At 45.5% G+C, this 284985-nt stretch overlaps 2 protein-coding genes across 15 annotated transcripts; both read right to left on the bottom strand.

Moving 5' to 3' along the window:
* Positions 1-57358: 57358 nt before the first annotated feature.
* On the bottom strand, positions 57359-174660 carry EHMT1 (euchromatic histone lysine methyltransferase 1). 14 transcript variants are annotated; one of them, XM_069747965.1, is made up of 27 exons: positions 174602-174658; positions 116463-116532; positions 114400-114932; positions 112018-112180; positions 111799-111935; positions 109117-109305; positions 108207-108290; positions 100488-100611; positions 99469-99570; positions 97955-98100; positions 97303-97446; positions 96467-96696; positions 93302-93469; positions 93102-93208; positions 90452-90558; positions 89640-89762; positions 89176-89277; positions 88241-88345; positions 79471-79625; positions 73017-73172; positions 72782-72926; positions 72627-72704; positions 71573-71688; positions 70639-70725; positions 63399-63477; positions 60813-60988; positions 57359-60179 (listed from the first exon to the last, which is right to left on the bottom strand). In XM_069747965.1, the coding sequence occupies exons 1-27, from the start codon at positions 174620-174622 to the stop codon at positions 59999-60001; spliced, it is 3828 nt and encodes a 1275-aa protein (XP_069604066.1). In that variant the 5' UTR covers positions 174623-174658; the 3' UTR covers positions 57359-59998. The 14 variants fall into 14 exon arrangements, with proteins under 14 accessions (XP_069604066.1, XP_069604078.1, XP_069604069.1 ...); XM_069747977.1 differs by lacking the exon at positions 174602-174658 and adding an exon at positions 143680-143724 and having other exon boundaries at positions 93102-93184; XM_069747968.1 differs by having other exon boundaries at positions 58333-60179; positions 93102-93184; positions 174602-174660.
* A 57342-nt stretch (positions 174661-232002) lies between these two features.
* ARRDC1 (arrestin domain containing 1) lies at positions 232003-266282 on the bottom strand. The gene is made up of 8 exons (XM_069747963.1): positions 266126-266282; positions 244399-244509; positions 241742-241792; positions 240777-240931; positions 239712-239894; positions 238996-239172; positions 236785-237208; positions 232003-234653 (listed from the first exon to the last, which is right to left on the bottom strand). The coding sequence occupies exons 1-8, from the start codon at positions 266241-266243 to the stop codon at positions 234595-234597; spliced, it is 1278 nt and encodes a 425-aa protein (XP_069604064.1). The 5' UTR covers positions 266244-266282; the 3' UTR covers positions 232003-234594.
* Positions 266283-284985: the final 18703 nt, after the last annotated feature.

Here is a 284985-nt window from a genome sequence, read left to right as displayed (position 1 = left end):
TAAATGCACACTCCCTCCCTTCCTCCTCCTTCCTTTTTTGCCTGTAGACACAGAAATCTCAAGCACTTGGTTTCTGGTCATGGAGAAAGCTAATTCGCTTGATGGGTTTTACTGATGAATCAGTGCCACGCCTGTGTCCACCACCCACCTGCATCCTAAAACTCTGGGGTCCTATCAAAGGATGGGTGGGTTGGCATGGGTTTGGAATGTGCCAGGGCTGGAGCCCTACAGAGATGCCAGGGTGGAGCCTGCACCCTTCTGGGAGCTGTCCAGCTGCTGAAAGCGGTCAACGACGCCCCAGTAAGAAGTGGTCATTAATGTCAGAGTGATGGGAGACGCTTGGGGTGGGCTTCGTATTCGTAATCGCTAAGCCATGCCGGATCTGCAATTAGCAGAGGATCTCATAGACTGGAGATAGCAATTTGTGGCTCTGTTGTGACACATCGGAATTAAGGGGTGAGGAGATAGTTGGATGGTAAATTGGTTTTGCTACACAGAATAAGCAGAGCTGTTCACTATATAAAAATGAGCCTGGGTGCAGGGCATATACCTGAAATCTGACTGATATAACATGGGCTTAGCATCTACTCATCAGCAAACTCAATGCAAGTTCAGTCGTCTATAGTTCACAAATGCTGTTATACCGCCATTGGCATAAGGCCTGAAGAATTCACAAGAAAAATAATAATAATTTAATAATAATAATTTTTATTTATATAGCGCCATCATATTCCGCAGCACTTTACAATTAAATCAGCTTCTTTCTCCTCCTGGACTGATCATTCTCAATTCATGGGTAAAAATCTGTGTTCAGTGAGGCTATGTGCACACGTCAGGATTTTTTGCAGAAAATTCATGAAGAAAACCGGACATTCGCGTTTTTCTTGCGCGTTTTTTGTCCCAATGCATTAAATAACGGGAAAAATGCGAAAAATCCGCAAAATTAATGAACATGCTGTTTTTTTTTACCGTGACGCATTTTTTCAACGGAAAAAAACGCATCATGTGCACAAAAATTGCAGAATGCATTATATTTGATGGGATGCATATGTATGTGTTTTTTTATGCGTTTTTATCACATTTTTATAGCGAAAAAACGCAAAAAGAAAAAAACACAACGTGTGCACACAGCCTCAAGATGTTCCCATTACTGAGAGAGATGGAAGATCACAGTTGGTGCTTTTAAAATTCTATGGAGGAGGAGGAGCTAGAGGCCGATACATTACTGCTGAGAGTTACAGTTCTCCATAGCACTTTATAAGCGCCATCTCCTATCTCACTAATGGAAAAATCTGTAAATGGTTTCTCTGAGTTTTGCAAACTGGCCATAAATGTTCATTTTTTTTATTGGCAAATTGTGTCCATTTTTATAGCACCCACTGACATTATATTGACTATTAGGTTACCTGATGTGTCTGCCCTTCAGTATCTCCTGTGAAAGGGCCATGGATCTGACAGCTTAGATTTTAATCTTTATGATCCCATGTTTTTAAAACAGATAAGCGCTGCCTGGTTGTATTGGAAACGCTTCTCATCTTTTCCTTTCTGAAATAACATGTACAATAAACCAAACCTACTTACATGTTTTATGAGGTTAATTAAGACTCAGATTCAATTTATTCCCCAAATTCTGAGCGTGAGGTTTACAAATAGAATTTCATTTTCTAAAAGTAAATTCCCCTTTTTCAAAGTGAAAAATCTAAATTTTCCCCTGTCTGAAGCATTGCATACTTGCAGTAAATACAGTTGTGGCCAAAAGTATTGACACCCCTGCAATTCTGTCAGATAATACTCATTTTCTTCCTGAAAATGATTGCAATCACAAATTCTTTGGTATTATTATCTTCATTTAATTTGTCTTAAATTAAAAAAAAAACACAAAAGAGAATGAAGCAAAAAGTAAAACATTGATAATTTCACACAAAACTTCAAAAATGGGCCATACAAAAGTATTGGCACCCTCAGCCTAATACTTGGTTGCACAACCTTTAGCCAAAATACTTGCGACCAACCGCTTCCGGTAACCATCAATGAGTTTCTTTCAATGCTCTGCTGGAATTTTCGACCATTCTTCTTTGGCAAACTGCTCCAGGTCCCTGATATTTGAAGGGTGCCTTCTCCAAGCTGCCATTTTTAGATCTTTCCACAGGTGTTCTATGGGATGACCTTAGAAGTGTCCAGTGCTTTCTCTCAAACCATTTTCTAGTGCTTTTTGAAGTGTGTTTTGGGTAATTGTCCTGCTGGAAGACCCATGACTTCTGAGGGAGACCCAGCTTTCTCACACTGGGCCCTACATTATGCTGGAAAATTTGTTGGTAGTCTTCAGACTTCATAATGCCATGCACACGGTCAAGCAGTCCAATGCCAGAGGCAGCAAAGCAGCCCCAAAACATCAGGGAACCTCCGCCATGTTTGACTGTAGGGACCGTGTTCTATTCTTTGAATGCCTCTTTTTTTCTCCTGTTAAACTCTATGTTGATGCTTTTGCCCAAAAAGCTCTACTTTTGTCTCATCTGACCAAAGAACATTCTTCCAAAACGTTTTAGGCTTTTTCAGGTAAGTTTTGGCAAACTCCAGCCTGGCTTTTTTATGTCTTGGGGTAAGAAGTGGGGTCTTCCTGGGTCTCCTATCATATCATACAGTCCCTTTTCATTCAGACGCCGACGGATAGTACGGGTTGACACTGTTGTACCCTTGGACTGCAGGGCAGCTTGAACTTGTTTGGATGTTAGTCGAGGTTTTTTATCGAACATCCGCACAATCTTGCGTTGAAAACTCTTGTCAATTTTTCTTTTCCGTCCACATCTAGGGAGGTTAGCCACAGTGCCATGGGCTTTAAACTTCTTGATGACACTGCGCATGGTAGACACAGGAACATTCAGGTCTTTGGAGATGGACTTGTAGTCTTGAGCTTGCTCATGCTTCCTCACAATTTGGTTTCTCAAGTCCTCAGACAGTTCTTTGGTCTTCTTTCTTTTCTCCATGCTCAATGTGGTTGAGGTTGAGTCAACTTTAATCCATGTCAACTGGCTGCAAGTGTGATTTAATTATTGCCAAAACCTGTTAGGTGCCACAGGTAAGTTACAGGTGCTGTTAATTACACAAATTAGAGAAGCATCACATGATTTCACCAAGCAATTTTGCCCCTATCTACATAATGGGGAAAAAGTGAAAGGAAAAGTGTTGGGGGCAAATTGACAGCTGCCAGATGTGAACAAGGGGGACTTAAAGAATGAGAGCAATGGCGCCAAAGAGTATATACCATACAGTTGCTAAGGTGGGGCCCCGACATGGGATACTCACCACACACGGGGATATGAACACACACAAAATGCGCCACACACTACCACGTGCTTGAACACATATACCACCCTCAGCACACATTTCACCACACATACACCAACCTCGCCACATAAAAGTCGAAACACAAAATTCGCCACTCAAAACTCGCCACGCGCAAAATTCGCCACATACAAAACTCGCCACATGCAAAACTAGGTTCACGCAAAACACGCCACACGTGCAAAACTCACCTCATGGAAAACTCGCCACACGCAAAACTTGCACACACGGAAAAATTGCCACATGCACAAAAGTTGCAACAGTTGCAACATGCAAAAGTTGCCTCACACAAAACTTGCACATACTCAAAACGCACCACACATAAAACTCGCCACGCGCAAAACTTGCCATGCGCAAAACTTGCTGCACACAACTTGCTACGCTAACCTGTCACATGCAACTCGACACACAAAAGTTGCTACACGCATGTCGCCACACAAAACTCATCTCACAAAAATCGCTACATGCATGTCGCCACATGCAACTCAACACACACAACTTGACACATGAAACTCGCCCTAAAACACACACAAGTCTGGTATTATCCTTCAAAAATAAAAATCTGATTAATAAGCAGACAATCTACAAGAGCAACAAATGTACCATATAGGAAATCCGGCAGCTGTCAGTCACATGACCTGTCTATTATGTGTATGTGTGAGCTAATATACACTGCCAGGGGAAGGGCTTCCTGTTGGCTGGGGATTTATCAGTCTGCCAATAGTAACCAATCACAGCTCAGCTTCTATTTTGCTACAGTTAATTAATCTGAGCTCTGATTGGTTAATATAGGCAACAAAGGACATTCTCAGTATAAGAAAGCTTGTGTGAGGTAATAGCATGTCAGGGTGTGTTGGTGGAAAGTCTGATGTCAGTCACATTACCTCTATGTGAGAGGATATAGAAACTGCCAGTTAGGCTACTTTCACACTAGCGTCGGATTCCGACGCTAGCATTTGATGCGCCGCACAACGGGTGCAGCGGATGCATTTCTCCGGCGCATCGGCTGCCCCATTGTGAGGTGCGGGGAGGTGGGGGTGGAGTTCCGGCCACGCATGCGCGGTCGGAAAAAGCGGTCCGTCGGCAGCAAAAAACGTTGCATTTAATGTTTTTTGCTCCCGGCGGTCCGCCACAACACGGCGCAACCGTCGCACGACGGTTGCGACGTGTGACAATACGTCGCAATGCGTCGGTAATGTTACTCTATGGGGCAAAAACGCATCCTGCAAACAACTTTGCAGGATGAGTTTTTTCCCCTAAACGACGCATTGCGACGTATTAAAAAAAACGCTAGTGTAAAAGTAGCCTTACAGTATGCCTCATAAGAAAAGGAATTCCATGGCACGAATGTCAGCTGATGCGAAAAGAAAAGCTGTATTACGGGCCAATGAAAAATGTGAAGACCGAGAAACAAGGCTGACACACATGAGAACAGCAGCTGCTTCCTCAAGAGCAAATGAACTTTCTGAGCAGAGGGAAGCGAGGCTTGCAGACAAGAGAACAAGAGCTGCTTCCTCAAGAGCCAATGAACTTTCTGAGGAGAGGGAAGTGAGGTTTGCAGACATGAAAACAAGAGCTGCTTCCTCAAGGGCCTTTTAATAATTACATTTCTATCTATTTGTTTTGTGTTTTTTGTGTGCAGAATAAATGTTTGTTAACACATTCTATTTTGCTAACAGCAGTTATTAACTCGGGCAAAGCCAGGTAGTACAGCTAGTGTATGAATAAACTTACAACTGGGCTTGCAAATTTGTCTTGCATAAACGGTGTTCCCTTACACAGTCTGACACTGTCCAATCAGTGCTGGCAGTGTCAGGACGTGCCGTACTGCCTAAGGGAATGGTAATGTGTAGTCGTTTATTCAATACAAAGTACTTATACATTTCCAGGAGGCATTACAGAGGTATGGGACAATAAAGAGACATGTTATATGAAAGGGTTTCCCAATCAGTGGAACCTGCTTGGGCTTCTCAATAGCATAATGTTTTTTTTTCTTCTATATGATATCATTGTCTGTTACCAACCCAAACCAAGAAGCATAAGAAAACAGGCAGTAACCATCTTTTCTTGACTGTATATATACAAAAACATGCAGTTCTTGTACTGTATTCATCACCAGAACCATCATCAGTACATGAATAAGAAACCAAAATCATCATGAGTACATAAAAAACACCAGAGCCATCAATAGTACATAAATACAGCACCAGAACTATAATCAATGAATCGGTCAATTCACCCAATATCAGTACATGAATGTGGCACCAGAACTACGATCTGTACATGAATACATCACCAGAACTACCATCTGTGCATAAATTAGTCACCAGAACCTCAATCAGTACATGAATTCATCATGATCACCACCATCTGTAGATAAATACAACACCAGTATCACTGTCAGTATATGAATGTGGCATCAGAAGTACCATTAGTACATGAATACATCACCAGAACCACCATCAGTGCATAAATAAGTCATCAGAACCTCAATCAGTACTTGAATACATAACGAGAACCACCATCTGTAGATAAATACAACACCAGTACCACTGTCAGTATATGAATGTGGCATCAGAACTGACTGATCATGTGACCGCGACGTCATTGAAGGTCCTTCACTCACTGCATTCCTTAGGAACGGAGGGAGACGCTAGCAGCGCTGTGAGCCAGGGGCCGCCGAGGGTGAGTATATCCATGTTTTTTATTTTTATTCTTTATTTTTTACATGAATATGGATCCCAGGGCCTGAATGAGAGTTTCCTCTCCTCCAGACCCTGGGAACCACACGCCGTATAAGATGACTGGGCGTATAAGATGACCCTCGTCTTATACGGCGGGCATATCCCAAATTCCATATTTTATATGGAAAAGTTGGGGGTCGTCTTATACGCCCAGTCGTCTTATACACCAGAAAATACGGTAAATAAATAAAACTCCAGTATCATCATCAGTACGTGTATACGACCATCACTACATGAATACAGTCATGGCCAAAAGTATTGACACCCCTGCAATTCTGTCAGATAATACTCATTTTCTTCCTGAAAATGATTGCAAACACAAATTGTTTGGTATTATTATCTTCATTTAATTTGTCTTAAATGAAAAAAACACAAAAAGAATTGTCCTAAAGCCAAATTGGATATAATTCCACACCAAACATAAAAAAGGGGGTGGACAAAAGTATTGGCACTGTTCGAAAAATCATGTGATGCTTCTCTAATTTGTATAATTAACAGCACCTGTAACTTACCTGTGGCACCTAACAGGTTTTGGCAATAACTAAATCACACTTGTAGCCAGTTGACATGGATTAAAGTTGACTCAACCTCTGTCCTGTGTCCTTGTGTGTACCACATTGAGCATGGAGAAAAGAAAGAAGACCAAAGAACTGTCTGAGGACTTGAGAAACCAAATTGTGAGGAAGCATGAGCAATCTCAAGGCTACAAGTCCATCTCCAAAGACCTGAATGTTCCTGCGTCTACCATGCGCAGTGTCATCAAGAAGTTTAAAGCCCATGGCACTGTGGCTATCCTCCCTAGATGTGGACGGAAAAGAAAAATTGACAAGAGATTTCAACGCAAGATTGTGCGGATGTTGGATAAAGAACCTCGACTAACATCTAAACAAGTTCAAGCTGCCCTGCAGTCCGAGGGTACAACCCGTACTATCCGTCGGCGTCTGAATGAAAAGGGATTGTATGGTAGGAGATCCAGGAAGACCCCACTTCTTACCCCGAGACATAAAAAAGCCAGGCTGGAGTTTGCCAAAACTTACCTGAAAAAGCCTAAAACGTTTTGGAAGAATGTTCTCTGGTCAGATGAGACAAAAGTAAAGCTTTTTGGGCAAAGGCATCAACATAGAGTTTACAGGAGAAAAAAGAGGCATTCAAAGAAAAGAACACAGTCTCTACAGTCAAACATGGCGGAGGTTCCCTGATGTTTTGGGGTTGCTTTGCTGCCTCTGGCACTGGACTGTTTGACCATGTGCATAGCATTATGAAGTCTGAAGACTACCAACAAATTTTGCACCATAATGTAGGGTCCAGTGTGAGAAGCTGGGTCTCCCTCAGAGGTCATGGGTCTTCCAGCTGGACAATGAGCCAAAACACACTTCAAAAAGCACTAGAAAATGGTTTAAGAGAAAGCACTGGAGACTTCTAAGGTGGCCAGCAATGAGTCCAGACCTGAATCCCATAGAACACCTGTGGAGAGATCTAAAAATGGCAGTTTGGAGAAGGCACCCTTCAAATATCAGGGACCTGGAGTAGTTTGCCAAAGAAGAATGGTCTAAAATTCCAGCAGAGCATTGAAAGAAACTCATTGATGGTTACCGGAAGCGGTTGGTCGCAGTTATTTTGGCTAAAGGTTGTGCAACCAAGTATTAGGCTGAGGGTGCCAATACTTTTGTCTGGCCCATTTTTGGAGTTTTGTGTGAAATGATCAATGTTTTGCTTTTTGCTTCATTCTCTTTTGTGTTTTTTCATTTAAGACAAATTAAATGAAGATAATCATACCAAAGAATTTGTGTTTGCAATTATTTTCAGGAAGAAAATGAGTATTATCTGACAGAATTGCAGGGGTGTCAATACTTTTGGCCATGACTGTACATAATAGAGCTTAGTACAGCAATCAATTGTAATGTCAAGTCAGGCCCCTATCTCATGAGCCTACAGCTCCCAGTATGTCCTTAACAATGGTAAGGAGATGCTGGGAGTTGTTTTTATCAGTCTTTATCAGACTGCAGGCCATACAGGAACCATAGTACTGATGAGACATACTATCAACAAGAAAACATTTACATCCAGGTACCTCATAGGTGACTTCTTCTCTGCTTAAGTTGTTTCTTTCTTTTCGTCTCAATATTATCCTGACCCCATGATGACTTTTCACATCCACAGGTCTTTCCTCCAAACTCCCTTGTCTGCAGCATATACCAACACAGTGCCCTTCACAATAAAGGTGTCATTATAATGCTCTCTGCATAAAAATATTTGTCCATACTATGCCCTAAATAAGTCTCTAGTGGTATATGGCCTCCACACTGTACCAATATCAGTTATAGCCACCCCACTGTCTGCCATTATTAGATATAACTGCTACACCGTCCGCCCTTATAAACCACAGCCTATACCATGGCTGTCCCCCTCCACTGTTTTCTCTTACACTCTGTAAATCATCACACTGTCTCCCCACCATGGTTACCTCTCTCCATACTGTGCCCCCCATTGCATGCTGCCCCTTCTCGACATCCATTCTTTGCTCCCTTTTCACACTATGACCTCATACTGCCCTCCACTTTGTCCTATTCAAACTATACCTCCTCCTCACACTCATGTAACAAGAAAAATCAGAGAAAAATTGTTTGCTGATGATATCTCCCCCCCTTAGTGACATTATTGTTTGTCTTTCCTTATCTATTTTTACTTGAATATATAAAAAATTGGAATTTTTAGAAGTTTTGAGTGCTGGTATTCACCTGCTTTCTCCTCCTCACACTGTCCCCCTACACGATATGATGGTCACTACAGCAGCTCAAACCGTATGATATCCAAAACATCCCCAATATACACTATGATGTACACCACAGCCCACCATGCAGTACACTGTCCACCACAGCCCCCAATATACAGAATGTCAACCACAGCCCCTATACAATATGGTCACCTCAGCCCCTATACAGTATGATGTCCTCAACAGTCCCCTGTACAATATGGTCATCACATCCCTCTTTACAGCCGTCACTGGTGAGTCAGTGTGTTATGTGTACATGGACACCATACAATATGTAGTATATGCAGAGCTCCTGTGTAAAATGTTACTGGTGATTCCTATATTATCTGTGCACTGACACTTTATATAGAGCTCCTGTGTATAATGTCACTGGTGATCCCTATGTTATTTGTGCACTGACACTTTATACAGAGCTCCTGTGTATAATGTCACTGGTGAGTCACTGTATTACTTGTACACAGACACTATATACAGAGTGTTATGATGAGGTAATTCAGTACCACAATGGACATAGAAGTCAGAGCACATACAGTGATCTGACAATAACCCAAAAACATAGAACGAGCTCTGAGACGTGGGAACTCTGCTGACCGCAATCCCTAATCCTCTCCAACCACACAAGAGGCAGCCGTGGATTGCACCTAACGCTCCCTATGCAACTCGGCACAGCCTGAGAAACTAGCTAGCCTGAAGATAGAAAATAAGCCTGCCTTGCCTCAGAGAAATACCCCAAAGGAAAAGGCAGCCCCCACATATAATGACTGTGAGTTAAGATGAAAAGACAAACGTAGAGATGAAATAGATTTAGCAAAGTGAGGCCCGACTTACTAAACAGAGCGAGGATAGGAAAGGTAACTTTGCGGTCAACACAAAACCCTACAAACAACCACGCAAAGGGGGCAAAAAGACCCTCCGTACCGAACTAACGGCACGGAGGTACAACCTCTGCGTCCCAGAGCTTCCAGCAAGCAAGAAAAAACAAATAGACAAGCTGGACAGAAAAAAACAGCAAACAAAATAGCAAAGCGGAACTTAGCTATGCAGAGCAGCAGGCCACAGGAACGATCCAGGAGGAAACAGGTCCAATACTATAACATTGACTGGAGGCCAGGATCAAAGCACTAGGTGGAGTTAAATAGAGCAGCACCTAACGACTTCACCACATCACCTGAGGAAGGAAACTCAGAAGCCGCAGTACCACTCTCCTCCACTAATGGAAGCTCACAGAGAGAATCAGCCGAAGTACCACTTGTGACCACAGGAGGGAGCTCTGCCACAGAATTCACAACAACAGAGCTCCTGTGTACAATATCACCACTGAGGCCTTTATTACCTGTACACTATATACAGAGCTCCTTGGTATAATGTCACTCTATTAACTGTTCACTGACATTATACACTGTATATGTATACACTCCTGTGTATAATGGCACTTATGGTAATATTATTAATTTTTTTTTTCATTAATGATCAGTATTGTAATAGTCAGTCACCATGTGGTGGTAATATGTGATCTGGTAATGGTGTGGTGGTATTTGTCCCTGTATATGGCATTCTTTGGTTACTATGTGGCGGTAATATATGATCTGGTCATGGTGTGAAGGTATTTGTCCCTGTATGAGACATTATTCGGTCACTATGTGGTAGTAATGTGTGGTCTGGTCATGGTGTGGTTGTGTTTGTTCCTGTATGTGGTATTATTCAGTCACTATGTGGTGGTAAAATGCAGTCTGGCCATTGTGTGACTGTATTTGTCCCTGTATATAGTATTATTCAGTCACTATGTGGTGGTAATATGTTGTCTGGTCACAGTGTGGTGGTATTTGTCCCCTCTATGTGGAATTATTCGGTCATTATTTGTTGGTAATATGTGGTCTGGTCATCATGTAGCTCTATTTGTCCCTTGTATGTTGTATTATTCAGTCACCATCTGGTAGTAATATGTGATTTGGTCATGGTATGGCAGTATTTATCCCTGTATGTGGCATTATTCAGTCATTATGTGGTGGTGATATGTGGTTTGGTCACTGTGTGGTGGTATTTGTCCCTGTATGTGGTATTGTCTGGTCACTATGTGGTGGTAATATGTGGTTCGGCCATTGAGTGACTGTATTTGTCCCTGTATATTGTATTATTTGGTCATTATGTGGTGGTAATGTGGTCTGGTCATGATGTGGCGATATTTGTCCCTGTATGTGCTATTATTCAGTCACTATGTGGTAGTAAGTAATATGTGATCTGATCATGGTGTGATGGCGGTTTGTCCCTGTATTTAGTATTATTCAGTCAATATGTGGTGGTAATATGTGGCCTTGTCATGGTGTGGTGGTATTCGTCCCTTATATGTGGTATTATTGGTCATTAAAAAAAAATGTAGGTGACACCTTCCCTTTAAAGAAAAAAATATATATACCTAAAAAGAGTATTGGATATTTTAAGAAATGTTTTATAGGTCAGAGCAGAGTAGGGCCCTGCCAAAAGAGTCTACCTTGTTGGCCAAAACAAAAGCTGCTGGCTTTGTATGTAATATGGTGTTCAATGGGAACAGCTAATGTGTGATTGGTGAGGACGTGTTGAAGAAGTGGAGTTTTTCCAAGAGTGGATGGTGGGACCGTGTAAGGTCTGAGGGGTGGAGGCAGAGTGGTGTGGATCCTGAGCAGAGTCTCAAGGGGGCTCGAAAATTATGCCAGTATGGGGCCCGGAAATTCCTGGTGGCAGCCCAGGCCAGCCCCATGGATATGTCCTCACAGCCAGCCCCTTGTATGTCTCCACAGCCAGCCCCTTGAATGTCCCCACAGCCAGCAGCATGTATTTGCCCACAGCTAGTCCTACATATGTCTCCACAGCCAGCCCCTCTAAGAGAATTTAAAAAAAACTTATACTCCCCTAATCCAGGCTCCTCATCCAGCATAGACTCTGTCTTTTCTTCTATTCTGTACAGCAGTGGAAGCTGGATGGTGTGATGACATCATTTCATCGCTCCATGCAATGTCCCCTGCATGCACAGTCCAACAGGGCGCAGGCCCGAAGTGACCTGTGTTCTGCTAGAGTTTTTGGTGGAGCTGAGAGCTAATTACAGCACCTTTGCTCCTGTACTGGCAGTGTTCACAGCACTTCTATTCGCATCTGACAGAATTCCTCACTGTGCTGAATGCCTGCGGCTGGAGGAAGGTTCCTTGTGGCCGCAGGCATTCAGCGATGTCATTTCTTTTCCCCAATGTGCGCCACCCCTCTGGCAGGCAGTGCCCTAATTTGCCTACCCCTCGTCCTGGCCCTGGATAGATATATTTCTCAAAAACAGGCAGAACACCAAGTCCAAATGCAAAGTGAGACAGACTTTTTTCAGCCCACGTGGTAATGTTTCTGAAAAGAACTTAAGGACTTTTCTTGAATTTTTCTTTTAGAGAAGTACCTATGAAGAGATTCTTGGCGGAATCCTGGAGGGCCTTGCGCTCATTCATGACATTTTTGATTGCTGGGTGGTACTGCTTAACTTTTTTTTACATAGATATGAGATATTTCTTGTAGAACGAAGGATCGGACATGTTGATTTTTTTTTACAGCCTACCCTTTTGTTCTCGGTGGAGATAAGTTGCCAGTTGCCACCCGAAGTGTTTGGTGGCGGATTACTCTTTCCTCTCCATAGAAAACCCGTCTTTACTTGGCCGACATTCATGTATATTGAGGAATCTAGGAGGAGAAGCTGTCGTCCAAGCTACGCTGCCTTTAGTCTACCACCCTAACCTGACAGCTTTTGTAGGCTCCTTTCACTGGACCTTTCATTTTATAGTTTAATCTTTCCAATAACTTGTTACAATGTTCCAGGGAGTGAAATAACTGCTCGCCCCACACGGCCTCATCATTCTGTGGACCAGAGAAGCTTTTAACTCCCTGGCATGTGTCTTCCTCTGCAATCCTTCCTATAATTAGGTGTTAATGTATTGGAAATGGTGCCACTCTGCTATTTGTCACTTATGGGTTTTTGTCTTTACCCCGAGGAATTAAATTCCAGCAGTGTCTTGTCCAAAATCATTCACGTATGTCTCAAGTAAGATTGTATCCATACTACTGCTTAATATAACTAATAGATATAGTCGTGATGAATTTGTTAGACGTAGCAGAGCTCAGTTTGTCAAGTGTCAAAAGACCCGTTTTATCTGTTATTTTACTGGAGCATTAGCTTATGTCACCCCTTCTTGTACATTGGGGTCTGTATTACTACGTGCCGCTATATGGTGCCTACATAGCGTTATGTCCCCTGCATCTCTAACTATTAAAGTCTTCTTGCCTGTTCTATATTGTAACTAAGCCTGCACGCCATTCTTCCCTCCCCCAACCAAATATCTTAAACTCATTAAGTGCCCCCAAGGATTTTGACTCATAACACAAGATGCACTGGATGCCATTAACATCCTTATTGTCTTTACGAAGGCGGTACAGAAATGATGTAGCCAGGGGTCATCCCAGTAAGTCAAGCCTCTTCCGTGTGCCCTAATAGGACATATAAACATTATATAGGGGGTTTCTCCGTACAGGACCCTCTGAGTGGAGAACCAATAAAAAAGAATGAACTCTACACACATTCTGTTAGTCCTACACATTAGAGAAGTATCAGCCGTGGCGGGATAGGCCGTTCTTCTTATGTGCGCAGGAATGTCCAGATTTTAGGAGACACACAGATCGGACATGTTCAATTTCAGCATGCCTGACCCTTTTGCTATCACAATAGATAAGCAGCTGCCAGAAGGCTTGCTGCTTGGCCATCATTGCAGGGGACATTTATTGCTGGCCACTGTTTCCACAGGGCATTCGTAGCCTATGGCTAGTGGTTTCTGAGGCTGCCGGAAGGCTTGCTGCTTGGCCATCATTGCAGGGGACATTTATTGCTGGCCACTGTTTCCACAGGGCATTCGTAGCCTATAGCTAGTGGTTTCTGATGCTGCCGGAAGGCTTGCTGGTCGGCCATCATTGCAGGGGACATTTATTGCTGGCCTATGGCTAGTGGTTTCTGAGGCTGCCGGAAGGCTTGCTGGTCGGCCATCATTGCAGGGGACATTTATTGCTGGCCTATGGCTAGTGGTTTCTGAGGCTGGATCTGTGTGAGTCATCTGATCCTCGGAGAACTTATTAAATGTGTTGTTTCATCTTGTCATAATGTACCCCTTATTGAAAATCCTTTCCGTTATTTTTATAGTTTAGTTCTGGCTGTAAAGGTCGCCAGTGGCCTCTGCAGTCTGTCAGAGGTGGCAGAAGTGGACAGTGTCCTGGGCAAGAGAGTGGGCTTTGCCTAGAGCTTGTAAGCGCTGCTGTAACTGTGGCTGGATGCGGCCAAGCTCAGAGCCCCTGCACTCTTTCGATGTTGCACAGACAAAGCTCTCTGCTAGAAGTAGCCATGCCACCAGTCAGAGCTGCCAATCATCAGGAGTGCACTGCGCCCCAGCCGGCAGAGAAACGGGGGGCTCCTGACCAGCATACATCAGGAAAAAATGCACTAGAATGCGCCAGTCATAGTTCTCGCCAACAGGAGAAAGTTCCTAATAAGCGATACTCTTCCCTTCTAGCTAGAAGGCCACAGCGAATGTCAGGGACTAGCGGCCTCCTCCAGCCAAAGCCAAGGGAGGTCCAATTTTCCTCCCAGCATCCACCAGGGGTGCCTCCCACTAGGAGCCATCTAGGTCGGCTCCCCAGAGGGAGGAGAGCCAGGAGTTTTTTAGGGGGAAGTGAAACCTGATGGAAACACCTTCCCCCCCAGATCGATCTGGAGGGAACCCATGATGGAAACGCCGCACCCAGAAAAGTCCTAGTGACAAGGCACTGTGATAGGGTGACACACAAGTGAAAACCATTAACTACTGCAAATAGTTAAGTTTTTCTAGTGTAATACTAGCCGAACCTTCCAACGGACATTCTCCATCTTAGCCAAAAAAGCCCGGAAAAGGGTGTGTGCTGAAAAAGAATGAAAAGGTACAATGTGCCATGAACTTAAGTGAGTTTCCCATGCCCAATGAGTGAAGGCACCCCAGGGTCACCACTCCGGGGGCACTTCTCACCTCGGGCCTAAGGACCTCGATCATGGAGGGACAGGGTCTGCGCTGGATGACTGTGTAAAGCATCCGGCATACTGTATATAAGCCCCCCAGAGCACCGTACTCAATGTGCATAATGTACCGATCTTCCATAACAGATCAGACATTAACTTACAGCGTTCCACCTATAGGTGGTACCAGAGAGACAGCTTTCTTTCCTCTTGAGGAGAGCTACTTTGCATATTTGTTTCCCAGGGATCATTGCCAGTTCAGCTGTCAATCTGATATATGGGAACACACACACACATATTTATATATATATATATATATATATATATATAATATCTGTGTTTCTCGTTGCTCTTGCTTCCACCTTTGCCGGCATCTTTGCTACTCCTATTGCTAGAAGGCGGCTTGCAGAAGGTTATTGTGTCATGGTGGGGGGCAGGGATTGGGAATATGCTCTAGTCTTACTCTGACGGCAGAATGTCCAGATGAGCGGTCCCTCTAAGCCCTGCAGAGCTGCATGCCACTAATTGATGTGCTTAATCGTCTGATTATTCCTATTATGTGACATCTAGTAGCTAAGTTATCAGCAAGAAATGGCGGCCCCCAGTGATGGGAGTACCCCCATCTTGTGTATGAAGAAACTGATCTGATCCTCAAACTATAATGCCAGTACGTGACTATCACTATTCAATCTGTTCTTTCTCTAATGGAAATCATCAGTGATCTAACAAAAGGTTCTGGCGGGCTTGTGCTCATGTGCATCAGCCAATCTGAAAAAGCCGAGCCGCGCTGGCTATAGATACAAGACGGCCAGCAGCCACATCAGCGCATATTTATTTCACTGGGCATATTAAGGGGAAAGAAGGATGGGATTATTAAATTTCAACATGCCCAATCCTACTGATGTCGCTATTGCTAGCAGCTACTGATCTTTCACTACTGGAATGATCATCCATGGAGGGAGAAGATTTGTAGGCTCCATACATGCTAGATTATGGGGAGTGTTGGGTCTGCTGGATAGAAGATGATCACAGGGAGTCCATGCTGAGACCATCAGCGATTGTCTATGAGGGATTATAGCAGAGAATGGGCAACTTTCCTACAGCGCCACCACAGGAGAATAAAATATGACATGGTACTCATTGAAATCAATGACCTGTGTGTGATGAGTGGAGGTGCTGGGTCCTCCAGGGCTATAGACGCTCCTTACAGTGACTCTAAGCTCTTAGCCAGACAACCCCTTTAAGGTCTACCCTTATCCTAACGAGCTTTCCGTTTTACCAGCAATACGAAATAAAGTGTTAAATAAAGAACAAATGCATGTGAAGCAGCAGACCAGATAACAAATCTGCGCCTGACAGATCTCTACATTTTATCTCAAATAAATCATTGCTCAGCTCATTTTAATTTATTCTCACTGGGTAAAACCGAAAATAACCGCCGCCGCCCGTACATCCCCTCAAAATGTCAACTCGGCTGTGGCAGTGTTTCGAGGTATTTTAGGAATCGCAAGTGAAATATTCATTCGGTATTAGACAAGATGTATCAGTCCTGTACATTAATGGAGATATATTGCTTTTTTTTTTTTTTTTAAGCATCTCCCAGCATCAGATCTGCTATTTCCAAATGAGATCCTGCCCCCTCCTCCTTCCCTGTTCATGTCAGGAAGAAACCAGAGATGAGATGACAAAAGGAAGACGAGATCAGCAACAACTCCTGCTAGTCACAATGTGACATCAGGCAGCAGCAACCTGTCCCCTCCCCTTTAAACTCGGCAGATTAACCCCATCTCCTCCAGATGCACGGCCGCCGTTGCGCCCAATGGCTGCCTGTCGGTAAATGGGGGACATTTCCGTCATCTGTGATAATTGCACATGTGGGACCAGACCGGGTCGGGCAATGCACGCTCACAATGTATAGCGATCAGCCGAGCGGCCCCCGCTTCTTTCACATTAATTATTGATTGATATCAGAGGTGTAAATTATTTAATCTAACATGGGTCCCTGATGCTGGGACATTGGATGGGGGAGACATGAAGAGACCATTATCTAGCCGTGACCCCGGTACATGTATGTGGAGCAGCCGCCTGTTGTAAAAGTGTCAGCAGGTGACCTGGTCAATGTATGAAGAGCGGTGGTCTCCAACCTGTGGCCCCTCGGCTCTTAAAGGGGTTGTCTAGTGAAAGCAAGTTGTCACCTATCGATATTCTTCTTGATCGGTGGGGATCCGACCGCTGGGACCTGTACAGATATGCAGAACAGGGCACTTGTATCCCCATTGGAACGGCGCAGCAGTGCACATGCCTGACCGCCCCGAACCTATTGGGGATACAAATTGCCCATTGTGTTGATCGTTGCTGTTCCCAGAAGTTCAGGCCCCACCAATCAGTAATGTATCATCTATCAGGCAGATAGGTGATAACTTGGTTTAATTTCACAACCCATTTAAGTAACTACAACTCCCAGCCGGTGACCAGAAAACATGTATTTATTATTATTATTATTGTACATTTTTATAGCACCATTTATTCCATGGCGCTTTACATGTGAGAAGGGAGCAAATATAGACAAATACAATGAACATGAGCAAAAACAAGGCACACGGGTACATAAGGAGGGAGGACCCTGCCCGCGAGGGCTCACAGTCTGCAGGGGATGGGTGATGAAACACTAGGAGAAGGTAGAGCTGGTAGTGCGGCGCTTCAGTAGGTTGAGGATCACTGCAGGCTGTAGGCTTGTCGGAAGAGGTGGGTCTTCAGGTTCTTTTTGAAGGTTTCGATGGTAGGCGAGAGTCTGATGTGTTGTGGTAGAGAGTTCCAGAGTACAGGGGAAGCACGGGAGAAGTCTTGTATGCAGTTGTGGGAAGAAGAGATAAGAGGGGAGTAGAGAAGTGATTTTGAGAGTTTCGGAGGTTGCGTGTAGGTAAGTACCCGGAGACCATTTCACAGATGTTGTGGATGGCTTTGTATGTCATGGTTAGGGTTTTGAACTGGAGTCTCTGGACGATAGGAAGCCAGTGAAGGGCTTGGTATAGGGGAGAGGCTGGGGAATAGCGGGGGGACAGGTGGATTAGTCGGGCAGCAGAGTGTAGGATGGATTGAAGTGGTGCCAGAGTGCTAGAGGGGAGGCCAGAGAGTAGAAGGTTGCAGTAGTCAAGGCGGGAAATGATAAGGGCAAGCACTAGTGTATTTAGAGTGCTTTGTTTCTACTGTGGTTCTCTGGCTCTAATGAAAGTACAACTCTCAGCAGGTCACCTAAATCGATTTATGTATAGTATTTGTCTTCAATCTGTTGTTTTCAGGCTCCAATGGAACTACAACTCCCAGCAGATGACCCAGACTAATGCACTTAGAGCAGTAGTTTCCAACCTGTAGCCCTTTAGCTCTTACAAAACTATAGCTCCCAGCAGGTGACCTAGTCAATTTATGTACAGAATTGGTCTCCAAGCTGCGACCCTTTAGCAGTAAAGAAACTACAACTCCCAGCAGGTGACCAGAAAACATGTATTTAGAGTAATGATTTCCTACCTGTGGCTATCTAGCAGGGGACCTAATCAACTTATGTACAGTATTGGTCTCCAATCTGTTGTTCTCAGGCTGTTATGGAACTACAACTCCCAACAGGTCCCCTAATCAATATATGTACAGTATTGGCCTCCAATCTGTTGTTCTCAGGCTGTTATGGAACTACAACTCCCAGCAGATAACCAGGACCCTTGTCATGTGGCTCCCCAATTATTATAAAACTGCAACTCGCAGCAGGGGTCCTCGGGTAATATTTGTAGATCACTGGCCTCTAATTTGTATCTTTCAGAGTGTCCTGATCTAGTAGGGCATGCTGGAACTTGTAGTTTCATATGTGCTATAGTCTTACAAGTGGAAGACCATATCCATAGATCCATAGGTGATCACCTGATAGGGGAGTATATATTCTATAGCATGAATAAAATCGGTACGATGTTGTTCCTGAAAAGTCAGATGAGTGTCATGCAAGTGGCGTGAGATTTTCATGCAAGCAGAATGCGATTTTTCTCACCTATCATCCGTACAACATCCGGAGGACATGTGTAAGCAATGCAATTTTAACATTAGCTTTTACATAGAGCAATTCTGTCATTTAAAGATACTTTTAAAGCTAAATATTCTTCAACACATACAGCTCTGGCAAAAATTAAGAGACCACTGCAAAATGTTCAGTTTGTCCGATTTTTCTCTTTATAGGTATATTTTTGAGTAAAATGTAAATTGTTCTTTTAGTCTATAAACTGTTGACAACATGTCTCCAAAGTTCAAAGCAATAATTTTTGTTTTTTTTTTCTGACAAAGAAAAATGGTCAAAATTAAAAAACCGCAGTGCTTTCAGACCTCAGATAATGCAAATAAAACAAGTTCATAATCATTTAGAAACAACAATGCTAATGTTTTAACTCAGGAAGAGTTCAGAAATCAATATTTTGTGGAATAACCATGATTTTTAATAACAGCTTTCCTGCGTCTTGGCATGCTTTCCACCAGTCTTTCACACTGCTTCTGGCTCAAAAATGTAAGCAGTTCTTTGTTTGATGGCTTGTGACTATCCATCATCCTCTTGATTACATTCCAGAGGTTTTCAATGGGGTTTAGGTCTGGAGATTGGGCTGCCCATGACACGGTTTTGATGTGGCGGTCTCTTAATTTTTGCCAGAGCTGTATATAGATATAGACAGATAGACAGAAATATATGAGAGATTTATAATCAGTGCCTTGCCTGTGTAGCTCACTGTACATATATTTAATTAATAAATCAATGAATTAAAGAAAAAATTGCATGGGATCCCCAATAATTTTGTTTACCAGCAGAGGGAAAGCGGACAGCTAGGGGACAGATATTTATAGCCTGGGATGGGGGTAATATCCATGGAGCTTCACAGGCTATTAATATCAGCTCACAGCTGTATACTTAGCCTTTACTGGTTATTAAAATGGGGGACTCCCACAAAATATGATGTGGGCCGCCCTTTAATTAATAATCAGCAAAGGCAAGGTAGACAGGTGCAGGCTCATATAAATAGGCTAGGAAGGGTCTATGGATATTGGCCCTCTCCCAGACTAAAAACATCAGCTTTCAGCCACCCCAGAAATGGTTAATCGATAAGATGTGCCAATTCTGGCACTTAGGCTGCCATCACACTAGCAGTATTTGGTCAGTATTTTACATCAGTATTTGTAAGCCAAAACCAGGAGTGAAACAAATAGAGGAAAAGTATAATAGAAACATATCACCACTTCTGTATTTATCACCCACTCCTGGTTTTGGCTGACAAATACTGATGTAAAATACTGACCAAATACTGCTAGTGTGACGGCAGCCTTAGCCTTGCTCTTCCCACTTGCCCTGCTTCGGTGACATGGGGGGTTAAAGTTGATGTCAGCTTTGTACTGACAGCTAATATCAAGCCCAGGGGTTACAAATGGAGAGACATCTATAAGACACCCCCATTACTAACCCCAAAGTCATATTTTAAACAAAAAAGCACCCTGAATAAAGTCCTTTAATTGAAATAAAGACACAGACACCATTATTTTAATGAAAAATAAAAAAAGCAAAGTTATACTCACCTGTACGCCTAATCCACTGAAGCCCAGGTCTCCTGTTAAAGATAAAAAAAAACCAACCATATCCCTCACCTGTTCGATGTGAATATAATCCTCCGATGCCCATGTCCCCTGTAAAGAGAACAAAAGTAAACAACCATATTCATTACCCCTCCGACGAGAAGATAATCCGTTTGTCCCTTGACGAGTCTAGCTCCGCTACATCTACTTGCCATGCTGACCACGGCATGATGCAAACTTTCAGCCTGACAGCCAGCAGAGACACTTAGCTGCGCGTCATAGCTCATGAAAATCACATGCCACTTGCATGACACTCGTCCAACTTTTCAGGAACAACATTGGACCCATTTAATTCAGACTTATGGGTATGAGCCCTTAGGGGGTTGTGGAGGATTAGAAAAATATGTCTATATTAAACTCACACTATCGCTATGTAGCACCACATCTGACCATAGTTTGTGCCTGCTGTTACAGTTCAGCTTCATTGAAGTTGAGCTGCAATACCGCACATGCCCTGTGCACAAGAATGGCAGTGTTTTTGGAAAAAATCAGACATGTTTCTATTTTTTTATAAACTATAAATAATTCACTTGTTTTAGATATATTTTTAATAGTAATTATGTTCAAAGGGGTCGTTGAAACCTTGGTTTGACCCGGTAACGGCAGCTGCTCCAAGTCTTTGATGTTGTGATTTTTCTAGCAGCTAATTTATTTTCAACTAAAATATTTAAATAATTGAAATCCCATGCGTAAAAATAAAGAAGCAAAATAGTTTTTCTTTTTTAATTTTCCACTTGAAATATAATTTAGTTGCCAATACCTGCCCGTGGCTTAAAGGGACAATCCCAGGATATAACATGTTTCCCTTCTTCAGTGTATCCAGGGGGGCTGAGCCGAAATACAGAACACAGATAAATCTCCGGGTCCGGATGGCATACACCCACGAGTACTAAGAGAACTAAGTAATGTAATAGATAAACCATTATTTCTTATTTTTAGGGACTCTATAGCGACAGGGTCTGTTCCGCAGGACTGGCGCATAGCAAATGTGGTGCCAATATTCAAAAAGGGCTCTAAAAGTGAACCTGGAAATTATAGGCCAGTAAGTCTAACCTCTATTGTTGGTAAAATATTTGAAGGGTTTCTGAGGGATGTTATTCTGGATTATCTCAATGAGAATAACTGTTTAACTCCATATCAGCATGGGTTTATGAGAAATCGCTCCTGTCAAACCAATCTAATCAGTTTTTATGAAGAGGTAAGCTATAGGCTGGACCACGGTGAGTCATTGGACGTGGTATATCTCGATTTTTCCAAAGCGTTTGATACCGTGCCGCACAAGAGGTTGGTATACAAAATGAGAATGCTTGGTCTGGGGGAAATTGTGTGTAAATGGGTTAGTAACTGGCTTAGTGATAGAAAGCAGAGGGTGGTTATAAATGGTATAGTCTCTAACTGGGTAGCTGTGACCAGTGGGGTACCGCAGGGGTCAGTATTGGGACCTGTTCTCTTCAACATATTCATTAATGATCTGGTAGAAGGTTTACACAGTAAAATATCGATATTTGCAGATGATACAAAACTATGTAAAGCAGTTAATACAAGAGAAGATAGTATTCTGCTACAGATGGATCTGGATAAGTTGGAAACTTGGGCTGAAAGGTGGCAGATGAGGTTTAACAATGATAAATGTAAGGTTATACACATGGGAAGAAGGAATCAATATCACCATTACACACTGAACGGGAAACCACTGGGTAAATCTGACAGGGAGAAGGACTTGGGGATCCTAGTTAATGATAAACTTACCTGGAGCAGCCAGTGCCAGGCAGCAGCTGCCAAGGCAAACAGGATCATGGGGTGCATTAAAAGAGGTCTGGATACACATGATGAGAGCATTATACTGCCTCTGTACAAATCCCTAGTTAGACCGCACATGGAGTACTGTGTCCAGTTTTGGGCACCGGTGCTCAGGAAGGATATAATGGAACTAGAGAGAGTACAAAGGAGGGCAACAAAATTAATAAAGGGGATGGGAGAACTACAATACCCAGATAGATTAGCGAAATTAGGATTATTTAGTCTAGAAAAAAGACGACTGAGGGGCAATCTAATAACCATGTATAAGTATATAAGGGGACAATACAAATATCTCGCTGAGGATCTGTTTATACCAAGGAAGGTGACGGGCACAAGGGGGCATTCTTTGCGTCTGGAGGAGAGAAGGTTTTTCCACCAACATAGAAGAGGATTCTTTACTGTTAGGGCAGTGAGAATCTGGAATTGCTTGCCTGAGGAGGTGGTGATGGCGAACTCAGTCGAGGGGTTCAAGAGAGGCCTGGATGTCTTCCTGGAGCAGAACAATATTGTATCATACAATTAGGTTCTGTAGAAGGACGTAGATCTGGGGATTTATTATGATGGAATATAGGCTGAACTGGATGCACAAATGTCTTTTTTCGGCCTTACTAACTATGTTACTATGTTACAGAGAGCTGTGTAATATGAGCTAAATCCGGCAACAGCGACATATGCAATGTAAAGGGGTCCCAAAAGATCCATTCAACGTAAAGGGGTCCCAAAAGGTCCATACAACAGAAAAGGGTCCCAAAGGGTCCATGGAACAGAAAGTAGTCCCACAAGGTCCATGCAATGTAAAGGGGTCCCAAAAAATCCACGCAACAGAAAGGAGTCCCAAAAGGCCCAAGCAACATAAAGCGGTCCCAAAAGGTCCATGCAACAGAAAGGAGTCCCACAAGATCCATGCAATGTAAAGGGGTCCCAAAAGATCCATGCAATGTAAAGGGGTCCCAAAAGGTCCATGCAACGTAAAGGGGTCCCAAAAGGTACATGCAACAGAAAGGAGTCCCAAAAGGCCCAAGCAACATAAAGGGGTCCCAAAAGGTCCATGCAATGTAAAGGGGTCCCAAAAGATCCATGCAATGTAAAGGGGTCCCAAAAGGCGCAAGCAACATAAAGGGGTCCCAAAAGGTCCATGCAATGTAAAGGTATCCAAAAAGGTCCATGCAACATAAAAGGGTCCCAAAAGTTCCAAGCCACATAAAGGCGTCCCAAAAGGTCCATGCAACATAAACGGGTCCAAAAAGGTCCACGCAACGTAAAGGGGTCCCAAAAGGTTCATGCAACATACAGAGGTCCCAAAAGATCCACACAATGTACTGGGGTTTGAAAATATTAATGCAACGTAAAGAGGTCCCAAAAGATCCTTGCAACATGCAGAGGTCCTAAAAGATTCACACAATGTAAAGCAGTCCTGAAAAATCCTTGCAACATAAATGGGTCCCAAAAGATTTACACAAGACACAGGGGTCCAATAAGATCTATGCAACTTACAGTGGTCCCAAAAGATCCACACCTAGATGGTTTCTCCCCCTACACACTTCAATGACCCTGGGGATTCCCCACCCCTCGATTGCAAATAACACACTTCCTAAATGAAAGGTGGTCCTAAACAGGTTCTCAACACCTAATACGATGCTCTTCTCCCTTCCCCCTCAATTTTCAAGGGCCCCATGGTAACTACACTTTCAGCTTCTGTACTATTATAATATGCACCCCATAGCTTGGAGGTGAATGCAATACAAAAAATATATACATTATGAATATATATACAGTATTATAGCAAAAATCTGTCTTTGCAAACCGCCCCAAAAAATTCTTATTATTTTATTTTTTAAAGGAAGACTTAAAGGCCGGATTCATTATTGCTTCTGCGCCTTTTTTCTAGAGTAAAAACGCGCTTTATTCAATATTTAGTTTTTGCCCTTTTTTAAGTCCTCTTTAATTGGTTTTGTCTCTTATTTATTTTTTTCTTTAGCATTACACATATATTTTTAGTTATCCAGATGCTGTAATCTCATCCATTAGTTGTGACTTTTCAAAATGTCAGAAAATGTACCGGCGTGTGCAATTGTACTTCAGTCCCCTAGTGCGATGCTAAATCTGTCTGCATTTTTTTTGCCCAGTTAAAGGGGCTGTTTACCTCTGGGGACATCTTTTTTTGCACTTAATGGATGAGTTTTGGGTTTAAAATATTTGTTACTGTTAATTTTCATTAAACATTTTGCATTGTTTTGGCTTTTACAGGCTCTTTGCTTTCCTTACTTATTTAACTTTTTTTGTTTTCTGTGGTCATAAATCAGCTGAGAGGAGCTAAAACAAAAGACAGATAAATGAGTTAGGCTACTTTCACACTAGCGTCGGAATCTCCCCGTCGCAATGCGTCGGGGAGAGATTCCGACGCTAGCGTTTAACGTACTGCACAACGGAGGCAGCGGATGCATTTCTCCGGCGCATCCGCTGCCCCATTGTAAGGTGCGGGGAGGTGGGGGCGGAGTTCCGGCCACGCATGCGCGGTCGGAAAAAGCGGTCCGTCAGGAGCAAAAAACGTTACATGTAGCGTTTTTTGCTCCCGACGGTCCGCAAAAGCACGACGCATCCGTCGCTCGACGGATGCGACGTGTGGCAATCCGTCGCAAATGCGTCGTCAATACAAGTCTATGGGGAAAAAACGCATCCTGCAAGCACTTTTGCAGGATGCGTTTTTTCTGAAAAACGACGCATTGTGACGGATTGCAGAAAACGCTAGTGTGAAAGTAGCCTTCAGGTACCTTCACACTGAACAACTTGACAACGATAACGATCCATGACGTTGCAGCGTCCTGGCTAGCGATCTCGTTGTGTTTGACACGCAGCAGCGATCTGGATCCTGCTGTGACATCGCTGGTCGGAGCTAGAAGGCCAGCACCTTATTTCGTCGCTGGATCACCCGCTGACATTGCTGAATCGGCGTGTGTGACGCCGATCCAGCGATGTCTTCACTGGTAACCAGGGTAAATATCGGGTTACTAAGCGCAGGGCCGCACTTAAGTAACCCGATGTTTACCCTGGTTACCATTGTAAATGTAAAAAAAAAACCCACATACTCACATTCCGGTGCCTGTCTCGTCCCCGGCGTCCGCTTCCCTGCACTCCTCCTGCATCCTGTGTCAGCGCCGGCCGGCCGTAAAGCAGAGCACAGCGGTGATGTCACCGCTCTGCTTTACGGCCGGCGCTTACACAGGATGCAGGAGGAGTGCAGGGAAGCGGACAATGGGGACGTGACAGGCACCGGAATGTGAGTATGTTTTTTTTTTTTTTTTACATTTACAATGGTAACCAGGGTAAACATCGGGTTACTAAGCGCGACCCTGTGCTTAGTAACCCGATGGTTACCCTGGTTACCCGGGGACTTCGGCATCGTTGGTCGCTGGAGAGCTGTCTGTGTGACAGCTCTCCAGCGACCACACAAGGACTTTCCAACGATCACGGCCAAGTCGTATCACGTGTTGTGAATTCTGTTGTCGAGCTCCCTCCTGTGGTCATGAATGGTACTTCGGCTGGTTCTGTCCATGGGCTTCCTCTGGTGGTTGTGAGTGGGGCTGCGGCTTCTGAGTTTCCTTCCACAGGTGACGAGGTTAATTCGTTAGCTAGCTGCTCTATTTAACTCCACTTAGATCATTGCTCCATGCCACCTGTCAATGTTCTAGTATTGGTCTAGTCCGCTCCTGGATCGTTCTGGTGACCTGTATTCTCCAGCAGAAGCTAAGTTCCTGCTTGTTTTTCTCTTGTTTGCTATTTTTCTGTCCAGCTTGCTATTTTGATTTTTGTCTTGCTTGCTGGAAGCTCTGGGATGCAGAGGGGCGCCTCCGCACCGTGAGTCGGTGCGGAGGGTCTTTTTGCGCCTCTGCGTGGTTTTTTGTAGTTTTGTGCTGACCGCAAAGTTACCTTTCCTATCCTCTGTCTGTTCAGTAAGTCGGGCCTCTCTTTGCTATAATCTATTTCATCTCTGTGTTTGTGATTTTCATCTTTACTCACAGTCATTATATGTGGGGGGCTGCCTTTTCCTTTGGGGAATTTCTCTGAGGCAAGGTAGGCTTTATTTTTCTATCTTTAGGGCTAGCTAGTTCCTTAGGCTGTGACGAGTTGCATAGGGAGCGTTAGGAGCAATCCACGGCTATTTCTAGTGTGTTTGATAGGATTAGGGATTGCGGTCAGCAGAGTTCCCACGTCCCTGAGCTTGTCCTGTATTATTGTAACTATCAGGTCTTTCCATGTGCTCTTAACCACCAGGTCCATTATTGTCCTAACCACCAGGTCATAACAATCACGCTGGTCGTGATCGTTGGAAAGTTGCTGAGTGTGACGGTACCTTTAGGCTGGTGTCACACTTGTGAGTGCAATGCGAGTCTCTCGCATCAGTACCGGGCACTGACGCCGGCGGTTCAGACTGGAGCGTTCAGCTGCATAGAGATTCATGCAACCGCATGAGAGTGTCGGCGGCAGTGCCGGGTATTGATGCGCGAGTTTCTCACATTGCACTCGCAAGTGTGACACCGGCCTTACAAACACTTCCTTGGAAGTCAGAGGACACTCACTTATAGAGACTCAGTTAACTCATTCTGCAGTCAGCCATTGAAAGTGAAAACTTTTTAAAGAAATCCAATTGCAAAAATTATTATTGTCCAAAAATACATGTATTTAAGTAAGAAAAAAAAACTATTTTCCCCAAAATTAAAGGCCAACATGCATAAATGTAATACTTACTGTAAGGGTCATGCAACTTTTGACTCTAAAAAAGTTCTAAAAAAAAACTAAAAAAGTTGAAAAATAAGCATTTTTGAATCTCTGAATCCTTTGTATTCATCAAACTCGATGCACCCAATTTTTATGTACCGTATTTGGTGTAGAATTTGCTTGTACAAAAAAAAGAAAAGACCCAAATAATGAATTGGGATCCTTTGACTGTTGGGTTCGGGAGTTGATGTATGGTGCTGGTCTTGGAGTAGTGGGTAAGGATATTGTCGTTTGCTCACAGTTTGGTCTCTTCCAGTATCAGTTGTGTAACTTATTGCTTCTGAGCCCCAATCCAAAATCTGTAAAGGGGTCCACCGCCCTCCGTCACCATGTGCCATTTGTAATAGTGATGCCTTCTTACGTGGCAGAGGAGTCTGGGTGTGCCCTGTACCACTGCTATAACAATCTGCTACAAGGGGACTCTTAAAACGATTGCTTTCCAATATACACAGTCAATGGTCAGAACTAGAACTGGCATATAACTCTGGAAACTGCTTATTACTAAGTGCACAATATGGCAGTCATAAATACCGGCAATTAACAAATCTTTTCAAATTCAACAGCTTTAAAATAAAATAAAAAAATTTGAAGCAAATTGATTAGTTCTCCTCAACATATTGTATAAAGCTATGGGTAAAGTGATTGTAACTAGTCAGCACTGTGCTGTCACATCCTATCTCTACAGTTCCCTCAGTGTTTTATGGTCATGTATCCATACCTCTATGGCTAAGCTGTGAGCTGTGCCATCCTATCCCTATTTAGATTCACCACAAACTGGCAGCTGCATTCTCTGCCTCTGCTTTTATACTGGCTGTGACAGTTTTTCCTGATGGACTCTGCTATGCCAAGGGATGTGATAGCCGCAAGGCATTTTGTGGAGCTCGGCGTGAAATGTAAGAAACGGCTTTTTGTGCAAATGAAATCACAAATTATTCAAATTCACCAGGTCCAACAAATCTCCTAAAAAAAAAAAATGAACACAAATTTGACTCACATTGAATCAATTCGCTCATTTCTGATGAATACCTAGATGTAAATTCCACATTAATTTTGAAGACTGGATTTGGCTTGGGTCTGAAGGATAAAATAATCAGACATGTATATGGGACAGGATCTAGCGTTATCTCCCCCCTATATTTCATGTTTGGACCTCGTTTTGACCTGTTGACCTGATAAAGGATCAAGCTCTGATTCTAGAGAGGAAAACGATGTCACGAGAACCCCAGGAAGCAGCTTGCAGACTCTGCACTTTCCTTCATTTATAAAGCTCGGAGCGTCAGCAGCAGCTGCAAGGCCTCGGAGGCATGTGAGCAAAACTGGGGCAGTACCCCCTGGGGAGGTTGGCACCCGAGAGGAGGAGGAACTTGTATGCTCAGAATTAACCAATGGCTTCCCGGCTTATAATAAACACCGTAAAGACATTCAGGGTACTCTTACATTTTAATGCAATTCTATAAAGAATAAACATTAATAAAAGATAAAAGTAGTGAAGAAATGTTACAAGAAAAAAATGTAGAACTCTCTATATGTTGTCCCCATTGTGATTGACAACAGAGTAAACATTTTAAATTACTTTTATTAGTAGGAACTTTGCTCGTTGTTGCCCCCTACTGTATAATACATTAATCTGCCAAGGGGAGTGTTCACACTTTTAAGAAAGGAACTGAAAAGACGAATAATGATAACTGAGAGCTTTTTATTTCTCGTCTTCCCTTAGAAAATGGAATCATGAATACAAATGATAAACCAAATAGATTAGGTCAATTTAAATTTATTACAATAGCACTAACTACTATAGCACTGCTCCATTAATAAGGCCTCAATGTACAAGAATATAACTATTATAATACTACCCTCTAGGTACAAGAATATAACTGCCATACTTTCCGGCGTATAAGAGAACTTTTGAACCCCTGAAAATCTTCTCAAAAGTCGGGGGTCGTCTTATACGCCGGGTACGGCATGTGCGGAGCTCTAAAGTCGCCGCATGTGGTGCAGGGAGCGGTCCCAGATGGTTCCCAGGGTCATGAGGAGAGGAGAATCTCCTTCAGGCCCTGGGATCCATATTTGTGTTAAAAAAAGAAGAAAGAATACAAATAAAAAATATGGATATACTTACCCCGGAGTTCTCTACATCCATATTTTTTATTTTGTTTCTTTTTTTTACACGAATATGGATCCCAGGGCCTGTAGGAGAGAGTCTCCTCTCCTCCAGACCCTGGGAACCATCAGGGACCGCTCCCTGCACACGCCGTATAAGACGACACCTGGTGTATAAGATGAGCCCGGAAAAGTTGGGGGTCGTCTTATACGCCAAAAAATACGGTACTATAATACTGCCCCTATTTACAAGAATATCTACCTTATAATTGTCTAAGGGTCACTGTCTGTCTGTCCTTCTGTCACGGTTATTCATTCGCTGATTGGTCTCGGCAGCTGTCTATCATTGCTGCCGCGACCAATCAGCGACGGGCACAGTCCGATTAGTCCCTCCCCTACTCCCCTGCACTCACTGCTCGGCGCCCGCTCCATAATCCCCTCCACTCATGCCTATGCAGCATCAATAGTAAAAATATGTCATGTTAAAAATAATTTAAAAAAAACAAAAAACCTGCTATACTCACCATCCGCAGCCTTTCCCGCTCCTCGCGACGCTACCGGGACCGCTCCATTGCAAGCGGCAGCTTCCGGGCCCAGGGCTGGTGTGCGACAAGGACCTACCGTGACGTCACGGTCATGTGACCGCGATGTCATCACAGGTCCTGCTCACACCAGCCCTGGGACCGGAAGCTGCCGCTTGCAATGGAGTGGTCCCAGTAGCGTCGCGAGGAGCGGGAAAGGCGGCGGATGGTGAGTATAGCCGGACTTCAACGGGCTTTCGGAAGGTGAGTATATGTTTATTTTTTTTTTAAGGCTCTATACTACGTGGCTCTGTGCTGTATACTCCGTCGCTGTGCAATATACTATGTGGCTGGACAATATACTACGTGACTGGGCAATATACAACGTGGCTGGGCAATATACTATGTGGCTGAACAATATACTCCGTCGCTGGGCAATATACTACATAGGCTGTTCAATATACTACGTAACTGGGCAATATACTACATAGCTGGGCAATATACTACGTGACTGGGCAATATACTACGTAGCTGGGCAATATACTACGTGACTGGGCAATATACTATGTTACTGGGCAATATACTACGTGACTGGGCAATATACTACGTGACTGGGCAATATACTACGTCACTGGGCAATATACTACGTGACTGGGCAATATACTACGTGGCTGGGCAATATACTACATAACTGGGCAATATACTACATAGCTGGGCAACATACTACGTGACTGGGCAATATACTACATAGCTGGGCAATATACTACGTAACTGGGCAATATACTACGTGGGCTGTGCAATATACTACGTGACTGGGCAATATACTACGTGGCTGGGCAATATACTACGTCGCTGGGCAATATACTATGTGGGTTGTGCAATATACTACGTGGCTGGGCAATATACTACGTGACTGGCCAATATACTACGTGACTGGGCAATATACTACGTCGCTGGGCAATATATTACGTGGGCATGCATATTCTAGAATACCCGATGCGTTAGAATCGGGCCACCATCTAGTAACTACTATAATGCTGCTTCTATGTGCAAGAATATAACTACTATAATACCGTCCCTATTTACAAGAACATACCTACTATAATACTGCTCCTATGTGCAAGAATACAACTACTGTAATACTGTCCCTATGTACAAGAATATAACTACTATAATACTGCCCCTGTGTACAAGAATATAACTACTATAATACCGCCCCCTTATGTACAAGAATATAACTACTATAATACTGCCCCCTGTGTACAAGAATATAGCTACTATAATACTGCCCCTATGTACAAGAATATAACTAGTATAATAGTGCCCCTATGTACAAGAATAGAACTACTATAATACTGCTCCTATGTACAAGAATATAGCTACTATAATACTGCCCCTATGTACAAGAATATAACTAGTATAATACTGCCCCTATGTACAAGAATAGAACTACTATAATACTGCTCCTATATACAAGAATATAACTACTATAATACTGCCTCTATGTACAAGAATATAACTACTATAATACTGCCCCTGTGTACAAGAATATAACTACTATAATACTGCCCCTGTGTACAAGAATATAACTACTATAATACTGCCCCCTATGTACAAGAATATAACTACTATAATACTGCCCCCTATGTACAAGAATATAACTACTATAATACTGCCCCTATGTACAAGAATATAACTACTATAATACTGCCCCTATGTACAAGAATATAACTACTATAATACTGCCCTTATGTACAAGAATATACTATACGATACGATACGATACACTTTATTGATCCCGTGGGAAATTATGGTATCTGTTGTGAATTCCGCTCTTGGGCTCCCTCCGGTGGTTGTAAGTGGCACTTTTGTGAGTTCTGCTCTTGGACTCCCTCCGGTGGTTTTAAGTGGTATGGCTGCTCCTTGGATTTAGCAGTCTGCAGCTGCTTCCACTGATTGCCTTTCTGCTCGGCTATTTATGCCTGGCTCTTCCCTTTAGCAGTGCCACTTGTCAATGGTTCCTGGTTGGATTCACATCTCTCTTGGATTTCCCTGATATCCTGACCAGTTCAGCAAAGTTAAGTCCTTGCTTTGCTCTTTTCTGTCCACTTGTTGTGGACTTATTCGTTCTGTGCATTCTATGTTTTGTCCAGCTTGTTTGTATGGATTAATTCTGTTATGCTGGAAGCTCTGGGAAGCAGATTTACCCTCCACACCTTTAGTCAGGTGTGGAGATTTTTGTAAACTCTGTGTAGATTTTTGTAGTTTTTAATACTGACCGCACAGTATTCTATCCTGTCTTATCTATCTAGCTAGACTGGCCTCCTGTGCTACATCCTGGTTTCATTCTGTGTATGTCTTTTCTCTCTCCACTCACAGTCATTACTTGTGGGGGGCTATCTATCCTTTGGGGATTTTCTCTGAGGCAAGATAGTTTTCCTGTTTCTATCTTTAGGGGTAGTTAGTTCTCAGGCTGTGACGAGGTGCCTAGGGAGTGACAGGAGCATCCCACGGCTACTTCTAGTGTTGTGTTGAGCTTAGGGACTGCGGTCAGTACAGGCACCAACTCCTTCAGAGCTCGTCCGATGTTGCTCCTAAACCACCAGTTCATAACAGTACAAGTGGCCCACTGCTGAAGGGAAGAGCCAGGCATAAATAGCCGAGCAGAAAGACAATCAGTGGAAGCAGCTGCAGACTGCTAAATCCAAGGAGCAGCCATACCACTTAAAACCACCGGAGAGAGCCCAAGAGCAGAACTCACAAAAGTGCCACTTACAACCACTGGAGGGAGCCCAAGAGCGGAATTCACAACAGGTATCACAGCAGCACAACTTAAATCATAAAAATCATAAAGGAATTACATAGTTGACATGACAGTGGAGTTGACAGAAGAACATTATACATTATACATTAGAATAGGACATACACAACAAGTGAACTGAAATGTAGAGAAATAAGTAGACATTCACCTTGGTGGTTTAACCCTAATGTTATTGTTGTACATTCCCATGGCAGTTGGCACAAACGATTTCCTATATTTTTCCTTCTTACATCTCAGAAGTATTAGCCGGTTACTGAAGGTGCTCTTCTGTCTCATGAATAGCTCATATAGTGGATGTGCATTATTGTTCATAATTGCCATACACTTTCTCAGAGTTCTTTTCTCCACTACCTCCCCAAAAGAGTCCAGATTACAGCCCACAGCAGAACTTGCCTTCTTAATAATCTTATTCAGCTTATTAGCATCAGAGGCCCGCACACTACTACCCCAGCACGTGATTGCAAAAAAGATGGCACTTGCCACTACAGATTGGTAGAACATTTCTAACATTTTGCTACACACATTAAAAGACCTCAGTTTCCTTAGGAAATACAGTCTGCTCATCCCCTTCTTGTAGACAAACTCTGAGTGGCATCTCCAGTCCAGTTTGCTATCCAAATGGACCCCCAAATATTTATAACTCTCCACCTGCTCTACCTCCTGACCAGCAATAGTGATCGGTAAGCATTCCATCTTTATCCTGCTATAGTTGGCCACCAACTCCTTAGTTTTCTTAACATTTAGTTGTAGATAGTTACCATTGCACCAATCCACGAAATTCGACACCACCCTTCTGTATTCCTCATCCCCCTGAATATAACTACTATAATACTGCCCCTATGTACAAGAATGTAACTACTATAATACTGCCCCTATGTACAAGAATATAGCTACTATAATACTGCCCCTATGTACAAGAACATAGCTATTATAATACAGCCCCTATGTACAAGAATATACGGTAACTACTATAATACTGCTCCTATGTACAAGAATATAACTACTATAATACTGCCCCCTATGTACAAAAAATATAACTACTATAATACTGCTCCTATGTACAAGAATATAACTACTACTAGATGGTGGCCCGATTCTAACGCATCGGGTATTCTAGAATATGCATGTCCGCGTAGTATATTGCCCAGCCATGTAGTATATTGCCCAGCGACGTAGTATATTGCCCAGCCATGTAGTATATTGCCCAGCCCACGTAGTATATTGCCCAGTCACTATATTGCCCTGCTAAGTAGTATATTGCCCAGTCACGTAGTATATTGCCCAGCCACGTACTATATTGCCCAGTCATAATAATAATAATAATAATTTTTATTTATATAGCGCCAACATATTCCGCAGCGCTTTACAAATTATAGAGGGGACTTGTACATACAATAGACATTACAGCATAACAGAAATACAGTTCAAAACAGATATCAAGAGGAGTGAGGGCCCTGCTCGTAAGCTTACAAACTATGAGGAAAAGGGGAGACACGAGAGGTGGATGGTAACAATTGCTATAGTTATTCGGACCAGCCATTAGTTATTCGGACCAGTCATGTAGTATATTGCCCAGCCACGTAGTATATTGCACAGCCCACGTAGTATATTGCCCAGTCACGTACTATATTGCCCAGCCACGTAGTATATTGCCCAGTTACGTAGTATATTGCCCAGTTACGTAGTATATTGCCCAGTGACGTACAGCACAGAGCCACGTATTATATTGCCCAGTGACATAATATACAGCACAGAGCCACGTAGTATATTGCCCAGCTACGTAGTATATTGCCCAGCCACGTAGTATATTGCCCAGCGACGTAGTATATTGCCCAGCCACATAGTATATTGCCCAGCGACGTAGTATACAGCACAGAGCATAGTGCCCAGTTACGTAGTATATTGCCCAGTTACGTAGTATATTGCCCAGTGACGTAGTATACAGCACAGAGCATAGTGCCCAGTTACGTAGTATATTGCCCAGTTACGTAGTATATTGCCCAGTGACGTAGTATACAGCACAGAGCCACCTAGTACATTGCCCAGCTACGTATGTCACAGGTTAAAAAATAAAAAATAAACATACTCACCTTCGGATCCGAGGGCCCCTTGTAGTTCTGTCGCCTGTTCGCCAGCTTCTGGTCCAAGGGTGTGATGACGTCGTGGTTACATGACCGTGACGTCATGGAAGGTCCTTGTCGCGCAGGTGCGCAGGACCTGTGATGACATCGCGGTCACATGACCGTGACGTCATGGAAGGTCCTTGTCGCATACCATTTTTAGCACCGGAGGAGCGAGGAGTGGGAAAGGCGGCGGAAGGAGAGTATATGATGATTTTTTATTTTTTTAAATTATTTTTAACATTAGATCTTTTTACTATTGACGCAGCATAGGCAGCATCAATAGTAAAAACTTGGTCACACAAGGTTAAGCGGCGGTAACAGAGTGAGTTACCCGCGGCATAACGCGGTCCGTTACCGCTGGCATTAACCCTGTGTGAGCGGCGACTGCGGGGAGTATGGAGCGGGCGCAGGGCGCTGAGTGCAGGGGAGTAGGGAGGGACTAATCGGACTGTGGCCGTCGTTGATTGGTCGCGGCAGCCATGACAGGCAGCTGGTGAGACTAATCAGCGACTTGGATTCCATGACAGACAGAGGTCGCGACCAATGAATATCCATGACAGACAGAAGGACAGACAGACAGAAAGACGGAAGTGACCCTTAGACAATTATATAGTAGATAATATTGCCCCTATGTACAAGAATATAACTACTATAATACTGCCCCTATGTACAAGAATATAACTACTATAATACTGCCCCTCATGTACAAGAATATAACTACTATAATACTGCTCCTATGTACAAAAATATAACTACTATAATACTGCCCCCATGTACAAGAATATAACTACTATAATACTGCTCCTATGTACAAAAATATAACTACTATAATACTGCCCCTATGTACAAGAATATAACTACTATAATACTGCCCCTATGTACAAGAATATAACTACTATAATACTGCCCCCATGTACAAGAATATAACTACTATAATACTGCTCCTATGTACAAAAATATAACTACTATAATACTGCCCCTATGTACAAGAATATAACTACTATAATACTGCCCCTATGTACAAGAATATAACTACTATAATACTGCCCCTATGTACAAGAATATAACTACTATAATACTGCCCCATGTACAAGAATATAACTACTATAATACTGCCCCCTATGTACAAGAATGTAACTACTATAATACTGCTCCAATGTACAAGAATATAACTACTATAATACTGCTCCTATGTACAAGAATATAACTACTATAATACTGCCCCCTATGTACAAGAATATAACTACTATAATACTGCCCCCATGTACAAGAATATAACTACTATAATACTGCGCCTATGTACAAAAATATAACTACTATAATACTGCCCCTATGTACAAGAATATAACTACTATAATACTGCCCCTATGTACAAGAATATAACTACTATAATACTGCCCCTATGTACAAGAATATAACTACTATAATACTGCCCCATGTACAAGAATATAACTACTATTATACTGCCCCTATGTACAAGAATATAACTACTATAATACTGCTCCTATGTACAAGAATATAACTACTATAATACTGCCCCTATGTACAAGAATATAACTACTATAATACTGCTCCTATGTACAAGAATATAACTACTATAATACTGCCCCTATGTACAAGAATATAACTACTATAATACTGCCCCTATGTACAAGAATATAACTACTATAATACTGCTCCTATGTACAATAATATAACTACTATAATACTGCCCCTATGTACAAGAATAGGCATACAGGACCTGATCGTGTCTGACCCTTAGCAGGGGGATCGTTGTGCCCCTTTAACTCCCCTATAAATGACTTGATCTTAGACTATGACTATTCCTTGCCCCACTGCAGCCGGATACATTCACTTCCCCATGACTGGCAGTAATACCCTGTTGTTTTGCCAGCATTCATTGACTTAACCATTTTGAGTCTGTAAGTAAATTACCAGAATTAATCTTTGCTATGATGTCACTGGTGAGAGCCGGAAACAATCTGATCTTCATTAACAGAACTATTCGTCAGGGTGACAACACAGCACTTTCCTTGTGAATTCATAAGAGCTCATTCCAAGCCTCTTACCCATCACCCACGTATTAATCCTCCTCATGTATTATGCAGCAGTTCTAGCATTCACCCATCAAGATTTCCAGCTGTCCTCTTATTCTAAACTAATTAAACTCTATAATGCGCCAACTTAAATGGCGGCCCCATTAGCCTAACTTTTCCAATACCCAAAATGACTTTTGCACCACCTTCCCGTTCTTCTACTGTTCTGTCAGGATATGTGTCAGTCTTCACTATCATTCTGGCATTCTATTCGTGAACCAAGAAATTCTGTATGCAAATAAAGCCATAGCATTCTTCTAGATAGAGGACTGTTTCAATGTAAATATGAAGCACAGAAAAAAATGTGTATGGTGTCTGCTGCCTTGTTGGGGCCCATTATACCATAATATACCATCATACAGTGCACAAAAAATCCCCATACAACACTGTGTCTACGTATCAGCTCCATACAGTTTGGGGCATAAATAATAACAGTTTTTGCTGGTTCCAAAACTATATTCTGGAAAAATAATATACCATGTAGTGCCTAAGTGGTAGTGCCACACAATGCATAAAAACCGCCATACTGTGCTCAAACAACTATACAACACAGTGTCTAGGTATCAGCTCTGTGCAGTATAGTGCCTAAATAATAATGCCTCCTGGATGGTATTCTGCAAGAAATATTAACTATACATTGCTTAAATAGCAATGCCACACAGGGCATAAATACCGCCAAACAGTGCTTAAATAACTATACAAAACAGTACCTAATTATTGTATCTACTACACAGCAGGGAACCAAAGTGATAATACTATTGAAGCCTTCACCACTATATGCTGCAAAAATAATATAATGTGCATTGGCCAAGTAACAGATGTACAATATCTAAATACCGCCATACAGCGCCAAAATAATGATGCAACATAGTGTCTAAGTATCCGCTCTCTACAGAATGATGCCTACATGACAATGCTTTTGATGTTGCATTGACCAAATTATACAAGAAATAATATTCTGTAAGTTGCCTAAATAGCAGTGCCACATAATGCATAAATACCGCCATATAGTCCTCAAATAACCATGAAACACAGCATCTAGTTATTAGCTCTATTCAATAGAGTTCTTAAGTAATAATGCTAATCAATGATTCCAAGACTAAATTCTGCAAACAAAAAATATATTGCACATTTCCCAAATAGCAGGGCCACACAATGCATAAAGACCGCCCAACAGTGCTCCAATAAATATACTGCACAACAGTGTCTAGCTATCAGCTCCATACAGTATGATGCCTAAAGGATGACATTTCAGTGAGCACATTCTGCAAAGAAGAATCTACTGTACAGTCCCAAGAAACAGACACAATACATAAATACTGTGCTCAAATAATACTCACATACAGTGACCAATTAACAGAACCATATATAAAATAACATCATGTCTATTTAAAGCTGTTGTACAATAATGGGATGAGTCCCATTGGTCATCGGTGTGACCCCTCTCCAGCATGGGTGTATGGGGTACACAGGACTCGCACCCCTAATGCCGTGCCAAAGCGATTTTCATCAGTACGCAATGCTACACATGGAGGGCCTTGATATATAGCATTCTGAAACATAGAGGGTTAAATATTCCCTTAGTCCCCAGCTCATTTTTACACTGTCTCACATCTCGGGGAAGGGAATCTCTAGGGAATGAGACAGGACATTTAAAAAAAATGTCAGATCGCGTCTCTTTCCCATTCTTGTTTTGTTTTTTTTTTAAATCCAGATTTGCTGTAATTAACCAGACAAACTGGAACGTCTCATCTGAGAGTAAGAACCGGTCGGGGCCATCACTGATCTGTGGAGTCGAGTTCTTCTCCTGCCGAATTTGTGCGCTAATGGTTATCCAAAGGGGGCTCTGCTAAGATCATGACTGGTGCAGAACATGGGGGTCTGGGCCTTGCTTTCACTGGTGGCCACTCGTGAACAGCTTCTCTGTATTGAAGTCTTTTTATTTCCATCTTGATGCTGGTAGGGGAATGCTCAGGACAGAATTAATCTCCGTCCCCCTCTAGCAGCTGGCAATGAACAATCTGGGGGTCTGGCCCTTGCTTTTACTGGTGACCACTGGTGGACACATCCTCTGCATTTAAATTATTTATTTATTTGCTTTTATGTGTCTTTCTTGATGCTGCTGCCAATTTGGACTGCTAGGGGCATGCTTAGGACTGAATTAGTCTCCTTCCTCCTCTGGCAGCTGTCAATGCGGAACCTAGGGGTCTGGCCCTTGCTTTCAATGGTGGCCACTCAAGGACAGATCTTGTGTTATTTATTTTATGTGTCTATCTTGATTTTGCTGCTAAAATGTGCTGTTATGGGCATGCTCTTGATAGAATTAGTTTCCTTCCCCCTCTGGCAGCTGACAATAAAGACCCTTCTTACTTCCCCTGCAGATGGAGACGTTTCTGCTATTTTGTCTTGCTACTGATGAAACTCTGCTCCTTTCCTGACCAGCAGGCCTGGAAGCTATCCCTATTGGTTGCTCTGCAATAAACAGAAGAAGCCGAGGCCTGGCTTTGGGGGTAGTAACTGAGCTTGTGTGTCCTGCAGCTTGGGCTCCTATGGTGGACATCCACATTGCTAAACACTGTGAACACCAGGTGGCGCCATACTACGTAAGGCGATGTTTGCTCACATGTATATGCTGAACATACTTCATGTTTTATGATCTATAAGGTGAATCCGATGTTTAATGGTCGGAGAGCCCCTAATGGACCATGTCATCGACTTGGAGCAACCATCAAACCTTTTCTCAGAAGATTGTAATTCAAACCCAGAAAATCTTACCCGTCTCTCTGGTCACCCATGAATACTTTATGTTTCTCGTGGAAATCCACCAAGTTGTGCGATTCCCGGTCCGCGGTTTCTTCTGGACTGTCCATGACCGTGTTCATGACTCGCAGCCGGTGGACGGAATGATAGAAGGTCTGGTGGTCGGACCCTTCATGAGACTCCGCTTCCAGGTGGACCCCAGTCTCCTCTTCCATTGGTTTTCCACTTGATCTCTCCTTATTGGATTTAGACCAAGAACCTCCATATTCAACTCCCAGAGCCAGAAGATTCCAGCTGTTGTATCCCACGGATCGGAGAGCTGCAAGGCGCAAAAGTGAGGGAGAGACGCCATGATTGTAGGGCCACACTGGTAGAAGTCGTCATCCAGCGGCGAGTCACTAGGGGTGGGCAACTACAAGGGTCTCATGGAGGAAGAGCAACCTAGACATTGTATATAGCTATGGTGGAGCAGTGTATTACCCGGTTCTACAGCAACTGAAGTGTGTATTATGAGGTTCTGCAGCAGCTGAGATGTGTATTATGAGGTTCTGCAGCAGTTGAGGTGTTTAGTATTTGCTTCTGCAGCTGAGGTGTGTATTATGCTCTGAATTCTAGGGTCCAGACTTGGAGATGAGTGGCCGTGAACCTGCGCTGCCGAGGATCCAGTATACGATAAGAGGCCGGATGCAGGTTTATCTGGAGGTGATCGCACCTCTTCATCAGGACATGGTGGTTTTATCGTATGGCTCCCGGCAGTGCAGGTTCACATCCTCCCATCTCCAAGTTTGTGCCCTATCTTCTTGGTGGATCTGCAGCAGCTGTTTTCATACAAGTTTACACAGGACGTTTTTGCTCCGTTTTTTAATGCTAATTTTCAGCTGCTTTTTACAGTACCAGCAAAGCCTACGAGATTTCAGAAATCTCCTGCACACACATTGTTTTTTTTTTTTTTTGTGTGATCAGTATTTTGTGCTTTGCTGCATGTCACTTCTTTCAGCGTTTTTGCTGCGTTTTTTCACCCATTGACTTGAATGGGTGTTGAAAAAAACGCAGCAAAAACGCAGGTATCATTATTTGCTGCGTTTTTGCTGCTGAAAATCCAAGGACATTAGCCTGGACAAAGAGAAAAAAAAACGCACCAAAAACGCACCTAAACCTGCGATTTTTGACGCAGCTTCTTTCCTGACAAGATGATCAGGTTTTTCTGCAGAAAAAAAAGCAGCAGAAAAAAAAGCAGCAAAAACGCCCTGTGTGAACTTACCCTTAGAGAGGAGTTGTGACTGTCTCAGCCCCCCTGGAGAGGACATGCCGCTTTACTCCTTCCTTTTTTATCCGGATAAGACCCTATTGCGTTTATTATTATTCCAGTTGTATCTATAAACAAGTTGTGAATTATGAGATTCTGCAGCAGCTGAGTAGTGTAATAGGAGGTTCTGCAGCAGCTGAGCAGTGTATTCTGGGCTCCTACTGCAGCTTAGTAGTGCACTAGGAGGTTCTGCAGCAGCTGTACAGTGTACTAGGAGGTTCTGCAGCAGCTGAGCAGTGTACTAGGAGGCTCTGCAGTAGCTGAGCAGTGTGCTAGGAGGTTCTGCAGCAGCTGAGCAGTGTACTAGGAGGTTCTGCAGCAGCTGAGCAGTGTACTAGGAGGTCCTGCAACAGCTGAGCAGTGTATTAGGAGGTTATGCAGCAGCTGAGCAGTGTATTAGGATGTTCTGTAGTACTTGAGCAGAGTACTAGGAGGTTCTGCAGCAGCTGAGCAGTGTACTAGGAGGTTCTGCAGGAGCTGAGCAGTGTATTAGGAGGTTCTGCAGCAGCTGAGTAGTGTATTCTGGGGTCCTGCAGCAGCTGAGCAGTGTATTAGGAGATTCTGCGCAGCAGAGCAGTGTATTAGGAGGTTCTGCAGCAGCAGCAGAGCAGTATATTAGGAGGTTCTGCAGCAGCTGAGTAGTATATTCTGGGATCCTGCATCAGCTGAGCAGTGTATTAGGCTATGTGCACACGTTGCGGATTGGGGTGCAGAATTTTCTGCACAAAATCCGCATCTCCCGACAGAAAACGCAGGTGCGGATTTGCCGCGGATTTTGTGCGCTTTTGTTGTGGAATTGATGCGGATTTTGTGCGGATTTTCTGCGTTTTTTACCCCTGCGGATTTCTATTATGGAAGGGGTCAGAAACGCTGCAGTTCCGCACAAAAGAAGTAGCGTGCTACTTCTTTTGATCCACAGCGATTTTCATGTGGATTTTTCCGCACCATCTGCACATCCTTTTTTCCCCCAATTGATTTACATTGTGCTGTAAATCACTGTGCAGATCTGCAGCGTTTCTGCACGGAAAAATCCGCTGCGGATCCGCACAAATTCTGCATCGTGTGCGCAAAGCCGTAGGAGATTCTGCAGCAGCTGAGCAGTGTATTAGGACGTTCTGCAGCAGCTGAGTAGTGTACTCTGTCGTCCTGCAGCAGCTCATTTTGTATGATGATGTTCTGCAGATGCTGAAGAAGCTCTTGAAGCGTGTCGGTTGTTGGTTGGCTCAGGAGACAGAGCTTCTCTGACAACCTCCTTCATAGGGAGAGCTGAGCAGCGCCTGTGTCGCCGGCAGTAGCCGCCATGTTGTTGGTCGCCCGTGTCCATCATATGCCTACCTGACTGCACGTCGGACATTCTGCCTTTGTTACTTTCCTGCAGTTTTTGGGAAGTTCTTGTTGAAGTCAAACATTTAATTTTTTCCATGCAATTAAATCAGTTGAATCCGGCATTAATAATCCATCTCTCACAGCAGAAGTAATTAAAGCATAAATTCTAATAATTACCTTTATGATGAATGTGACTGTCCCCCGATACAGTCGCTGCATCCAGACGACTCAATTAGTCATTAGTCTCAGTCTCATTCATTTTATTATAGTCAATACTTTTTGATGACGGGTATACGGATTAACCCTTAGTGTACATTTTAATGTGCTTTACCTATAAAACCCCAAACGTCCGGTGTCTGGCTGCCCAACCTCATGTATCGCCTGATAGGTATAGGAGGCTGCAGTACCACAGATGACCACCAGGTGGTCTTATTATGGCGGTGTAATTTGTACGTTACTTCTGCCAGGATGAGTATATACCATGATTTTGTATCATTTGTCTCTGTGTTCTAGATTTAAAGGCATATGGAGAAGTCAGCTTAACTTGTACCTTAAGGCCGGCCTCACACTAGCGGGTTTTACGGACGTAAGAGCGCAGAAACTACGTCCGTAAAACTCGCATAACATACGGCACAATTATTCTCTATGCCCCTGCTCCTATCTGCCGTATTTTACTGATCAGTATTATACGGCTTTCTACGGCCGTAGAAAATTGCAGCATGCTGCGTTTGTCACCGTATTGCGCAAATAAAACGTCAATGAAAGTCTATGGAAGCCCCAAAAATACGGATTACACACGGACCAGCAGTGTGACTTGCGAGGAATACGCAGCGGTGTTAGATAGAAAAGCCGGTAATTCAGTGCGGTGTACAGTAAAATCACACTGACAGCTTACAGTAGAATAGGTAGAATAAATGTGTACACATAGAATAGGTATATATATATGTCAATGAGACACATATATGTATATATATTATTACTTCATACAGCGCTAGATAGCTTTAAAGCCGGTAATTCAATTACCGGCTTTTGCTATCTCCTTCCTAAACCCGACATGATATGAGACATGGTTTACATACAGTAAACCATGTCATATCCCCCCTTTTTTTGCATATTCCACACTACTAATGTTAGTAGTGTGTATATGCAAAATTTGGCCGCTCTAGCTATTAAATTAAAGGGTTAAATGGCGGAAAAAATTGGCGTGGGCTCCCGCACAATTTTCTCCGCCAGAGTAGTAAAGCCAGTGACTGAGGGCAGATATTAATAGCCTGGAGAGGGTCCACGGTTATTGTCCCCCCTCTGGCTAAAAACATCTGCCCCCAGCCACCCCAGAAAAGGCACATCTGTAAGATGCGCCTATTCTGGCACTTGGCCACTCTCTTCCCATTCCCGTGTAGCGGTCGGATATGGGGTAATGAAGGGTTAATGTCACCTTGCTATTGTAAGGTGACATTAAGCCAAATTAATAATGGAGAGGCGTCAATTATGACACCTATCCATTATTAATCCAATACTGGTAAAGGGTTAAAAAAAACACACACACATTATTAAAAATTATTTTAATGAAATAAAAACAAAGGTTGTTGTAATAATTTATTCTACGCTCAATCCAATCATTGAAGACCCTCGATCTGTACCAAAAAAAACCAAAAAACGACAATATCCATACCTTCCGAAGATCTGTAAAGTCCAACGATGTAAATCCATCTGAAGGGGTTAAAATATTTTGCAGCAAGGAGTTCTGCTAATGCAGCGCAGCTCCTTGCTGCAAAACCCCGGAGAATGAAGGTAAAATAGGTCAATGACCTATATTTACCTTCATTTGCGGTGAGGCGCCCTCCGCTGGTTGTCCCTAGATCGTGGGAACTTTCCTAGAAAGCTTCCAGGCTCGAGTTCATATGAGGACAACCAGCATAGGGCGCCTCTTATGAACTCGAGCCTGGGAGCTTTCTAGGATAGTTCCCACGATCTAGGAACAGCCAGCAGAGGGCGCCTCACCGCAAATGCAGGTAAATATAGGTCATTGACCTACTTCACCTTCATTCTCCGGGGTTTTGCAGCAAGGAGCTGCGCTGCATTAGCAGAACTCCTTGCTGCAAAATATTTTAACCCCTTCAGATGGATTTACATCCTTGGATTTTACAGATCTTCGGAAGGTATGGATATATATATTGTTTTTTTTGGTACAGATCGAGGGTCTTCAGTGATTGGATTGAGCGTAGAATAAATTATTACAACAACCTTTGTTTTTATTTCATTAAAATAATTTTTAATAATGTGTGTGTGTTTTTTTTAACCCTTTACTAGTATTGGATTAATAATGGATAGGTGTCATAATTGACGCCTCTCCATTATTAATTTGGCTTAACCCCTTCATGACCTTGGGATTTTTCGTTTTTCCGTGTTCGTTTTTCACTCCCCTCCTTCCCAGAGCGATAACTTTTTTATTTTTCCGTCAATTTGGCCATGTGAGGGCTTATTTTTTGCGGGACGAGTTGTACTTTTGAACGACATCATTGGTTTTAGCATGTCGTGTACTAGAAAACGGGAAAAAAATTCCAAGTGCGGTGAAATTGCAAAAAAAGTGCAATCCCACACTTGTTTTTTGTTTGGCTTTTTTGCTAGGTTCACTAAATGCTAAAACTGACCTGCCATTATGATTCTGCAGGTCAGTACGAGTTCATAGACACCAAATATGTCTAGGTTATTTTTTATCTAAGTGGTGAAAAAAAATTCCAAACTTTGCTAAAAAAATAAAAATAAATATATTGCGCCATTTTCCGATACCCGTAGCGTCTCCATTATTCGTGATCTGGGGTCGGTTGAGGGCTTATTTTTTGCGTGCCGAGATTACGTTTTTAATGATAGCATTTCGGTGCAGATACGTTCTTTTGATCGCCCGTTATTGCATTTTAATGCAATGTCGCGGGGACCAAACAAACGTAATTCTGGCGTTTTGAATTTTTTTCCCGCTACGCTGTTTAGCGATCAGGTTAATGCTTTTTTTTAGTTGATAGATCGAGCGATTCTGAGCGCGGCGATACCAAATATGCGTAGATTTTATATTTTTTTTATTGATTTATTTTGATTGGGGCGAAAGGGGGGTGATTTAAACTTTTATATTTTTTTTTTTTTTTTTAACATTTTTTTCAACTTTTTTTTTTTACTTTTGCCATGCTTCAATAGCCTCCATGGGAGGCTAGAAGCAGGCACAACGCGATCGGCTCTGCTACATAGCAGCGATCTGCTGATCGCTGCTATGTAGCAGAAATGGAGGTGTGCTGTGAGTGCCGACCACAGGGTGGCGCTCACAGCCACCGGTCATCAGTAACCATAGAGGTCTCAAGGACCTCTATGGTTACAATGGAGACGCATCGCCGACCCCCGATCATGTGACGGGGGTCGGCGATGACGTCATTTCCGGCCGCCCAGCCGGATGCGGTAGTTAAATGCCGCAGTCTGCGTTTGACAGCGGCATTTAACTAGTTAATAGGTGCGGGCAGATTGCGATTCTGCCCGCGCCTATTACGGGCACATGTCAGCTGTTCAAAACAGCTGACATGTCCCGGCTTTGGTGCGGGCTCACCGCGGAGCCCTGCATCAAAGCAGGGGATCTGACCTCGGACGTACTATCCCGTCCGAGGTCAGATAGGGGTTAATGTCACCTTACAATAGCAAGGTGACATTAACCCTTCATTACCCCATATCCCACCGCTACACGAGAATGGGAAGAGAGTGGCCATGTGCCAGAATAGGCGCATCTTCCAGATGTGCCTTTTCTGGGGTGGCTGGGGGCAGATGTTTTTAGCCAGGGGGGGGCCAATAACCATGGACCCTCTCCAGTCTATTAATATCTGCCCTCAGTCACTGGCTTTACTACTCTGGCGGAGAAAATTGTGCGGGAGCCCACGCCAATTTTTTCCGCCATTTAACCCTTTAATTTAATAGCTAGAACGGCCAAATTTTGCATATACACACTACTAACATTAGTAGTGTGGAATATGCAAAAAAAGGGGGGATATGACATGGTTTACTGTATGTAAACCATGTCTCATATCATGTCGGGTTTAGGAAGGAGAAAGCAAAAGCCGGTAATTGAATTACCGGCTTTAAAGCTAACTAGCGCTGTATGAAGTAATAATATATATACATATATGTGTCTACTGACATATATATATATATATATATATATATATAGACACAGTATATATGTTTGTTTTTATTGATACATGGATCCCTTGTATAGCCGTATGTCGGTTTTGCAAGCCTGCGAGAAAACCACGCAGCACGGATGCCATACGGATTACATACAGAGGATGCCATGCGCAAAAAACGCTGACACACCCTGCCTACGGAGGAGCTACGGACCACTATTTTGGGGACTTTTCAGCGTATTATGGCCGTAAAAAACGGACCGTATTTTCATACGCTGAGTGTGAAACCGGCCTTAGACTTTCTGGGTTCATAATATCAATTCAATGGCTTAAAAGCATCATTATTCACATCCCATCAGAAAAAATAGTTTGTAACTATCCTAATAGATTGCAAGCTGGATCTTCATAGAAGCATCTAAACCCAGACTAATGACCAGTGGTTGCTACACACTACCATATACCACCAGCAGAGGGAGCACTTCACTGAATACGGGCAATTCATGAGGGTCACTCCCTGCAGGAGCCAAAGGTGGCAGAAAAAAGCTTGGAGATCCTAAGATTGCATTGCTTAGGTGAGCGATATTGACGGGGACCTTTCACATTTTTATATCATGACTTTAAATGCACTTGCCCACCCGTCCAAACTATCTGATGTGCCAGTCGTGAGAAATTCTCACATGTAAAGCGCCATGGAATAAATGGCGCTATAACAATAAATAATAATAATAATAATAATAATAAATTGAATGTAAACATCCTATGCAAATCAGGCAGTAAGTGCAATGGGGGTGTGTCAATATAGTTCTGATGCATGGACACGCCCCCAATGCACTTCCAGCCTGATTTGCATTTGCTGTTGACAGTAGATTTCCCATGACTGGCACATCAGATCTCTACAAAAAAAGCTGTCATTTTATTAGGAGACAAGTGCCCGCACACAAATACTGCTACCGTCATATGAAAAAGCGTGCGGACAGGATCCCTTTAAGGGCATGGAAGCTTGAAACTACCATGTGTGAAAGCTGAATTTTTTGCAGTAGTCTGGAAATTCACTTTAAATCTTTAATCATGTTGAAAGGCATCAAGAAAGTGAAAGCTTTAGGTTTACATATGGTTCATTTACTAGGGAAATGCTGGATGTGGCCGGCTTCCTCTTGTATTGTGGGTAGTAATGTATCAATAAGTAATCATTCCACGCACCGACTGATGGCCCTGTATAGGGTCACATATACAACAACCCCAGCGTAATGCCCCATATACCACGTATTACCGGGAACATACATGTGCCATCACCTACATTTACTTTACAAATTAAAACCAAATAGTGATAAGTATAGTGTGCTTTATACACAGGTGCGTCTCACAAAATCAGAATATCATCAAAAAGTTCATTTATTTCAGTTCTTCAACACAAAAAGTGAAACTCATATATTATATATAGAGTCATTACACACAGAGTGATCTATTTCAAGTGTTTATTTCTGTTAATGTTGAGGATTATGGCTTACAGCCAATAAAAACACAAAAGTCATTATCTCAGTAAATTAGAATATTTTATAACACCAGATTGAAAAAATGATTTTAACATCCAAAATGTTGGTCTACTGAAATGTATGTTCAGTAAACGCACTCAATACTTGGTCGGGGCTCCTTTTGCATCAATTACTGCATCAATGCGGCGTGGCATGGAGGCGATCAGCCTGTGGCGCTGCTGAGGGGTTATGGAAGCCCAGGTTGCTTTGATAGCAGCCTTCAGCTCGTCTGCATTGTTGGGTCTGGTGTCTCTCATCTTCCTCTTGACAATACCCTATAGATTCTCTATGGGGTTAAGGTCAGGCGAGTTTGCTGCCAATCAAGCACAGTGATACTGTTGTTTGTAAACCAGGTATTGGCACCTGTCCACACTGCCAAAAGTACCAAGTCCTGCTGGAGAATGAAATTTCCATCTTAAAAAACTTTGTCGGCAGAGGGAAGCATGAAGTGCTCTAAAATTTCCTGGTAGACGGCTGCGCTGACTTTGGTCCTGATAAAACACAGTGGACCTATACCAGCAGATGACATGGCTCCCCAAACCATCACTGATTGTGGACACTTCACACTTGACCTTGGAAATCAAGGTCCCAGAGTCTGGAGGAAGAGTGGAGAGGCCACAATCAAAGCTGCTGGAGGTCTAGTGTGAAGTTTCCACAATCAGTGATGATTTGGGGAGCCATGTCATCTGCTGGTGTAGGTCCACTGTGTTTTATCAAGACCAAAGTCAGCGCAGCCGTCTACCAGGAAATTTTAGAGCACTTCATGCTTCCCTCTGCCGACAAAGTTTTTTGGAGATGGAAATTTCATTCTCCAGCAGGACTTGGCACCTGTCCACACTGCCAAAAGTACCAATACCTGGTTTACAAACAACAGTATCACTGTGCTTCATTGGCAGCAAACTTGCCTGACCTTAACCCCATAGAGAATCTATGGAGTATTGTCAAGAGGAAGATGAGAGACACCAGACCCAACAATGCAGACGAGCTGAAGGCTGCTATCAAAGCAACCTGGGCTTCCATAACCCCTCAGCAGTGCCACAGGCTGATCGCCTCCATGCCACGCCGCATTGATGCAGTAATTGATGCAAAAAGAGCCCCAACCAAATACTGAACATACATTTCAGTAGGCCAACATTTTGGATTTTAAAATCATTTTTTTCAAGCTGGTGTTATAAAGTATTTTAATTCACTGAGATAATGACTTTTCGGTTTTCATTGCCTGTAAACCACAATTATGAACATTAACAAAAATAAACACTTGAAATAGATCATTCTGTGTGTAATGACTCTATATGAGTTTCACTTTTTGTATAGAACTTAAATAAATTAACTTGTTGATGATATTCTAATTTTGTGAGATGCACCTGTGTATATATTTATTTCTGATATATATTTTTAATTCTGTTTTCAGTACATGGAGCCTGCAGATGGAAGAGTAAGAAAAGATGAGCTGTGACATCACCTATTGTGAATGGTGGATCCTGTGTTATCTACTGTATATAGAGGTGTTATCAGTCATTGTACAGGAGGAGGAGGTGAGCTGTGACATCACCTATTGTGAATGGTGGATGCTGTGTTATCTGCTGTATATAGAGGTGTTATCTATCATTGTACAGGAGGAGGAGGTGAGCTGTGACATCACCTATTGTGAATAGTGGATCCTGTGTTATCTACTGTATATAGAGGTGTTATCAGTCATTGTACAGGAGGAGGAAGTGAGCTGTGACATCACCTATTGTGAATGGTGGATCCTGTGCTATCTACTGTATATAGAGGTGTTATCAGTCATTGTACAGGAGGAGGAGGTGAGCTGTGACATCACCTATTGTGAATGGTGGATCCTGTGTTATCTACTGTATATAGAGGTGTTATCAGTCATTGTACAGGAGGAGGAGGTGAGCTGTGACATCGCCTATTGTGAATGGTGGATCCTGCGTTATCTACCGTATATAGAGGTGATATCAGTCATTGTACAGGAGGAGGAGAGCTGTGACATAACCTATTGTGAATGGCGGATCCTGTGTTATCTACTGTATATATAGAGGTGTTATCAGTCATTGTACAGGAGGAGGTGAGCTGTGACATTGTCTATTGTGAATGATGAATCCTGCATTATCTACTGTACATAGAGGTGTTATCGGTCATTATACAGGAGGAGGTGAACTGTGACATCACCTATTGTGAATGGTGGCTCCTGTGTTATCTCCTGTATATTGGAGATTTTAACACAAACACAAAGTTAAATGATCAGATTCTGATTGCCTTCTCCCACCACTAGGGGGAGATTACTGCATGCAGATGTTTATGCAGCGTCCCAGAGTCCTGGTCGTTGCAGTAATGTTATTCTTCCACCAGGGGGGAGTGATGTTACGTCTGAAGGCAATGAAGGAGATCTTCTGTCCAGGTATCACAACCACAAAACACACTTCCCACTCCAGTCCACCAGGGGGAGCCATGCTGCTATCTATTGGGGCACTCCTCACACTTAGGTAAAACTGGTGGGTTGGTTAGGAAGTTAGACAGAAGCTGACTGGAGGGAGTAGGAGATAGTCAGTGAGTCCTGACCGAGTTTGGCAGAGGCTGGTTGGAGTGAGTTCCAGCCAGCTCCAGACTGCGGCCTGCGGAAGGCGAGGGTACACGGAGCTGCGCCTGCATCCCATGCGGCAGCATCCCAAGAAAGAGACTTTGACAGGAATTGTGTTGCAGTGAGTGAGCAACAAAGTCATAGCAAAAGGAGAGGAATATCAGAGGAAGACCAGCTAGAAGCAGGCTGCCTCCTTCTGAAGCGCAGTACCGGTAGCCAGAACACCGAGGGAGTAAGGATCTCTATGCCATTACTTCAGAGACTGGCAGGACAGTTGATTCCACATTGACTGCCCGACCATATACCCAGGAGGCAGGGTGGCAACTTGTGGGGGCCGGGGCGTCTCTCGGGTCCCTATAAAAAGCCTCAGGCCACCAGTCATACGGGTTTGTCCTATCCTTCAGGGGGATAGAGAGAAAGAGGCTTAACACTTACGATAGTTGTGAGGATCTTACCGAGTTGCTCAGCAGGGAGGTACTACAACGCCCAGGCGCTAGAGGAGGGCTATTGATTTCCACCTGGATAAGGGGACTCTGGATTTGCCTTCAGACCGGCCGGACTCTGCCTGCCCTGGACTGTGGATGCTGAAGCCTTCAGTAAAGGTAAAGAGACTGCAACCTTGTGTCCTCGTTATTCACTGCGCCTTACACCATCAACCATCTACACTCTGGGAAGCCCTGGGGATACACTTCACCTGTGGGAAGGTATACCATCTAGCTGCCATAACATCACCCCAGCGGACCCCTAAGTAGCGTTGGTCACCCTGACCGAATACCACAGGTGGCGTCACGAACATTATCCCTTTAAAGACCTTTCCCCCACAACATCAACGGACCTCCCGAGGGCCACGCCGAGTCCGCCACCGTGACATCCCCCACTGAGTAGCGAAGGGGCTTGGGGGCGCTCCATTTACAGCTCCTATTGAAAGTATGTATGCAGTGAGCTCCACCTAGTGGCGCCTAAGAGAAGTCAGAATTTTATCATTGCTCTGTGTCTGTTTGCAGTGACATGGGGAATTCGCTTTCTAAACTTTCTTGCTGAACATTATGAGTAGAGATGTGCAAACCCGAACTGTAAAGAGAGAGAATGAGACTTTTGCAGGCCCTTAGCCCTTACTATGACCATTATACAGCACCAAAGTTTGTGTCCCCATTTACTTTTATGGGGTTCAGCTTCAAGTTCGGGTACATTTCTGGTACCCAATTAGAGCTTTGGGCTAAAGTTCAAACCCAAACATCCATGGGTCCACTCATCCATAATTGTGAGCCCTATGCATGTTCTATCAGTGGTCTAGTGAGGTTTCAGGGTACAGATTGTCTATGGCCATGGTATTGTCCTGGCTCTCCATTGGTTTTCTTAGCAATCATTGGGTTAATGTGAAGACGTAGCATCAAGCTCCTGGGCGCCGATGCAAAACCCATATCAGATTTTGTATTGATTTTTATGGGGCTCAATAAATCCCCATTTACTTTGCCCCCCATTACTCTCAGCTACAGATAGTAAAGTAAGACCCCCATCATCCCATGTGGCGGGACACTCACCATACTCCACGGAGCACTTCATTTCTTTCCAGCGAGAGGGTCGGATCAGTGTTTTTGGCATTTTGGCAGGACGGGGAGAAGTGTCTCTGATCCGGGCACTATGGGGAAGCATCTACCAGTCAGCAGAGGATGTACAGGAGCCTCAACCCAAATCCTGTTCCCAGGAGGAAAAGGAAAGCTCTCCTTTAACCCTTTCATTCCTCTCTAGGGTCACGCATGGTCGTCTGCTTTGTGTAACCCCCTTTGGAGTATTTAGATTGAATGTCCATTATGCAGGAACTGCCCAATTTCTGCATCATTTCAAGGATAATTGTAGCCTGGTGAAATGGTGTTCTCCTTAATGGGGTCTTTTTCGTTTATCGTGACCCCTTCTTGCTCTCAGATGTGGGGGGCCTGCAGAAACTGAGGGTTTATACCTTTGGTGTAAGGAGCACAACCACCCCGGGGAAGAAGCACATGCGGAATCCCATCAGACCCTCCGAGTACGTGCCACGTGGGTGCATGTAACATGGGTACACGAAAACCCCTCCAGAAACTCATACATCGCCCTGTAGTTTGTCTCCCATTACACCAGCCTAAAGAAAGGGGCATTTTCTGATTTGTATCCATTCCCATTGTTCCAGTATCTAATTATACCCGAATTGTAAATATCGTTTGGCACCTACCAGGTCCCAATGCCGGATTTAAAGGGGCTATTCCCATCTTCACAGATGCATATCATTGGACAGTACTTCTAAAAACAAGCACTTTTGCAATTTACTGCTTATTAAAATTTGCAGCCGTTCTTGAGAAATTAACACTTTTCTTTTGTTTACAGCTCATTCCCTAGGAGACCGACCACCGCTGGTTGTAAGCACTGCACAGAGGTGATCAGGAGGTAACAGGTCGCTCCAATGCTCCAGGCCAGCTTCAGTACAACGCTTACAGGCTCAATAGAAAAGAGCTTGTAAGCACTGTGTTCTGCTGTCTAACAGCGGTGGTCGGTCTCCAAGGCAACAAGCTGTTAAAAGAAAAAAAAGTTACTATTTCAAGACCTATAGTCTGTCCTCGCTTGCTTGATATAGTAAATACATGCGATCCCCATGAAATGACAATTCTGGATCATCTTAGGACAATGCATTGTGCTGTTCCTCCATTATTCCTCCTGGTAGTTTATAGATAAATTGACAACTAGGTATCACCATTCCTCTCATCACGTGGGCGTATCCCATCTGATCCTGGCAGCACTGATTGGACCCCGTCCGACTGTGTAGAGGCACGCCCCCCACTGGTAACACCTAATTGAGAATTTCCAAGAGGAACATCAGAGGAACTGCACAATTTCATTTTAGAAAACCCTAGAATTGTTATATCAATAGTAATTCAATTCTTTACTAAAGCAGACGTGTCCGGATAGCGGCAGATCCTCCGTAATCTTTATGTATGACCTGATGAGAGATCAGCTATGGATCTGCGCCGCGGACGCTTCCTTCCCACTCGGGTGATTTTTCGTCATGTTGTGTTCCAGTCCGGTAATCTACATTATTGCCATGTACCTCCAGGCGGGGGGCCGCTGTGGGGGGATTATGAAGCCTGGATGATGATGATGGCTATTTACACACCATTTAGTCATGGCCGTCTCACTATAGGAAATAAGGATGAAATCCTTTAGTAATGCTGGATAATAGGAGACGTCAAGGAGGAGTGAGCAGGGGCTAAGCATGTCCAAGAAGCCCCCAGAAATGAGAGAGTGGGGACAGGAAGGTTCCTACATTGTAACAGCTCAATCTCCACGGCACTGTCAGAGTTTGCCTGACAACTGACTCTGAACCTGTCCTGGACCTAACAGCCATGAGTTTTCGCTGGCCGGGGCCCTGGTTTTGGGTTACAGTCATCTCTACTGATTGAGATGGGCATAGTTGTAAGGTGCCAAGCGGGACGTGACTGTAATGGGCCCTGGAGCCTAGTGGGGGGGTTCTTTTGGCTCATATGAAAAGATCGGTGCTGCTCAACACCGTGATAGTTGGGGGCACTGTTGGAGAATTTGCATTAAGGCCAGTGAGGTTCCGACACCAAAAGGCCACCTGCCAACATGTCTCATCCGAAGCATAAAAAGGTGGGGTTGATGCAAAGTCCATCTTATAAAAGGCCATGGACTTTTAAAGGGGTGGTCCTGAGCAGGGCATTCAAATATTTGTAAATATGGGATTAAGGAAATCTAACTCTGCTTCCACCTCCATTGAAGATAGGAGTAAAAAATGAAACCGGCATAAACAAGGCCCATAGCGGTTCCCAGAGAGATGCCCAGAATGGTGCCCATAGCGATGCTTAGAGTGATTCTCATAGCAACGCCAAGAGCAATTCCCATAGTCGTGCCCATAGCGGTTCCCAGAGAAATGCCCAGAGCGGTGCCCATAGCGATGCTTAACAGTGATGCTCATAGCCTTGCCAAGAGCTATTCCCATAGTGGTGCCCATAGCGGTTCCTAGAGAGATGCCCAGAGCGGCGCGCAGAGTGGTGCCCATTATGTTGCCCATAGCGATGGCCAGAGCAATGCCCATAGTGGTGGCCAGAGCGATGCAGCAGCCCTACGGAGTGAATTGGTAATGCCCCAGTGCCATTTGTCATGGCCACTAGAACTACCCCACAGCTGAGACAGATGGCACAGCCTCCAGATTGGCGCTCTTGGCAGCGATATTACAGCCCTCCTATATGTATACGGGGCCCTTCCAGTAATTGATATTGACAGAGGAGCCATCAGGCTCAGGGCAGAGGATGTGAGCAGTGGGAATCGATAGCGCTTACCATGTCGGATGGTCACATTTCAGTTTTATGTGGTCAGAGCCTTCTGCTGGCCGAACGGCTACGTCGCCATAGACCCTATATGTCCGATCAGTGGATTTCATCGACTTGTGTATTTAATAGGATAATCTGTGCACTACATACCTACAGACAATACCGGATTCCACGCAGACGGCAGGAACAGCGCCCTGGGGACACGTTCTTGCAAATACTTTGGAAAAGCTTTTAGCTCTGCAGCTACTGAAACCTTTTAGTGGGTCACAGGAAAGATACAAACAGGACGGAGACGCGCGGCGAATCCTCGGTGACTTACAGGCCGATAAAACATCCGCCGCGCAGCCTCCATCGCTTCCTTCCACATTATTGTGCCCAGATTTTTTTTAGTTATTCTCCGCGTCCAAATCAGGGGTCTCTAAATCTCCAAAATGCGAGAGTTAGGCAGGATTAGAGTCACTCCGATCCTGGTGGTCCCAGGTCGACTGCATAATACAGAGGGCGCCCCCTGGTCAGGATGCCTGTAGATGATCATGGAGCCCCTATTTGTGCCACAGGGCTTCCGTAACAGTCCGGGCAGCACTGATACATTGGCATCTGATTAATTCCAAGCAAAATCACTAGAGATCCTTACCCGAATCAACAGAAAGCGGGGGCTTACTATCTATACTGCGCTACTACCAGCGCAGGCAACACGGGCCAGTCTTAGATTAGTCCTTGGGTGATAGCCCAGGCCACTCACGGAAAATCTGTGGAAAAACGTGACCTGGCTGGCTCCATTCCTGCCAACAAGGTAAAACTGTTTTGGCTCATATATCTCAAATTCTTCTCCCAATTTCCATGCTCTCAACTTACAGTTCTTCATTAGTATTAGTATTCTGCCAGCACGATAGGTGCAGGAACTTCATTTCTCTCACTTCACAGCCCACATTGCTCTTGCCATTGTCCAATGGCACCTGCTGTATGTAGTTTGACAGACAGAAGAGCAGGAGGAGAGGAAGCCTCCATTTCCGGTAATACGATTTGGCACTCTCTGCTGTGAAATGGATTACACATAACGGCAGGCAGAAAGGCGACACCTAGTGGCCGGCGCTGTGGAGTGATTTTTCAGGAGTAAGGGAAGCCCTAACACTAGAAGTCCCAGAAATTTCGAGTTCCAAAGGTAGAAATGTTAAATGACCCCTCTCTGGGACTTCATGTTAAATGTCTTGTACAGTATTGCTGCTCAGCCCCATTCACACTAACGAACCTCAGCTGCAATACCGGATACGACCAATGGGCCAGGGTAGCACTGTTTCCGGAAGAAACCAATCGTTTTTTTCTAATCTTGGACAACCCCTTTAAAAGGCACTCTGTCCACACAGAATAATAGCTATAACCAAGTAAAGGTGGTCGGTGCGTCACGGCGTGGCCAAGCTTTTACATACACCTTCCCACCGGATTGGTTTCAAGCTATGTCCACCCATGTCTGACTCTATGATGCCAGAGCTGTCAATCAAAGAAAAGGGAGGTGGAGATAGAGGGAAAACAAGCCGGTGGGAAAGTGTAAATGATTGGCCGCACCATGCTGCACCGAGCGGAGGGACTTGGTGTGAACAGTTATCCTGTAAGGTATCAACCCCACCCTCCATAAAATTAAGGAAAAACCGTCGGATCACGGAGGCTTGTAAAGCTGCCCACACACAGGCGCCAGCATTGACTGACCAGCTGTTGTGTACCGGTGGGGGGGGGGGGGTGGGTGGGTGGTGTCCTGCCTTTTACCTGATGGGAGATACCGGGTGAAGGAGAAAGGTCAGGCTGTTGGATTTCAAAATGTACAATGCAATTCTGCATCTCAAAGTGCACCTTAGCTGCTTGCAGTACTGCTTTTCACCACTGTTGAAGGCACATGATTTCCATAGACATCAATGCAACAGCGCCCCCCACTGCGGCTCTAACACGACAGATCCAGTAAAAAAAAATAATTATACACAGTAAGGGCTTCTCTCACAAGGTGCAGTCAGTGCCTAGTACAGAGCCTGGCATGACGCCAAGTACTCCCGTGTCACGCTCTGCCCCCCTGAGGCCAGTACTTGGCATTACACAGTATATTGGTTTTGCCAGCAGCGTTCCTATATTTGCTTGGTGCAAACTGGCAGCCTTGTGACCCAAGCGGCGCCTGCGCCAACAGCAGCGGGTGCCAGATTTAGTACACAGAAAACATCCTACTGCAACTCCAATCGTTTGTTTAACCCCCTTAAATGCCAAAGTCGTCCTTGCTCAAAGCACCTACGCGGTTAGGTCAAGGGATTTGGATTCCCTATATCCCAATATCACAGAATGCCAACATTTCCCATAGCAGGCCTGCTGTAGCTATGAGACTAATTAAAGGGGTTGTCCTAAATTAGAAAAACATGGATGATTTCTTTCAGAAAAAAATGTTTTTATAATCCTGGACAACTACTTTAACCCTTGCCAAAGTGATAATCCAACTGAGACTTTAAATCCTAATGAGCCGCACACCTAACTGTGAAGATGGGAAAAAAAAAAAAACATCTCCCTGAAAATCAGCCGCATCCCACTTAGCGATCCTGGAAGAGATAACATCCACGCTCAGATTAAAGCATTTTATTGTTTTACTGAAAACAAAACAGGAAAACGAAGACTGAATGTTGGCAATGATCGGATGGGAATGGGGCACTTACAAATCATGATCAAACAGGGAAAAAAAAACAAACAAAAAAACCCGGTAGCTGCACTAATGACAATTTTAAAAAATAAATGACAAATTGAAATCCACCATAAACGGCAGGTTTGGTGTTTTTTTTTATTATTTATTTAAAAGGAAAAAACAAAAACACAAAAAAAAAAAAACCAAAATACAAAAAGAATTGTATTCACACTACGGTTCTGCTAACATTTTTTTATTTTTATTTTTCTTTAAAAAAAGGTCTGCTTCTGGTAATTAATCCTAAAATCAGAATTCCGTATGGTACAGTTGACAGGAGGGGTCTGTTCAGTATATAAATCGGGGCAGGGGGTATCAGCACCTTTTTTATTATTATTTTTTCTTAATTTCTGGAACTTCCAAACTTTTATTTTTTCTTCTTCTAGTAAAAAGATCATGGAGGAATTTATGGCATGGAAAACACAAGACGTTCCACTTGCTACTGGTAGAAATCGGTAATGCTCAGTGTCTGTTTTTATTTTTATTCCGGCGGGTCCGCTAGGTCGGGATCTGCTGCTGCCACCACGTTAGGACCTTACAGTCTATGACCAGTACAAATGAAAAATAAAAAATCTCCAAGGCGGCGGGGGAGACTCATTGCTAATGCATGTAGAAAATGTGCACACTTAACCCTTTAAGAACTGCAGGATGCCACTTAACACACTGACTGGCATCTATTCCTTGGCATGTGAAACCCTTCCAAAAAAAGAGAGAATGCCGACTGTGTGCCAGATCCACCAGCCCTACAGCCTCAGAGACGGGGAGAAGAGCGGGCAGAGTACAGATGATGTAACGTCATGGGCACCCAGGACCAGATGAAGGTTTGGGGGACGGTTTAAAGGGACTGTCCGAGATTAGATGGTTTTTTTTTTTTTAATAAAAAGGCTTCTTTCTTGTATACAGGTCGAGTCTGTTATTGTGGCTCAGCCCCGTTCCCAATAAACAACACAATCACCTATTCTCAGAGTAGGCGACGAATTTATGATCACTGGGGTCCAGCGCTGGTAAAGGGTCTTCTGTGCAAATTAAGCGGTATTGTGTGCCCACATATGAGTCTATGGGAGAATCGGACAGTGACTGAGCAGTGTTCACACGTGCACTATGGCTCCATTCACACAGGGAACTTCGAGACCCCTGTTCTTATTATCAGTGGGGCCCCCGGTAGTCATCCCTCCTTCTTTATCCCCAATCACATCTATCACCCTTCATGCGACTTGTTGGTAAATGCTGCTAAGGGTAAATGGAGCTGCAATACCAAACACAACCTGTGGAGCTGAGTGGCGCAATGTCCAGAAAGAAAAAATCCCTTAGGCCATGTTCCCACAAATGCATTTTTCAGCAAATAATGTTACTAGATTTTTTCTGCGTTTTCCCTTTTTTTTTTTTTAAAAGAACGGAAAAGTTGGAATTCTGCAAATAAAACCACAGTGTTTATTACGCGCCTTTTTTTTAGACTCTCCATAAGTCTTGCAGAGTGGGCAGATGTTTTCATGAAATCGCATCCACTTTGCATGAACGGTTTAACACAGTGGATTCCTCTGCACACACAAGAAAAGACGAACGCGACATTTCTGCTAGGTGGGAACATGGTCTTAAGAAACAATTATCTCACACAAACCCTCCGACACCCCGAGTCTCCACTGTCTCTGTGCCCTTAAAGCCGCACATTTTAGCGGGTCACAATTTCGCTGCGGCACTCTGTCTGCTCCATGTTGTCATGTGTCAGGCATGTCGCCACTGATCAGCTCCTTACAATCCAGTGTCCAGTCTGACATGTCATAAACGCATTTTTCGGTATTTTGTTTTTCTTGTCCCAGAAGCTGCTCCTTTCTCATCCATAGGCTGGGTCTAGTATTTACTTATATCTGACTTACCTGCAATACCAAACACAGCCTGAAAACAGGAGAGGTGCAGTGTCTGAAAAAGAAAAAAAACTAATCCCAGGCAATCCCCTTACTGGCATTTCAGAGCACAAATTAAAGATACAAGTCCCCTTTGAATACATGACCCTTCCCATATGTTGGGACGATGGCGCCTACCCTGGATCTTGTGGGTGTGTACATATTTGCACTCTGCTTCGTTTAAGATGAATCTGTGTTTTTTTTTCTACTGGTCGATGTTACGTGGCCCGTGGTGGCACGACATATGCTCGACTTGAGTGACAGAGGGGTAACACAAAAGGTTTTCCCCTGAAGGGGGTAAAAAATACTTTTCACTTGGTACCCCCTTTGTCTGCCAAAGCCACTCTCCGGCACGAAAAGGGTTCACCTTAGTCTGTGAATGTTATAAAACAAGTGAAGGAGTCCATGAGACGTCTCCTCTTCTTCAGCCTGATGGACGCGGTCGAAGTAAATTACATCCAGCTTGATTTAAAGAACAGGGGGGAGGAAAAGGGGGGGGGGGGTATCTGTCTTTAGGGACCACGTCGGGGACTCTGGCTCCTTCTACGGTTTCACACAGAAAAATGATGGTGAAGAAAGGGGAGCAAAAACAAAAAAAGGAAACATAATGGTGTCCATGTCTTCTCAGCAAAGGCTGTGTGCGGTGGAGGTGTCTGGTAGGCCGTTCTCTTGTGGTGCTTCTGTAGGGGTTGCTGGCTGGCAGTGGGGGGCAACTTTGATCGTAGGGTGCTTGCATTTGGGGGAGCCACAGCGACAGCTGAAGAGCTTGCCCTTAATGTCCCAGAATCGATCACCGTAGTCAAAACTGCAAGAGAAAACATAAAAGGTGTGAGGAGAGCGGCGTCAGGTTTCAAGACGTCTTCTGGACATCGATGCCACATGTTTGATGTGACGACATCCCCCATCCTGACCTGAAGGACGAGACATTTAGGCTTTCCACTGAGCCGTACCTACTACCACAAATCTTGCACCATTCCACTCTTACAGGCTCCCTGTTTCCCTGCACACTGCTGAATGAGATAACTGAGGAGCCATCAGTGCACTTCTCTCAGGGAGCTCCTAATTCTTATCTGTCCTTTCTGAAATCCTAGGAATCGATTTATGACTGCAGGCTGCGGACAGCCAAGTGCAAAAAAACAACCAGGCTGTAAAAGATGAACGGTGCACAAGTTTTACTGAAGCTCAACTGAAAAAATATTTATTTTAAAACACATGTATTTAAGTAATAAAATATGCTTTTTTTCAAGTTGTCCGTACCCCTTAAATAGGATTTCCTATAAAGGGAAGAATAGAAAGCAGCGTCAGACTTATCCACAGGTTGTGTGCAGTACTGCATGACTTCTGTCGCTGCAATGTCAGACACAACTAGTAGGCAGGGGTGGCACACTTGCTCTCGCTCTAGAAAAAAGCAGCCATGTTTTTTTTTTGCCTTACTTACCCAATTTGTTCTCCTGCATGGATGGGTCTACTGCTGAATAAAGCAATGCGGGGGAACCGCAGGTCCTGATGGGACATGAACACCCGGACGGGCATCAGGTTGGGCTCGCAGAGGTGGTTGATGAAGCGGCTGATGTTGCCGTAGAATCGGGCGTCAATGCAATAAACCTCTCCGTCCTGTAACACAAGACACTGTTAGTACAGACAGAGCCGGCACAGACAGGCTGCTGCGGAGGACGAGGACTGGTGGACCTTATGCCTAACTGATGAGTTCTTTGCCCCATTACAGTCTTTATATGCTTTACAGAGATCAGATTATCAGTGACAGATATCAGCGCATGCGATCAGACACATGGCACCAAATTACTTTAGCTGGGCTGGCACCCTGCCACTGCTGTCCACCCAGACTCCGAGCATCAACGATTCACCATTACTTCCCCCAGCTTTAGCCCAATACACAATGATTGAGATGATGGGGTCGATTTATCTAGTCTGGTGCACTACTCCGTGCCAGCGCCGATCGCAGTTAGCCCGATGTGCCCTGTTCTGTAATAAGGTGCAGGCTCTGGTACTTGTTATTGGCTTCTAACAAGAGCAATGAGACAACAGAGCACATTGTACATAAGCAGCAACCATTAAAGGGTCTGTCCAGCGATGCGCACTCCTGCATCGGAATAGGACATGTGCACGACAGCTGCCCACAATGGATATGTGCAGCGAAATGTCATCAGCTACACTCGCCATCCAATGCACAATGGCCGCCCACGATGGATATGTGTAGAGGAACGTCATCTCCCACTCTCACCATCCAATGCACGATGGCCGCCCACAATGGAGATGTGCAGCGCAATGTCATCATTCACTCTCGCCATCCAATGCACAATAGCTACCCACGATGGCTATGTTCAGCAAAACGTCATCAGCTACACTCACCATCCAATGCACAATGGCCGCCCACGATGGATATGTGTAGAGGAACGTCATCACCCACTCTCACCATCCAATGCACGATAGCTACCCACGATGGATATGTGCAGCGCAACGTCATCACCCACTCTCGCCATCCAATGTACAATGGCTGCCCACGATGGATATGTGCAGTGCGACGTCATCACCCACTCTCGCCGTCCAATGTACGACAGCTACCCACAATGGATATGTGCAGCGCTATGTCATCACCCACTCTCGCCATCCAATGCACGATGGCTGCCCACGATGGATATATGCAGTGCAGTGTCATCACCCACTCTCGCCATCCAATGTACAATAACTGCCCACGATGGATATGTGCAGCGCAATGTCATCACCAACTCTCACCATCCAATGCACAATGGCTGCCCACGATGGATATGTGTAGAGCAACGTCATCACCCACTCTCACCGTCTAATGCACGATGGCTGCCCACGATGGATACGTGCAGCGCAATGTCATCACCCACTCTCACCATTCATTGCACGATGGCTGCCCACGATGGATATGTGTAGAGCAACGTCATAACCCACACTCATCATCCAATACACGATGGCTGCCCACGATGGATATGTGCAGTGCAATGTCATCAACCACTCTCGCCATCCAATGTACGACAGCTGCCCACGATGGATATGTGCAGTGCAATGTCCTCAACCACTCTCGCCATCCAATGTACGACAGCTGCCCACAATGGATATGTGCAGCAAAATGTCATCACCCACTCTCACCATCCAATGCACGATGGCGGCCCACGATGGATATGTGCAGCACAACGTCATCACCCACTCTCGCCATCCAATGCACGATGGCTGCCCACGATGGATTTGTGCAGCACAACGTCATCACCCACACTTGCTGTCCAATGCAAAAGTTAGCAGCAACATCTTTAACTTGCTGATGGCATAGCAGCGTAACAAATGGATCTGCCAGACACCGATATTTCCTTTTCTATTAAGGAAGGTAGATGATAATTTTTCGTGAGCACTTATACTGCCCACCCGGCGCTACTTATGCAAAAGCGCAGCCACCGAGGATTTTCTGAGGAACCGAGGGTGAGGAAGCAGCCAAAACTGTGCCATCAGAAATGAAATAAAAAGTAGAACAAATGAGGCCAGCGCTGTGTGAGGAGGAGCCGTGTGCTTTCCTTATGTCCTGGGGAGCAGAGAGACGAGCGGAGGAAGAGGAGGGGGTCTCCTTTCTTCTCAGCAGCGAACAACTGTACAAGCCAACTTTAATTACCACTGCTAATTTCAGCCACGTCGGGTCCCGAAGCGGAAAGATGCATTAAAGGATTTGGCCGTGCCTTCTGGGCACATTCATAATGATCTTTAATGGACGGCCGATGCCAATGGCGCACAATTAAAGTGGTTGGTTGAGAGCGGTCAGAGAACATTTGCACAGCACCCGCCGGTCTCCGGCATGCTCGGACAGTTCCCAGAATGTAGACGCCTGTGTGTTAGGCTTTGTGCAAATACCAAAACTTCCTGGAAATGGTTGACTCAATCATGGCCTGATTGGTGATGATCGCTCTCCTCGGGTGTCACAAGAGAGCTTCACCTGCACCACCCGAGATTTATGTCCTATTACAAGGTGCTATACCGCTCGGAAACTCACCTTATTATCCAGATCAAACAAATAGGTGTCGTCATCACGTACATCCGCCTCTGTGTCTGAAATTAACTCTCCAACGTACCTGGCAAGAATGATAATCAAAAAAGTAGACAGTGAAAACACAATGTGATACTACAGGATGGCGCCTCCACACGAAAACTGCCGCCCATCAGACAAGTTCTATTACTGCTCCCCCCAACTACAGTCTGAGCCGCACTACTACCTGCTGGTGTCACCGTCCTATAATCCCCAATAGCTGTGTATACAGACAAGTCCCATTATTGCTCCCCCAACTACAGTCTGAACCGCACTACTACCTGCTGGTGTCACCCTCTTATAATCCCCAATAGCTGTGTATACAGACAAGTCTTAATACTGCTCCCCCAACTACAGTCTGAGCCGCACTACTACCTGCTGGTGTCACCCTCTTATAATCCCCAATAGCTGTGTATACAGACAAGTCCTATTACTGCTCCCCCCACCCACAGTCTGAGCAGCACTAATACCTGCTGGTGTCACCCTCTTATAATGCCCAATAGCTGTATATACAGACAAGTCCTATTACTGCTCCCCCCAAACTACAGTCTGAGCCGCACTAATATCTGCTGGTGTCACCGTCCTATAATTCCCAATAGCTGTGTATACAGACAAGTCCTATTACTGCTCTCCCCCAACTACAGTCTGAGCCACACTAATACCTGCTGGTGTCACCGTCCTATAATTCCCAATAGCTGTATATACAGACAAGTCTTATTACTGCTCCCCCAACTACAGTCTGAGCCGCACTACTACCTGCTTGTGTCACCGTCCTATAATTCCCAATACCTGTTTATACAGACAAGTCCTATTACTGCTCCCCCAACTACAGTCTGAGCCGCACTACTACCTGCTGGTGTCACCCTCTTATAATCCCTAATAGCTGTGTATACAGACAAGTCCTATTACTGCTCCCCCCACCCACAGTCTGAGCAGCACTACTACCTGCTGGTGTCATCGTGCTATAATCCCCAATAGCTGTATATACAGACAAGTCCTATTACTGCTCCCCCCCAACTACAGTCCGAGCAGCACTACTACCTGCTGGTGTCACTGTCCTATAATCCCCAATAGCTGTGTATACAGACAAGTCCTATTACTGCTCCCCCCCAACTACAGTCTGAGCAGCACTAATACCTGCTGGTGTCACCCTCTTATAATGCCCAATAGCTGTATATACAGACAAGTCCCATTACTGCTCCCCCAACTACAGTCTGAGCCGCACTACTACCTGCTGGTGTCACCGTCCTATAATCCCCAATAGCTGTGTATACAGACAAGTCCTATTACTGCTCCCCCCCAACTACAGTCTGAGCAGCACTAATACCTGCTGGTGTCACCCTCTTATAATGCCCAATAGCTGTATATACAGACAAGTCCCATTACTGCTCCCCCAACTACAGTCTGAGCCGCACTACTACCTGCTGGTGTCACCGTCCTATAATCCCCAATAGCTGTGTATACAGACAAGTCCTATTACTGCTCCCCCCCCCAACTACAGTCTGAGCAGCACTACTACCTGCTGGTGTCACCCTCTTATAATCCCCAATAGCTGTGTATACAGACAAGTCCTATTACTGCTCCCCCCCACCCACAGTCTGAGCAGCACTAATATCTGCTGGTGTCACTCTCTTATAATGCCCAATAGCTGTGTATACAGACAAGTCCCATTACTGCTCCCCCCCAACTACAGTTTGAGCCGCACTAATACCTGCTGGTGTCACGGTCCTATAATGCCCAATAGCTGTATATACAGACAAGTCCTATTACTGCTCCCCCAACTACAGTCTGAGCCGCACTACTACCTGCTGGTGTCACGGTCCTATAATTCCCAATAGCTGTGTATACAGACAAGTCTTATTACTGCTCCCCCAACTACAGTCTGAGCCGCACTAATACCTGCTGGTGTCACCGTCCTATAATTCCCAATAGCTGTGTATACAGACAAGTCCCATTACTGCTACCCCCCCAACTACAGTTTGAGCCGCACTAATACCTGCTGGTGTCACGGTCCTATAATGCCCAATAGCTGTATATACAGACAAGTCCTATTACTGCTCCCCCCAAACTACAGTCTGAGCCGCACTAATATCTGCTGGTGTCACCGTCCTATAATTCCCAATAGCTGTGTATACAGACAAGTCCTATTACTGCTCTCCCCCAACTACAGTCTGAGCAGCACTAATACCTGCTGGTGTCACCGTCCTATAATCCCCAATAGCTGTGTATACAGACAAGTCCTATTACTGCTCCCCCCCAACTACAGTCTGAGCAGCACTAATACCTGCTGGTGTCACCCTCTTATAATGCCCAATAGCTGTATATACAGACAAGTCCCATTACTGCTCCCCCAACTACAGTCTGAGCCGCACTACTACCTGCTGGTGTCACCGTCCTATAATCCCCAATAGCTGTGTATACAGACAAGTCCTATTACTGCTCCCCCCCAACTACAGTCTGAGCAGCACTAATACCTGCTGGTGTCACCCTCTTATAATGCCCAATAGCTGTATATACAGACAAGTCCCATTACTGCTCCCCCAACTACAGTCTGAGCCGCACTACTACCTGCTGGTGTCACCGTCCTATAATCCCCAATAGCTGTGTATACAGACAAGTCCTATTACTGCTCCCCCCCCAACTACAGTCTGAGCAGCACTACTACCTGCTGGTGTCACCCTCTTATAATCCCCAATAGCTGTGTATACAGACAAGTCCTATTACTGCTCCCCCCCACCCACAGTCTGAGCAGCACTAATATCTGCTGGTGTCACTCTCTTATAATGCCCAATAGCTGTGTATACAGACAAGTCCCATTACTGCTACCCCCCAACTACAGTTTGAGCCGCACTAATACCTGCTGGTGTCACGGTCCTATAATTCCCAATAGCTGTGTATACAGACAAGTCTTATTACTGCTCCCCCAACTACAGTCTGAGCCGCACTAATACCTGCTGGTGTCACTCGCTTATAATGCCCAATAGCTGTATATACAGACAAGTCCTATTACTGCTCCCCCACCTACAGTCTGAGCCGCACTAATACCTGCTGGTGTCACCGTCCTATAATCCACAATAGCTGTATATACAGACAAGTCCTATTACTGCTCCCCCACCTACAGTCTGAGCCGCACTAATACCTGCTGGTGTCACCGTCCTATAATTCCCAATAGCTGTGTATACAGACAAGTCCTATTACTGCTCCCCCACCTACAGTCTGAGCCGCACTAATACCTGCTGGTGTCACCGTGCTATAATTCCTAATAGCTGTGTATACAGACAAGTCCCATTACTGCTCCCCCAACTACAGTCTGAGCCGCACTAATACCTGCTGGTGTCACTCTCTTATAATGCCCAATAGCTGTGTATACAGACAAGTCCTATTACTGCTCCCCCACCTACAGTCTGAGCCGCACTAATACCTGCTGTTGTCACCGTCCTATAATCCCCAATAGCTGTGTATACAGACAAGTCCTATTACTGCTCCCCCACCTACAGTCTGAGCCGCACTAATACCTGCTGGTGTCACTCTCTTATAATGCCCAATAGCTGTGTATACAGACAAGTCCCATTACTGCTACCCCCCAACTACAGTTTGAGCCGCACTAATACCTGCTGGTGTCACGGTCCTATAATTCCCAATAGCTGTGTATACAGACAAGTCTTATTACTGCTCCCCCAACTACAGTCTGAGCCGCACTAATACCTGCTGGTGTCACTCGCTTATAATGCCCAATAGCTGTATATACAGACAAGTCCTATTACTGCTCCCCCACCTACAGTCTGAGCCGCACTAATACCTGCTGGTGTCACTCGCTTATAATGCCCAATAGCTGTATATACAGACAAGTCCTATTACTGCTCCCCCCCAACTACAGTCTGAGCCGCACTAATACCTGCTGGTGTCACCGTCCTACAATCCCCAATAGCTGTGTATACAGACAAGTCCTATTACTGCTCCCCCCCACCCACAGTCTGAGCAGCACTAATATCTGCTGGTGTCACTCTCTTATAATGCCCAATAGCTGTGTATACAGACAAGTCCCATTACTGCTACCCCCCAACTACAGTTTGAGCCGCACTAATACCTGCTGGTGTCACGGTCCTATAATCCACAATAGCTGTATATACAGACAAGTCCTATTACTGCTCCCCCACCTACAGTCTGAGCCGCACTAATACCTGCTGGTGTCACCGTCCTATAATTCCCAATAGCTGTGTATACAGACAAGTCCTATTACTGCTCCCCCACCTACAGTCTGAGCCGCACTAATACCTGCTGGTGTCACCGTCCTATAATTCCTAATAGCTGTGTATACAGACAAGTCCCATTACTGCTCCCCCAACTACAGTCTGAGCCGCACTAATACCTGCTGGTGTCACTCTCTTATAATGCCCAATAGCTGTGTATACAGACAAGTCCTATTACTGCTCCCCCACCTACAGCCTGAGCCGCACTAATACCTGCTGGTGTCACCGTCTTATAATCCACAATAGCTGTGTATACAGACAAGTCCTATTACTGCTCCCCCAACTACAGTCTGAGCCACACTAATACCTGCTGGTGTCACCGTCCTATAATTCCCAATAGCTGTGTATACAGACAAGTCCTATTACTGCTCCCCCCACCTACAGTCTGAGCCACACTAATACCTGCTGGTGTCACCGTCCTATAATTCCCAATAGCTGTGTATACAGACAAGTCCTATTACTGCTCCCCCAACTACAGTCTGAGCCACACTAATACCTGCTGGTGTCACCGTCCTATAATTCCTAATAGCTGTGTATACAGACAAGTCCCATTACTGCTCCCCCAACTACAGTCTGAGCCGCACTAATACCTGCTGGTGTCACTCTCTTATAATGCCCAATAGCTGTATATACAGACAAGTCCTATTACTGCTCCCCCACCTACAGTCTGAGCCACACTAATACCTGCTGGTGTCACCGTCCTATAATTCCCAATAGCTGTGTATACAGACAAGTCCTATTACTGCTCCCCCAACTACAGTCTGAGCCACACTAATACCTGCTGGTGTCACCGTCCTATAATTCCTAATGGCTGTGTATACAGACAAGTCCCATTACTGCTCCCCCAACTACAGTCTGAGCCGCACTAATACCTGCTGGTGTCACTCTCTTATAATGCCCAATAGCTGTATATACAGACAAGTCCTATTACTGCTCCCCCCACCTACAGTCTGAGACACACTAATACCTGCTGGTGTCACCGTCCTATAATTCCTAATGGCTGTGTATACAGACAAGTCCCATTACTGCTCCCCCAACTACAGTCTGAGACACACTAATACCTGCTGGTGTCACCGTCCTATAATCCCCAATAGCTGTGTATACAGACAAGTCCTATTACTGCTCCCCCCACCTACAGTCTGAGACACACTAATACCTGCTGGTGTCACCGTCCTATAATCCCCAATAGCTGTGTATACAGACAAGTCCCATTACTGCTCCCCCAACTACAGTCTGAGCCGCACTAATACCTGCTGGTGTCACTCGCTTATAATGCCCAATAGCTGTATATACAAACAAGTCCTATTACTGCTCCCCCCCAACTACAGTCTGAGCCGCACTAATACCTGCTGGTGTCACCGTCCTACAATCCCCAATAGCTGTGTATACAGACAAGTCCCATTACTGCTCCCCCAACTACAGTCTGAGCCACACTAATACCTGCTGGTGTCACCCTCTTATAATCCCCAATAGCTGTATATACAGACAAGTCCTATTACTGCTCCCCCCACCTACAGTCTGAGCCGCACTAATACCTGCTGGTGTCACCCTCTTATAATCCCCAATAGCTGTGTATACAGACAAGTCCTATTACTGCTCCCCCCACTTACAGTCTGAGCCGCACTAATACCTGCTGGTGTCACCCTCTTATAATCCCCAACAGCTGTGTATACAGACAAGTCCTATTACTGCTCCCCCCACCCACAGTCTGAGCCGCACTAATACCTGCTGGTGTCACCGTCCTATAATCCCAAATAGCTGTATATACAGACAAGTCCTATTACTGCTCCCCCCACCCACAGTCTGAGCCGCACTAATACCTGCTGGTGTCACCGTGCTATAATCCCCAATAGCTGTGTATACAGACAAGTCCTATTACTGCTCCCCCCACCCACAGTCTGAGCCGCACTAATACCTGCTGGTGTCACCGTGCTATAATCCCCAATAGCTGTGTATACAGACAAGTCCTATTACTGCTCCCCCCACCCACAGTCTGAGCCGCACTAATACCTGCTGGTGTCACCCTCTTATAATCCACAATAGCTGTATATTAGGCAACTGCTAGAAATGCAATTCCCTTTCACATGTCAGTAAAGGTCCTCCGTGCCCTCATTGTGGCCAAGACCACAAGCAACAAATGGTCCTGATCCAAAGTAAGACATTTGCCAACTCTCCTGGAAAAGAAAAAGAGAGCCCTTTGGAAGAGATGGCAAATCTCCCGGCTGCCTTGTGTGCCATGGTTCATATCCTTCCGGAAGGTCACGCATGGAAGCTGCTAACTTTACACCTAAACCTTACGAAGCAGTCGGCAGAACACTTGTTCGGCTGATGGCTATTCCTACTGACACCACCTTACATATGCATGCTCGGTTGGGCTGAGCATGTTTGTGTTGTCAGCTGGAGAGTAACAGTAGGATAGGGCCAAAGGTGACCTAATATACATGGGTCCAAGCTGCCGGCAGTGGTGGCCCTACAGAAATTATATTAATCTGCTTGTATACAATAAATTAGTATATTAAGAATATCTAGAACAGCAGGTTCTTAATCATGGGGTGCAGCTGCATCCATTGGTGCTGGTACACTAATGCACCATGCCACCGATGTGTCCCACCGTCTGACTGCCTGTAGTATAAGACTTGTGGCTGGTCCCTCCAAATGCATTTTCCATTGCACAGAAAATTCCTTCAGTGCTTAACCAGGGCAGAAAATCTTGTCTCCAGGCTATGGGAAGAAAGAACACTCCGCAAACTCCACCTTGTGGAGAACGTTGGTGTGCAACATTGCACAGCGAGGCGAACCAGGACAGTCACACCATCACCATCCGTAAGGTACGACCATGATGGACAGGCATCGCCAGACAGAGCAGTCCTGGCACATGTCCGGTGAGATATATTCTCACGACTTCCTGAGCAGGCAATGTCTATACAGAGGAGAAGGTATGACAAAGAATCACTTACTCGCACACAAACGTCCCCATGGGGATCTCCTGCAGCGTCCGCACTCCCCAGCCCATATTTTTGGTCCGGTACAGCTGTAATCTGATCCTGTGGGAATGAAACAAGTGAAAAAGCAATTACGGAAATGTTAACATACCTGAACCTTTTTTTTCGGCACAAATATATCCCGATCAAAGATTGTGAAGATTCATAAAGACTGGAGAAACAGCGGGAGGATAGACGGTGCCAGCTGTGCCATAGACATCAAAGAGATGAATGCCCGCTCAGCCTGCCCAATCTATGCAGGATCCGGTATGTCAGGATAAGAGCAGACTGTGGAAACCAGGACTACACCTCAGCAGTTCCATAGTCCCCAATTACAAGACATAGGTCAAAAGTGTGCTCCTTAGGCCAGTATGTGCCAATGTATCTGTATAGGTAAAAGGCTGCCGGCTGCACGATCCTATAGAGCAGTGTTCCCCAACTCCGGTCCTCAAGAGCCACCAACAGGTCTTGTTTTCAGGATTTCCTTAGTATTGCCCAGGTGATAATTGCATCACGAGGACAGGCAAGCATACAATCACCTGTGCAATACTAAGGAAATCCTCAAAACATGACCTGTTGGTGGCTCTTGAGGACAGGAGTTGGGGAACACTGCGATAGAGGGTCACCGTGCAATGTGGAGCTACGGTGAAATGACGCCACGGCCACCATCCAGACTGTGGGACATAAACCTTCTAGGTGCGTACGGGTAACTGTGACCACAAAAGCAGTGTTTAGGGGTCCAGACTCCTCAGGGGTGAGGAAGAATGGAACACGATCAATTAAAGATGGCTGCTCCATGTTCCTGTGGAGGATAAGCAGCTGCTAGAGGTGTATGGCAGCCACTTATACCTCCTCACCCGGGAGAGCGTGCATGTGTAATCGGAGGGATAAAGACTGTACGGAGACTCACTTTAGGCCGTTCTGCACCACTCTGTTGCGACAGTTTCGCCAGCAGGAGCAGGCGTGGTTACATTCAAAGATCAGCGGTGGTTCCACCATGTTGAATTCAGGCAATAGGCGTCCACTCTAAAAGAGGAGAAACATTATTTTAGGGACCACTAACTCAATGTGAACGGTCACAACCGATCGCTATTCAAGAGCAACGGTCTTATCTATTAATTTATAAGGGCTGCCCAGGACCTTGGTGCTCCAGCGAACGCCGTTCTTCCTCCATTGCGGACCCGGCACAGCACCACGTTTGGTAGCACAACTCAAGTCACCCGATTGGTAAATGTGTCCTTACAGGATGTTAATCACTTATACTTTAGGAATTTAGAGGTGCTCCTGACAAGTCGCACATCGCTCGCTCACCAGGTCTAGTAGGTACTGTATATGCCAGTCCTAATAATTTGGAGGCATGAAAGATACCTGGCAAGCAGCTGTGCCTCTTACCTCTCTGAGCATAACTGCGAGGTGCTACACTTTTAAAAAAAATGACAACTTTGCCTTTAAGGGTTATTCCCATCTTCATAGATGGATATAAATAATAGTTGCTGTAAATATAAACTCTTTTGCAATTTGCGACTTTTTGAAATTTACAGCCTTTCTTACAATATTAACACTTTTCTGCTCTTTTGTTTACAGCTTGTTGCCTAGGTGACCAACCACTTCTAAGCAGTGTGCTGAAGCTGACCGGGATTAGGCAGTAACAGTGATCCTGGCCAGCTACAAAAGAATGTTTACAGGCTTAACAGGAAATAACTTGTGAGCACTTGCGCATGTTCTGCTGGTTAGCAGCGGTGGTCGATCTCCAAGGCAACTAATTGTAAACAAAAGAAAAGTACTAATATCTCAAGAACTGCTGAAAATGTTAATAAGCAGTAAATTGTGAAAGATAGGAAAACCACTTTTAAAATACTCTTTTCTGTACGAACCAAACAGTAGTCCACCCCCCACCCTCCCCTTTTATTATTGGAGGTAACCACTAATAGCGGTTATGATGGGCAGATGCCGCAGATACGTACCTTATCATACCAACACCTCATGCTTAGCTGGCTGCACATGCAGTTACTAGAGGAACAGTCGTCTATGCACACACAGTACTGAGAAGAGAAGAAAATCATTCATAACTGTCCTGTACAGCTGGGTTCAGTCTATAGAGGGCGCTGCTGCATTTTACCTGAAGGTGGGTAATGTTTCGGTCAACGTTGAGCGGGGAGGTGACGCAGTTTTGGGAGACATATTTGTAATTTATGGGGCACGGTTCTAAGTCTTCGCCATTGATGCAGGGTATCGGGATATTCTCGTAGCCCCTGGATATATCCCTTTTAACAAAATAAAAATATGTGGACTCCATACCAAAAAAATAAAATAAATCTGATGGACGCCATGGAGGACCTGGTGCCACTACTAACCTATTCATTACGACCTCCTCCAGTTTTGGCTTCTCAGACGAGTTACTCCTATTCTTGAGAGCGGTCCAGACTTGGGAGTTGGGGCTGCAACACTCCAGGGGGGTTTCGCCCTCCTTGTTTTTCAGACCAACCTCAGCACCATGACTTAAGAAGAGCCTAGAGCAAAAGATTGACAGGTAAAGTCTTACATGGCGGAGATGGACTGCTGTATGCCAACGACAGTGTTAGCGGGCACTGATGTCACCAATGAGGGGCTTGTATACCTACTGCTTTTTTTAAAAAGTATTACCCCTTTAAAGGGAACCTGTCAGCAGAATTGTGCACAGTAACCTACAGACAGTGTCAGGTTGGCGCCATTATGCTGATTACACCGATACCTGGTGATGAAATACGACTTGTGGTTGTTGTTTAACCCCATCCCGACCCATGACGCCACGTAGGCGTCATGAAAGTCGGTGCCATTCCGACCCATGACGCCTATGCGGCGTCATGGAAAGTTCGCGTCCCTGCAGATCGGGTGAAAGGGTTAACTCCCATTTCACCCGATCTGCAGGGACAGGGGGAGTGGTAGTTTAGCCCAGGGGGAGTGGCTTCACCCCCTCGTGGCTACGATCGCTCTGATTGGCTGTTGAAAGTGAAACTGCCAATCAGAGCGATTTGTAATATTTCACCTATTATAACGGGTGAAATATTACAATCCAGCCATGGCCGATGCTGAAATATCATCGGCCATGGCTGGAAATACTAGTGTGCCCCCACCCCACCCCTCCGATCGCCCCCCCAGCCCTCCGATCTGGCCGGTACACTGCTCCGGCTCCCCTCCGTCCAGTGCTCCGCTCCCCCCCGTGCTCTTGTCCGCTCCCCCCGTGTTCCAATCACCCCCCCGTGCTCCAATCACCCCCCCTGCACTCCGATCCACCCACCCCCCCCCCCCCCGGTGCTCCGTTCCACCCCCCCGTGCTCCATTCCAGCCCCCCCGTGCTCCGTTCCACGCCCCCCGTGCTCCGTTCCACCCCTCCCGCACTCCGATTCCCCCCCCCCGTGCTCCGATCCCCCCCCCACCCCGTCATACTTACCGATCCAGCCGGGGTCCCGTCCGTCTTCTCCCTGGGCGCCGCCATCTTCCAAAATGGCGGGCGCATGCGCAGTGCGCCCGCCGAATCTGCCGGCCGGCAGATTCGTTCCAAAGTGCATTTTGATCACTGAGATATAATCTATCTCAGTGATCAAAATAAAAAAAATAATAAATGACCCCCCCCCCTTTGTCACCCCCATAGGTAGGGACAATAAAAAAATAAAGACATTTTTTTTTTCCACTAATGTTAGAATAGGGTTAGGGTTAGGGTTAGGGGTAGGGGTAGGGTTAGGGTTAGGGGTAGGGTTAGGGGTAGGGTTAGGGTTAGGGCTAGGGGTAGGGGTTTCGGTATGTGCACACGTATTCTGGTCCTCTGCGGATTTTTCCGCTGCGGCTTTGATAAATCCGCAGTGCTAAACCGCTGCGGATTTATGGCGGATTTACCGCGGTTTTTCTGCGCATTTCACTGCGGTTTTACAACTGCGATTTTCTATTTGAGCAGTTGTAAAACCGCTGCGGAATCCGCACAAAGAAGTGACATGCTGCGGAATGTAAACCGCTGCGTTTCCGTGCAGTTTTTCCGCAGCATGGGCACAGCGATTTTTGTTTCCTGTAGGTTTACATTGAACTGTAAACTCATGGGAAACTGCTGCGGATCCGCAGCGTTTTCCGCAGCGTGTGCACATACCTTTAGAATTAGGCTATGTGCACACGGTGCGGATTTGGCTGCGGATCCGCAGCAGTGTTCAATCAGGTTTACAGTACCATGTAAACATATGAAAAACCAAATCCGCTGTGCCCATGGTGCGGAAAATACCGCGCGGAAACGCTGCGTTGTATTTTCCGCAGCATGTCAATTCTTTGTGCGGATTCCGCAGCGTTTTACACCTGTTCCTCAATAGGAATCCGCAGGTGAAATCCGCACAAAAAACACTGGAAATCCGCGGAAAATCCGCAGGTAAAACGCAGTGCCTTTTACCCGCGGATTTTTCAAAAATGGTGCGAAAATATCTCACACGAATCCGCAACGTGGGCACATAGCCTTAGGGTTAGGGTTGGAATTAGGGTTGTGGTTATGGTTAGGGGTGTGTTGGGGTTAGGGTTGTGGTTAGGGGTGTGTTGCGGTTAGGGTTGTGTTTAGGGTTATGGCTACAGTTGGGATTAGGGTTAGGGGTGTGTTGGGGTTAGTGTTGGAGGTAGAATTGAGGGGTTACCACTGTTTAGGCACATCAGGGGTCTCCAAACGCAACATGGCGCCACCATTGATTCCAGCCAATCTCGTATTCAAAAAGTCAAATGGTGCTCCCTCACTTCCGAGCCCTGACGTGTGCCCAAACAGTGGTTTACCCCCACATATGGGGTACCAGCATACTCAGGACAAACTGCGCAACAATTACTGGGGTCCAATTTCTCCTGTTACCCTTGTGAATCAAAAAAAATGCTTGCTAAAACATAATTTTTGAGGAAAGAAAAATGATTTTTTATTTTCACGGCTCTGCGTTGTAAACGTCTGTGAAGCACTTGGGGGTTCAAAGTGCTCACCACATATCTAGATAAGTTCCTTGGGGGGTCTAATTTCTAAAATGGGGTCACTTGTGGGGGTTTCTACTGTTTAGGCACACCAGGGGCTCTGCAAACGCAACGTGACACCCGCAGACCATTCCATCAAAGTCTGCATTTCAAAAGTCACTACTTCCCTTCTGAGCCCCGACGTGTGCCCAAACAGTGGTTTACCCCCACTCATGGGGTATCAGCGTACTCAGGAGAAACTGGACAACAACTTTTGGGGTCCAATTTCTCCTGTAACCCTTGGGAAAATAAAAAATTCTGGGCTAAATAATTATTTTTGAGGAAAGAAAACGTATTTATTATTTTCACGGCTCTGCATTATAAACTTCTATGAAGCACTTGGGGGTTCAAAGTGCTCACCACACATCTAGATAAGTTCCTTTGGGGGTCTAGTTTCCAAAATGGGGTCACTTGTGGGGGGTTTCTACTGTTAAGCCACATCAGGGGCTCTGCAAACGCAACGTGACGCCCACAGAGCATTCCATCAAAGTCTGCATTTCAAAACGTCACTACTTCACTTCCGAGCCCCGGCATGTGCCCAAACAGTGATTTACCCCCACATATGGGGTATCATCGTACTCAGGAGAAACTGGACAACAACTTTTGGGGTCAAATTTCTCCTGTTACCCTTGGGAAAATAAAAAATTGCAGGCTAAAAGATCATTTTTGAGAAAATAATTTTTTTTTTTTTTTCATGGCTCTGCGTTATAAACTTCTGTGAAGCACTTGGGGGTTCAAAGTCCTCACCACACATCTAGATTAGTTCCTTTGGGGGTCTAGTTTCCAAAATGGTGTCATTTCTGGGGGATCTCCAATGTTTAGGCACACAGGGGCTCTCCAAACGTGACATGGTGTCCGCTAATGATTGGAGCTAATTTTCCATTTAAAAAGCCAAATGGCGTGCCATCCCTTCTGAGCCCTGCCGTGCGCCCAAACAGTGGTTTACCCCCACATATTGGGTATCTGCGTACTCAGGACAAACAGGACAACAATATTTGGGGTCCAATTTCTCCTATTATCCTTGGCAAAATAGGAAATTCCAGGCTAAAAAATCATTTTTGAGGAAAGAAAAATTATTTTTTATTTTCATGGCTCTGCGTTATAAACTTCTGTGAAGCACCTGGGGGTTTAAAGTGCTCAATATGCATCTAGATAAGTTCCTTGGGGGGTCTAGTTTCCAAAATGGGGTCACTTGTGGGGGAGCTCCAATGTTTAGGCACACAGGGGCTCTCCAAACGCGACATGGTGTCCGCTAACAATTGGAGCTAATTTTCCATTCAAAAAGTCAAATGGCGCGCCTTCCCTTCCGAGCCCTGCCGAGTGCCCAAACAGTGGTTTACCCCCACATATGAGGTATCGACGTACTCGGGAGAAATTGCCCAACAAATTTTATGATCCATTTTACCCTACTGCCCATGTGAAAATGAAAAAATTGAGGCGAAAAGAATTTTTTTGTGAAAAAAAAGTACTTTTTCATTTTTACAGATCAATTTGTGAAGCACCTGAGGGTTTAAAGTGCTCACTAGGCATCTAAATAAGTTCCTTGGGGGGTCTAGTTTCCAAAATGGGGTCACTTGTGGGGGAGCGCCAATGTTTAGGCACACAGGAGCTCTCCAAACGCGACATGGTGTCCGCTAACGATGGAAATAATTTTTCATTCAAAAAGTCAAATGGCGCTCCTTCCCTTCCGAGCCTTACCATGTGCCCAAACAGTGGTTTACCCCCACATGTGAGGTATTGGTGTACTCAGGAGAAATTGCCCAACACATTTTAGGATCCATTTTATCCTGTTGCCCATGTGAAAATGAAAAAATTGAGGCTAAAAGAATTTTTTTGTGAAAAAAAAGTACTTTTTCATTTTTACGGATTAATTTGTGAAGCACCTGGGGGTTCAAAGTGCTCACTATGCATCTAGATAAGTTCCTTGGGGCGTCTAGTTTCCAAAATGGGGTCAATTGTGGGGGAGCTCCAATTTTTAGGCACACGGGGGCTCTCCAAACGTGACATGGTGTCCGCTAAAGAGTGGAGCCAATTTTTGATTCAAAAAGCCAAATGGCGCTCCTTCCCTTCCAAGCCCTGCCGTGCGCCCAAACAGTGGTTTACCCCCACATATGAGGTATCAGCGTACTCAGGACAAATTGGACAACAACTTTCGTGGTTCAGTTTCTCCTTTTACCATTGGGAAAATAAAAAAATTGTTGCTAAAAGATAATTTTTGTGACTAAAAAGTTAAATGTTCATTTTTTTCCTTCCATGTTGCTTCTGCTGCTGTGAAGCACCTGAAGGGTTAATAAACTTCTTGAATGTGGTTTTGAGTACCTTGAGGGGTGCAGTTTTTAGAATGGTGTCACTTTTGGGTATTTTCAGCCATATAGAACCCTCAAACTGACTTCAAATGTGAGGTGGTCCCTAAAAAAAATGGTTTTGTAAATTTCGTTGTAAAAATGACAAATCGCTGGTCAAATTTTAACCCTTATAACTTCCTAACAAAAAAAAATTTTGTTTCCAAAATTGTGCTGATGTAAAGTAAACATGTGGGAAATGTTATTTATTAACTATTTTGTGTCACATATCTCTCTGGTTTAACAGAATAAAAATTCAAAATGTGAAAATTGCGAAATTTTCAAAATTTTCGCCAAATTTCCGTTTTTATCACAAATAAACGCAGAATTTATTGACCTAAATTTACCACTAACATGAAGCCCAATATGTCACGAAAAAACAGTCTCAGAACCGCTAGGATCCGTTGAAGCGTTCCTGAGTTATTACCTCATAAAAGGACACTGGTCAGAATTGCAAAAAACGGCAAGGTCTTTAAGGTCAAAATAGGCTGGGTCATGAAGGGGTTAATCATTATTTTCAGTTTTGAGTTAATGATATGCCCGTGTATCATGCTATAAATAAATTCATCAGAAAAAAAGGTGTGTTTAAAAATGACGCCTACACAGCGATCTGATAGCTGCTACGGCGCAAGCGCTAGCGGAGCCATCTTGCTTGAGGAAAAAAAGAATTCCTCTTCAAAAAAGGTGTCAGCGGCAACTGCGCAATAGCAGCTATCGGATCACCAGTAGCTGCTACTGTGCAGGCGCCATCTTCAGACCTTTTTTCTTTCAGGTTACTTTCACACATCAGGTTTTTTGTTTTAGGCACAATCCGGCAAGTTTTGAAAAAAACGGAAGGGATCCGTTTTTTTTTACGCTGGATCTGTTTATATCTCATAGACTTGCATTAGCGACGTCTCTCTCTCAAGTCACTGTAAACTCCATGTTAAAAATAAACACTGGATCTGGCAGAAAAATGGATCGGTTGCATCAGTTAAATTCACCATTTGCAACGGATCCGTTTTTTACAACATTAGCCGGATTCTGCCTGAAACAATAAACCTGATGTGTGAAAGTAGCCTTACACATGCGATCATGCTGCAGCGCAGGTGCCGCAGGTGTTTTTTTTTTTTCACGATTAATCAGACCACCACATGCAGACCCACCCCACGAGCCCTCCCCACAGCACAGGCATATCATTAACACAAAACTGAAAAGATTAAACAACAACCACAAGACGTATTTCATCACCCAGGTATCGTTGTAATCAGTGTAATGGCACCGACCTGACACTGTCTGTAGTTTACCGGGCAAAATCCTGCTGACAGGTTCCCTTTAAATAAAAGAAAATAAAACAAAAAATAAAGACACCTATAAATACATGTTAGTGACAGAGCTAGATGAGCAGCAGTATGGCGGCTATCCCAGCCTCCCCAGGATTAGTGACTATTCCGGCCTATACACACACATGCTCTGAGCTCCGACTTACGAGACGCATTCATATCGGTTCTCCCGAGCAGCGATGTGAAGAGGGGAATCTCCATGGATGTTGACAGCTCTCAGGTCACATTTAGATGCCAGAAGGATCTCAGCAATTTCAACAGCTCCGGCAAATGCCGCCCAGTGCAGGCAGATGTTCTCTTCCTGGAATGGGGCAGAGAAGACGGAGAAAGAGGTATAGATGGATTCATTGTGATGTCCACCTTACTACTCCAATGTACAGTTTACATGTAGCATTAATCTGTGTACACATCATAACTTATCTAACAATAATCCTGAGTTACATCCTGTATTATACTCCAGAGCTGCACTCACTATTCTGCTGGTTCAGTCACTGTGTACATACATTACTGATCCTGTACTGATCCTGAACTACATCCTGTATTATACTCCAGAGCTGTACTCACTATTCTGCTGGTGCAGTCATTGTGTACATACATTACTGATCCTGTACTGATCCTGAACTACATCCTGTATTATACTCCAGAGCTGTACTCACTATTCTGCTGGTTCAGTCACTGTGTACATACATTACTGATCCTGTACTGATCCTGAACTACATCCTGTATTATACTCCAGAGCTGCACTCACTATTCTGCTGGTGCAGTCACTATGTACATACATTACATTACTGATCCTGAGTTACATCCTGTATTATACCCCAGAGGTGCACTCACTATTCTGCTGGTGCAGTCACTGTGTACATACATTACTGATCCTGAGTTACATCCTGTATTATACTCCAGAGCTGCACTCACTATTCTGCTGGTGCAGTCACTATGTACATACATTACATTACTGATCCTGAGTTACATCCTGTATTATACCCCAGAGGTGCACTCACTATTCTGCTGGTGCAGTCACTGTGTACATACATTACTGATCCTGAGTTACATCCTGTATTATACTCCAGAGCTGCACTCAATATTCTGCTTGTGCAGTCACTGTGCACATACATTACTGATCCTGAGTTACATCCTGTATTATACTCCAGAGCTGCACTCACTATTCTGCTGGTGCAGTCACTGTGTACATACAGTTATATAAAAAAGTTTGGGCACCCCTATTAATCTTAAGCTTAATGTTTTATAAAAATTGTTTTTTTTTTGCAACAGTTGTTTCAGTTTCATATATCTAATAACTGTTGGACACAGTAATGTTTCTGCCTTAAAATGAGGTTTATTGTACTAACAGAAAATGTGCAATCTGCATTCAAACAAAATTTGACAGGTGCATAAGTATGGGCACCCCACCAGAAAGTGACATTAATATTTAGTAGATCCTCCTTTTGCAAAAATAACAGCCTCTAGTCGCTTCCTGTAGCTTTTAATGAGTTCCTGGATCCTGGATGAAGGCATATTTGACCATTCCTCTTTACTAAACAATTCCAGTTCAGTTAAGTTTGATGGTCGCCGAGCATGGATAGCCCTCTTCAAATGATCCAACAGATGTTCAATGATATTCAGGTCTGGGGACTGGGATGGCCATTCCAGAACAGTGTAATTGTTCCTCTGCATGAATGCCTGAGTAGATTTGGAGCGGTGTTTTGGATCATTGTCTTGCTGAAAGATCCATCCCCTGCGTAACTTCAACTGTGTCACTGATTCATGAACATTATTGTCAAGAATCTGCTGATACTGAGAGGAATCAATGCGTCCCTCAACTTTTATGATTTAAATAGACTTTTATTAACAATATAAAGAAGAACATCAGAATGCCATTTACATTGCATTATATCACATACACATTTTCTTATTTTAATAAACCCCAACATTACCCCAACTACCCCCCTCCCCCCTACGACAGCTCAGTCTCAATCTTCACCCCACTGAGGCCTTCTCTGCCTCGTGTAATTTATCCTCATCCAGGTCTTAGGAAACTCGACGACTATACTCCTCAATCCAAATCAAGCCAAGGAGACCATATTTTATTAAACATTTCTATTTTCCCCCTTTTTTTGTACACCCCCTTTTCCAATTTTAGACCATGTTGAACATATTGGAGAAATTCCCTTCTCACAGGTGGTTCCGCGTTTATCCAGTTTCGTGCTATTACTTTCCTGGCCATGTAGAGTAGCCTAGCGATTGCAATCTTCCAAGTATTGTCAACTCCAATTTCTTCCACATATCCCAGCACGCATACTATCGGGTCTCTAAGAACTCTGCACTTATACGCCGCTTCAACTCGGCTCAAAACCACCACCCAAAAGGCAGCCAGTCTCGGACACGTCCACATCATGTGATATATTCCTGCATTCTCACTCGCACACCTCGGACACTCAGAATTGGCACGCAATCCCGCTTTGTATAGCACTTCCGGAGATTTATATACCCTATGCAGAATGTATAGCTGCGAGAGCCTATATGGTTCACTCAAGGATAGTCGCGGAATCCACTCCATCACCGATTCCCAGGTTTCATTTTCCATCGGTCCCACTTCTCTCTCCCACTTAGCTCTCGCCTTTATAGGGAAATCTAGCAGGAACGTGTGCATAAGGTCCTTATACAGAGTGGAAATAACTCCCCTTGTAGTTCCGTCACCACACACATACTCCAACACTATATCATCTTGAACCCTGATATCAGCCTTCTTATTCTGAGCTCTAAAGGCATGTCTCATCTGCGCATACTGATATTCCCCTGTGGATCGCAAACCAAATTCTTCCTGCAATTGGGAGAAGGACTTCAGTTCCTGTCGCTGGATTATCTGGTGAACAAAGCAAATTCCCTTATTCTGCCATTCCATCAGTCCTCCCAAGGCCTCAAATTCCTTTAAATTGTGGTTAGACCATATCGGTGTGAATTTAGTCAACCCTGTAACCCCACGAATCTGCCTTAGTCTATTCCACAATTTACGAATCAGGAACAGGGTTGGGGTATACTTTCCCCAGAGCGCTCAAAGAGCCATCTTCCAAACACCTGGCCATCGGTCGTCGGTCCGTCACCTCTTCCATTAGCTGTTGTACTGCACTGGATGACGCCCCTCGCGCCCAGCCCTTCAAATGCTGGCTCTGGGCCGCAAGGAAGTATATTTCCGGGTTGGGCAAAGCCAAACCACCATCTTCCTTGGGTCGCTGAAGCGTCTCCAGGCTAATACGTGGATATTGTCTTCCCCATATCAAACTTCTAAAAAGGGCGTTAATCTGCCTGAACTTCCCCCGAGGGATCCAAATTGGTGCGTTATGTAGAACATAAAGAATTTTAGGCATCAGGACCATTTTAATAAGGTTTACCCTACCGACGACCGATAGATGTAGCTTATTCCAGGCATCTACCTTTGCCTTGAGTACCCCCATAACAGGAGTCAAATTTCTTTGCAGGAACTCCGCAATTGGCACCGAAATCCATATTCCAAGGTATTTAAATTGGGAAACCACCTTCAGCCTCTCATCCCCAACATCCTCACTCACATTCTCTCCTACATCATCCACTCTAAAAAGAACCGTCTTATCCCAATTAATTGTTAGTCCCGACACAGTACCAAATCTCTCAACAATTTCAACGGCCCCTCTTAGTGAATCGTCCAGATCCGCCAGGAACAGCAGAACATCATCCGCGTATAACGTTATTTTTCCTCTACTTTCCCATACCTAAACCCAGGGACCCCATCCGACTGCCGAATCTTAGCAGCAAGAGGTTCTACAGCCAACGCGAACAGGAGGGGTGAAAGCGGGCATCCCTGCCTAGTACCCCTAGCCAGCCCTATAGGTCGAGATAGCTCCCCGTTTACTCTAATTCTAGCGGACGGTAATGAGTACAACAGCTGTATCCAGGCCACAAACTGCGGACCAAACCCCATACATTCCAGCACCTGCCAGAGGTACCCCCATTCGACACTGTCAAACGCCTTATGTGCATCTAGCGATACAATCACTCTTCGACCACAGTTATCAGACTCTACCTGCAAATTTACATATAACCTCCGCAAATTGATCGCCGTTGATCTATCCGGCATAAAGCCAGATTGGTCCGAATGCACCAGACTCGCAATAACACTAGAGAGGCGGAGAGCCAACACCTTGGCCAGAAGCTTGACATCAATAGTTAGTAAAGAAATTGGGCGGTACGACTCCGGTTTCCCCAAGTCCTTATCCTCCTTTGGAATGACCACTATTATGGCCTCTCTCATAGAGGCTGGCAAGCGCCCACAGGACCTAGCTTCCTCCAATACCATTTTTAATCTAGGAATCAACACTTCTGCCAACCCTTTATAGATCTCAGCGGGTAGCCCATCGACCCCAGGCGCCTTCCCATTAGCCATAGACATCAATGCCCGACTCAATTCCTCCTTAGTGATAGGGGCCTCAAGGCTCTCCCTATCTGCCTCACTCAGTCTCAGCAGATCCAGACCTTCCAAGAAAGTCAGTGTGTCCTCGACCGATTCATCAACCCGAGAGGAATACAAATCTGCATAGAAGTCCGTGAAGGCTCTCAAGATTTCAGGCGTTTCCGTTATTTTACCTCCACTAGCAGAGTCCAAAGAGTGTATATATGAAGAACCTCTCTGAGCAGCAGCCACTACCGACAGCATATGTCCCACTGTTTCTCTCTCCTGATAGAACAATACCCTTTGGAAATCCCGCTTCCTCTCGGCTTTGCCTAACAGAATTTTTTCCAAATGATTTTGTGCGTTTTACATCCTTCTCTCTGCCTCAGGGGTTCCCAGTGTGGCCATCCCATCCTCTGCTTCCTTCAACTCCTCAACTGCCGCTTTTTCTACCTCTCTCGTCCTCCGCTTACACCTACTAATGTCCCTAAACAGTAGTCCCCTCAGGTACGCCTTCATTGCATCCCAAATTGTAAGAGCGTCGGCGCTTCCATCATTTAAGAGAAAGAATTCCGCCACCTCCCGTCCTATACTTTCCAACTCAATACTCTGTAACCAATTAGGATGAATCTTCCATTCTCTCCCACTTAGCGAGCGAGCCCCCTCCAATCTAACCTCTACTTCAATTGGACTATGGTCCGACAAGGCCCTTGGCAGATATCTCACCTCCCCAACCAATGTGTCCAAAATCCTGTTACCCAGAGCCATATCAATCCTAGAGAGCGTGGCATGCGCCGGTGAATAACATGAGTACCCTCTCTCCCCAATATGTCTGACCCTCCAAAGATCAATCAAACCTATCTCCTGTATATAGGTGCCAAATGTTGTTATGTGTCCCTCCGACCTATTCTGAGTATTTTTATTTTTATCCCAATATTCATCACAGATATTGTTTAGATCCCCGATAATTATTAACGGTGTCGGCCCCCATCTTTCCACTCGCTCCATTACTTCTCTAATTTTCCTGCTAGAGTAGGGAGGCGGAATATACATCGCTGCAACACACAACATCACTCCATACAATATACACCGTATTAGTACGTACTGCCCATCCACATCCACACATACCTTTACCTCCTCATACTGAACTCCCGCTGGAACCAAGATTGAGACTCCTCTTGCATACGTGGAGAAGGTAGAATGATATCCCTTCTGGATCCACCGTCTATTCAGAACATCCACCTTTTCCCTTACCAAATGCGTCTCCAGCAAGCATATCATTGAGGCCCGTTGGTCTCTTGCATATTGCAAACACGCGGCACGTCTAGATTTCTCCCCTAGGCCTCTCAAATTCCAGCACAAAATCTTAAAACGGGTCCCCATCACTTGGCTCATCTTCACTATAAGTATCGTCAATTTTGAGCCCAAGCTGTCTAACTACCCTCCCCCCCCCCTCCCAACTCCCCCTCCCACCCTTCCCCCCTCACATCTAACCATTCCACCTCTTTTCAAGAGTGGGGCATCATCGCCCATAGCGAACACTCCGTTTGGCATTACCTTCCCAACCCTCCTCCCACCACTGTACATAACAGGATTTCAGACATTTTGAAAAATAACGTATCTCAAAACATTTTAACTTAGAATTATTTACACACGCAAGAAACCTGCATACACTTAAAATATGCCGCATACCCTTCCTCCCCCTTTCCCAGCAACCATTACACCATCCCTTTAACTTCAACTGAATACAATCCAGCTCCCTTCTTCACCACCCATACCCCCTGGTTTGTCAATCACATGACTCTTTGCAAACTGACAGATAAGTAAACAAGATCAGACTCTTCCCACAGTTTCAGTCTCCTTTTCCTTTAAGCTTTTTAGCATTAATATCGATTCACTGGGTAGCGTCCTCCGGCTTCTGAAAAAAATGAATTTTATCAAACGCCACCACCCTCAGTCTTGCTGGAAACATCATGGAGTACTGTACTCCCAACTCCCTCAGCCGTCTCTTGATACCCGTGAACATCATCCGTTGTCTCTGCACCAAAGTAGAATAGTCTGGGTAGATAGCAATCTTTTGGCCTTCAACTGTCAGATCCGTCATGTCTCTGGCCTTCCTCAGGATAATGTCTCTGTCTCTATAGTTTAGAATTTTGGCGAGCATGGTACGGGGATTCGCTCCAGGGACAGGTGGTTTCGGTGGGACCCTATGCGCTCTTTCTACCGCGAACACTTTTGTTAGCACCATATCTCCAAATGTCTCTAACAGCCATTTTTCAATATATTCCGTTGGATTCCTCCCTTCAGCTTTTTCAGGGATGCCCACTATGCGAATATTGTTTCTTCTGGACCTGTTCTCAAGGTCCTCATTTTTCGCAGCCAATTCAGCTATTGCTTGAGTGAACTTCTTCTCTGCTTTTTGCAGCTGCACTATATGATCTTCTGCAGTGCTCACTCTCTCCTCTACCTCCCCCACACGTTTGTCAATCTTCTGCATGGCTGCGTTTATCTGGGCTGTGTCTCCCTTAACCTCCTGTATCTGTAAGGTCAGAGACTGTTTACATGAAGAGACTAGCGCAAAAACGTCTCTTAGGGTAGGCTCAGCTTCTGGCGCCATTTCCTCGGGTCCCCCTTCTGCCACCGCCATTTTACTCTCCTTTCTCCCCTGTTGTACCTCATGTTCTCCTGCTGGGCTCTCCTCCTCCTCCTCCTCTTCGGTATCAGCTCCGGCTCCCTCCTCTGCGGCCTCCGCTCTCGCAAACTGCTGAAGCTTTGCCGCTACCTCCATGCGCTTTCTACATGCGGCGTTCTCCTTGTCTGCCTTCTCCCTCGTGTCGGCGCCATCTTGGATTGCGCCTGCATCCCCGGCTCCCGCGTCCTTCTGCCGTCTCCTGGTCATGTTCGCCGGCTCCAGCACCACCGCTCAGCACCGCCGGACCCTCCAAGTCTCCCCGCAGCCGGTAAGCCCCCGCAGGGACCAAACAGCAGCGGCTCTGCAGGATTTTAGAATGTACAGCGGCGGGAGCTCACAGCCGCACGTCCGCTCACATGGACTCTCAGGCCACGCCCCCGTCCCTCAACTTTAACAAGATTCCCGGTGCCGACATTGGCCACACAGCCCCAAAGCATGATGGAACCTCCACCAAATTTTACTGTGGGTAGCAAGTGTTTTTCTTGGAATGCTGTGTTTTTTGGCCGCCATGCATAACGCCTTTTTGTATGACCAAACAACTCAATCTTGGTTTCATCAGTCCACAGGACCTTCTTCCAAAAAGAAATTGGCTTCTCCAAATGTGCTTTTGCATACCTCAGCTGACTCTGTTTGTGGTGTGCTTGCAGAAACGGCTTCTTTCGCATCACTCTCCCATACAGCTTCTCCTTGTGCAAAGTGCGTTGTATAGTTGACCAATGCACAGTGACACCATCTGCAGCAAGTTGATGCTGCAGCTCTTTGGAGGTGGTCTGAGGATTGTCCTTGACTGATCTCACCATTCTTCTTCTCTGCCTTTCTGATGTTTTTCTTGGCCTGCCACTTCTGGCCTTCACAAGAACTGTACCTGTGTTCTTCCATTTCCATACTATGTTCCTCACAGTGTAAATTGACAGGTTAAATCTCTGAGACAGCTTTTTGTATCCTTCCCCTGAACAACTATGTTAAATAATCTTTGTTTTCAGGTCATTAGACAGTTGTTTTGAGGAACCCATGATGCCACTCTTCAGAGGAGATTCAAACAGGAGAACAACTTGCAAGTGGCCACTTTAAGTAACTTTTCTCATGATTGCATATACCTGCCTATGAAGTTAAAACAATTTTTATATAACATTAAGCTTAAGATTAATAGGGGTGCCCAAACTTTTTCCTATAACTGTACATTACGTTACTGATCCTGTACTGATCCTGTGTTACCTCTTGTATTATCCTCCAGAGCTGCACTCACTATTCTGTCAGGTTGCTGTACGAAATTGAGCTTCTATAAAGCAGATGAGCTGTTAACTTTTCTTACATCAGTATTTGGTGTAATAATGACACTTTCCAGAAAATAAAATACTTAGAGGAAGTTCAGAGAAGATACTGAATAAATAATGCTGGGAGATTTCAGCTCTGAAGTTCACAGAACTCTTAATGCAGCTCTGCAGTTTTCTACAAGCTGTAATCCTTCCAGGTAATTCCTCACATTGCTGTGCAGACTGGTCTTACATGTAAACTATAGATAGAGGTCAGAGGTGGAAATTCACAGTGATAATTAATAAAGGAATTAAAAGGAAATCAAATTAAATGAATCAAGCTTTGTGAGAGGTAACTGCAGCGAGGGGGTGAGGACAGACTACAAGGGGACATATCCGGCCGTGCACGCTGGTCGTCTTTACTGGCCATTCCCAATTCCCTAAACTGGGCGGCACTTACTGGAAACAGCAGTCGGTATAGATAAAAAATGATACAGCACTCTCATCATCCAGTGCTACGAAAATCAATAAAACCGCACATGACTCACATTATCCCGGATGTTGAGGTCGGCGTCACTGGAATGTAACAGTTTAACTAGCTCCACGTGCTTGTATTCTGTAGCCCAAATCATTGGGGTCCAGCCTCCATCATCCTAGGGGAGAAGTAAAGATTGAGGCACTGGGAGCCCACTCATCAGAGGACGGGTCTGATCTACAGGGTGTTCTCCAAAGGTATGCCATCAATGTCAGTATCTCATATATAGGGGTCCTAAGACCCCAGAGAGCCCTAGAATGAAGGAATACAAAACAGTGCCTGATTGGGAACCCTCAGTGGGGGTCGCAGAGGTTGGTCCACCTCCAATCAGACATGGACGCCACATCCTAGCCATATGCCATCCGTTGCTTTACAGATTTAGGAATATGGGACCGGCCAATGATCTAATGTTTATGAGGGGGTGTATTATCTGCACCGATTGTAGGAAAAAGGAGGATCGGACATGCTGGATTTCAACATGTCCAATCCTTTGAGAGTAAAGCTTAGACTGACCATATGTTTTAGACCCAGATCTCCCGATCCATGCAGGTTCAGCCGAGCATCATGTATGTAAGGTCCGCCAGTATTGATCTGACAGTGTAACAATATTCCAGGACCACCACTGAACGCAGCGGCAGACAAGGATACGTGGGAGGGGTGGGGTGTAACAATCACATTGCAAATACACAAATCAGAAGGGGGCGGAGGACCAGTTGTCGCACCGAGGAAGTGATCACTTGGAAGAATAGAAAATGTTATTCTGCCCTACGACTGATTGCAAGATAATTACAAGAAGACAAAGGTGGTAAAAAAAGTACAGCTAAAAAAAAGCAACACACACACGAATGGCGGCAGTCTCGCTGCAACATGATGCAGTCATGGCTTCCGCTGATACATGCGGGCAGCCCAGGTGGCTTCCTACCAGTGGCAGGTGCCCCGAGGAGTTACCTGGCAGTTGACATCCATTTGCTCGTTGGTGAGCAGATGCTTCACCACATCGAAGTGACCTTTCTTTGCAGCCAAATGCAAACAGGAGGAACCTTCAGAGTCCTAGAACCGGGCATCAAAATGCAGAAAAGAGTCATTAATGGCCATGTACAACCATAAAGGCTGGCCATGGTAGCCAAGCTCACTATATGCTATACTGTGACATAGAGGGGTTGTGCAGCACCACCACCGATCATGTACATATATCCCTTGGTCTTTGGTAGCATACGGTGTAAGGAGCGGAGACCTGACAGGTCCTGATTCTGTATACGGATTACTCCCAGGCGGCAGTGGGGGTGATCGGCGTCGGACCACCACCCATCTGATATTGATGACATATAAGCTCCTGGGATAACCCTTTAGTAAAGGTGGCACACAACATGTAGGGCGGAGGGTCGCCATATGACGCCTCAACAGGTCTTTACCTTGGGCTCCAACAAGGCTCCAGCCTTGACCAGATACTTCACAGTCTCCAAGTGATTGTTCTCGGCTGCTTCCATCAATGGAGTCCGCTGATCCTCAGAGCAGTTATCCAGGTTTGCTCCAGCCTGAAAGAGTATTAATAAAATCTCCATATCATAAAGCAAAAACACACTCCCCGCACCCAAGAGGGGGTACCCCAACTCTGCAGCCCCCGAGCTATGCGCTGCTTCCAGCTGAACTCCACAGCGGCACAGTCAATGAGCTCCTTCTGACGGGAGGATTTACAACCCTCATCTTACTACTACTTCTTCAAAGCTGAACTTTGCGCTCGTAAATCTTCTGACAAGGTTTCAGAAAGATGAGAGTTATAAATTCTCCCCGTCAATCACGCTCGCTGACAGGGTTCTCAGGAAATTCAGCTACAGGCAGTGCAACATCGATTTTTACCGACACATCAACATCAACAATTTTTAATGAAACCCAATTGTTAGCCAAAAATATGTGCATTTAAGTAGGAAAAATGACCCTCAAAAGGGGAAAATATCCTTTAAAATATTACATTTTTGCTACCTGCCTCCACCACTAGATGGAGCTCACTGAATACTGTGATCCATGCATAAATCATAGGCAGTCAGCTCCACCTAGTGGTGACAAAAGGATTCTAACATGGAACGCTTAAACTCCATGCAAGAGATTTATAGCGCCGTAGAGAAATGGAGCTATTACAACAATGTATTCAAGGGTATACAACAATATACAACAAGGTATTTTGCGGAAAAAAAGGCAATGAGGACAACGTCGCCCAGTCGCTCACCTGAACAAGCATATGGCAGATATCTGTGTGCCCCACCTCTGCTGCAGCGTGCAATGGGGTCCTTTTACCCTGCTGCTCCATCTTGAAATTAGGATCGATCCCATCCACTTCAAAAGGGAAAAAAAGAAAAATATATAATTAGAAAGAATTCAGCCATGACAACCTCCATCCCCCAAACCATTGTAACCTTGCAGAAATTTTTTCTGAAATGATTAAACATTAAAAAAAAAAAAAAAAAATACAAAAGTTCCCCTCAAATGTTATAGTGAACATCCCTCCTTTTAGGTAAAAAATTCTGCAGACTAATTTCTTAAATGTACATAGAGATACATTTTTCTGATACAAGCTCCAAATCCTCTGCATAGTTAAAGATAATGCACTAGCTGCCTTCCACCACCAGAGGGAGCTAAAGAGCGCATAAACTGGACTGGATAATAAACTTGTATGCGATCAGCTCCCCCTGGTGGTGGCTAAGGGTAGCCAGATTGTCACGTCTATGCAGAAGTTTTGGAGCTTTGCATCAGAGAAATATACCTTTGACTGCTAAAAGAATATATGCAGAAGTTAAATATCTCCGAATTAATAAATGGTATAATAGGGCCGACAACCATTACTTGGCAGCCATCTCTTATAATGCATGCCCTAGTTTTCCGCATGCTCGGAGGTTTATATTAAAGGCCTTTCTTCCGGAGCTTTGCCCTGTCTTTGCTGTGCATCACTCCGTCAGGTTAATACATACAAAGTGGGAGAAATGAAGCCTGGTCAGAAATCAATCTACCCACACAGTGCCAGGAACAGGAGGGCACAGATAAAGGCGTCTGTTCCCCAGCTGGGTTGTTGGGTCAGCCCCTGGCAGTGTTCACAAGTAAATTCTCCGGCACATCTCAAATTCTCTTTTAATTTGGTGCTGTAGCTACAGAGACCTCATTAGCGGGCAGGGAATATTGCACCGATCAGCACGTCCCTGTGTACTCGCCGGCCTAGAATAGGCAGCAGCCCATGTTTGTCTGATATGTCTGCGGCTCCGGGGATACACAACTTATTCTGGAGGCTGGCAGAGAAACAAACCCATGGAGAAACCTTGCCAGAGCGGGAGTATCAACATCCCCTGCCAGTCTGCCGAAACAAGGGAGAGGGTCACACACAGGGGGCTCATAGCCATTTTAGCTTGTTATCCACCCTGGTGAATTCTGTTTGGATTAGTCTCTGCTTGCCAGCTCCAGCGGTCGTCACAGGACCACTCGTGTGCATACTTGTGGTCAAACATTATGTGGGGGTCATAAATCAGCGCCACTTCAGGCCAGGTCTTGTACTACATCTCAACCTTGCCTTATATTCTTCTTCCTCAGCAATCGCTCTAAAGATGACCATGCATGTTAGATGTATATATGTTGAACCCATCGATTTCAAGGGGACTATTGTCCATCTGATAGTTATGGGGCCTCACGACTCTCACCCCATGATGGGTGACAGAGGAGATAAGGATCGGACAATTAAACTTTAAGAGAAAAGTCCAATCCTTATGATCTCGAGAAGCTCTTGCCAGGTTTCCGGAAGCAGCACCCTCCCATATTTTCACTTAATACGTATGCACGCTCAGCTGAAGGGGCATGCAGGTGTATGGGGGAGACAGGACAGGTGGCTGTCAGGGGAATGAGCGTGTAGCCGCCTGGTGGAACTCCTCTGTTACGCCGATCAGCTGCAGCCATCACTGATCATGTCAGTGGTGAGACTGGAGGAACAGCCCCAGTCCGCAGGGTTATTTTATAAAGCGCAGTGAGACAGTTTAGTGGGCGACCCCTTTAAATTAATTTGCTAATAATTTATTCTAATGTGTATAAGCAGCAGGTTCTGACAAGAGGTTAAAGGGATAGTCTAGGATTACAAAAAGGGTTATCTTCATTCTCAGGAACCGTCCTGCCGCTCTTGCTCATGCGGTGTGTCGGGCACCGTGGCTGGCGTGTCGGGCACCGTGGCTGGCGTGTCGGGCACCGTGGCTGGCGTGTCGGGCACCGTGGCTGGCGTGTCGGGCACCGTGGCTGGCGTGTCGGGCACCGTGGCTGGCGTGTCGGGCACCGTGGCTGGCGTGTCGGGCACCGTGGCTGGCGTGTCGGGCACCGTGGCTGGCGTGTCGGGCACCGTGGCTGGCGTGTCGGGCACCGTGGCTGGCGTGTCGGGCACCGTGGCTGGCGTGTCGGGCACCGTGGCTGGCGTGTCGGGCACCGTGGCTGGCGTGTCGGGCACCGTGGCTGGCGTGTCGGGCACCGTGGCTGGCGTGTCGGGCACCGTGGCTGGCGTGTCGGGCACCGTGGCTGGCGTGTCGGGCACCGTGGCTGGCGTGTCGGGCATCGTGGCTGGCGTGTCGGGCACCATGTCGAGCACCGTGGGCGGCGTGTCGGGCACCGTGGCTGGCGTGTCGGGTACTGTGGCTGGCATGTCAGGCACCATGTCGATCACCGTGGGCGGTGTGTCAAGCAAAGTGGGAGGCGTGTCGAGCACCGTGGGAGGTGTGTCTAGCACCGTGGGAGGTGTGTCGAGCACCATGTCGGGTACCGCTGGGGCGGCGTGTCGAGCACCATGTGAGGACACAGGCCATGGACAGTAGTGGTGCCGGGCGGCCAGTAAGACACTATTGCAGCTATGGACTCACCCAGCATCATTAACACTTTCTGCAGCTCTCCTTGTCTTGCAGAGAAATACAGCTGTTTGGGATGGAACCGGAGTTTCTTAGGCCTAGAAATAGAGGAGACATTGTCTCTATGACAAGTCAAAAGAAATATTTATTATGTGATTGAAATGAGAATGAATTCAGAAATGTATTAATAGAATGAGACAAAATAATCTGCTCACTTCTCTGAGTCCAGGGCGAGCAAAGCGCTCTCCAGAGTCTCCTTCACAGGTCCCTGAGACAAGCCCGGAGATTTCCCAGCACCGTGAGCTTCCGAGACCTCGCAGGACGGAGGAGGAGCGGACTCGTCTGTCTTAGAATCATCTACTGCTTTCTGGGCTGTGAAATCGCTTTTGAGAGACAGAAGGAGACAATGCATCAGGGAACAGTCGCTGACTAATCAGCAATACAACATACTGCCGGGGTCGAAGAGGCCCCAGGAGGTGCAAGCAATGTTATGTCACATTCAGAAACTTCACAGGTCAAACAATTGGTATTATTTCTGGATTTGGATCTCCCAAAAAACAAACGTAAAAAAAATCCAGGTGTGAATCTTAAGTGTTCTGAGCTACATGTGGCCAAACTTGGTGTTTAACAGGGGTTTCAGAAACCAACCCAACTAATGCACCAATCCTTGCAAAACAAAAAAGAAAAGGGAAGTGTTTCAAAATGTACGTATTTCCTAATAATGCTGCGGGGCAGGAAATGTTGAGGCTGGCGGCAGCGAGCAGGCGCGGCTCAACCACACTCCGCTTCATGCATGCGCGGCTCAATCACACTCAGCTTCATGCATGCGCGGCTCAATCACACTCAGCTTCATGCATGCGAGGCTCAATCACACTCAGCTTCATGCATGCGAGGCTCAATCACACTCAGCTTCATGCATGCTCGGTGCAATCACACTCAGCTTCATGCATGCGAGGTGCAATCACACTCAGCTTCATGCATGCTCGGTGCAATCACACTCAGCTTCATGCATGCTCGGTGCAATCACAATCAGCTTCATGCATGCTCGGTGCAATCACACTCAGCTTCATGCATGCTCGGTGCAATCACACTCAGCTTCATGCATGCTCGGTGCAATCACACTCCGCTTCATGCATGCTCAATGCAATCACACTCAGCTTCATGCATGCTCGGTGCAATCACAATCAGCTTCATGCATGCTCGGTGCAATCACACTCAGCTTCATGCATGCTCGGTGCAATCACAATCAGCTTCATGCATGCTCGGTGCAATCACACTCAGCTTCATGCATGCTCGGTGCAATCACACTCAGCTTCATGCATGCTCGGTGCAATCACACTCCGCTTCATGCATGCGAGGCTCAATCACACTCCGCTTCATGCATGTGTGGCTCAATCACAATCAGCTTCATGCATGCTCGGTGCAATCACACTCAGCTTCATGCATGCTCGGTGCAATCACACTCAGCTTCATGCATGGTTGGTGCAATCACACTCAGCTTCATGCATGCGCGGCTCAATCACAATCAGCTTCATACATGCTCGGTGCAATCACACTCAGCTTCATACATGCTCGGTGCAATCACACTCAGCTTCATGAATGCTCGGTGCAATCACACTCAGCTTCATGAATGCTCGGTGCAATCACACTCCGCTTCATGCATGCTCGGTGCAATCACACTCAGCTTCATACATGCTCGGTGCAATCACACTCAGCTTCATACATGCTCGGTGCAATCACACTCAGCTTCATACATGCTCGGTGCAATCACACTCAGCTTCATGCATGCTCGGTGCAATCACACTCAGCTTCATGCATGCTCGGTGCAATCACTCAGCTCAATCACAATCAGCTTCATGCATGCTCGGTGCAATCACACTCAGCTTCATGCATGCTCGGTGCAATCACACTCAGCTTCATGCATGCTCGGTGCAATCACACTCAGCTTCATGCATGCTCGGTGCAATCACTCTCAGCTTCATGCATGCTTGGTGCAATCACACTCAGCTTCATGCATGCGCGGCTCAATCACAATCAGCTTCATGCATGCTTGGTGCAATCACACTCAGCTTCATGCATGCTCGGTGCAATCACACTCAGCTTCATGCATGCTCGGTGCAATCACTCTCAGCTTCATGCATGCTCGGTGCAATCACACTCAGCTTCATGCATGCGCGGCTCAATCACAATCAGCTTCATGCATGCTCGGTGCAATCACACTCAGCTTCATGCATGCTCGGTGCAATCACACTCAGCTTCATGCATGCTCGGTGCAATCACACTCAGCTTCATGCATGCTCGGTGCAATCACACTCAGCTTCATGCATGCTCGGCGCAATCACACTCCGCTTCATGCATGCTCGGTGCAATCACACTCAGCTTCATACATGCTCGGTGCAATCACACTCCGCTTCATGCATGCTCGGTGCAATCACACTCAGCTTCATACATGCTCGGTGCAATCACACTCAGCTTCATACATGCTCGGTGCAATCACACTCCGCTTCATGCATGCTCGGTGCAATCACACTCAGCTTCATACATGCTCGGTGCAATCACACTCAGCTTCATGCATGCTCGGTGCAATCACACTCAGCTTCATACATGCTCGGTGCAATCACACTCAGCTTCATACATGCTCGGTGCAATCACACTCCGCTTCATGCATGCTCGGTGCAATCACACTCAGCTTCATACATGCTCGGTGCAATCACACTCAGCTTCATACATGCTCGGTGCAATCACACTCAGCTTCATACATGCTCGGTGCAATCACACTCAGCTTCATGAAGGCTCGGTGCAATCACACTCAGCTTCATGCATGCTCGGTGCAATCACACTCAGCTTCATGCATGCTCGGTGCAATCACACTCAGCTTCATGCATGCTCGGTGCAATCACACTCAGCTTCATGCATGCTCGGTGCAATCACACTCAGCTTCATGCATGCTCGGTGCAATCACACTCAGCTTCATGCATGCTTGGTGCAATCACACTCCGCTTCATGCATGCTCGGTGCAATCACACTCAGCTTCATACATGCTCGGTGCAATCACACTCAGCTTCATACATGCTCGGTGCAATCTGAAATGTAAGGTATAAAAAAGGAAATGGACACAGAGCAGATAAGCAGCATGTAAATAAACCAAAGTGACCCATATCTTCCTGAAAATGCTTCTAATTTGTAAAGGAAAAGAAAAAAGGTATCATGGGACTTTATAGAATTTTATATTACGAGGTCAAAGCCTTTTCTAAAAATGGATAAAAGTATTAATGAGACTCATATGCCAAACTGCACAATCCACTCTCGAGTCCTATGATGTAAACCTTCTAAACATTAATAAGGACACAAGAGAGGGGCAGTCTTGTCACGGGAATTACCTCTCTGTTGTAGTGTCTGCTTGACCCTCGATTGGGACATCCTCTATGGGGCCATCAGTCACAGCGCACACAGTAGAGGTGGTATCTGCTTTCGCAATGGTGACCTCTTTAGCCTTGGAAAGCTCTTCCCCGCAATGTGGACAGTAACTGGCATTGTTGACTTGAGTGGCGCAAAGCTTATGAAATCTGTGGGAGATGCTGGCTTCGGGTTGGCATTCCATGTATGTGCCCTGAAAATATCCCGAAATGTATTTCCAATTACAATTACGTGGCAATTATCGGTAGTCACCAAGTGCATTAATGGCGGCGCCCCCTTATCTCTGCACGGCTCCTGATACGTAAATACTCCCAGGCATTGCTAGTTCCCGTGCCATGTTCTGCATTTGCCCTTTACAGGAGAGTGTCCTCTCTCGTCACGTTTGTAAACTCCACAGGAAAAAAAAACAAAAAACACATTTCCAGGAGGAGTAACAGAGGGACGGCACAATGAACATTTCTTAGACAAAATTTGTGCAACCCCTTTCTCATGTACAGCACCATGGAATTAATGGTGCTATATAAATAAATAATAACATTATTTCATGGGGAATGTGATCAAATATATTGAAAAAGCCCAACTTCCTTGCGTGGCTTTGCTCTAGGTGATGATTGGAGACCCCATATATAAGACCCCCCACTGATGGGATATAATCTCAATGCTTATGGATGGAAAGAATTGCCAATACATGTTAAAACAGCAAGAGCTTGAAGTAGATATCCTTGATGCTACAGAGGGGATGCACAATTGCAGAAAGGCCCTGTAGACTAGCAGACATGAGTTTGTCACCGCAACTTACGGCTGTGCAGAAGTATCCACACCCAGGACAACACTGGTGCTTCACCATCTTGCCCCGGTGGTCCTCACACAATACCAGATTTTGCACTTTGTTAGACGGTCTCATCAGCTCATACTTGATAACCTCGGTCGTGCACCGGCTCAGCTGCAAAGAGGAGCAAAAACAGGAAAGTCATCAGCTTCAGAGGGGCGACAGCGGGATTTACCCTTTCCGCAGCAAATAACTTACAGAGCCATTGTAATACACTGATGTTTAGTAATAATCACATAGTATGGCCCCTGCATAGACCAGGCATCGCTGCACAGGGGAAGGCACATCCTGAACTAGACGGCCCTCTGCACCATGAAAACCAGAACTAAGGGACGCGTGGTAGAAAGTCGCAGACCATCCTGATTCCAGGCAATGGGGCAGAGTAATATATAGTCAGACCCCTCTCAATACAAGTGATCACAAGATCACTGCTCAGAGCCCTTAGTGGCCCAATACTCCAAGGTGATCCATAACAGAGATCATCATGGACAATGCACCCTGATGCCAGGATCTAAGCAAAATCCCAAAAAGACCTGAGTATACTATGAAATTGTAGTTTTAGGGTAATTCAAACCCCCCCCCCCCAAAAAAAAAAAAAAAAAAAACAAACGACAAGTCTGACCTCTTGGTCTGTGCTCTCGACGGCCATGCAGCGATCTCCGGCGATAGCTGTCACTTCGTCCTCTTTGGGGGTTTCCATTCGGCAGCTACAAAGGGGGATTCCTTGAAGGCCATCAACCTCCATAGATTCGGATCCATTGGAAAGCCCTATGGGTAAAACAAAAACAAAACCTATCAGACCGATTGGATTTTTATTTTTTTAGATCTTCTTGTGTTTGCTCTCAAGTTTCCATATGATCCATTACATTCCCGGTAGTAGCAGCTGCATGTAGTATTAGTAGTATTATGGCTGGTCGCACCAGTGAAGCCAGACGGGTGTGCCACGGGGGAATTGACCAGCTGATTGCCCATAGGGTTGTGCTCTGAAAAGGTTTTCTGTGATTAGGCAACCCCTTTAAGTTAGTCCATGTACACAATAGTGCTGTACGAGGCTATGTTCACATTGCCCTTTACCCTCATGTCAGTGGCTCACATCTGAAGCTCTGGAAGGTGGGATTCGGCCGTTTGCACACAGAGGGGCCATGGACTGGAATAATGCAGATGGCGTCACTGTGTGCTCTGACGGACAACATATGCGGGTAGTATCTGCCTATTTAAGGCGGACGGTGAAGGGTAATCTCGTTAAGATGACCAACCAAAATTGCAATTAAATGTGGTCTTCTGGGGCGCAGGGGTCCAGCAAAAAATGATTCGGTCATTGGAAAACTGGTCTGGATATAGGGGACATCTTTGGGGAGGTTTCACTGTATATTCCCTAAGCTCCAAACTGGCAAATACTCAGGGGTCTGAACCCAGTGGGAAAGAGGGGTGGTTTAAAAATCTGAAATTAGAAAAAAAATTGGATTATTTTTCATCAGTAGACATGTAAGAGAACTAGGGATTGACAGGAGGCTGACAGGTAATGTCATACTGAGATACCATCTTCAGTGGGGAGGAGGCCTGTTCAATCCAAACTCCAAATAGATCCCCGAGACAGGTTAGCGGGGGCCAAACTAATAAGATCCTTTTAAAGGGGAGAGGAGAAGGGTCTCCCACAAGAAGGGCCGCACAAAACAGGGCTTAATTGAGACAGAAATAAATCATTCGGCCAATTATAGGAATTTATTCTCTATGTTACAGTCGGCCACCAGGGGGCGTCACGGGAGATTGCCAAGAAGAGAACAACGCAGAGGAACAGAATGGCATAATGACGAGTGTATGCCAGAAAATATGGGAGCCCCTGCTGGGGTGCAGGTAGTTGACATTTTTAGTCAGTTTTGAACCCCGTCTGTAGCTGGCAATCCCATAGGAGGAGCAGAGGGGTGCGCATGCATCTAACAAGGCATTTCAGAGCCCCATTCTGGGGATATCTAGGACCCCAACAACTAATCACCTCTCCCGTGGATATGTGCTAACTTTCTCAGGTAGGAAAACCCTATAAAGTCTGTGCTTCATGAAGCTTACTGGTTAAGGGTCATACACAATGGCGTCGCCCTACAACTGACCGTCCGTTCATCAGATGCCCTGAGCGCTCACCTTTGGACTGGGGGGACAAGATCTCTTTAACTCGCAGGTCCAGAGAGTCGAGCGACACTTCTGTGTACTCTGTGCTGGTGTCCTGAACGTCGCCTTCACCCACTACAAAACAGGGAAAGGTTGCTGAATGGAAGTGCGAGAGGCCATCTGTGCACGTCTACAGTTTGGGGAAGGGCTGCAACGGCCCAAATTGACGCCTGGACAGGTCAGGAACAGCCAGGAGCAAACATAGATTTGGGTCATTAGTGACATGATGATCTTTCCAGTTCAGATGGACCGTTCTGCTTTTGGGCACATCGTACAGAATCTGGTCTCCTTTGGTTGCTGAGTTGCCCCAGGAAGGGTGACCACAAGCCCATCAGATTTTGTACAATATTTGCAGACTTGGCATTCTGACATAGTACGACAGCGTGTGCGCTTTCTGATCCCTTCCCCATTGTGATCAGGTAGCACTACAGCAGGAGACATGGAGACTCATGTTTGCCAGCCGGACAGCGCTCGCTACCACCAGCATCCGTCTCACATTCTCAGACCCAAGAGGGAAAATACACTCCGTGCCTAGCCACTCTTCATGTGTGGTGCCATCCATGGAATGACCCTCATCTGGTGCCCAAATAGGTGATCTGTAACGGTGGGATCAGACTTGGATAAAGTAGGTACAATCAATGGAAAGACAAGATTGCACAGATCACAAAAGACTCAAACATGGAGCTACACCAGCCGTTGGGAGGACATATGATTGGTGCACGAGGTAAGCAGTGTCTGCCATAGACAGAACTATTGGACTGTTCTGCCATATGCGCCATCTTCTGTATGTTTCCGCCCCTGCAACAGCCCCGGGGCACCAGGATGGGAACTCTGCCTCCCCTGTGGTCAGCACAGCGACCCAGAGGACACATGACTGACCAGATGCTTACTAGGGATTAACTTCCTAACAGCCCCAATCTTGCTGATGGGAGTCCATAGTGACTAGTGGATTACTCGCTGTATGCCGGGCCCATTTGTGAAATGTTCCTTACCGAGAAGCGGGTTTGGCTTTGCTTCACTCTGCCCTTTCTGCTTGGTGTTTTTTCTCATCCATGGACTGTCAGAGTGGCCTTTTTGCCTTTTCTGATTCTTCCTCTGTAAACTAGACTCCGAGCTCTACGAGGACATAAACAGTAAATATCATGACATATACAGTGGGTGAAATAAGTGTTGAAATATATTTACTTAGATAATTGGTGACGTGTTCTAAATATGCTATTGACAAGAAATTCTCACTAGATGTTGGTAACAACCCATTCAATCCACACAGGCAAAAAAAAAATCAAACCATAGATGTCCATAAATTAAGTTATCTATATATATAATTGTCTAAGGGGTACTTCAGTCTTTCTGTCTGTCTGCAACTTCCGTAACGGAAATCCCGCGTCGCTGATTGGTCTCACCAGCTGCCTGTCATGGCTGCCGCGACCAATCAGCAATGGGCACAGTCCGATTAGTCCCTCCCTACACCCCGCAGTCAGTGCCCGGCGCCCGCTCCATACTCCCCTCCAGTCACCGCTCACACAGGGTTAATGCCAGCAGTAACGGACCGTGTTATGCCGCGGGTAACGCACTCCGTTACCGCTATTAACCCTGTGTGTCCCATACTTTTTACTATTGATGCTGCCTATGCAGCATCAATCGTAAAAAGATGTAATGTTAAAAATAATAAAAAAACAAAAAACCTGCAATTCTCACCTTCTGTAGTCCGCTGAGCTGCGCGCGGCTGCCGCCAGCTTCCGTTCCCAGAGATGCATTGCGAAATTACCCAGAAGACTTAGTCATCTGGGTAATTTCGCAATGCATCCTGGGAACGGAAGATGGCAGCAGCCGCGCGAGCTTCGCTGGATCCCGGCGGGTGAGTATATAACTATTTTTTATTTTAAATATTTTTTTAACATGGATATGGTGCCCACACTGCTATATACTACGTGGGCTGTGTTATATACTGCGTGGGCTATGTTATATATTACGTGCCCACTGTTATATACTGCGTGGGCTGTGCTATATATTACGTGGCCTGTGTTATATATTACGCGGGCAGTGTTATATACTACATCGTCTGTGTTATATACTTTGTGGCTGCTATATACTGCGTGGGCTGTTATATAGTACGTGGGCTGTGTTATACACTGTTTGGGCTGTGTAATATACTGCGTGGCCACTGTTATATATTGCGTGGTCTGTATTAATGCATCAGGTATTCTACATGTATGTATGTATATAGCAGCCACATAGTATATAGCACAGGCCACGCAGTACACTTATATACTACGTGGCCTGTGCTATATACTATATGGCTGCTATATACATACATATTCTAGAATACCCGATGCGTTTCTAGTGTGTAATAATGAGAAATGACAGAGGGAGAAAGTACTGAGCATGCTTACTGAAATGTAATTAATATTTCATACAAAAGCCTTTGTTGGTGATGACATCTTCATGGAGAAACTAGTCGCAGGCATTGCTCAGGTGTGATTTTGACCCATTCTTACACACAAACATATTTCACATCTGGAATGTCCTGTGGGCTCCTCCTATGGACTCTGAGCTTTATTTCTTTCCATACTTTATCTATTGGATCCAGGTCCGGTGATCGGCTCGCCCATTCTAGCTGCTTTATTTTCTCTCTCTGAAACCAATTGAGAGTTTCCTTGGCTGTGTGTTTGGGATCATTGTCTTTCTAAAATGTCCACCTTCATTTTATCTTCACCATCCTGGTAGACGGCAGCAGATTTTTATCAAGAATGTCTCGGTATATTTGTTCATTCATCCTTTCTTCAGTTACATGAAGTTTGGAAATGCCATACGATGAAAAACAGCCCCACACCATGATGTTCCCATCTCCAAACTTCACGGTAGGTATGGTGTTTTTGGGGTGACATGCAGTGCCTTTTGGACTCCAAACAAGGTATATATTATGGCAACTAAAGAGTTTGATTTTGTTCTCATCTAACTAGACTACAGTCTCCCAGTATTTCAAAGACTCGTCTAAACATTATTGAGCAAACTTTAAAAGAGCTTGAACATGCTTTTTGTTCAGCAATGGAGTCTTGCATGGTGAGTATGGATACAGGCCATGGAGGTTGTGTACATTACTTATCGTTTTCTCTCAAACAATTGTACCTGCTGATTCCAGGTCTTTCTGTAGCTCTCCACAGGTGGCCCTTGGCTCTTGAACAATTCGTATGATAGATCATTTCACTGTTCTGTCTGAAATCTTGCAGGGAGCACCTGGTAGTGGCCGGTTTATGGTGAAATTATGTTATTTCCACTTCCAGATTATGGCCCCAACAGTGCCCAATGCAACCTTCAGTAGTTCAGAAGTTCTTCTGTAACCAATGCCATGAGTAGGGTTGAGCGACTTACTTTTTTAGGGTCGAGTCGGGTTTCGCGAAACCCGACTATCTCTAAAGTCGAGTCGAGTGAAATCGGCCGATTATGGCGAAAAGTCGGGGATCGACCGAAACATGAAACCCAATGCAAAGTCAATGGGAATTTTTTTTTTTTTTTATTATTTTTTTTTTCCCTCTCCCTCTCCCCCGTCCCTGAACAGAAAAGCTGGTGTTACACATTGCAAATCGCTACAGCGCACAATCGACAAGATAACGATAGGCGTACACGCCCCTAAGACCTATGTCATCACTCTGCCCACGCTCCTTCATTGGCTGAAAAAAATGGCGCCAAGCGCGTCATACGAAACGCGACTTTGGCGCGAAAGTCGCGTACCGCATGGCCGACCCCACACAGGGATCGGGTCGGGTTTCATGAAACCCGACTTTGCCAAAAGTCAACCCTAGCCATGAGTCCTCAATACTGAGGACTAAGAACACAGCTGTGTTCGAAACGCGTTCAGTGCAGGGAGAGCTGCTATGTGATTCCTTTGTTATACCACTTGTCATTGGAGTCCACATTTTAATTTTTTTCATGACAATAAAGCTATTTTGGATTTTATCAGAGACTATTTCTCTTTCCTGGAGCTGGATCTCCCTCATTTCTTTTGTATCCATGACGTTGAGTGCTAAGACCATACACATTGCTGCAGAGGTTACAGGGGTGGGGGGATCCACCTGTTAGTGCTCAGACCATACACATTGCTGCAGAGGTTACAGGGGTGGGGGGGGGGGGTCCGCCTGCCAGAGCTCAGACCATACACATTGCTGCAGAGGTTACAGGGGTGGGGGGGTCTGCCTGTCAGTGATCAGACCACACACATTGCTGCAGAGGTTACAGGGGTGGGGGGGTCCACCTGTCAGTGCTCAGCTCATGTGCATTGCTGGAGAGGTTACAGGGGTGGGGGGTCCGCCTGTCAGTGCTCAGACCATACACATTGCTGCAGAGGATACAGAGGTGGGGGGGTCTGCCTGTCAGTGCTAAGACCATACACATTGCTGCAAAGGTTACAGGGGTGGGGGGGTCTGCCTGTCAGTGCTCAGACCATACACATTGCAACAGAAGTTACAGGGGTGGGGGGTCCGCCTGTCAGTGCTCAGACCATACACATTGCAACAGAGGTTACAGGGGTGGGGGGTCCGCCTGTCAGTGTTCAGACCACACAACATTACTGCAGAGGTTACAGGGGTGGGGAGTCTGCCTGTCAGTGCTCAGACCATACACATTGCTGCAGAGGTTACAGGGGTGGGGGGTGAGGGGTCCGCCTGTCAGTGCTCAGATCATGTGCATTGCTGGAGAGGTTACAGGGGTTTGGGGTCTGTCCGTCAGTGCTCAGACCATACACATTGCTGCAGAGGTTACAGAGGTGGGGGGTCTGCCTGTCAGTGCTAAGACCATACACATTGCTGCAGAGGTTACAGGGGTGGGGGGGCGTCCGCCTGTCAGTGCTCAGACCATACACATTGCTGCAGAGGTTACAGAGGTGGGGGGTCTGCCTGTCAGTGCTAAGACCATACACATTGCTGCAAAGGTTACAGGGTGGGGGGGTGGGGGTCCGCCTGTCAGTGCTCAGACCGAACACATTGCTGCAGAGGTTACAGGGGTGGGGGGTCCGCATATCAGTGCTCAGATCATGCGCATTGCAGCAGAGGTTACAGGGGTTTGGGGTCTGTCTGTCAGTGCTCGGACCACACATATTGCTGCACAGGTTACAGGGGTGGGGGGTCCGCCTGTCAGTGCTCAGACCATACACATTGCTGCAGAGGTTACAGGGGTGGGGGGTGAGGGGTCCACCTGTCAGTGCTCAGACCAAACACATTGCTGCAGAGGTTACAGGGGTGGGGGGGTCCGCCTATCAGTGCTCAGATCATGCGCATTGCTGCAGAGGTTACAGGGGTTTGGGGTCTGTCTGTCAGTGCTCGGACCACACATATTGCTGCAGAGGTTACAGAGGTGGGGGGTCTGCCTGTCAATGCTAAGACCATACACATTGCTGCAAAGGTTACAGGGGTGGGGGTCCGCCTGTCAGTGATCAGACCACACACATTGCTGCAGAGGTTACAGGGGTAGGGGGGTCCGCCTGTCAGTGCTCAGACCATACACATTGCAACAGAGGTTACAGGGGTGGGGGGTCCGCCTGTTAGTGCTAAGACCATACACATTGCTGCAGAGGTTACAGGGGTGGGGGGTCCGCCTGTTAGTGCTAAGACCATACTAATTGCTGCAGAGGTTACAGGGGTGGGGGGTCCGCTTGTCAGCGCTAAGACCATACACATTGCTGCAAAGGTTACAGGGGTGGGGGTCCGCCTGTCAGTGATCAGACCACACACATTGCTGCAGAGGTTACAGGGGTAGGGCCGGGGTCCGCCTGTCAGTGCTCAGACCATACACATTGCAACAGAGGTTACAGGGGTGGGGGGTCCGCCTGTCAGTGCTCAGACCACACATTACTGCAGAGGTTACAGGGGTGGGGGGTCCACCTGTTAGTGCTAAGACCATACACATTGCTGCAGAGGTTACAGGGGTGGGGGGTCCGCCTGTCAGCGCTAAGACCATACACATTGCTGCAGAGGTTACAGGGGTGGGGGGTCTGCTTGTCAGCGCTAAGACCATACACATTGCTGCAGAGGTTACAGGGGTAGGGGGGGTCCACCTGTCAGTGCTCAGACCATACACATTGCAACAGAGGTTACAGGGGTGGGGGGTCCGCCTGTCAGTGCTCAGACCACACATTACTGCAGAGGTTACAGGGGTGGGGGGTCCGCTTGTCAGCGCTAAGACCATACACATTGCTGCAGAGGTTACAGGGGTGGGGGGTCCGCCTGTCAGTGCTAAGACCATACACATTGCTGCATAAGTTACAGGGGTGGGGGGGTCCACCAGTCGGTGATCAGACCATACAACACTGCACACTGCATCATATTGGTATACGCGGCTGTCGTCCCAGGAGGAAGCTTCTTCTAAGGCCACGTTCCCACCTTCAGTATTTGGTCAGTATTTTACCTCAGTATGTGTAAGACAAAACCAGGAGTGGAACAATCAGAGGAAAAGTCTAATAGAAACATATGCACCACTTCTGTATTTATCACCCACTCCTGGTTTTGGCTACAAATACTGATGTGAAATACTGAACAGATGCTGAAGATGGGAACGTGGCCTTAAGATGATGCACAATAAAGACACAAACAGTTTGCTGAAGACAAGCAAACTTAGGACATGGATTACTGGAGTCACGTCCTGTGGTCTGATGCGACCAAGATAAACGTATCTCATTCAGATTGTGTCACGCGTATGTGGCCGCAACCAGGTGAGGAGTATAGAGACAAGTGTGTCTTGCCTACAGCCCAGCATGGTGGTGGGAATGTCACTGCTATGTCTTGCCTACAGTCCAGCGTGGTGGTGGTGGGAATGTCACTGTTTGGGGCTGAGTGCTGCCAGCTGTAGGGAGCTACAGATCATTGAGGAAACCATGAATGAGAACATGTACTGTGACTTACTGACGCAGAACATGATTCCCTCCCTTCAGAAACTCGGCCGAGGGCAGTATTCCAAAATAACGACCCTAAACACACCGCCAAGATGCCACTGTCTTATAAAGAAACTGAGGGTAAAGGTGCTGGTCTGGCCAAGCATGTCTCCAGACCGAAACTTATTGAGCATCTGTGGGACATCCTCAAACAGAAGGTGGAGGAGTGCAAGGTCTCCAGAATCCACCAGCTCCATGATGTCATCATGGAGGAGGGAAGCGGATTCCAGTGGTAACCTGTGACGCTCTGGTGACCTCCATACCCAAGAGAGTTGAGGCAGTGCTTGAAAATGACGGTGGCCACCAAAAATATTGACATTTTGGGCACAATTTGGCTATTTTCTCTTAGGGGTGTACTCACTTTTGTTGCCAGCAGTTTCTACATCAATCGCAGCGTGTTGCTTTATTTAGAGGACACTAAATTTACACTGTTACACAAGCTGCACACTGACTACATTGTATCAAAGTGTCATGTCTTCAGTGTTGTCCCATGAAAGATATAATAAAGTATTTACAAAAATGAGAGGGGTGTACTCATTTTTTTGGACCATTTGTATAATATGTAAGTCAGATGTATGTCACTAGTTGAATAATGAGGTGTATATCGCTTTAAGGGAAACAAAAGCTGCAAAGATAAAGCTAAATTGTGTTCCACCTGGGACCAGATGCTGTAAGGCCGGGTTCAGATTTGCATTTGGGGGTTTTGTGGAGGGCTGCGTACGTCCTCCGCTATGTCCCGCCTACTTCAGCATGCATCCTTTAACATTGGGTACGCAGGACTTGCAGATGTATGCGGATGCGTTGTTTTGACGCCCCCGCCGACTGCACAGGTACGCAACAAGTTGCGTTTTATATGGACGGCGGGCGTGTCAAAACGATGCATCTGCATACATCCGCATGTACCCAATGTTAAAGATAGTTACGCAGGATGCATGCTGAAGTGGGTCGGGACATAGCGGAGGACGTCACAGCCCTCCACAAAGCCCCCAAATGCAAATCTGAACCCGGCCTTAGCACAACGCGATTCGCGTGGGCTTCCTAGGGGGGCTGTAACTAATTTCAATCAATGTGTTTGGATACGGTGCATGTGTGGTGACCCGCGCCCCGGTAGTTACATCACATCTGGTCCCATCCTGAGTGCGGCCGGGCGGGGGAGACCCCATGATGGCAGCACCCAGCCTGAACCAGGAATCACAGAGACCTTCGGCGGTGCTTTGTTAGGCCGTGCCCACCAGGCATGCCAACTCCATGGAAGTTGTTATATTCTAATTTTTTAAACAAACTTTATATATTTTACACGGGATAATTTTTATTTTTTGTGATATACTGCATCCATCCTCTTAGAATACAGCGCTTTCTGCAGCACAGACCTACATTCGCACACTCCCGGGTAGCACAATTACACACCATCATATGTTGACATTAGTGTCCCCTTTAAAGTTTCCTTCCGGACGATCCACATTCACGCTGCGTCTTGCTTTATAAGATACGACAATTACACGGGCTTTTCTTCCTAATGAAGTCTCTCCATTACATACATTGGGGCACATGATACAATTATTTCCGGCCCACATCCTTTCCTCGTTCATTACTTCTCCTTCACCAGTAAATCAACTTCAGCGCACTCAGCTTATTAATCTGCATATAATGCAATGCATTCAGTGCATGCAATTCCCAAAACCAGGGGAACTAGACCTGACCATTACTACATCAATAAGAATGGAAAGAAAAACCTATAGAAATGATCCTAACACACATTATTCATCCTTTCCCCCAGATCAGTACTCACTAAATCCGATTCATCATCGTCCTCCTCCTCTTGGGACTCCATAGACTCGGCCTCCTCCTCGGCTTCAGATTCTATGTCGTCCACCTGGGTGACAGATAAATCATTACATAAAGGCGAGAACCATCAGCGTTACTGGGAACATTGCCATGAGGACTTATTCTAGGTGAAATGTTGGCATTTGCATGGCAGAAATGCTGCAGACATTAAACCCACGGTGCTGCTCCATTTACGCTCTGGATTTTCTATGAAGATTTCGTGAAGCCTCATCCACAACGCTGCTATCGTAGTATCCGGAAAATACTGACAGAGCATCCACTGAGCGTTTATCCTAAATGTGACCCTATCACTTCATGCAGTCTGGCTAATTTTGTAATGTGGCTCAATAGGCCCATCGCTCATAAACATCCATCATATGTCGTATTGTGTTGCATTATGGCAAGAGGTAAAAATGGCGTCTTAGGGTGGCACCATATGGCATGCCTGCTGTCCAGTACTACAGAACCAGCGTGCCGCCATAGAGGATCTGTGCACACGAGACCCCGATAATCTAAACCTGCTCACAAAACAGTATCACGCCATCCTGCAGTGTGATTCTGTATAAGTATATGAAAGAATTGTGCTGTATGATTCCCTCAACAACAACAAAAAAAAGACAAAAATACCGATGCATTCATATATAACACAAATGACATAACGTATAACATTTTAGTATAATTATATATGATCTGCAGTCCCTAATCTGGCCTGCAGGTGTCACTGGTGCAATCAACAGATCTCTAGGCTAACAATTTACACGTGTTCATCCCCCTGAACACAACAATGGACGATGTCAATAGGGGGCAACATCATAGTCTAAAAGCCTAGGCAGCGAACGCTAATCAGAGGGATTGCCCATGATCCAGCTGAATACCTTCTTCAGACTGTCGGTCTCTGCTGTGACATATTTGGAAGCACTGTCCTCGTCTTGGTTTTCAGAGACACTTGGTTCTCCGCTCTGATAATCGTCTTCCTCCGGGTCTTCGGAGTATTCTTCATCTTCTTCTGAATCCATGTCTATATTTTCTCCGTTCATGTGAGGAGCCTCGGAGTCCTTATCACTCTACGGTGGGAAGCAAACAGTGTAGTGACAGTGATAATCACAAAGAACCACTGAGCCAGGGGATGTAATACAGGGGGACTAATACTAAGGCCGGAATCACATGTCCGCGTACGACCGCCCGCGGGTCTCCTGACCCCTTCAACAGCCTCATATCCAGGAGGTTGGCGAGTTTGTGTCAGGGGAGAAAAAAAAACCAAAGAGGCCAATACTGAACTCGAGGACCGTAAAAATGCCGACATCTGACATTACAGCCGAGATCCGTGACCTGGGCATTCATTCAGGTGCCTATCGGTTCCCTCCGCAATGCAACGGTAGGGAGCTGATGCTTTGACAAACGGGGACCAGCTAAAGCCCCCCCGTGCTGGTCATATAAATTCTCCAAGAAATATAAAAAAAATTAAAAAGTAATGTATTTGGTATCTCAGTGACTGAAAAAGTCCAATCAAAATAGAAAATTAATCTGATTGGTAAACGCTGTAAAAAGGAAGAAACATTGATGGTAATACACAAAAAGTTATGGGTCCTGAAAAAACTGCGCCACAAACCTTTATTAAAAAATATATATATATATATACAGTTAGGTCCATATATATTTGGACAGAGACAACATTTTTCTAATTTTGGTTATAGACATTACCACAATGAATTTTAAACAAAACAATTCAGATGCAGTTGAAGTTCAGACTTCCAGCTTTCATTTGAGGGTATCCACATTAAAATTGGATGAAGGGTTTAGGAGTTTCAGCTCCTTAACATGTGCCACCCTGTTTTTAAAGGGACCAAAAGTAATTGGACAATTGACTCCAAGGCTATTTCATGGAAAGGTGTGGGCAATCCCTTTGTTATGTCATTCTCAATTAAGCAGATAAAAGGCCTGGAGTTGATTTGAGGTGTGGTGCTTGCATTTGGAAGGTTTTGCTGTGAAGTAAACATGAGGTCAAAAGAGCTCTCCATGCAGGTGAAACAAGTCATCCTTAAGCTGCAAAAACAGAAAAAACCCATCCGAGAAATTGCTACAATATTAGGAGTGGCAAAATCTACAGTTTGGTACATCCTGAGAAAGAAAGAAAGCACTGGTGAACTCGTCAATGCAAAAAGACCTGGGCGCCCACGGAAGACAACAGTGGTGGATGATCGCAGAATAATCTCCATGGTGAAGAGAAACCCCTTCACAACAGCCAACCAAGTGAACAACACTCTCCAGGAGGTCGGCGTATCAATATCCAAATCTACCATAAAGAGAAGACTGCATGAAAGTAAATACAGAGGGTTCACTGCACGGTGCAAGCCACTCATAAGCATCAAGAAGAAAAAGGCTAGACTGGACTTTGCTAAAAAACATCTAAAAAAGCCAGCACAGTTCTGGAAGAACATTCTTTGGACAGATGAAACCAAGATCAACCTCTACCAGAATGATGGAAAGAGAAAAGTATGGCGAAGGCGTGGTACAGCTCATGATCCAAAGCATACCACATCATCTGTAAAACACGGCGGAGGCAGTGAGATGGCTTGGACATGCATGGCTGCCAGTGGCACTGGGTCACTAGTGTTTATTGATGATGTGACACAGGACAGAAGCAGCCAAATGAATTCTGAGGTATTCAGAGCCATACCGTGTGCTCAGATCCAGCCAAATGCAGCAAAACTGATTGGTCGTCGTTTCATACTACAGATGGACAATGACCCAAAACATAAAGCCAAAGCAACCCAGGAGTTTATTAAAGCAAAGAAGTGGAATATTCTTGAATGGCCAAGTCAGTCACCTGATGTCAACCCAATTGAGCATACATTTCACTTGTTAAAGACTAAACTTCAGACAGAAAGGCCCACAAACAAACAGCAACTGAAAACCACTGCAGTGAAGGCCTGGCAGAGCATCAAAAAGGAGGAAACACAGCGTCTGGTGATGTCCATGAGTTCAAGACTTCAGACAGTCATTGCCAACAAAGGGTTTTCAACCAAGTATTAAAAATGAACATTTTATTTAAAATTATTGAATCTGTCCAATTACTTTTGGTCCCTTTAAAAACAGGGTGGCACATGTTAAGGAGCTGAAACTCCTAAACCCTTCATCCAATTTTAATGTGGATACCCTCAAATGAAAGCTGAAAGTCTGAACTTCAACTGAATCTGAATTGTTTTGTTTAAAATTCATTGTGGTAATGTCTATAACCAAAATTAGAAAAATGTTGTCTCTGTCCAAATATATATGGACCTAACTGTATTGTACTACTGAAATGGTAATTAAAGAAAACAAACAATACCAGCCACTATACAGGTTTGGTATGGCGGTATTCCCACTAACCTGGAGAAACACGCTCTTAGGTCATTTTAACTGCAAAATTAGCTCCACTAAACCCAAAAAACTGCGGATTTTTTTCTTTACCATTTTGCTACAAGATAAGGAGCAGAACTGTGCACGAAATGCTCCAAGAGGCAGCGAGATCGGCGGGTAAGGGCGGCCGCTTGTTGCAGAACACCTCGTGCCCTCACCTTGGGACTGGAGGAGGAATGTGCCATGCTCTTGAACATCTCCAGGACCGTTCTCTGCTTCAGTACTTTGGTCTTCTTTCTCGGCAGCAGACTGTATGTTCCCATCCGTCGTTTCTTTTTCCGAGAGGCCACTGCCGCTAAATCGAGGCATAGTGTTATATTAGCCGAGGTGGCCCGTGGCTCACGCGGAGTGACCGATCCTCGGTGCGGCCCCCTTACCTGACTGCAGCCTTGCCCCGCTCTGACCCTGAGGTGACAGCTCTTGTGTTGTGCTGGGCTGAAGGACGGGCAGCTGTTTCCCACTCTCCAAACCGTTTTTGGCAGCTGAATCTTCCACGCTTTCCATTTGCTCCGACGACTCGCTGGAATCCTTATGTACGGGCTATAAGAGAAGACAGGAGCCATTATCATAGGGCAGGGAAAGAGGAGAGAGACGGGAATCACAGGAGCTACCGAGGTGACAGTGAGGGCCGGGTCGGACAGGGTGCTGCCATTACATTACAAATAGGGGGCCGCATAGTCTATAGACATTTCTATAAAGACTATCCACTTTACACATATATGTGATCACAAGTAATAAACCAGGAGGTCTGGAAAAGGTCCGTTATACATGAGAAAGTTATGTTGTGATATGGCACTTCTGTGCAGAGATATGATCACTTGATATTATAGGCCCAAAGCCTGAGGCTGCACTTCTGAGGATCTGATGACATCATATTCCATACATGTTTTCTGCCAGGTGCCAATGAGCCGAGAAGACCAAAGCGGATCCAGCGTGACAGATATAACCCACATAGCGTCTGCAGCGGGCAGACATCAGGCATGAGGGCACATGCCAGGATCACTACCCACCATCGCGGGATCACTGCACACCATCCCAGGATCAATGCCAACCATCCCGGGATCACAGCCCACATTATCAGGATCACTACCCACCATCCCGGGATCACAGCCCACATTACCGGGATCACTGCCCACATTACCGGGATCACTGCCCACATTACCGGGATTACTGCCCACAATCCTGGGATCAATGCCCACATTACCAGGATCACTGCCCACATTACCGGGATCACTGCCCACATTACCGGGATCACTGCCCACCATCCCGGGATCACTGCCCACATTACCGGGATCACTGCCCACATTACCAGGATCACTGCCCACCATCCCGGGATCACTGCCCACATTACCAGCATCAATGCCCACATTACTAGGATCACTGCCCACATTACCAGTATCACTGCCCATATTACCAGGATCACTCCCCACATAACCGGGATCACTGCCCACCATCTCGGGATCACTGTCCAGCAACTCCTTTTCTAGCACTGCCCCAGTCCCTTCCAGCAGATGACCATTTAACTGCTGCAGCCAATCAGTGGGCACATATCTCTACAAAAGTCAGTCTATGTGACATCCTGTTGTGGTCGTAAGGACATGTAACTGCTGCAGCTAATCACTGGCCAATTTGGCTACTGCTTTGTTGCAGCGGTCAGAAAAGGTAACTTGGGCAACATCGGGAAAGAGTTGTCGGGAATCAGTAAGGTGAGTGCTTTATATTTTACAGGGCCATAAAAGTAAAACCCCACAGCATTTATGGGACGATCCCTTTAAGCTCTGTCCCCATGAATGTGGAGGGGACCCACACAACACAGACTTGCCACACTGCCTGGGGCCGAGCCGAGGTACAGAAGTCGGGAACTACTGAGATCTCATCAGTACCGGGAGTGTGTCGTACCCCAACCAGATTACAACATGTGCAGACACTAACTAAACGTCCAGCAGCTACCAGCCGAAAATCTGAAATCTGCACTGCTGGAGAAAGATGGCGCCGCACACGTCGGCCCAGTTGCCCCTTTCCTGCTTGTGTCAATAACATTCTTGGCAGTTTTCCTTGTGCTCAGGCGTATTGTTGTCAGGGACCACGTGCACACAGGGGATGTGTCACCATGCAGACCCCTATAATAAAGCAGATCGTACATCAGCGGGTATGACTGCACGGGGTGATGGCTCCGAACCACTCCAAAGCCACTCAGCCCCATTAAAGCACAATACTAGGACCACAAAAGAACAGCTGCATTATGTCTGCAGGACCAGAGCTGACATCTCCGAGAACGCAAAGAAGCATCTGGTGATTTGGAATATAGGAAATATGATCTGACGTAAGGTAAAAATATCCACACCCAGAAATATAGAGGCGCATCCGATAGGGGCGTTTCTGATAGATTTTACTTTTTCCAATGACAGCAGAACAAAGAATACAGCTCTGGAGCATAATAAAGGATGTAACTCAGGATCAGTAATGTAATGTATGTACACAGTGACTGCACCAGCAGAATAGTGAGTGCAGCTCTGGGGTATAATACAGGATGTAACTCAGGATCAGTAATGTATGTACACAGTGACTGTACCAGCAGAATAGTGAGTGCAGCTCTGGAGTATAATACCGGATGTCACTCAGGATCAGCAATGTAATGTATGTATCAGCAGAATAGTGAGTGCAGCTCTGGGGTACAATCAGTCTTTTCTCTGTTGTCACATGTATATTAGTAAATGTACATGGGTAGATGGCGAAAACATCATGGCTGTTCCCCTTACCGAACTGCAGGAAGACCTTGGCAGGGTTTTCCGTGCTCTGTAGGCTTTTGAGTCCGATACAGAAGAATCTGTAATCTTTGGGCTCTCGTCTTGAACTTGATCTCCCACCTGAGGGGGAGCGGGAGAAGGGGCTGTGGGTACATATACATTGGAGGCCGCTTTAGTCTTGAGAGCAGCTCCAGGAATAGTCTTTGCAGCATGGCCGCTTAGCGGAGAGGAGCTTGAGGTCCGTAAAGGCTGTTGATGGACAACAGATTTGTTTAATATATATCCATTGCTCCCCATAACAGATGTTTGCATTGGACTGTTTATTTTCAGTGGGTGCTGTCGGACATCTGTTGGGTCTCTTTCACAGACACCGTTCTCCGCCACCCAACAGGTTTTGTAATTAGGGTCCTGGTTATGCAGTTTTGTGCCGTCCTGTCCACCATGTGGAGATACTGTGTGCTCCTTTGGGTCAGTCCTCTCGCAAGAACCATTAGTGTCGCCGACTTTTTCGGGCAAATTCTCGTCCCCGGCCATGGCATCGGTCACTAGAAAATAAATTGTGAGCACATTAGTAAAATACAACCCTAAATGCATAAGTACCGATCTGTTTTAGAAACTTTAAAGGATCTATCCATAAAATAGGAAGCTGCGACTGCGTATTTCTGGTGCCTTGTAAGGATCTGGAAACAAAGAGGGACGGGATCTGATAAACTTGGGGATCGGCCAGAACCTGATTCTTTAAAAGCAAATAAGTTTGCGTCATTGTTCTCCGTATCTGTCGGCAGTGCTCTTATAGGGGCAGCCAAAAAACAAGGCAAAACCACCTCATGTGAACAAACTCTTATTTGGCCAGAACATCTACCTCTTGAAATTAGTTTAAGACCATGTTCACACAAAGGGTTTTATTTATTATTATTTTTAATGACATTTTTGGCGCACATCCACTCCAAAATCCTGCAGGAAAAAAACACGTTAAAATGCTTCCTATTCATTTCTACGAGAAACCCACTTTACCATTCATATGAGGAGCTTTTTGAGTGTTTTTCTCCCATAAAGAGTTCAAGCAAATTTGTGGAAGTGGATCCTGCTCCAAACTAGGCAGTGTCTAATCAAAAGACTAGGGGGGGATAGAACTTTTAAACTTCTTCAAAAGCTTTTTAGGTAAAGAAAATCTGCTCCGCAAATCCCTAAAAAGGAGCATTTCCTGAAGGGGTTTCAGTCGGAAAAAAAAAAAAAATCTCTGTGTGAACTGAGCCTAAAGGTACCGTCACACTAAGCGACGCTGCAGCGATACCGACAACGATCCGGATCGCTGCAGCGTCGCTGTTTGGTCGCTGGAGAGCTGTCACACAGACAGCTCTCCAGCGACCAACGATCCCGAGGTCCCCAGTAACCAGGGTAAACATCGGGTAACTAAGCGCAGGGCCGCGCTTAGTAACCCGATGTTTACCCTGGTTACCATCCTAAAAGTAAATAAACAACCACTACATACTTACCTACTGCTGTCTGTCCTCGGCGCTCTGCTTCTCTGCTCTGGCTGTGAGCGCCGGGCAGCCGGAAAGCGGTGACGTCACTGCTGTGCTTTCCGGCCGCTGTGCTCACAGCCAGAGCAGAGAAGCACAGCGCCGAGGACAGACAGCGGTAGGTAAGTATGTAGTGGTTGTTTTTTTACTTTTAGGATGGTAACCAGGGTAAACATCGGGTTACTAAGCGCGGCCCTGCACTTAGTTACCCGATGTTTACCCTGGTTACCAGCGAAGACATCGCTGAATCGGTGTCACACACGCCGATTCAGCGATGTCTGCGGGGAGTCCAGCGACGAAACAAAGTTCTGGACTTTCTTCCCCGACCAGCGACAGCACAGCAGGGGCCTGATCGCTGCTGCCTGTCACACTGGACGATATCGCTAGCGAGGACGCTGCAACGTCACGGATCGCTAGCGATATCGTCTAGTGTGACGGCACCTTTAATGTTCTTCTGCTCCACGTCTACACTGAAAATGATTGTTCTGGGAGGTCAAATTCATAACTAACGGGACAAGCGGATGGAGGGTGACTGGCGCTGGATTTCCGTACCTTCTTCCTTGCTGTTTGTGATGTCTTTCAGCAGATCCTTTCTGGATTCCACCTTGCTTGCGCCAACCCGCTGCAAGAAAAGAAAAGATTTTATTTATTTTTTTTTTACAAAAGGTGACGACAGAACTGCATTTTACATTAAGGATTCTTCATATAATTCCAATCAAAACCACAAATTTAAAGGGACTGTCCAGCCCAGCTCCGAATCCAAGGGCTCTGCTAGATGCTGCTGTGGTTCTGCTAATGAGGGGAGGTCCCCTGTACATTAAATCGGGATGCCCCCCATAACAGATACCGCCAGCTGTCCCCATAAGGGCTACCGAGAGCTTTAGCCGGACATTTCACAGCTGCAGTGGTCCCATAACAGACACAGTCATAGCCATCAATCGGAAGCTAGGCGATCGGCTTCCCCAATGGCCAGCATTTACCAGTGTTTAGAGGGTCCTTGCTGCAATGAAAGCATTGCAGTGAAATCAATGGGCCCCCTGTGTAATGTGCAGACGCTCTGGGATCCTACAGAGCCGCACTTATGGGAAATCCCAAAAGGAGAATCCCCTTCTACTATATCCATAGGGCACCTAAAGCAGTCAGTGCGGCAAATAACGGTACTGTGCCTGAAAGCGAAGATTGGGCTCGTCTCTCACACCTAATCACAGTCCTGTACTGCGGTGTTCAGAAAATTATACATATAGGAGATGAAATCTTGAGTTTTTGCAGATCGAGGTATGGCCGGCGGCAGGGGCCGACATGTATGGCCCCCCATCCCAGGAGAAGTCATAGGTGAACAGGTCAGATTGCCAAGAAGAGGGGGCTGCAAAGTTTTGAGGTCTCCGATACACTGAAGGAAAAAACATGCTGAATTTCAAGAAACATGGGGTGAAGAAAGCTTTCATTCAGCAATGCTTGGACTTGTAGTACCTCAAACTAGTGAACAGTACAGTGAGGTTGTAGTATGGTAGATTTTTTGAGGGGGTCATCCTGACAACTGCTCATTTACGAGGGGTGAATGAAATAATATAGAATTTAGGTTTTTCGAGAGGCCCCAAATGATAAGACAATTCATAGGGGTCGCCTATTAAGAGATTGTTCACACATTGCGCTTTTCACAGGCGCTTCACAGTACCAACAAAATAAAAGACTTTTATAGAATCTCATTCACACGGTGCGTTATTCTGAGCTGCTGCGCATTTTTTTTTAAACCCCAGCCCGTCAATTCTTTTAGTATCTTTCCTGCGTTACTTTTTTTTCACCTGGTCAATTGAATGCAAAAAAACAACAAACCATAAAAAGTGCACGTAATGTACTCAGGATCTTTCATGTGGAAAAAAAAAATCTGAAAAAACACCTAAACCCACTGTGTGACCATACCCTGACAGTTTGGTGCCAGGTTTTATAGGGTTGTCATGTCTTTGCAGCCCCATAGAGAATGAACGGCGCGGGGTCGGCATAAGTCCTCCGATCTGAGAATCAGTGCGGACTTTATCACCTAATAATCAGGGTCAAGATCCAAAATCCATCTACACCCATAGATACCAACCTATAACCATACGCAGTTACAGAAGACAAATCAAGGGTTAAAGTCAAAGCAGCCTTGAAAATAATTAATTAAAAAATAATGTATAATAATAAAAGAATACAATGAGATCAGGTCATGAAATGTGGAGAAGGGGACAAAAAAAAAAAGATACAAAAAAGAAAATAAGGCCAGGCCAGCCTACTATGTGTTTTTTCTGAACCGGAAAGGTACAATGGTAGGGAGATATTTTGGGATCTCTAGGAAAGGAATAGGCAGATGAAGAGATAACAACGCAGGCGGCACATCCTGCTTAATAAAACATGTCTGCAGCCACCGCAAGGAGACGATAAATCATATCCAGACAAGACGCTCCAGCAGAAAAAAAACCTACAAAATATTTCCTGTCCTGATTTCACGACTAAAAAAGAAAAAAAAAATTGCAAGAATGTTATAAGTTACATCGAAAAAGGATCTAAAGTGGTCATGGAGGGGACGTGGGAGAAGAATGATGGAGCCTGGACACACGGGAATGTGGATGGAGGAACACAACAAGACCCTCAAAAAGCCCAGCCATGGACGCCAAGACCCGGCCGAGAAGAAACGGTGCCATCTGATGGGGTCCAGACTAGTGATTAAGAGTCAGAATTAATAAGTATCTACTGGGTTTTCATTAGCCTCCCGTGGTACCTAAAAAGAAACCATCATTTATTTTAGTCTAATTATCTTCTACTAAAGAAAGTGTGGACCCCCTTCAACAATGATGATGAATGGCCTGCATCCCCCATACATTACCACGGGATTTAATGTCCATTTTAAAATAATCGAATATCTATTTTACATTTTGTATTTCATTTTTAAAATATAAAAAAAGTATATATATATAATAAATGAAAGATATATATATATATATATATATATATATATATATATATATATATATATATATATATATATATATATTCTGACGTTGGTCTCGATGCACAACCTTCTCCCCGGGGGCCGGCTGTTCTTTGGTTGTCTAGTTATCAGGCCTCGCAATGGATTTTTTTCCCTGTGATTCCAACATTAAAAGAAAAAATATATATAAATATATAAAATCACAAATGCTTGCAATGACAAAGTGAATCTTACCCGATGTAGTGGGGGTGTAAAGGCCCTACAGGAGCCAGCACAGATGGGCCTTACAGAGAAGCCCTCACAGTAGCCACTTTACATGAGCTGTAGCCCCTGCGGTGTATTCGGGTCCAGAGATCTCGTGAAATGATCAAGGGCATTAGGCTCGTCCCTGCAGTGAATAATGCAGATGGTGGTGTCTAGACCGCTCTACAAGCCTCCTCACACAGTGCAAGAACCCAGTGTCACCCAGCAGAACCCATCAGATCAGCAGAGGTTTCGCTTGAAGCCCGAACCTTGGGGATCTTTCCTATGCCAGTGTTCCCCCAAACTGCTGGATGCAAACCACAGAGCCCCCCTTTTTTTCTGTAAATTGCTTAAAGGCAAAATGCATCATGTAATGCAATTTATGCAAAATGCATATTTGCAAACCCCAAGCTGGTTCACCATCTTGGTAAAAGCTGAAGCCCCCTCCCCTTTAAAAATAAAAAGGATATAAATCATGAAAAAAACAAAAACAACTGTCTGTAACTTTGTGCCTCCATGCAAGATCTTCAATCACCCCCCAAGAGCAAAGGTTCCCTTCTGTTTTCAATCCAACCAGCAGCCATGATTGGCAGGAAGGTGGGGGAAGGCCCGCTCCCTCCCAGGGATAATGTCGGCTGATAGATCAGACCCAACAAAAGCCAACTGCACGCACTGTCTGCCTTCACAATAAGAGTCCTCGCTACCTTCCCTCGCTCTCCTACCACTGATTACCAAGCCCTTCTGGCTGGGCTGACTCAAGGCTCCAGACATGCACCACCGCCACACACAGGGCTCAGGGATTGTGTTAGGATCTTCCAAGGAGAAGTAATAAAAAAAAGCATAAAGATTGCAAACATGGAGCCTTGTCCTCATTGCTGCCTGGTGCTGGAGAGCAGCTCACGTAGAGGAAGTCAAAGGCAGAAGAGGGATAAGACTGCAAATATGTATCATGGCAGAATTTAACCCAAGCAGTCCTACGGTGATCGCACAGGTCTGCCCAAAATCAGGTGGACAAAGTCAACGTTATTCTTCAGGGTGACGCCGGCTAGAAGGACTGCTCAACAGAGAAGAAAGGTTGGGAAACTTCCATCCTGGCAAAGTGCGGGGCATTGGCTGCAGCGAGTGGTTTATGGAAAAATAGGCGTTCTAAATCCCAGAAAGTAACCTATTAATATCAGTGCATAGAGACGAAATACCGCAACCCAAAGTTCACTCACAAGGGCCCGTGCACCATCAATACAATCGTTAGACACCCTATGGAGGCCGCCCATGGGCGAATATGCAACGGCCAACCTAGATCGAAAATCTGGGCCGAGAGGTCAGAAAAATCTAGAAAAAGGGTTATGGTTGAGATATGAACGATATACAGACGTGCAGTGTAAAATTATCAACAGATATCTCCAAAATCAGTGACTCTAAGGAAAATCTTACTTGAGAAAGCAAAGGCACGTGCTGACCAGCAGGGATCCCCAAAAACCATTGTGGATCGCCACCCTTACCCCAAGACTTGCACAGCCTTAGGCTCATTTCTCATACATTAAAATCAGTCTACGTAGAGTTTGGTCAGTGTCCGTTTCCATCAAAGTTTGGGTTAGAGCTTCACCAGATTCTCCTTGGTATCTCAGCCTTCTACCAAGCAGTCAGTTATATGCGGACAACACATGGATGGCATGAAAGTGGCGTCCAATTTTTTTCATGGACCTGTAGATTTCCAAGAATCAATATTGGATAAGTCTCCTTAATTTTGCTAGGACCACAAAAATACAGACTTACAGACGTGTGAATTACCCCATAGACTATAATAGCAGTTTTATCGGTAAAAACCACAGAACTCACAAGAAAAACTGAAGTGTGAGTGATCCCTTAAGGTACCTTCACACTCAGCGACGCTGCAGCGATACCGACAACGATGTCACACAGATAGCTCTCCAGCGACCAACGATGCCAGTAACCAGGGTAAATATTGGGTTACTAAGCGCAGGGCCGCGCTTAGTAACCCGATGTTTACCCTGGTTACCAGCGTAAAAGTTAAAAAAAAACAAGCACTACATACTTACCTTCCGCTGTCTGTCCCCGGCGCTGTGCTTTCCTGCACTGACTGTGAGCACAGCGGCCGGAAAGCACAGCGGTGACGTCACCACTGTGCTTTCCGGCTGGCCGGCGCTCACAGCCAGTGCAGAGAAGCACAGCGCCGAGGACAGACAGCGGAAGGTAAGTATGTAGTGTTTTTTTTTTTTTTACTTTTACGCTGGTAACCAGGGTAAACATCGGGTTACTAAGTGCGGCCCTGCGCTTAGTAACCCGATGTTTACCCTGGTTACCAGTGAAGACATCGCTGAATCGGCGTCACACACGCCGATTCAGCGATGTCTGCAGGGAGTCCAGCGACGAAATAAAGTTCTGGACTTTCTGCAGCGACCAACGACATCACAGCAGGATCCTGATCGCTGCTGCGTGTCAAACTGAACGATATCGCTAGCCAGGACGCTGCAACGTCACGGATCGCTAGCGATATCGTTCAGTGTGACGGTACCTTTAGGCCTCGCACACTTGAGCAAGCAGCAGACGGAGTCACAATGGTCACACAGCCCATCAATGACAGCACTGCCTTAGATCAGTGTTTCCCACACTCCAGTCCTCACGGCCCCCAACACATCATGCTTTCAGGGTTTCCTTGGTATTACAGAGGATGGAATTATTATTAAGGCAGCAGAAATTGGTGCAATACTAAGGAAACCCTAAAAACATGATGTGTTTGGGCGGTGAGGGCTGGATTTCGGAATCAATGATCAATTTGTACCAAACAATTTTTTTTGCCCCCCGACAACAGACACTGCAGAACCGTCCATCGTCTGTTCCCCCAAAGCAAAAATAATAAAATAAAAGCTCTTAGGTAGGAGGCAATCGGAATAATCCAAAAACCAATTTGACTTTTTCCGTGGTGGGAATAACAAACGAGAACCTACAAAACAAGGAAGCAAATGCTACAGCACCACTCCGGCATCTTTTCTTTTATTGCACCGCTGGAGTGGTGCTTTAAATGTAATTCCCCTGCCCCCTACTCACCTGCTGCCGACTTCATCTATTTCCGGTGTTACTCTCCAGCGAAAAGTGACCTGCCGGCTGCTCCAGTGTTTCATGGAGCTGCGCAGAGGTCACTTTTCAAAACAAGTCTATGGGAGCCTCGTTGTGGACTCGTTCTGGCTCCCATAGATTTGCATTTAGAGCATGTGACGTAGCTTCTGGGGAGTCCGAAACAGCGCTCACAAGATGGTGTTGCGAAACCATACAGGCGCCGGAAAAACGGCTTAGGTGCCACAGGGTGAGTATATGACTGGGTGGCAAGGATCTTAGATTTAGAGCGCCACTCCAGCACTGAAAAACGCTGAAGTGGTGCTTTCAGGTTCATGGCCGCCTTGTGTGTGCATAAGTCACGTGTTTGCAGCCGATTTTTGTGCACCAAAAGCTGTAGAGTTGGCAGGGGAAAAAAAAAATAAAAATCGCTGTGTAAAATGTGCGTTTTTTCTAATTAATCTGAATGGGTAAAAGACATTGAAAGCACAGACTAACTGCACATTTAAAAAAAAGATGTTTTTATGGTTTGAATCCGAAAGTAAAAAATAAGCAGCGTGTGCATATGATTTCAGAAATCCCATTAACTCTGCAGGAACTTTTCAGCAGAGTTTGCCCTTGTGTGGTCAAGTCCTTATACTGGTGGGATCGGCAGAAGAAATCTATGGCCTGCTCTATTGGGGAAATGTGAGTAGGTAGGAAGGAGAAACCAGCAATCTGACGGGACACTTGGGATCTGACGGGACACCTGGGATCTGACGGGACACCTGGGATCTGACGGGATTTGGACTGCATTAAGCAGGAGAGTCTGAGGATAGACTGAGGTGGAGGAACCATGGGGGTGCATCTGAAAGCGAGATAATGACAAATTTAGGCATCCAAACTCTTACCCAGCCATCTTCTGCAGACCCCGGTGTGAATATTACGCTTCACTAGCTCTACACTCAATTGAACTTCATATGTCTAGCAGGACCCGCCAAGGTGAGGCCTTCTAAAGGTACCTTCACACATAACGATATTGTTAACGATATCGTTGCTATTTGTGACGTAGCAACGATATCGTTAATGAAATCGTTATGTGTGACAGCGACCAACGATCAGGCCCCTGCTGGGAGATCGTTGGTCGCTGAGGAAAGTCCAGAACTTTATTTCGTCGCTGGATCTCCTGCTGACATCGCTGGATCGGCGTGTGTGACACCGATCCAGCGATGTCTTCACTGGTAACCAGGGTAAACATCGGGTAACTAAGCGCAGGGCCGCGCTTAGTAACCCGATGTTTACCCTGGTTACCATGCTAAAAGTAAAAAAAAACAAACACTAGATACTTACCTACCGCTGTCTGTCCTCCAGCGCTGCGCTCTGCACTCCTCCTGTACTGGCTGTGAGCCGGAAAGCAGAGCGGTGACGTCACCGCTCTGCTTTCCGGCTCCCAGACAGTACAAGAGGAGAGCAGAGAAGCAGAGCGCAGCGCTGGAGGACAGACAGCGGTAGGTAAGTATCTAGTGTTTGTTTTTTTTTACTTTTAGCATGGTAACCAGGGTAAACATCGGGTTACTAAGCGCGGCCCTGCGCTTAGTTACCCGATGTTTACCCTGGTTACCGGCATAGTTGGTCGCTGGAGAGCGGTCTGTGTGACAGCTCTCCAGCGACCAAACAGCGACTCTGCGGCGATTCGGATCGTTGTCGGTATCGCTGCAGCGTCGCTAAATGTGAAGGGGCCTTAACACAAGCAGCTGCTATCATCTGCACATGTGTACTGAGCCTTCAGGCTCTCAGAAAGAGATACAAGATAGTAAAGGGGAGGAATCTGACATCAGGAAAGGGCTGATAGCAGAGAACAATAGATGGCATTCATTGCACAGGAGATTAGATTAGACTTTTAAGGTACCGTCACACTAAGCGACGCTGCAGCGATACCGACAACGATCTGGATCGCTGCAGCGTCGCTGTTTGGTCGCTGGAGAGCTGTCACACAGACCGCTCTCCAGCGACCAACGATGCCGGTAACCAGGGTAAACATCGGGTTACTAAGCGCAGGGCCGCGCTTAGTAACCCGATGTTTACCCTGGTTACCATCGTTAAAGTAAAAAAACAACCACTACATACTTACCTTCCGCTGTCTGTCCTCGGCGCTCTGCTTCTCTGCCCTGTGTGAGCACAGCGGCCGGAAAGCAGAGCGGTGACGTCACCACTGTGCTCTGCTTTCCGGCTGCCCGGCGCTCACAGCCAGTGCAGGAGGAGTGCAGAGAAGCACAGCGTCGGGGACAGACAGCGGTAGGTAAGTATGTAGTGGTTGTTTTTACTTTAACGATGGTAACCAGGGTAAATATCGGGTTACTAAGCGCGGCCCTGCGCTTAGTAACCCGATGTTTACCCTGGTTACCAGCAAAGACATCGCTAAATCGGCGTCACACACGCCGATTCAGCGATGTCAGCGGGAGAGCCAGCGACGAAATAAAGTCCTGGCCTTTCTGCCCCGACCAGCGACATCACAGCAGGGGCCAGATCGCTGCTGCCTGTCACACTGGACGATATCGCTAGCCAGGACGCTGCAATGTCACGGATCGCTAGCGATATCGTCCAGTGTGACGGTACCTTTAGGTTTTAGGCTATGTGCACACGTTCAGGTTTTTTCACGTTAAAAACGCTATAAAAACTCATTAAAAACGCATACATTATGCATTCTATCATTTAGAATGCATTCTGCATGTTTTGTGCACATGGATGCGTTTTTTTCCGCGAAAAAAACGTATCGCGGTAAAAAAATGAGCATGTTCATTATTTTTGCGGATTTTCTGCGTTTTTCCCGCAATTCTATGCATTTGGGAAAAAACGCACAAAAACGCGTCAAAAACGCGGTAAAATTGCGGTAAAAACGCATGCGGTTTTCTGGCAGAAATGTCCGTTTTTTGTCAGGAAAAATTCTGCAAGAAATCCTGACGTGTGCACATATCCTGACGTGTGCACATACCCTAAGAAGCAAATGTAATCTGCAAAGAGTAGACTAGACACTGGTATCATCTACTCTTTCTCCTTGCTACAAAAGAGGGGATGGGTCTTGACCATTGGGAATAGTTAAAGACATAAACCAGCACAGATGACACTATCGTACAGAGGCAGGCAGCCACACGCTTCTTTCCAAGATGGGACATCGATCTTACAATCACATGCTCAAAGTCATAAGACGTGCATAGAAATTATAGGATGGTATCAAAAATGGCAGCAGAAAGTCCTTACAGACCAATGGCTCCTTGTAGGACACAGCATACTGCGGCCTAGCCAGACGAGTCCTTGTAGTCCCGGCTTCTGCTCTGTCATTAAAAATGATGCCTGGTCTTGTTTTTCCGTCAAGGATTGCATGGAATTAGATCATCGCCCTCGTCCTACGCCGCCACCACCTCCCCCTCCTCCAGCCCTCTAGCGAGCATGCTCTCCTAACTCGCTGCCATTTCCCCACTGCACTGTTTACAGAGTGGATGATCGGCCATCGCCATAGTCACTGCAACCAGGTGGAAGAGATTATGACAGGCCTCCACCACCGGCAGACAATAGCAGGACAACGGCCAAGCTCTGCGACCTCAGCTGTGGTGGCTACACATGCACCTCCATGTATACCCCTGACTAGAAGCCCAAGACAACACCACCGCTGCAACCCTCATCAATAGCGGAGAAAGGCACCAAAATCCGACAACTAAGACAAGTAGATCTGGTTGTCGACCAAATGCATAAAGTTTGTCATCTAACACAAACTGGTTCGTAGAGCAGAGTTTATCAAATGCAGATCTTCTCGCATGTCATCTATGGATCTACATGTAAACCCCCTACAGTAGAAGCCATAATGTCTGGTGGTGGGTCCAGTGGCCACAAGTATTATTATGGAGTCTTTGGCCACCAGAAATATTGTGAACTGCAGATGACTACTTTTCATCCCCATGCTCTTGCTCAGACCATCATAGCTACGACTCCTCTACTGGCTCATGGAAAGACAGTGATCAGATGATCAATTAATGTGGGTCCTTCTCTTTAGAAACCCTAAAACAGCTCACACCACCAACCATCACGGTGTAGCTGCAAAATGTGGTTGTCCTTCTGACCACCACCAGCTTCTACCAACCATTTATACCATGATGGTTGGCAAAATGTGCCATCTGAGGGTTTCTAAAGAAGTAACCGCATCGATCAATCAATCATCTGATCACCGGATCTGCTTCATTGTAAAAAAAAAAAAAATAAAAAAAAAAAGTAATCTTTCGGAACACCACCAGCTTTACTAAATAATGAAGCAGATCCGGTGATCAAATGATCGATGTGGATTTTTCTTCGGAGGCCCTCAAACAGCTCACATCGCCAACTATAATTAGGATTGTGTGCATCAATCCTTCTATATTATTTCAAAAGACTCTTTTTCGGTGATTCCTTTGTATCTCTGTTCATACTGCACCCACACATGCATAATACACCATTTAAAAGGTAAACTTGCCCCCTTCAGCAAGAAAACAGCCAAACAAACCACACATCCACCACGATGTGACCACAAAATATATTTTAAACATTAATTTTCATAAAACTGCAGTAAGGAAAAATGACCTGCAAGTGGCACCACACTACCCCAAAGCACAATACCACAAAGCTGAAACAAATCCTAACATTTGCCTTGGGGGCTTTCCAGCTTCCCAAACTCCTTGCCCAGCCGATTTCAAGCAGGTACATATAAAATATTTGCTACATATGTGGAAGTAGAATAAAAGTAAAATTTTACATGTTTAAGACTTCAGCTTTAAAACTGAAGATATAATTCAATGAGGCCTTAAAGGGATCGGACAGGTTCTGAACCATCAGATTTTCCGTATTATTGGACAGTCATTGAAAAGTCTATCTTCCTTCTAAGGTTGCAGCTTATTGGTGACCTGGAGTCAGCTCTGGTTCCAAGTAAAAAACTGCAAGATTACAGACTGTATATTGTTTCCCGATGGGAAAGATCAACCTTGAAAAAAACTGGAAAAAAAAAAAAATCCAAGCGTAGGGGAAAAAAAAGGTAAAATAATCTGCAGATATTATTTACTTATTTTTTTTATTAAAGGGATATTCCCAATTATTATACAATGGTCTAAATAAGCTCAGTTATGGGGTCAATTCTCCATCATTTTTACTGTCAAAGTGGCACTGCTGTACAGAGCTGCTCCGTTCACATACATAGGACTGTGTTGCACTTCCCTACACTGCAGATGGATGGCAGTGCTGCTATGGAGGGGAAAAATGCTGCTGCCCCTGTTCTTTTGCAAAGACCCGACTATCAGACCCCTTCTGATCAGTAAGTAAAACACCATAATGTTTAATGTTGGGGGGGATCTCCTTTAAGCTGGAGTCACACACAACGTATATATATATATATATATATATATATATATATATATATATATATATATATATATATATATATATATATATATATATATATATATATATATATATTATAAAAAAAAAAAACGGACGACAATCGCAGAAATGTTCCCTGAACAGTGATCCATAGGTCATCCGTGTGCCGTGCGAGGATGCGAGGATGCGAGTTTCTCGCATGTAAGCATCAGTGTGGCATCCGTATGGCGAGATTTTCTCGCCGGCTTGCAAAATGGACATAATGGATCCATGGGCTCAAATATTCGTGAAACCATGGGCTCAAATATTCGTGAAAACACATTATATATATATATATATATATATATATATATATATATATATATATATATATATATATATATATATATATATATATATATATATATATATATACACACACATACATACACACTAGTATACCTTATTTCAGATGTATAGAAAAGAGTCCATTTTTGCCTTTCTGCACGATATTTTAACATGAAAGCCCTACATAACCCATATACCACTGTGCACCTATATACTAGCAAAGGTCTTCAAAGGTATCCGTCAGTAAATCCTCCCGCACGCCCAGGGAAGGCTGGAATGTGATGTGAACAGAGCCAAAGGCGGCAGGTAATCCTCCTTAGGCCTCTTTCACACTTCAGTCTTTTGGCGTCAGTCACTACCGACATAGTGACGGATTGACGGATCCGTCACAATTGTTGCGAAAACGGTTCTAACGGATCCGGTTTTTTGACGGATCCGTTACTTGGGGGTTGTCTGGGAGAAATATCTACTTTTTGGAGTATGCGCAATTGAAAAAACGGATTGGGGCGACGGATCCGCCGAAAAAACGGTTGCGGCGGATCCGTCGCCCATTCTATGGAATGGCGGACGTGACGGATCTGTCGCGATCCGCCATTTCGGCGTTGACAAAAAACGTTCCAATGTCCGTCTATTTTCAGAAAACGTCCGCCAAATTTCGACGGATCCGTCGCATGGCGGATGGAACGGACGACCATCCGTCACAATCCGTCACTAATGCAAGTCTATGGGAAAATAACGGATCCGTCAAAAAAAATGACGGATCCGTTATTTGAGGAAAATGGCGGTTTTAGACTGACGCCAAATAACTGAAGTGTGAAAGAGGCCTTAGCGGCATGCCAGCGTCAGGAGATAAGGATGTATATGGTGCAAGCGAGGAGAAGCAGCCCAAGGAAAATTTCATTATTTGCATTAGGACCCATGAGGCCTAAACCCTCAAGCGAGGAGGAAGAAAAAAAAAAAAATGGAAAGCTCTGGAGAGACTTAGAGAAATTGTGGTTAAATTTTTAAGAAAAAATAAAAATCATGGAAAAGAAATGCATACAGTACGAGACGCTCTATGTCAGGAAATATGGATTTTTTTTTTCAACAAGACTAAAGAAAAGAAAAAAATAAAGTGCTTTCTTTCCTTAACCTAGATGAATCGCCGTTACGTAGAAGACCTCCAGGGCCACCATCGATCAGAGAGGCTGTACCCGGTACTGCAGGGCCGTGGTCAGACTGACGGATCAAACACCAGCTAGACTAAAACATAATGATAAACCTCAGCAATCGGACCTATCCTGAGCCTGGAATGGGAAAACCATGACTGCTGTTTTCCCAGAAATGGCGCCACGCCCGTCCGTAGGTTGTGTGTGGTATTGCAGCTTCATTCAATACCTTGTAAAACCCTTAGACGGGTGGGGCACTATTATATGGAGAAAGCCGCCATGTTTTTCCATTTCTGTGCACTAGTGGCGCCTTCTATGGCCGCACCCGTGCCATGCTCTCTCCTGAGGAACCCCAGATCTATCGATACACACAGAAAATTCCACCCTGATCTTGCAAGCCAGTCTGAAGAGTGATGGCTGGTGCATGCATTATACCCATCCCAAACTCATGGTGGAAAATGTGAGAGCGTTTCCCCTGCAGTCTCCTGGGATCCCGACCTTCTCCTTCCCTGAAGCTCAGATCTCTTATTGCTCAAAATCTGCAGACATGATGCCAAACAAGGGCCTGCAACATTTCCAATGCTCAAGCCCCATGGTTTCTCACCTCCTAAAAAGTGCGACAGCGCAAAAAAAAATTAAAAATAGCCACATATTTCGACATGCCCTGAAGATTTCACAACACAAGGCCTGGATGGCACAATGCTCTGTACCTGGAGTGATGCCCCATCCAAGCGCACAGACTGTGCCAAGATGTGAGTGCAGACATGTGCACCGCTCGTGTGTGACGGGGCTCCCTCTACTGGCCAAGTGGGCACACTGGAGACCATTTCGAGTCGGCTCGGATCAGCAGCCATTTCACAGACCTTGCATTGTCTTCTACTGCAAAGCCAAAGATCTCAGGTTTCCTCCATTTGCAGTCTATGAGAATACTTATAGATCAATCCCTACGTCATCATAATGGGCTCAATTTCCTAGCAAAACAGACACTGGCAAAAATCGAGCAATGCACCTCCAATGCATTATCAATATCAGCAATGACGGCGGCCTCCCCCCTAATATCTTCCAAGAGCAAGCTCAATATGCGGACCCCTAGAGGATCACATAGGAGAATCCAAGATGATGGGATTATCCATAGTGACATTGGGGTGGACAGGGGAAGACCAGATCTAAAGGAGCCCTCCGATGAGTGTCTGCCCCGGGCAAAGGGTCCTCTGCGCTCGTATTGATCCTCTGCCGGGTGCCAGGTTATCACATCAAATATTAATGCTGCAACTGCAATTCTGTTCAGTCACACACACAATGTCCGCATCCATCATGCATCCAGCAAATCCGGGGGACACCGCCATCTGCCGCTTCAGCAATTCTTCACACAGTGGATATAGATAAAGCGTTGAATGGTTGCAATTATCAGGAAGGTATGGAAAGAAAGGAAAAGGAGGAGGGAACGGTGCAAAGAAACACCATGGAAACTGCTGGAGACTTCTGCCCTACTTTTTGCAAATATAAAATACATAATTAAAGCGAGGAGAGGAATCTGTAGCTGCATGGCAGTGGGAAACGTCGGCGTCCATACTGACGAGATCTGAGGACTGTGACCCCAGGTCATATTCACCTCCGGTCCTCCAAGACACCCCCTCCCACCATGGGTCACAAATAAGGCCAGGTTTTCATTCTGTGGCTGATCCATGCCCACGTGATGAAGAATGGTCACTAGGGTCTGCGGGCATTGGCCACCGCTTGCGGGTGTGGTAGCTGCAGCATGAATAGCCAACCTAAGGGTTAATTCAGACAACCGTATAGTGGGCCGTCTTTTCTCATCCCAGCCTGACCTGTCTGCCTGGGCTTAATATGGACCAGTACATTATTGTGTGAATCAGCCTTTAGGACGTTAGTAGAAATATAGGATAATTTGTGGGGGGCTACAATCATCGCTTTGTTCCCATGGGGCACTACAGATCTCCGTTCTACAAAATGGTGGGGTTCCCAACAATCGGACAGCCACCGATCTTCAAATTATCACCGTTCATGCAGAAAGGCGCATTACGTGCTGACCACCATAACCAATTTATATCAGAAGGTCCTATACAGCGCTTGTCCTGATAGGACCACCACAAATCCTGTGCTGTAACATGGCTGCATTCTCACAGGGTATTTTAACACCTCATTCTCAAGATTGGTGCTCAAACTCCCAATGATCGGCAAGTTATCAGCTGCCCTGCGGACACTGTACACTGCATTATAGGTGTACGGTCACAGTGTGATCTGCAAACCTCCTGGAAACTACAGCTCTCAGCATGCCCTGATACTAAGTCTCCAGACGCCCAACGGAGGACAAATTAAATGTCCTCCATGTCAGTAAACCTATTTCTGCAGCAGACTGCACGCTCCCATACAGAGGCAACCAGTAAAGAAAAGCAAATGTTCAGCGAATGATGGGAAAAGTGCAAAAAGAGCCTCAACTTCTGAAACAAGCGGCATCATGGGAGCTACAATGCAAGCCCATAGCAAAAACTAGACGAGACTTTCCCCAATTAAATGTCTCCTAGACGTGCATAACGTGAGCCAATAAGGATATGGATCGCACCTAGGAAGGTAGGAACCAATCTAAGCCATAAGTGAGGTCTTCTCCTGGATGAAGGCATCTACACATGGTGCAGAGTCAAAGTCTATGACAAAAGAAGCTAAGTCCCAGGACTCCTCACGACCTTACAAAGAGAAGATCTGGCTTTTCAGCCCCTACCAGACTTGTACAGTCATTACATCTGCCCCTGGGCGAGCCACCAGACGTGCAGGCCTGTGAGAGACGGCTAACGTGTCCTGCCTTTTTTCCCCTTCTTCCTTGGCCCATGAAGCCTCTGCACTGGTCACGTGACCTAGCTCCCTCTATAGGTAAAACAGAGGCATTAACAATAAAAAAAAAAACTAAAATAATCATGTGTGGAGAACCATTTCACATCAGCAGCCATCTCTGGTGATTGCAAGGAAACCCACAAGAATCCTCGCCTGGTGTGCAAAGAGCCGAGGTGGCTGACGAGGACGGTGCAAGAGAGACAACTTATGGCGAAAGCAGGAGAAGGCGGAATTGCTAAATGTCTGAGAATGGGAAAAAAATGACTGTGCAGTGCAATAAGGATATCCATCGTTAGCAATGCATCACGAGGAGCTGTAAACTACTGATACGTGGGGTGGGGGTCCCAATGTAGACCCCATCTGTGCACAGTGACCAGGTCACACTGGATGCGTGCTCATGGCGCTGCTCTTCTGGCCTCCATCTTCTAGACTTTGTATACTATGGCAGCTTCCTTGTGAACAGATCATCCGTCAGCTCTCAAACCGCTAGGGAAAGGGCATGGTATCAGCAGGCAACTGCCAAGCAATTGATGGCTGATGATGGGGTGGGCACAAGAAGGACAGTGGGGGCACACGATGCCTGCCTATATCTTACAGGAGGCGTCTCACACCGCAATGCAGAATGGTTTGGCAGACAGTCTGATGTATATGTATGGGGGGTCCCCGGCGGATGACGTTGGCGGAGCTAAGGATCCGACGCGTTCAATTTCAGTCTGGAGATCGTAAACCACATAGAGGTCACAGGAGCACTCCTGTGTATGGGAGAGATGGCCAAGGTAGATGGCGGGCAAACAATCCCCAGGTACAGACACTATAAAATTGTGTGCCATTTGTGCTTATGCTATACAGGCCTCTATTGTGCAAATGTATACTAAGCAGCCACCCCCTCCATGAGCTTGTAGGTGGTGAGTGGCTGTCTATTTAGTATTTTGCACCTGTGTTGCCAACATCTTTGCTATAAGGACTGGCTGCATCCTGTAGTGCATTTGTTCAGAGACCTGGGCAGGTACGCGGTGCTGCCCCTTTTTCAGCTGTATTTTTTAATTTTTGGAGGACTTTTAGTTCTCTTTTGTGGCTTTGCTACTAAGTTTATGTCTGGAAGGGGCCCCTTACAAACTAGCCAGGTGTCAGCCAAACGACAGCTCAGCTGATTATTTGACCGGCAGCCATCTCTCCCATCTCTACCAAATGAGAGCGCCGCTGGCAAAACAAAGGAATAGGCAGTCCAAAATCAGACATACCGAATCCTTATCTTCCCCAAGATCGTCTGTCGAGGGGAAGACAAATTAGACCGTTATACAGGGGACATCTTCCTGTAATAGCAGCGACTGGAGCGGACATGCTGCAGCATATGGCACCCTAGGAGGTAGATGAAAATACGTGAAAAACAAAAAGTTTTTAGAAAGAGAAGTTAAGAATCAACTTTTTCCCCAATCTGAAACTAAAAACAAGAAAACAAAGACTTGCTATTGTCATGTCCATAAAAGACCAATCTATGAAAATAACACTAATTAATCGGAAGCAGCACAGTGTGGCAGTCACTCACACTACTGAGGATTTAAAAAGCTGAATAATTGGAAAATGAAAAAGTTTGGCAACTTTCTAAAACATTTTTTTGCTCATACGGGATTATGCACACGACATACAACCGTGGAGAACCAGCACATGTGGTATATCAGGACTAAGAACGTTTGGCGTCCCAGATGCGTAGGTTTCATGGAGGTCTGACTCTTCAATTATTTTACTTTTGTATTGTGCACATCTTTCTAATGGATTAACAAAATCCCGATATTATCTCTGATTGGATTTGGAAGCTGGACCTTTCCTCTCTTGCACCTACAAACGCTGGGCGGTGGCGTCGCTTCGTGCTTCCTCGCTGTTCGGAACAGAAAGGATGATCCGGTGCCTTGTCTTTCTATCAGAAAGGTGCACAACTGTTTTTACAGTGGGTGCACATTTCCAGGAGGCACTACCTTAGTGGAAAGTCCACAGCAAAAAGCTCGGATGTGGACTGAAACCCACAGGGAGCGATGCACTTCACAGTGGTCCTTGCTAGGAGCCCCCCATGATAGTGCACATATATAGAGTCTGTCTACACCAAATGACGCTTCAATGATCTCACTCCACACAGAGGATACATGGAACACGACAGGAATTAAAATTGTGAATTCAGAGTTCAACAAGTGAATGTTCGGTGAGGTTCACACACATGTAAGACTCTCCGCTGAGTACTGTGTCGAGATTTCTGTCAGAATTCCTGGAAAATACAGTGGGGATAAAAAGTATTTAGTCAGCGACCAATTGTGCAAGTTCTCCCACTTAAAAAGATGAGAGAGGCCTGTAATTGACATCATAGGTAGATCACAACTATCCGAGTCAAAATGAGAAAACAAATCCAGAAAATTGCCTTGTCTGATTTGGCAAGATTTATTTTGCAAATTTTGGTGGAAAATAAGTGGTCACCTAATAACATGCTAGATTTCTGGCTCTCACAGACATGTAACTTCTTCTTTAAGAGGCTCTTCTGTCCTCCACTCATTACCTGTAGTAATGACGCCTGTTTGAACTTGTTATCAGTATAAAAGATACCTGTCCACAAGCTCAAACAGTCACACTCCAAACTCCACTATGGTGAAGACCAAAGAGCTGTCGAAGGACACCAGAAACAAAATTGTAGCCCTGCAACAGGCTGGGAAAACTGAGTCTGCAATAGGCAAGCAGCTTGGTGTGAGGAAATCAACTATGGGAGCAGTAATAATGGAAGACATAGAAGGCCACTGATAATCTCCCTCGATCTTGGGCTCCACGCAAGATCTCACCCAGTAGGGTCAAAATGATCACAGGAACGGTGATCAAAATTCCCAGAACCACATGGGGGACCTAGTGAATGACCTACATAGAGCTGGGACCACCGTAACAAAGGCTACCATCAGTAACACACTAAGCCACCAGGGACTCAGATCCTGCAGTGCCAGACGTGTCCCCCTGCTTAAGCCAGTACATGTCCGGGCTCATCTGAAGTTTGCTAGAGAGCATTTGGATTATCCAGAAGAGTATTGGGAGAATGTCATATGGTCTGATGAAACCAAAGAAGAACTGTTTGGTAGAAACAAAACTTGTAGTGTTTGGAGACAACAGAATGCTGAGTTGCATCCAAGGAACACCATACCTACTGTGAAGCATGGGGGTGGCAAAATCATGTTTTGGGGGTTTCTCTGCAAAGGGACCAGGACGACTTATTTGGAGTGCAAACCTCCTTCCATCAGCAAGGGCATTGAAAATGAAACGTGGATAGCTCTTTCAGCATGATAATGATCCCCAAGCACACCAACAGGGCTTCGTAAGAAGCATATGAAGGTCCTGGAGTGGCCTAGCCAGTCTCCAGATCTCAACCTCATAGAAAACCTTTGGAGGGAGTTGAAAGTCCGTGTGGCTCAGCGACAGGCCCAAAACATCACTGCTCTAGAGGAGATCTGCATGAAGAAATGGGCCAACATACCACCAGCAGTGTGTGCCAACCTTGTGAAGACTTAAAGAAAACGGCTGACCTCTGTCATTGCCAACAATCTATATACATAATTGTCTAAGGGGTACTTCCGTCTGTCTGTATTTCTGTCACGGTTATTCGTTCGCTGATTGGTCTCGCGGCAGCTGCCTGTCATGGCATGGCATTAGTCCCTCCCCTACTCCCCTGCACTCACTGCCCGGTGCCCGCTCCGTAATTCCCTCCACTCACACAGGGTTAATGGCTGCAGTAACGGCCCGTGGTGTAACGCACTCCGTTACCGCTGCTATTAACCCTGTGTGTCCCCAACTATTTACTATTGATGCTGCCTATGCAGCTTCCGGTGAGGTCCCGTCCCAGGGCTGGTGTGCGACAAGGACCTGCCGTGATGTCACGGTCATGTGACCGCGACATCATCATAGGTCCTGCTCACACCAGCGCTGGGAGCGGAAGCTGGCGCTTACAATGGAGCGGTCCCGGGCGCGTCCAGAGGAGCGGAAAAGGCGGCGGAGGGTGAGTATAGCAGGACTTCAACGGGCCTTCGGAAGGTGAGTATATGTTTATTTGTTTTTTAAGTCTGTATACTACGTGGCTCTGTGCTGAGCAATATACTACGTGGCTGGGCAATATACTACGTGGCTGGGCAATATACTACGTCGCTGGGCAATATACTACGTGGACATGCATATTCTAGAATACCCGATGCGTTAGAATCGGGCCACCATCTAGTAGATATATAACAAAATATTGAGATGAACTTTTGTTAATGACCAAATACTTATTTTCCACCACAATTTGCAAAATAAATGTTGCCAAATCAGACAGGGTGATTTTCTGGATTTGATTTCTCACTTTGACTCTCATAGTTGTACAATTGGTGGCTGACTTAATCCTTTTTTCCCCAATGTAGAATTCCCACAGAAACCTCAACAGAGACCATCACATGAATGAAGCCAACAGTCACTGTGGACACCGTCTGGCCTCTGCCCCAGCAATAGTAATTTTTTTGCCTCATGCCACAGCACTGGATGGGTGTGAACCTGGCCTTACTCTTCACTGCTTCATGTCATCTACTTTTTAGAATCCCTACAGCTTCATCCCCATCACTTAATGCTCTACATTAAGTCCCTACTGTCTTCACCCTATCACAGCACGCTCTACATTCAGTCCCTACTGTCTTCTCCCTATCACAGCACACGCTACGATCAGTCCCTACTATTTTCTCCCTATCACAGCACGCTCTACGTTCAGTCCATACTGTCTTCTCCCTATCACAGCACGCTCTACGTTCAGTCCCTACTATCTTCTCCCTATCACAGCACTCTCTACGTTCAGTCCCTACTATTTTCTCTCTATCACAGCACGCTCTACGTTCAGTCCATACTGTCTTCTCCCTATCACAGCACGCTCTACGTTCAGTCCATACTGTCTTCTCCCTATCACAGCACGCTCTACGTTCAGTCCCTACTATCTTCTCCCTATCATAACACGCTCTACGTTCAATCCCTACTGTCTTCTCCCTATCACAGCACGCTCTATGTTCAGTCCATACTGTCTTCTCCCTATCACAGCACACTCTACGATCAGTCCCTACTATTTTCTCCCTATCACAGCACGCTCTACGTTCAGTCCATACTGTCTTCTCTCTATCACAGCACGCTCTACGTGCAGTCCCTACTGTCTTCTCCCCATCACAGCACACTCTACGTTCAGTCCATACTGTCTTCTCCCTATCACAGCACGCTCTACGTTCAGTCCATACTATCTTCTCCCTATCACAGCACTCTCTACGTGCAGTCCCTACAGTCTTCTCCCTATCACAGCACGCTCTACGTTCAGTGCATACTGTCTTCACCCTATCACAGCACACTCCCTCCAGTCCCTACTATCTTCTCCCTATCATAACACGCTCTACATTCAATCCCTACTGTCTTCTTCCTATCACAGCACGCTCTACGTTCAGTCCCTACTATCTTCTCCCTATCACAGCACACTCTATGTTCAGTCCCTGCTGTCTTCTCCCTATTACAGCAACTCTACGTTCAGTCCATACGGTCTTCTCCTTATCACAGCACGCTCTATGTTCAGTCGTTACTGTCTTCTCCCTATCACAGCACGCTCTACGTTCAGCCCCTTCTGTCTTCTCCCTATCACAGCACGCTCTACATTCAATCCCTACTATCTTCTCCCTATCACAGCACGCTCTACGTTCAGTCCATACTGTCTTCTCCCTATCACAACACGCTCTACGTTCAGTCCCTACTGTCTTCTCCCTATCACAGCACGCTCTACGTTCAGTTCATAGTGCCTTCTCCCTATCACAGCACGCTCTACGTTCAGTCCATACTGCCTTCTCCCTATCACAGCTCGCTCCACGTTGAGTGCATAGTCTTCTCCCTAACACAGCACGCTCTACGTTCAATCACTACTATCTTCTCCCTCACAGCACGCTCTACGTTTAGTCCCTACTATCTTCTCCCCATCACAGCACGCTCTACGTTCAGTCCATACTGCCTTCTCCCTATCACAGCTCGCTCCACGTTGAGTGCATAGTCTTCTCCCTATCTCAGCACGCTCTACGTTCAATCACTACTATCTTCTCCCTCACAGCACGCTCTACATTCAATCCCTACTATCTTCTCCCTATCACAGCACGCTCTACGTTCAGTCCATACTGTCTTCTCCCCATCACAGCACGCTCTACGTTCAGTTCATAGTGCCTTCTCCTTAACACAGCACACTCTACGTTCAGTCCCTACTGTCTTCTCCCTATCACAGCACGCTCTACGTTCAGTCCATACTGTCTTCTCCCTATCACAGCACGCTCTACGTTCAGTCCATACTGTCTTCTCCCTATCACAGCACGCTCTACGTTCAGTCCATACTATCTTCTCCCTATCACAGCACGCTCCACGTTCAGTGCATAGTCTTCTCCCTATCACAGCACGCTCTATGTTCAGTCCCTACTGTCTTCTCCCTATCACAGCACGCTCTACGCTCAGTCCTTACTGTCTTCTCCCTATCACAGCACGCTCTACGGTCACTCCCTACTGTCTTCTCCCTATCACAGCACGCTCCACTTTCAGTGCATACTGTCTTCTCCCTATCACTGCACGCTCTACGTTCAGTCCGGTCTTCTCCCTATCACAGCACGCTCTACGTTCAGTCCCTACTGTCTTCTCCCCATCACAGAACGCTCTACGTTCAGTCCCTACTGTCTTCTCCCCATCACAGAACGCTCTACGTTCAGTCCCTACTGTCTTCTCCCTATCACCGCACGCTCTACGTTCAGTCCGGTCTTCTCCCTATCACAGCACGCTCTACGTTCAGTGCATACTGTCTTCTCCCTATCACAGCACGCTCTACGTTCAGTCCCTACTGTCTTCTCCCTATCACAGCACGCTCTACGTTCAGTCCCTACTGTCTTCTCCCTATCACAGCACGCTCTACGTTCAGTCCATACTGTCTTCTCCCTATCACAGCACGCTCCACGTTCAGTGCATACTGTCTTCTCCCTATCACAGCACGCTCTACGTTCAGTCCCTACTGTCTTCTCCCTATCACAGCACGCTCTACGTTCAGTCCATACTGTCTTCTCCCTATCACAGCACGCTCCACGTTGAGTGCATACTGTCTTCTCCCTATCACAGCACGCTCTATGTTTAGTCCCTACTATCTTCTCCCCATCACAGCACGCTCTACGTTCAGTCCTTACTGTCTTCTCCCTATCACAATACGCTCTACGTTCAGTCCATACTGTCTTCTCCCTATCACAGCACGCTCTACGTTCATTCCCTACTGTCTTCTCCCCATCACAGCACGCTCTACGTTCAGTCCATACTGCCTTCTCCCTATCACAGCTCGCTCCACGTTGAGTGCATAGTCTTCTCCCTAACACAGCACGCTCTACGTTCAATCACTACTATCTTCTCCCTCACAGCACGCTCTACGTTTAGTCCCTACTATCTTCTCCCCATCACAGCACGCTCTACGTTCAGTCCATACTGCCTTCTCCCTATCACAGCTCGCTCCACGTTGAGTGCATAGTCTTCTCCCTATCTCAGCACGCTCTACGTTCAATCACTATCTTCTCCCTCACAGCACGCTCTACATTCAATCCCTACTATCTTCTCCCTATCACAGCACGCTCTACGTTCAGTCCCTACTGTCTTCTCCCTATCACAGCACGCTCTACGTTCAGTCCATACTGTCTTCTCCCTATCACAGCACGCTCTACGTTCAGTCCATACTGTCTTCTCCCTATCACAGCACGCTCTACGTTCAGTCCATACTATCTTCTCCCTATCACAGCACGCTCCACGTTCAGTGCATAGTCTTCTCCCTATCACAGCACGCTCTATGTTCAGTCCCTACTGTCTTCTCCCTATCACAGCACGCTCTACGCTCAGTCCTTACTGTCTTCTCCCTATCACAGCACGCTCTACGGTCACTCCCTACTGTCTTCTCCCTATCACAGCACGCTCTACGTTCAGCCCCTACTGTCTTCTCCCTATCACAGCACGCTCTACGTTCAGTCCATACTGTCTTCTCCCTATCACAGCACGCTCCACGTTCAGTGCATACTGTCTTCTCCCTATCACAGCACGCTCTACGTTCAGTCCCTACTGTCTTCTCCCTATCACAGCACGCTCTACGTTCAGTCCATACTGTCTTCTCCCTATCACAGCACGCTCCACGTTGAGTGCATACTGTCTTCTCCCTATCACAGCACGCTCTATGTTTAGTCCCTACTATCTTCTCCCCATCACAGCACGCTCTACGTTCAGTCCTTACTGTCTTCTCCCTATCACAACACGCTCTACGTTCAGTCCCTCCTGTCTTCTCCCTATCACAGCACGCTCTACGTTCAGTCCCTCCTGTCTTCTCCCTATCACAGGACGCTCTACGTTCAGTCCCTCCTGTCTTCTCCCTATCACAGCACGCTCTACGTTCAATCCCTACTATCTTCTCCCTCCCAGCACGCTCTACATTCAATCCCTACTATCTTCTCCCCATCACAGCACGCTCTATGTTCAGTCCTTACTGTCTTCTCCCTATCACAGCACGCTCTACGTTCAGTCCCTACTGTCTTCTCCCTATCACAGCACGCTCTACGTTCAGTCCATACTATCTTCTCCCTCACAGCACGCTCTACGTTCAGTCCCTACTGTCTTCTCCCTATCATAGCACACTCTACGTTCAGTCCTTACTGTCTTCTCCCTATCATAGCACGCTGTACGTTCAGTCCTTACTGTCTTCTCCCTATCACAGCACGCTCTACGTTCAGTCCTTACTGTCTTCTCCCTATCACAGCACGCTCTACGTTCAGTCCTTACTGTCTTCTCCCTATCACAGCACGCTCTACGTTCAGTCCTTACTGTATTCTCCCTATCACAGCACGCTCTACGTTCAGTCCCTACTGTCTTCTCCCTATCACAGCACGCTCTACGTTCAGTCCTTACTGTCTTCTCCCTATCACAGCACGCTCTACGTTCAGTCCTTACTGTCTTCTCCCTATCACAGCACGCTCTACGTTCAGTCCTTACTGTCTTCTCCCTATCACAGCACGCTCTACGTTCAGTCCCTACTGTCTTCTCCCTATCACAGCACGCTCTACGTTCAGTCCATACTGTCTTCTCCCTATCACAGCACGCTCCACGTTGAGTGCATACTGTCTTCTCCCTATCACAGCACGCTCTATGTTTAGTCCCTACTATCTTCTCCCCATCACAGCACGCTCTACGTTCAGTCCTTACTGTCTTCTCCCTATCACAACACGCTCTACGTTCAGTCCCTCCTGTCTTCTCCCTATCACAGCACGCTCTACGTTCAGTCCCTCCTGTCTTCTCCCTATCACAGGACGCTCTACGTTCAGTCCCTCCTGTCTTCTCCCTATCACAGCACGCTCTACGTTCAATCCCTACTATCTTCTCCCTCCCAGCACGCTCTACATTCAATCCCTACTATCTTCTCCCCATCACAGCACGCTCTATGTTCAGTCCTTACTGTCTTCTCCCTATCACAGCACGCTCTACGTTCAGTCCCTACTGTCTTCTCCCTATCACAGCACGCTCTACGTTCAGTCCATACTATCTTCTCCCTCACAGCACGCTCTACGTTCAGTCCCTACTGTCTTCTCCCTATCATAGCACACTCTACGTTCAGTCCTTACTGTCTTCTCCCTATCATAGCACGCTGTACGTTCAGTCCTTACTGTCTTCTCCCTATCACAGCACGCTCTACGTTCAGTCCTTACTGTCTTCTCCCTATCACAGCACGCTCTACGTTCAGTCCTTACTGTCTTCTCCCTATCACAGCACGCTCTACGTTCAGTCCTTACTGTATTCTCCCTATCACAGCACGCTCTACGTTCAGTCCCTACTGTCTTCTCCCTATCACAGCACGCTCTACGTTCAGTCCTTACTGTCTTCTCCCTATCACAGCACGCTCTACGTTCAGTCCTTACTGTCTTCTCCCTATCACAGCACGCTCTACGTTCAGTCCTTACTGTCTTCTCCCTATCACAGCACGCTCTACGTTCAGTCCCTACTGTCTTCTCCCTATCACAGCACGCTCTACGTTCAGTCCATACTGTCTTCTCCCTATCACAGCACGCTCCACGTTGAGTGCATACTGTCTTCTCCCTATCACAGCACGCTCTATGTTTAGTCCCTACTATCTTCTCCCCATCACAGCACGCTCTACGTTCAGTCCTTACTGTCTTCTCCCTATCACAACACGCTCTACGTTCAGTCCCTCCTGTCTTCTCCCTATCACAGCACGCTCTACGTTCAGTCCCTCCTGTCTTCTCCCTATCACAGGACGCTCTACGTTCAGTCCCTCCTGTCTTCTCCCTATCACAGCACGCTCTACGTTCAATCCCTACTATCTTCTCCCTCACAGCACGCTCTACATTCAATCCCTACTATCTTCTCCCCATCACAGCACGCTCTATGTTCAGTCCTTACTGTCTTCTCCCTATCACAGCACGCTCTACGTTCAGTCCCTACTGTCTTCTCCCTATCACAGCACGCTCTACGTTCAGTCCATACTATCTTCTCCCTCACAGCACGCTCTACGTTCAGTCCCTACTGTCTTCTCCCTATCATAGCACACTCTACGTTCAGTCCTTACTGTCTTCTCCCTATCATAGCACGCTGTACGTTCAGTCCTTACTGTCTTCTCCCTATCATAGCACGCTCTACGTTCAGTCCTTACTGTCTTCTCCCTATCACAGCACGCTCTACGTTCAGTCCTTACTGTCTTCTCCCTATCACAGCACGCTCTACGTTCAGTCCCTACTGTCTTCTCCCTATCACAGCACGCTCTACGTTCAGTCCTTACTGTCTTCTCCCTATCACAGCACGCTCTACGTTCAGTCCTTACTGTCTTCTCCCTATCACAGCACGCGCTACGTTCAGTCCTTACTGTCTTCTCCCTATCACAGCACGCTCTACGTTCAGTCCCTACTGTCTTCTCCCTATCACAGCACGCTCTACGTTCAGTCCTGTCTTCTCCCTATCACAGCACGCTCTACGTCCCTACTGTCTAACTTTATGCTCTTTATTGAGTCCCTACTACCTTCTCCGTAACACATTCTGCTTGATCACTTTTTTCTGTGGATTTTCCACATTAACCTGAATAGGAAAAACACAAACACACGTGATTTCACACATAACAACCTTAGCAAATACTTCACTTCCAGCTATAAAAAGAAAAGTGAAATAAAGCACTAAAACAGGCTGCATGTGATAACCATATCTGTATCCTTCCCCAACCACAGTCACTGCCCATGTGTGATCTTGGCCTTTGTGCCATAGTGGGAAAAGATCTGCCCAGTCTAGTTGAGTCATAATGGATTTTCAAGCCATCCAATGTCGGAGGCCGTCTGTGGGGCCATCTATGTGGAATATAGGGAATGCTTCACATCAGCATGCAGAAAAAACGGCTACAAAATTGGAGCATTTACCGGTGAGTAGTAAATAAATCCATTGCCTGCACCTGCTGGAAGGCAGACAGCTGCAGACACCACGGCATTTAATGTCTGGCAGCTTTCCCGACATTGCAAAACATAAAAAGGTGGGATCTGACGCCAATTCCTTCCTTCCTCCAAGTTAGAAGTCACCATGGCCAACAGCAGTCATCTACACACATACCCATGCAAGGCTAGAGTGCCCGCTTTGCCATGCTGTAGCATGCCACCTCTTATCTCCTCAGGGGTGTCTGTCCTCACTTCAATGTCCAAAAATTGCTCTGGTTTCCCATCGAAATGCATTGTCCTACCTGGTCCAGGCCTACAAGAAGCTTCACACACGTTCCAGACACTGTGGGTGCAGCCAGACTTGGGGCATGCTCAGTGCACACAGATTCTCAGCCATTGCACGGCGATCAACAGTAACAAAAAAAAAAAAGAAAGAAAGAAAAAGGAGGAAGTGTCATTGCAATGAATATCAGCTAATCCACCAGCTGTAACGTCAACCTACAGACCGGTGGCCTGGCAATTACACCGCCACGTGCTGCTCCCTGGAAGCTTCAGCAATCATTTCCAGGCCGTTTTTCCTAAATCCAAGAGTTTTTTTGCAGCCAGGAGCCACATTCCAGCAGCGTGCACTACAATCCCACACAATGCCGAGCCGCCCGCCCAGTGCACACACGTCCATTGTGTCAGACCTTCTAAACAAAGGCCAACATTTGCAAAAAAAAAATGCCTCCAAGATCTTCAATTTGCACAATAAACATTAGTAGTTTACAACCTGTGTTGTAACCCCCAGTATGCCCTCACCACTTCTAGTATGCTGTGAGTTGTAGTTCCATAGCAGGCTGCACGAGCCGCAGCTGCCGGGCTCACAAGTTGTAAACTATATTTTCTTAATGGCACATTCTTGGCAGCCGCAGAAACGACGGTTTCCTTGACAACAATGGTTAAAAATTTCAGAAATCTTCCGAAGGTTCTTTTTTTTTTTCCCTATTGAATATCTTGGAGGAAACAGGAGTGTTAACACAGAGGAGACGTGTTCCCCAAGGGGCAACGACTTTAGACAAAAGTTCCCTTAGGTGTTGAAAAGTACCCTCAAAAACTTAGAAGGGTTTTCCTTAAGAGTTGGTGCCAATCGATTCGAAGGACCAGGTCAATAATGTGTGGCCACTGAACGGGAGCCGTGAGAAAGGCATCATCTCACTGAAGGTAAATCTCTCCAAAACAGAACTTCTTGTGTTTCTCCCTTCTACTAACCTCACTCTACCCAACATCGAAATTACCCTGGAGGGTTCAACCATAACTCCCAAGCAGCATGCCCGCTGTCTTGGGGTCATATTCGACACCGAACTTTCCTTTACTCCCTATATCCGATCACTCACTCGCTCCTGTCACCTGCATCTTAAAAACATCTCCAGAATCCGACCTTTTCTCACCTTTGAAACTGCTAAGACTCTTACTGTCGCTCTTATTCATTCCCATCTGGACTACTGCAACTCTCTTCTGATCGGTCTCCCTCTTACCAAACTTTCTCCTCTTCAATCCATCTTGAATGCGGCAGCCAGGGTCTTATTTCTGTCCAGCCGCTTCACCGATGCCTCCATCTTGTGCCAGTCATTACACTGGCTACCCATTCGCTACAGGGTCCAGTATAAACTCATCTCTCTCACCCACAAAGCTCTCCACTGTTCTGCACCGCCTTATATCTCCTCTCTCATCTCCGTCTATCGCCCTACACATGCCCTCCGTTCTACAAATGACCTAAGACTAACATCCCCGGTAATCCGAACCTCGCACCTCCGTCTCCGAGACTTCTCTCGTGCTGCGCCAGCTCTCTGGAATGCACTTCCCCAGACGATCAGACTGAAACCTAGCCCCGACCTATTCAAGCGCGCTTTAAAAACCCATCTCTTCAAACAAGTCTACCACATGAACTACTCAGTAAACTAACTTTGCCCTGTTCCCTCCTTCCAAATATTATTCTGAATCTGCACCCTACTATTCATCTGTCTCCACACCCTCCATACACACGATAACTGCACTTGATACTTGACTATTGCACTTAAACACACGGGCTGATGACCGGATCATGCACCTTTATATGAAAATCCCTATTATAATTGCCAGACCTGAAATAACAAGCACTTTTCACCTATTGTGTCCCCTTATTTCCTTGTAGATTGTAAGCTTGCGAGCAGGGACCTCACCCCTAATGTCACTGTTTAAACTGTCTTAACTTGTACCGAATGTATTGTTTGTACATGTCCCCGCTTAATTGTAAAGTGCTGCGGAATATGTTGGCGCTATATAAATAAAAAAATATTATTATTATCTCACCAGATGGCTTCCATTTTCATTAGTTGGTCATATCGGCATCCACAATCCACAACGAGGCCGGCTAATCAAAGACAAGCCGGGGATGCCATCAGGTAAGAAGTGGTTCTCATGGTTCCCATCCATTGGCCACAGATTACTGGTTGTGCTTATCGATTCGCACCAATGCTTGGTTGTCTGTCATTGCTCACTTCCAAATCGGAAGGGTAGGAGCTAACGACACTGCGCGCCTGCACATGCCTGCCAGGATGCATGCGTGATCGGCAGGTAGCATCCATCTATTCTACTCTAATGGACAGGGCTGTGGAGTCGGAGGTTTGGCTTACCAACTCCACAGCCCTGCTAATGGACGGGAGCAGTACCAGACAACGCCTTCAGCAGTTTTCCACAGATATCAAGCAAGGGAAAGCCGCCCCTTCTCTCTCCTACAAAGGTGGGATGAAACACTAAACCTTTCTGCCCTCCCAATACTTACCGTAATTTTATTATTGACCCCCATTATATCTTACAACCAGATTTGTTGAAAAACTGAATCTTCTGGGTCGGATTTTCTCAGATTTTGTCGGACATTAAATAAAAAGTCATTCATGCAAATCTCAAAAACTGCGACCCACTCATAGGTGAGATCGATCAGGATTTATGGTCTTCACTTAAAGTTGTAGTGAAGGCTAATTTCTCCTTCAGGACAGTGCAAAAGATGGCATATGGAGACTTATAGGCCATGAATTTCTCCTTTGGGAAAATGTCAAGTTTGCGTATGGAGACTTATAAGCCATGCAATGTTCTCTGGAAAATGAGAAGTTGGCATATGGAGACTTATAGGCCTGCATTGCTCTCTGGCAAAATGCATGCAAACATCCTCTTGAAAGTGAACAGGGTCTCTAATGCCAGTTATCGGAGGTAGCAATCCTAGAGGTTAATATTGATCCTTGAGGAAAATGGATTAAAAAAAACACACACATCAAACTTTTGTGTGGATGCCTGCAAAAAAAGAAAAAACACAAACCTCAATGCTTACCCTATGAGTAAATATGTTGTTAAAGAGCCTTACCAAAGACTTGAAAAAGGAAGCCAAACCAGGATCGTCTCGAAACAGGAAGGAAAAAACTAAATTTGCAAACAACTGCTTTTTGGGGTTTTAGCCCCTAAATAGTGTAAAGTAAAGACTGGTTGGCTGGGTGAGAAGACAATTATAAAAGTCTGTGGGGTGTACTTTGCACTGACAAAGGGAAAGAAAAAAAAAACACAAAAAAAGCTGTTTACAGAGCTGGCGGTCTTTTCCTTCTAGAGAAGTTTCTGCATTGGCTCTATATTCTAAGTTTCATGGTAAGACTCTGTAAAGGGTTAATAAGGACAATAATGACAGTAAATGTCACTAGGAACCACATTATTTTTGAAGAATCCATCTTAAGCCAACTTCACAGGTCCGTTTTCACACGTACCGGAGACATGTACACACGCACACCCATTATAATCTATGGGGCTGTGCACATGTCCGTGATTTCACACGTACAGTGTGTCTGCGTGACCCACACCCAGATCCAGGCATGTCCGTTTTTTTCCAGTAGCAAGGATGACGATACGCACCGCACACGGATGACATAAGTGTGACATCTATGTGCTGTCTGTGTGACACATGCCGGTATAGAATGCAATATAGAACTTACAGATTTTTAAGTGTTACAAATGGCAGACGTACACACGGATGGCATACGTACTGCCAAAATAAAACCACGCAGATAGTAAAAACGGGACAGTCTTAAGTACACTTTTTTTTTTAATCGGACGTGTGAAGGAAGTGTTAAAGATTCATTGCCGAAAGACAACCTTCATGGACATGTGGGTAATCCACAGTCAGGCTTCGATCAAAGACTGTATTTATGCCCGGTAGTCCTCGGCTCCCAACTTCTCAAAGTGGACAAGATTTCCATGGAAGACTGATTTTGAAACCATTAAGTCGTTCCTGAAGTCAATGTGCAGATTACAAACTCACAGGAAAAAAGAAAAAAGTGGCGCTACCTATGGCTATCTCTGTCAACTTAAACTAGCACAATCTCATTGCTACTGGATTTTATTTAATTCAAGCCCAGGAGTATTTTGAAAGAACATATTAAAAAGTTTGCAGAAAACATTCAGAACGTTTCAGCCCTCTTGTCCGGCCTCTAAACCCTATACTTGTCCGCCCTGACAACCATCTAATAACTGTAAGAACTTTGAGCTACTTTATCTTCTCCAGGTCAAAACACGAGGACTCCATGTCACCCCCCGAGACTTCCAGGACAAGCCTTGCAAATGGCAGGATGCCACTCCAAGAGGAGTTAAAAGGAAATAGGTTCATCCAAAGAATTTTAACCATTCAGGATTGTAAAAATGCAAGAACACAGATGTGTCCAGCACAAGTGGAGAATTAGACGCAGCCACATACAGTCAAGACATCGGGCTCAATGTCATCAGCTCACCCCGACCACAAGGCTCAAAATCCTCCCTGTTTGGGTGAAGATCTTCTATAAAGGTGCATCCCACTGTTTGCTTTTTTATTTTATATCTCTGTTGCCTTTTTAGTAATGCAAATTAAAGAATGACTCTGGGGATGGGTGGCGGCGACTGCAAACTTTCCACCGTCCAACTCCTTAAGAAGAAAAACACTGGAGGGGAAAAAAGGAAGGAAGGTGCTTGCTTGATGCTTTTAAGCGAGTAAGCAAAAGGGCGAACTGACGTACCTCCACCACAGACCACTCAGATTGTCCTCCAGTAGCTGCTCAGGCCTACCCTGGTGTCTCCATGAGCCTTCAGCACTAGGAGTAGCTGAGGAGCATGCTCAGTGAGAGCTCCTTCTCTCCAGCAGGAAATCAGCTCATGGCTGGTCGGCTGTAATGTGGAGAAAGTCCTTGTGCTCCGCGAGGGCCACCAAGGCTTGTCTCAGAGGAAATGCATGTACTGTACTGTGCATAGAGTGCAATTCGAGCAGAATAGATGGACGCCAGACGGTGCAACACACAGGAGGGTAGCACTGTGTCCATTAGTCTATACTTGGAACTTGGGCTGTAGCTTTGCTCACCATATTGGTTGTCATGATCTCCAACCTGCGGCTCTACAACTCTTGCAAAACAACAACTCCTAACAAGCCCTGGCATGCTGGGAGTTGCTGTTTTGCAACCCTTGGAGAACTTAAAAGGGCACTCATCAAAACTGTATTATCCCGAGCAACAAGCAAATCACCTAGCTGCTCCGAGCACTGCAAGAATCTGCTAGGTAAAAACTGCCCACGAAACACTAATTTGCCCAATAACGCTATACCTATGCCATGCAGCAAATACAACTTGCCGGTAATTATAACTTCTCCATTATATCCTACATTAGGTTAAAATTAGGAAATAAAAAGTCACGTATAACTTCAACCTACAGCCTGGAAAATACAAAAGGAAGTATGCAAATCACAACAAAAAAAAAGTTCAAAATGTTACCATTTTCCATGAAGAAATCCAAAGCGCTCAAAACATAAAATAGATATTTAAAAAAAAAAAAAATTCTAAAATAAGTTTAAAACAAAATCCTACAATTATATTAAAATATAAATAAATTCAAAATGTAAACGGAAAAAAAAAAAATTGTGAGCATGAAAAAAAGGGAAAAAAATGATATAAAATTCAAGAAATTATATTAAAATTCAAATTCTAAAATAATACCGTACTTATGGGAAAAGTAAAATAAAAAAATATACGGTACATAAGAGAAATAAATACCAAAATTGATACTAAATAAAAATTGAAGCCTAGAAACCAATAAAATCAGGCAAATACAAGAATATCTGTAGAAAAATAAAACAATTTAAGAAAAATAATAAAATAATTAAAAAAAAAATCAAGAGTTAAAAAAAATAAATAAATAAGCCAAACAATGAAAATAAAAATGATGACTCTTAACTACTTTCTTCTCTTGGCAATTTAATCAGCCAGTGTCTTAAAGGGCCAACACAATAATACAATTCCATGGTTTTACAAGGTTATGATCCCCTATAGATTTCCAATTGAGATGCCTTTGTCTAAGACGACAGAGAAACCAAAACATGAGAATGGAGCCTGTCTAACAAGCTACATACAATATGGAGGCTACTCGATGCAATCAGGTTTCAATGAAGCCATATAATGTGACAAAAAAAGCAAAGGTCTCCTTTCTGCAAGTAGAGCCACGGGTAAATAGGTGCACTGAAGAGTTAAAAGACTTCATTGCCACCTCAAGGAGGCCACCTTTCTGATATATATTCCTAATGTCGTGCCCATTACCCACAGAGGGTCTGGGGCAATGAGGACGCTTGGATGGTCATCGTGTGGAGGATTACATTGTGCAACACAATGAACACAAGATGACAAAAACTAGGTCAAGTAACACAAGGTGGGTGCTACCTGGAAACTTTCCAAGTCAAAGAAAGGGAAGGGGAGAGGAGAAGACAGATCTGCATGCAGCAACCCAAAACCCAGCAGGACGAGCCTTTCACTAGGAGAAGAAGCATTAGCCAACACTTGAAATATGTAAATTGTCTCTCAACAGCCTGGAGGAAACAAAGAGTCTGACAAGTCAGCAGCTCCAGAACCAGCTGACTGCGAGATAATATGGAGCAGGAGGGTGATCTGAGCCCCGATGGGCTGACGTACCTCCACCACAGGCCACTGTGCCATCAGATTGTCCTCCAGCAGCTGCTGAGGCCTACCCTGGTGTCTCCATGAGCCTTCAGCACTAGGAGTAGCTGAGGAGCATGCTCAGTGAGAGCTCCTTCCCTCCAGCAGGAAATCAGCTCATGGCTGGTCGGCTGTACTGTGTCAATAAAGAAAGATTCCCCCTAGCCGAGCAAGGGCCTCCACCAAAGTCCAAGTCAAGGCACTGTGCTCCTTAATGGAGGCTAGGCCAATTCCTCACACTAATCATCCCTGAAACAGCAACCCATCATCAGCACAAGGTCACAAAGTGTCGGCTTTAATGATACATTGTAACTCCGTGCACGCAAAATAGTATCCAATCTGCACATTTCAGGCTCGGACTCTTGTAGACCTGCAGCTGTACACTTAGATGGCAAGCTCTGATGTCTAGCGTTTGGGTTACAGCCAAGATTACCCTACGTCCTATAAGGTTATATTCCTCGTATATGGCCCCTCTGCTTCCAAATAGTCCTAGATAAAGCCCAGTCCCAATGATCCTTATGTTATAGTCTATGGATGAGCATGGAGCATTTTCTGCAAAGACCACCAGAAATCAGCGAGTCATGATCCGATGACACTCATGACTTCCTGACAACCCCTCCACGGATCTGTCCATGGCAAGGTAGCAGGCAGTTTCCCCACCGTAATGATTACACAAAGGATTTTTGCTTGTGCAGCACATGGACTCAACTTTACTGCTACAGTAATAAGCTAAGCAAAAATCCAGATGGAAAAAAAAATTAAAAATTAACTGAGTGCCCATCCTGTGTGAACACGCCCCAAGACATGAGAGAATTTACTAAGAAGGGCATTTCATATACCCGTCTTAACCTGAAGGGCTGTAGAAGACAACGTGCCAAATTTACCAAGAAGGGCATAGAAAGTTATAGCCTATTTGATAAAGGGGATCTTTACTTTTGATTCTGGGTATACCTCTTTAGTAAATTTGGTGCATCTTTCTTGCTTAATACCATCTTATCTGTGGAAGCTCTGCGAAAGCACTAAACCAAAAGTCGCAAATGTGGCCTGTCAAAGATCATTACAGCACGTGGCCCATCGGACCAAGCCACAAATAATCACCACCATCGTTTCAGATGGTGCGAGCTGCTTTCCTAGATTAAAGGTACCGTCACACATAGCGACGCTGCAGCGATACCGACAACGATCCGGATCGCTGCAGCGTCGCTGTTTGGTCGCTGGAGAGCTGTCACACAGACTAAGCGCAGGGCAACGCTTAGTAACCCGATGTTTACCCTGGTTACCATCCTAAAAGTAAAAAAACAAACACTACATACTTACCTACAGCCGTCTGTCCTCTGCTGTCGCTGCAGCGATCCGGATCGTTGTCGGCATCGCTGCAGCGTCGCTATGTGTGACGGTACCTTAAGGCTGAGTTTTCATCTACAGAGACAAATGTTGGATAAATACCCCTCTGCGTCCATCAGATAAAGAAAAAAAAAAATCCATTACCGAGGACGGATTGGCCATCTGCTACTGCAGTGCCAACCCTAGAGATGGTCACACTCTCTGGCTTGGTTCACTGTCATGGTGGGACCTCGCATTTATTAAATATCCGCTCCCTGCAGGAACTGACCAGTGACTAACCGCATGCATCTTCATGTAAGATGTCGGCCTGCTGCTGTACTCCGGATGTGGTGTAACTACTACTCCCAGCATGTTCCCGACAGCCGCAGGCATGCTAGGAATTGTAGCTGCGTGAGTGCTGCACATTGCTGGCCCCAAGTGTACAGCAGTGGTCTCCAAACTGTGGGGGCACATCAAGAGCTGAAGTTTTACAGAAGTTGGAGAGCCACAGGTTAAAGATGACTGGTCTATAGCAGGGGTCCCCAACTCCAGTCCTCAAGGCCCACCAACATGTCATGTTTTCAGGATTTCCTTAGTCTTGCCCAGGTAATAATTGCATCACCTGTGCAATGCAAAGGAAATCCTGAAAACATGACCTGTTGGTGGGCCTTGAGGACTGGAGTTGGGGACCTCTGGTCTATAGTAAGAAAGGTTTCTATCCGCAGGAGAAGTGGGATACCCAGAAGATTAATAATGCTTGTGTATTGACCTCCATGTCATCCAACCAGAAGAGACAACAGATTCATCGGTCAATGAAGGGATGATGAGAGTAGTGGATTTCATGATGCAGCAGATCTAAAATTTTGATCGGTAGATACTATGCAATTGCATAACTAGTAATTAACAAACATTACCCCTTAGGGGACGTGCCCACGTTCAGGATTTGACGCTGTGTATTTATGCAGCATGAAACCCGCAGTGTCCAGATGTTACAGCCGAGAGCAGTGTTCGCCAACTCCGGTCCTCAAGAGCCACCAACAGGTCACGTTTTCAGGATTTCCTTAGTATTGCACAGGTGATGGAATTATTGCCTGTGCAGGTGATGCAATTATCACCTGTGCAATACTAAGGAAATCCTGAAAACGTGACCTGTTGGTGGCTCTTGAGGACCGGAATTGGGGAAAACTGGCCTAGAGGATGGAATTTCAAGAAATCCCATGTCCACTATGTGTGTATGTGTATTGAGGTGTATTGAGGACACCGACATGCGGCATGTTTTTCAGGACCGCAGCATGGTAATTTCTCTTGCAACAGAAAATAAATCAATAGAATGCATTGGATGCGGTAAATCTGCGCGGTTCTGGGCACACATGCAGATTCTCCTGGGTTCAATAGACGGCAGCACTAATAATATATATATATATATATATATATCCCATCCACTTTGCTGCTGTAAAACACTGCAGCGAAGATACGCAGCTTCAAAAATGCGATAAAAGCTCATCGTGGGAACGTAACCTTAGATCCCAGTCAGAGGCCTCACACAGCCAAACTAAATCTCATACTTTGCACTGACGAGGGTCAATACCACGAAACATGTGTCTGCAAATTGAGATTCTAGTCTGGCTTTTATCCTAAGGCTAGGTTCACATTGCGTTAACAGCAGCCCATTCAACTCATGCGTTAACGGACTGCTGTTAACGCAATTGCCGACATGACATCGCTCTAGCGCACATAGAGCTAGCAGATGCTCTATCTGCGCTAGCGGTGACGAACCCGGAAATGCTGCAGCCCGCGTCCCAGGGTCCGTCACTCAATGACAGCACATTGCTAGCGCACGCCCATTGTGGGCGTGCGCTAGCGATGCGTCCGACATAGGACTCAATGGCAGCGTTAATGGACTGCGTTACACCGCGGTGTAACGTAGTCCATCTAATGGACGCCTAAAACGCAGTATGAACCAAGCTTTAGTCATGTGGCAGGGCTCCTTAATTTCTCTCCATCATTGGGTGTAATAATACGCCAATGTCAGACTCCCCCGTTTGGTGAGGGCTCCAGCACTGGAGCCCACACCTTTCCGGGCACATGACAGCTGATCTATACCTTTCCGGGCACATGACAGCTGATCTATACCTTTCCGGGCACATGACAGCTGATCTATACCTTTCCGGGCATATGACAGCTGATCTATACCTTTCCGGGCATATGACAGCTGATCTATACCTTTCCGGGCATATGACAGCTGATCTATACCTTTCCGGGCACATGACAGCTGATCTATACCTTTCCGGGCATATGACAGCTGATCTATACCTTTTCGGGCACATGACAGCTGATCTATACCTTTCCGGGCACATGACAGCTGATCTATACCTTTCCGGGCACATGACAGCTGATCTATACCTTTCCGGGCATATGACAGTTGATCTATACCTTTCCGGGCATATGACAGCTGATCTATACCTTTCCGGGCATATGACAGCTGATCTATACCTTTCCGGGCATATGACAGCTGATCTATACCTTTCCGGGCACATGACAGCTGATCTATACCTTTCCGGGCACATGTAAATCCCGCCCATCGGTGACCCAGTCACATGATCACGGGTCACCGATGGGTTGGCGTGACAACCAGAGATCTCTAGCAGACCTCTATGGTTGTCACTGCCAAATTGCTATGAGCACCGCTTCATGGTCAGCGCTCATGGCAAGTGAGCATTTCTGCTTCACACAGGTAATCTGATCATCGCCTGTGTGTAGCAGAGGCGATCGAAGTACTGCAGCTTCTAGTCTCCCATTGAGACTATTGAAGCATGCAAAAAGTAAAAAAAAGTATGTTTTTAAAAATATTAAAATGAAAAAAAATCTAATACGCACATATTTGGTATCGCCGCGTTCAGAATCACCCGATCAATATAAAAAACAGAGTTAACTTGATTGCTAAACAAAGCAACAAGAAAAAAATTAAAAACATCAGAATTACGTTTTTTTTGTTGCCGCTACATTGCAATAAAATGCAATAATGAGTGATCAAAACATTGTATCTACACCAAAATGGTATCAATAAAAACATCAGCTCGGTGTGTAAAAAATAAGCCCTCATCTAGCCCCAGATCATGAAAAATGGAGACGATATGGGTCTCGGAACATAGTGCAATTTTTTTAAACCAAATTTTGGGGGGGTTTATTCACCACTTAAAATTTAATAAAAAAGTTCCTAGACATGTTTGGTGTCTATGAACTCGTAATGACCTGGAGGATCATAATGACCAGTCAGTTTTAGCATTTAGTGAACATGGTAAATAAAAAACACTGTGAAATTGCACTTTTTTTTTTGCAATTTCACCACACTGGAATTTTTTTCCTGTTTTCCAGTACACGATATGTTAAAACCAATGGTGTCATTCAAAAGTTGTCTCACAAAATCAAGCCCTCACCTGGTCATATTGACCGAAAAACAATAAAGTTATGGCTCTGGAAACAAGGGGAACAAAAAAACGAAAGCGTAAAAACGGAAATACCTCTGGTCATGAAGGGGTTAAAGGGTCGATCGTGACTTTTAGCATTACTATGTCCAATAGGTGGCGCTAGAGTCTCCTCTCTGAAGGGACAGTTTGTAGAAAGTGGCTCCACGCAGGCTGCTGTTCACACTTATTTACAGCCTGTCAGCCTTTGCTGAAATTTTGTAGGCAATTATATTGCAGAATGCGGCTTTATTCTTGCTACTAAAAATACCAGAATCCTTAAGGACCCCTGTTGGGGGACAGATAAAAAAATGAAAGCAAATACATATCAGATATACGGTAAGCACTGTGTATTCTGGCGTAAAGCAAGTCACCATTTATGAGGCTATTTGGAACAGGTCCACTGATGCAAAGTTGAGACTAATGTGGGTGCAGGACATGTAGTATTTACTGTAAGAGGTGAAAAAAGTGGGGGAAAAAAAAACACAAATCTGTGCAACAGCGACACCCGCAGGAAGTGCAGCGAAAGTGCAGGACATGAGCTGCAGAATAACAGTGCGCCGTTTCTTGGCCACAAATCTACAACTTACAATCACCAAACAATGACACATACACTGAGAAAAATGTACCAGTTTCATCTGTGATTTTCATCCGCATTTCATCAGTTTTTCTAGTATGGGAAATAAATAAAAAGTTTATCCACCTTTTCCTATCTGACAGTCTCTGAATATGGCATCCGAGTTCTGTCAGATTCTTTCACCAGCCCACACACTTGCATGGCCGATTTTGACCCAACACACATATCAATCATGTCTCCATGATTTTACTAGTCAGACCGAAGATATAAAAAAATAAAAAAATCTGACATGTTAACAGCCCCATAGCCTGCCCTAGGTACGAGAGCTATCCGTGAACAACACGACCGAAGCAGAAAATCCCCCTTACACTTGTGTCATCTGTACAACTACTGCAATTTGGAAATATAAAAATCTATTCAACTATTTCAGATTATTAATTTTGCTTAACCCCCAGTAAATCTCACCAGTGGGTGGGCACCCAGCTTTCTCAGCCACCTGAAAGGCCAATCTGCCTACTAGTCTAGAAATACATTCCCTGTTCCAAACATTGGGAGCTTTTTTATCTAAGGGTCTGAGGACAGTCACGATGATCCCTCAACAGAAAGTTAACTTTTCTTTTTATTAAAAATGTCTTCATTTATAAAATGTTGTGATTAAAATGTAATGCATTGTATTCATTCATAATAAATTATGTTTTTTGTAGCTTTTTATTGGTTTGTATTTAAGTTTTATAATACTATGTTCCTTTTTATCTATATAATTTTTTTTTATTTAGTTGCAATTTTCAGCAGAATATGTAATGCTTTTTAATTGGTGCAAGTAGTTGAGTGCTTTGAATAATAATAATAATAATAGCTAATCATGAGACTGCCTGTTGCTTGTAGCCCCCAACCTCCTCATTTTGACAAAAGAAAAGAAAAAAAATCCACATGCACCAGGTGGGCATCTAGTGATATCTCTGGACACCTAAGCTCCTCCAGGGTACAAGTCTGAATAGGTGTGTCTCTGTAGAGGCCCCCAAGAGGTGAGCCACCCCATCCATTAACATAAGACCCTCAAGACCTAGATAATGATATAGTGCTCAGGAGGAAGGGGGCTCATAGAAGAACTCTACAGAAATGCCCGTGTGTCACGGCAGCCAGCCATGGGCCACATCTGAAGCCTCTACCCTTGGTCACGTTTCTACAAATGCCGCTTTAGTTCCACACGTGAGGTGTGTACACCGATAAAGGAAGGTGGCACTGCGCGCTGGCGATAGACGGGACCACCCGGGTGCGGCCAATCTCAGTCCCTGCCGCTTATCTCTTCTCACAGCCATCTCCATCTGGACCAGACGCCTGCAGGAAATCTAGACAGGCCCAGATTCCCAGGGAGACGCGATTCTCCCGGTGGTCGATTAATCTCACCATTACCATCTTATTAGACTCTAATTGTGTGGAGATTCCCAGGAGATGGGACAATGTTAACCCTCTGGTTGCCAGGTATATGTTTCCACAGCAGAGGCTTTTCATAAGGGCACGTTGACGAAAGGGTTAACCTGTTTTTCTAAAATGGAATTTAATCCAATCCTTACCTATGGGCCAATCCGGAGCTTTCGGCGAGGATTTCTCACACTCCCCACAGTAATGACATCTGTCGTAATGCAACCCGACTGCTAACGAGATCCCGGCCACATCGGCTTTATGGCATCTATGTCCATCTGCATACAAAGGGTTATAATCAAAAAGCCACAATGGTCGCCCTCAAGTTCACCACATGCTGTTTGGCCTTTTGGGACATCTAAGAGGACGTAAGCTTGGCCATAAGAGGCCGACTCTCCTAGCCAAAACACGCAGGCCCTGAATTAGAGGCCCTCTAGTAGGGATGTCAAACTCTAAACACACAAAGGGCCAAAATTAAAAACTTCAGACAAAGTCGCGGGCCAACCATGATATTGAAAAATGTGAGGAAGTTTTCCCTTTTCATCAAATATAAAGATGAACTTTTCATGATAGGAATCGAACAATAAGGGTAAAGGTACCTTCACACTAAACGATATCGCTAGCGATCCGTGACGTTGCAGCGTCCTGACTAGCGATATCGTTCAGTTTGACACGCAGCAGCGATCAGAATCCTGCTGTGATGTCGTTGGTCGGGGCTAGAAGGCCAGAACTTTATTTGGTCGCTGGACTCCCGCAGACATCGCTGAATCAGCGTGTGTGACGCCGATTCAGCGATGTCTTCGCTGGTAACCAGGGTAAACATCGGGATATTAAGCGCAGGGCCCTGGTTACCAGCGTAAACGTAAAAAAAAACAAACGCTTCATACTTACCTTCCGCTGTCTGTCCCCGGCGCTGTGCTTTCCTGCACTCACTGTGAGCACAGCAGCCGGAAAGCAGAGCGGTGACGTCACCGCTGTGCTTTCCGGCCGCTGTGCTCACAGCCAGTACAGAGAAGCAGAGCGCCGGGGACAGACAGCGGAAGGTAAGTATGAAGCGTTTGTTTTTTTTACTTTTAGGATGGTAACCAGGGTAAACATCGGGTTACTAAGCGCGGCCCTGCGCTTAGTAACCCGATGTTTACCCTGGTTACCGGCATCGTTGGTCGCTGGAGAGCGGTCTGTGTGACAGCTCTCCAGCGACCAAACAGCGACGCTGCAGCGATCCGGATCGTTGTCTGGATCGCTGCAGCGTCGTTTAGTGTGAAGGTACCTTTAGTTCTCAATACATAGGGAAAAGATCACGCAAAAATAAAAAAAAAAAACAATACAAAATGGAGATTACATTAAAGAGAGCGATAAAATAAATCATGGCATGATCCAAAAAAGTCTGAAAGGGCAAAGCCCCACTAGCACTGACCCTTCTCTAGCAGGTTAATAAAAAGTACTTAGCTTTTATTGTACTATATTAAAATAGTTATTTTATGGAGTAATGAATTATGACTCCTAATTTGCCATAAATAGATTTAATTATTCAATATATGTGTATAATCTAATCTATTTACAGCAAATTAGGATGGTCATATGTAAGGTGCTTTCATTATGTTCAGCTCCCGTCCATTGGTCCTGTCGGGACATACATCTGAACCCCGTGGAAAACCATAGACTGTTATGGTGCTGACAGAGCGAATGTTAGCCTCCATTATAGTCTATGGCCCCATTGGCACATACATTTGAATCCCATTTTGTGAGGGGTTCGGACGTAAGCCCCGACGGGGCCAACTAACGGGTGCAGAAACGCGATGTGAAAGCACCTTCTATGTGACCATCCTAATTTGCCATAGATAGATTAAATTATACACATATATTGATTCTATTTAAGGCAAATTAGGAGTCATAACTCATTACTCCATAAAATAACTATTATAATATCTAATATATAATCGCCTAGAATACTACTTCCTGCAATTTGTGCCAACTTCCTGTCCGGAGCTAATGTCCGGAGATAAGTGACGTCAACAGTGTCCAGTGTCTGATTGGTTGCCGCCTGCTGCGAGCGACCAATCAGAAACGTGCCGTACTGTGACACACTCCGCCCGCCATTTTGGTGTGATTTTTGAATTTTTACCTCACAGCAAGTTTCTACTGCGTGGAGGCGGGCCCAGTGACGTTGCTCTTCAAGCTCCTGCCGAATTTCGTCAAAAAAATGATAATACCATTTACCAAAACTATATATATTTAGTTGTGAAGTGGTTCAGTGACATTTTCACACCAATTTTGAACTTTTGTTTGGTGTTTTCTCCATATACTGCCTATTATTCACTGACTGTTATACTGAGAGACTGCCGTTTATTAACCTCTTCTTTGCCACATTGGGTATATTGCTCTATTATTTGCCACATAAGGACATTGTCCATTATTGCCCAGCAATTTCTCTGCAATATAAACTGCCTATTTAATACCTGATGGGCACACAAGTATGCGCCAGTATGGGTACTAAGAGCCTTTCCACATAATAATGAAATATTTTAAAATGTCATAGAACATACCAATATACATAGTTATTGATACATATTATTTATTATTTACATTATTGTTCTTAAGCAAAGAACCGTTGTTGTGGCATTTGCCACAACACGCAAAGTTGTCGTCTGATGTCTTTCATCCCTCCCCTCATAAGCATGTTCATGGATCCTGTGTAACTGTACCTTAAATAACAAGAATTGTCAAGAGCTGGTGAGTGCAGCCATTTTTTGTTCTTTCTTACTATTATTTATTAATTGTATTATTCTTACATTTGAATAAATAAAGTATATATGGATTCTAGACTCCCGATTCTTTAGAATCGGGCTGCCATCTAGTAATACAATAAAAGCTAAGTTTTATTGACCTGCTAGATTAGGGTTCTCACTAGTGGGGTTTGGCCCTTCAGGCCAGCCATTTTCGATTACCTAACATACCTTTCCCAGGTCATTCATCTCCATTAGAGGTTATAACTGTAATAAATCATGGCATGAGCGCGGCGGCTCAATAGCACAGCTGTGCCCCGCTTGTGGGGGACATAGCGGGTAGCAGGCGCTATGCGCGCTGAACTGTATGCGCACTGATGTAGGGAGAAGAGGAGGGAAGCGGCTCAGGTGAAGGTCAGGAATAAGTATGGGGCGTACTGTAAACAGGCTTGTAGTAACCAGGGAGCGTGCCGGACTGGAAACGTTAGATATGTAGTATTCGTTCCAGCGGGCCAACTCTAGCAGACATTTGGTATTTTCTCGAGGGCCAAATGTAATTACAATGCTGGCCAGATTTGACCCGCGGGTCTGAGTTTGACATGTACTGTATGCTCTAAGGCATTCCTGTTACAAAGCCACAACTCCCAGCATGCCCTGGCACAATCAAAGCCAAAGTAGGTTTCAGGTACCACCAGAAATATATGACTGACCGCTCTCTGAACCTCCGCCTAACGAGCGCTCTGTTGCACTGTCATTCCCCTGATGATTCCACGGCATATAACCCACAGGGACCTCGTTTGCTTCTTCTCCCCAAACTCTGAGGCTATGTGCACATGTTGCGGATTTTGCTGCGGATTCGCAGCAGTTTTCCATGCGTAGTACAGCACAATGTAAACGTATGGAAAACTAAATCCGCAGTGCACATGCTGTGGAAAAAAACGCGCGGAAACGCTACATTGTATGTTCCGGAGCGGTTTACACCTGCTCCATAATAGGAATCCGCAGGAGAAAAACTGCAGGTGGAATCCGCACAAAAACCGCAGGAAATCCGCAGTGCGTTTTACCTGTGAATTTTGCAAAAACAGTGCGGAAAAATCCACACATGAATCCACAATGTGTGCACATAGCCTAACTCCCACCATGACGTTACGTACATTGAGGTTTCTGAATATGCCGGCAAATGCTAAATACGATCTAGAAAAATCCCAAAAAAAATCAATGCATGAAACTCAGCGCGATGAAGTCAGATACCACCGAATATTCAGGAAGAGTCGTGCAGTCCGCGCTCCAACACCGCCTCTTCTGACATCTCTCCAGTGGAGGCTACTGGTGACCGGGCAGGAGTCAATAAAGGAAAAAAGTGTGCTAGATCAGTAGATATTTTTGGGGATTCCTATCTGGATATCCATAGCCCAATAGTACCCACCCATCCGTATTCAACATACTGGTTTCAAAGACATCTGCCATCCAGCTGGCACAGCCAACACCTGTTATGATCTGGTGGTTTAGGAGCAACATGGGACGAGCTCTGAAGGAAGTGGTACCTGTACTGACCGCAGTCCCTAAGCTCAACACAACACTAGAAGTAGCCGTGGGATGCTCCTGACACTCCCTAGGCACCTCGTCACAGCCTGAGAACTAACTACCCCTAAAGATAGAAACAGGAAAACTATCTTGCCTCAGAGAAAATCCCCAAAGGATAGATAGCCCCCCACAAGTAATGACTGTGAGTGGAGAGGGAAAAGACATACACATAATGAAACCAGGATGAGCACAGGAGGCCAGTCTAGCTAGATAGATAGGACAGGATAGAATACTGTGCGGTCAGTATAAAACACTACAAAAAATCCACACAGAGTTTACAAAAATCTCCACACCTGACTAAAGGTGTGGAGGGTAAATCTGCTTCCCAGAGCTTCCAGCTACACAGAATTAATTCATACTGACAAGCTGGACAAACATAGAAAGCACAGAACGGATAAGTCCACAACCTGTGGACAGAAAAGAGCAAGCAAGGACTTAGCTTTGCTGAACTGGTCAGGATAACAGGGAAATCCAAAGAGATGTGAATCCAACCAGGAACCATTGACAAGTGGCACTGGCTGAAGAGAGAGCCAGGCATAAATAGCCGAGCAGAAAGGCAATCAGTGGAAGCAGCTGCAGACTGCTAAATCCAAGGAGCAGCCATACCACTTAAAACCACCGGAGGGAGCCCAAGAGCAGAACTCACAAAAGTGCCACTTACAACCACCGGAGGGAGCCCAAGAGCGGAATTCACAACAGACACCCATCTTCAGTTTCCCACTAAAGTGTGGCTCTCCAGGTGTTAAAAAAAACTACAAATCCCAGCATTCCTAACGGATTACACTAGATTCATCGTATTGACCACAACTTTTGCCTAATGCGAGACCTTTGTTGTGCAGCACAATTGCTTGCAGGTTATGGGTACAGCCACGATGCGGTTTCGCCACAAGACAGAGTGGTTTTCAAGTGAATATTAACCTCAAAAACACAGAAATTTGGGGCTTTGAAGACACAGCGATTTTTTTTTCTTCTTCACCAATACATATAGTAAGTTTGGGAATTTAGTTTGACTCCTTTGTGTTAGAAACAGACAATTCATGACCAAAATGAGTCATTTGCATCCACAGAAGAGCGCAGGACACAGAACTTTTTTCCCTCATTCTAAAAACAAAAGCAAAATAATGAATGGGGCCCATCTTCCATTTACATCACTAATGCAAATGATCCACTTCCGTTCCTAAAACAAAACAAATGGAACATCCAAACACAGGTGTGAACCCAGCCCTACTTTTATGGATTATGGCACCACTGTGGCATAAATCCGCAATGGAAATTCTGACCCTTCTGCTCCTAACCGACGGCTCTATGCAGTCATTACATTGCAGTATAATGCAGGAGAATGGGGTCAATGTCAACCTGCAAAGTACCACGACAAGTAAGTCCTCAAGGGTTGAACCAGTTGGTTTTTATGTGACCTGCTGTAGGTGGTCATAGTACCTTCCAGTTTCCCTAAAATCGGGTTTGACATCTGAGGTCTTCTTGCTGTGTGGCTACACAGTGAGTCTGACCAAAAGTAGCGCAGGCAAAAATGACTGACACTGCTACATCATAGGAGAAAGGGGTCACATAGTAAACTGCGAACATAAAAGGTCACAAAAAAAAAAATCCATCTGGTTCCAATTTAACCCCTTAAGCCCCAAGGGTGGTTTGCACGTTAAAGGGACCCTGTCACCTGAATTTGGAGGGAACAATTTTCACCCATAGAGGCGGGGTTTTCGGGTGTTTGATTCACCCTTTCCTTACCCGCTGGCTGCAATATTGGATTGAAGTTCATTCTCTGTCCTCCATAGTACACGCCTGCGCAAGGCAAGATTGCCTTGTTCAGGCATGTACTACGGAGGACAGAGAATGAACTTCAATCCAATATTGCAGCCAGCATGCAGCCAGCGGGTAAGGAAAGGGTGAATCAAACACCTGAAAACCCCGCCTCCATGGCTGAAAATTGTTCCCTCCAAATTCAGGTGACCGAGTCCCTTTAATGACCGGGCCAATTTTTACAATTCTGACCACTGTCCCTTTTTTATGCCCTTAAATCACAGAGATATGTCACACAAAATAATTAATAAGTAACATTTCCCACATGTCTACTTTACATCAGCACAATTTTGGAACCAAAAATTTGTTAGGGAGTTATAAGGGTTAAAAGTTGACCAGCAATTTCTCATTTTTACTACACCAATATTTTTTAGGGACCACATCACATTTGAAGTCATTTTGAGGGGTCTATATGACCAAGTGTGACACCATTCTAAAAACTGCACCCCTCAGGGTGCGCAAAACCACATTCAAGAAGTTTATTAACCCTTCAGGTGTTTTACAGGAATTTTTGGAATGTTTAAAAAAAAAATGAACATTTAACTTTTTTTTCACAAAAAATTTACTTCAGCTCCATTTTTTTTATTTTACCAAGGGTAACAGGAGAAAATGGACCCCAAAAGTTGTTGTGCAATTTGTCCTGAGTACGCTGATACTCCATATGTGGGGGTAAACCACTGTTTGGGCGCATGGCAGAGCTCGGAAGGGAAGGAGCGCCGTTTGACTTTTCAGTGCAAAATTTACTGGAAATGAGATGGAACACCATGTCACGTTTGGAGAGCCCCTGATGTGCCTAAACATTGAAACCCCCCACAAGTTACATATTTTGGAAAGTAGACCCCCTAAGGAACTTATCTAGATGTGTTTTGACAGATTTGAACCCCCTAGTGTTTCACTACAGTTTATAACGCAGAGCCGTAAAAATAAAAAAATAAAAATTTTCCACAAAAATTATTTTTTAGCCCCCAGTTTTGTACTTTCCCAAGGGTAACAGGAGAAATTGGACCCCAAAAGTTGTTGTCCAATTTGTCCTGAGTATGCCGATACCCCATATGTTGGGGTAAACCCCTGTTTTGGCGCACGGGAGAGCTCGGAAGGGAAGGAGCACTGTTTTACTTTTTCAACGCAGAATTGGCTGGAATTGAGATCGGACGCCATGTCACGTTTGGAAAGCCCCTGATGTGCCTAAACAGTGGAAACCCCCCAAATTATAACTGAAACCCTATCCCAAACACACCCCTAACCCTAATCCCAACCATAACCCTAACCACACCCCTAACCCTAATCCCAACCGTAAACGTAATCCAAACCCTAACCCTATCTTTAGCCCCAACCCTAACCGTAGCCCTAACCTTAACTTTAGCTCCAGTCCTAACCCTAACTTTAGCCCCAACCCAAACTGTAGCCCTAACCCTAACGGGAAAATGGAAATAAATATTTTTATTTTATGTTTCCCTAACTAAGGGGGTGATGAAGGGGGGTTTAATTTACTTTTATAGTGGGTTTTTTTAGTGGATTTTTATGACTGGCAGCCATCACACACTAAAAGACGCTTTTTATTGCAAAAAATATTTTTTGCATTACCACAGACCTATACTTTTTCCATATTTTGGTCCACATAGTCATGTGAGGTCTTGTTTTTTGCGAGACGAGTTGACGTTTTTATTGGTACCATTTTTGGGCATGTGACATTTTTTGATCGCTTTTTATTCCGATTTTTGTGAGGCAGAATGACCAAAAACCAGCTATTCATGAATTTCTTTTTTGGGGGGGGGGGGGGAGGGGGCTTTTAAACCGTTCCATGTTTGGTAAAATTGATAAAGCAGTTTTATTCTTCGGGTCAGTACGATTACAGCGATACCTCATTTACATCATTTTTTTATGTTTTGGCGCTTTTATACGATAAAAACTATTTTATAGAAAAAAATTATTTTTGCATCGCTTTATTATGAGGAGTATAACTTTTTTATTTATTTATGATGCTGTATGGCGGCTCGTTTTTTGCGGCACAAGATGACATTTTCAGCAGTACCATGGTTATTTATATCAGTCTTTTTGATCGCGTGTTATTCCACTTTTTGTTCGGCGGTATGATAATAAAGCGTTGTTTCTTGCTTTTTTTTTTTTTTTTTTTTACAGTGTTCACTGAAGGGGTTATCTAGTGCACCAGTTTTATAGGTCGGGTTGTTACGGACGCAGCGATACTAAATATGTGTACTTTGATTGCTTTTTTTATTTAGATAAATGTATTTATGGGAACAATATTTTTTTTCCCCTTTATTTAGGGATTTTTATTTATTTTTTTTTTTTTTTACACATTTAAAAATTTTTTTTTTTTTTACTTTGTCCCAGGGGGGACATCACTATATAGTGATAGATTGCTGATCTGACACTTTGCAGAGCACTGTGTCAGATCAGCGATCTGACGTGCACTGCTCCTGGCTTACCAGCGCCTGCTCTGAGCAGGCACTTGGTAAGCCACCTCCCTGCAGGACACGGATGTAGCCCCACGGCCATTTTGGATCCGGGGCCTGCAGGGAGGAGAAGCTTGGTACAAGGTGAGCACATCGCCTTGTACCAATCGTCTCAGGGAAGCACGCAGGGAGCCCCCTCCCTGCGCGATGCTTCCCTGTACCGCCGAAACACGGCGATCATGTTTGATCGCACTGTGCCGGGGGGGTTAATGTGCCGGGAGCGGTCCGTGACCGCTCCTGGCACATAGTGCCGGATGTCAGCTGCGATAGTCAGCTGACACCCAGCTGCACTCCCCCCGTGAGCGCAGCCGATCGCATATGACGTCCAATCCCATCCCTGGGAATTGAGTCCCAGGTCACCTTGACAGGATAGTAAGACATATGGGATTAAGGGGTTAAACAAGCACCGAGATGAAAATTGTTATCCTCTTAATATATTGCAGTCTTCATAATATAAAGCACTGTGTACTTACAATTGCTCATTTTACCTTTCTACCCAGTAAATTCTTCTTACTCTGCTCTATGTAGAAACAGGAAGTCTCTTGTCCCTGCATTTACCATTCCTCACTTCAATTCCTGACCCAGCTGCTCCCTCCTCCCTGTCATGGACTTTTGCAGTGACTTAGGACTTATAAAGAGAAATTGACCTCCTGTTTCTACATAGAGCTTAGGAGGATTCAGTTAGTCAGTTATTAATCACATGACGTCATAGACCTAATGGAAAAGGGAATTAGCTGGGTAGAAGGTCAAAATTAGCGATTTCACATTTCTTTTGTTTTTTGCTGCTTTACAGTGACTGGTCAAAAGTGCACCATGACTTTATGGACACACTGTATTTTGTTTTCAAGGGTGCCAACAGCAGAGCCTCCCATAAGTGACCCCATTTCACAAACTACACCTCTCAATTAATTCATCTAACGGTGCAGTGAGCATATTGACACCACGGGTGTGTCAAAGAATTTTATACCATTGGGTATTGAAGAAAATTACATTTTTTAACCACAAAAATTTAGTTTTAGCCACAAAATTTTAAATTTTCACAGGGTGAAATGGGATCAAAATTTGTCCCACAATTTCTGTTGAAAGAGGAAATATACATGTGGCTGTACAGTACTGCTTAGCCATACGACGAGACCCGGGAGGGACAGAGCGCTATTTGAGTCTCGGAGAACAAATTATAGCAGAATAGTTTGCAGACTACATATACAGCGCCAAATCCCTCCTAAAGTGACCCCGTTTTGAAGATTACACAGCCTAGGACTTTATCTACAGGTGTAGGGACAGCTTTGACTCCATGGGTATTTTCAGAAACAAGCAGTGGATGTTGCCAATTGCAAATCTGCCAGTATAGTGTGCTTACCTTGTAGGACCCATACATTGTGCCCAGCCTGAGCGTCTGGAGACTTGGACTCCATAAATTAGGTGGGCTCTCATTGCTACAGAAATACCAAAGATGTGGACACTAAGGGTATGTGCACACGTTGCGGATTTTTCCGCACCGATTCCCGAAAAATCCGCAGGTAAAAAATCCACAGGTAAAACGCCCTGCATTTTACCTGCAGATTTAACACTGTTTTTATGCGGATTTCACCTACGTTTTTACACCTGCGGATTCCAATTATGGAACACTTGCAAAATGCTGCAGAATCCGCACAAAGAATTTACATGCTGCGGAAAATAAACCACAGCATGTGAACTGCGGATTTGGTTTTCCATAGTACTGTAAACCGCATGGAAAACTGCTGCGAATCCACAGCAGCAAATCCGCAACGTGTGCACAGACACTAAATGCGGTTTAAGCACAATTGGGGGCCATATTGTTTTCTCAAGGGGCTTTGCACTACCAGTAACGTGGAACCCCCTATATTTCCATTAATAGTTGACAGATCTGAGTGGGGACTTGCCTTTTTTGTGGATTGAGTTAAAGCTTTTATTTGGAACATTTTACATTTGGGATCACATCTATCCGACGCCCTACGCTGAGCACTTACTTTGGGGTTTTCATCTAAATCTCTGAGTGACACGATTTAGATGAAACCCCAACGGATCCAATCACTATAATGAGGCAACAGAGTTACCCTGGAATGCATCTGGCCTCTGTTCAGCGTTGTCCTTTTAACAAGTGCACAAAACTTTGGCGGACGGTGCTTTTAGGCTATGTGCCCACGTTGCGGATTTGTGTGCAGATTTTTCCACACCGTTTTTGAACAATCCGTAGGTAAAACGCACTGCGTTTTACCTGCGGATTACCCACGGATTTCCTGCATTTTTTGTGCGGATTCCTATTGAGGAGCAGGTGTAAACGGCTGCGGAATCCGCACAAAGAATTGACATGCTGCGGAAAATACAACGCAGCGTTTTCGTGCAGTATTTCCCGCACCATGGGCACAGCAAATTTGGTTTTCCATAGGTTTATATGGAACCATGCTTGGCATAGGTGGCTTTCCTTCATAGGATGCTGCCCTTCCCGTGGTTGTTCCTTCCCGGGGAAAGGCCTGGCTATTCACTGCTTGCGTCGAGAAACACGTGATGGTGTCTCCGCAGCTTCTTTACATGCATCTGCATATTTCCCATAAGGGATGGGGGCAGTGTTCTGGAATCACTGCGTTGAGAAACACGTGATGGTGTCTCCGCGGTGTTGGATGTTTTGGTCTCCCTGAGGCCAATCATCTGTGCCTTTATAGCCTTTTTACTAGGCACTGCTCCTAATAGCCAGATTCCTACTCCACACTGATGAGGGGCAAACACCCCGAAACAGCTGTCTGTGGATGGATACCATGCTTGGCATAGGTGGCTTTCCTTCATAGGATGCTGCCCTTCCCGTGGTTGTTCCTTCCCGGGAAAAGGCCTAGCTATTCACTGCTTGCGTCGAGAAACACGTGATGGTGTCTCCGCAGCTTCTTTACATGCATCTGCATATTTCCCATAAGGGATGGGGGCAGTGTTCTGGAATCACTGCGTTGAGAAACACGTGATGGTGTCTCCGCGGTGTTGGATGTTTTGGTCTACCCGAGGTCAATCATCTGTGCCTTTATATGGAACTGTAAACCTGATGGAAAACTGCTGCAAATCCGCAGCCTCAAAACCGCTGCGGATCCACAGGCAAATCCGCAACGTGTGCTTATAGCCTTATGCACACCTAAAAAGTCAGACATCGCCGAATCACTGGTCCTATGGCGGCCACAGCGCCTCCATCTGCCTCATTATACGGAATCTTCTGCCGAGGGTTCTATCCTAATCGCGTAATTCAGAGATTTACACGGAAACCCAGTGTAAGCGCTCAACGTAGAGTGAAGGATACATGTGAGTTGCACCATACTGCGATCTTTGGAAGGCAGAATGCAAAAACCAATAGAAGGTGAAGAATTGAATTTATTTTTCACGCCATTTCTTGTGCGGTGTAAGTGGTTAGACGACTTTATTCTTTGGGTCGGTGCCATTCCAGATTTATATACCGGTAGTTTTTTTTCCTTTGGCTGCTCTCACACACTTTGACGCTTTTTTTTTTTGCATTGCCATATTTGAGCTATAATTTTCCTATAATTCTGCCAACAGTCATGTATGGGCTTGTTTCTTGCAGGACGACTTGACATTTTTATTGGTACCATTTTCGGGCACATGACATTTTTTGATTGCTTTCTATTTTTGTTTTTTTGGGAGACAGAATAAACAAAAAAATAAAAACTCCAGAATAGTTTTTTCCAGGTTTTCTCTTTATGCCATTCACCATATGGTAAAATTGATAAGGCAGCGTTATTCTTCAGGTCAGTACGATTACAGCGATATCACAGTTAAAAAAAAAAAATGAAAAAAATAATACGGTAATTGTATATGTTTTAGCGCTTCTACACAAATCTAATTTTATAAAAAACAATTGTTTTTGAATCGCTTTATTCTGAGAGCTATAACTTTTTTCTTTTTCCGCTGGTGGAGCGGTATGGTGTCATTTTTTTTGCAGGACAAGTTGACATTTTCAGCGATACCAGTTGTATTTACATTCGTCTTTTTAATTGCCACAGTTTGTTAATTTTTTTTCTTACAGGGTTCACTGAAAGGGTTATATACTGTGACAATTTTATTGATTGGGCCTTTCCAGAAGCAGCGATAACAAATGTGTATTTCTTTTTTTTTACATAAATATATCTATATATTGCAGGGTTGTGGAGTCACAAAGACAAACCTCCGACTCCTCAATTTCCCTGACTTCTACAGCACTGGTCACTACTGAGCATGTACTTAAAGGGTTGCAAAGATTCAGCTCATCTATAAGCCAAGATCCTTAGATCCGGAACAAAACAGACATTTAGAGGACATTTTATAAATTTCCTAAACTATCATGAAAACATTTCCAGCACATCCTGTACCCAATTATATATTTTAGGAGTTGGAGTCGGCCCATTTTACAACGACTCAGACGACCTGGTTTGATATTTTTATTTATTTCAATGATTTTTAAAAATATTCTTACTATTTTTTTTTACCTTACTCAGTCCCTTACTTTTTGTACTCTGCTCTGCAGCAGCATTGCAATGCATTAGACATGTAAGTGCTGCACTGACAGAAGATTCTTAGACCATGCTCCTCACATGGTCTAACAGGCTTTCCATAGCTGGGTGACCCGGATGTTGTCATGACATGGCAACAATCGGGCCCTCGTGATGACGTCGATCGGCCGGGAAAAGCTCACTCCCTCTCACTGCCTTCGAAATACTGCGATCGATATCGATTGTGACATTTAGGAGGTTCAATGGCCCAGGGCAGGTGTGGACACTGCTCCAGGTAGTGACAGCCGAGACTCTGTTTTCGCTTAAGCTGAGCTCCCGAAGGCAATCATGCGGGCACTGCTCCTGTGCCTGCATGATCGCCATGATGAAAATTTACGTATTTTTGCGGAAACCTTCTTGACCATGATGTAAACTTATGTCAAAGGTTGATAAAGAGGTTGTCCACTACCTTAACACTTATGACCTATCCTCAGGATGTGATCAGCTGGCGTGCGGCACCGGCACCCCTGCCTCTCAGACATTGATGATCTATCCTAAAAATAGGTGATCAAAGTTAAAGTAGTGGACAACCTCTAAGGCTACTTTCACACTGGCGTTTTTTTGCCAGACGTCGTTTATGGCAAAAAACGCATCCTGCAAAGTTGTTTGCAGGATGCGTTTTTGCCCCATAGATTAACATTGGCGACACATTGCGACGCTTTGCCACACGTCGCAACCGTCGTGCGACAGTTGCGCCGTGTTGTGGCGGACCCCCGGGAGCAAAAAACGTTAAATGTAACTTTTTGGCTCCTGACGAACCGCTTTTTCCGACCGCGCATGCGCGGCCGGAACTCCGCCCCCACATCCCCGCACCTCACAATGGGGCAGCGGATGCGCCGGAGAAATGCATCCGCTGCACCCGTTGTGCAGTGCGTCAAACGCTAGCGTCGGAATCTCTGCCTGACGCATTGCGACGGGGAGATTCCGACGCTAGTGTGAAAGTAGCCTAATTGTCACGGTACTGTGAAGGTCACAAAGCAACCTTTTCTCATGCGCATTATGTGGCGACCTTTGGCTTTGTGACCTGTGCCGACCCACCTTAAATCGGGCAAACAGCCTATTAAGCCATGCCTTTTTCACGGCACACACAGTTGTTAGGCTCCCCTGATTTCCATGAAGTGACTGTGACAAGCAAGCTGCAAATAATCCAGCTGGTTAATAGTTTTAGTGACTTGTCACGGTACCTTGCAGGAGTGCCATGTGACCGCAGTCAGCTGCACTAGGCTGATACTAAGTAGCGGTACAGAGCGATCTTCACGGCGTAGCCCCAGCCTCAAGCTGAATATACACCTACCGTCAGGTAGCGACCGACCATTCACAATACCTGCGCAATGTGATGGCACGAGAGACTAAACCATGTGTCCAAAAAACACTCACTCATGAAATCGTTTCACAAAAAAAAATAAAAATTAATTCCACTGTGGAATGTAAAAAGCAGATTGATCACTTAGTCAATGATTTGACCGGCAAAAAGGAGGAGGGGAGAAGTCCTAAACATAGTTGTGTTCCAAGAAAATAAATAGATCAGTAGCAGATAGATCATTACATAATTGTGATGGGCGGAAATACAAAAGTTGCTTCGTTAATTTGATTACATTTTCTTTGTATCAACAGAAATGCTTGTACAATACTTTGCGAATTCATGTATTGGAGATAAATAGCATCACATATGGGATATAAAAGCTGAGTGAAAATACATTTCAGATTGTCTGTGTGAACATAAGTCAATTTCCTTCACGATTCTCGTCCCGCATAAACACTTCTCTGACAGTTCATCGTTGCGAGTTATCACCTATATTTATCACCTTGCGAGTTCCCTATATTTAAAGGGAACTTGTCACCCCCAAAATGGAAAGTGAGCTAAGCCCACGGGCATCAGGGGCTTATCTGCAGCATTCTGAAATGGTGTAGATAAGCCCCCGATGTATCCTGAAAGATGAGAAAAAGAGGTTAGGCTTCTTTCACACTTGCGTTGGTACGCGGCCGTCGCTAAGCATCGGCACGACGTACCCACGGACATTGTGAAAATTCGGCACAACGTGGGCAGCAGATGCAGTTTTTCAACGTATCCGCTGCCCATTCTAAAGTCCCGGGGAGGAGTTCCCCCCGCACATGCGCGGTAGTAAATGCAGGATCCGACGTACGAAAAAACGTTCCCTTTAACGTTTTTTCGTGACGACGGTCCACCAAAACACGACGCATCAGGTGCATGACTCCACATTGGAGGTCCAGACTCAAAATGGCAGATGTAAAAATACGGTAAATAAATAAGGCGATAGGAAGCAAAAGTGGAAGAGGCAGCATGAAAAAAAATGGAATACGACGCAGTATGGTAAATCTTGGGTTAACTTTGGATAGGACTGGGCCACAAGACTAGGAGACTTAGCCTTGGGTTACATAGAAAATTTCCCCTATGTACGGTGAAAGCGAAAACTAATTCAATACAAGTTCATAAAATTAATGCGTAAAAGTTCTGCACTTTTCTAACCTTATTGTAGGGGTTTAACATCTCAATGAATCTCATGATCATAGCTCCGCTTGCTTTTAGAGACTAGAAAGATAAGGCTACCCTCACCCATCAGGAAAGATTCATCACTGCATTGTCGCTATTACTTTTAGCGTGTACAATTGTCAATAAGTAAGTGATTAACAAAAAATTCATAGGGTCCATAAAATATTTTTTTTAGTGATTGTTTTTGCAGTTTAGTTCATTTTTTGATTTTTACGTCACTGAGGCTTTTCCAGATGTTTTCAGCCAATTTGTTAAACCCAAACTTTAAAAAAAAAAAACAAAAGTCACAAAAACTTTGCACAAAATGTTCTCCTTCCCCTCTGGAGTAATTTTTCTTTGTATGCCATAAATTATTTGGGCAAAATTAGTGACATTTTTGAGCAACGTGCAACTTTTTCTTACATTTTTTTTACTTTGCGTAAAATTGTGTGCCGTTATGAAAAATTTGGAGAGAAAAAAACAACAACGAATAAGTAATGAATTGGGGCCATCATGTTTTTCTTTTTCCAGATTTCTGCTGTGGATATGCACGAGGAACAACCACATTGGCTTTTCCACGACGAATCTGTGACCCTTGGCAGGGCCAGAAATCCACACAGGGATTCGGCAAATTCCACCCATGCTTGGACCCTCACAGCGACTTGTAAAGAACCAAAAACCCAATTGGGTTAGACGAGTTTAGATGTAAACGATGAATGTTTTCTTACACTGACAGCAGGCAGAGATCGAGAAATTACTACACGGAGGGGACGGATTCATCAGTTTGAGGCAGAATTTCCACATAAATCTGTTTGACATGAAGCAATATTTTCAGCGACTCAAAGCTGTGTAAACATTTTGCAACTTTTGAGAATCGTGCAAAGCCTCCCAAGCGCCTGGAAAACGCAGAAAAATTACGACGCGCTCCTTTCCTTGAGTCTGGATCATCTTACCCAGTGCCGTCAGCGGGACCTAAGTATATTACAAAACTTTTTGAGAGGGCGACTACTGCACTTCTGATCGTAGGGGCCTCTCATATTACAAGGTGTCAGAAAAGCCACCTACGACCCCGTAAGGGGCAATACGAGTTACCTGAAGGGAGATCATAAGAATAAGCCCCAACGTTATGAATAGAGTCGCCCCCCAAAATGTGAATAAGGCCTGAGAGCCGCCATCTTAGCGCATCACAACGCAAAAAAATCATTGACTTCTACGGGGCAATAGATGCCCCTGAAATCCATAAATGTGACACCACGTCAGTCATCTATAGCAGCGGTGTAGTTACAATGTATCGGCGCAGGAACGGAAAAGTCACCTACGACCATAAAGGGGCGATGCAAGTTACATCGACGGAAACAATGAGACTGAACCCCAACTTTACAGCCGATAGACGAGACCCCTGACGCATCCGCTAAGCCTTGGTCACCGCCATCATACGCTTCCATTGGGCAAGAGAAGACGTGAAACCAGTAAAAAGTGGCGTCACCAGTCGGCTACAGGCAGCACGACAGGAAGCGACTGCCACAAAAATGGTGAATGGTGGGGAGTCCAATATGGGAACGTAAAGAGTGGGAACTAAAGGTGGGCAAGATGGCAGGGGGGAAGGCAATACGGGGTGCACAGGTATAATAATGAAGCACACATGGAATAACAAGAGCCGCCCGTGTCCCCTCCTCCCACACCGACCACCACCTACAGCCCGTACAGGCCCCGGACTTAGGCACCCCACACCCTCACGCTCGGCGCCCCGCACCCTCCAGCCACCACCACCACCGCCGCCGCCATCATCCTCCTCCTCACCTCAGCATCCAGTGTGGCCATGGCTCCGACCCCGAGCGTAGCCCCGCCCCGCAGCCTGTGACGACATCGCCCCGCCTATCCGTGTTACAACCCGGGGGAACTGAGGGGGAAAGTAAGGATCCGGCGCATGCGCACTCCACGTGCTAGGCCGCGATCAATATGGTGGCCCTGTGACCTAACATGGCGGCTGTGTGGCCCCCCCTTCCTCACACGATGGTGCGTTTCCCGCATTTTTTTTGCACCGTGTGGAGAGTAGTCGGCTTTACATTATTCACCGTGGTACTTCCTCTGTGATCACATCGTGTGGCCTAATTTACCTCAGAAATGAAGTGTGAGCTGTGAGAAGCTGCAAAGAATTATTTTCCTGTCAGGTTTCTATGTGCAGGATGAGCTGTCCTCCTCACACCTCTTTTTATTCCCTTTCTGGGAGACAAAATAAGAAAAAAAAACGATTATTCCATTTTTAATTTTTTTTCTTCTGTTCACCACGGGATAAATATTGTGCTATTTCATGGCTCGGACGCGCGGCCATACCCGTTCTTTGCGTCTAGTGGGCACAAGGTGGTGATAGGAGCCTTTATCACCTTTTATCTAACATATTACTGGGCCCTACAAAGTACAAAGGATTTTTCCCATCTTCATTGATGGATATTTTCAGATAGTGCTTGTAAATAGAAGCACTTTCCCACTTATTAGTTTTCAGCGCATTGTAAGATTAGCACTAGCGATGAGCTAACCGAGGGTCTTCAGCGTGCTCGAAATATATGTTCGAGACCCCATTGCCACATGTCTGGCGGCTGTGATAGAGCCACAACACATGCAGGGATCGCCTACCCGCGAGACATGCAGCTGCAGGGTCATCAACATATTTTCCGAGAACATCCGGACACTACTTGAGCATGCCCTGATAACACCTTATCTGAGCACGGTCGCTCATTAGTCTGCGCTAAGGTGGGCATACACACATAGAAGACACAAGAGGGTCGGTAGACCCCCTATGCTGCTATGACTATGGTATCGGTGCCCCACAATTGTTCGGGAGGTCTGATCAATGTCAGAGTGGAATTCATCTCAAAAGGAAGGAAAAAAAAACAAAACTAGAAATTCAATTGAAAGAGTTTTGAAGCAGTTTTGGAGAGAGTCTGCACGTCTCAAAAAGCATGTGCACATAGCATGAGTATTCTCCCATTAAAATGTATAGGGACCTCTTTTAGAGTGTTTTGGCCATATGCACACATTGCGGATTTGACTGTGGAATTTTCTTTGCATATTCTGCATTTCTTGGCAGAAAACGCAGGTCAGAATCTGCATTTTTTTTGCAGATTTCTTCCTTTTTTAACCCCTGCGGATTTCTATTATGAAATGGGTGCAGAAACGCAGCAGATCAGCAAAAATAATTGACATGGTCCTTTTTTGAATCTGCTACGTTTTCCATGTGGATTTTTCCGCACCATTAGCACAGCATTTTTTTTTGCCATTGATTTACATTGTACTGTAAACCACTTGCGGATCTGCAGCATTTCTGCGTGGAAAAAAATTCTGTGGATCCGCAGGAAATCTGCAATGTGTGCACATAAACTTTGAAGAGAAGGAATATAAACCAGCTCACCCGTGATGCATAAGTTGAGTTTCGGGAGCACGGACCCGCTGTGTCCAGGCGTGTAGAATCCAAAAGAAAAAAAATGTCCAGCTTCACCGAATCAAAAGTTTTCTTTATTCACAAACTTCAGCACAAACCATATAGGTAAGAATCTCAACGCGTTTCTGGAGACCAAGCTCCCTTAATCATGACATAGTCATGTTTGTATCCTCCATGTTTAAGTTTGTGAATAAAGAAAACTTTTTTTCACGGATTCGGTTAAGCTGGACATGTCTTTTGAATGTGTGCACATACCCTAAACTGTTTTGTTTTGTTTGTTTTTTTCATGTGGATTTTGTTACAGAATTTGCTCCTCAAATCCAAGTAGGATAAAAAAAAATCTAACCATACCTATATCAGCACCATAAGGAAACAAACTCTTCCCCTGTATTATTGCAATCCAGCCTAGATTTCAGATGTGGCTCTTGGCTAACTTTCTGTATCCAGTAACAGCTAGCAGAATTGCGAGTTCAGCTCTGGAGCATGATGATAAATCTACAGAGTTTGGACTTTGCTGTGTATAATTCTTTAGCCAATTAATTAAAATAAAAAAAATCATTCTTACCGTAGCAATCTTGCTATTCAGGGGCGCTACTCTAGGGTGCAGAGTAGTGATGAGCGAATATACTCGTCACTCGAGCACGCTCGGGTGTCCTCCGAGTATTTTTTTAGTGCTCAGAGTTTTAGTTTTTCTTGCCGCAGCTGAATGATTTACATCTGTTAGCATAAGTACATGTGGGGGTTGCCTGGTTGCTAGGGAATCCTCACATGTACTTACGCTGGCTAACAGCCCCCGAGTAACGAGTATATTCGCTCATCACTAGTGGAGAGGCATAAGCCCAGGTGTCTGTGGGGGCTCGGGAACCATCTGTTACATAAAAGGACACCACTATTACAATTGTTATGTTGGGGCCACATTACAGAATTTGTACTGCGGCCCAGGAGTTTCTAGTTTCTCCTCATTTGCTTTTTTACATTGAGGGCCTAAATTTCACACCAAATTTTACGACCTTTAATTTCTTTTGTTTTCCAGAACTCTAGAAGTGCCTGCCAAGAAACGACAGGCATGTAGTACAGGTAAATGACTAGCATGGATGTGATGTCTCTGCAACCACAGTGCAAATGTTTTAAAAAATATATACCGTAAAGTAAAAATAAAAAAACAAAAAATGTTCCTCATCCAAAAACCAAGAAATAAAGAAAAAAAATTTATATATATATAGGGTATATACAGGGTGGGCCACTTATATGGATACACCTAAATAAAATGGGAATGGTTGGTGATATCAACTTCCTGTTTGTGGCACATTGGTATATGTGAGGAGGGAAACTTTTCAAGATAGGTGGTGACCATGGGGTCCATTTTGGATCCAACTTTATTTTTTCAAATGGGAAGAAGGTCATGTGACACATCAAACTTATTAAGAATTTCACACGAAAAACAATGGTGTGCTTGGTTTTAACGTAACTTTTTGCTGGTCTAAGGGGGTCAGATTCCTTGTAGGAATGCTCTGACCTGACACCCATAATGTGGTGGTGCACCATCTTGCTGGAAAAACTCAGGGAACGTGCCATCTTCAGTGCATAAAGAGGACAACACATCATCATGTAGCAATTGCAGATATCCAGTGGCATTGAGGTTTCCATTGATGAAGAATGGCCCCCCAATCTTTGTACCCCATATACCACACCATACCATCAATCATGGGTGTCAGGTCCGAGTATTCCTACATGAACAGTTTCCTGGAAAGTGGATTGGTCGTTGTGGGCCAGTTGAATGGCCACCAAGGTCTCCTGATCTGACCCCCTTAGACTTTCATCTTTTGGGTCATCTGAAGGCAATTGTCTATGCTGTGAAGATACGAGATGTGCAGCATCTGTAACAACAGATACTGGAAGCCTGTGCTAGCATATCTTCTGTGGTGTCGCTATCAGTGTGTCAAGAGTGTGACAAGAGGGTTGCATTGACAATCCAACACAATGGGCAGCACTTTGAACACATTTTATAAGTGGTCATAAACTTGTAAATAACTCATGAAATAATAAAGTTATGTTAAAACCAAGCACACCATTGTTTTTCTTGTGAAATTCTCAATCAGATTGATGTGATACATGACCCTCTTCCCATTGGAAAAAATAAAGTTGGATGCAAAATGGCTGGTATGGTCATCACCCAAGTTTCCCATCTCCCATATACTAATGTGCCAGAATCAGGAAGTTGATATCACCAACCATTCCCATTTTATTAAGGTGTATCCATATAAATGGCCCACCCTGTATATATATATATATATATATATATATATGTATTCAAACAGAAAATAGGCAGCAGTCCATAGTCTTGAATATCTTGTGCAGTTTATTCAGACCCACATGTCTTAATCGCAACGTTTCGGCTCTGACTGAGCCTTTCTCAAGCAGAAAGGTAAATCCAAAGGAAAAAGAAAGCAGCAACACTTCCGTTATGTGACGAAGAAACCTTAGTCCTTTATTTCCAATATAAATTCATGGACAAGGTAATAAGAGCAGGGACAGTGCAAGTAAAAGGATGACGGCCATTTCGCGTTATGCACTCTTCCACGGGTCCAGATTTTTCCGACCATAAGACGCACTTTTTTTCCTCCAAATTTGGGAGGAAAGTGTGGATGCGTCTTATGGTGCGGATGTAGCATGTGGGGAGGGGAGCAGCAGTGAGTGGGATCGCACTGTTATGCCACTTCAGGATGTCCCTGCTGCCCAGAATCAGCCCTGGGGAAACCATGTGGTCCGGATGATTAAGTGCAGTGAATATTCATTAGCGGCTCCCCGCCCACCTATCAGCTGAGCTGTGATTGGGGAGCAGCAAATGAATGCTGCACTTAAGCAGGGACACACATGGCTTCTCCAGCGCTGATTCCTGCAGCAGCTGGGGAGGTCTGTGTGTCCGGGGGAGAGGAGGCACCAGCAGCAGGGGCCAGAGGAGATCGCTGCATACCTGCCTGCCATGCATGGCCTGAACGCCAATCGCGGTGCACAAACAGGACCTGTTTGATGTCAGGAGTGGGCGGCCTGGAGCATCACATGGCAGCTCAGAGCCCTCCCTCTTGTTGACATCATCACAGGTCCTCCACTAGAATCTGCAGCTTCCTCATAACCTGTGCTGTGGAAAGGAAACGAGGGAAGGCTCTGTGTGCAGTCATGGGATGCTTTTACCTCACCAGTGTGGCTGGCTGCCACATTTAAGAGGTTAGTCTTTACAAAACACAATAAAGCACTCTGCCACTCCTTTCGTGAACTATAACTCCCAGCATGTCATAGGATCTGCAGGACATGCTGAGAGTTATAGTTCTCCCATGGGATTTTAAAGCAGCACTCCAGTGTTATTTTGCAGTGCTGGAGTGGCGCTTTAAATATAAGCCCTGTGCCCCCATTCTTGTACTCACCCTCCAGCATCTTCATATAGTACTGTACAGACACCACACTGGTCCCACAGCTTCCAACATAATAACATACTATTATATATAATAACACCACATATAATAGTATGTCATTTATGTTATTAAATATTTTACCACATTTTTTTGCTTCAAATATTTTTTTTCCCTATTTTCCACCTCTAAAACCTGGGTGCGCCTTATAGTCCGAAAAATACGGTACATGTTTTATTTCTGGCAAGCACCCTCCACCAAGTGACTCCACTCCCACAATGTGCCAATGATTCAGAGTGTACCCCTCCATACCAGTAAGTAACCCATTACATTTATCTCAGTGCAATTCATTTTTTCTTCTTTCTGGATATATATATATATATATATATATATATATATATATATATATATATACTCGAGTATAAGCCAACCCGAGTATAAGCCGACCCCCCTAATTTTGCCACAAAAAAACTGGGAAAACTTATTGACTCGAGTATAAGCCTAGGGTGGAAAATGCAGCAGCTACCGGTGAATTTCAAAAATAAAAATAGATGCTCCATACCATTCATTATGGCCCCATAGCTCTGCCATATAGTGCTCTGCACTGTTCATTATTGCCCCATAGATGTACCATAGAAAGCTGTGCCATATAGTGCTCTGCACCGTTCATTATTGCCCCATAGCTGTGCCATATAGTGCTCTGAACTTTTCATTATTGCCCCATAGCTGTGCCATATAGTGCTCTGCACCATTCATTATTGCCCCATTGATGTACCATAGAAAGCTGTGCCATATAGTGCTCTGCACCGTTCATTATTGCCCCACAGCTGTGCCATATAGTGCTCTGCACCGTTCATTATTGCCCCATAGCTGTGCCATATAGTGCTCTGCACCGTTCATTATTGCCCCATAGCTGTGCCATATAGTGCTCTGCACCATTCATTATTGCCCCATAGCTGTGCCATATAGCGCTCTGCACCGTTCATTATTGCCCCATAGCTGTGCCATATAGTGCTCTGCACCGTTCATTATTGCCCCATAGATGTACCATAGAGAGCTGTGCCATTGCTGCTGCTGCAATAAAAAAAAAATGCCCCGTCTCGGCGTCTCTCCGCACTGACTGATCAGGCAGAGGGCGCCGCACACACTAGTACGTCATCGCGCCCTCTGACCTGAACAGTCACTGCAAGAGGACGCGAAGACAGAGTGGCGCCAGGCGTGTGGAACGCGGACAGGTGAATATGTAATACTTACCTGCCCCCGCTGTCCCGCTCCTTCCCCCGGACAGCTGGTCTTCGGTGCCGCAGCCTCTTCCTCTATCAGCGGTCACCGTTACCGCTCATTAAATAAATGAAAATGCGGCTCCACCCCTATGGGAGTGGAGTCCATATTCGTTACTTTAATGAGCGGTCCCACGTGACCGCTGAACAGGGGAAGAGGTGCGGCACCCGAAGACAGTGTGACAGGCAGGGGAAGCGTCAGGAGCCTCGGAAGCAGGTAAGTATGCCTCAGACCTCTCCCCCTCACACGCCGACTCTGCTGCCGACCGTGACTCGAGTATAAGCCGAGAGGGGCACTTTCAGCCCAAAAATTTGGGCTGAAAATCTCGGCTTATACTCGAGTATATACTGTATTTATATATATATATATATATGTATATATATATATATTTTTATATATATATATATATATATATATATATATATATACAGTGCCTTGCAAAAGTATTCAGCTCCCTGGAACTTTTCAACCTTTTCCCACATATCATGCTTCAAACATAAAGATACCAAATGTAAATTTTTGGTGAAGAATCAGCAACAAGTGGAACACAATTGTGAAGTTGAATGAAATGTATTGGTTATTTTCTTTTTCTGGAAATTCAAAATCTGAAAAGTGGGCCGTGCAATATTATTTGACTCCTTTACTTTCGGTGCAGCAAACACACTCCAGAAGTTCATTGTGGATCTCTGAATGATCCAATGTTGTCCTAAATGCCTAATGATGATAAATATAATCCACCTGTGTGTAATCAAGTCTCCGTATAAATGCACCTGCTCTGTGATAGTCTCAGGGTTCTGTTTGAAGCACAGATAGCATCATGAAGACCAAGGAACACAACAGGCAGGTCCGTGATACTGTTGTGGAGAAGTATAAAGCCGGATTTGGATACAAAATGATTTCCAAAACTTTAAACATCCCAAGGAGCACTGTGCAAGCGATCATATTGAAATGGAAGGAGTATTATACCACTGCAAATCTACCAAGACCCGGCCGTCCCTCTAAACTTTCATCTCAGACAAGGAGAAGACTGATCAGAGATGCAGCCAAGAGGCCCATGATCACTCTGGATGAACGGCAGAGATCTACAGCTGAGGTGGGACAGTCTGTCCATAGGACAACAATCAGTCGTACACTGCACAAATCTGGGGGAATGGTCTTCCAACAATCTTGAAGGAGTTCCCAGAGATGCTTAGCCCTTGTTGGCCCTTTTGCCTTCACTCTGCGGTCCAGCTCACCCCAAACCATCTCGATTGGGTTCAGGTCTGGTGACTGTGGAGGCCAGGTCATCTGGCGTAGCACCCCATCACTACCCTTCTTGGTCAAATAGCCCTTACACAGCCTGGAGGTGTGTTTGGGGTCATTGTTCTGTTGAAAAATAAATGATGGTCCAACTAAATGCAAACCGGAAGGAATAGCATGCCGCTGCAAGATGCTGTGGTAGCCATGCTGGTTCAGTATGCCTTCAATTTTGAATAAATCCCCAACAGTGTTACCAGCAAAGCACCCCCCCCACCATCACACCTCCTCCATGCTTCACGGTGGGAGCCAGGCATGTAGAGTCCATCCGTTCACGTTATCTGCGTTGCACAAAGACATGGTGGTTGGAATCAAAGATCTCAAATTTGGACTCATCAGACCAAAGCACAGATTTCCACTGGTCTAATGTCCATTCCTTGTGTTCTTTAGCCCAAGCAAGTCTCTTCTGCTTGTTGCCTGTCCTTAGCAGTGGTTTCCTAGCAGCTATTTTGCCATGAAGGCCTGCTGCACAAAGTCTCCTCTTAACAGTTGTTGTAGAGATGTGTCTGCTGCTAGAACTCTGTGTGGCATTGACCTGGTCTCTAATCTGAGCTGCTGTTAACCTGCGATTTCTGAGGCTGGTGACTCGGATAAACTTATCCTCAGAAGCAGAGGTGACTCTTGGTCTTCCTTTCCTGGGGCGGTCCTCATGTGAGCCAGTTTCTTTGTAGCGCTTTTTGCCACTGCACTTGGGGACACTTTCAAAGTTTTCCCAATTTTTCGGACTGACTGACCTTCATTTCTTAAAGTAATGATGGCCACTCGTTTTTCTTTACTTAGCTGCTTTTTTCTTGCCATAATACAAATTCTAACAGTCTATTCAGTAGGACTATCAGCTGTGTATCTACCAGACTTCTGCACAACACAACTGATGGTCCCAACCCCATTTATAAGGCAAGACATCCCACTTATTAATCCTGACAGGGCACACCTGTGAAGTGAAAACCATTCCTGGTGACTACCTCTTGAAGCTCATCAAGAGAATGCCAAGAGTGTGCAAAGCAGTCATCAAAGCAAAAGGTGGCTACTTTGAAGAACCTAGAATATAAGACATAATTTAAGTTGTTTTACACTTTTTTGTTAAGTATATACTTCCACATGGGTTAATTAATAGTTTTGATGCCTTCAGTGGGAATGTACAATTTTCATAGTCATGAAAATACAGAAAAATCTTAAAATGAGAAGGTGTGTCCAAACTTTACTGTGTGTATGTATATATAGAGACAGGTAAATAACATATTTTTTTTTTATTTTATAAGCAATTAATAGTGATGACCGAGCATGCCCGTATGCTAACCGAGTGTCTTCGGCGTGCTCAAAAAATATGTTGGAGTCCCTGCATCTGCATGTCTCGTTGCTGTTCAACTGCCACAACACATGCAGGAATTCCCTGTTTGTTAGACAGTCCCAGCATGTGTTGTGGGTGTCAAATACCTGCGAGACATGCAGACGCGGTGACTCGAACATATTTTTTGAGCACGTCGAAGACACTCGGTTCGAACACGAGCATGCTCGGATAGCTCCTTATCTCAGCATGTTCGCTCATTGCTATTAATTGACCCAATAGATAAATGGAGAAAATATAACATAGAAATCACCAAGCCAGAATTGTCTCTACCCCAACAAAAATGGAATAAAAAGCAATTAAAGCATCATATGTAGTTCAAAATAGTTATCAAAACAAACTTGTACACAAAAAAACACCGCTCTTTCAACAGAGAATGAAAAAAAAGTATAGGTTAGAGAAATGGTGACAATTTTACTTTTTTACTAAGTAATTACATTTTTTAAACTGCTAATATATAATAGAAACTATACAAGTCAGATATCAATATTATCAGAACCTTATTACCGCCTAGTAAGTTACGTAAAAACAAAACCTATAAAAATAATGTCAGATTTTTTTTTTCATCACCTTTGGAATATTTTCCTGTTCCTCAGTACATTGTATTGTAAAATGAACAGTGTAATTCAAAACTGCTATACTCCAGCAGAAATCAAGCCCTCGTAAGGCGATGTGGACGGAAAAATAAAAAAGTTATGGAGGAGGAAAAAAAAATGAAATGATCTGGATACTTAAGGAGTTAAAGATGTGTTACTCCATAAATCCAGCGCTGTTGTCAACTCAAACAATTATATTCTTCCTGCCTGAAGGTTAATAGGGAAATAAACCAGAGCTGGGGAGGGAAACAATGGAACCGGGACAATAACCCGCTCACCCCGGGGCTGCCTAGGCGGATGTCTGTAGGCTACCTGAGGACATAACATTTATGTCTTTCAGATTTAACCCGTCGGTCTTATTATCAAGTGACCTATTCTCCAATGTCGGCTTCATGAAGTCAGAAATGCACTGGCCGTGAACGATAATAAGATCTTGCTTCTAATGTAATTACTGCTGCCAAACGTCGCGCTTTCTGCGGTGAAATCCAACACAGTGTCCATCTGTACTGACGGAGGAAGAGAACGACAATCACTGCAGATGGAAAAATGTATATTATGCTGGGAGTTAACCACATGATGACCAGAGATACATAGACAGATATGAGATGGATAGCTAGCTATGAGAGATACCTGACGATACAAGATAGATAGATAGATAATGAGATGTAAAAACATTATTTTTTTTTCCATAATTCTTTTTTTCTATAATTTTCTCCAACCCTCTGCGCTTTTATGTTCTCTTTCAAAATTTGCAGAATTTCTGCAACCACTAATATCTGATTCTGGGGCCCAGCTCTAGGACCCCACTATCTCCAGAGCAGGAGTTCCCGGTGCTTGAATATTTCCATAACTCCTATAGAAGTGAATAGAGCGCCACGTACACTCTCTATTCATTGGCTGCTTGGGTCCGGCCTGATCAGTTCTTCTAAGGAATCCCTTCAACAGCAATCACTGCTAAGCGCCTTGACTTCATAGCGCGTGTATAGAAATGTATGAGTATTCAGTAGCCTAAAGGACTCCAAGGGCATGTTCTCTATACACAATATAGATTAATTTCCTTTCATATCATGTTCATTGAAAGACCACAATGTTTGTAATCTCTCCAGTCACTTCTACTGTTTTGCCTTTTGGGAGGGCAACTTTTCTATTAGGTTTCTCATCAGATCCTTTTTTCCTTTTAAGGACTGTTAATAAAAGGCATTATCCGCTGGGTTTCGGGTCACAACTGCTGGCCTGTCATACAAGTTGCTTAGCACTGCACTCCGTGTCACAGACCGCTGACCTGCTGCACAGCATAGCTCACTAGATCCACACCTTATATGCTTCAAGTGTCACAATTTACCGTAGTCTTTTATATAAATACAATTTGATCACCATACCGAGCGCTGTAGCAACTGCTTGTGCTCCAAGTGGTAAATCCAATTTTGTCCTATCTAAATCTAGCTATACTGGCCAAATTTTCATTCCTTCGGCAAGCAGCTATACCACTTGACTCCCCGCTTAGCCGAATTTTCATGTGTTTTGAACAGGGTGAGCGGAGGGAAACTTGTAGCGGCAGCTTATCTCCCATGAAAACTAAAGGATCTGTTGATGACATTCCTACTTGCTAAAGATTTCATGCATTAAATGCCTTGTAAAAATCACTGAGCTCCCCTGATTCTGACGCTTTTTTCATTTTAAGCTGCGTCTCTCCATTGTAGAGATATGTGTTCATTTTGGAGCGCAGTATGTGAAATCTCTGCTTGTAGTGTAGGTGGGTGTTTCTTCAGTTTTCTCTGAGGGTGTGCGCTCTTACCCTTCACTCCCAGACGCTGTCAATCACAGCTCAGTAGCGTCTGAGGCTGATTGACCAGATGCCAAGCTGTGATTGACAGAGTGTGATAAAGAACGAGAGAAAACTCAGAAGAAAAGCCCAGTTGGTCTGCAAATAGAGATTTCACATATAAATGTGCAACAAATGTGAATATCTCTGCAGTGGAGTGGCGCAGCCCAAAACGGAAGGGAGTGGCAGAATCGGGGGAACTCGGGGATTTTAACAAGGTATTTAACTACTTTTATTTGAGGAAGTGACAGCTCCTCTTTAAGTTGGCCAATCAACAACACAGGAAGTCGATCGGCACTCGTCTGCTTCATTTTACAAATGCAATAGCTCAGACTGTTTAATGATTGGTTCACGTTATCATTTGCAGGAAACACTTCTCATCCCTATTGGCAGCAAATGGAAGGTTTTTTCTTTTATATCAGCAGAAAAGATCCAATCAGCGATAAGGCTCATCGTCCACTCACTGATAATGTCCACACAGGGCAATGGTCGGCAACAGTTACACATCTCGCTTCCACATCGGGAGGTGAAATTTGCAGCAGCGTCCATTAGAATAGCAGAGGACAGTGTCAGTAGCACCTCTCTCCTGCGGATGTGGAAGTGATGGGTGCTGGATAACCCATGATAAAGGGCCACAGCACATGTACGGAGGGCTCACAATGGCCTGCTACAGCGCCTTTCCCATCAGTTACTGCTTCTTGGTACAGAAGAGCCAATAACTTGATGACGTGGAACATAAATGGGCATATAAAGTGACTACTGAACAATTACTGGGTGGGAGGACCTGAAAATAGGCACATCTCGTAGCCATCTTTATCAATCAAGAATCCTTTGTAGAAACAAAGATTTACCATTGGATATAATGGGTACCCCTCATGATATGCTTAAGCCGATGAGGGTCTTCTGGTAATAAGGCTATCTGGGTTCTTTAATTGTTATCCAGGTGCAAGAGTGCGCACACTGATGGTACATTGCCAGCACAGAGGTCTGTGGAGCTTGCAATCTCACCAGACCAAACCCCCAGCCAAGGTTTTTCAGCAGAAGACAATATAAAGTTTGGTCCTGTATTAGACTGCACCTCGTTGGCACACATTGATTGGCGAGACGCAGCTCACTGTGACCTGGTAGAAAGGACGAGGAAACAATAGACCTGCCAGCTGCATTGTGACGAGCACTCATCCAGCTATTGGCAAAATGAGCCTAAAAAAACATAAAGACGCCTCGGGTCCCAACTGGGAGGAAGGCAGCCCAGAGCTACTATCACATGAGTGATAATGGCAGAGCCCAGCACAGGAGGCTTTCCCATTATACAGGCCCCAAACTGGGGCTGAGCATAACATTACAAGAGACATGCTGCCATCTGATGGTCATTGTGCAGAATGCGCCACAGAGGGAGCATACCAAAATAAAAGTCCCCTGCTCTAGAGCCTAAAGAGAAGGACTAAGAGGAGGATCCACCAGCTTTACTGAAGGACTGAACCCCAAATTTAAGTCCTAAGCAGTACAGAATATGCACTGACTTGTCGATGGAGGTTTGTGCTACAGAAAATGAGGTTATATCACTTATATTGTTATCCTTCACGTTTTGGTCTGGGAAGCAGATTCTCATGAGCCTTAGTTTGCAATGAGTGATTTGGGTCCGTACCCCAAGTCGCAATGTCATTATCCTGCGCCCCAAGTGTCAGTGCAATTATCCTGTACCACAAGTTTCAGTGTCATTAGCCTGTACCCCAAGTGTCGGTGTAATTACCCTGTACACCTTGTCATCCTGTACTTTAAGTGTTAGTATCCTGTACCCCAAGTATCATTATCCTGTACCCCAAGTGTTAGTATCATTATCTGCACCCCAAGAATCAGTGCTGTTATCCTGTACTCCAAGTATCATTAACCTGTACCCCGAGTGTTAGTATCATTATCCTGCACCCCAAGTATCAGTGTCATTATCCTGTACCCCAAGTATCATTAACCTGTACCCCGAGTGTTAGTATCATTATCCTGCACCCAAAGTGTCAGTGTCATTATCCTGTACCCCTAGAAGCAGTGTCATTATCTTGTACCCCTACCAGCAGTGTCATTATCGTGTTCACTGTGTCATTATTCTGCACCCCAAGTGTCAGTGTTATCATCCTGCACCCTGAGTGTCAGAATAATTTTCCTGCACCCCGAGTGTCAGTGTCATTATCCTGTACCCCAAGTGTCAATGTCATTATCCTGTACCCCAAGTGTAATTATCCTGTACCCCAAGTGTCATTGCCATTATCCTGTACTCCAAGTGTCATTATCCTGTACCCCAAGTGTCATTATCCTGTACCCCGAGTGTCATTATCAATATCCTGTACCCCGAGTGTCATTGTCATTATCCTGTACCCCAAGTGTCATTGTCATTATCCTGTACCCCAAGTGTCATTGCCATTATCCTGTACCCTGAGTGTCATTATCCTGTACCCCTAGTGTCATTGCCATTATCCTGTACCCCAAGTGTCATTATCCTGTACCCCAAGTGTCATTGTCATTATCCTGTACCCCAAGTGTCATTATCCTGTACCCCAAGTGTCATTGTCATTATCCTGTACCCCGAGTGTCAGTGTCATTATCCTATACCCCAAGTATCATTGTCATTATCCTGTACCCCAAGTGTCATTATCCTGTTCCCCAAGTGTCATTGTCATTATCCTGTATCCCGAGTGTCATTGTCATTATCCTGTACCCCAAGTGTCATTATCCTGTTCCCCAAGTGTCATTGTCATTATCCTGTACCCCAAGTGTTATTATCCTGTACCCCAAGTGTTATTATTCTGTACCCCAAGTGTCATTATCCTGTACCCCAAGTGTCATTGTCATTATCCTGTACCCCAAGTGTTATTATCCTGTACCCCAAGTGTCATTATCCTGTACCCCAAGTGTCATTGTCATTATCCTGTACCCCAAGTGTTATTATCCTGTACCCCAAGTGTTATTATCCTGTACCCCAAGTGTCATTGTCATTATCCTGTACCCCAAGTGTCATTATCCTGTACCCCAAGTGTCATTGTCATTATCCTGTACCCCAAGTGTCATTATCCTGTACCCCGAGTGTCATTGTCATTATCCTGTACCCCAAGTGTCATTGCCATTATTTTGTACCCCAAGTGTCATTATCCTGTTTCCCAAGTGTCATTGTCATTATCCTGTACCCCGAATGTCAGTGTCATTATCCTGTACCCCGAGTGTCAGTGTCATTATCCTGTTCACCAAGTGTCATTATCCTGTACCCCAAGTGTTGTCATCCCATATCCCACATGACGGTGTCCTTTAGCTGAAGAACCCCATGTTTCCTATACCATGTATTGTGTACCAGAATATTGGGGGTCTGCTGTGAGTTATGTGAACGGCTCTGTCTGTATTATGTATAATTAAATGTGTCATTGTCATTATCCTTTACCCCAAGTGTCATTATCCTGTACCCCTAGTGTCATTATCCTGTACCTCTAGTGTCATTATCCTGTACCCCTAGTGTCATTATCCTGTACCCCGAGTGTCATTGTCATTATCCTGTACCCCAAGTGTCATTGTCATTATCCTGTACCCCGAGTGTCATTATCCTGTACTACAAGTGTCATTGTCCTGGACCTCTATTCTCATTATCATTATCCTGTACCCCAAGTGTCATTGTCATTATCCTGTTCCCCAAGTGTCATTATCCTGTTCCCCAAGTGTCATTGTCATTATCCTGTTCCCCAAGTGTCATTATCCTGTACCCCAAGTGTCATTATCCTGCACCCCAAATGTCATTATCCTGTTCCCCAAGTGTCATTATACTGTTCCCCAAGTGTCATTGTCATTATCCTGTACCCCAAGTGTCATTATCCTGTACCCCAAGTGTCATTGTCATTATCCTGTACCCCAAGTGTTATTATCCTGTACCCCAAGTGTCATTGTCATTATCCTGTACCCCAAGTGTCATTATCCTGTAACCCAAGTGTCATTGTCATTAACCTGTACCCCGAGTGTCATTGTCATTATCCTGTACCCCGAGTGTCATTATCCTGTACCCCTAGTGTCATTATCATTATCCTGTACCCCAAGTTTCATTGTCATTATCCTGTACCCCGAGTGTCATTGTCATTATCCTGTTCCCCAAGTGTCATTATCCTGTACCCCGAGTGTCAGTGTCATTATCCTGTACCCCTAGTGTCATTGTCATTATCCTGTACCCCGAGTGTTATTATCCTGTACCCCTAGTGTCATTATCCTGTACCTCTAGTGTCATTATCCTGTACCCCGAGTGTCATTGTCATTATCCTGTACCCCAAGTGTCATTGTCATTATCCTTTACCCCAAGTGTCATTATCCTGTACCCCGAGTGTCATTGTCATTATCCTGTTCCCCAAGTGTCATTATCCTGTACCCCGAGTGTCAGTGTCATTATCCTGTACCCCTAGTGTCATTGTCATTATCCTGTACCCCGAGTGTTATTATCCTGTACCCCTAGTGTCATTATCCTGTACCTCTAGTGTCATTATCCTGTACCCCAAGTGTCATTGTCATTATCCTGTACCCCTAGTGTCATTATCATTATCCTGTACCCCAAGTGTCATTGTCATTATCCAGTTCCCCAAGTGTCATTGTCATTATCCAGTTCCCCGAGTGTCATTGTCATTATCCTGTACCCCAAGTGTCATTATCCTGTTCCCCAAGTGTCATTATCCTGTACCCCGAGTGTCAGTGTCACTATCCTGTACCCCTAGTGTCATTGTCATTATCCTGTACCCCGAGTGTCATTGTCATTATCCTGTACCCCTAGTGTCATTATCCTGTACCCCAAGTGTCATTATCCTGTTCCCCAAGTGTCATTATCCTGTACCCCGAGTGTCAGTGTCACTATCCTGTACCCCTAGTGTCATTGTCATTATCCTGTACCCCGAGTGTCATTGTCATTATCCTGTACCCCTAGTGTCATTATCCTGTACCTCTAGTGTCATTATCCTGTACCCCGAGTGTCATTGTCATCCTGTACCCCAAGTGTCATTGTCATTATCCTGTACCCCGAGTGTCATTATCCTGTACTACAAGTGTCATTGTCCTGGACCTCTATTGTCATTATCATTATCCTGTACGCCGAGTGTCATTGCCATTATCCTGTACCCCAAGTGTCATTGTCATTATCCTGTACTCCAAGTGTCATTATCCTGCACCCCAAATGTCATTATCCTGTTCCCCAAGTGTCATTGCCATTATCCTGTTCCCCAAGTGTCATTATCCTGTACCCCAAGTGTCATTATCCTGTACCCCAAGTGTTATTATACTGTTCCCCAAGTGTCATTATCCTGTACCCCAAGTGTCATTATCCTGTACCCCAAGTGTCATTATCCTGTACCTCAAGTGTCATTATCCTGTTCCCCAAGTGTCATTATCCTGCACCCCAAATGTCATTATCCTGTTCCCAAAGTGTCATTGTCATTAACCTGTACCCCGAGTGTCATTATCCTGTACCCCGAGTGTCATTGTCATTATCCTGTACCTCGAGAGTCATTATCATTATCCTGTACCCCAAGTGTCATTGTCATTATCCAGTTCCCCAAGTGTCATTATCCTGTACACCGAGTGTCATTGCCATTATCCTGTTCCCCAAGTGTCATTATCCTGCACCCCAAATGTCATTATCCTGTTCCCCAAGTGTCATTGCCATTATCCTGTACCCCAAGTGTCATTATCCTGTACCCCAAGTGTCATTATACTGTTCCCCAAGTGTCATTGTCATTATCCTGTACCCCAAGTGTCATTATCCTGTCCCCCAAGTGTCATTATCCTGCACCCCAAATGTCATTATCCGGTTCCCCAAGTGTCATTATACTGTTCCCCAAGTGTCATTGTCATTATCCTGTACCCCAAGTGTCATTATCCTGTTCCCCAAGTGTCATTATCCTGCACCCCAAATGTCATTATCCTGTTCCCCAAGTGTCATTATACGGTTCCCCAAGTGTCATTGTCATTATCCTGTACCCCAAATGTCATTATCCTGTTCCCCAAGTGTCATTATCCTGCACCCCAAATGTCATTATCCGGTTCCCCAAGTGTCATTATACTGTTCCCCAAGTGTCATTGTCATTATCCTGTACCCCAAGTGTCATTATCCTGCACCCCAAATGTCATTATCCTGTTCCCCAAGTGTCATTATACGGTTCCCCAAGTGTCATTGTCATTATCCTGTACCCCAAGTGTCATTGTTATTATCCTGTACCCCAAGTGTCATTATCCTGTACCCCAAGTGTCATTGTCATTAACCTGTACCCCGAGTGTCATTGTCATTATCCTGTACCCCTAGTGTCATTATCCTGTACCCCTAGTGTCATTATCCTGTACCCCAAGTGTCATTGTCATTATCCAGTTCCCCAAGTGTCATTGTCATTATCCTGTACCCCGAGTGTCATTGTCATTATCCTGTTCCCCAAGTGTCATTATCCTGTACCCCGAGTGTCATTGTCATTATCCTGTACCCCGAGTGTCATTGTCATTATCCTGTACCCCGAGTGTCATTATCCTGTACCCCAAGTGTCATTATCCTGTTCTCCAAGTGTCAGTGTCATTATCCTGTACCCCGGGTGTCATTGTCATTATCCTGTTCCCAAAGTGTCATTATCCTGTACCCCAAGTGTCATTGTCATTAACCTATACCCCGAGTGTCATTATCATTATCCTGTACCCCAAGTGTCATTGTCATTATCCAGTTCCCCAAGTGTCATTATCCTGTACACCGAGTGTCATTGCCATTATCCTGTTCCCCAAGTGTCATTATCCTGCACCTCAAATGTCATTATCCTGGTCCCCAAGTGTCATTATCCTGCACCCCAAATGTCATTATCCTGTTCCCCAAGTGTCATTGCCATTATCCTGTACCCCAAGTGTCATTATCCTGTACCCCAAGTGTCATTATACTCTTCCCCAAGTGTCATTGTCATTATCCTGTACCCCAAGTGTCATTATCCTGTTCCCCAAGTGTCATTATCCTGCACCCCAAATGTCATTATCCTGTTCCCCAAGTGTCATTATCCTGCACCCCAAATGTCATTATCCTGTTCCCCAAGTGTCATTATACTGTTCCCCATGTGTCATTGTCATTATCCTGTACCACAAGTGTTATTATCCTGTACCCCATGTGTCATTGTCATTAACCTGTACCCCGAGTGTCATTATCCTGTACCCCTAGTGTCATTATCATTATCCAGTTCCCCAAGTGTCATTGTCATTATCCTGTACCCCAAGTGTCATTATCCTGTTCCCCAAGTGTCATTGTCATTATCCTGTACCCCGAGTGTCATTATCCTGTACCCCAAGTGTCATTATCCTGTTCCCCAAGTGTCAGTGTCATTATCCTGTACCCCGGGTGTCATTGTCATTATCCTGTACCCCGAGTGTCAGTGTCATTATCCTGTACCCCAAGTGTCAATGTCATTATCCTGTACCCCAAGTGTTGTCATCCCGTATCCTACATGACGGTGTCCTTTTGCTCGAGAACCCCATGTTTCCTATACCATGTATTGTGTACCAGAATATTGGGGTCTGCTGTGAGTTATGTGTCTGTCTGTATTATGTATAATTAAATATGTCATTGTCATTATCCTTTACCCCAATTGTCATTATCCTGTACCCCTAGTGTCATTGTCATTATCTGTACCCCTAGTGTCATTATCCTGTACCCCAAGTGTCATTGTCATTATCCTGTACCCCAAGTGTCATTGTCATTATCCTGTACCCCGAGTGTCATTGTCATTATCCTTTACCCCAAGTGTCATTGTCATTATCTTGTACCCCAAGTGTCATTGTCATTATCTTGTACCCCAAGTGTCAGTGTCATTATCTTGTACCCCGAGTGTCAGTGTCATTATCCTGTACCCCAAGTGTCAATGTCACTATCCTGTACCCCAAGTGTAGTCATCCCGTATCCTACATGCATGACTACATGACGGTGTCCTTTTGCTTGAGAATCCCATGTTTCCTATACCATGTATTGTGTACCAGAATATTGTGTGTAAGCGCCGGCCGGAAAGCAGAGCACAGTGGTGACGTCACCGCTGTGCTTTCCGGCTGGCGCTCACAGTCAATACAGAGAAGCACAGCGCCGGGGGACAGACACCGGAATGTAAGTATGTAGTGTTTGGGTTTTTTTACGTTTATGCTGGTAACCAGGGTAAACATCGGGTTACTAAGCGCGGCCCTGCGCTTAGTATACCGATGTTTACCCTGGTTACCAGGGGACTTCGCATAGTTGGTCACTGGAGAGCTGTCTGTGTGACAGCTCTCCAGCGACCACACAGCGACGCTGCAGCCATCGGGATCGTTGTCTAGATCGCTGCAGCGTCGCTAAATGTGACGGTACCTTTAGATCTTGATTGCATGTGGTCTTGATATTTGCCATGGCAATTAATGGCCAAATAATGGCCTTAAGGTACCGTCACACTAGACGATATCGCTAGCGATCCGTGACGTTGCAGCGTCCTCGCTAGCGATATCGTCCAGTGTGACAGGCAGCAGCGATCAGGCCCCTGCTGTGCTGTCGCTGGTCGGGGAAGAAAGTCCAGAACTTTATTTTGTCGCTGGACTCCTCGCAGACATCGCTGAATCGGCGTGTGTGACACCGATTCAGCGATGTCTTCGCTGGTAACCAGGGTAAACATCGGGTAACTAAGCGCAGGGCCGCGCTTAGTAACCCGATGTTTACCCTGGTTACCATCCTAAAAGTAAAAAAACAAACGCTACATACTTACCTTCCGCTGTCTGTCCCCCGGCGCTGTGCTTTCCTGCCTATATGTCTTCAGGCTTCTTATTGATGCAATCTAACTTTGCTACCCAGGGCTTCTCTAAGCATACTAGTATATTAGCACACTGATGAAGGTCCAGTAACGACCGAAACGTTTGTGAATACTGTATGTAAATAAAACCCCCACTTTGCATCACAACACTTTTGGAGTGTGCTAGTAACTGCTTTGAGTCAGCGTCAGGCAGGTAGTAAGAAGCTTACCTGCCTGCTGCATGGAAAAATATATAGTCCATGATAACCTCTTTAAGGCTATGTGCACACGTAGGAAATGTGGTGCAGAATTTTCTGCACTAAATCTGCATCTGCAGATTTGATGCAGTTTCTATGCAGTTTCTGCGCAGTTTCTGTGCAGATTCTATGCAGTACAATGTAAATCAATGTGAAAAAAAAGCTGCACATGGTGCAGAAAAATCTGCGCAGAAACGCTGCAGAACTGCACAAAAGAAGCGACGTGCACTTCTTTGAAATCTGCAGCGTTTCTGCGCAGATTTTTCTGCACCATGTGCACAGCTTTTTTTTTCACATTGATTTACATTGTACTGTAAATCACAGTGCAGTTCTGCAGCAGAAAAATCTGCTGCAGTTCTGCACCAGTTCTGCACTAAATCTGCATCGTGTGCATATACCCTAAAGGTTTTGAGAAGTGGGAAAAGATGTAGCCACAAAGAAACGGTGCAAAAATATATATTTGTTTCTTCCTTTGATACTTTGTTTTTTTTTTTTACATCTACTGACAGATCATGTTACACTACTTTTCTGCCCCTTTAGGCCACATTCACACGTTGCGTCCTGTCCTGTGGGTTCTCCCGCAGCGGATTTGATAAATCTGCAGGGCAAACCCGCTGCGGTTATCCCTGTAGATTTATCGCGGTTTGTCCTGCAGGTTCTGCTGCGGGATTTTACTCCTACTATTGATGCTGCATATGCAGCAATATGCAGCATCAATAGTAATGTTAAAAATAATAAAATAATTATATACTTACCCTCTGACGTCCCGATCTCCTCGGCGCTGCAGGCGGCGGTCCGGTTCCAAAGATGCTATGCGACCAAGACCTTCGTGACGTCACCGCAGGTCATGTGACCCCGACGTCACTGCAGGTCGCATAGCAAACCTGAGACCGGACGGCCGCGTGCAGCGCTGAGACTTCAGAGGTGAGTATAGCATTATTTTTTATTTTAATTCTTTTTTTTTTTACTCAAATATGGTTCCCGGGGCCTGGAGGAGAGTCTCCTCTCCTCCACCCCGGGTATAACCCGCACATTATCCGCTTACTTCCCGCATGGTGTGCACAGCCCCATGTGGGAAGTAAGCGGATCAATGCATTTCTATGGGTGCAGAATCGCTGCGATTCTGCACAAAGAAGTGACATGCTCCTTCTTTTTTTCCGCAGCAATTCCGCACGTTTTTTTCCGTGATTTTCCGCAATGTGGGCACAGCGGTTTTTGTTTTCCATAGGGTAACATTGTACTGTACCCTGCATGGAAAACTGCTGCGGACCCGCAGCGGCAAAATCACGGCGGTTCCGCGGTAAAAACCGCATAGTGTGAACATACCCTTAAGCAGAATTAAGCCTAAACATCCTGCTAATAGTTAAAAATTCCTTACAATAAACCAGGGAAATGATCCATCAAAACTTGTAAAACTAATTATCCTCAGATCCCGGGAGTCTCCGCGGGAGTACGACGCTCCTTGCCCCAGAGATGTCCTTGTCCCTGTCCCCAGCTAATGAACACAGTGACTGACGTCCCAATAAAGCAGGACCCCTGCTCCATCATGCAGATTAAATCACTTTGTACATGGAAGATTTACACGGATTTGGTTTTCCAGCAGAAATTGATAAATTGGATCTGCTTTGATAATGAGTCTTTTCCTCTGGCGCTGCATCCGAAATGTTGAATCGCTTCAGCCTGACAAACTTCAAGTGGCTATTTCCATCAACCAGTAGATACTTTTTTTTTATTTTGTGACTTTTATTTTATTAAGTCTTACATGCTGACAATGCTGATCAGCGACGCAAATCTACGCAACAAATGCCGTACAGTTAGAATCAACAAGAGCTTCAGGAAGCTGAGATATTGGGTGCTGTTTGATAATGCCTGTGACAAAGACAAAGCTTAGCTTAAAAAAGAAAAAAAATACAGTTTTAACACTTTTACCCTATAGGGCCACGGTACTGTCAAACAGGTACAATTCTGTGAAAAAGTGTTTGTGCTCTTCCTGATTTCCTATTATTTTGCATATTTGTCACACTTAAATGTTTCAGATCACCAAACAAATTTAAATATTAGACAAAGATAACCCAAGTAAACACAGAATGCAGCTTTTAAATTAAGGGCTTTATTATAAAGTGAAAAAGAAATTCAAACCTACAGTGCCCTGCGTGAAAAAGTAATTGCCTCTAAACCTAATAACATATTGGGCCACCCTTAGCAGCAACAACTGCAGTCAAGTGTTTGCAATAACTGGCTTTGAGTCTTTTACAATGCTCTGGAGGAATTTTGGCCTACTCATCTTTGCAAAATTGTAATTCAGCCACACTGGAGGGTTTCCGAGCATGAACCGCCTTTTTTAAAGTAATGCCACAGCATCTCAATCAGGTTAAGGTCAAGACTTTGACTAGGCCACTCCAAAGTCTTAAAGGGAACCTGTCGGCAGGATTGTGCAAAGTAACCTATAAACACTGTCAGATTGGCTCAGTTATACTGATTAAAATGATACCTTGGTTGATGAAATCCGTCTTGTGATTCTTTTTTAATCTCTGTTGCTCTGATTAGGTATTCATAATGCAGACTGCTGACAGGTCACTGATCCCTCAGTGACCTGCCCCCTAGTTTGCATAATGAATATTGGTACATACTGAAGAAAAAAAAAAACCTTCTGCAGGCAGGTGCCAGGTGTGGCACCTGCGTTGCATCATAATCGCACGTTTACTGTCCTAATAATAACTTTGGTTGTGGTTATTCATATAACTCACAATGACGCCAGACTAACAGTAGGGGGAAGGCTTTCCCTTTTCATCTAGGCCTGGGAGAACATCTCCTCTAGCACTTGGGTTCTGGATTTGGTAAGGGGAGGCCTGAAAATAGTTTTGCCATCTGCCGAGTCAAACTTTCGCAATGGCACCCACCAGAATGTCAATGGAAGAACAGCTAGCCATAGAGACAGAAATATTGGGCCTGGTAGAGAAGCAGGTTCTGTGCGAGATACTGGACAATAAAGAAAAACTGTTGGTTCATTCAGGATCATCATCAATCTGGAGTATCTCAATCGGTGGGGAAAAAGAAAAATCGCACTTTCAAGATGGAATCCATGAGCACTTCCATAAAACTGCTTCATCACAACTGTTTCATGGTACTTATCGATTTAATGGATGCTTATTGCCACATCCCGATTCATCCAGACCACTAGAGATACCTAAGAGTATCCTTGTACATACAGGGGGAGGTCAAGCGTTACCAATTCAGGGCACTTCCATTTGGTATGCCGGTGGCTCTGAGGGTCTTCAAGATAATAGCCGAAATGACAGCCTTTTTTCGCATCCAGAATACAGTCATCGTCCCTTACCTAGACGACTTACTCATAGTAAGGAGATCAGATGACCACTGTGGAACAGAGTTGAAGGACGTGAGAGTTGTCTTAGAAGTTCTCTCGGATAACTCTCTTCTCGACCCCTTACAATCTGGTTTCTGCTCTTTACACTCCACTGAAACTGCCCTCACTAAAGTCTCTAATGATCTAATAACAGCTAAATCCAAAGGTCATTGTTCCTTGCTTATTCTCCTGGATCTCTCCGCAGCATTTGACACTGTGGTTCATCAGCTCCTCCTCTCTATGCTCCGCTCTATAGGCCTATAGGATACAGCCCTCTCCTGGTTCTCTTCCTACCTCTCTGACCGCTCCTTCACTGTATCTTTTGCCGACTTCTCTTCCTCTCCTCATCCCCTTTAACCTTCCGCAGGGCTCAGTCCTAGGCCCCCTCCTCTTCTTTCTATACACTGCACCTATTGGACAAACAATCAGCAGATTTGGGTTCCAGTACCATCTCTATGCTAATGACACCCAATTATACACTTCTTCCCCTGACATCACCCCCACTCTAATTCAAAATACCAAGGATTGTCTGTCTGCTGTCTCTAACATCATATCCTCCCTCTACCTGAAACTAAATCTCTCCAAAACTGAACTTATTGTGTTTCTCCCTTCTACTAACCTCACTCTACCCAACATCGAAATTACCCTGGAGGGATCAACCATAACTCCCAAGCAGCATGCCCGCTGTCTTGAGGTCACATTCGACAACAAACTTTTACTCCCAATATCCGATCACTCACTCGCTCTTGTCACCTGCATCTTAAAAACATCGCCAGAATCTGACCTTTTCTCACCTTTGAAACTGCTAAGACTCTTATTGTCGCTCTTATTCATTCCCGTCTGGACTACTGCAACTCTCTTCTGATCGGACGCCCTCTTACCAAACTTTCTCCTCTCCAATCCATCTTGAATGCGGCAGCCAGGGTCATATTTCTGTCCAGCCGCTTCACCGATGCCTCCATCTTGTGCCAGTCATTACACTGGCTACCCATTCCCTACAGGGTCCAGTATAAACTCATCTCTCTCACCCACAAAGCTCTCCACAGCTCTGCACCGACTTATGTCTCCTCTCTCATCTCTGTCTATCGCCCTCCACGTGCCCTCTGTTATACAAATGACCTAAGACTAACATCCCCCGTAATCCGAACCTCGCACCTCCGTCTCCAAGACTTCTCTCGTGCTGCACCAGCAATCTGGAATGCACTTCCCCAGACAATCAGACTGATACTTAGCCCCGACCTATTCAAGAGCTTTAAAAACCCATCTCTTCAAACAAGCTTGCCACATCAACTACTCAGTAAACTGACTTTGCCCTGTTCCCTCCTTCCAAATATTATTCTGAATCTGCACCCTACTATTCATCTGTCTCCACACCCTCCATGCACATAACTGCACTTGATACTTGACTCTTGCACTTAAACACATGGGCTGATGACTGGATCATGCAGCTTTATATGGAAATCCCTATTTATTATCATTGCTAGACCTGAAATAACAAGCACTTTTCACCTGTTGTCCCCTCCCCTCCCCCCCATTTCCTTGTAGATTGTAAGCTTGCGAGCAGGGACCTCACTCCTAATGTCACTGTTTAAATGTCTTAACTTGTATTGAATTTATTGTCTGTACATGTCCCCGCTTAATTGTAAAGTGCTGCGGAATATGTTGGCGCTATATACAGTAAATAAAAATTATTATTATTAAGATCTAGGCTGGATGGTGAACACTTTCAAATCAAGACTAAAACCAGAAAGAATAGAGATGTTCCTGGGCCTTGTTCTAAATTCAGAGCTTCAGGCTTGTCTCTTACCCAAGGACAAAGTGAGCAAAGTAGTAAACCTCACCTCAGCAGCAATAGACCTTCCAAAAATGACCCTAACGAAGGCGATGTCCCCGTTAGGAACCCTGACATCTTGCATCCCAGCGGTCAGATGAGCCCAGCTCCACATGAGGTAGCTTCAATGGGAAGTTCTCACTTCTCAAAGTTTGCAAAAAAGGCATTTAGTTGGAAACGTGGAACTTTATTTGGAAGCCAGAAACACCCTCTCGTGGTGGGCAGGCAGGGCAAACCTAACCAATAATGTACATAAACTACATACTAACAACCAATGCGAGCAACTCAGGTTGGGGGGCACACAATTCAGGGGTCTTGGTCACTCTTAAAGAAGGATCAATCATCAAACCTGAAAGAATTATGGGCTGTATGAAGAGCTCTAGAAGGCTTCCTTCCCTTCCTCCTTGGTCGCCACGTCCGAGTCATGTCGGTCAAACGGGCTACGGTGGCGTATATCAACCACAAAAGGGGAACAAGATCCTTCATGAAAGCAAAAAACAATCTCTTCCAACTGGCAGAGCAACATTTTTTGTCCCTAACAGCGATGCACATAAAAGGGTTGAGAACACCAATGCAGACTTCCTAAGCCGCAGCAAGCTGAAACAAGGAGAATGGACCCTAAACTCCCAGGTGTTCCAGCAAATAGTTCACTCATGTTGATGGCTGGAAATAGACTTGTTTGCTGACAAAGAGAACAGAAAAGTAAGAAAGTTTTGTTCACAAAACTCAAGGAAAAACCCGTATGGCCTTCAGATCTCCTGGTACATCAGGATTGCTTATGCCTTTGATCCAATGATTCCAGCAGTCATGAGAAAGAGTGATTATGATAGTCCCTTTTTGGCCAAAAGACCATGGTTTTCCCTATTGAGGGCAAATTCAGTGTCAGATCCATGGATCCTGCTGGAGATCCTGGACCTTCTCACTTGGGGTCCAATATTCCACACTCCGGTGAAAGGCTTCCATCTAGCAGCATGGAATTTGAAAGGGCATTTCTGAGTTGGAATGTTTTTTTTCAACAGGGTTAGTCTCCTGTTATGAACAGGTAATTCAGAACCACAATGGACCTTGAAGTTCAGAGCACACAAAGTGACCAGACATTTACCAAAAACATATGACGAGCTCTGAGACGTGGAAACTCTGCTGACCGCAATCCCTAATCCGATCACACCACACTAGAGGTAGCCGTGGATTGCGCCTAACGCTCCCTATGCAACTCGGCACAGCCTGAGAAACTAACTAGCCCTGAAGATAGAAAAATAAGCCTACCTTGCCTCAGAGAAATTCCCCAAAGGAAAAGGCAGCCCCCACATATAATGACTGTGAGTAAAGATGAAATACAAACACAGAGATGAAATAGATTTAGCAAAGTGAGGCCCGACTTACTGAATAGACCGAGGATAGGAAAGATAGCTTTGCGGTCAACACAAAAACCTACAAACAACCACGCAGAGGGGCAAAAAGACCCTCCGCACCGACTAACGGTACGGAGGTGCTCCCTCTGCGTCTCAGAGCTTCCAGCAAGCAAGAAAAACCAATATAGCAAGCTGGACAGAAAATATAGCAAACAAAAATAACATAAGCAGAACTTAGCTTATGCAGGATAGACAGGCCACAGGAACGATCCAGGAGGAAGCAAGACCAATACTAGAACATTGACTGGAGGCCAGGATCAAAGCACCAGGTGGAGTTAAATAGAGCAGCACCTGACGACTTAACCTCATCACCTGAGGAAGGAAACTCAGAAGCCGCAGTACCACTCTCATCCACCAAAGGAAGCTTATAGACAGAACCAGCCGCAGTACCACTCACGACCACAGGAGGGAGCTTGGCCACAGAATTCACAACAGTCTCCACGTTACTAAAAAGTAGGAAGCCTAAAACAACAAAGACTTACAGCAGAACATGGAGAAAAGCTCTATTTTCAGGAGAAGCTTTGGGACAAAGATCTCCAGTTGGTCCCATCCTAGAGTTACTCCAGAAGGCATTTCGAGCTAGGATTAGCTACTAGTACCCACAAGGTTCAGGTGTCATCTTTGGTTGCCTTGTACAATTGTAATCTCGTGGCCAATAAGTGGGTATCAAGATTTATAAAATCTTGTGATAGGTTTAGAACACATGGGGGAATCGTTGGGATTGGGACTGGCTTGGACCTTGTACTAGATGCTTTGACCAATGATCTATTCAAACCCTTATAGGACTTGTCAGCTAAGTATCTTAAAGTTAAGGCTATCATATTGCTAGCACTGACATCAGCCTGCAGGGTGAGTGATATACAGGCCATTTCTATAATCCCTCCCTATACACAGATACACGAGGATAGGGTTATACTGAGACCTCATCCGGCATACCTTCCTAAAGTAGCCCTAAAATTTCAAAGAACACAAGAAATTATCCTGCCCTCCTTTCGTAACAGCCCCAGGAATCCAAGGGAGGAGAAATTTCACAACTTAGATGTTATAAGAATACCATTAAAGTATATGTTGTGGGAGTTCGGCGCTCTGAGTGGTATGAGGAGGTAGAAAACAGGAACACTGTCTCTTTAAATCTTCTGTTGGTTTATTAGACATATGGCATAAACCAACATAAAGGGAAAAATAAACACAACTCTTTGGGTAAAACAGGAAGATAAAAAAACAAAATGCTGCAACACAGTCCATACATTTGCAGGGAGCTGCCCGCTCTGGAGCAGCACAGGTTCAGTCTTTCCTCCTCAGGGCAGAAACCGCTGGAGATCCTCTCTCCAGCCCTACTGATCCCAGACTGCCTCTGGAGTCCAGCTATTTAAGTCCCAGACCACTCCCTGGGGTGGAGATAAGGTGGACAACCTCCCACTCACTCTATGGTTGTCCACAAAAACCCAGCCCAGAGATTGTGATATGGAAACTGTATAGGTATCGTACCTTTAATAGGGATCATTTTTGTTTCAAGCACTTTTGCATGGTGCACTTTATACCTGGATGACAGAAATTGTTACATAGGGACTTCATTGGTATTATACTGTATATATTTTCTTTGCTATTAGCACTCTGCATCTTATACCGGAACGATAGAAATTGTTACACAGGGACCTCATTGGTATTATACCGTATACATTGAAAACCCTAAACCCCCCCTCCCCCTCCCCCCTTTTGTCCATTGTCACTAGTATGGTGCATTGCATACTTGAATTACTTTTAAAAGCACCGTTATATTGTTCTTTTTTTCTTTCCCCCCCCTTCTTGTTTTAGTGGTGGCTCCCTGCTGTTGCTCATGCTTATATAAATATATTATTAGTAGACAAGGACATAATAATATTTATTATACATCAGATATACTATTACAAATGATCCTTGTGTAGAATTACTATATATCTATTACTATATATTTTTTGTGCCTCCTCTGTTTTTCTGTGTTTTGTTTGTTGGTGTCTTTATATTATTCAATAAAATATTTGGTTTTATAATTTTTGTGTTATTGGTAATATTTTCAAGTAGTTTGTTTCGGTTACATTATATAAATTAGCTGTTAACCCTTCACATCACTTAGTGTGCTGGAGGAAAATCTCTGGGTTTCACATCACTGATGCCATTAAGTGCAATGAAACATATCTCCCCTTCCAGAACTTTACCAGTGACTTTGTCACAATGTCTATGACCAGTCAGTGGAGGGAAGCTCAGTCCCTGTTTGTAGCCTTTTAGGGTAGCAGGAAAGGATACGGAGTATCCAAAAGTACCATTGCAAGGCAAGTCAGGGAGGCCATTAGGTTAGCCTACTCTGCTAGCCGTGGTGACCTCCTGGGCAGAGAAAGCAGAGTTATTGATTGATCATATTTGTAAGGCAGGTACGTGGCCCTCACCATCTACTTTCTTTAGGCACTACAGACTGAATCTATCCTCCTCTGCTGACAACCTTTGGTGGAAGGGTGCTGCAAGCGGTGGTCCCTCCCTAAAGGTGTTTCAATTGTCCAGAAAACTTCTCAGGTGTGCTATCATGGGTAAAGGGAAAACACCAAGCGTACTTACCAGTATCCCTTTATCAAGAACCCATGACAGCACCCATATAATACCCCCCCCCCCTTTTTTCTCACTCCCCATATGGGTGTGCACTATAGTTGGGTGATTATTTTTGAAGTGGTGTCGGTCATGTTAAGGGTGACAGACATGGAAAAGAATAGGAAATCGGGAAGGGGGCAAACACTTCCTATCTCTTTTTCCTGAACTCCACTGAATGTGATTTAGTTGGGATTCGGATAAAAAGGGGAATTCTGGTACCACTCTCTTCCATATGATTTTATGTCTATATACAGTTGGTGATGCTGCTAAGCTCTCAATGAGCTTCCTGTAAAACAGGGTGTAACGGGGTCTACCAAGCTGGGGTACCTCTTTCAGTACCACCCCGTGTTTCAGGAGGTCCACTCTGCTTTTGCTAGATTCTGAATGAAGGACAACTACCAGAAGTTAAAGAGGACTACATTAAAAGATCTGGTGGAAGCCCAATGGTTAATCGCCAGCAACAAAACAAAAGCGGATTTGATAGCAGCCATCATGGAACACGACAGTGCAGCACCCCCAATGTGAACGTGGAGGAGACTGAAGTAACAGAGCTACCAGCCGGACATTCTGCAAACTACCCAACAGACAAGAGAACGGACTGCAGCCAATTCATCATGGCACCATCACGAGGGACACTGATCTAGGATTCTATAGGATACAACCTAGGGGTTTTCGGCTCCGGTTGGAAGGATGTTGTGAATTCTGTGGCAGAGCTCCCTCCTGTGGTCACAAGTGGTACTTCAGCTGATTCTCTCTGTGAGCTTCTGTTGGTGGAGGGAAGTGGTACTGCGGCTTCTGAGTTTCCTCCCTCAGGTGATCTGGTGAGGTCGTTAGGTGCTTCTCTACTTAACTCCACCTAATGCTTTGATCCTGGCTTCCTGTCAATGTTCCTGTGTTGGACTTGTTTTTCCCTGGATCATTCCTGTGGCCTGCTGCTCTGCATAGCTAAGTTCTTCTTCGTTATTTGTTTGCTATTTTTTCTGTCCAGCTTGTCTAATTGTTTTGCTGGAAGCTCTGGGACGCAAAGGGTGTACCTCCGTGCCGTTAGTTCGGTACGGAGGGTCTTTTTGCCCCCTTTGCGTGGTTTCCTTTAGGGTTTTGTGTAGACCGCAAAGTTATCTTTCCTATCCTCGCTCTGTTAAGAAAGTCGGGCCTCACTTTGCTGAATCTATTTCATCCCTACGTTTGTCTTTTCATCTTACTCACAGTCATTATATGTGGGGGGCTGCCTTTTCCTTTGGGGTATTTCTCTGAGGCAAGGTAGGCTTATTTTCTATCTTCAGGCTAGTTAGTTTCTCAGGCTGTGCCGAGTTGCATAGGCAGAGTTAGGCGCAATCCACGGCTGCCTCTAGTGTTGTTTGGAGAGCATTAGGGATTGCGGTCTGCAGAGTTCCCACGTCTCAGAGCTCGTTCTATGATTTTGGGTTATTGTCAGATCACTGTATGTGCTCTGACCGCTATGTCCATTGTGGTACTGAATTGCCTATCATAACAGTACAGGAAGCCTAAAGTACTAATGATTCTCAATAGAGGGAAAAAAGAAGTTCTGAGACCATTTTTTTTTCTTTGCACTGTGTTTTGCCTTTTTTTCCCCTAGACATTTGGGTGGTTCAGGACACAGGTGTGGACATGGACATTCAGGGTCTGTGCTCTTCAATGGATAATCTCGTTATAAATGTACAAAAGATTCAAGATTTGGTGGTTCAGAAGTCTATGTTTGAACCAAGAATTCCTATTCCTGATTTGTTTTATGGTGATAGAGTCAAGTTTGTGAATTTCAAAAATAATTGCAAACTGTTTCTGGCCTTGAAACCTCACTCCTCTGGTGACCCAGCTCAACAAGTGAGAATTATTATTTCTTTTTTGCGTGGCGACTCTCAAGACTGGGCATTTTCCCTTGCGCCAGGAGATCCTGCATTAAGTAATATTGATGCGTTTTTCCTGGCGCTCGGATTGCTGTACGATGAGCCTAATTCAGTGGATCAGGCAGAGAAAAATTTGCTGGCTTTGTGTCAGGGTCAGGATGAGATAGAGGTATATTGTCAGAAATTTAGAAAGTGGTCCGTACTCACTCAATGGAATGAAGCTGCGCTCGCAGCGATTTTCAGAAAGGGTCTCTCTGAAGCCCTTAAGGATGTCATGGTGGGATTTCCTATGCCTGTTGGTCTGAATAAATCTATGTCTTTGGCCATTCAGATCGGTCGACGCTTGCGTGAGCGTAAATCTGTGCACCATTTGGCGGTATTACCTGAGATTAAACCTAAGCCTATGCAGTGTGATAGGACTTTGACCAGAGTTGAACGGCAAGAACACAGACGTCTGAATGGTCTGTGTTTCTACTGTGGTGATTCCACTCATGCCATCTCTGATTGTCCTAAGCGCTCTAAGCGGTTCGCTAGGTCTGCCACCATTGGTACGGTACAGTCAAAATTTCTTCTGTCCGTTACCTTGATCTGCTCTTTGTCATCGTATTCTGTTATGGCATTTGTGGATTCAGGCGCTGCCCTGAATTTGATGGACTTGGAGTATGCTAGGCGTTGTGGGGTTTTTTTTGGAGCCCTTGCAGTGTCCTATTCCATTGAGAGGAATTGATGCTACACCTTTGGCCAAGAATAAGCCTCAGTACTGGACCCAGCTGACCATGTGCATGGCTCCTGCACATCAGGAGGATATTCGCTTTCTGGTGTTGCATAATCTGCATGATGTGGTCGTGTTGGGGTTGCCATGGCAACAAGTACATAATCCAGTATTAGATTGGAAATCCATGTCGGTGTCCAGCTGGGGTTGTCAGGGGGTACATGGTGATGTTTCATTTCTGTCAATTTCGTCATCCACCCCATCTGAGGTCCCAGAGTTCTTGTCTGATTACCGGGATGTATTTGATGAGCCCAAGTCCGATACCCTACCTCCGCATAGGGATTGTGATTGTGCTATCAATTTGATTCCTGGTAGTAAATTCCCAAAAGGTCGACTGTTTAATTTATCCGTGCCTGAGCACACCGCTATGCGCAGTTATGTGAAGGAATCCCTGGAGAAAGGGCATATTCGCCCGTCATCGTCGCCATTAGGAGCAGGGTTCTTTTTTGTAGCCAAGAAGGATGGTTCGCTGAGACCTTGTATAGATTACCGCCTTCTTAATAAGGTCACGGTTAAATTTCAGTACCCCTTGCCATTGTTATCTGATCTGTTTGCTCGGATTAAGGGGGCTAGTTGGTTCACAAAGATAGATCTTCGTGGTGCGTATAATCTGGTGCGAATTAAGCAAGGCGATGAATGGAAAACTGCATTTAATACGCCCGAGGGTCATTTTGAGTATCTAGTGATGCCATTCGGACTTGCCAATGCTCCATCAGTGTTTCAGTCCTTTATGCATGACATCTTCCGAGAGTACCTGGATAAATTCCTGATTGTATACTTGGATGACATTTTGATCTTCTCGGATGATTGGGAGTCTCATGTGAAGCAGGTCAGAACAGTTTTTCAGGTCCTGCGTGCTAATTCTTTGTTTGTGAAGGGATCAAAGTGTCTCTTTGGTGTGCAGAAGGTTTCATTTTTGGGGTTCATCTTTTCCCCTTCTACTATCGAGATGGATCCTGTTAAGGTCCAAGCCATCCATGATTGGACTCAGCCGACATCTCTGAAAAGTCTGCAAAAGTTCCTGGGCTTTGCTAATTTTTATCGTCGCTTCATCTGCAATTTTTCTAGTATTGCCAAACGATTGACCGATTTGACCAAGAAGGGTGCTGATTTGGTCAATTGGTCTTCTGCTGCTGTGGAAGCTTTTCAAGACTTGAAGCATCGTTTTTCTTCTGCCCCTGTGTTGTGTCAACCAGATGTTTCTCTTCCGTTCCAGGTCGAGGTTGATGCTTCTGAGATTGGAGCAGGGGCTGTTTTGTCGCAGAGAGGTTCTGATTGCTCAGTGATGAAACCATGCGCTTTTTTTTCCAGGAAGTTTTCGCCTGCTGAGCGAAATTATGATGTGGGCAACCGAGAGTTGCTGGCCATGAAGTGGGCATTCGAGGAGTGGCGTCATTGGCTTGAAGGAGCTAAGCATCGCGTGGTGGTATTGACTGATCATAAGAACTTGACTTATCTTGAGTCTGCTAAGCGTTTGAATCCTAGACAGGCTCGTTGGTCGCTGTTTTTTGCCCGTTTTGACTTTGTGATTTCGTACCTTCCGGGCTCTAAAAATGTGAAGGCGGATGCTCTGTCTAGGAGTTTTGTGCCCGACTCTCCGGGTTTGTCTGAGCCGGCGGGTATCCTCAAGGAAGGAGTAATTGTGTCTGCCATCTCCCCTGATTTGCGGCGGGTGCTGCAAAAATTTCAGGCTAATAAACCTGATCGTTGTCCAGCGGAGAGACTGTTTGTCCCTGATAGGTGGACCAATAAAGTTATCTCTGAGGTTCATTGTTCGGTGTTGGCTGGTCATCCTGGAATCTTTGGTACCAGAGAGTTGGTGGCTAGATCCTTTTGGTGGCCGTCTCTGTCGCAGGATGTGCGTGTTTTTGTGCAGTCCTGTGGGATTTGTGCTCGGGCTAAGCCCTGCTGTTCTCGTGCCAGTGGGTTGCTTTTACCCTTGCCGGTCCCGAAGAGGCCTTGGACACATATCTCTATGGATTTTATTTCTGATCTTCCCGTTTCTCAAAAGATGTCAGTCATTTGGGTGGTCTGTGATCGCTTTTCTAAGATGGTCCATCTGGTACCCTTGTCTAAATTGCCTTCCTCCTCTGATTTGGTGCCATTATTCTTCCAGCATGTGGTTCGTTTACATGGCATTCCAGAGAATATCGTTTCTGACAGAGGTTCCCAGTTTGTTTCAAGGTTTTGGCGAGCCTTTTGTGGTAGGATGGGCATTGATTTGTCTTTTTCCTCGGCTTTCCATCCTCAGACTAATGGCCAGACCGAACGAACAATCAGACCTTGGAAACATATCTGAGATGCTTTGTTTCTGCCGATCAGGATGACTGGGTGTCCTTTTTGCCTTTGGCTGAGTTCGCCCTTAATAATCGGGCCAGCTCGGCTACCTTGGTTTCGCCATTTTTCTGCAATTCTGGGTTCCATCCTCGTTTCTCTTCAGGACAGGTTGAGTCTTCGGACTGTCCTGGAGTGGATACTGTGGTGGACAGGTTGCAGCAGATTTGGACTCATGTAGTGGACAATTTGACCTTGTCCCAGGAGAAGGCTCAACGTTTCGCTAATCGCAGACGCCGTGTGTGTCCCCGACTTCGTGTTGGGGATCTGGTTTGGTTATCTTCTCGTCATATTCCTATGAAGGTTTCCTCTCCTAAGTTTAAACCTCGTTTCATTGGTCCGTATAGGATTTCTGAGGTTCTTAATCCTGTGTCTTTTCGTCTGACCCTTCCAGATTCTTTTTCCATACATAACGTATTCCATAGGTCATTGTTGCGGAGATACGTGGCACCTATGGTTCCATCTGTTGATCCTCCTGCCCCGGTTTTGGTGGAGGGGGAATTGGAGTATATTGTGGAGAAGATTTTGGATTCTCGTGTTTCTAGACGGAAACTCCAGTATCTGGTTAAATGGAAGGGTTATGCTCAGGAAGATAATTCCTGGGTTTTTGCCTCTGATGTCCATGCTCCCGATCTTGTTCGTGCCTTTCATGTGGCTCATCCTGGTCGGCCTGGGGGCTCTGGTGAGGGTTCGGCGACCCCTCCTCAAGGGGGGGGTACTGTTGTGAATTCTGTGGCAGAGCTCCCTCCTGTGGTCACAAGTGGTACTTCGGCTGATTCTCTCTGTGAGCTTCTGTTGGTGGAGGGAAGTGGTACTGCGGCTTCTGAGTTTCCTCTCTCAGGTGATCTGGTGAGGTCGTTAGGTGCTTCTCTACTTAACTCCACCTAATGCTTTGATCCTGGCTTCCCGTCAATGTTCCTGTGTTGGACTTGTTTTTCCCTGGATCATTCCTGTGGCCTGCTGCTCTGCATAGCTAAGTTCTTCTTTGTTATTTGTTTGCTATTTTTTTCTGTCCAGCTTGTCTAATTGTTTTGCTGGAAGCTCTGGGACGCAAAGGGTGTACCTCCGTGCCGTTAGTTCGGTACGGAGGGTCTTTTTGCCCTCTTTGCGTGGTTTCCTTTAGGGTTTTGTGTAGACCGCAAAGTTATCTTTCCTATCCTCGCTCTGTTAAGAAAGTCGGGCCTCACTTTGCTGAATCTATTTCATCCCTACGTTTGTCTTTTCATCTTACTCACAGTCATTATATGTGGGGGGCTGCCTTTTCCTTTGGGGTATTTCTCTGAGGCAAGGTAGGCTTATTTTCTATCTTCAGGCTAGTTAGTTTCTCAGGCTGTGCCGAGTTGCATAGGCAGAGTTAGGCGCAATCCACGGCTGCCTCTAGTGTTGTTTGGAGAGGATTAGGGATTGCGGTCTGCAGAGTTCCCACGTCTCAGAGCTTGTTCTATGATTTTGGGTTATTGTCAGATCACTGTATGTGCTCTGACCGCTATGTCCATTGTGGTACTGAATTGCCTATCATAACAGAAGGACACAGATCTGATCCAGTGACCATCTCTGCACCATGGATATGTTTGTAAAAAGACAGGCTTGGGACCCGCTGGTCGCCTGGTTCCATGGAGCTGGTCCGATAAGACAGGTGGTGACTCTCGTGTCAACTGGCTTTGGACCTTGTATGGACTCTATGGACAGTTCTTGGCCATCTCCCTATGCTTGTCGCTGCTCCTTCTCTGTGTGTTCATCCACAGATGGAGTAGCTACCCTGGGAGCTCTGATATCATGTCAACTGGCTTTGGACCTTGTATGGACTCTATGGACAGTTCTTGGTCATCTCCCTGGGAGCTCTGACATCATGTCATACTGGAAACACGTGGAGACGCAGTGATTTTTTATATGCGCCCATGTAACCAAGCGATTCCAGCCAGCGTCCGCTATTGTATGCTGTGGTTCAATAAAGTATTGCCGCCCTGTTTTACCTTAACCATGTGTTGTCTGTGTAGTGTATTGCCCACTGGGAGATAGAGTGGGCGTTCAGTGGTATGAGCCGTGGTCCATGCAGTCTTGCTAAAGACAGCCGGGCCAGCGGACAAGAGCACCCACTGACCCCGCGTCTCCGTAACATAGGGTTCACGTGGAACTTCATAACACGAGCCATCTATGACCAGTTACTGCAACTTAGCTGCATTGTCTGTTGGAGTCTAAGACAGTAGTCTCCAGCTGAAAGCACAGTCCCCACCATGCTTTGGCAGTCGACTAGGCATGGTGGGATTTCTAGTTTCACAACAGCTGGAAAGCCCCAGGTTGCAAACCAACTAAGGCTGGTTTCACATTTGCGTTTAAATCCGCAGCGTTTAAAACGCATCCGCAAGTGGTGAAAAAAACGCATGTAAACGCGTACAAACGCTGCGTTTTTTAGACGCATGCCTTGATGGTGGCTTAGGGTTAGGGTTTGAATCCCTTTATCACCTTGATGGTGGGGGGTGGCTTATCAGTGTCTAGACTTGTTTTTCTCTATTGAAACGCATGCGTTCAAAAACGCAACCAAACGCATGTGCCTAAAAACGCATGCGTTCACATAGACAGCAATGCTTTTTTTACGCAAACTGTGCGCAATCGAACGCATGCGCTTCCTGGCGGCAAATAGACGCCTCTAAAATTACTACATGTTGCATTTCCGCGCCAAGCCGCAAGCAACAAAAAGACGCATGCTTTGTCAAACGCGGCAAAACGCGAACAAAAAAAAACGCATGCGTTTTTAATGTTAAATATAGAAAAACACGATGCATGCGTTTATATGCAGTACAAATGCTGCGGCAAAAAACGCAAATGTGAAACCAGCCTAATTCAGTCTGAATCTACGGAATGTGCACATCTTTTTTGTTTTTTTCTTACCACATTAGAGAGAGAGATTATTAGGTAACGCTACATCTACCTTACTTTGATAGATTATTAAAGAAGCACTCCCATCAAAGTTTTTATCCTCTTAATATATTGCAATCATCATATTAAATATCACTTTGCCACTTTTGCCCTCCTACCCAGCTAATTCTTCTGTTTTCATTAGGTGTAAGACGGGTACACAACATTTTTTGGTCCAAGAAGCTCAATGCCATATTGAACCAATCCCAAGAGCCGCAAAACATTGAAAGGGATACTTATATGAATACATCACCAGAACCACCATCAGCATATTAACCCCTTCCCGACCCATGACGCCACGTAGGCGTCATGAAAGTCGGTGCCAATCCGACCCATGACGCCTATGTGGCGTCATGGATAGATCGCGTCCCTGCAGATCGGGTGAAAGGGTTAACTCCCATTTCACCCGATCTGCAGGGACAGGGGGAGTGGTAGTTTAGCCCAGGGGGGGTGGCTTCACCCCCCCGTGGCTACAATCGCTCTGATTGGCTGTTGAAAGTGAAACTGCCAATCAGAGCGATTTGTAATATTTCACCTATTATAACGGGTGAAATATTACAATCCAGCCATGGCCGATGCTGCAATATCATCGGCCATGGCTGGAAATACTAATGTGCCCCCACCCCACCGATCGCCCCCCCAGCCCTCCGATCTGCCCGGTACACTGCCCCGCTCCCCTCCGTCCTGTGCTCCGCTCCCCCCCGTGCTCTTGTCCGCTCACCCCCGTGCTCCAATCACCCCCCCGTGCTTCAATCACCCCCCCTGCACTCCGATCCACCCCCCCCGCTCCGTTCCACACCCCCCCTGTGCTCCGTTCCACCCCTCCCGCATTCCGATCCACCCCCCCATGCTCCGATCCCCCCCCCCCCGTGCTCCCCCCACACCCCATCATACTTACCGATGCTGCCGGGGTCCGTCCGTCTTCTCCCTGGGCGCCGCCATCTTCCAAAATGGCGGGCGCATGCGCAGTGCGCCCGCCGAATCTGCCGGCCGGCAGATTCGTTCAAAGTGCATTTTGATCACTGAGATATAATCTATCACAGTGATCAAAATAAAAAAAATTATAAATGACCCTCCCCCCTTTGTCACCCCCATAGGTAGGGACAATAAAAAAATAAAGACATTTTTTTTTTCCACTAATGTTAGAATAGGGTTACGGTTCGGGCTATGGTTAGGGGTAGGGTTAGGGGTAGGGTTAGGGGTAGGGTTTGGGGTAGGGTCAGGGGTAGGGGTAGGGTTAGGGGTAGGGTTAGGGGTAGGGTTAGGGGTAGGGGTAGGGTTAGGGCTAGGGTTAGGGTTTCGGTATGTGCACACGTATTCTGGTCCTCTGCGGATTTTTCCGCTGCGGATTTCATAAATCCGCAGTGCTAAACCACTGCGGATTTATGGCGGATTTACCGTGTTTTTTCTGCGCATTTCACTGCGGTTTTACAACTGCGATTTTCTACTGGAGCAGTTGTAAAACCGCTGCGGAATCCGCACAAAGAAGTGACATGCTGCGGAATGTAAACAGCTGCGTTTCCGTGCAGTTTTTCTGCAGCATGTGTACAGCGATTTTTGTTTCCCATAGGTTTACATTGAACTGTAAACTCATGGGAAACTGCTGCGGATCCGCAGCGTTTTCCGCAGCGTGTGCACATACCTTTAGAATTAGGCTATGTGCACACGGTGCGGATTTGGCTGTGGATCCGCAGCGGATTGGCCGCTGCGGATTCGTAGCAGTTTTCCATCAGGTTTACAGTACCAAGTAAACCTATGGAAAACCAAATCCGCTGTGCCCATGGTGCGGAAAATACCGCGCGGAAACGCTGCGTTGTATTTTCCGCAGCATGTCAATTCTTTGTGCGGATTCCGCAGCGTTTTACACCTGTTCCTCAATAGGAATCCGCAGGTGAAATCCGCACTAAAAACACTGGACATCCATGGTAAATCCGCAGGTAAAACGTAGTGCCTTTTACCCGCGTATTTTTCAAAAATGATGCTGAAAAATCTCACACGAATCCGCAACGTGGGCACATAGCCTTAGGGTTAGGGTTGGAATTAGGGTTGTGGTTAGGGTTAGGGGTGTGTTGGGGTTAGGGTTGTGGTTAGGGGTGTGTTGGGGTTAGGATTGTGATTAGGGTTATGGCTACAGTTGGGATTAGGGTTAGGGGTGTGGGGGGGTTAGTGTTGGAGGTAGAATTGAGGAGTTTCCACTGTTTAGGCACATCAGGGGTCTCCAAACGCAACATGGCGCCACCATTGATTCCAGCCAATCTTGTATTCAAAAAGTCAAATGGTGCTCCCTCACTTCCGAGCCCCGACGTGTGCCCAAACAGTGGTTTACCCCCACATATGGGGTACCAGCATACTCAGGACAAACTGCGCAACAATTACTGGGGTCCAATTTCTCCTGTTACCCTTGTGAAAATAAAAAAATGCTTGCTAAAACATCATTTTTGAGGAAAGAAAAATGATTTTTTTATTTTCACGGCTCTGCGTTGTAAACGTCTGTGAAGCACTTGGGGGTTCAAAGTGCTCACCACATATCTAAATAAGTTCCATGGGGAGTCTAGTTTCTAAAATGGGGTCACTTGTGGGGGGTTTCTACTGTTTAGGCACACCAGGGGCTCTGCAAACGCAACGTGACGCCCGCAGACCATTCCATCAAAGTCTGCATTTCAAAAGTCACTACTTCCCTTCTGAGCCCCGACGTGTGCCCAAACAGTGGTTTACCCCCACACATGGGGTATCAGCGTACTCAGGAGAAACTGGACAACAACTTTTGGGTCCAATTTCTCCTGTAACCCTTGGGAAAATAAAAAATTCTGGGCTAAATAATTATTTTTGAGGAAAGAAAACGTATTTATTATTTTCACGGCTCTGTATTATAAACTTCTGTGAAGCACTTGGGGGTTCAAAGTGCTCACCACACATCTAGATAAGTTCCTTGGGGGGTCTAGTTTCCAAAATGGGGTCACTTGTGGGGGGTTTCTACTGTTTAGCCACATCAGGGGCTCTGCAAACGCAACGTGACGCCCACAGAGCATTCCATCAAAGTCTGCATTTCAAAACGTCACTACTTCACTTCCGAGCCCCGGCATGTGCCCAAACAGTGGTTTACCCCCACATATGGGGTATCAGCGTACTCAGGAGAAACTGGACAACAACTTTTGGGGTGAAATTTCTCCTGTTACCCTTGGGAAAATAAAAAATTGCAGGCTAAAAGATCATTTTTGAGAAAATATATATTTTTTTATTTTCATGGCTCTGCGTTATAAACTTCTGTGAAGCACTTGGGGGTTCAAAGTCCTCACCACACATCTAGATAAGTTCCTTTTGGGGTCTAGTTTCCAAAATGGGGTCACTTGTGGGGGTTTTCTACTGTTTAGCCACATCAGGGGCTCTGCAAACGCAACATGACGCCCACAGAGCATTCCATCAAAGTCTGCATTTCAAAACGTCACTACTTCACTTCCGCTCCACGGCATGTGCCCAAACAGTGGTTTACCCCCACATATGGGGTATCAGCGTACTCAGGAGAAACTGGACAACAACTGTTGGGGTCAAATTTCTCCTGTTACCCTTGGGAAAATAAAAAATTGCAGGCTAAAAGATCATTTTTGAGAAAATTATTTTTATTTTTTATTTTCATGGCTCTGCGTTATAAACTTCTGTGAAGCACTTGGGGGTTTAAAGTGCTCAATATGCATCTAGATAAGTTCCTTGGGGGGTCTAGTTTCCAAAATGGGGTCACTTGTGGGGGATCTCCAATGTTTAGGCATACAGGGGCTCTCCAAACGTGACATGGTGTCCGCTAATGATTGGAGCTAATTTTCCATTTAAAAAGCCAAATGGCGTGCCTTCCCTTCCGAGCCCTGCTGTGCGCCCAAACAGTGGTTTACCCCCACATATGGGGTATCAGCGTACTCAGGACAAACTGGACAAGAACATTTGGGGTCCAATTTCTCCTATTATCCTTGGCAAAATAGGAAATTCCAGGCTAAAAAATCATTTTTGAGGAAAGAAAAATTATTTTTTTATTTTCATGGCTCTGCGTTATAAACTTCTGTGAAGCACCTGGGGGTTTAAAGTGCTCAATATGCATCTAGATAAGTTCATTGGGGGGTCTAGTTTCCAAAATGGGGTCACTTGTGGGGGAGCTCCAATGTTTAGGCACACAGGGGCTCTCCAAACGCGACATGGTGTCCGCTAACAATTGGAGCTAATTTTCCATTCAAAAAGTCAAATGGCGCGCCTTCCCTTCCGAGCCCTGCCGTGTGCCCAAACAGTGGTTTACCCCCACATATGAGGTATCGGCGTACTCGGGAGAAATTGCCCAACAAATTTTATGATCCATTTTATCCTATTGCCCATGTGAAAATGAAAAAATTGAGGCAAAAATTTTTTTTGGGTGAAAAAAAAGTACTTTTTCATTTTTACAGATCAATTTGTGAAGCACCTGGGGGTTTAAAGTGCTCACTAGGCATCTAGATAAGTTCCTTGGGGGGTCTAGTTTTCAAAATGGGGTCACTTGTGGGGGAGCTCTAATGTTTAGGCACACAGGGGCTCTCCAAACGCGACATGGTGTCCGCTAACGATGGAGATAATTTTTCATTCAAAAAGTCAAATGGCGCTCCTTCCCTTCCGAGCCTTACCATGTGCCCAAACAGTGGTTTACCCCCACATGTGAGGTATCGGTGTACTCAGGAGAAATTGCCCAACAAATTTTAGGATCCATTTTATCCTGTTGCCCATGTGAAAATGAAAAAATTGAGGCTAAAAGAATTTTTTTTGTGAAAAAAAAGTACTTTTTCATTTTTACGGATCAATTTGTGAAGCACCTGGGGGTTCAAAGTGCTCACTATGCATCTAGATAAGTTCCTTGGGGCGTCTAGTTTCCAAAATGGGGTCACTTGTGGGGGAGCTCCAATTTTTAGGCACACGGGGGCTCTCCAAACGTGACATGGTGTCCGCTAAAGAGTGCAGCCAATTTTTCATTCAAAAAGTCAAATGGCGCTCCTTCCCTTCCAAGCCCTGCCGTGCGCCCAAACAGTGGTTTACCCCAACATATGAGGTATCAGTGTACTCAGGACAAATTGGACAACAACTTTCGTGGTTCAGTTTCTCCTTTTACCATTGGGAAAATAAAAAAATTGTTGCTAAAAGATAATTTTTGTGACTAAAACGTTAAATGTTAATTTTTTCCTTCCATGTTACTTCTGCTGCTGTGAAGTACCTGAAGGGTTAATAAACTTATTGAATGTGGTTTTGAGTACCTTGAGGGGTGCATTTTTTAGAATGGTGTCATTTTTGGGTATTTTCAGCCATATAGACCCCTCAAACTGACTTCAAATGTGCGGTGGTCCCTAAAAAAAATGGTTTTGTAAATTTCGTTGTAAAAATGAGAAATCGCTGGTCAAATTTTAACCCTTATAACTTCCTAGCAAAAAAAAATTTTGTTTCCAAAATTGTGCTGATGTAAAGTATACATATGGGAAATGTTATTTATTAACTATTTTGTGTCACATAACTCTCTGGTTTAACAGAATAAAAATTCAAAATGTGAAAATTGCGAAATTTTCTAAATTTTCGCCAAATTTCCGTTTTTATCACAAATAAACGCAGAATTTATTGACCTAAATTTACCACTAACATGAAGCCCAATATGTCACGAAAAAACAATCTCAGAACCGCTAGGATCCGTTGAAGCGTTCCTGAGTTATTACCTCATAAAGGGACACTGGTCAGAATTGCAAAAAACGGCAAGGTCTTTAAGGTCAAAATAGGCTGGGTCATGAAGGGGTTAATTCATTACCAGAACCAAGTTTTGAGTATTTGAGGAGGATTCAGAGAGATTCGGCTCAGGTTTTGCTCCAAAAAAATAAGGAGCAGAATCTCACCAAATCCTCATCATAATCTCAGAAGTATCGTCTCTCCTTGCGGAGAGTGACGTGTTAAGCATGTCGAGATGAGGAGACTTAAAGGGAATCTGTCACCTACTTTTTCGTATATAAGCTGCAGTCACCGCCATCAGGGGCTTATCTACAGCATTCTGTAATGCTGTAGATAAGCCCCCCCCCCCCAATGTAACCTGAAAGATCAGAAAAACGGTAATTAGACCTACCAGTAATTGTATCTCCATGAATCCATCCTGACAGCACCATTGGAGGATGTCCTTCTTACCCTCAGTGGGACAGGAACGAACGGTTAAAAGGACCCTCCCCACTCCACCCACCAGTGATTTTCTAAGTACCACATCTGGATGGATGCAAAAAAGAGAGTTTATTAACAGTCATACACCAATGTTACATCACATTAGTCAATAGTATAAACTTGCAGTGGGAGGGAACTAGTAGTGCTGTCAGGATGGATTCCTGGAAATACAATTACCAGTAGGTCTAATTACCGTTTTCCAGTTCACCACCTGACAGCACCATTGGAGGAATACCAAAGGATGGTAAACTAGGGTGGGACTACTGCATGTAATACTTTTCTACCAAAAGCTAACTGATCTGATGAGACATCTAATTTATAGTGTCTAGCAAAGGTAGAAAGACTGGTCCAAGTCGCCGCCCTACAAATTTGTTCTACTGAAGCTCCCCCCTTCTCTGCCCATGATGTAGAGATAGCGCGAGTTGAGTGGGCTCTAAGAATATCCAGGGGATCTTTCCTTTGGTCTGTATACGCTAGGTTTATCATGGTTTGGATCCACCTAGCAATGGTTGATTTTGCTGCCTTACAACCTCTATATGGACCACCGTACTGTATGAACAAGTTAGTGTCCCGTCTCCAACCTTCCGTTGCCCGCAGGTATTTTAGAACAGTCTCCCTAACGTCAAGGTTATGGTAGACCCCTTCCTTTGTGTTTCTAGGGTGTTGGCAGAATGAGGGAAGGATTATCTCCTGATTTATATTTGTTAAGAACACTACCTTGGGGAGGAAGGCTGGATTAAGTCTTAGGGTATGTGCACAGGTCAGGATTTCTTGCAGAAATTTCCTGAAGAAAACCGGAAATTTTCTGCAAGAAATACACATTTTTTTTGCGTTTTTTTTTAGCATTTTGCAAGCGAAATTAGCTTGCAGAATGCTAAAGTTTTCCAAGCGATCTGTAGCATCGCTTGGAAAACTGACTGACAGTGTGACCAACTTTTTACTATAGATGCTGCCTATGCAGCATCAATAGTAAAAGAATGTTTAAAAATAATTAAAAAAAAAAAAAAAAATGGTTATACTCACCTGCAGACAGCCGATCTCAGCGGTGTCCGTTCCTATAGATGGTGTGTGTGTGCAGGACCTTCGATGACGCCACGGTCACGTGAGCGGTCACGCGACCAATCACAAGTTGGCGACGTCATCGCAGGTCCTTCACACACACCATCTATAGGAACGGAAGCGGCAGCATGCACCGCTGAGAGGCGGGAAGACTCCGGGGCCATCAGAAGTAAGTATATCACTATTTTTTAATTTTAATTCTTTTTTTTTTTTACCAATTATATGGTGCCCAGTCCGTGGAGGAGAGTCTCCTCTCCTCCACCCTGGGTACCAACCGCACATAATCTGCTTACTTCCCGCATGGTGTGCACAGCCCCATGCGGAAAGTAAGCAGATCAATGCGTTCTTAAGTGTGCGGAATCCCGCAATTCCGCAAATTTAATGAACATGTTGCTTTTTTTCCGCAATGCGATTTTTTCACGGAAAAAAATGCAACATTTGCACAAGAAATGCGGAATACACTGTAAATAATAGGAGGCATATGTAAACGTTTTTTTAGCGTTTTTACCACTTTTTATAGCGAAAAAACGCAAAAAATACTGAACGTGTGCACATGGCCTTAAGACTATTCTGTCGTCAAAGATCTGAAGATATGGATCCTGAGTGGATAGAGCCTGCATCTCCCCCAATCTTTTAGCTGATGTGATGGCAATCAGGAAGGCTGTTTTAAAGGAGAGATTGGCTATGCCCATATCTTCTGATAACAAGTACGGGGTTTTACACAGGGCATTAAGGACCAAGTTTAGGTCCCAAGGAGGAGTTGATTTTCTTTCAAGTGGTCTCATTCTCTGTGTGGCCCTGGGAAATCTTGCTATCCAAGGATGGGAGGCTAGTGACATATCAAAAAAGACACTAAACGCTGCAATCTGTACTTTTAAAGTACTAGGCCGGAGGCCCTTCTCAAAACCGAGTTGCAGGAAGTCGAGGATTCTGGGAATGTCGGGTTTTGAAGTATCCACACGAACCTCTCCTAGGAAGGAACAATAACGCTTCCAGATTTTGTTATAGATCGCTGAGGTCACCGGCTTTCTGCTTGCCTAGAGTGTGGTAATGACATCCTCTGACAGGCCTCTGGATCTTAGGGTTCGCCGTTCAGGATCCAAGCAGATAGGTGTAGAGAGTCTGGGTCTTTGTGGAACACCAGCCACTGAAGTAGGTGGTCTTGCCTGTTCGGTAGTAAGATTGGTTTCTCTGTTGACATTCTGGATAGTAGAGAGAACCAGCTCCTTTATGGCCAAAAAGGAAGCACCAGGATTACGGTTGCTCTCTCGTCCTGCATCTTCCTGAGTGTCTTCGGTATCAGAGGAAGAGGCGTGAAATGCGTACAGACCTTCTCCCCAATACTGAGACAAGGCATCTACTCCTGTGGCTCCATCTAGAGGACTGAGAGAGAAAAATGCTCTGGTCTTTGCATTTGACCTGGTGGCAAAAAGATCCACCTGAGATGTTCCCCACTGCTGGCACAGACTGCTGAATATTTCTGGGTTTACTTCCCATTCTCCGGGATGTACAGGCGTTCTGCTCAAGAAGTCTGCTACCTGAATTTTGGCGCCTTCCAGGTGAACTGCCGAGATGAATTTGACAGATTTCTCCACCCATCTGAAGATCTGGTCTGCTAGGTGTTGCAGCGGTGGATGTTTTGGACCTCCTTTGGTGTCTTAGAAATGCCACTGCTGTCACACTGTCGGACAGTATTCTTACATGTCTGTCTCTGACCTGTGACATGTAGGTGTATAGCACCTTCCAGATCGCATACAGCTCCCTAAATTTTGACGATCTTGCGGCAGTCTGAGGACTCCATTCTCCCTGGTAGTATGTCCTTTCTATATGTTCGCCCCATCCGAATTGACTGGTGTCTGTGGTAACAGTGATACAGGGATCGAGGATCCATGGAACTCCCACTTTTAGGTTCTTCAGTGTGGTCCACCAGGTTAGGGATGTCAAAGAGCCCTGTCTCCTGTTCCAAGATTTCAAAATCTTTCTGTAACCTCGCGAATGGAATTGGCTCCATTTCACACAGGGTTTACATGCCGTCATTAAGCCCAGAATCCTCATTGCCTCTCTTATGGAGGGGGTACTCCTTCTGAATTGGTGTATGTGCCTGATCAAAGCCTTCTGTCTGTCTTCTGGTAAGAAAGATGTTCTAGCGTTGGCATCTAATATGACCCCCAAAAATTTCATTCTGGAATTTGGGACCAGACATGATTTTTTGTCCAATTCACAATCCACCCCAGGTCCTGTAGAATGGAGAGTGTGAAGCTGCAGTCTATTTTGAGAAGTTTCTCTGATCTCGCCATTATCCGAATGTTGTCCAGATATGGCACTATGGCAGTATTGAGGTTCCTTAGATAGGCTACTAGCTCTGACATTAGTTTGGTAAATATTCTGGGTGCTGAAGCAAGACCGAAGGGGAGACATCTGAACTACATGTGATACATTACTCCTTTGTTCATCAAGGCGAATCTCAGAAACTTTTGGTAGGAAGCGTGTATTGGGACATGGTAGTACGCATTGCTTAGATCTAAGGTGCACATCACCATGTCTTTGTCTATGAGAGGCATTGTGGACCTTATAGATTCCATCCTGAATCTTTTGTACCTGACCCACCTGTTCAAGGGTTTTAAATTTATGATCGTTCGGGAGTCTCCCAAAGGTTTTTTATTGAGAACAAGTGAGAATAATGGCCCTTGCCTCTTTCCGAGACGGGTACCGGGATCAGGGCCGCCATCAGGGCATTACAGCCGTGACTGGCGTAAGGGGCCCGGTGAGCAGAGGGGGCCCGCATCGGGCCCCCTCTTACCTGCTCACCAGGCCCCTACCGGCAGCCGCAGGCTGAACCGGGCCCTTAGCGGCGGCCGGCGCTGCAGCTGTACGCTATTGACATGCGGGCCCGCGCCCGCACGTCAATAGTTAACAGCCGCCAGCCGCAGCGTGCAGGTCGCCGGCGTCTGACGTCATTGTCAGTCGCCGGCGAGTGCACAGTGCAGCTGCGTGGAGAGAGGAGCACGGCAGGTAAGTAGAACTTTTTTTTTTTTCTATTGAGAGCGGAGGGGGGGGGGGGTGTTTGGGCAGAAGGCTGGACACAGAGGGGGCAGAAGGCCGCTGGACACAGAGGGGGCAGAAGGCAGCTGGACACAGAGGGGGCAGAAGGCAGCTGGACACAGAGGGGGCAGAAGGCCGCTGGACACAGAGGGGGCAGAAGGCCGCTGGACACAGGGGGGCAGAAGGCAGCTGGACACAGAGGGGGCAGAAGGCAGCTGGACACAGAGGGGGCAGAAGGCCGCTGGACACAGAGGGGGCAGAAGGCAGCTGGACACAGAGGGGGCAGAAGGCAGCTGGACACAGAGGGGGCAGAAGGCAGCTGGACACAGAGGGGGCAGAAGGCAGCTGGACACAGAGGGGGCAGAAGGCAGCTGGACACAGAGGGGGCAGAAGGCAGCTGGACACAGAGGGGGCAGAAGGCAGCTGGACACAGAGGGGCAGAAGGCCGCTGGACACAGAGGGGGCAGAAGGCCGCTGGACACAGAGGGGGCAGAAGGCCGCTGGACACAGGGGGGCAGAAGGCCGCTGGACACAGGGGGGCAGAAGGCCGCTGGACACAGGGGGGCAGAAGGCCGCTGGACACAGAGGGGGCAGAAGGCCGCTGGACACGGGGGCAGAAGGCAGCTGGACACAGGGGGGCAGAAGGCAGCTGGACACAGAGGGGGCAGAAGGCAGCTGGACACGGGGGCAGAAGGCAGCTGGACACAGGGGAGCAGTAAAGCTGGACACAGGGGGGCAGAAGGCAGCTGGACACAGAGGGGGCAGAAGGCAGCTGGACACAGGGGGCAGAAGGCAGCTGGACACAGAGGGGGCAGAAGGCAGCTGGACACAGGGGGGCAGAAGGCAGCTGGACACAGAGGGGGCAGAAGGCAGCTGGACACAGGGGGGCAGAAGGCAGCTGGACACAGGGGGGCAGAAGGCAGCTGGACACAGGGGGGCAGAAGGCAGCTGGACACGGGGGCAGAAGGCAGCTGGACACAGAGGGGGCAGAAGGCAGCTGGACACAGGGGGGCAGTAAAGCTGGACACAGAGGGGGCAGAAGGCAGCTGGACACAGGGGGGCAGAAGGCAGCTGGACACAGAGGGGGCAGAAGGCAGCTGGACACGGGGGCAGAAGGCAGCTGGACACGGGGGCAGAAGGCAGCTGGACACAGGGGGGCAGTAAAGCTGGACACAGGGGGGCAGAAGGCAGCTGGACACAGAGGGGGCAGAAGGCAGCTGGACACAGGGGGGCAGAAGGCAGCTGGACACAGGGGGGCAGAAGGCAGCTGGACACAGGGGGCAGAAGGCAGCTGGACACAGGGGGGCAGAAGGCAGCTGGACACAGATGGGGCAGAAGGCAGCTGGACACAGAGGGGGCAGAAGGCAGCTGGACACGGGGGCAGAAGGCAGCTGGACACGGGGGCAGAAGGCAGCTGGACACAGAGGGGGCAGAAGGCAGCTGGACACAGGGGGGCAGTAAAGCTGGACACAGGGGGGCAGAAGGCAGCTGGACACAGAGGGGGCAGAAGGCAGCTGGACACGGGGGCAGAAGGCAGCTGGACACAGGGGGGCAGAAGGCAGCTGGACACGGGGGCAGAAGGCAGCTGGACACAGAGGGGGCAGAAGGCAGCTGGACACAGAGCGGGCAGAAGGCAGCTGGACACAGAGGGGGCAGAAGGCAGCTGGACACAGAGGGGGCAGAAGGCAGCTGGACACAGAGGGGGCAGAAGGCAGCTGGACACAGAGGGGGCAGAAGGCCGCTGGACACGGGGGCAGTAAAGCTGGACACGGGGGGGGGGGGGCAGAAGGCCGCTGGACACAGAAGGGCAGTAAAGCTGGACACGGGGGGCAGAAGGCTGGACACGGGGGGCAGAAGGCTGGACACAGGGGGGCAGTAAAGCTGGACACAGGGGGGGCAGAAGGCTGGACACAGAGGGGGCAGTAAAGCTGGACACAGGGGGCAGTAAAGCTGGACACAGAGGGGGCAGTAAATCTGGACACAGAGGGGGCAGTAAATCTGGACACAGAGGGGGCAGTAAATCTGGACACAGAGGGGGCAGTAAATCTGGACACAGAGGGGGCAGTAAATCTGGACACGGAGGGGGCAGTAAATCTGGACACGGAGGGGGCAGTAAATCTGGACACGGAGGGGGCAGTAAATCTGGACACGGAGGGGGCAGTAAATCTGGACACGGAGGGGGCAGTAAATCTGGACACGGAGGGGGCAGTAAATCTGGACACAGAGGGGGCAGTAAATCTGGACACGGAGGGGGCAGTAAATCTGGACACGGGGGGGCAGAAAGCTGGACACGGGGGGGCAGAAAGCTGGACACGGGGGGGGCAGAAAGCTGGACACGGGGGGGGGCAGAAAGCTGGACACGGGGGGGGGCAGAAAGCTGGACAGGGGGGGGCGGGGCAGAAAGCTGGACACGGGGGGGGGGCAGAAAGCTGGACACATGGGGGGCAGAAAGCTGGACACATGGGGGGCAGAAAGCTGGACACGGGGCAGAGTGCTGGACAGAGATGGGGCAGAGTGCTGGACAGAGATGGGGCAGAGTGCTGGACAGAGATGGGGCAGAGTGCTGGACAGAGATGGGGCAGAGTGCTGGACAGAGATGGGGCAGAGTGCTGGACAGAGATGGGGCAGAGTGCTGGACAGAGATGGGGCAGAGTGCTGGACAGAGATGGGGCAGAGTGCTGGGCAGAGTGCTGGACAGAGATGGGGCAGAGTGCTGGACAGAGATGGGGCAGAGTGCTGGACAGAGATGGTGCAGGATTGGAAACAGATGGGGCAGGATGGATACGATGGAGATCATATGGGGTAGAATGGATACTCATGAGGGCAGGATGAGAGAACATATGGCTGGAGCCTGAAATGAGACACACGGTGGCCAGGATGGCGAATATTACCATAGGGGCTAATTAAGGGATATTATTATTGCAGTGATGTATTTATTTTATTTTTTGAGTATACTGTTTTAAATGGGGGGGGGCGGTCCTGTTACTGTGTAGAGTGATACTATGTTGCCTTCTTCATGTGGTGTAATGTAGAAGTTGGGAAAATTAAGTAATGTGTTCTACAAGCGGAACTCGAGATAACTGTTTTATTTCCTGCAGAGACGAGTCCTGGCTGGATAAAGTGATGGCGGTCTGTGCTGGATGAAAGATGAAGGACTTCACCTAGAGACGTCACTGGTGAGTCAGTGTTACCTATACACTTACACTATACACTGTATACTATATACAGAGGTCCTGTGTACAATGTCACCAGTGATCACTGTATTATCTATACATTATATACAGAGCTCCTGTGTGTAATGTCACCAGTGATCACTGTATTACCTGTACACAGACACTGCTTACTAATTACAGATCTCCTGTGCATAATGGCACTGATGGTGATAGTATTGTGGGTTTTTTTTGTATTACTGATCAGTATTGTAGTATTCAGTCATTGTTGGTAATATGTGGTCTGGTCATGATGTGGAGGTAATATGTGGTCTGGTCATGGTGTAGCGGTATTTGTTCCTTGTATTTTATATTATTCGATCACTGTGGTGGTAATATGTCATCTGGTCATAGTGTTGTGGTATTTGTTCCTTGTATGTAGTATTATAGGTCATTTTAAAAATTGAAAAATAAATAAAAATATACCTAAATTGTATTGCATATTTTAACAAATATTTAGTAGGTTACAGTAGAGTAGGGCCCGGCCAAAAGTGTCTACCTTGTTGTGGTGGCGGCTTAAAAAATCTTTTGGCCAAAACAAAAGCTGCCGGCTATATGTGTGATCTGGTGATGGGAACTGTCAATGTGTGATAGGTGAGAAGTGGAGATTTTCCAAGAGAGAGTGGTGGGACTGTGGACAGTTCGTGGGGTGGAGCCTGGAGGCGGGGCTGGGGTGGAGCCTGGGCGGAGTTTCAAGGGGGCCCCGAAAATTTTGCCAGTATGGGGCCCCGAAATTTCTAGTGGCAGCCCTGACCGGGATGATTGCCTCTAACTCTAACAACTCCTGGATGTTTGTCCTTATGGAGGAGTCTAAGAGCGGACAGGGTCTGGTTACTACAAATCTTTCTGGGGGACGGTTGGAGAACTGTAGTTTGTACCCCTGAGCAATTACCTGCAGAATCCAAGGATTTTGGGATATTTTCTGCCAACCCCCTAGAAATTTCTGTAACTGACCTCCCACCTTGATGTAGTTTATTTGGCTTTCCTGCACCTGTACTTGGGAAGATGGAGTCTCTACACTTTCCACCCTTGGGATAAGACCACCTCCCCGATTTCCCTTTCCCTTTGTAGTCTGTCTTCTGACCAGGTCATGATCTACAAAAGGGCTGGAATTTTTTTGTGTTCTCCTCAGGGAACCCCTTCTTTTTATCTGAGGCTTTTTCTAAAATGTCATCTAGAATAGGCCCAAATACTTTATTCCCTGAGAATGGGATTCCGCAGTTTATTTTTTGATTGGATATCCCCTGACCAAGTCTTTAGCCAGATAGCCCTTCTGGCCACGTTGGAAAAAGACTCGCTTCTGGCGGCGAAGCGTACAGATTCTGCTGAAGCATCCGCCATAAAGCCTGTTGCGAACCTCCTGACGAATCATTGTTCTCATACTGGTTAATAACTCAGTCTGTTCATCACCCACAATCTTAGATGTGCACGACTTGCATAGTGGCTTCCGCCAATTTTCCGGGAATTTAACAGCACATATCGGGCATTTATTTTTCCTGGATTTTTTCCTTTCAGCTGCGGGGATGGGAGGCTCTGCCTAGAATACATAGCGATACCAGCAGTAGATAGGGAAGTAGGAGGTGGGGTGAGCATTGTGGTATGGCTTAGATCAGCCCACTCACGTGCCCCTGTAGCTGGTCAGTCCCCTCAGGTCTGGCTGTCTCTTCCATAGCGAAGATAGTTTAGCCGAGTGCTCCTTGTCAGGATGGCCGGCAGCATAAAGACCCCCCTGTGACATTTATATAGGTTTTACCTGGTTGATCCTGCCCTCCTTGCTGCGTTCCTGCGGATGACCGTGCTCTTCAAAGCCTCTCCTGAGGCCGGTGCTGCTGCTGGCGTCCCGCGCTCGCCGCGGCCGGAAATGACGCGGCCGCTTGATGGAAGCGGTCTCTGGAGAAGGATGCGGCCGCATTCACCCCCCAGCAGCCAGACACCTGGACTGAGAGCCCTCTGTACGGAGGAATCGGACCCTGACCCCAGGAGCAGCGCTACACTGGGGAGGCCGAGGGACCCCCCATTGCAGGTATCAGCCGCAGATATTGTGCAGCAGGGAAGGGAAAGGCTGGGCCTCCCGATCCCCACCATCTGCACAGCACCGTCGGAGGAAAAGCTTGCCGTTCCTATCCACAGTAGGACAGGAAAAACACTGGTGGGTGGAGTGGGGAGGGTCCTTTTAACCGCTTGTTGTTCCTGTCCCACTGAGGGCATGGAGGACGTCCTCCAATGGTGCCGTCAGGTGGTGAACTGGAAAACAAGTTATATTATACTCACTTGGGTGGAGCGGTCCGGCGCCTCTTCATCCTCTTCCTTGCTGGCAGGCGTACTTTATCTGCCCTGTTGAGAGCAGCGTAAAAGTACTTCAGTGCGCAGGGCTTCTTGGACGTTTCCCGGCGCCTGCGCACTGCAGTACTTTGCTCTGCCCTCAACAGAGCAGCTAAAGTACACCTGTGCAGGAGCCATGACAGAAGCAAGGAAGAGGACGTCATCGCATGAAGATGGGAGGCGCCGGATCCGGACCACGACGCCGACCGGACAGCCCCCCCAGGAGAGTATAATATAACTTGCTTTTCTTATCCTTCAGGTTACATCGGGGGCTTATCTACAGCATTACAGAATGCTGTAGATAAGCCCCTGATGGCGGTGGCTGCAGCTTATATACGAAAAAGTAGGTGACAGGGTTTTTTGAGTTCTAACATGGCCATGAAGCACGTTTTGGATTGCTACATGTGAGTAAGATCAGAACCACAGACAGTGCATAAATGCAGTGCCAAAACCACCGTCCGTACATCAATACAGTGCCAAAACCACTGTCAGTACATGAATGCAGCTCCAGAACCACCTTCTGTACTTGAATAAATCACCAATCTTAGTACAGCAATCAATTGCAATGTCAGGTCAGCCCTATATACACTGCTTAAAAAAATAAAGGGAACACTAAAATACTACGTTAGATGTCACTGAATGAAATATTCTAGTTGCATATCTTTATTCACTGCATAGTGGAATGTGTTGAGAACAATAAAAACGATCAATGTAAATAAAAATGTATATCCTGTGGAGGTCTGAATTTGATGCTCAAAATCAAAGTGAAAAAAATTACAGGCTTAATTTAACTTCAGTGCAAATGCCTCAAGACAAGGAAATGATGCTCAGTAGTTTGTGGCCTCCACCTGCCTCTATGACCTCCCTACAACACCTGGTCATGCTCCTGATAAGGCGGTGGATGGTCTGAGGGATCTCCTCCCAGACCTGGATTAAAGAATCGGTCCAACTCCTGGACAGACCATGTGATGCAACGTAGCGTTGGTGGATGGAACGAGACATGATGTCCTCCATTGGATTCAGGACTGGGAAACAGGCAGGCCAGTCCATAGCATGAATGCCTTCATCATGCAGAACTGCTGACACTTCAGCCACATGAAGCCTAGCATTGTCCTGTGTCAGAAATAACCCCGGGCCCAGTGCACCTGCATATGGTCTCACACTGGGTCTGAGAATATCATTCTGGTACTTAATGGCAGCCAGGGCTGTGCGGCCCTCCAAAGAAATGACTCACCCCACCATTTCTGCAGCAGAATGTTCTCAACGGCGTCACGTCTGTCAGTGTGAACCTGCTCTCATCCCTGAAGAGCACAGGGTGCCAATGTTGAATCTGCCAATCGTGGTTTTCTCTAGCAAATGCTAATCGCCCTTCACAGTGTTGGGCTGTAAGCCCAACACCCACTTGTGGACTTTGGGCCCTCATACTACCATTACGGAGTCAGTTTCTGACAGTTTGAGCAGATAACTGGATGTTAGTGGCCTGCTGGAGGTCATTTTGCAGGGCTCTGGCATGTTCCTCCTTGCACAAAGGTCCTGCTGCTGGGTTGTTTCCCTCACGGCCCCCTCCACGTCTCCTGGTATCTGCTCCATGCTCTGGACACTGGTGACAGGCACAGCTACCCGTCTTGCCACAGCTCGCATTGATGTGCCATTCTGGATGACCTGCACTATCAGAGCAATTTTTGTGGGTTGTTGACACAGCCTCATACTACTGTACGTCTAGGGGTGATAGCAATGACAAAATGCAAAAGTGACCAAAGCAACAGAAAATAAACCTAAAAACATGAGAACAGAGAAATGGTCTGTGGTCGCCCCCCACAGAACCACTCCTTTATAGGGGTTGTCTTGCCAATTACTTATCCCTTCTTACCTGCACAGCAGCAGAATAAATTGATTGACAATCTGTATTGCTTCATAACTGGACAGGTTGTTTTCACAGAAGTGTGATTTTCTTGGACTTCTATTGTGTTAAGTATTCCCATTATTTTTTTGAGCAGTGTACAATTGTATCACATGAACCTACAACTCCCAATATGTATTTAACAATGGTAACGAAATATTGGTAGTTGTTAAGTCATCATCAGACTGTGGAGCATCCAGGAAGCAAGCACTGATGAAATGCAGGCAGTATCACAAATATACACCCAGGTATCTCGTAGGCGACATCTTCTCTGATTGAAGTTGCTATTGCACACTGACTAACCTGCGCAGAAGATTGATAAAGGCTCTGCCCATAGGACGGATGAGTTTCACATAACCACGAGAGTGGACTGCGCATGTGTGGGATCACAGCGCCACAACTGAATGTCACAGGGCAGTGTGACGTGCATGGGAGGAGAGTGCCAATATAATGGAGAGGAGGCAGGGACTTGTTCCAGGCACTGCACGCCCCGGAGCCTGGAAGAAATCATTGACAGAAAACAACATTTCTCAAGATCTACACCGCAGCTACGAGGCATACCAGTATCACTGGTTTAACCAATTATCTGTATGTCCATAATAACTCAAAACCATATTGGAATTTCAGCCATACGTATGAGAGAGTAAACGAGTGGTTACTGGAGCTTAATACTAGCAGTGTTTATGGCTACTAGTATGATTCCCATCAATAACTCTCCTAGGCAAAGGATTGAATATGGGAGATAGATGCACAATTTTCAGATAATTAAACTTGCCATTAAAACATTATAAGAATGAAAGTCTTGTCCTGGCACTAAATCGCCAAAATGAGTTGCTGGTGATGGCGTCCCAGGGGTTCAGGTTTTTTTGCCTAGGAGAGTCATTGAGGGGAATTATACTAGTAGCCATAAACACTGAGGCTATGCGCCCATGTTGCAGAATTAAAGCAGAATTTTCTGCTTCAAATCTGCACACCCTTGGCAGGAAAAACGCATGTGGATTTATACGCGTATTTGACGCGTTTTGCATGCATTTTTCTAATGCATGTCTATGGGTGCGGAATTGCCATGATTCTGCAAAAATAATGAACATGCGTTTACCGCGATGCTTTTCCACCGCGGAAAAAAAACGCAGCATGGGCTCATCAATTGCGGAATGCATTAGAAATTAATGGGATGATATTTGTAAGAGTTTCCACAGCGGAAAATCGCAAAAACGCAACGTGGGCACATAGCCTAAAGGTACCATCACACTAAACGATATCGCTAGCGATCCGTGACGTTGCAGCGTCCTGGCTAGCGATATCGTTCAGTTTGACACACAGCAGCGATCAGAATCCTGCTGTGATGTCGTTGGTCGCTGCAGAGAGTCCAGCACTTTATTTCGTCGCTGGACTTCCTGCTGACATCGCTGAATCGGCGTGTGTGACGCCGATTCAGCGATGTCTTCGCTGGTAACCAGGGTAAACATCGGGTTACTAAGCGCAGGGCCGCGCTTAGTAACCCGATGTTTACCCTGGTAACCAGCGTAAAAGTAAAAAAAAACAAAAAAAACACAAACACTACATACTTACCTTCCGCTGTCTGTCCCTCGGCGCTCTGCTTCTCTGCCCTGTGTAAGCACAGCGGCCGGAAAGCAGAGCGGTGACGTCACCGCTCTGCTTTCCGGCCGCTGTGCTTACACAGGGCAGAGAAGCAGAGCGCCGAGGGACAGACAGCGGAAGGTAAGTATGTAGTGTTTGTGTTTTTTTTACTTTTACGATGGTAACCATGGTAAACATCGGGTTACTAAGCGCGGCCCAGCGCTTAGTAACCCGATGTTTACCCTGGTTACCTGCATCGTTGGTCGCTGGAGAGCTGTCTGTGTGACAGCTCTCCAGCGACCAAACAGCGACGCTGCAGCGATCCGGATCGTTGTCTGGATCGCTGCAGCGTCGTTTAGTGTGAAGGTACCTTTAGTGTTAAGCTGCAATTACCACTCGTTTACTCTCTCTCATGTGTGGCTGAAATTCCAATATGGTCCAGTGCTATTTTGTTATCCTTTAATATGGGCTGCTAAAAACACTCTAAATTGTTTACGAATAGACTTATTTTAGACTTATGTTATCAGACCCATCCACCTTTAAATAAAGAAATCCACAACTTGGAGAGATTCATTTCGGTCATTATTTATTTCCAAAAATAATTAAAAATAAAAAAAGAAGAAATGTGCAAAACTAAGATTTACAGGATAATCGAAGATGAGAACTATGACTGGATTAACATTTGTGCCAACGAATCGTCAACGGATTTCCACTTGGTGATTTCTTCCAATGCGTCCAGAATCCGGATGCCGCCATATTTTATTATTTTAATTAGAAGTAAAATTTTAACATCCAATTCCAAGGCAATGGGTCGGAAGGTGCTTTTGCGAATTATAAAGTGCATTTGCTTTCCTGAGTGCTACTAATTTTTGGGGAGTTTTTTTTTTTTTTTAGATATCTAACACCAAACCCAGACAGTAGCCATTGTGTTTTGCAGGACAAAACAACACATCATCATGCCAATCGTTCATACATTCATAAATGTGAACTATGGTGTTGTCCCCGAGACCTTGGTTAAAGGGGTTTGGCCATCTTTGGGGACATTTTATTGTATTTAATGTAAATGCATGTAATTGGGGCTAAAAATCATATTGGCAATTGGGTTCCATTAAAATGTTTCACACCTTTTTGATTTTACAGGCTCTTTTGTTAACTGGAACATTTAACGAAGGTGGTCTGTAGTCACCAATCAGCTGAAAGAGAGCTCAGAAAAAGATGGATAAAAAGAGTTATAATCTGTCAGAATGAGCTCAGTGACAGATTCTCAGTTGACTCCTTCTGTAGCCAGCAGATGGATAGTGCATCATTTGTAAGGAAACCCAATTGAAATATGATTTTCAGCTGCGAATGCATGCTTTTAATTAAAAAAAAAAAAGTCCCCTTTAAAAGGGAATTTGAACCTAATTGATCTCCTGATTTGTCACATACGCAGGTCACAAGTTTGCAATGGTCGGGGGCCCATAAGAGCTATGAAAGGACCATGCATGCTCTGTTGACCCAAGTGGATGGAAATCTTCTAGCAGAGGTGAGTGACTTCACAGTTGGGGGGTCCCACCTTGATTATATATGTGCTGTAACGTGAACTGTGCTTAGGCTGGAAATAATCCTAACTTTGGGGTCAAAATAAAGAAAAACAATCTCACTTTAGAATTTAAAAGTAATAGAACGTGAATTTAAAAAAACAACACATTGATTGAGAGCTTCTTAAAAGGGATTTGTCCAGGACTGGAGACCGCGCCACCCCTGACCATGGGTTGTGCATGATATTACAGCTCCCCTCCACTCACTACAGGGGAGCCACGAGTTGCAATACCGGACACAACCCAGTGTCTGTCGTAATCTAGACAACCCCTTTAATAGATGTCACCATGATTACGAACCAATCACATTAAAATATTAAAATGAACAGATTACGCATCACTGGGGCTTTAAAGAAGATCGAAAATAAAGCGACTTTTACAGGCAGACCATTGGCTGCAATATCCGGACCTGCCAGGGGTCTCCGCCTTACCTGAACTCGGATCAGGAGACCCACGGTCAGTCCGGACATCACGATCCTTACTCGGATGCTGGAAATGTGAAACCAGCCTACAAGAGGCATTGTGTGGTATCTTGTGAAACAAGGAAACAGTCAGTACGATGCTATTAAGGATCCACCCAGTACCAATGATTTTATCTACCATTTTCAGCCCATAATGGATGAGTTGTGCGTTTGTGGCTCCTTAATAGTCACACATGAATATCCAGTGTAAGTAATATTTTGACAGTATAAATCAGTATTATGTGCCATTATTAGAATACAAATACAGTCATAATCGGATCTGTCAACAGCAGGTAGCCTGCTTGTTCACGGTTTCCAGAAACATTATCTCAATGGAAGTACGGTAATTGGGAAATTGTTCAATACATTATATAAGAGACGATCGGTGCCATTTATGACTTTTGGGATGGTTTCAATCAACCTCCAACAATATGGTCCTAACCTTAAAAAGGGGTAATGGATGTGGACACAGCAGCCATATCGGAGACTACAAATCCCAGCAAGGTGCTGACAGGGAGCGTTCCAACTCCATTCTCCATTTCTACAGCAGGCACATCAATGTATCAATGCACGGCTACAATTTACACAAAGGATGTCTCCATGCGATATAAACCGGATGGATTTTAATGGAAAGCAACCATAAAATAGATCAACATTGGAGAAAGAAAAACCATCACAACATTCACACAAAACAGCAAAGAAACAAGAAAATATCCACTCGCTCCATACTTACTAGCAATCTAACACTCACATATATATATTTATGTATACAGGGTTTAAAGCAATGGTCTGCCACCCGTGGCTCTCCCCAGCATGCTGGGAGTTGTAGTTTCACAGCAGTTGGGGTCCCACAGGTTCCAGAGCACAGAGATAGTTATTAAATAAGGCATCACAGGTGCTTAGAAATTGATAAGTTAAGGTCTTTCACGAACGGCCAGCAGGCCCCGGGAGCGCAGTCTCCTTTAATACAAAGTCCGGCTGCGGAGGTGGTTGGTGGGTGGAGGGGTTAAGTTTACTGATAAAATAACAGAATAAAATCCTCCTCCCTCTAAAAGTAGTCCAGGGAGCGGCCCACTAAGTGTCGGAGTGTCCTTTATTCGAGGAAGTCGCAGGTAGTCGCTCAATTTCCGTTACTAACTGAGGCTTCATTGCAGCTCTGCTCGTATGACGGCGGCGCGTCTGTGGGAAGGAAAAAAAAGCTTCAGTTAGTGCCACGTGACCCAATAGAGCGGCAAATGTACCGTAAACATACAAAGTTTATCCAAAGTGATCGAAAATCTCTCACAAGAATCAATAACTGCAGGCAAAAAAAATAAAATGCATGTTCAGTATTGGCATCTCTGTAAGGCCAATCTGTCATAATAGGACATTAATTAAACTAGGATAAACTCTAAAGAAAATGTAAATGCCAGAAATTGTTTTTTTCCAGCCACTAAAATTGATGTATATAAAACTTTGTATGTTTGGCATCGGCATAATTGTACTGACATGGAAAATCACGTCACCAGGTAATTTTTGCTGCACAATAAAACGGCATAAAAATGAAAATTGTACATTTTTTAAAAAAAGTGAAATTGCATTTTTGGTTGTTTTTTTTTTTTTTTTTATAATAATTTCACCCCACTTGGAATTATTTTTTTTTTACTATTGTATTATAAAAGGAATGGCATTATTCAAAACACCAACATGTCCCTGAAAGAAAAAAGCCTTTATACAGCTATGTGGAAGTTAAGAACAGGTACCACTGATACATAGCTTAGAAAAATTGCCGGGATAATATCCCATATTAATTTGGACACTACAATAGTCACCAGGACACTCCAGAAATATCAATCCTACAAAATACGAGGAGCAAAAAGTCCCATACGCAGGTATAAAACAACATATAATAATTTTATTGAACATATAAAGTACATACAGACTGACAATACAAAGTCCAGGAAATGGTGCATATACAGAAGACACAACCACTGTAGTAACACAAGGGGCATAACAAGCGGATAACCAAATGTAAAAAGTGATATGGCATATACCAATAAGCAGCCCCCCGAGGAAGCCCAACGCGAAATGCGCGTCGGGGCTGCTGGCGACACACACTGGCACATGAACACGGGTAAGACTAACGGTGTACCTTCCCTATCTGTTACTATTTAACCCTATATGGGATAGGAAGGATGTGGAGACTTGTATACGGATAGGGTTATGGTTGCATATACCCTGGTACCCTGCATAGCACTTAGCACTTTATTGGTATATGCCATATCACTTTTTACCTCTGGTTATCCGCTTGTTATGCCCCTTGTGTTACTACAGTGGTTGTGTCTTCTGTATATGCACCATTTCCTGGACTTTGTATTGTCAGTCTGTATGTACTTTATATGTTCAATAAAATTATTATATGTTGTTTTATACCTGCGTATGGGACTTTTTGCTCCTCGTATTTTGTAGGATTGAGCTATGTGGAAGTTGCCCAACAAAGGGTTAAACTGAATGGAGCTGTATAACTGCGTGCGGTGAGCTTCCCCTTGTGGTGGCTGCAAGCAGGCCACATCTCAGAGGCCAGAGTAAGAAGAGGGAGCAGTTTACTGAAGGACCAGACATGTGTCTCAGTAACAGTCCTGCCTCCATGTGCTAAACCTCTACACAGCAAACATAATTCTGGGGTTTGTGGTTTATATATTCTTCTGGGGAGGATTGTTCTGTTGGAGGAATATTGTGTATCCCTATGTTATAGAACCCCCTTATGGTCCCCAATGGCAGATATCCGGGTAAAGAATGGCAAGGCAACATGCCCGCTCCATTGTTAGTTGCGGAGACCCCCCTTTTAATCAAGACTCTGGAACATGGGAACCAAGCTCTGTAGAGCCCTGTCTTAAATGGAGAAGAGATGGAGAAGAGATGCACACGTTTGATCTCCATTCATTGTTATTCGAATGTTGGTAATAGAGGAGGGCACCACTATTTCTGGCAGCCCAATAGATAATGAATGGAGCAGAGGTCGAGCGTGTGCATCTCTGCTCCATTCGAGGTGGAACCCCCTGCGATAACAGGAACACAACGGTAAGTTAACCACAGGCCATCCTGCTGTTGGAATCACCATTGATCACTGTGATCTGTGAAGGAACCTGCTGTGAAGTGTTCCATTTCTCTACAGCTCCTCCGCAGGAGAAAGGAAGCATTACACTGTTCTCACTGAAATCCAGGCGTGTCCATGTAAAGTGTGGACATGTTGGGTCCTCCAGAACAAGACACGGATGATTCACCTGCTTTGTATAGGGAAGAGTGCACTTGTCATTGTGAGAGGACTTACCGTAAGGATAGCCCCATGTGCTGTATTCTGGGGGTAAGATCAGAGTGCTGGCTGTAGGCACTGGGACAACAGCTCCGTCTGCGTAATACGGGATGGTGGCTCCTGTGGAAAGGCAGAGGGTTGGGTGCGAGGGAGATCCCAGAGTTCCGGCCTCTGTCTCCTGGGAGTCTGGGAAGTGCAGCTCGGGTGCGTAGCAGAAGGGGGCGTTCGCCTGTTGCTGCGAGTGGCACTTAGTAGGAATAGAGACATTGTCCATAGGCTGGATGCTGCAACACTGTTCATCGTCTGCAGGGGGCGCACTGGGAACCACGGGCGTCTGTGCATGTGATATGGAGTGTCTGAGACCTAGGCGAGAAGGGCTGACCGCTGTATTTCCAATGTAGATGGGTAACGTGACAGAAACCTCCGGGTTTTTAACTGTGACCTGAGGAAAACGAACCCAAATAAGAAATGAGTAGAAGGCTTAAGCCCCTCTAACCCTGTGGAGAGCAAATGTCTTTTTTTTTTTTTCTTTTTTTTTTTTGGAAGTTCAGTTCATTTCATGTGAGATTTGATTGTTTTCTGGGAAGATATCTGCTCATCTACAAATCTTGCCTTTCCAAATCTTTCATTTATTGTGACAGACATAGTAACATAGTTAGTCAGGCCGAAAAAAGACATTTGTCCATCCAGTTCAGCCTATATTCCATCATAATAAATCCCCAGATCTACGTCCTTCTACAGAACCTAATAATTGTATGATACAATATTGTTCTGCTCCAGGAAGACATCCAGGCCTCTCTTGAACCCCTCGACTGAGTTCGCCATCACCACCTCCTCAGGCAAGCAATTCCAGATTCTCACTGCCCTAACAGTAAAGAATCCTCTTCTATGTTGGTGGAAAAACCTTCTCTCCTCCAGACGCAAAGAATGCCCCCTTGTGCCCGTCACCTTCCTTGGTATAAACAGATCCTCAGCGAGATATTTGTATTGTCCCGTTATATACTTATACATGGTTATTAGATCGCCCCTCAGTCGTCTTTTTTCTAGACTAAATAATCCTAATTTCGCTAATCTATCTGGGTATTGTAGTTCTCCCATCCCCTTTATTAATTTTGTTGCCCTCCTTTGTACTCTCTCTAGTTCCATTATATCCTTCCTGAGCACCGGTGCCCAAAACTGGACACAGTACTCCATGTGCGGTCTAACTAGGGATTTGTACAGAGGCAGTATAATGCTCTCATCATGTGTATCCAGACCTCTTTTAATGCACCCCATGATCCTGTTTGCCTTGGCAGCTGCTGCCTGGCACTGGCTGCTCCATTAATGGGGATAAGTAGTTCTAGGTCCCTGCATAGCAGACGGTGTGGAAAACCACGTGCTAACCAGAGCTCTTACTAAAATCATTGGTGACTACTACAGATGAATAATGGGCAACTTGTCATGCACTTTGGGTCAATGTGAACTCTGGTCAGATCAGCGAATAAAGCCAATCTACCCTGAGGAAAGAAAAGAAAAAAAAAAAAAAAGGATTGAACATGTTGAAATTCAGCATGCTCAGTCCTACTTGTCACCCCAACTTCTGTCACTGGGGGAGATGTTGCTCCACCATTCACATCAAATACTTGTCTGTCCCAAAGAAATCAGTTGGTTCGGTCGACATTCATCTGAGGCTGGAATCACACATACGCGAGATACGGCCGAGTCTCGCAGATGAAAACCCAGCTCTGGCGCCGGCACTTGTGAGCGGAGCTTGCAGCTCTATGTATTGCTGTGTGGCTGCACGCTCCTTTCCGGAGTCCCGGCGCCAGAGCTGGGATTTCATCTGCGAGACTCGGCTGTATCTCGCGTATGTGTGATCCCGGCCTAATGTGAATAACCGCATTTAAAAGGCGTTGCCCAACACCCATCACCTCAATCATGGTCTTGCTAGCTCTGGTGGTCGTAAATTGGCAACGATTATCTGAACACAACCCAACAGATCAATGGGAGAGTTAGTGGTGGCATGCAATCCCGTCTTCCCACACCAGGTGGCAGTATTAAATCTCTAGTGTATTCTATAGAATGATTAACATTTCCTCCTCCTTTTACTGCAGATTAATGAATAAGAACGACTGTGGGTCACAGTTACATTTCACAGACTGATTAGTAATTATTTTCCGTGAGATCATGCCAGGTGTGGATGAGTCACGTGTTATTTTCGCCCCATCCGTACTTCCAAGAGCTTCTTACCTGCAGATAATATTCTATCTGAATAAGGTTACAGCCTTGCAATATGGACTGAGGAAGGGCAGGCACCAGAATTTGCTCATCCCAAACTGCATGCTTCCACGCCTTTACCGCAGCCCCTTCAACCTCTGCGATGGTCCTCAGATCATAGACACAACGTTTTGATCTGTAGGCGATTTTCTAAAAATACATTATCAATGTGTAAGTTAGGGGTCATGTTGTGTTCTACTACTGGCTGAGCACGTCCACCGGAGAAAAGGGGGCTGCACATGAACACCAGAAAATGGTATTCAGATGTGCTCCCAGAAGTGTCTATATAAGGGGCAGAATTATAGTAGTTATATTCTTGTACATAGGGGGCAGAATTATAGTAGTTATATACTTGTACATAGGGGCAGTATTATAGTAGTTATATACTTGTACATAGGGGCAGTATTATGGTAGTTATATTCTTGTATACAGGGAGCAGTATTATAGAAGATATTCTTGTATACAGGGAGCAGTATTATAGTAGTTATATTCTTGTACAAAGCAGGCAGTATTATAGTAGTTATATTCTTGTACATAGGGGCAGTATTATAGTAGTTATATTCTTGTATACATGGAGCAGTATTATAGTAGTTATGTTCTTGTATACAGGGAGCAGTATTATAGTAGTTACAGTATATTCTTGTATACAGGGAGCAGTATTATAGTAGTGGTATTTTGTTTCCTCTTACCTGAATAAGACTAGCCACAATGGGGCCAGTGTCACGGCCTGACTTATTCTCCACCTCAGTGTGGATTTTGATAGGTTGTCCCACGACGTAGCCCCGGAGGTCAGAGGTCACATTCAGCAAAAGTTGACCAGATTTCACTAGCTTGTAGCTAAACTTTTTAGATGCGGATCCACAGCTTAATTGCTAAAAATAATTGATGACAAAGTTGATTAAAAAAAAAAAAAAATTATATGCTTAAGTCTTTTTACTGTTCTCTCATTTTCATTGTGTCACCATCTGGAGAAACCTCTCTCTCTATAAGAGGACCCGCTACCAAGCAGAAAGGGCACAGAGTTGTCCAGACTGGGGGAGGGGAAACATGCGGTTTGCAGCAGCTCTCTGTTCTGCGTCACTTAGGACACGTTCAGTATTTTACATCAGTATTTGTAAGCCATTATACTTTTCCTCTGCTTACTCCACTCCTTGTTTTGGCTTACAAATACTGATGTAAAATACTGAGTGTGTGAACGTGGCCCAAGATGGATCCTGCTGCCAATGCCCAATTACCGTATTTTTCAGATTATAAGATGTACTTTTTCCCCAAAAAATTTGGGGGGGAAATGGGGGTGCGTCTTATAATGCGGATATACCTTACCAGTGCCATTGCTGCAGGCTGGGATGAGGGTGCTTGGCGCTGCTGCGGGTGTCTCTGGTGCTGTAGGGGTTCTGTCGATTTTGTGAAAGGCCAGAGCCCCCCGAACTGGAGACACCCACAGCGGCACGCCGCACATCGGAACACTCCCTGATCCCGGGCTGCCGCATCATCCCACTCCTGCTTCCTCCAGCAGCGACCCTGAGACCCCGCTTCACCGCAGCCACCACCCCCGGTAAGCAATAAGATGCATGGATTATAAGAAGCACCACCATTTTATTAAAAGAAAAAAATTCCGGTTTTTCTCCTCAAAATTTGGGGTGCGTCTTATAATCCAAAAAATACGGTACATACCAGGAGATCACAATGCAGTCACTTACTAGCCAAACTGGGCAGATAAGAGGCTGTAGCATGCGAGTGACCTCGCAACTCACCTCGATATCAGGGATTTCATTCAGGTCCAGGGGTCTCAGGATGTAGAACGGTTTGCTGCTCTTGTAATCTTTGGATAGTCTTCGCGTTTCTATAATCGCCTTCACATGGTAAAGGACTTTACCAAACGGCCCCTCGAAGGATGTCGGTGCCGATGCTGCAAACAAGGTAGAAAAACCATGAGAGTTTCAGCCCGTCGGCCTCCATACATGTAACTAGCAGCAGATAACCTCTACCAAGTGCAATAAACCAGCGGACTAGGTCGGTTTCTGTATAGTATTACTTTGTTAGAAGAGTCCTCATAAGGGCCCAGCAGGACGTGATCAGTTGCTCCGTAGCACCGCCACTGGTAATATGAAGTATTACATGAATCCCTTTGAAATCAATGGACTGCACATATAATGACCACAAGAGCACAGACCTCCAGAGTGAAGACATGGTGTTTGTAGCACCTTGCAAATATATAGGAGTCTTAAATGGGACCGCCTTCTTTTCTTAAAAATGGTTCTCTAAAGCGTTTCATCTCCCCATTGTCATAAAGAATATGCAGTTTATGGCATTTGATGCAGCAGAAAACCACAGGACGTCTTCCCTGCCCCAATATCTGATCACCCCCATTAGTGAAACCATATTCGGGAATTGCTGTGTACACATTTCTCTAACCTTAGTATACATGTTTGGCTCGTGTTGACCAAAGGGGAATGTAAATGGCGTTTCCACGATTCGCAGCCAAGCTACATATTAACACAGACTGATCGATTCTTTGCAGCACGTGCAGTAAAGCAATAACCCCTGACCGGGAATCCAGTGACAGATTCTCCGAGCATGTTAATCGATTTATCCACCTGATGTGTCATTCTGACTGCGAGCGATGCCGCTTTGATGTCGCCTCCGTGCAAGTCATTAATATTAAAACCATACTTCCAGCCTCCACGGCAGGAACCAGATAGCCGACTCGAGTCATTACCTGGCAACAGAAACTGGAAAGGAAAGGTGCGTTCCCCAGGCTGCAGCGTTCCTGGAAGACACAGACACTTTCATAGTCATTTACAATGCAAAGAGATAAGAACAATGCATTCTTCCAGACCAGACAATGAGGGGCGGCCAACACCCGGCACAGGATACACAACAGAAATATTCAGCTGCCTCTGGGCTGCTGGTGCCAGAGTGCAGCATTTCTGCTTCATGTCAACGTGCAAAAACATTATTTTATCAGGTTTTCGGTCTCTGGATGTGATGACTTATGTTCTCCTTAGTTGGCAGCAAGTAGACATCTTTAAAAAGTGTGTGATTAGAAAGTTATAAAACTTAACACCTTTTATAAGTGCTCGTAGGGGTCTTACCTGACTATAGACCCCCACCATACTCAGTCAAAACCCTTTTGAGGGATACTGAGTGCTTCTTTTGATTACCTGCCGTTCCCCCACACCCCAATAGATGGCCATTGAGCAGGCTATCAAAGTACAGTGGGCGAGACTACAGCTGACCGTGATTATAGTACCGCCCAGATGACTGGTACAGCGCAAGGAGTTAATTTTCTGGCTTCCGGTAAATCTGCTAATTTCCAGGTACCTTAATGTAAAATAATGACCCTCATCTTGTATGACATGTTCCCTCTAAGCTGCTGCCGGACATATCTCCACAATAGGGCATGTTGAACTCATGCATGCCTGATTCTTCTCCGAAAGCCAATCCTTTTCTCCTAGGACATGGTGTGTGGTAGGAGCCTGCACCTCTCTCCCCTTTGACGACACATGCATGCTTAACCAAATGGAGTGTGCATGTGTGTAGGAGGGGTCCAGAGATAGCGGGTGAGGTCAGTCACGCACGTGGATGCCAATATGCTGATTGTGCTTGGGGATGGGCATTTTTCCACTCATTCCATTGCATTACTGATTGGGATGAAATCTCATTGTCTGCCTTTTGCTTTTTATTAAACAACCATTATAACTCTGAATAGGATGAAATACTTGGAGCCACTCGGATCATTGATCGTTCAGGTCGAGCGTTCCAAATAGACTTTCCTTTTTTATGAGCAATGAGATGTAAGTGGCTGCAGGAATGTCTTCATTAAAAGACGGCTTGCAAAGAAACTCCATACCGACACCGTGAACACAATGCAAAACCCTCAGCGCGGAAGTTACAGCATGTACTGAAACCTAAGGGTAGGGTGGCAGGTGCGGAGGAGAGGTGGACAGCATTTATAAGACCACTTCACCAGAGAGGACTAGCACAGCAGATGGGGCACCGCACGCTCTACACACAAAGAAGAGAAAATAGACCGGCTATTGATAATTCACATCACGGAGAACGTTTCCAATGATTTGCTGGGTTCTAAAAATATTCCTATTGTCAAGACCAAAAGCACAAATGTACTAGTCTACGAGTGGTTTCTAAAAGTAAAGTTTTCACACAAGCATGTCAAAAATGTTGATTGGCGAGCTTAGCCCCCTGCTGAGTGCTCAGCCAAAAGCCTTTCTTCTCAGAGACCGAATACAGGCTTAACAGAAAGTCTAGAGTCTCAGAGGACAGCAGCACTCATAAGTGCTTCTACACCTTCCTTTACTGATCAGTGGGGGTCTCACTTATCAAAACTTCTGACTAGAGTTGAGTAAAAAGATTTGCAGGACCTTGGTCCAGTAGCCACATCGGTAGTCCATGGCTGCCAGACCAGACCTCGTCCTACCTGCCAGCATCCCCAGCCAGCCTCCTCTTTTGATTAGAATGAGGTCATGCTTGGAAGTATAAGCTCTAGATCTTCAGTCTCTGGATGTTAAGGAGTATGCTACTACTCACAGACAGCAAGTAGACATCTTTAAAAGGTAACCTGTCAGATTCATGCTGCCTGAAATATGGTCAGAACGCATCAGAGCCTCGCTGCACGGCCGGGGACTGTAGGGAGAGTCCTGACTAGTCCGATGATGAGGTCCCCGGCCGGCTTATCGCTGCAACACACTCCTTGATTACCAGATTCTACACACACAGGTAAGATCTGTCAATCAACTAGAGCAGGGTGTGAAGAGGAGGAGTTTTTAATTCTATGGTTTACGGCTCGTTGCCTAGGTTACCAAACACCTCTGCAGCCTCAGCGGTGGCTGGTCTCCTAGGCAAGAAGTGCAGCGATAAACTCTTCAAGATTGCTGGATCCGACCAGCCTATGTGCGTTCCTCCAATGCTGCAAAGGTAAGGACTCTGGTTGCAGAATGGGCGAGGACAAATTTCAAGTCAGCAGTGCGGCGATGCCGCTTGTCTAAACAGGCAATCTTCAAGAGCAAATCCAAGTTGCAAACTTAGTGGAGACCTTGTGTTTCCTACATGAAAGATATACGTGTACAGCAGATTGTAAAAACTGGTGAAATTAGAGAATGGCTCTCAGGCGGGAGAATTCATTTGTAATTGCAGCCACATTAATAACAAACACTTGTTTGTGGAGACGTACATATTAATGGGGGCCCTATGGCCTGGAGCAGGACTCGGGTAACTGGGATTGTTAACAGACAAACGCCTAAGCTGATAGTTACTGGTGCACAAGACAACCGTAAAGGAGAGGAGAAGGAGCCACAATCTGCAACAATAACCTGAGGATAGACCTTTAGGAGGGTCTATGCTCCTGGGATCATGTACCTTTATCAGCCAGCGAGAAGGTCCCATTGAAGTATTGCTCCTCCAAGTTCCAGGATGTGTCGTTAGCCTTGTTAGAGACCCCGCACGTGCCCACGCAGTTCACCTTGATGGCTGGAAAAAGAAAACAGGATTTAGATATAAAAATTCTACTCTACGTAGAGATGTAGATTCTACTCTATAGGGGGCAGTATGATAGCAGTTATTTTCTGTACGTAGGGCACAAGTAAAGCCTTGTTTAGCTGCTCTTAATCTAAGGTATTTAGGGGTCTCACATCCAGTGCTGGGGGCTTCTCCAAACCTGCAGTACAAATGTATTCTCTATGCACGGCTGATCCTATCGTCTCTCTATCTGGAGTCTATACCATCATCCAGACCTGCGGATACGACGGTCCCAAGGAAAGCTGCAGGTTCAACTATACACCAACATGTACTCAGGGCATTATAGGCCCGTATTTAATGCAGATATTTGATGAGATTTTTGTGCATGTGGCATTTTTTTCTGCTTCTCGTTCATCAGTGGCCAAGTTTGGAACTTTTTTCCCCCCCAAGCAGAAATGGAGAAATGTTTTATTTATAATTATATATCTATCTCCCCTTGTGAATATACCCCTAGGCAGTCATTGCCTTTCTATGTGCTATTTCGCGATGGCGGTCAGATGCTTGGATTCTCTAACCTTCCTTAGCAAAATAAGACTATTGGTGCATATGGCCTGCAAATCCAACCCCAGTGTTTTCGCTTTTCAGTACGGTGTCACTGAAGAGTCTGGTAGCTAAATCATTACTGCCATTAGATTTCACAGGACTGTTCCGCTTCCAATGTGAAATGATTGTGGTGGATAACCACCGATAGTGTCACCGATGACAGGTGGATGGACTAATGCCACGCACAGGGATTTATACACTTAGGTAAATTGTAGAAAGTGGATAAAACCAAAGCACTATAGAAGCAACAGCATGGCGGACAGCAGCTGGGATCATAAGGTCTACATCAGCAATACCAAAAATTGTTGAACAATGGACTAAAAAAAAAGTGAAATCAATATCACCCGAAGAAACAAATAAGAAGGAAATAATGAGGCCATGGCCCACCAAGTAAAACCTAACTAAGGCCAGGTTCACATTGGGCGTTTTTGCTGTGTTTTTTTTAGTACCAGCTAGGTCTATAAGACTTCAGAGATCTCATGCAAACACTTTTGTCATCGGTATTTTGTGCTTTGCATGGTTTTTTTTGGACACAGAGCATGTCACTTTCAGCATTTTTCACCAATTGAATGGAAAAGAAAAAAAACACATGAAAAAAGGCACCAAAGCCTGTGTTTTTGCAGCAGCTCCTTTCCTGCTATGCACACAGGTTTTGCTGCAGAAAAAAAAAACGCAGCAAAAACGCCCAGTGTGAACTTAGCCTAAATATGGAAATCACTCCGGAAATCAATATAAATCCTACTAAAGCATGGAATCATAAATCCACCAATCTACTAATAAAACTAATTGTATTAGAGATTACAAAACATGGCAAGGTACAAATTGAAAAAGGAGTCACAATAAAATCAGAGGTGAAGGCACAAATGTGGAGAAAGGAGGGCATGGTCTGAACACATTATGTAACTGGGGCAGAGACCATCAGGGGAATACATATTGTATATATTGACTAATAAATAGAGATATAAATGAATTGTATTGTACAAAGTACTAATAATGAATCACAAGTGGTTTACCCATAATTCCCTGTATCAAACCTCGTCCTGAAAACCCTACGCGCGTGTTGCGTTGACTTCGAGTGTGAAGGGGATGTTATGTTTCAAACTATGTACAATACAATTCATTATCGCCATGTTTTGTAATCTCTAATGAAACTTTAATTGCATTAGTAGATTGGAGGATTTATGACTACATGCCTTTGTAGAATTTATAACGGACTAAAGTATAGTATGTTAGCACACTGACACCATTTTTCATGGAAACATACCTGCCACGGCCTGCGCCCCTCGTTACAAGCTGCCACGGCCACGGGCTGCGCCCCTCGTTACAAGCTGCGACGGCCACGAGCTGCGCCCCTCACTACAAGCTGCGAAGGACACGGGCTTCGCCCCTCGTTACAAGCTGCGACGGACACGAGCTGCGCCCCTCATTACAAGCTGCGACGGACACGAGCTGCGCCCCTCGTTACAAGCTGCGACGGACACGAGCTGCGCCCCTCACTACAAGCTGCGACGGACACGAGCTGCGCCCCTCACTACAAGCTGCAACGGACACGAGCTGCGCCCCTCACTACAAGCTGCGACGGACACGAGCTGCGCCCCTCACTACAAGCTGCGACGACCTGCGCCCCTCATTACAAGCTGCGACGGACACGGGCTGCGCCCCTCGTTACAAGCTGCCACGACCTGCGCCCCTCGTTACAAGCTGCGACGGTCACGGGCTGCGCCCCTCGTTACAAGCTGCGACGGACGTTACAAGCTGCCACGACCTGCGCCCCTCGTTACAAGCTGCCACGACCTGCGCCCCTCGTTACAAGCTGCGACGGTCACGGGCTGCGCCCCTCGTTACAAGCTGCGACGGACACGGGCTGCGCCCCTCGTTACAAGCTGCCACGACCTGCGCCCCTCATTACAAGCTGCGACGGACACGGACTGCGCCCCTCGTTACAAGCTGCCACGGTCATGGGCTGCGCCCCTCGTTACAAGCTGCGACGGACACGACCTGCGCCCCTCATTACAAGCTGCGACAGACATGGGCTGCGCCCCTCGTTACAAGCTGCCACGACCTGCGCCCCTCATTACAAGCTGCGACGGACACGGACTGCGCCCCTCGTTACAAGCTGCCACGGTCATGGGCTGCGCCCCTCGTTACAAGCTGCGACGGACACGACCTGCGCCCCTCATTACAAGCTGCGACAGACATGGGCTGCGCCCCTCGTTACAAGCTGCCACGACCTGCGCCCCTCATTACAAGCTGCGACGGACACGGCCTGCGCCCCTCGTTACAAGCTGCCACAGACATTGTCTGCGCCCCTCGTTACAAGCTGCCACAGACATTGGCTGCGCCCCTCGTTACAAGCTGCCACGGGCCACTGCGCCCCTCGTAATGGACTGCGCCGGCCATATTACATCATATATGGGTTTGTGATGTGGCAATAATAACCCTCATTTCCAAAACTGATGTCCACCCCATACAGTGGGAATGTTCACATTACAGGTCAGATGTTTTAGGATTTACAGGCCTGCCCAAGCCACTGACCTCACACCAGAGCCGACGCCATTTATTCCATGCCTTAGGGTATGTTCACACGTTCAGGATTTCCATCCTTTTTTTTTCCTGACTGTTTTTTAAAAAACTGCAGCTCTTGGCAGAAAACGCAGGTCCTTTTTTTGGTCCTTTTTTGGTCCGTTTTTGATGCGTTTTTTTGATGCAGTTTTCTAGCCAGAGTCTGTGTGTTTTCTAGGAATTTTTTTAGGGTTAAAATGGCTGAAAATACCCTAACCCTACCCCTACCCCTACCCCTATTCTAACCTTAGTGAAAAAAAAAAAAAAAAAAAATTCTTTATTTTTTTTATTGTCCCTACCTATGGGGGTGACAAAGTGGGGGGGGTGTCATTTACTATTTTTTTATTTTGATCACTGAGATAGGTTATATCTCAGTGATCAAAATGCACTTTGGAACGAATCTGCCGGCCGGCAGATTCGGCGGGCGCACTGCGCATGCGCCCGCCATTTTGCAAGATGGCGGCGCCCAGGGAGAAGACGGCCGGACGGACACCGGGACGCCGGGTGAGTATAAGGGGGGGAGATTAGGGCACGGGGGGGGGCATCAGAGCACTGGGGGGGGGCATCGGAGCACTGGGGGGGGCATCGGAGCACGGGGGGCGGGATCGGAACACGGGGGGGGCAGCCACACTCCGCCCACGCACTTCCGCCCGCTCCCCGCACTTCCTGCTGCAGCGGTTCTGCACATCAAACCGCAGTAAAACCCGCAGATATATTTTTGATCTGCGGGTTTTACTGCGGTTTGGACCTCACAATGGAGGTCTATGGGTGCAGAACCGCTGCGGCTCCGGAAAAAGAATTGACATGCTCCTTCTTTTTTCCGGGAGCTATTCAGCGCGTCTTTTTTTTTACAATTTCCGGACCATGTGCACAGTGTGTCCTGTTTTCCATAGGGTACAGTGTACTGTACCCTGCATGGAAAACAGCTGCGGAACCGCAGCGGCAAAACCGCCGCGGTTCCGCGGTAAAAAACGCACTGTGTGAACATGGCCTTAGCATGTTTTGAAAAAACCTCAGGAAACTAATGAAGACAAATTAGAGGCTGTGCACTGTGTAATATCTGGAAATGAGGCGGCGGCAGTTCATAACCCAGGAAAAAGACTACGGGTTCTTTTCTGCCTTGTCCCACTGACATTTACTTAACCAAAAACAGTGACAATGTGAAATCCCCAGATATAGAGGAAAGGTAACTATGGGAGAGCCAAACAATGCATTCAGTTCCCCGTCCTCTCCTTTTACAAGGTCACCTGTTAGCCGCTGAATAATTATAATTATCCGCTTCTGTCACATCAAGTTGTAAACAACTAGATCACAGCTGAGGGTTTACTACAATGTATTGTACCATGGAGGTATAACCTACTGGGGAGCAAAATGCATATTTTTACCCCAGCTCTGCAGTCTGTCATTTGACCGCTGCAGCCAATCACAGGCATCAGTGGTCAAGTGACCAAAGAACAGAATATAATTACGTCTTGTCCTAGCACCAATCTCCTGGATCCTGTAGGGCTACCGCAGTTAACAATAACTGATTTTGTCATATTTTACACCATACCTGCCAACAGTAAATGTTTTGGAAAGGCAGGACAATCCCTTTTATAACATCATCATGTATAATAAAATGTAATAACTCGGAGTCTCGACTGCTCAGCTCACATAAAACTGAGTACAATATCAGGTCTCCGCAGGCTTTCATGCTCTGACTGTAATTAGGAATGTTCCCATTTGTTGCCACCAAAAAGAAATATTGACAACAATGAGGAAAAAGCACAAAGTATATTACAAAGTTGCAGAACATTTCTTTACTCGGTGACTAAGCTTTATTGTCATACGACAAAACAATTCCCTGAACCGACCAAACTGGTTCATGACGTCATAAATAAGGCTTATCTGCACCCAACAACGACACCACTGATTGTTTACATTGTGCTGGTTAATAATAACCTGGAAGATCTTTGTTAGAATTTAATCCTAATATCCACGAAAATCATTTTATAGAAATCTACTTTAGCCTAAACCTCCACTCCCCCATACATTTTAGATTTATTATGCTTTTCTTATGTAGCGCCATTCTACAGCGCTTTAAATACATTATTATCGCTGTCCCCATTGGGGCTCACAATCTAGATTCCCTATCAGTATGTCTTTGGAGTGTTGGGGGAAACCGGAGGAAACCCACGCAAACACGGGGAGAACATACAAACTCCTTGCAGATGTTGTCCTTGGTGGAATTTGAACCCAGGACCCCAGAGCTGCAGTGCTAACCACTGAGCCACTTCTGTTTATCCAGCATCTCTCTCACCCGACTCTCCCACATACAGGAGTAGTCGACCCTGCTGAGTGCTCCTGTGTCATCTGAGAGCCCCTGCCAGACATTTCTAGGTGTGAATCACTTAGAGAATGGAAGGATTGGCCGAAATTGGCCAACATTAGTCTAATCTATATGGGGGCCTTAAAGTGGTTGGCCACTACTTTTTTTTTTTTTTTTAATTGATGGCCTATCCTTAGACCCCTTAGCTACCCCTTAGACCCCAGTCCAGAGCCTCTCACCTAGCCAAATTAGTTCTCATGCTTCGCACTGACGAGGGCCAACAGCCCGAAACACCGTGTCTGCGAATTGAGATACTGATTTGACTTTTATCCCAAGTCATATTGCACGACTCTTTAAAGGGTTGATTGTGACTTGTAGGATCGCTACTTCCAACAGGTGGCGCTATAGAGTTTAAGTCCTCTTTTTCTCAGAAAAGGCAATTTGCATATGATATTTTATGGTGATTCATGAATAAAAATGGTTTATTTTTACTTCATCTGGAGGTTTATGGCTACTCCGTCTTTTCTGTTTGTTCGGTATTATTTGGAGTACTCCACATATATGCAGTATTTCTTTTCCCATTATGGGGGAACTACATTATACCAGTCTTAAGTTACTGACCCCAATAGACTAGCGATGTGGTTTGTGAATATTGGATGTATACATTAAAGATGGCAGATCCATCAAGGCCTCTATAACCAGAGGGGGTTGTGTAGTCAGATGATGGGGGCTTCTCTGCTCTGGTGTCTGCGTTGGGTTTTGCTCCTCCACAGTGCACTGAGTGGTAAGCGAGGCCTCCCCCTATGTGGGTTCCCAGCCGCCCCTGATGTACTCCTGGTAACATTACATACAGAAGGATCGCCTGTTTCCAGAGTCGCTTACTTTGACTGTAAACAAAGGAGCCGTCTGGGCCCAGACCCAAAACCTGACTCAGGCCTGCCGCCTCCTCATCCTGAACTTCTCCCATTTCAAGGTCTTCCTATCACCTGCCCCCTCCCTTATAGACCTTAACCCTTTGTCAGATTACAAAAAAAACAAAACAAAACACAACCTACAGTTAGGCTACGTTCACATTAGCGTTGCGCGCCGGTGCGTCGGCGACGCAACGGCGACGCAACGCGCGACGCACCAAAAACGCGCGCAAAAACGCTGCGTTTTGCGACGCGTGCGTCGTTTTTTGACGAAAATCGGACGGACGAAAAATGCAACTTGTTGCATTTTCGTGCGTCCGACGCTAGCGTCGAAAACGACGCACATGTCGAAAAACGCTAACAAAAAAACGCACGCGTCCCCTATGTTAAACATAGGGGCGCGTCGCCGACGCAACAGCGACGCACATTAGCGTAACGCTAATGTGAACGTAGCCTTACTTCATCTAAGTGCCATAGTTAGACAATTTCCTTCACTCCTCTTAACAAGAGCGTCATTCAGAGATCTTCTGACTCCTTGATTGTTTCCACAGTGAGGTGTGACAGAGCGCAGTGCACTATGGACACTCAGGAGGCGACCAACCGTCTGCAGCAAGGATTCTGCACGCAGCTCTAGGTGTGACTGGAGTGGAAGACATGCTGGAACTCTGAATTAGTGTGTTCCGATTAATTGCAAACAAAAGCTAGAATGTAATTTTTTCAGTCTGATTTTTGGTGCCGATACATCCCATGGGAACATGTTCTTAATACAATGTAACATTTAGTTTGCATCCTGTAATAATTCCTCCGCATCATTCACATTGTTCCATTATTTGGTGACAAGTGCATAATCCTGAAGTGTAATCGGAGCAGTCATGACAATTGGACACATACGAGACATCATTATTTATAACCACTTCCCGTTTTTTGTCACAATTGACCGTGTCCTCAGAAAGATGCAACAAACCATCCCAATAATGCATCCGAGCCTTAAGGGGCATGACCGACGAACAATATTTCACAGATCTGAATGGGGGAGATTTCTGCAGCCAATGTATGGAAGAGTTCAAGATGAAAAACGACTATGGCAGAAACTTCTGCATAAAAAAAGAAAGCAAGAATCGGTATGTGAACACGTTGCGGATTACACTGCAGATTTTGCAGGTAAAATGCCCTGCTGGATTTTGTGCAGTTTTTGTGCGGATTTCGAATGCGTTTTTACACCTGCGGATTCCTACTATGGAATATGTGTAAAATGCTGCGGAATCCGTACAAAGAATTAACATGCTGCAGAAAATAAACTGCTGCGTTTCTGCGCAGAATTTTCTGCATGTGCACTGTGGATTTGGTTTTCCATAGGTTTACATAGTACTGTACACCATATGGAAAACTGCTGCAGATCAGCAGGGCCAAATCTGCAACGTGTGCACAGACCCTCAAAGGAATATTACCAATATCTAATCTTCATAACCAGGAGGATCGCATGCTTTTGAGATCTTGGGGGCTGCACCTGATAGACATCTGTCCTCGATTATTGCCTAATGCAAACCTGTCCAGCGATCACATTAGAAAACTGCTTATTTGTCGTCAATACCATCTTTCAAGTGGGCAGAAAAATTAATTGTTGCTAGACACCGATTTCCCTCATGTAACAAAGGGGATGTGCTGCATTAAGCAATGAAAAGGAGGCTACATTTACACTGCACGATTATCGGGAACACTCCTCTTATTATCGGGCAATGTAAACAGGCTGTTGATCACCTGCTGAACGAGCAAAGCGCTTGTTCGTTGGGTGAAAGGATTTTTAGACTCTCATAAGCAGGGCTATAGAGAATGGAGCATCTCCAAAGGGGAGTGGGTGGTAGGAGACATGGCCTATTGTAGCCATATCCGTTTATGTTATGCTATCATTTGTAATTTTTAGTCATTTTTTTAAATTTGTAATGTGTCTGCATGAAGTAATTCCATGCATTTTCAGAATCTTCTTGCATTCTACACTTTTGTCCTTTTCGGTGGTCTGAGGCAGCTCCATTCCCACGCAGCATTTCAGAGCTCCCTGCTCTGGAGATCAGTGAGGTTCCCAGTGTTAACACCCCCCACCAACCTGCCAAATTATCACTTATCCTATGCAGAGCTGATAAACTAAAGGGGGTTTCCTCCTCTTTAAGGCTATGTGCACACGTTGCGGATTTTGCTGCAGATTCGCAGCAGTTTTCCCTAAAGGTACCTTCACACAACGATATCGTTAAGGATATCGTTGCAACGTCACACTTTTTGTGACGTAGCAACGATCCCGCTAACGATCTCGTTAGGTGTGACAGCGACCAACGATCAGGCCCCTGCTGGGAGATCGTTGGTCGCTGGGGAATGATCAGGACTTTTTTTGGTCGCTGATCACCCGCTGTCATCGCTGGATCGGGCCGGGCAGGGCCGCGCTTAGTAACCCGATATTTACCCTGGTTACCATTGTAAAAGTTAAAAAAAAAAAAAAAAAAAAAAAAACAGTACATACTTACATTCCGATGTCTGTCACGTCCCCGCTGTGCTCTGCTTTATGGCCGGCGCTGACAGTCAGTGTGGGAAGCTGACGGCGGGGGACGTGACGGACATCGGAATGTGAGTATGTACTGTTTTTTACTCTTTTAACTTTTACAATGGTAACCAGGGTAAATATCGGGTTACTAAGCGCGGCCCTGCGCTTAGTAACCCGATGTTTACCCTGGTTACCCGGGGACTTTGGCATCGTTGAAACTGTCTTCAGTCTTTCCCCGGATCGTTGGTCGCTGGAGAGCTGTCTGTGTGACAGCTCCCCAGCGACCACACAACGACTTACCAACGATCACGGCCAGGTAGTATCACTGGTCGTGATCGTTGGTAAGTCGTTTAGTGTAACGGTACCTTAAGTTTACAGTACCATGTAAACCTATGGAAAACAAAATCCGCAGTGCACATACCGCGGAAAAAAAACGCACGGAAATGTAGCGTTGTTTATTCCGCAGCATCTCAGTTCTTTGTGCGGATTCCGAAGCGGTTTATACCTGCTCCATAATAGGAATCCAGAGGTGTAAAACCGCAAGTGGAATCCGCACAAAATCTGCAAAAAAAAAAAATGCGGTAATTCCTCAGTAAATCCGCAGTGCGGTTTCCCTGCAGATTTACCAAAATCCGCAGGACTTTCCGCAACGTGTGCACGTAGCCTAAAAGTTCCTCTACTCAGGACCCTCATCTGTTAGCCGCTTTGCACTTGGGCTAAATCAGACCGAGCACCTCTGTGCATTATATGGAAAGCCCATGACTTTTATGGGGAAATGTATAAGAACTTATTTCTCCTTCGGTGGAGCTACAGGAGAATAAACAGATTAAAGAGTAGTTCCTCTTTAAACTACATAGCCAAGGGCTTAACTAAAGCCATAGAGAAATAAATGAATATTATCCTTATAGTCGGAGCCGCTCCAAGAACAGAATGTATTGAGAATCTAAACGTGTCTCCTCCAAGTATTGTTTTGACAAATTACTTCTATGTAAATTTGCAGAGTCATTTCTGACGTAATGGGACAAACCGTACGGTCACGTGTGTGCGACCGACTCCCGTGTTGAGAAATCAGACTTGCTGCGCTGACATAACGGTGTAAAGTCCACACTGGGAGTGGTGGTTTTGGCTGCGGTTACATTTCCTCTGACATCACCCCACAAGTTAGGTAAAAGTTTGTACAAGTAATTCATGCCTTCATTGACAAGGATAACAAAGGAAACTTTATGTGAAATGGGGGAAAAAAAAACAAACTTGTTTGTATTACATCAAAAAACCAAGTCGGGCATAAAAAATAAAAAAAATAAATTAAAAATGCCCTATTAGGGGCAAGCACTGCAAGAAAACCACTGGGTTTATTGCAACACGCACGCCCGAGATCGCCGAGGTAAGTGATTGGCTGCAGCTGTTGTACGTGACGTCGTCACTGCAGCAAACCAAACAAAAACCATTGGGGACCGCGGAGACTGGCAAACCAGCGCTCACAAGAAAGCTTGTTCCCAATCATCGGCTGGTGTAAACGTGCCACCGACCAGCAAAACGCTCGTTCGTCTGATCGGATTAAATGTGCCGTGATAAAAATCAGGGCTAATAGAGAACCCGACTCGTATAGCTTATACCCTAGTAAGACCGCATGGTTACTAATCACAACGTAGACCCTGCAAGAAAAGAGAAATCTGCTATTTCTCTGTAAGGCGATGGTCACACACAATCTTTTTCCGGCAGTCAAAAACATTTATTTTTTAAGAGAAAAAGGCTTCAGGAATCGATCTTTCCTTCAGGCCTTTTGCACAAATTTAGTATTTGGTCAGCATCTTACATCAGTATTTATTAGGCAAAACCAGAAGTGCGTACAAAATTCAGAAGTGGTGCATATGTTTCTATGAGACTTTTGCTCTGAATGTTCCACTCCTGGTTTTGGTTTACAAATACTGAGCTAGTTTTTTATTCTTCCTGCTTGTAAAGGATTCATTGCAGATTCTTTTATTCAACAAATCTTCCTTCTCTGAAATGGTCGGTATACTCAAGTTATATTACCGTAATCACAAACATTAATAGACTGCAAGTAAGTTATATAACTATTTCAATAATGACATCTTTCAGCAAAATCTTTGTACATGATCAAATGGGAAACCAATCAACAAACCACTCTCTCTTTAGATCAATGGGAAAATGCTTTTGAAATTCTCATATAATTCCAATATTTCAATGTCCCTGTACGAATTCAATTTCAAAATGTTGATAAAATGGTATTATACCCCCCCAGTCTAGCTCATATTAAGCGTAATCACGCCCCGCTTTACTAGAGAAACTGTGGGCAATTGAGCAACCTACTCCACGTTTTCTGGAATGGTCCAAAAATCAAGGTGCTGAGGAATCAAGTGCCTACTTATATTAACATATATTACCATAATTTACTCAAAAGAAATGAAATATCTCCTCAGTTGGCTTTGCTTTAGTTAAATATGGAAGATTTAGGGTATGTGCAGACCTTCAGTAGTTGTCAGCGCTTTGGACGCAGCACATATCCGCTGCGTCCAGAGCGCTGCAGTCTATTGAACACAGGTGATTCTGCATGTCTTCACTCAACCGTGCAAAATCACCGCATCCAATACATTGTACTATGCTGTAACATCTGGACACTGCACAATTACACAACTTCCAACCCACAGCGTTTACTAACCGTGTGCACCTACCCTTGGATCCTTCGTATAGATATGTTCTGATCCATATTCTTTTATTTGTCAAAGCTAAATAGCTTTTTACTGGAAGAAACCTTTATCCGAAAATTTAGGTATATTTCTCGAAAAAATTTCCCTAAACAAATCCTTAGAATATAGGTATGCCTTAGTAAATAATCTTTTTATTAAAAAAACACACACCAAAAAAATTGAATGTTTGGGATTATGCCTCTTGTTAACTGAATAACCTTAGTACTACTTTGGAACACTGTTACAGCATACTTTACTGAACTTTTGGAAAAATTTATACTTTGGTTATATTGCTATATATGTTACCATTGTTTGATATGTAGTTGCTTTTAAAATGTACCTTAGGCTGGTTTCACGCGTCCTTTTATTTCTGTACCGGAAAAAAAACGATACGGAGATATCCGTGTGCCACATCACACGCATCAGTACCACACGGACAGCCACCGGAGAAGAAACACTACAGTAAGCGCTGTTCCCCGGCGGCAGGTGCTGAGGCCGGCTCTCATCATTCTCCCCAAGTCTGCCAGCGAGCAGAGAAGAATGAGGAGCGCTATATTAAAGTCCGAACGACAGCAGGTGGGGGCTTTTGGGACTGTTACCCCATCATCCGACACCTGCTGCCGCTAATAACAGTGACAGCAAGGGCAGATGATCTGGGTATTCCACAGCCGCCGCCTGCGCTGTAAAGAATTAAAATGAATGAAAAACCCGACGTGGGTTCTCCCCCTATTTTATTAAACCAACCAGGCAAAACCCACAGCTGGGGGCTGTAATCCTCAGCTGTCAGCTTCTGCAAGGTTGGTTATCAAGAACAGAGGGGTCCCCACGCTGTTTTTTTTTTTTAATTATTGAAATAAATAAATAATAATAAAATAAAAAAACGGTGTGGGATCCTCCCATTTTTTAAAACCAACCTTGCTAAAGCTCACAGCTGGGGGGCTGCTATTCTCAGGCTGGTAAGGGGCCATTGATCTAGGCCCCCCAGCCTAAAAACAGCAGCACGAAGCTGCCCAGAAAAGGCGCATCTATTAGATGCACCTTTTCTGGCACTTTGCCCGTCTCTTCTCACTTGCGGTGGCAAGTGGGGTAATATCTGTGGGGTTGACGTCACCCTTCAGGTGACATCAAGCCCATGGTTTAGTAATGGAGAGGCGTCTATAAGACACCTATCCATTACTAATCCTATAGTTATATGGTAAATAAAGACAAGCCAGAATAAAGTCCTTTATTGGAAAAAAATTACACAGACTCCCTTAATGTTCTAAATTAAACCATATTTACTGCAACACCTAATTTCGACGCCCTCGATCTCCTGTAATAAAAGTAAAATAATACACCAACAATATACCATACCTGTCCGTTGTTGTGTCTCATGCTGTAATCTATGTCTGGGGCTAAATAGTTTTCAACCAGGATGGTGCCAAGATGTGACCGGAAGAAAAGCACTGGTGAATGAGATGTTGAGAGCACAGCATCATTCACCAGAGGTGACACTGGCTTTTTCCCACGGTCCTGGGGTCACCGCAGTTCAGCCCGGCCTCGATGCTCCCATGGAACAGCGCTTACTGTAGCGCCTCTTCCCTGATGCGTGTCGCACGGGGGACATCTATGTGTTTTCTCCGTGTGCGGGAAGTTTTGCCGTCCATGATGACTGTAAATAACAGACATGTCAGCGTGTCTTGCCCACAGACACAAGGTCCATGGAAACACAATGACATTTGCACAGACCCATTCATTTGAATATGTGTACGTGTCTCCGGTACATGTGAAAACTGTCACCACACGTACTGTAGACACGGACGTGTGAAAGGGGCCTTACCTCGACTGTATAAACCTAGTTCTCCCCTTACTTCCCTTTTCCTTATTTTGTATCCTCTAAATAAATAATATTCCTTACCCCCATTTTCGTTCCCTTCCCCATATTTAGCTTTAAAAATCCAATACAACGATTGAAATACAAATACTGAGCTAAAATACTCACCAAATACTGATCGTGTGCACATGGCTGTATAAGTTGGACTGAGATCAGAACGCAGTGGATGGACTGGTCGGCGGGTATCCGAACCAGAGCGAGACAGCTGCATAGATATACATGCTATGACGCTTGGGTTGGGAGAGCCGCCGGCCAGTCTGAGAATTGTATTCTGATCTCGGACAGATTTATATGGCTGTCTGACTGCACCCATAGAAAGGGTTTTTTTTTAAGTGTTATTGGTCACTTACTGACGTTTTACTGTTAATGTTGTTTCAGCGTTTTTTGGGCCTCTATTGCTTTTTTTAATTCTGTTTTTTTTTTTATTAAATCCAATAAGCAATGATTAAAACCTCACAGTTTTTTTTTTTTTTTTTTTTTTTTTTTTTAACAGGAGAAAACGCTTACAAACACTCAAAGGAAAGCCCAGGCGTCTTTTTGTCTTTCCCATTGTATAGCATGAAGCGTCTTCCTTGTGAAAAACCCCTGAAGACTGGACGTCGCTTCTTTTAAACGCTTGGTGCCTCTGAAAACCTCAAGCATTTAAAAGACCCTCAGGAACTTGAGCATAAGAACAGCGAATCGTTTATCCAGTGAATTTTAAGGATGGTTCTTCCCAATGTTTTTTATGAGACAGAAAAAAAAACGCAATGTGAAAATAATTCCTGGAGCTAAGGGCTGGCTCACACTGGCATATAACACGGCTGAGTGCTATGCGATGTTTTATCAGATAGCATTTGGACCAATGTTATACACTCAGGCAGTGCCGATCCACGAATGCTTCAGATAACAAGGCTATGGGTGCGTGTGAAACATTGGGCTGCACTCGGATGTAATACGAGTGCAGTCTGATGTTGTCGCATTGAGAAAAGTTCTCCAACTTCCCCACACCTGTGCTGCAATTTGCTCAGAATTGCAGCACAGCAAGATGGCAGTCGGCCGAGGGTCATTAGCATAATCAGCCCAATTCTCCCCATTAGGGAATCAATGGCTATGTGTGACCCCAGCCTAAAGGTTTTCCCACTCTAGCGTATAAATCGGACAATCGTATTGTGAGAAAAAAAAAAAAAAAAAAAAAAAAAAGATATCGGACTCGGAGCAATGTTATTCAATGAGGTAGTGCATGATTTTTTCTCAGTTGTATTCAGAGTGAGGGAAAAAACTTTAAAAAAAGTCACAGCACGCTGTCAGTACGGCATCTGATTTTTACGGATACATTACAATTCTGTAGCATAGGTAACTATAAATGATTCTGTAAAAGATTAATAGCTGCTGAGTAAAAGAAAAAAAAAAACAAAACAGTATATAAAACAGCACACGGATGACAAGTGAGGGAAAAAAATAGTACCACTTTTCTGGAGGAGAATGGGACTGATTATTTTTTTATATGCAGTGTGAGCGAACCCTAAGGGTCACACTTTATTCCAGCCGTCTATGTTCATGACCTCTGGACCCTAATCATTCTCTAGACCCTGAAAGAGGAAAAAACAAAAAACAAACAGCTGGTTTCCTGTTAGCTCTCAGGATCTCACACCATATTCCATCCCTGCAGCGGTGCAGTGAGAGGTGTGGGGTTTTCACCAGATGCTTTATCACTGCCAGGTCACAGATGGGAATTACAAATTCATAAAACACAACAATATATTTAAAGATAGACCCAAGCTTGTATAGCCTGCGCAGAACATCCTGTATAAAGATGCCACCAACTGTCCGCTGCCCACACGGGCATTATAAATTAATTATAGGAATAGCAATCCTGAGGCACCAAATACAAAAGCAATGGAAGTATATTCTCCTCGGCTGCTATATAAATAGCCATGAAATCAGCTTCCTCCGTGAACAAAAAATAAAATAACTAACCCAGAGAGGTTGCTTATTCGGCACGTTTTAGCGCTTACAGACAGGAAAATTGGGAAATCTTCTGGTCCTAAGAAGAAGATGCTGAATTTCAGCCTTGACGATGGTCATGTGCATGTGTGATCACACAAACTTACACTGGAAAGGATGTCGTGAATGGCATTTGTTGGAAGAAACTTTGTGTCATGTAGGTGCTCCAATACAGTAGGTACAGAAAGTATTCAGACCCCTTTACATTTTTCACTATTTCATTTCAGCCATTTGGTAAATTAAAAAAAGTTATTTTTTTCTCATTAATGTTCACTCTGCACCCCATCTTGACTGAAAAAGACAAAACAGACAGAAATGTAGTATTTTTTGCAAATTTATTAAAAGAAAAACAAAACAAATATCACATGGTCATAACAGACCCTTTGCTCAGTATTGAGTAGAAGCACCTTTTGAGCTAGTACAGCCACGAGTCTTCTTGGGAATGACGCACAAGTTTTTCACCCCTGGATTTGGGGATCCTCTGCCATTCTCCCTTGCAGATCCTCTCCAGTTCCATCAGGTTGGATGGTGAATGTTGGTGGACAACCATTTTCAGGTCTCTCCAGAGATGCTCAATTGGGTTTAGGTCAGGGCTCTGGCTGGGCCAATCAAGAATGGTCACAGCGTTGTTCTGAAGAGATTCCTTTGTTAATTTAGCTGTGTACTTAGGGTCATGGTCTTGTTGGACGGTGAACCTTCGGCCAAGTCTGAGGTCCAGAGCACTCTGGAAGAGGTTTTCATCCAGGATATCTCTGTACTTGGCCACATTCATGTTTCCTTCAATGACATCCAGTCGTCCTGTCCCTGCAGCTGAAAAACACCCCCATAGCATGATGCTGCCACCACCATGTTTCACTGTTGGGATTGCATTGGGCAGGTGATGAGCAGTGCCTGGTTTTCTCCACACATACCGCTTAGAATTATCACCAAAAAAGTCTAACTTTGTCTCAGACCAGAGAATCTTATTTCTCATAGTCGGGGAGTCCTTCATGTGTTTTTTTAGCAAACTATGCAGGCTTTCATATGTCTTGCACTGAGGAGACGCTTCCGTCGGGCCACTCTGCCATAAAGGCCCGACTGGTGGAGGGCTGCAGTGATAGTTGACTTTGTGGAACTTTCTCCCAACTCCCTACTGCATCTCTGCAGCTCAGTCACAGTGATCTTGGGGTTCTTCTTTACCTCTCTCAACAAGGCTCTTCTTCCACGATTGCTCAGTTTGGCTGGAGGCCAGGTCTAGGAAGACTTCTGGTGGTCCCAAACTTCTTCCATTTAAGGATTATGGAGGCCACTGTGCTCTTAGGAACCTCGAGTACTGCAGAAATTCTGTTGTAACCTTGGCCACATCTGTGCCTTGCCACAATTCTGTCTCTGAGCTCCATGGCCAGTTCCTTTGACCTCATGATTCTCATTTGGTCTGACATGCTCTGTGAGCTCTGAGGTCTTATATAGACAGGTGTGTGCCTTTCCAAATCAAGTCCTATCAGTTTAATTAAACACAGCTGGACTCCAATAAAGGAGTAGAATCGTCTCAAGGAGGCTCACAAGGAAGTGGACAGCATGTGACTTAAATATGAATGTCTGAGCAAAGGGTCTGAATACTTATGACCATAATAATAATCTTTATTTTTATATAGCACTAACATATTACGCAGTGCTTTACAGGTTGCACACATTATCATCGCTGTCCCCGATGGGGCTCACAATCTTAATTCCCTATCAGTATGTCTTTGGAATGTGGGAGGAAACCGGAGAACCTGGAGGAAACCCACGCAAAGAACATACAAACTCTTTGCAGATGTTGTCCTTGGTGGGGTTTCAACCCAGGACTCCAGCGCTGCAAGGCTGCTGTGCTAACCACTGCGCCACCGTGCTTCCCATGTGATATTTCAGTTTTTCTTTTTTATTAAATTTGCAAAAATTTCTACATGTCTTTTTTTCTGTCAAGATGGTGTGCAGAGTGTACATTAATGTGAAAAAAATTTACATTTTTGAATTTAACAAATGGCTACAATGAAACAGAGTGAAACATTTAAAGGGATCCGAATACTTCTGTACCCTTTGTATATCCCTACATTTATCTTTCCTTATATCTTAAGTTCTGCACTAGTTACATCCAGAGCTGCAGGCAACATTGCGCTGCATTCCTGTTAACTCTAATGCTACTTTCACACTAGTGTCTTGTGACGTCCGTCGCAATGCGTCGTTTTGGAGAAAGAAGAAAAAAAACACATCCTGCAAAGTTGCCCGCAGGATGTGTTTTTTCTCCATAGACATGCAATAGCGACGCATTGTGACGTATGTTCAAACGCCGCATCCGTCATGCGACGGATGCATTGTGTTTTGGCGGACCGTCGGCACAAAAAAAGTTCCATGTAACTTTTTTTTATGGCGTGTCCGCCATTTTCGACCGCGCATGCGCGGCTGAAACTCTGCCCCCTCCTCCCCGGACATTACAATGGGGCAGCGGATGCGTTGAAAAACTGCATCCGCTGCTCCCGTTGTTCATTTATTTCACAACGTGCGTCGGTACGTTGGGCCGACGCATGATGACGGCACCGTACTGATGGAAGTGTGAAAGTAGCCTTAGGCAGCAGCCATGCCAACACCAGTCAGTATCAGAATATGGTTTGATATGGCACTATTGTGAATGTTCATTTTAGGGTCCACAAGAACGATTCAACCGGCTGAATGCAGCCAGGAACCAGCCTTCAGGAGAGCATTATTCCAAATGCTCATTTGTCCAGTTTTCAGCCTATGCAAAGGTTGGAGACTGGAAGAGCGAGTCATGGGACGTGTCACTGATGGTATACTGCAGCCAATGAAAGGCTTCCCCTGCGACATCCAGATGGCGCAGTCATCGCTTCCAGAGCCGCCGCCGACTACTGGAGTGGCCCGGCCGGCGCCGGATCCACAGGGATGAAAGAAGGTGAATGAACCTTACGAGCAGGGTCGTCAATATCTTTAATAGCTGTGGACAGTGGCGCTAATATGCCCAAGGGGTTTTAGCAGCGGAACAAAGACAATAGCCACACAGTTGTCACTATAAAATCAAATAAGAAATAAAATATGTTTGCGCCTAAACCTCTTGTTCCAATGGGATCGAGTCAACTTAGTGAGAATATACCAAATAGGGTTAAGATCTACTGAAAAAAACATTAAACCGCATCAAAGGTCACAAATGAATCAATAGAGATCGCAATCAGTATTTTTCCAGGAATAACTCACCAAGACTGAGGTGACATCTCTGTACTGGCAGAAAGGTACTGCTCCTCCTCTAACTGATTCTATGGTATGCGGTGAAAACCAATTCTAACCCTTCTTTCCGCCAAGTATAACCAGCTACACTAAGCCTGCACCAGGGCACCTGTGAACTCCACCTTTCATGCCAATTACAATATAGATGGGGCACTAACCCGAAATAACTTTTTGCTTGCGGCAGCTGACTGACATCAACTCTCCACTAATTATCAAACTTAATATGGGCAACTGATTGCTATCTGTATTGATTCATTTGGGACCTATGATGCGGTTTAAAAGTTTTTTCAGTAGATCTTAACCTTATTCGTCAATATCTTTGCATTAGTTATTGTATTATTATTATTATCATCAACTTTGTTGCTTATGACTGTTTAATTGTAAAGTGCTGCGTATTATTATTAATTTGGGGCTGACCTTTGGACCTACCCTCACAGAGCATTATTATTATTATTATTATTATTATTATTATTATTATTATTATTAATTTGGGGCTGACCTGTGGACCTACCCTCACAGAGCATTATTATTATTATTATTATTAATTTGGGGCTGACCTGTGGACCTACCCTCACAGAGCATGGCTTATATTGTGGAAGACGTAGTGTTTACTGCAATAAAGGAAGCCGTAAGAAGGCACACAGTCTTGGCCGCACCACCACAATGTGGCATCAGATGGCACACGACAGTGACCCCTTCTTCCACACCACACTAGTAGCACATGAGATCTGTGGTCAGCCCAGCCCTGGCAGCAGCTGCTGCTTTAGCCAAGCCTCACCCATCACCCCCACCTTTAAAATTCCTCAATCCGACCACAGCAGGTTTAGGAGGAGGAGACGAAACCATCTCCAGGGTAATGGCATTGTGCTCAGTATTCCCAACCGGAAGTGCAAACAATCAGCACCAGGCAGTAGAAAACAAGCCGGGTCACTGGGAACATGAAGTCCCATAATAAATGGAGATAATCATTCACACTGCTCTGTAATGTTACCGACACTGGAGATAAAAGGAGTGATCACTAGGACAGGGAGTTGTTCTGGACTGACTGATAACAGAGAGTAGTAGTGAAAACTAACAACCAGCTGGATTTGCAGTGATTGGATTCTTGGTCATTTTGCACACTTGTTGCACGTGGCATTTGCGAGGGGCAATATTGCGCTACACGAAGAGAACCCTGCAGCTAAAGACTGCCCACATCCACAGCAAGTCCAGGAGAAACTATTAGGGTATGTTGCGGATTCTGCAGAATCTGCAGGTAAAATGACCTGCGTTTTACCTGCGGGATTTCTGCAGATTTTGCCTGCGTTTTCACACCTGTGGATTCCAATTATGGAACTGGTGTAAAACGCTGCAGAATCCGAATTGACGTGCTGCGGAAAATAAACCGCAGCGTTTCCACGCGGAATTTTCCACAGCATGTGCACTACGGATTTGATTTTCCATAGGTTTACATGGTACTGTACAACGTGTGGAAAACTGCTGCGGATCTGCAGCCAAATCCGCAATGTGTGCACGTACCCTTACACTGTGGATTCTCAGCAGCAAGTTTGTGCAGGTTTTGTTACAGGAATTCTGTGGATTTGCTGAAACCTCCCGAAATGGCGCACTATGGGCAGGTATTATGCACGCGACTTGGCAGGGTCGTAACATCATCGATGCAGAAGTGACGGCGCTGAAATACACGCTTTTTCCCACAAAGTGAATATGTTTTTGTAAGATGTCCTGGTACTCCTGCAGGGTCATATGCCGCTCTCCAGTGGCCACCATTACAGCTTCCACCCCGTTTACCTTGGCTACTAAATGTCAGATCTGCCCGTCACACAGACAAGTCCTTCTCCCCAAACCGCTGCAATAGAGGCAGATTTACTAATCAGGTCATCACCTATAAATGCTGGACCGGCCTCATAACGGTGGTCACCCAGCTTCACCAATGACACATTATGTGCTGCAAACAACGCAAAACTGGAATCCGATTGGCCCTTCTTCCACCCAAAATACAATAAGGAACGAGAACAGATAAACACTGCAGAAGAGAGGGGTCCGCACAGACCCATACACAGTGCTACCACCTAGGTACAATGGGGGGCACAAGTAGACACCCCTGGGGAGGGCAGGTGGCATCCAATGCACCATGTCCAGTGTGACTATTGCAGAGTTCCAGGGAAGAGGTAGAGGGACGGCAATAATACTTTTACACTGGCCTTTACACACCTGTTTGATTATGGAACCAGGTGGAAAGGAGCAGGGTCTGCTCTGGAGTGACCTGGAGGGGTCTACTGGGGAGTGACCCCCGGGGGGGGGGGGAGGGGAGTGACCCCCGGGGGGGGGGGGAGGGGAGTGACCCCCGGGGGGGGGAGGGGTCTGCTCCAGAGTGACCCCCCGGGGGGAGGGGTCTGCTGGGGAGTTATTCCAAGGAATGCGGGAGGTGGAGACCTGGCACTAATCTGGATTATCAGGGGAGGACAGGGCCCAGCCTGGGCAGCACACTCAGAAGCCTGGGGCTGTTACAGGACACCCACAACCGGACCAGCACAGTATATGGATGGAATGGGGAGGTGTGGAACTACAAGTCCCAGATAATTAAGACACTTGGATTTGTACTTCTACGACAGGTGAAAGTAGCACAGCGGCCGGCTGTGTGGCACTCCTGTGCCCACCTTTACATGGTGGCATTAACCCCTTCCTACCTCTCTCCAGGTGGCTTGGTTTAAGTCTAGGAGGTTTTTTTAAAAACACAAATCTATTCCCAGGATTCCTGATATAGGGAACATAACTGCGTGTCACCCATGGGGCTCAGTGGCACGCACCTTTACTGGCGGGCACAACTTGGCACTTAGGAGCAGCAATGGCATGGCGTATAGTAGGTGCCATCTGACAGCCGTGGCTACTCACTTTTATAGGCGAGGGCCGCAGTGGTCCTGATGGTGACAGTCCCGCACAGTGACTCCCCCGGAGTGTAGATCACCCGGCTGTCCCTCAGGCTGATCTCAAACAGCTGCACCTTCCCCATGGCCGAGCGCCCGCCGACTGCAGCTCCCCAGCCTCTGCCCGCAGCCACACACTGCCTGCGTGACGTCACCGCGGCGCCACGCCCCCTGCTGCTTAGCTCCCTGTCAGCCTGGAGGAGGGGGCACCTGCCAGCCTCAGTGCGGGCCCTCACCTCCACCGAGGGCTCATCATGGGACGCAGCCTGCTACAGAACCGTCAGATCAGCGATCGCAGGTGTGCGGGGCGCCCGGGCAGCTGCTATACGGACGGAGTTAATGCAAAAATGTGTCAAAAGTGAGGAAAGCGCTGCGGAAGCGTCCGCTGTGCTCCATCCATACGGCCTGGTGTGGCCACACAAGCTTAGAAAGTTGTGACTTGACAGAAGTCTTGTTTGGCGGGTGGTCCCGGTGCCGAGACCCCACACAGGTCGCCAGACAGACGCTCTTAGGCTACGTTCACATTAGCGTTGCGCCGCTGTTGCGTCGCCGACGCAGGGCGGCGCAACGCTAATGTGAACGTAGCCTTAGCGTTGCGCCGCTGTTGCGTCGGCGACGCAGCGGCGACGCAGCGGCGACGCGCCCCTATGTTTAACATAGGGGACGCGTGCGTTTTTTGGGTGGCGTTTTTCGCCACGTGCGTCGTTTCCGACGCTAGCGTCGGACGCAAGAAAATGCAACAAGTTGCATTTTCTGTGCGTCCGATTTTCGTCAAAAACGACGCACGCGTCGCAAAACGCGCGCGTTTTTGCGCGCGTTTGCGCGCGTTTTTCCGTGCGTCGCGCGTTGCGTCGCCGACGCAGGGCGGCGCAACGCTAATGTGAACGTAGCCTAAGGGGGTGTTCACACATAGCTTCTTAGATGCAGGGTTTTTGTTTGTTACTAAGCTATTTTGGTCTAAATGGGAAAAAAACACTGAAAGAATAGAAAGTAAAAAAAACATCCTGTGAATGAGATTTTAGAAATCTCATTCATTTTGCTGTTACAGTAAAATGTTGCATTTCTTATGCACAGAAACAAAAACAAAACTACAGTACATGTAACCAAGCTGTAATCTGAGCACCATCTTTCCTCGATAATTGATTGAAGTTCCACTAAAGACTCTGTGTAGTCCCTCCGGTTTAGTGAATGGAGTGGCTGACACCACCACCCTGCACACCCAGCCAAGAGATGTCTGCCATGTTTCTACACCTATGAGGCCTGTGGCTGGGCTTCATAACAGAGCATTTCACAATCACTGTAATCACTAACAAAAGTACAAATCAATTGAGAAGATATATATATATATATGTGTATCGCTATCTTTGGACCATGCAAGTGTCATATTTCTTGTGTCAAGTCACTCATCACGAATAGACAAAGCCGGAAGCGTCTTACCTGGGCCATGGAGAAAAAGAACTGGACTGTTGCTCAGTATTCAAGGTGTTGTTTTAAGATGAAAGTAAATTTTGCATTTCATTTGAAAATCAAGGTCCCCGAGTCTGGAGGAAGTAGGCCAACATTTTGGATTTTAAAATCATTTTTTCAAGCTGGTGTTATAAAGTATTCTAATTCACTGAGATAATGACTTTTGGTTGTCATTGGCTGTAAAGCCATAATAATCAACATTAACAGAAATAAACACTTGAAATAGATCACTCTGTGTGTAATGACTCTATATAATATATGAGTTTCACTTTTCGTATAGAACTGAAATAAATTAACTTTTTGATGATATTCTAATTTTGTGAGAAGCACCTGTATATACATATAATAGATATAAAGATGTCAGTCCCATATATAATTAGTACAGTGCGAGTGTAGCTTACTGAACATGCATTTTATTACTGAATAAATTATTTTCTGGGAAAAAAAATAGCATGGGGTCCCCCCAAAATTTTATTAACCAGCAGAGGGAAAGTGCACAGCTGAGCTGAGGGCAGATGTTTATAGCCTGGGAAGGGGGTATACACATGGAGCTTCCCAGGCTGTTAATATCAGCCCACAGCTGTCTGCCTAGCCTTTGCTGGTTATTAATTATAGGGTAACATGTTATTTTTTGGGGGTTTCCCATTTTAATAACCAGTAAAGGCTTAGCATACAGCTATGAGCTGATATTATTAGCCTGGGAAGCTCCATGGGTATTACCCACTTCCCAGGCTATAAGCGTCCGCCCCCAGCTGTTGGTTTCCCTCTGCTGGTTAATAAGATTTAAGGGGATCCCACACCAGTTTTTTTTTATATTAATAAAATATATGTACAGTAAGCTACACAAACACTGATCATATATCTCACATATTTATATCTATCTGTCTAATCTTTCTCGTTATATATAAGAATATTTCCTTTGAAAACAGTATGAATGACATAGTGAATAACTATGTAAAAGCTCATGTTAAAACTGCATCGCAATCGGATCGCATTCGCATGTAAATCGGATGTCATTCGGATGCTAGGTTCTAAAAATCGAATTGTACTGGCAAGAAAATCGCATGACACTCGTCCCACTTTTCTAAACCGACATTGGACAATTTTTTTTATGGTGATGAGTATGAGCCCTAAAAATGATGATATTTATCTAAAAACAAATCAAAATGTCAGAATCACTGGATTTTTTTTGTTACTTTGCCTCCCTAAAAATGAATTAAAAAGAGATCAGAAAGTTGTATGAACCCTAAAGTGATAGTAAAAACTACAGCTTATATGGCAACAAAACAAGGTCTAATGTAACCCGCTCTACAAAATAAAAAGTTATAACTCTTGGCAAGCGAGGAGGAAATATTAAAAGCGAAGAGGAGCCACTGGGTCATCCCAAAGACCTGCATATATCTTTTGCTGGCTGAGGGTCGGGGTCTCAGCACCTGGACCTCCAACAATCAAACATTCTGACATGTTCCTAATACCTGTGAATAAAGTTTTGTGATAGTTCAGTAAAGTTTTTCAGCCACTTATGGGAACTTTTTGGCTATGGTGTGAGACACTGTGGCTGCCACAATGTGGTGGGTGTATTGCTTAGAAACTATATTGCGGACTAGTAGGTTGGGAATATAATGAAAGGTTTTGTGCAGTCACCATCCATCTGCCAGTAAAATAATTGTAAAAATTAACCCTCGCTGCTCCCCTCAATAATAGATAAATAAGTAATTGATCTGTCCTCACTTGCCTGTGTATGAAAGAAGGAGCGTAAATATTTTATTAGCATATGTTTCAGTTTATCCAGGTCGAAGAGCGCAATGTGTAGATATTATAATCGCTGTACGATGCACCTTTCATGTTTTTGGCCTTTGAATAGTTTATGGATAAAAATACTTTTTAAAGGGCAAGTGAATTTGTAAGTGCAAATCAGGTGAATCCTCTATGCAAATAATGCATAATAATGCATGCAAGTCATTGTGAGAAGCTCAAGAGTCAGCCGTATACATGTTTCAGTAAACTATTGTGTACAGGGACTGCCTAACTGATCGGATCAGATCTCTCTACTCCACCCTCTCGGGACTCATCGGCCGATTTTGGCATGGACATTTTTGAAAGCTTAAACCCTTGCTGCATTACAACATGCTTGTTGAAATCTAGTGACCAGTTCTTTTATGAGCATATTCCCATAGGTGTGCAGCACCCCCCAAGCATTGCACTTCCATAATGCCCCACAGGCAGTAGTATATCAGCAGGCAAATGCATGGTCAACGCTTCTCCTTTTATAGTGGGGTGCTATAGACCAGATACTTTTGCAATTTTTTTTGTGTGGCATACCTCACATATTGTGGAGACGTTGTCAACCAGAGAATGGACAAGACAAAGGTCAACTGTGACCCTGTTGGGCATGTGCCTACATATACCAGCCAATCTCCCACCTTGCCCAGTGGCATCATTTATATGATCGCTAGGAGATGGAAACTCAATGACGACGCTTGCTGCAGCTTATCTTTCATGGGACTTTTATATTCTGCCAATTTTAGGTCAATTGCATGGAAGAAATGGATACAAAAACCTGTCCCATCATAATACTTAGAAAAATGTCAGATATGCTGAGGTTCCAGTTTCTGCAAATGACTTCTGTGATGAGCGTGGAGAGATGATGAGACATGAGCGGAGTGTTTTTCATACACATACGAGAGTATTGTCTGAGCGCTATTCCTCCCAACTCCCCACACAGTAACATGCTCACCTCTGCCAAACATGAATGTATTTTCACATGAGATAGGAGAATAAACTGGACCCAGGCACCTCTGAATGTGACTTGTCCCCCAGCAGAGCACATTAAATGGTTGTCTGATTCGGCTGAAATTGGCAGCTTCTGCTGGCTATCCTCTAAAGTGTTCGGGCACCTTTTCCATTGAGAGAGGAGAGAAAGCCATTGCTAGGCGCCTTGTCCCGACGTTGTCTTGGCTTCATCAAGTTCAACAACTAATAAGGCGTTAATCCAGAGGAAGGTAAAAACTCAAGGCGGATGCTAATTATTAGGGAAAATATTCATCCCATCTCCATATGCTGTGTATCAATACTATACACTGCCTCCTATGTACAAACATATAACTACTATAACACTGCATCCTATGCACAAGAATATAACTACTATAATACTGCTCCTATGTACAAGAATATAATTACTATAATACTGTCCCTATGTACAAGAATATAACTACTATAATACTGCTCCTATGTACAAGAATATAACTACTATAATACTGCCCCTATGTACAATAATATAACTACTTAATTACTGCCCCATATATACAAGAATATATCTACTATAATACTGCTCCTATGTACAAGAATATAACTAACATAATACTGCCACTATGTGCAAGAATATACGTATTATACGGACTATAAGACGCACTTTTCCATAACAAATTTTTGGGAAAATGGGGGTGCGTCTTATAGTTGGAATATACTTACAAGTAGTGTGGTGGCAGCAGGAGTCGGTCGATTCTGCAGCAGTCCCGGTCCGATTCTGCAGAGTGATGATCACACTCCCTTCCCGGGCTAGTGCGGCAGGTTCGGCAGTGCTCTGTGGTGCGGGGGGGGGAGGCTCTGCCGGCATTTTGTGAAAGCCCGGAGGCCCCCATACATCCATTGCTGTAATGCGATGGCCGCATGCTCAGATTCAGATATCGGCAACGAGATATCGGGGATGAGATCTCGGTGCCAAGATCTCAGGACGAGCTATCGTTGCCAAGATCTCAATCTGAGCATGCGCCGCCCCCGGCGGCCATTTTCAAGGAGGCCACCGCATCGCAGCAATGGATGTGTGAGGGTCTCTGTGCTTTCACAAAATGCCGGCGGAGGCCCCCCCGCACCACAGAACACCGCCGAACCAACCTGGGATGGGATTTCCGGAGGCCACCGCATTGCAGCAATGGATGTACGGGGGTCTCTGGGCATTCACAAAGCCGGCGCATCCCCAGCACCACAGAGCACCGCCGAACCTGCTGCACCAGTCTGTGATGGGATTCATATCACCGGACCACCGAACACCCCCTGTGACGACGCTCCGCCAGCGCTGCCGATTCCCCCCCCCGGTAAGCTGAATTCAGACTGTAAGATGGACCCCCATTTGACACATTAGTGTTTTTTCCTTATTTTCCTTCTGAAAATTGGGGGTGCGTTTTATAGCCTGAAAAATACGGTAACTACTATAATACTGCCTCCTATATACAAGAATATAATTACTATAATACTGCCACTATGTACAGGATTATAACTACTATAATACTGCCCCTATGTACAAGAATATAACTACTATAATACTGCTCCTATATACTAGAATATAACTACTATAATACGGCATCTATATGCAAGATTATAACTACTATACTACTATATTCTATATACAAGAATATAACTACTATAATACTGCCTCATGTACAAGAATATAACTACTATAATACTGCCCCATGTACAAGAATATGAATACTATAATACTGCTCCTATGTACAAGAATATAACTACTATAATACTGCCCCCCTATGTACAAGAATATGAATACTATAATACTGCCCCTATGTACAAGAATATAAATACTATAATACTGCTCCTATGTACAAGAATATAACTACTATAATACTATCTTCTATATACAAAAATATAACTATTATAATACTGCCTCATGTACAAGAATATAACTACTATAATATTTCCCCTATATATAAGAATACAACTACTATAATACTTCCCCCTTGTTTAGGAATATAACTACTATAATACTGCCCCCATGTACAGGAATATAACTACTATAATACTGCCCCATGTACAGGAATATAACTACTATAATACCGCTTCCCTGCACTCCTCCTGCATCCTGTGTCAGCGCCGGCCGGCCGTAAAGCAGAGCACAGTGGTGACGTCACCGCTCTGCTTTACGGCCGGCGCTTACACAGGATGCAGGAGGAGTGCAGGGAAGCGGAGGCCGGGGACGTGACAGGCACCGGAATGTGAGTATGTGTTTTTTTTTTTTACATTTACAATGGTAACCAGGGTAAACATCGGGTTACTAAGCGCGGCCCTGCGCTTAGTAACCCAATGTTTACCCTGGTTACCCGGGGACTTCGGCATTGTTGGTCGCTGGAGAGTTGTCTGTGTGACAGCTCTCCCACGACCACACAAGGACTTTCCAACGATCACGGCCAGGTCGTATCGCTGGTCGTGATCGTTGGAAAGTTGCTGAGTGTGACGGTACCCTTAGTGCTGAGAGGTGTTTTAATAGGCCCGGATTATTTGTTCGAGTTTTACGAGCAGATAAAAGAGCTAGGTGGGATTAGCTGCTCACTTACCTTCAGCTCAGGTCTTGGATTGTCTGATTTAAGGCAGCTGGGGCAGTACTTGGTCTGTGTGTTTTGCAAGGCAAGGAGGTCTTGCATGTGCTGCTCAGACCCTACTCACGTTTAAACGGGTGAGCCCCTGTGTTATATGGACTGGTTATTTTCCGTTTTGTTCTGTTATACCTTTGTTTAGCTGGGATGAGGCTGCTTCATTTTTGTTAACCATAACCGTTTATGAACTTTTAATAAACCGCTTGTTTGTTTTTAATCAACGAACTAAGTCCAGTGTGTGAACCAGCATCTACCACAGAGCCGATCCCTCACAATTGGTGTTAAAAGCACAGACACGAATCCCAAGTGGCAGTGTGTCTGCTGCAGAGATACCGCAGGTAGTGGGTGAAATCGGCAACAGACAGCATGGCGGAGCTTATCAAGAACCTGGTCCAGGTCCAATAGCAGCAGCATCAACAGCAGCAGCACGTACAACAGCAGCAGCATCTGGCGCAACAGGAAACAAACTGTTGGTATACTAGCTCCGACCGCAACAAGAGGTGCTTGCACGCCAGATGGAATTCCTGGCAGAGGCCTTTCGTGGTAGGATGGCAGCCACTTCCCCAAGTCCAGATGATGACTCACACATGAGGAAGACGGTAAGGAGAGCATTACAAAAGATGACCCCTGGTGATGAAGTCAAGGCATTCCTGACAGTTTTTGAAAGGGTATCGGAACGGGAGAAATAGCCTTCAGAGCACTGGGCGGAGGTTCTGGCGCCATATTTAACAAGAGAACAGCAAGAGACCAATTATGATCTGTCCTTGCAGGATGCAAAAGAGTACATAAATTGAAAACTGACATCTTAACACGCTTAGGAGTGACTCTGTCAGGGTGCAACAAGTGCACCACTAGCATATTGCGGTGACAAACGTCCCCAGTCCCAAATGTTCGAGCTCCTACACCCGTTCCAAAAATAGTTGCAAAGTGAATCTTCCTTCTCAGCACAGATGGTGGAGGAGGTTGATATTGACAGGTTCATACACTCCCTTTCGAGGCCGGTATAATCCTGGGTTTCCCCGGGAGATCCACGGAATGCCAATGACCTGGTGGGTCTGGTGGAAAGGTGCCAGACGGTTGAGAGTTCCTTGGAGAAGCAAGGAGTCTTACCATCTCCGTACTGGGGTTCCCAAAGGGAAGGCAGACATCAAAAAGAAAAGAACTATAGCCACATTTGGGGGGCGTCCAGAGCCCAGGAGGTGTTTGAGTTGTTGACAAAGGCCTCATCCAATAATGTAATTTGTTGGAAATGTCACACCCTGGGTCACACAGCCACCCGTTGCTCCATGACCACCAAGACAATAGACTGCAACATAGGACAGCGCTGCTCGTATTTTTCATATCCTGCCTGCATTGCTGTTCCTCAATCAGGTGAGGGGCTGTAGGCATGTCCCGTATCTGTGAATGGAGAGAAAATGACTGGTCTGTTGGACTCGGGTAGTTTGGTAACCTTAGTAAGAGCCAGAATTCCTCAACGGCTGATTCCTGGAAAGATGGAGGGCATCCGCTGTATACATGGGGACGCTAAGGATCACCCTGTGGCCCGAGTGGTCATAGACACAAAATGTGGCACCGAGTCCCATGAGGTGGGTGTAGTCAAGAACCTATTGCACCCTGTTATAATAGAACAAGAAGTTGCATTGATTTAGGACTTGTAGGAGAAAGGGAGGACGCCCGGTTGCCTGGACAACAGCCAGGTCGCTCATAAAGAAACCTTGACACAGGCCTCAGCTGAAAGGTTTTCCTTTTGTGTGCTTGTTGGTGATGAGGATGACGCAGCATCCCCGGAGGCCATCATCCCTGAGTTGGAGGTGTCCGGGGTAAACTTTAGAACCGCCCAACTCAGGGACTTAACCCTAAAAGGGGCGTTTGATAATGTATACTTAATGGCGTTGCCGAAGACTTGGGGGCTGACACACAATTCTCAGTACTTCGCCATAAATAAGGAGTTATTGTACCGGGTCACCAAGCTGGGAGTGGAGGTAATCGAGCAGCTAATGGTGGCAAGGCCATACAGACTCAAGGTGTTAGACATGGCCCATATACATGTGTTAGGTGGTCATCTGGGGGTAGAGAAAAACCAGGAGCGGTCCTCTAGAGGTTCTATTGGCCCAGTTTTCACAGATAAATTGTAAATTATTGTAGGTCATGTCCCACCTGCCAGCTGACCTCCCCGGTGGCCAATTTCTGCAGTCCTCTAGTACAGTTTCTCATCATTAAGGTGCCATTCAAACGCATGGCATTGGATTTAGTGAGGCCGCTGGTGAAGTCCCCAAGAGGACATCAATATATGTATTGGTGGTCCTGGATTATGCTACCCGGTACCCAGAGGCAATACCCTTAACAAATTCCACAGCAAAGTGTATCTCTCGGGAGCTGGGCGATATCTTCTCTCGAACCAGTATGACAAAGGAGATACTGACAGATCAAGGGGCCCCCTTCATGTTGAAGGTCATGAGAGAGTTGTGTAATACACTGCAGATTTCACAACTCAGAACCTCAAAGTACCATTCATAAACAGACGGACTGGTAGAGATGTTTAATAAAACCTTGAAGGGAATGTGTAAGAAATTATTGGAGAAAGAAGACCGAGACTGGGACTATCTGCTTCTCTATCTGTTATTCTCCATGAGGGAAGTTTCCCAAGCTTCTCCCCGTTTGAATTACTCTATGGCCGACACCCTCGAGGACTCCTGGATATGGCAAAAAAGTCCTGGGAAGCTGAGACCACAACCTATAGAAGCATGGTGGAGAATATTGCCCAGATGCAAGAGAGGATGGCCAACGTGATGCCCATTGTGAAGGAGCATCTCCTCAAATTACAGGAAGCACAGTCCAGGGTGTATAATCGGTCAGCCAAGGTGTGACAGTTCAACCTAGGGGACTGATTACTTGTGCTGGTGCCCACAGCGGAAAGTAAGTTACAGGCCAAATGGCAGGTCCCTTATGCGGTAACATAGTAACATAGTAACATAGTAAGGCCGAAAAAAGACATTTGTCCATCCAGTTCAGCCTATATTCCATCATAATAAATCCCCAGATCTACGTCCTTCTACAGAACCTAATTGTATGATACAATATTGTTCTGCTCCAGGAAGACATCCAGGCCTCTCTTGAACCCCTCGACTGAGTTCGCCATCACCACCTCCTCAGGCAAGCAATTCCAGATTCTCACTGCCCTAACAGTAAAGAATCCTCTTCTATGTTGGTGGAAAAACCTTCTCTCCTCCAGACGCAAAGAATGCCCCCTTGTGCCCGTCACCTTCCTTGGAATAAACAGATCCTCAGCGAGATATTTGTATTGTCCCCTTATATACTTATACATGGTTATTAGATCGCCCCTCAGTCGTCTTTTTTCTAGACTAAATAATCCTAATTTCGCTAATCTATCTGGGTATTGTAGTTCTCCCATCCCCTTTATTAATTTTGTTGCCCTCCTTTGTACTCTCTCTAGTTCCATTATATCCTTCCTGAGCACCGGTGCCCAAAACTGAAAGGTGGTAGAGAAAGATAGTGAAGTCAACTATAAAATTCACCAACTGGGGAAGAGGATGTCCTACCAGGTTTGCCAAGTTAACCTGATTAAACCATGGCAGGACAGAGAACCCATGGAAGCTTCTTGTAAAGTGGCCAAGTCTGATGTCAGCATGGAAGATGTTAAGGAGGTAGAAAACTTGTCCCGCTTACAGAAACAGCAAAGTGGGGAGCTGTTGCAGCAGAATAAAGAACTGTTTTCTGAGTTGCCAGACCTCACTCAGGTTATTAAGCATGAGGTACTCACAGATCCTCAGTGTGAAGCAATATCGGATTCCAGAGGCCTGCAGAGAGGTGATCTCGAAAGATGTGAAGTGGATGCTGAATCCAGGGATCATTAAAGAATCCAAGAGTGGCTGGTCCAGTAGTGTTGGTGCCAAAACCAGATGGGGAGTGGCGGTTCTGTAATGACTGCAGAAAGCTCAATGAGGTCTCAAAGTTCGACACCTATCCAATGCCTAGGGTAGATGAGATTATTAAGAGGCTAGGACCAGCTCGGTACATCACCACCCTGGACCTCACTAAAGGATACTGGCAAAATTCCCCTTTCCAAACAAGCCAATGAGAAGATGGCCTTTTCAAAGCCAGACGGATGTTATCAGTATGTCAGGATGCCTTTTGGGTTGCAGGGAGCTCCGGCCACTTTCCAGAGAGCCATGGACCGGATCTTAGCACACCACAAAAAGTATGCAGTGGTCTACCTAGATGACATTGTTATATTAAGCCTTCTTTTAGGCTGCTTTCACACATCAGTTTTTTTGCCGTCAGTCACAATCCGGCAGATTTTGAAACAAAACGGATCCGACAAAAGTTGCCACCGGATCTGTTTTTTTTCTCATAGACTTGTGTTAGCGACAGATTGCGACAGATGGCCTCACACTTCATCCGATTTTCGCCGGGATAACACATGCAAAAAATTCATCCGAGTCTCGCATGTTAATACCCGGCATTGCCGCCGTCACTCAGGAGCAGAGCGTGCGGCCGCATAGCAATATATGCAGCCGCAAGCAGGGCCGCCATCAGGGCATGACAGCCATGACTGGCGTATGGGGCCCGGTGGGCAGAGGGGGCCCGCATCGGGCCCCGTCTCATCTGCTCACTGGGCCCCCCCTGCAGGCGCTGCGGCACACTATTGACGTGCGGGCCCGTGCCCGCGCGTCAATAGTTAACAGTTGCCGCCAGCCAGTCGGAGGCTGGCAGCTGACTTGAGCGGCCGCAGTGCGCAGTCGCACTTCGCCGGCGTCTGACGTCATTGTCAGCCGCCGGCGAGTGCGTCCTTCACCTGCGGCGATCGGGAGGTGGGGGGGCCCAGGGCATTATGCTGGACACGCTGGGGCAGAGATGCTGGACAAAAGGGCAGAAAGCTGGACACAGGGGCATTATTCTGGACACGCTGGGGCAGAGATGCTGGACAAAGGGGCAGAAAGCTGGACACAGGGGCATTATGCTGGACACAGGGGCATTAAGCTGGACAAAGGGGCAGTATTCTGGACACAGGGGCAAAATGCTATACAGGGGCAGAATGCTGGACACGCTGGGGCAGAGCTGCTGGACAAAGGGGCAGAAAGCTGGACACAGGGGCATTATGCTGGACACAGGGGCTTTATGCTGGACAAAGGGGCAGTATTCTGGACACAGGGGCAGAATGCTACACAGGGGCATTATGTTGGACACGCTGGGGCAGAGATGCTGGACAAAGGGGCAGAAAGCTGGACACAGGGGCATTATGCTGGACACAGGGGCATTATGCTGGACAAAGGGGCAGTATTCTGGACACAGGGGCAGAATGCTACACAGGGGCATTATGCTGGACACGCTGGGGCAGAGATGCTGGACAAAGGGGCAGAAAGCTGGACACAGGGGCATTATGCTGGACACAGGGGCATTATGCTGGACAAAGGGGCAGTATGCTGGACACGGGCAGAATGCTACACAGGGGCAGAATGCTGGACACGCTGGGGCAGAGATGCTGGACACAGCGGCAGAAAGCTGGACACAGGGGCATTATGCTGGACACAGGGGCATTATGCTGGACAAAGGGGTAGTATTCTGGACACGGGCAGAATGCTACACGGGCAGAATGCTGGACACGCTGGGGCAGAGATGCTGGACACAGGGGCATTATGCTGGACACAGGGCCATTATGCTGGACAAAGGGGCAGTATGCTGGACACAGGGGCAGAATGCTACACAGGGGCAGAATGCTGGACACACTGGGGCAGAGATGCTGGACACAGGGGCATTATGCTGGACACAGAGGCATTATGCTGGACAAAGGGGCAGTATTCTGGACACAGGGGCAGAATGCTACACAGGGGCAGAATGCTGGACACACTGGGGCAGAATGCTGGAAACAGGGGCAGAATGCTGGACACAGGGGCAGAATGCTGGACAAAGGGGCAGTATGCTAGACAAAGGGGCAGTATGCTGGACACAGGGGCAGAATGCTGGACACGGGTAGAATGCTGGACACGGGCAGAATGCTGGACAAAGGGGCAGTATGCTGGACAAAGGGGCAGTATGCTGGACACAGGGGCAGAATGCTGGACACAGGGGCAGAATGCTGGACACAGGGGCAGAATGCTGGACAAAGGGGCAGTATCCTGGACAAAGGGGCAGTATGCTGGACACAGGAGCAGAATGCTGGACACAGGGGCAGAATGCTGGACACAGGGGCAGAATGCTGGACAAAGGGGCAGTATGCTGGACACAGGGGCAGAATGCTGGACACAGGGGCAGATTGCTGGACACAGGGGCAGAGATACTGGACACAGGGGCAGAGATGCTGGACACAGGGGCAGAGATGCTGGACACAGGGGCAGAAATGCTGGACACGGGCAGAATGCTGGACACGGGCAGAATGCTGGACACAGGGGCAGAGATGCTGGACACAGGGGCAGAGATGCTGGACACAGGGGCAGAGATGCTGGACACAGGGGCAGAATGCTGGACACAGGGGCAGTATGCTGGACACAGGGGCAGAATGCTGGACATGGGCAGAATGGAGATACGGGGTATGATGAAAGACATGGGGGCATGACTGGAGACAGATGGGGAAGGATTGGAGACAGATGGGGCAGAATGGAGACACAGGAGGCATGATTGGAGACAAGTGGCAGGATTGCAGACATGGGGGCATGATTGGAGATACTGAGGGCAGAATTGGAGACAGATCGTGCAGGATCATGGGGCAGGATGGATATGATGGAGACAAATGGGTCAGGATGGGGAGATCATATGGGGCAGAATGGATACTCATGAGGGCAGGATGGGAAAACTGTTGTGATTTCAGCTTTTGGGCTCCCTCCGGTGGTTGTAGAGGGTAATGCAGTTGTGCCTGGACTGCAGGAGTGGACAGGTGTATCTACTAATTGCAAAACTGACTGGGGTATATAGCTTTGCTGGATCCTTTAGTCAGTGCCAGTTGTCCATTGTTCTTGAAGGATTCACTTCCCTGCTGGTCTCTCCAGTTTGCTGTGTTTTTCTACAAAGATAAGTCCTGGCTTTGTTTTTGCTGTCCACCTGCAGTGGACCTTATAGTTCTGTGCATTTTCATGTTTTTGTCTTGTCCAGCTTGGTCTGTGAAGGATTTTTTGCAGCCTAGCTATTTCTCTGGAGATGCAGATATACCCCCCATGTCTTTAGTCAGATGTGGTGATCCGTATTTTCTGCGGTGGATATTTTCTAGTGTTTTATACTGACCGCATAGAACTCTGTTCTATTCTTTCTTTTTAGCTAGTATGGTCTCCTATGCTAAAATCTGATTTCATATCTGCGTATGTTATTTCCCTCTCCTCTCACAGTTAATATTTGTGGGGGGCTATCTATCCTTTGGGGATTTTCTCTGAGGCATGATAGGTTTCCTGTTTCTGTCTTTCGGGGTAGTTAGATCTTAGGCTGTGCCGAGGGGTCTAGGGAGTGTTAGGTACCCCCCACAGCTACTTCTAGTTGTGCTGCTAGGTTCAGGGTTGCAGTCAGTACAGGGACCACCTTCTCCAGAGTACGTCTCATGCTGCTCCAAGGCCACCAGATCATAACAGTACAACTGGCCAACAATGAGTTAATTGCATCTCAGAAGAAGGGTGGAAAGATTTTGAGCCATTTTTTTTTCCTTAGCCTGTTTGGTCTATTCCTCCCTCTTTACCTCTGGGTGGCTACGGAGTCTAGTATTAACATGAATGTTCAGGAGTTAGTTTCTCGGGTTGATCAGCTTACTGCTAGGGTACAGGGTATTTCAGATTTCATTGTTCAGACTCCTGCCTTAGAGCCTAAAATTCCCACTCCTGATTTATTCTTTGGTGACAGATCCAAATTTTTGAGTTTCAAAAATAACTGTAAACTGTTTTTTTGCATTAAGACCCCGGTCTTCTGGTGATCGTATTCAGCAGGTTAAAATCATCATATCTCTGCTGCGTGGTGACCCACAGGATTGGGCATTTTCCCTGGAATCTGGCAATCCTGCTTTGCTTAATGTTGATTCTTTCTTTCAGGCATTGGGGTTGTTGTATGATGAGCCTAATTCTGTGGATCAGGCTGAGAAAATCTTGTTAGCCCTGTGTCAAGGTCAAGAAGCGGCAGAATTGTATTGCCAGAAATTTAGAAAATGGTCTGTACTGACTAAATGGAATGAGGATGCCTTGGCGGCAATTTTCAGAAAGGGTCTTTCTGAATCCGTTAAAGATGTTATGGTGGGGTTCCCCACGCCTGCTGGTCTGAGTGATTCTATGTCTCTGGCCATTCAGATTGATCGGCGCTTGCGCGAGCGCAGAATTGTGCACACTGTGGCGTTGTCCTCTGAGCGGAGCCCTGAGCCTATGCAGTGTGATAGGATTTTGTCTAGAGCTGAACGTCAAACATTCAGGCGTCAGAATAGGTTGTGTTTTTACTGCGGCGATTCTGCTCATGTTATTTCTGATTGCCCTAAGCGTACTAAGAGAATCGCTAGTTCTGTTGCCATCGGTACTATACAACCTAAATTTCTGTTATCTGTGACCTTGATCAGCTCATTATCATAATTTTCTGTCATGGCATTTGTGGATTCAGGCGCCGCTCTGAACTTAATGGACTTAGAATTTGCCAGACGTTGTGGTTTTCCCTTTCAGCCTTTGCAGAACCCTATTCCTTTGAGGGGCATTGATGCTACACCGTTGGCTAAAAATAAACCTCAGTTTTGGACACGGCTGACCATGCGCATGGCGCCAGCCCATCAGGAAGATTGTCGTTTTCTGGTGTTGCATAATTTGCATGATGATATTGTGCTGGGTTTTCCATGGTTGCAGCTACATAATCCGGTGTTAGATTGGAAATCCATGTCTGTGACTAGTTGGGGTTGTCAGGGGGTTCATGATCAGGTTCCTTTGATGTCAATCTCCTCTTCCCCCTCTTCTGAAGTTCCTGAGTTTTTGTCTGACTTCCAGGATGTATTCGATGAGCCCAAATCCAGTTCCCTTCCACCGCATAGGGACTGTGATTGTGCTATTGATTTGATTCCAGGTTGTAAGTTCCCTAAGGGCCGACTTTTCAACCTGTCTGTGCCTGAACATACCGCCATGCGGAGCTATATTAAGGAGTCTTTGGAGAAAGGGCATATTCGGCCATCTTCTTCACCGTTGGGAGCGGGGTTCTTTTTTGTTGCCAAGAAGGATGGCTCCTTGAGACCCTGTATTGATTATCGCCTCTTTAATAAGATCACGGTTAAATTTCAATACCCCTTGCCTTTGCTTACTGATTTGTTTGCTAGGATTAAGGGGTCTAGCTGGTTTACTAAGATTGACCTTCGAGGGGCATATAATCTTATTCGTATCAAGCAGGGTGACGAATGGAAAACTGCATTTAATATGCCCGAAGGCCATTTTGAATACCTTGTGATGCCATTCGGACTCTCTAATGCCCCATCTGTGTTCCAATCCTTCATGCATGATATCTTTCGGAGTTATCTTGATAAATTCATGGTTGTATATTTGGATGATATTTTGATTTTTTCCAATGTTTGGGAGTCTCATGTGAAACAGGTCAGGATGGTATTTCAGATCCTCCGTAATAATGCTTTGTTTGTGAAGGGGTCAAAGTGCCTCTTTGGAGTGCAGAAGGTTTCTTTTTTGGGTTTCATTTTTTCTCCCTCATCTATAGAAATGGATCCGGTTAAGGTTCAGGCCATTCATGATTGGATTCAGGCCACATCTGTGAAGAGCCTTCTTCAGAAATTCTTGGGCTTTGCTAATTTTTATCGTCGTTTCATTGCCAACTTCTCCAGTGTGGTTAAACCTCTAACCGATTTGACCAAGAAAGGCGCTGATGTGACGAATTGGTCCTCCGTGGCTGTTTCTGCCTTTCAGGAACTTAAACGCAGATTTACTTCTGCCCCTGTGTTGCGTCAGCCAGTTGTTTCTCTTCCATTTCAGGTTGAGGTTGACGCGTCTGAGATTGGGGCAGGGGCCGTTTTGTCTCAGAGGAATTCTGATGGTTCCTTGATGAAACCGTGTGCCTTCTTTTCTCGGAAGTTTTCGCCTGCGGAACGCAATTATGATGTCGGCAATCGGGAGTTGTTGGCTATGAAGTGGGCATTTGAGGAGTGGCGACATTGGCTTGAGGGGGCCAAGCACCGTATTGTGGTCCTGACCGATCATAAGAATCTGATTTACCTCGAGTCTGCCAAACGGCTGAATCCTAGACAGGCTCGATGGTCCCTGTTTTTCTCCCGTTTTGATTTTGTGGTCTCGTATATTCCTGGTACTAAGAATGTTAAGGCGGATGCCCTCTCTAGGAGTTTTTTTTCCTGATTCCCCTGGGGTTCTTGAGCCGGTCGCCATTCTGAAGGAAGGGGTGATTCTTTCTGCCATCTCCCCTGATTTGCGATGGGTTCTTCAGGAATTTCAGGCTGATAAGCCTGACCGCTGTCTTGTGGGGAAACTGTTTGTTCCTGATAGATGGACTAGTAAAGTGATTTCTGAGGTTCATTGTTCTGTGTTGGCTGGCCATCCTGGGATTTTTGGTACCAGAGATTTGGTTGGTAGGTCCTTTTGGTGGCCTTCTTTGTCACGGGATGTGCGTTCTTTTGTACAGTCCTGTGGGATTTGTGCGCAGGCTAAGCCTTGCTGTTCCCGCGCTAGTGGGTTGCTTTTGCCATTGCCGCTCCCTGAGAGACCTTGGACGCATATTTCTATGGATTTTATTTCCGATCTTCCTGTTTCCCAAAGAATGTCGGTTATCTGGGTTGTCTGTGACCGATTTTCTAAGATGGTTCATTTGGTGCCTTTGCCTAAATTGCTTTCTTCTTCTGATTTGGTTCCGTTGTTTTTTCAGCATGTGGTACGTTTGCATGGTATTCCGGAGAATATTGTGTCCGACAGAGGTTCCCAGTTTGTTTCTAGGTTTTGGCGGGCCTTTTGTGCCAAGCTGGGCATTGATTTGTCTTTTTCCTCTGCATTTCATCCTCAGACAAATGGCCAGACTGAGTGAACTAATCAGACCTTGGAGACCTATTTGAGATGCTTTGTGTCTGCTGATCAGGATGATTGGGTGGCTTTTTAGCCATTGGCCGAGTTTGCCCTTAATAATCGGGCTAGTTCGGCTACTTTGGTTTCGCCTTTTTTTTTGTAATTTTGGTTTTCATCCTCGTTTTTCTTCTGGGCAGGTTGAGCCTTCTGACCTTCCTGGTGTGGATTCTGTGGTCGACAGGTTGCAGCAGATTTGGGCTTGTGTGATGGACAATTTGGTGCTGTCTCAAGAGGAGGCTCAGCGTTTTGCTAACCGTCGTCGGTGTGTTGGTTCCCGGCTTCGGGTTGGTGATCTGGTTTGGTTATCTTCCCGTCATGTTCCTATGAAGGTTTCTTCCCCTAAGTTTAAGCCTCGATTTATTGGTCCTTATAGGATTTCTGAGATTAATAATCCGGTGTCCTTTCGCCTGGCGCTTCCGGCCTCTTTTGCTATCCATAATGTCTTCCATAGATTTTTGTTGCGGAAATATGTGGAGCCCGTTGTTCCCTCTGTTGATCCTCCGGCTCCTGTATTGGTCGATGGGGAGTTGGAATATGTTGTTGAGAAGATTTTGGATTCCCGTTTTTCGAGGTGGAAGCTTCAGTACCTTGTCAAGTGGAAAGGTTATGGCCAGGAGGATAATTCTTGGGTTTCTGCCTCTGATGTCCATGCCGTTGATTTGGTTCGTGCCTTTCATCGGGCTCATCCTGATCGGCCTGGGGGCTCTGGTGAGGGTTCGGTGACCTCTCCTCAAGGGGGGGGTACTGTTGTGAATTCAGCTTTTGGGCTCTCTCCGGTGGTTGTAGAGGGTAATGCAGTTGTGCCTGGACTGCAGGAGTGGACAGGTGTATCTACTAATTGCAAAACTGACTGGGGTATATAGCTTTGCTGGATCCTTTAGTCAGTGCCAGTTGTCCATTGTTCTTGAAGGATTCACTTCCCTGCTGTTCTCTCCAGTTTGCAGTGG

Source organism: Ranitomeya imitator, chromosome 2 (genome assembly GCF_032444005.1).
Source record: "Ranitomeya imitator isolate aRanImi1 chromosome 2, aRanImi1.pri, whole genome shotgun sequence".
Lineage (NCBI taxonomy): Eukaryota > Metazoa > Chordata > Amphibia > Anura > Dendrobatidae > Ranitomeya > Ranitomeya imitator.
The sequence above is the reverse complement of the archived record's forward strand: the minus strand, read 5'-3'. Positions and strand labels throughout refer to the sequence as shown.

Coding starts and splice junctions, on each gene's coding strand:
- EHMT1 (XM_069747964.1), bottom strand. CDS start 150,381: ATGGCACAGTGGCCTGTGGTGGAG. Junction 112,181..114,399: donor CAAGGTCTTCCTGCAGTTCG/GTAAGGGGAACA, acceptor CTTCTCTTATAG/CCCGTACATAAGGATTCCAG. Junction 70,726..71,572: donor GTGGTGCAGAACGGCCTAAA/GTGAGTCTCCGT, acceptor TCATTCCCACAG/GATCAGATTACAGCTGTACC.
- ARRDC1 (XM_069747963.1), bottom strand. CDS start 266,243: ATGGGGAAGGTGCAGCTGTTTGAGATCAGCCTGAGGGACAGCCGGGTG. Junction 239,173..239,711: donor TTGTGGCTAGTCTTATTCAG/GTAAGAGGAAAC, acceptor ATGTATTTTTAG/AAAATCGCCTACAGATCAAA. Junction 234,654..236,784: donor CACATGGGGCTATCCTTACG/GTAAGTCCTCTC, acceptor TCCTTCCCACAG/ACGCGCCGCCGTCATACGAG.